At 34.1% G+C, this 288,358-nt stretch overlaps 3 protein-coding genes across 4 annotated transcripts; 2 read left to right on the plus strand and 1 right to left on the minus strand.

Annotated features, from left to right (window-relative positions):
- Positions 1 to 851: 851 nt before the first annotated feature.
- On the minus strand, positions 852 to 103,101 carry osy (ABC transporter oskyddad). Of its 2 annotated transcripts, none has more exons than XM_089646905.1 (17): positions 103,066 to 103,101; positions 102,654 to 102,773; positions 18,498 to 18,731; positions 14,926 to 15,085; positions 13,833 to 13,969; positions 13,083 to 13,208; positions 12,507 to 12,600; positions 11,893 to 12,078; positions 10,515 to 10,621; positions 9,848 to 9,988; positions 9,242 to 9,458; positions 8,253 to 8,430; positions 7,624 to 7,739; positions 7,392 to 7,462; positions 5,885 to 5,982; positions 5,226 to 5,393; positions 852 to 4,419 (listed from the first exon to the last, which is right to left on the minus strand). In XM_089646905.1, the coding sequence occupies exons 3-17, from the start codon at positions 18,716 to 18,718 to the stop codon at positions 4,118 to 4,120; spliced, it is 2,322 nt and encodes a 773-aa protein (XP_089503031.1). In that variant the 5' UTR covers positions 18,719 to 18,731; positions 102,654 to 102,773; positions 103,066 to 103,101; the 3' UTR covers positions 852 to 4,117. The 2 variants fall into 2 exon arrangements, with proteins under 2 accessions (XP_089503031.1, XP_089503032.1); XM_089646906.1 differs by having other exon boundaries at positions 102,654 to 102,849; positions 103,066 to 103,084.
- Positions 103,102 to 133,035: 29,934 nt separating this feature from the next.
- Positions 133,036 to 139,098, plus strand: LOC149411435 (galectin-2-like). The gene is made up of 4 exons (XM_089646658.1): positions 133,036 to 133,108; positions 134,532 to 134,608; positions 137,780 to 137,972; positions 138,976 to 139,098. The coding sequence occupies exons 1-4, from the start codon at positions 133,106 to 133,108 to the stop codon at positions 139,096 to 139,098; spliced, it is 396 nt and encodes a 131-aa protein (XP_089502784.1). The 5' UTR covers positions 133,036 to 133,105.
- A 40,904-nt stretch (positions 139,099 to 180,002) lies between these two features.
- On the plus strand, positions 180,003 to 193,090 carry LOC149411436 (uncharacterized). Its single transcript, XM_089646743.1, has 7 exons — positions 180,003 to 180,128; positions 181,564 to 181,688; positions 184,379 to 184,552; positions 185,052 to 185,163; positions 187,046 to 187,200; positions 191,708 to 191,807; positions 192,273 to 193,090. Exons 1-6 carry the CDS (start codon positions 180,059 to 180,061, stop codon positions 191,804 to 191,806), a joined length of 735 nt encoding a protein of 244 aa, XP_089502869.1. The 5' UTR covers positions 180,003 to 180,058; the 3' UTR covers position 191,807; positions 192,273 to 193,090.
- Positions 193,091 to 288,358: the final 95,268 nt, after the last annotated feature.

Consider the following 288,358-nt stretch of genomic DNA (forward strand, 5'->3'; position numbering starts at 1 on the left):
GCTAAAGGTAGTTGAGAGGTCGAGGAGATGGGAAAGAGGAAGGTGGGGGAGTACCTGGCTAGATCTAGGCACTAAACACGGCTAAAGTTATTTCAAACAACGTTTTAATTCTAAATTGTGGTCTTACACCAGGGCGATACTGACAGCATATTCCACTCTGGAACGTGCTCCAATTATTCACACTATATATTATTTTCAAATCAATAAATTGTGAAATAACATTGATTCATCAAATAAAATTTACTTGCGCACACCGGGATTTGAACCCACGACCGCCTTACCCCTCGACCACCGAGGACATCAAATCTAGAGGGATGTGGAAATTATCTCAGCTGCAGCAATTTATTTGTACTGCACTTTAAAATATTAATCATCGTAATTCGTAATTAATCATTCACAAAATAATCAACTCAACCGTCTCCGCTGAAGACGTATTGCAAACCGAGGACCATGCCAATATGTGATGATTCTTTGCGGGTTGGCCTCAAGATCCTTTGATGTATGAACGAAAACCGACAATAATCGGATTGACCGGCCAACGTTGGCGGCCAACGCATGCAACCGCCAAGTCGTCTTGTACACGTTGGGCCAACGTGTACACAGCCCATTAGGGGCACAATACTGCCGACATAAGCAATTAGTCGAAATTTACAAAAATTACATTCTGATATACTTTTTAATATAAAAGGTGAAAGGTCGCATATGTCAGAATGTGTCATTAGCAAATTCCCAACTGAATTTTGCAGAATATACTTATTTGACATTCAGTCAATACGTTAAGCAGGTAAAAATGCGACAAATTAAATTATAAGCAATTTCAAAATGAATTATTTTTATTTATTTCTCTTTAAATAAATACAAGGATGCATAAAACACAAAAAAACATGAAATACAATTGAAAATAAAAATTATAACCTATATTCCTTAAATATACTTATATAATATTATCATTATGTTACAAATACTAATTTTCCAATACCCCTCCCTTGTCCAGAATCTAATAACAGATATTAATTGAGCAACGTTTTCAGTCATAACCATTTTTTTTAATCTATTTTAATATTAATCTTTGCAACTAACCAAGGAGAAATATTTCGTGTTATATTTCTTAAAGACTCTGTCAGAAGGTCAGAGAATTTGTGTGTGTTTCCACTTTGCAATAAAATCCAAATAAATTGAATAATTCATAATGTATCTGAAAACTAAAAACTGTTAAAGATGATGAAATACGCTTTCAAATTTAATTATTAGAAATAAACCTTGCGTTTTTTCGTCTGAACACTGAACCAAAATACTCCTAACAAAAAAATACACATTTTACTAAACAAATATCATATTTCCAACCATGATAGCCAGTGGCGGCTTGTGCCCACAAAAATGGGTGGTGGGCTAAAAATATTGCCAGTCTATCCCTACAACGCCCTACGTCAGGTCAGGTTAACTTCAATGGTGAAGGACAGTAGCAAATAGCAATTTCGAAGCTTATACTGACCTGTTGTGGTGATTGGTATGCGAGCTGGAAACTAAAGTGGCGCCATCTCACCGAAGAGTTTAAGAGGCATTGGCGAGCGCCGTTCATGTTTCGGAGAAATTTCAATACTATGGTCAACATCCATCCTCTGTGCGTATAAATATTTGATGTTCCCGGGTGACGATTCTCGATGAGCGATGTGGAATTCGCTCACACCACGTGACTTGTGACACGTGATACAAAGAACGAATTTTCGAGCCAGTTATATTTAACTGATTTCTTGCAGTAGTCTAAGAGTAAAAATATAGTATTACTCTTATTACTGTTATTTACTTTGATTTTCGGTGATAATATTATCGGTTATAATTATTATTTTTAGATTCAACGAAATTTTGGAAGTGCATTAATCCAATGCTCCTTAGAGCTAGCTGCGACTGATGGGAGAAACAACTATTTGTACAAGACCATATGGGCTGTTCTCAAAAGCGAACAAAGTGTCTCGACAGGTAATAGCTATATATTTTCAAAATTGAACGAATTGGCCTGTGGCGCTAAATACATATTAAGAAAAAAGTTTTGCTTTAAAAATAATAATAATATTTTATTAAATTCATTCGTCTCGATAAATGTTTTGAATGTGAAAATTTTTAAAAATTTTTACAAATATTTTTTACAAAACCTATCATTATTTACAATATTAATTTAAGCACTAACTTTTTTTTACATACTGCCTTCAAAAAATCTGTTCATATCTGCACTGTAATTAAAATTAATAAAACTAAATTCATAATTTGCGTATCTTCAAAACATTGTATCTCCACTTTTGAGTTATGAACAATACTATATTAACCTCTTCAGCGCCAGCGTATCCTTGAGGATACATTTAAAAAATAATTTCTCTGAATATAACAGATAAGCTATTCTGGGGAAACTATATGATATATGGTGGATTACATTTAATTTTTATAAATAGGTAAACACATTTTCGGCTTAGATGGTATAATTTACAAAACAAATTTTGCATCCGCACATCAAGAGTTAAGGAGAACCCAAGTTTGTAGGACTGTATAAAAATACAGCTTCTTTAAGTCACACCATTCCAAAGATTTGATCTTAAAATTAATTTTTCTAGAAGATTCAAACATTTTATCTTATTTGTGTCTGAATAATGGTTCATAGAGATACGATATCTTGGCTTAAATTTTATTATGTTTTGAATGAAATGAAAAAGAAGGGTCCAAAACTTCCTCTCTTTCCATTCTTTAAAAAAGTCACTCCACAAAAAAGATGAAATAGACCCTGCGGAAAATAATTTTCCTCGGGGCCACCTGTGTAGCATTGTACATTCATTAAAAAACATATGATGCGAATATAATACATATATATATTGTTGGAGACATAATATATTTTTTACACAGTGGGGACGAACATAGCGGTGAATAGGTTAGAACTCAATTTGTTTTTAAAACATTGTTTGTCGATAACCCTTTTACTATTATGTATTTTATTTATTAATAATTGAAAATTACCCATTATTGCTAGACTAGAAAGCAATATAATAATTAAATTTATGTAATCACATTCAATGAATAACCTATGCATTATAAAATTATTACAAATATTATGCATACAAAGTCAGTTATTTTTTCCTACCTACCTAACCCAAATATTGTAGAAAATTTAAATAGGCAAGTTTTCTTTACAGATTATAAAAATGTTAATTCAATAACTTTTAAAAATTATGCATTTATTTTTACAGAACATACAAATTAAAAAACAAAAATGATGATGAATGTAGGCAATTTAAAAAAAAAAAAATTATTTGTAATACAAAGTTGAAAGTGTAATTATTGCGTGGAACTGGAAAAAATCCTAATAAACAATATTTTTGAGAACATTTTCCTAAATTCAATACAAAAAAAAATCAACTTTTCTAATTTGGCGCTCATATAAAATATTGATTAATTTTCTATTCCATTTCAAAGAGTACATTTATGTTAAAAGTTAATAAAAATAACTACAGAACTCAGTAGACATTGGTACATTTATTCATTTCTATGAATCAGATCAATTTATTTTACTACTTCAATGGAATCAATTATTCCTTTGGTTTATTGATTCAGTAATTCATTTTACCCATAGATTAAGGAATAATACAAGAAGTGATCCAAATAAAGCTCAATCGGGGCCTTTATTTTTATATAAAACTGTTTTTCGAAATTCAAATAAGCTGCAGATCTACAATGTCAGGGAGTGAGAAGGATCGCTAGTTTGGGCTAAACGGAACTTGCTTCCATTCTAATTTGTATATAAGACACTTCTAGGGTCATATACTTTATTCTATGATTTTACCGAATTCGGCCAATTCTATTACACCAACCTCATCTGCTGTTATCTCCTATGCCAGGCATAGTATCATTCTGTGAAAGTTTTTAGGAATTCAATGAATTAAATTATTAGTGACGCTTATGAATCAATTCAAAATTGTGAACTGAAACAAATCATTTGATTCAATTGCAATTATTCCCTATGCCACTAGAATTAATTTAAAAGCACCAAATTAAATTATAGTTAATAATTTAAAACAAATCGCAAGACTTTAATATCAATAAATAAATCCAAAAAATTAAACTAAAGACATACAGTTTATCCCTTCTTAAACTTAATTATCAAAATACTAAGTGTTAGGTATATAACAATCCACGCTCCCGTGGAGAGATACCCGTAGTAGACGTCTGGAACGTCAATGTTCCAGCCTCTTTGTAGGATGGACCGAAGGCTCTCGGTGGACTTGGTCAGCGGCAGGAAGTAACTGACGAACTGGAGGATCTTGTGCATGCCTTCGACAGGCCAGATGATACCACAAAGCATCATCATAGGGAGGAAGGATCCCATGGCCAGGTAGGTGGCGGTGCGTTCTGTTTCGCAGACGCATGATACGACGAATCCTGACAAAATAATACAATTTTTAATTATAAAAAAATATTATAATAATGGAGAATAGAAAGTTCTAGGCCCATCGCTCAATAGAAATAGTATACACTGATGTATAGGTAATTTTTATCCAGGACAGTAGTTACAATTATGAATGAATTCAAATGTCTGTCCGTTAGTAGACATGTTATCTTGAAAGTGGTCTTATTCTAAAGCCCCTAGTACACGTTGGGCCAACGTTGGCGCCAACTTGACAATGTGTGAATTCTGTTGGCGCCAAGATCATTTGATGTGTGCACGAAAAACCGACGATAATCGGGTTGGCCTGTCAATGTTGGCGGCCAAGGCATGCAAGGGCAAATACATGCCAAGTGGTCCAGTACAAGTTGGGCCAGTTCATTGGCCCAATGCTTTAGCCCAAAGTATACTGGCAGCATAAATTCTAATACATATTAAGATCACTTCCGAGATAGTATAACTATTTACCGGCAGAAATTCGATATTACCGTAGTAGTAACTTGTGTTTTAATAAATACATATAGTGAAAAATCTTCCATTATAAATAACTTTATTTGTACTTTGTTCAATTTTGAAAATGCACTGTCTGAGCCAGTCAAAGCTCTTAATGCATCACCAGAGTTTTTAAATACATACATATGTAGCGCTAGAAGTTTGCATTGTTATTGTTTGTGCAACTCTGGACAAATTAGAGATAATTGTAAAGTCAGCAACGTATAGAAAGCGGACAAAATAATAAGGGCCATTTTTCTCTAGGTCTTAGTAATCTGTATATTAATTACAAGTGTTCTAGTTCACTTACCGAAAGTCATTCCGCAGAGACCTGTCATCAAAGTCAACGCAATGACCCAGATGAAGTGACCACGGCAGGTCAACCCAAAGACCGCGAAGCCAAACAGCAACACCAAGGCCGTCTGCACGCACATCACGATGAATTGGGTTATCACATGCGAGAATAGGATCTCAGTGCCTGAAAAAGACGTTACATGGGTCAAAAATAATTATGTACTTCATAATTATCACAGCGCTACTTTCCAAAAAGGGACTTGGCCTCCTACATAATTGTTCTCTTTTCCTCAGGTCCACCAATATATCTACAATCCTTTTTTCACACAGTCTCTCCCATCTCTTCCCCCTGCCTCTGGGTTGTTTCCTCTAGGGCACCAATTTGGTCATGTTTTTCTGTGTCATGTTATAAGGTTTTCTATTAATATGGCCAGTCCTTAGGGACCTATAGAATTTAACAATGGTTTCGTTCTCAATTAGACGCTCCAGTTCATACATATTTCATTTTATCTCTGTAGGATCCATCTCCTAGCTTGTCTATAATAGTACCTATGTTTCCTAGATTCAGTCTCATTTATTTTGTTTATTTGGTTTTAACCCAACTGGACTTTACCATATTTTTTAAAAGTTATGTGATAACATTTGTAAAATGAATGTGAAAACCGAATTACTTACCAGTGATTCCAGAAACAAGTGATCTCTCAAGGATTCCCTCATTACGTTCTATTAACATTGCCACTGAGGTTAATGCGACAGCAAGGAAGAAAATAATCCTGAAAAAAGTAAAGAAATTAATTTAGATTAATAAACATAACTATGTACTATTTTTTATATCATATGGAAATTAAATTGTGGACTCAGTAGTTACGCCAACCTAAAAATTATAGCTAGAAAAATTTGGACAAATTTCTTAATACTCATAGATTTTTTGCTTTTTCAATGGTTGAATTCCAATTTTCATCTTCAAACACGATAACCGTATCATCGGCAAATGATAATATAGTGCCACCAGTATCTTTTTTTAAAATTTTTTTTTTATAGTGAATACCTCACAAGAGTCCCAACTGCTCCCGTCTGGAGCCAGTGAGACTATGGCATCCCCAATTGGGGGATGTTGTGAGGCTGAAGGTAAGTGGGGAAAGGAAAGAGGAAGGTGGGGAAGTACCTGGCTATTCAGATCTAGTCACTAAACACGGCTAAATCCATTTGGAGCAACGTTTCAATTCTGAATGGTGGTCTTACACCAGGGCGATACTGGTAGTATCTTCCACTCTGGAACGTGCCGCAAATATACTATATATTATTTTAATTAATTAATTGTGAAATAACACAAATTAATCAAATAAAATTTATTTGCGCACGCCGGGTTCGAACCCGCGACCTTCGGAATGGCAGTCCAATGCGTTACCACTGGACTATGCCGGCCGTCATAGTCATAAATTGCATAGTGTGTTAATATATATTAGAAAGAGAAGTGGGCCTAAAACACTGCCTTGGGGAACACCATAGGTGATTGATAAACTAGTACTTCTATGCTCCTTGGCGGAGTTGATGATAGTTGACTGTGACCTTTTTGTTAGATAGCTTTCAAACAATTTAAGGGGAATACCTTTAATTCCAATCTGCAAGAGTTTTTTCAGAAGTATGCAGTGAGATACAGTATCAAATGCTTTATCATGATCCAAGAAAACAGCAAGGGTTTTGCGGCCTTTATCAAGATTATCAGAGACTAATTTAATAAAAGCTGCAATTGCATCTGAGTCATTACGACCTTTACGGAAGCCGTACTGACTACTTGACAGGATTTCTAGATTATTATAATATTAGATATAATATCACTAGGATAGGATAGGATTTCTAAGCACAAACTCCCTCCTGTTTTATATTATGTTTTAGATTTAATGTTCTTGTCTTGTCCTGTGCTATAAATAGCACTGTTTTTTATATTCTTTGTTTTTTCATCGCATTGTATAAACTGTACATTTAGTGATATATTATTAGATCTGTATTGGGTAAGACACTGTAGGAATAATTTTAAGAACATGACCACTAATACTAAATTACCATTTTTAAGTTTGTTATAGTAAAGCGCACTTGAAGTGAAATGACACTAAACTGCGCTATATAAATGCTATGTTATTATTTTTATTATTAGGATAACACATTGGTACATTTTACTCACGTCAGAATAACTCCCGGGCCAGCAAAGTCCGTGAAATCAGAAACCTTCTCTCCGTAAATTGGAGTATTGAACTAGAAAGGAAAAATAATGCGTTTTTGATAAATTACATTAATTAGCACAGTGTTTGAAATACAAGATGGCGGCATTGGAACACCTGACTTCTGACAGCGGTCAGATTATTTATTATATCAGATTTCCACTTATTTAGATAATTAATTTGATTTGTTTTTACCTGTAGTGGAACTTGATAAGCCTTTTCGGGGAACCCACATACGGTTGCGAGCTTTTTGCTGAATTTGAAGAAGGATTGTTGAAAATCTCTCAGCAGCAGAAATTCGATTTGTTTGTCTGGAAAAGAATTTAACAAAGAATAATATGAAATATAATTCATAGTTATCCAAAATAGAATATTCTTTTTCTTGTTTATATCTGGCCTCTCCAGCCGGACTATCTCGACCCAATGTATTGTAAAGCACTGGGAGGGATGGATTCATACGTTTGTTACACCTGGATACACTGACCCCCAGATTCCTACCCATCCCTCATACCTTCTACTTCACAGAAATTCCTCTCATTCCTTTCCTTAAGAAGGTCCTCCACACAGCATCCCCAAAGATGACAAAGGCCCTGAAAGAAATTATTTTTCTCGGGGCATCCTGTGTGGAGTTAGGTTTAATTATTTTTCTCGGGCATCCTGTAAGGAGTTAGCATAATTTTTTTTTTATTTGTCAATGCGATATTTACTACTGTCTGCAATTTTCTCTCTCTGATCTCTATAACGAATATACATTAAAATACCTACCCATTCAACAATTATCTGTAAGACATGTCTATGTAATATTAATTATAGCAGATACTAACTGGTAACATCCATATTGACGGTTACAATGGATTGGACGATGTCTTCATCATGAGCATAGCGTCCTTGGTCCAGCCGTGCCTCTAAGGCTACGGAGAAGTTCTTGGGGAACACAACAATGGCCCAAATGCCGCCCTTCTGCGCTTCCTCCAGTGCTGCTTCATGGGATTGATATGGTATCTGGAAATACACAAAATATTGTAAAGACCTTTTAATGACCCACTAAATGTAAAAATATGGATTTGTCCATATTTGAATTTATATTGAAAAATATGTAACAAACAATACATCTTGCTTTATGATTAGTGTGATTTTCTAGTAGCTCACCTTCCTTGCCTCGATTTTATGGTATTTTGAACCTTAAAAAATGCTCCTAGCATACTAAAATATATTCTATTCGCTTGGCAAGAAAATAGCTTATTTTTTTTTGTCTGTGAAAAAGCTTAAGTAGATAGGTATTTTGAAGTGACGTCGTTAAGATAACAGATTTTCTGATTCATAATTAAAATTATCGCATCATCATTTTTTTTTATGCGACACCTCACAAGAGCGCCTCTGTCTGTACAGTGTAAAGACAGGGGAACGATATCGTCACCTGGTTGGGCAGCTTTGTGAGGCGGGTCGAGGTAGGGCTGGTAGGAAGAAATTTATCAATGCAAGGTTTGAATATGCCCACATTATATGAAGGAGGAAAAACAGATGCCGGTAGTTCATTCCACGTACAAGCCGACATAAACACAAACGAGTTGAAGAAACGACCCATTGTCATGAAGTCAACATCAACTGCTGCGATCATCTGTTCCGCTCTTGTCATCAATGGTGTCAGTTTCGTCGAAATACATGTAAAACAGACCCATCATGACACAAGCAACATTCCGTTTATAATAATGTTTGTAAGAGTATTCCAAATATTCCCAGGTTATTAGTAACTCTGAAATGTTACTCTTTCTATAAAAAAAATATGTAGGTATTATATGCTTATATTACTTACCAGGTCTCCTTTCCGTGCTTTGAGATACGTTAAGAATTTACAGCTGAGCAGGGTGTCATTGCATTTAGTCAGTTCGGAGTCACAGTTTCTGAGCATGTCGTTAGCAGGGAGTTCGTAGTTCACGGTGGCGATCTGTAGTCCGATGGGGTCGTGTCCTATGGAGAGGCAGAACAGCACAATCTGGGAGACGGGGAGGCCAATGATGAACATCATGATACTGAAAAGGAAATGCCATCAATCAATTATCTAAATATTGTGGTTGCTAAGCTCGAAAAGTTCAACGAATAGGTGGTGGAGACATATTATGTATTATATTTGTAGGTCTTTCCATAGTTTGCCTCAAGAAATACCTATGATTGAAGACGTTGGATTATATTGGACATAATATGATCTGTGATTGGACTTGAAGTGACATTGATATGTATAAAATTACTTTAGGTACCATACAAAGATCAGTAACCCGCTACTTAGTGAAAAGAAGGATTTGTGATATCGAGGAATATAAATATTCCTCTCTCTGTGTATAAAGAAAAAGATCTTACAACTCATCATGGAGGCGAAACAGTGTTTTTTTAGTATGAGTTTGAACTCATAAATTGAACTTACCCCAAATTCCTGACGAGTCCTAGAACATTCTTCCAAACGAGAGCCTTCATGTGGTTGAACTTCATGGGTTTGAGACGGTCCATAAAGCTTCCAGGTGGCTCTTCCTCAGGGGGAAGGGCATGCACCGGAACACTGTGAACTCTGGGAACAATAATAAAACCGCAGGATTCATTAGAATTTTCATCAACATGCCAGAGGCCACGATGTTGAGGCCAAGGCATTTATAAAGAATATGCTATGTGTATTAATAACATTAATTATTTTTATGACATTATTTATAGACTAAATAAAAAAGTGATTGCCAATATTTCCAATGTCGAATGAGCAGGTGACAGGGATACGTGTTCCCTATGCAGTGATTAAGTTTACCTGTTGGTCCAGCCTATATTGGCAGTCCGCACTCAAGGGGCATAATGTGTAATGCCGATATATTATCGTTGGTGTTGAGGGGATCAATAATGCTAGGAACACAGTAATATGTAGTATAACGTTCTCACCTTTAGTCCAAAGGTTGCAAACTGTGCTTTTAAAATATGGGAATATAAGAATGAAAAGAAATCACTCTCAGTCAAGAGTTCTTTAGTAATGTATAGACTCCTGACCAGAAGTGGCTATTGAAGTGTGATCAGTTGCAAATATATAAATGAGTAGAAATTGAGTGACTTACACATCGGGTGTGATGACTTCCCTTCCTCTGCTGCAGGTGGAAACGTTGTCACCAAACTCTCCAGATATTTCGCCAATGTCACCTTCCTCAATGTCTATAGACGGATCCTAAAAACATAAAGACATACACAGATCAGTATAAATCCAAAGTTGCACCAAATGGGTTAACACCAACAGTAAGTTCACAAGTCTCACTCGTGTTGTTTTTTCTCCACTTAACAGCAGCGCATTTTAAAGATATAGACAAAGGAATTATTGTAAGATTTACTGATAAATGCTCAGGGGAAACACATGCGATTTTGGGAGTGGAGAACACCAATAGACATGGGCGCCTGCAGAAAATTTTCTAGGGGGGGGGCAAAATATTTTTAGTTACGCTTGACGCTCACTTCACACCGGTGCGTCGCCAACCTGGCGATGATGTCGCTCCAGGCTGACCAACGTTCTGTCTCTCCACACTTTCTTTATGCTAACACAAAGTGATTTAAAATAAAAACATTATTTGAATATTTTAAATCAATCCAGGGGGGGGCCAAGTGCTCCCCCTTGCCCTCCCCTTCGGGCGCCCATGCCAATAGATGCAGGAATTGTGAAGAGGACGAAGAGACTCCAAGTGCCTATGTCCCGCTCTATAGGGAACAATGCTCAGATACCTGGGAAGACACTCATTGAGGAACTTGAAGACAGTCACATATCCAATGACAACCATGGTGAACTTTATCAAAGGTACCAGGTAAAGGTTACTGTAGGAATGTAAAATAGGAGATAGCAGAATGGGCTTATGGCCCAAGTGCTCATGGGAACCATACCTAAACCGTCTCTGGGGCCGTTCAAGTATTACGTAAGCAGATTTATTACAATTATTTACCCCCTCTTCCCCCTTGTCACCAAAAGTAAGCAAAGCTCTTACCCCCCCCCCTCCCATGCTTACGTAAAAATTGGTACCTATATGCATTTTTCTGTTAATGTATTCTGTTTTTTTATTGATTCATAAGCAGCACTTATAAAATAGATTTAGGATAGAGGACTTTAATGCACATAATATTAATTTAAACAAACTTTATTGACACAGTGGGAATCCCCGAATATGTATTCGGTTTTCAAACATAGACAATGTGTGGGTTGCCAATGTGTAAAAAAAAATAACTACTGCTGAGCAGTGCTGACGTAATCACTATCTCGACCCCCCCACCCCCCATGTCATCAAAAATAAGCAAAGCAAAGACCCCCCGCCCCCCTATAGTGCTTACATAATACTTGAACGGCCCCTCTGCTGTATAATAATATTTAATATATATAATAATATTTAATGTACCAGCATGAAAATTGTAAGTAACTTAGTACTAAACAAATTGTCTTGTGGTTAGTTATAGACTTACGGGAATATCAGGCACTTGAATGGACTCGGTGACCTCCTGCAGGATACTGGAACGCCGCCTTTTGTTCATGTTCTGCATCACTGATAGCTTCAGGAACACCTGCTCCAGACTCTCGGCGTTGTATCGCTCCATGAGGCTGGTGGGGGACTGCTCCGCCAGGAAGCGACCTCCCCTCATGAGACCGATCTGGATTGAAAGAAATTAATTTAGACTTTAAGACTGTTTTTGAAACAGTACTTAGGAACAACTTAGTTGCTTGAAAAGGATTCATGACAAGATAGGACAATGAAGAAATGTGAAGAAAAATAACATATAGGTGGATTCATTGACTTTAAAGTAAGCACTGTATATGTTTCCACATTAATATTTGGAGTTATGATTTTTTCAATGAGTGCCGGCGAACCTAAAACCGAATACCCAGAAATCTCCATTGCTCAAGGCATTTTTTGGTAAATACTCCATCGCTCAAGTGGTTAACCGTTGATTCTTGGCAAGTCAGTTTTTGTCAGAAGAAGGTTGGGAAATACCTGGCTATTCATTAAAAGTTTACCAAAAACGACCACAACGGATCAATTATCCATTCCAGAAGACAGTAAAAAATAAAGTTTGCTCACCATATGAGCTTGCCTTGTTTCATCAATGTAGTGAGTTGTGATGATGACAGTTGTCTTTCCTTCCTTCGCGATATCTACCAAATGATCCCAAATTCTGAAAATATGCGGAAACGTTTAGCCAACAATGTTCTTAAATTATAATGGTACGAGGCCATTGTCACCAAAAAAGTGATGAAATGTTTGATTCAGTGGAAGTGATCAAGAGGTGGACTGAATGTGCAGAAGAATATTAAAGCAGATTTGAGACTGGTGAAAAATTGCTGAAGACTTGATCCATTCATGATATAAGTGTTAATAATACGTTGATAAATAAAGTATGGTATTTATAATGACATTTTATTATGTAAAATTTAGACAAAACATGCACAGACATAAAATATTAAGCACGTGACAGGGACACGTGTTTCGCAAGTGGTGATCAAGTTTCGTACCGGTAAATAATGAAAGATGTTTTCTGTGGTTCGACTTATGTATTGGCAAGCCTACCTTTGGGGGCATAAAATGTCACATCGACAAGGGTTTAAGGAAAACAATGTTATACAATATATCCATGATCTAATAAAAAAATGATTTTACCCTTGTCTAAGCACAGGATCCACTCCGACAGTGGGTTCATCAAGAATCAGAAGCTCAGGTTCGTGCAAAAGGGCGGCTGATAAAGAAACCCTCCTCTGCTGTCCTCCTGATAGGTTCTTCACATTCCTGAAATTAACAACACACATTATTAACTCCAGATCATTATCAGATCAAGACAATCATTGCTGAGGATGGTGACCCTACTCCAATTGTCTACGATCCAGACTACTTCAATACTTATGGTATTGTGCTGCATGGAGAGCTGTTCACCGATGTTCGAAGTGAAATTAGTAAAATGCTTACTTGGCTCCAGCAGAGTGAGGCAGAAAGAGTTAATTTTGTACAGATAGTTCCACTTGATAAATCTCACTCTCTCATCCCAGATCTCTGCTAGAAAAGACGCTAGTCTCAGTAACATCCATTTTAATTGTTTGCGTATTCAATAAACCAGTTACTGTGAATCTAAGAGTAATCTTTATAATTCCTACACTTTCATTAATATGTAATATAATACCTGATCAGTCCAACCCCTTGGTGATCTTTCTCTGCTTCTTCTGCCAAATACTTTTCCAACAACCGAGAGCTTTACAAAGTTCAAGTTCTCAGTTTGGTGAGCAACATGCCTAAAGGTCAGGATGTGTATTTGACAGACAATTGATAGTCCGTTTTGGATGCCTGATTCTTCCAAAGTGTTGTAGAATGTTCCTCTAATAGTTATTACATAAGTAGGGAAGGGCAATGATAACTGACCTGTTGGCAGACGGAAGGTTCAGTAAATTGATCAAGAAGTCCACTTTTGTGTCTACTTCAGCCGTGGTCATTCCGGCTATCCAGCCAAAGTAGATCATTGTCTCTCGGATGCTGAACTCTCCAAACAGAGCCGTTTCCTAGAACAAATAATGTCATAAAATACCATGAAAATCCTCCGTATAAAATAGGTACTCTCAAAAATGCATAATAAAATTTTCCCTGTGTTGTACACAAGAACTGGGTTAATGTATAATATGTATTCCCAAATGATTTAGAATTTCGCTGGCAGCATAGCGACATAGACCGTATTCGCTGCAGAATTATAATAATATTCTGTACAAGAACAGTAGGTGCTAAATCATGAAGAGATTGAAATCGATCACTTATTGTGTTTCTACTTTTGCAGCATGGATGTGACTTGTCCTAGTGGAAGATATCGGAATTTAGTAACTAACACTATTTAGTAGCTAACTATTAGCAACTAATACTGTTATTTCTGGAAACTCTCCTTACATATCAGAAGCAATATGACACACTTCAATGGCGGTTGGTCCATATACGTACACTGGTAGCACTTTCCTACGGCAAGTGTAAAAAAGTGTCAAATAAATTTGTTTTAAATGCAAAAGCATTATAGTGCTGAAACCAAGAATTTAATGCCTAAAAGAGACATAACATAGAGCACGGAACTTTACGCCATGGCAATTTTCAAAATTTTACCTAGCTTAGAAACTCACAAAACATTCCTGATTTACTCAATTGAATTCTGAAAAAAAAGAAGTTGTACTTGGCTCCTCATGCCGCATCCTTTCTAATTAATAATTTTGAAGATATCCAGGAGACATACACAAGAATATATATAAGAGTATATTAATAAGAATATGAATAAGAGAAAGAAGAAGAAAAAGAAGAAGAAGTAGAAGAAAAATAACAAGAATTAGAACAAGAACAAGAACAAGAACAAGAACAAGAACAAGAACAAGAACAAGAACAAGAACAAGAACAAGAACAAGAACAAGAACAGGAACAGGAACAATAACAAGAGCAAGTACAAGAACGAGAAAAATAATAAGATGAATGAGTTGGTACCAACCTGAGGCATGTACCCAATCCTAGGCCCAGGCACTCCGCTACCCCGTGAGCCAGGCTTGCCGCCCAACACCCAAATCTCTCCAGAATTTAGCCTGCGGCGCCCCACAATGCAGGACAGTAGGGTGGTCTTACCACAACCTGATGCTCCCAGCAGACCGTAACTGGGGACAAATTCATTATGTATACAGAAATAGACTTGATAAAACATTGCATAAAACATTACACAAAAACGAAGTTCCACCAACTTAATTAACATACTCAATTTAAAAAAAAAGATGATGAGATGGTTTGGACTTTTGTAGTGAATTAAAATAATTGTTTGTAGATTATTGTACATCAATTTTTTTATATGCATCAACAATTTTATCAATGTCGAAAAAAATTGCACGTCAGGAATCAGGAAGTATTATCGACGGTGAGTGGTTTATTTATGACTACTATTGTATCGACTAGTTCGTAAGTATTTATTTTTTGTTGTTGTTAATAAAACTATATGAAAAAATGTTGCCATAAACACAAATCTTCACAATCTTCCGAACAGGCCTTCCATTGATATGCTTGGTATAACTATAAGTGACCAGCTCAGGTATGGGGGCTCCATCGAAGCCAGAATAAAGCTGGCCTATCAGAAGCTGGGCGTACTGTACAGGGCCCGCAGATACTTTAATAGTACACAACTGCTGACCCTGTACAAATCGCAAGTGCGCCCTACTATCGAATTTGGCAGCCATCTCTGGTCCGGAGCCCCTAAATACCTGAAAAAAACCCTTGACTCTGTGCAAAAACGGGCGGTCCGTTTGATAGATTCCCCAATCTTAACAAACGGACTGCAATCTTTAGAGCACAGGCGTCAGGTGGGTATGCTGTCCTTGTTCTATCGGTATTACAAAGGAAGATGCTCTGAGGAACTAGCGTCATTGATCCCTTCGCCACCGGTGCGTAGTCGGGATACACGCCAAACGCGCGCCCAACATTTGTCCACTGTTGACATTTGTCACATGAGAACGGGTCGCTTCTACGATTCGTTCTTAAGTTCAACAGCTCGGCTGTGGAACGAACTGCCGGCCTCTGTGTTTCCTCCCTCCTACAACATGGGACTCTTCAAGACCCATGTTCACTCCTTCCTCTCAACAAAAAGACCCTCCACACAGCATCCCCAAAGATGACATAGGCCCTGAGGGAAATTATTTTCTTCAGGGCCTCCTGTGTGGAGTTAATATAAAAAAAAAAATATATATACTCATTTAACTAACGTACTTAAAATATCATATTGGTGACGCACTAAAGCAAAGGTATAGTATTCGATGGAAAAGATGTTGTTGATCTAGGAAGTAATGTAATTTAATAAACCTGTTTATGGTAGTAAAATTTAGTTGTACAAGTTTTTACTTCTTCAAAAATAACAAAACAATTTTATTTATTTCTTGTAGTTAATTTTGGATCCTTTAGTCAGTTGAGTGTGTTCCACATCAGCCTTATTAATGTAGCGTGTGATTTTTTCTGTTCCTTGATGGACAGGTAGTAATTAAACAACTTTATGATAATAAAACTCAAAGTGGCATTAACGAGTAAGTTATAAAGAGGAATCGCTGAGGAGCATGTTTCATACAAAACTTAGATTTGGATTTATGACTAAAATACAAAATTAAACTGATTATTTTTTTTATCAAAATGTATGGCATATACACAGTACGGATATCAATCAAATATAAGTCCCAAAAGATGAAGATTTACTCATAATTTTAGTAGACATCCTTTGACTTGATTGCTATTTTTGAAAATATTTTACTTACCTGTCTGAGGATTATTATACGAAAAAAAGTTTAATTAAGAGTTTTGTTTACATAAAAATCCGAATTTAATTTGATGCAAAGTCTTGGTTAATTTCACGAGAATTATTATAAACTGTGTTTTGTATAATATACGTATAGGTATTTATGAAACGAGTTCATATTATTATAGATTTATTTTTCATAATAGTAATCGCCCTTTGTAACCAGAGTAATATGTAGTTTGGGTCCGGATTTTGTTAACTGCGTGACAAACGATAGTAACTAAATCGATTGAATTCAATGTCCAGACATCTGCTCCGATGATGAACATTGAAAGGCTGTCCGAAACGTTGGCTTAAGGAGAAGGAAGTGCAACACGGCATAATACTTCAAAATCAATCACGATAATGCTTTTGGGAGTGAAAATCTCATGTCACTTTTTCCGGAACATGATTTTCATCAATAGACTGATTAAAACTGACTTAACGGCTCTTTTTGTGCCCAGTATAAGGACTCATAAAAGTTTAAGAAGTGTTCGAAGGTGGTAATAGGTAACACCACGCTTTGTATTTCGTTTAAAAGTTTACCATAGAAACTTCGAAAAAAAATTAATATATTGTTTTCAGGTTGCGTTTGCAAAGTTTGGGAATTTTTATATAAAATGAAAAAAGTGATGTGACGATAATCTTTACAATATGTTTATGTAAAACAATCGGTAAGCGACAAAACAGTCCTCCAACAGTCTAAAAAATCCTCTATTTAAAAAAATAATATTTTTAAATGCATAATATATGCCGTTTGTAACATTATAATTGAATAATATGTCTTTTTGCAACATTATAATTGCACAATATATGTCCGTTTTGTAACATTATAATTGCACAATATATTGTGTCCGTTTGTAATATTATAATGGTATAATGTATGTCCGTTTTTAACCTTATAATAATTTCAAAATATGTCAGCTTGTAATATTATAATTGCATAATATATGTCCGTTTGTAACATTATAATTGCATAATATATTATATCCGTTTGTAACATTATAATTATATAATGTATGTCCGTTTTTAACATTATAATTGCAAAATATGTCAGCTTGTAATATTATAATTGCATAATATATGTCCGTTTGTAACATTATAACCTGAAAAAGTCTTTTATCAGCTTTCATAAGGGGTATTTTATTTTGATTTAATAATAATAATAATTAGAAAAATCACCCCGAGGGCGTTATTACGTTCAAAAACAGCGAATCTATTAGAAAATTGATATGAACCGGTAATTTTGATATATAAATCATGACGGCCGGCATAGTCCAGTGGTAACGCATTGGAGTGCCATTCCGAAGGTCGCGGGTTCGAACCCGGCGTGCGCAAATAAATTTTATTTGATTAATTTGTGTTATTTCACAATTAATTAATTAAAATAATATATAGTATATTTGCGGCACGTTCCAGAGTGGAAGATACTACCAGTATCGCCCTGGTGTAAGACCACCATTCAGAATTGAAACGTTGCTCCAAATGGCTTTAGCCGTGTTTAGTGACTAGATCTGAATAGCCAGGTACTTCCCCACCTTCCTGTTTCCCTTCCCCACTTGCCTTCAGCCTCACAACATCCCCCAATTGGGGATGCCATAGTCTCACTGGCTCCAGACGGGAGCAGTTGGGACTCTTGTGAGGTATTCACTATAAAAAAAATAAAAAAATAAAAAAAATAATCTGACAGATCATTAACTTGACAACAAAATCTAAAAAGGCCCCAGGGGTTAAAAAAACCGAAATATTTAGTAGCTTACATGCATCCCTTAGACACCGTCATATTCAACCCATCAAGGATGATATTGGGATTCTTCTTGGGCCCGTAGGTCTTGTGCGCGTTCCTGACGCAGACGGCCTGCTGCTTGCGCAGTGCCATGGTGGACTTCTGCGTGAGGAGGGTCGGCCTGGGTCTCTCCACCGGGGCGACCGCGGCGGCGATCACCGCACCCGAATCGTCCTCCAACGCTGGGTTGTCCATGGTGCTTGGGATTCTGGAACCAACAAAAACAAATGTTGTTTATACTGTTTATTTTGGCGAGGTTAGATTTAAGTAACCGATACCGATGTGAACATCTTTAGCTGGACGCTACATCAACTACGGTGCGTGAGGTGGCCATATTAAACGCTACCCCCCGCACTCATTCGAATACTACTGGTCTTCTGGTTCTTTCGCAACGTTAGTTACGCAGTTTCAGTAGATTTACATGATAGATACGTACACGGAAACATAAAAATAAGATAGAATATAAATTAATTGTTAAATAAGAAAAATAAAACAATTTATCCCGGGAAATTTTTGTGTGGTTTTTCTGAGGTTACTACACTCAAAGTTTGGTTTAATTGAACTATCGGTATTTCATTGAAAGCTGCTCCTCATAAGTACAGTCAATCATTTTATCACCAGTGCACATTTGGCAGACACGTCAAAAGCTTACCAAATATTTTTATACGGTGAACATTTTTGGCATGAAAACGGGTAATTTTTACCACAGATTTTGTTTCCGTGGAATGATTTGTCAGCACTATTTTGATTAATCATTATAGCGAATTGGTGTACATTATGAATACCAAAAAATATGCTTTAGATAAATTGAAGGTTTTTCTATCTTTTCGCTTGAGTAGAATACAAATAAAAAAAATAAATTACTCAATAAGAAATATAAATGTAAACTACTTAAAAAAACATTTTTTCCAATAGAAATGTATGAACGCACAAAGGAAACAACTTTTTAAAAATACAGTATTATAGCTAATATTATCGGTGACAGTTTCATTTAATTAACTTTTTTATTCTCTTATAAAATTATTTACAAAATAAATAAAAAAAACAGTTTTGTGCTTGAAATTGAACGTTTCTAGACTCCGTCTGTCAAGCGATTTGAATGCCTATTACCTACAATATAAGATATACCAAGAATATACACATTTTTGATAAAGCATCAAAAGCATTTGGGCTGCCCTTGTGGAATTAATAATACTTGCATAAAAAAATGTTTCGCTCAATCTCGATTATTACTCGAATCAAACGACATGAGTTTACATAAACATTGGAGGTAATATTACTTATTTATATAATCCTTAACATATTCACGACTACGCTTTACGCGTATTTCCGCAGCTGGTTTATATATTTCAAGGTTGGTTTCCATATTAATCAGTAATTTATTCTTCTAAGACGTTTCTTTTCTACCTGACCTCAGAAGTAAGATCCTCTGTTAATCGCATTACCACCATTATTCATATAGGTACAATGTATTATTGTTAATATTAATATAGATTTAGATTGCTATAAGTAGTGCTTTTTGTGGACGAATTTTCGATGCTTTTTTTACACATTTTTTCTTCTCATATTTTTAGATATTTTTTTGAAATTTTTCTGTAACAATAATTGACAAGTCACAAAAAAACAAGTCGAAAGTTAAAATCCTTTTTTTTTAAAATTTGTGATTAGGTACCGTAATAAATGTCCGACGCCACTGGGGCTATATAATCCCCATTTTCAGGTATGTTGTGGTTTTGAGAATTTTTTTTTTTTTTAATTTTTTTTTTAAATTTTTTTTTTTTTTAATAAAAAACAAATTCAATTTATTCAATAAATAAATTTACAATGTGTGATATACATATATATATTTCACTAGTAATAAGATATTATGATATGATTAATATTTATTATTTTTCAATGTTCTCCCATAAAAAGCAATTGCTTGTGTGTATGGGATGAGGTATTATTTGTTTAGTTTCTTAGATTTTTATTTAATTTTTTTTAAATTTTTTAATTTTTTTTGTTTGTTTTTGTTTTTCTTTTATTTTTATTTTTTTCTTTTTAAATTTAGTTTAGGTTTTCAGTATATTTTTTTAATTGTGTTTTGAATTCTTTGAAACTATCATTTAGTGATCTTATATTTTCTGGCAATTTATTGAAGAAATTTGTTCCCAAGTATTTGTAGTTTTGCTGACCCAAAGTTTTTTTACAAATCGGAATTGGTAACATGTATTTTTGCCTGAGATTTGCTATGTTTTTGAATGATAGAGGTAAATCATTTATTAAATAACCAACACTCCTGCCATATGTCATCACAAGTGGTGTGCTACGTATGGTGACTTGGCAGGGTTGCCCGGCTTCATGGGGGAGGGGTGACTAGGTTTTGGCGGCGGATGCGTTTGCCCATTTACTGCATGGCGGGTCCAATCGGGAGAGACTGGTTGGGGGAGACCTTTTGACCTCTCCAGCCGGACTCTCTTTCGACCTATCGCCTTGCTCTGCAGTGGGAGGAATGGATTCACACGTCCGTCACTCCTGGATACATTGACCAAATATTCCTACCCACCCCTCATACGTTTTTCCTTCCCAAAATTTCCTCTTCTTACTTTTCCTAAAAAGACCCTCCACACAGCATCCCCAAAGATGAAATAGACCATAAAGTATTTTTTTCCTCAGGGCCTCCTTTATGGAGCTAATGGAAAGAAATAAAGGGCCGCATTTAAGTGCAAGCTATCAAGCTGCAGTCTACAAGCCCATTTTGTTATAAAATTATCATTTTTTTTATCTAGTATTTAACGTTTTTAAATTCACCTATTTGAATTTTAATTTTCTTTTCAGTAATGAATGAATTCAAATCTTGGTAGCGGAAATTAACCCAATTTACAACATCCGATCGATCTCTACATATAGATTTGTTGTCGATGACAATTCATTCTATCAACTTTTGGTGTCAATCACGAACACATAAGTGGATATATACTCAAAATACAGCAGTTAATATACGAAATAAATGTCAGTCATTCACGATCAGCAAATGGCAAGGTCGGCAACGCTGGGAAGGAAGGTTCAATCCTTAGCCCAAACAATTTTTAATTATTATTTTTATATTTTAAGACATTTTAAAATTGATGAAAAGCAGTAAAATAAATAAATTTAACGGGCGAATTTTTACTCTTAACAATATATTACCAATGTACTGCAATTTTGATTTGATGCCTCGAAAAATCGAAAGACTATTAACTTCCTTTAAGAAGAAAGTTCATTGAACAGTTTAAAACCTTATTTACTCAGTCATGTTTACAAAAAACGTAAGTAGGTATTTAAAAACGTCAGGTATACCTTATTATATATTATAATATAAAGGTTATATCGTTTTAGGTAGTTAACGTACTCTGATTTCGTAAAATAAAAATACTAAAAAATAATTTATTTTTTTCATTGTTCTATAGCATGCAAAAATACAACGATGTTATTTTCCAACAACAATAAATTATAAAGATTTGATCTGCAGATGGCATAGTTTTTTTAACGATAATCAGCTTATTTTTCCTGCGTCTTGTGTGCCTATTCTTGTAAGTACAGCAACAACATATAACACAATGATAGAATTTTCTATGTGTGAAAGAGACTTACTATGCGAAAAAGATACAAAGTTGTACAGAGTTTTCCAATAAGAGGTGTTATTTTGAATAGCCCGCTATTTCGGTAGATGTTACTTTTGAAGCTGTCATTTTTTGACATTTGACAAGTAGAAACTACGCCATCAATAAAAATGGAACGATACACGCTTCAACAAAGCATTGAAATTATTAAAATTAACTTGAGTGAATCAAATGCAAATCATCTTGAGTGATGAGGCCCATTTCCACCTCGGTGGCTTAGTCAACAAGCAAAATTGTCGCATCTGGGGCTCGGAAAACCCAAGAGTTATTGTTGAAAAGCCTCTCTATCCTAAACGTGTGACTCTTTGGTGCGGTTTATGGTCCGGCGGAGTCATTGGACCTTACTTTTTCGAAAATGAGGCTGGAGCAACAGTTACGGTGACTGGATCGCTATCGAGAGATAATTAATGATTTTTTATGGCCGGAATTGAATGGTATTGATCTGGACAACGTTTACTTTCAACAAGACGGCGCTACGTGCCACACAAGCAACGAAACCATTGACCTTTTACAATTGAATATCAAAATAACACCTCTTATTGGAAAAACCTGTATATAGCTTTACAATAAATATGTTAAAATTCACAATATTGTATTGTTTACGGTATTAAACCATATTATATTGTTTTCCAACAGATGTTGTTGGCCATTTATAATTATTTTTTGAAAATAAGTGCAAATTAATTATTCCATTTTATTTTTATTGTATTTCATAATGTTTTCCCGACTGGGATTGGTTTTAATGTTTCGGTAAACGTTATATTTTCAATTATTTTACAAGCAATAATTATTCGCCTGAAACACTCATCCACATTGAAAAATCTCCTGATAAAAGATACATGACGCCAACGGGACTCGAACCCGTGTCCCTTCGATTTCCGGTCGACAGCTCTGACCACTGAGCTATGGCGGCTTATCTCTTATCCGCGAAATAATTCAATATATACTTGTGTTTCATTCAACAATTACTGCTTGTTACATTTTTTCACCTGAAAACAACCAACTTTATTTTATATGAGAAAGGCATTGTAAATGCTAACTCTCTCACTAGATGGCGTCGAGACAAATTGTCTACATTTTTAGGTGAAAAACTAGAACTTGTCATATATTATTTTTTTGGTGAACTAATGTTTAAGAGAAGATTTTTTATGCATAGCACAAACGGTAAAAATAAATAAAAAGAAGTTTTGTGCTTGAAATCGAACGTTTCTAGACTCCGTTTGTCAAGCGATTGTAATGCCTATTACCTACAATATAAGGTATACCAAGAATATACACATTTTTGGCTTGTAGCTTCTTCTTAACTGTGCACAGAATCACACCAGTATCTACTATAATAAACAAAAATTTCCACGTAAATTGCTCTTAAAAATAACCCACATCACCCATTTTCTGAATAAAGTATTTTATTACTTATCTGCTTTAACTACTTACATTTATATCACATCTACCAAACACTGTATCTCACTGTAATGTATTTACTACAATAGACAATACCTGTCATTATTATTATTACTTATAAATAACCACAATAATGTACTGTGCACTCCTTTTTCAAACACAAAGTAACGTTTCTATGGAAGAGTAGTTTTAAAATCTCTTAATATGTACAAACCCAATGTAAATGCGATATTATATTTAATACCTTTGATTCTTTAATAAAAAAAGGTTTTTTACAGGAATGAAGGTTGTGCCATACTACCTATATATACAGGATTTTCCAATAAGAGGTGTTATTTTGATATTCAATCGTAAAAGATCAATGGTTTCGTTGCTTTAGTGGCACGTAGCGCCGTCTTGTTGAAAGTAAACGTTGTCCAGATCAATACCATCCAATTCCGGCCATAAAAAATCATTAATCATCTCTCGATAGTGCAATCCATTCACCGTAACTGTTGCTCCAGCCTCATTTTCGTAAAAGTAAGGTCCAATGACTCTGCCGGACCATAAACTGCACCAAACAGTCTCACTTTGAGGATATAGAGGCTTTTCAACAATAACTCTTGGGTTTTCCGAGCCCCAGATGCGACCATTTTGCTTGTTGACGAAGCCACCGAGGTGGAAATGGGCCTCATCACTCAAGACAATTTGCATTTGATTCACTCAAGTGAATTTTAATAATTTCAATGCGTTGTTGAAGCGTGTATAGTTCCATTTTTTATTAATAGCGTAGTTACTACTTGTCAAATGTCAAAATATGACTGCTTCAAAAGTAACATCTACCGAAATAGCGGGCTATTTAAAATAACATCTCTTATTGGAAAGCCCTGTATATATACATCTTACTTCTTTGACGGTCAAGTCTAATGAACTGTTTACTGTATAAAATGACGATTTTCATGTGCGTAGGAGTTCCGTTGAATCGGACATTCAGTGGGTAAAACTTCTTTTGAATATGTAATGGCTACTTTACTACTGAATCTGCATTTCCACTCGAAGATATCTGCTCGTAAGAGGTGTGTGTATCATGAAGCAATACGTAATTGCCTATTATAAGTGTTATTCTTATATGTATATAGGAATCTTATTGTGCCAATTGCGAAATTCCATACGTAAATCTATCAAGGTTTGTTCAACCTTCGTTCTATATATTGGTAGTGAGACCTTTACAATAAAAAATGACTGTAGGGTAGACCGAGGCTATTCGGATCAGTTTTTATGTTTTCTTGAAAAAAATCAAAACTAATGCATTTTCGAAAAAATTTTTTATTTAATATTAAGCATTTGACATTTTTATATGTTTTAATTTTAATAATCATAACATAAAGTAACTTAAAAAAAACATATGACTATTACTGTAGACCTCTCCACTGATCCGAATCACCACATATATATGTGGTGATTCGGATCAGTGGTGGGGCTACTCGGATCAAACCCGAAACAATAGTTAAGTATGAAAAAAAACAAAAACCAAAAATAAGTTTTAGAACCCATAACTTTTATGAAAGTATCATGACACTTATTACACTCATATTGGCTTACACACCGCACAAATAAAAACTTTCTTGACGTAACATTTTTCGTGGCACCATTCTTCGCAAGAAGAACATTGAATCCAATCTTCCTTTGGAGGATGTACAAAAGCTTCATTGCGATAAATGCAAAACCACTTTCTTGAAGTCCCAGCCGATGAAGAAGCTGTTACGGAAGATTTTTAAACTTTAATTCCCGGGGTACCTTTGAACTGTAATTTTGGGCGGTTTTTGGCGAGAGAACTTTTTATTCCCTTTGCGTTCGAGGCTTTTATTTTTTCTTCAGTATCTTTACGCAAATTGGAAATGTTTACTCGAGATGTAATATTAAAAATTGGCACCTTTGCAACGCGGGAGTTTTTCTTAGTTGGCACATCCTTTTGAAAAGGATGTGCCAACTAAAATTGTCGAGTATGGGATTCCGTAGCTCACAGCAGCACTGCGTAATCCCATTTCACCGGATTTTACTTTCCTAACGGTTGCAATAACCTCATCCATTGCAATTTTCGACCATGATTGATTAGTCGTCTTTTTAACATAGTTGCGCACCATCTGTTTCAAATAAAAATATAAAACAATTAACGCATCGAATTTTAAAAGCATTAAAATATGATCCAAATAGCCCCCCCACCGTCGGTCCGTTTAACCTCACATTTATCAATATGATATTTACTCAAAGTAAAGTACAAAAACATACAAAATGAAATTTATTGCGCTTTAATTCTGTTTACTGTGCATTTGATTGATAAATATATAACATATGAACATGACTGAATAGCTTACCTTTTCAGAAAAAACACTAAGAACGCAGAAAACAATATTACATCAGGCATTTATTTGAGACGTAACTTGTACGATCTTCACACATATCGATTTTTAGCAGTCAACCCACGCAATATGTAATATCGGTAATTTTACTATTATTAAATACGATAGATGGGGACGCTATGTCCAAATTTTTTCATTGTCATTTGGTTACAATAGCCGAGATATATCCATATTGCTTAGCTTGATCCGAATAACTCACCCGATCCGAATAGCCTCGGTCTACCCTAAATGTTGTGAAATTTAATGGTATTAAGCAATGGTTCCATGATATTTCATCAAAATGAAAATTCAACACACCTCCAAAAAGTGACATAGAGTCATGAAAAGTGATGAAACAAAAACGTTTAATAACTATAACTCCGGTCGGTGGCCGAGTTGACATCGCGCTTGGGTCTCACTCGGGCGTAGTGTGTTCAATTCCTCGGCTGGCTAAGTCCTCCATCACAACACAAGCAACATTTTCAGCTTACTGTGGTGGTAGTAGGAGATTTTCAAATATTGTCAGGTTATTCGTAACCCGGGAATGTTTGTATTTCTTTAAAAAAAAAAATAGTTACCTATGTAACCTTGTTTTTGTTTCATCATTTATCATGACTTCATATAACTTTTTGGAGGTGTGTTGAATTGTCATTTTGATGACATACCCGGTTACCGTAAGCAATTAGTCTCACTTTAAAAAAAATATTCGTTGTTCAATTTTACAATATTTATTACCCAAGAAAATTTGCAGAATTCAATGAAGTTGCCAAGATAATAACCGAGATATTTTGTTTCTACAAAATAAGAAAATAAACAGTTTAAAATATAAAATGATAAACAGGATTTTTATTTTTTTGTATTTATATATTTAAACCGAGTTAATACATTAACCCTTCATGGTTTAAAATATTTTTAAATTGCATGGCATTTTGAAATGCTACCGAGGTATCTAAAATGTGCTACATTATTTATTATTTTTGAAGTTGTCGTAAAAAGAAATACCGCTTAAGAAGATAGATATATTATTAGATGCCTGTATTTGAAACAGACATACTCATAGATATTTATAAAAATTAAATTTTAATATCAAGAATGAAAATGTAAAAAAAAAACTTACTGAATTTTTTTACTCGAAACGTCCATAATTTTGAAAAAATTCGATATTTAGTTAGTAAGAAAACGTTCACTTTACTTTTATGCCGTTTTAACAATTTTTTAAACTTTTTACTGTCTCTTAACAAATCCTGTCAATTTGTAATCTTACACTCAGACAATTTTTTGGATTTAATTTATGTAAGCACGTATTAATATATGAGAAAAACTAAGAAGAAAAATGTATTTGTCTTTGTAACGAAGTACAAATCACCTGTCTACGCATTACAGTAAAAACATATAAAAATACTTTTATAATGTCGGTCAGATCTCTTCTTCAGAGCCGCTAATGGGAATAATATGATGTTTATGGCTAGTAATGTCCTTACGAGGCTTGAAAATGGTGATTAAATAGTTGTGCAAAATTTAAAACACGATTGACAAGGTCCTTTGTGTATAAATGGAACATACACGAACAAAGTTATCGCACATTCCTGTGAAAAATAAACTAATATGTACATTTATGTAATCAGTTAAATTATTTATTTATCAGAATATTCATTAAAAAACCAAAGGTACAAAGACTAGCATAAGAAAAACACATTTCCTTAAAAGTATAATTATTTGTAGCCCTTGATAAATTGTTTTAGTGTTAATTATATCATAAATGCCGAACTTCGTACTTATGTAAATCGACAAGTACTAAAAAGGTAATCTGCTATCGTCGCATATTATTTGTTAGCCAAATCTATTTTTCAGTCACATGGCTAAAACTAACAGGTTTTGTATTGAATAAACATTTTAAATTGACAATACATTTTGCCGAGGCAACTTTGAACTTGATGTTCCAAAGAGGAACTTGTAAATAAGTATTCAGTTACGTAGATACTCAGGGGCGAACTGTAAAATAAAATATTTTTGGGACCTATTTTATCTCTGTCTGACATTTATGATTTATATAATACTAGCAGACGTGTACTCGGCGTCGCTTGACTTTTTCTACTTTCTATAAATATTACAAGCTGTTGAAAGAAAACAAAACAAATTCTTACGCTTTATAAATTTTAAAACGGGTATTCCAGCAATTATGTTGAACTACAACACTCTGTTAAATTACATGAATATGCTCAAATTGTCAGACAGAAGAATTTTCACTGACTTGGTATTTCTATGTAAAATTCTAAATGATTTAGTTGATAGTCCGGTATTGCTAGAATTTATAAGCTTTCGGATTCCACAACGTAATACTAGAAGTCAGGATTTATTTCAGTGCAGAAATTCTGGGAATGGAGGGAAACAATTATACCAAGTCAGTGGACATCTTCAATTTATGTTTAAACAAATATAAAATGTTGTTAATGAAGCAATTCAGTTATGCACAATAAATAATGTATATTTTTTAATATTCTCATATAAAAGCCCCGAAAAAGGGCGTTAATAAATAAATAAATATGCATGTATGAACCTTCTGGAAGAAATTCTCTAAACTCTAGTGAAAAGCGCAGTTTAGAAGAACTAAGCGCAGAAACAGACAGATGCGGATAGCTATTGTGTTTTATACTACAGGGTTTTCCAATAAGAGGTGTTATTTTGAATAGCCCGCTATTTTGATAGATGTTACTTTTGAAGCTGTCATTTTTTGACATTTGACAAGTAGAAACTACGCCATTAATAAAAATGGAACGATACACGCTTCAACAACGCATTGAAATTATTAAAATTCACTTGAGTGAATCAAATGCAAATCATCTTGAGTGATGAGGCCCATTTCCACCTCGGTGGCTTCGTCAACAAGCAAAATTGTCGCATCTTGTGCTCGGAAGACCGAAGAGTTATTGTTGAAAAGCCTCTCTATTCTCAACGTGTGACTATTTGGTGCGGTTTATGGTCTGGCAGGGTCATTGGACCTTACTTTTTCGAAAATGAGGCTGGAGCAACAGTTACGGTGAATGGATTGCGCTATCGAGAGATGATTATTGATTTTTTATGGCCGGAATTAGATGGTATTGATCTGGACAACGTTTACTTTCAACAAGACGGCGCTAAGTGCCACACAAGCAACGAAACCATCGATCTTTTACGATTGAATATCAAAATAACACCTCTTATTTGAAAATCCTATATTTAGATAAGATTTCGATGATATTTCGACCACTTAAGAAAGTAAAGTTATCAAAAAGGTGAGTTTTAAGGCTTGAATATTTAAGAATGTAAAAATATCCTTCAAATGAGTTTGCATTCGAAAGATTTTGTATTTAGAAATTTCTACACTTTTTCATAAGGCTGAAGTTTGACCCATTTCTTAATACGAACTTCGTTTGATATGTCACCTCACTAAGCTCGGGTAATTATAAATATGTAAATATTTAAATGAAAAAATATTACTGCGTTTTTTTTGTCCATTGGCGCACCCATTAAACATAAGCCCTAATTACACATCCTCCTAATATCTGACATCCCGATGGCCCAGTCCGTCCCTGTAGAAACCTACCGACCTAGCACTCTCGACAATAATAACCATTAATGTAGCTAAGTAGGTAGTGGTTATTATTATTTATCGAGATTACAGGTATCCAGTTTTCAAGGCAGTTACTTATTTTTCCTACCTTTGCTTTTACCTTGATCTTAACCCTCTGACTTCAAATAATTGATGTTTATGCAAATTATAATCAGTGTAATAATAAAAAAAAATTAAATGGAGTCTAAGGGCAACAAAACAATATTATATTGTTGTATTTATAGATAGATTAACTTCTCAAGATAATTTGTTTTGCGAACAAATAGCTATTGCGAAAAGCTTTTGCGAACAGCTCATATGATAGAAACCGTTGTGTCTCTCTCACTGTCATGTTCAGAAATATGATCTAAATGGTGTTAACGAGGGAAAATACCAAGCTTTTTATTCAAGTCTAAAAATTAACCACAGAATAATTAAAATATACACTTCTATGAAACCAAATATTCCGACCGCAATTTGAGTAAAAAAATATGAATTTCTTATTAATTATTTTTATATGAAAAGACAGAAAGGGAGGTAACAATAATGTATATAATATATTTGCCTAGGAAAATGTGTATTTTTTTTGCTACCAGAAATTTGGTTCTGCGTTTAGACGAAAAAACGTTAGTTAAGCCATTTTAAAAAATTTTCTTATGTTTGATTATTGAAGACAATATTAGCGATTCTTAAACGAAAATCGCTAATATTGTCTTCAATAATTAAATATTACAATTTGAGGTATTACTCAATAAAGTTTGTACTGGACACCTACGCCAGTGACATTGACTGTAAATGCCGGTTTCCTCTCGGGGTACCTTGGGTAAGGATTTAAAAGAAACACAACTTGCGAATGTCGTCGAACAACTGACTGGTTGGGCCAGTTGTTTGCGTATTTATTAGGTTCGAGTTCAATAATTTCTACACGTGTTAATGTGGAGCGCCGAATTAATTACTAAGGTCCCACGGTTTGTCGTGCGAGTATTTCATCCTTGAACTGGCGATATGACACGTGTGCAGTGATTAAAAATCTTACCATCGTAAGAGACAAGCCTAAAAAAAGTCGGCATCGTAAAATGCGTGACATCAGACAAATATTCATTTTCTTTATTATTTAATAATTATTTAGGTATATCCATCTGCTGTCCGGTACAAAGTTATTCCAAAAATTAAATTTCTTATGTTTGATTTAAAAATTATGTTTATATCTGATAACAAAAATTTAAGCGTATTTTTTCACCTTTAACCCTTAGGAACCGGAGCCCTGCAATTGCAGTGTTGAAGAACTGTGCCCACACACGTCACAAAGCACTGTAATTGCAGTGTCGACCTTATACATTCATTTTGCCTTGGCATATTACTTCTACTGGCTTCCTTTAACACAAATATCACTTTATCAAGTATGATATTGTTTACACGTTGTCCTTGACAAAAATGTATTTTTATTTAATGAATATTCTTGCTGGTTCCTACGGGTTAAAAAAGTTTTTAATTTTCAGATACGTTCAGAAATACCCCATTTATTTGATTTTATTGAGAAGCGGAAATACACACAAATTTTCCCACGTTCTGATATCATCTTCATTAAATTTTACCGTCAATATGCCAGAGGCCTGTAGGGTTAAATAAAAAGTACGTCGTTTAAATTCGACTGAACTACCTGCTACTACTGACGGGTTGAAAAAAAACTTTATCAAGCAATATGGCGTCTTATATTATTTTGTGACAGTAAAAAAGACATTTCAATGAGGAACTGCAGTCCATTTTTTAATTAATAATGTACCTTCTAACATAAATACCAATATATTTTTTATTATTATAGCTAGTTTTAATAATACTTTTGAAAGTTTTAATTATACGGGTCTACCGAAAACGCACCAAAACTATGAACGAGACCAGTCCCACAAGGTCTACGTTTTTTTCAACTGGTGCTGTGTGTTGTATAGGAGTCGAGATATATATTTTATTCTAAAGATTTAAAAATTATAACAAAATTATAACATTGAAAAACACTACAGACCGGTTGCTTTAGAATTTTTTTAATTTTCAAGTTCTGTTAAAGTCCTATTCAAGTATCTACATAAATGAAAAGCTGACGCCACAAAACAAGCAATTACTCTGGCTAGCGAGAGCAACAAAATCAATGGCATACCAATATGCGTGGACGAAAAACGGGAACGTCCTTCTCCGTAAAAATAAGGATTCACCAATAATATATGTCAAAGATGCAAGCGACATTCCACTCCAGTAACCGTGCCTCACTTCTACAACTTCTTTGGATACCTCCCGGACTCAATAAAGATGGCCTCCTTAGAAGTATATAGCATCCCGGAAAACCATGAATGCGAAAATTATCAAGACCTAAATTCAATCTTCGAAGACACATCTTTCAATGTACTAAATATGAACATCAGAAGTATTAGGAAACATTTTGATGAGTTCTGTATCCTTTTAAACTCGTTATCTTTCCAAATTGATTTTATATCTCTTACCGAAACGCAAATGCGCGAATGTATCCCTTTCAGCCTACCAAACTATATTTCTTTTTCAATTCCAGCTAGACACACCTCTCATGATGGCATTACCATATTTTATAATGTACATTCTATATCTAATATTAACATTGTCAGCCCAAATTTCAAATATTCAAATGCTGTCCACGCAACCTTTACCTCTCAAGGAAAAAAGTATTCTATTTTGTCAGCTTACCGCTCTCCCTCATTATCCACAAATTTGTTCATACACGAAATTAAAACTTTTATTGACGAACATAGCTCAAATCAATTTGATTTTTCATTTTTAATGGGAGACATTAATAAAAATATACAAAACGCAATACTAAATCCATCTGCAAACGAATACTTAAACTTACTGTACACCAAAGGTTACCTATCTTACCTGAACAGTACTACTAGGCCCAATCATCCTAATGATTCATGTCTTGAGCACATATTTCTGAAAGCAAAAAAAAAATACCCAAATAGATCTGCTACCTTAAAAATTGACATTACAGACCACTATCCCACCTTCTACGGTCATTGCGTTATAAATTCTCCCAGAAACATCGATCCCAATAACCAGCAGGAAATAAAAACAAAAATAAATTACCTATCACTAGACATATCACTAACAACCGAAACATGGGATTCGGTGCTTTCTAATAACGACCCTAATATGTCTCTAAATAACTTTTATGAAATTATTCAAAACCACATTGAAAAATGTTATGAACAAAGAAAACCACCTAAAAGTAAACATAGACACATAAAACCATGGATCACACGTGGTCTAATAATATCAATACATCATAGAAATAAACTATTCAAATCTTACAAAACTTACGAAAACCATTGCATAACCAACAATGAAACACAAAATTACAGCAAAAGGAACCATTATATTATATATAGAAATTACCTTAATACTCTTATAAAAAAATGCAAACAACAGTACTATTCTGAACAACTCCAAAAAGCACAAAACGACGAAAAACATGGAACATCATAAATGAGATCTCAAACAGGAAACAAAAGGATCACAAAATTCCCCAAAAAATTGTAACCGAACATAATATAATCTTAGAGAATGCTGAAGATATTGCAAACAATTTCAATCACTTTTTCACAAACATTGCATCTACCCTAATAGACAATAACCTTTCTCTTAGCTTACACTCTCAGAATGTATTCTCAGACTATTTAGAGACTAAAAATTCTACCTCTGAACTATCTGAATTCATGGAAATTACAGAAGTTGAAATCTCAAACCATATTGATAACATAAGCGTTAGGTCTGCAAATGGTCCTGATAACTTAAGTAATGCTACAATTAAATCCATAAAACAACATATAATCAAACCACTACATCATATATTTAACGCATGTATCAGTAAGAGTATTTTCCCGGATTTATTTAAACTTGCGAATATCATTCCAATACACAAATCAGGACCTCGATGTAAAACAGACAACTACAGACCAATCACCTTAACTTCTCAATTGTCCAAGATATTAGAAAAATGTATAAAAAAACGAATCATCGATTTTCTGGAATCTCATGCACTCCTATCAGCTAACCAATATGGCTTTAGAACCAAACTCGGCACTGACGATGCTATATTTAATTTAACCAATAGAATTTATTCTAACCTAGACTCAAATATTAAAACCCTAACAATTTTTTTAGATTTGAAGAAAGCCTTTGACACAGTCAACCATAGTACTCTCTTAAATAAAATATCCAACATTGGAATTAAAAATAAATGTCTCATGCTTTTACAAAATTACATTTCGAATCGACAACAATGTACAAAAATTGGAATGTGTTTGAGCAATTTTGATACAGTAAAACACGGTGTTCCACAAGGGACTGTATTAGGGCCGCTACTCTTTTTAATCTATATAAATGATTTATGTAACATTGTTATACCTGGTAATATTTTCTCATTTGCTGACGATACTGCAATAACAGTCCAAGGAAATACATGGGAAGACACAACTAATAAGGCTAACAAATGTATTACTATTGTCAAAGAGTGGCTAGATAGAAACCTTCTTTCTTTAAATTATGAAAAAACTCTCTGTATTCCTTTCTATAACACACTGAAGTCAGCTCCCAAAACTAATCTTAATTTAAGATTTCATAATGTAAATTGTAACCCTACCGCATGCACAAACTGTAAAGAGATGAAATCAGGAAAAAATATTAAGTACTTAGGTGTAACCATAGATTCTCAACTAAAATGGACCAGCCATATAGAAAAAACTGTTAACAAACTGAGATATTTAAATTATATTTTTAAAAGAATGTGTAATATAGTTAATATAAAAACCATAAAATTAGTTTATGATGCACTAGTTCATTCATCTATTTCCTATGGAATAATTGGTTGGGGAGGAAGTTACAATAATCATCTCAAACCATTAGAAATTGCCCAAAAATCAATAATTAAGATTATGTACCAGAAAAGTAAATCTTATCCCTCCAAACAATTGTTTAGGGAAACCGATATTTTGGACCTTAGACAAACCTATAGTTTTCAATGTCTTAAATTTATCTATAAGCACCCAAACAATTTTATTAAAAATTCTAATCGTTCCAGTCGAAGATGTGGCGCCTGTGAGTATGTTGTACCCCACTGTAAAACTAGACAGGCCCAGAGACACATCAGTTTTATTGCTCCAAAAATCTATAATTCAGTATGTTCAACCCTTAAAGAGACCACTCGTCAAAATCTTCATTCATATAAAAAATATATCAAAACTTGGCTCAAAACAGCCAAAATAGATATTTTTTTCTTATAAGTTATTAACAAAGCCATTAATTATACTTACAACTAATTAGCTTTAAGAGTAGATATATAATAAAGTCTGCTATGTGTTTGTTGTATCAATTAATACTTGTTGTACCAATTAATATTCATTGAGCACTTAAATATTTTTGGAATTTTAGTAAAAAGTAACTGAAATTACGGTAAAATCAATCACCATGTACAATATTTTATTTTTATTTAAACCACTGTTTTAAATATCCACATACAAATAATAATGCCCACGCACAGGCCTCGCCTTTGTGGGATTTTTTTTTTGTTACTCTCTTTTATTTTTTGTTATTATGTATGTACCTATATATATATGTATCAAAAAAAATTTTTCAATAAAAAAAAAGTTTTGTTATTATATCAACATGAGTCAGTTGCTTCTAACTAAAATACTAATAGAATTTTCACAGTCCTTGAAAATTAACTGTGAAATTTGAAGGACTGTTCAAATTCTCTGAAATAACCCGTCCTAAGAAAATTGTTAGCATCTCATCACTAATGTTTTGTATTGAACCAGAGTGCAAAAATGCATCCATGACCAAATCTGATAAACAATTTACCGGTTTTTAAAAACCTGCATTGTAAAATTATCATTGGTTGAAATGTGAATGTGGACAGGGCTGGCCAGATTTTATTAAAAATAATCTCAAGGATGATGTCTTGGATCGTTAAGGCCTCGTAGTGAGCGTTTTAAGATGGTTTGAAAGGGAGATTTGTAAATACGAATGTTAGAGGGAGTGCACTAATATTAAAAAGCGATAATAATTAAGCGAAAATAGAGAAAATATTTAATAAAACACGACTCGTTTGAAATAGAGCAAAAATCTCTCGACAAATGCTTTAGTTGTACTTAATGATGCATTGTGATTTTTTCATGCCTACAAAATATTAAATAACACAACAAAACGTGTTTTCAATAATTTTCGGAGCTTACTTTGCGATTTTTTTCTATCGAGGGAATTTAATATAATTAAAGTTTCAACATAACAAATGTATACATATTATGTTCAAAAATTACTTTTTTTTTGGAATTTAAATACTAAAATAGTTAACGAGATCTATTATCGAGAGTTATAAATCAGTTAGAAATTGGGTATTCGAGGCTTAAACGTTAGGTATTATCATCGCTTTGGCGCCTTGGCAATTCGGCGTCCGGTGCGCACTGCTCCAGTTGCGCCCGCATAGGGCCGGCCCTGGATGTGGACATTTATATTCTAAAATACCCACAAGATATGAAGAGATTTTCAAATTCCCCAAAAAATCTTAATTAAGTTCCTTTACCTCCAAAATGAAACAAAATGCAATTGAAATTAGAATTTATTTTCTTGTAATTTTCGGATATTCTGCGATAGAAAACGAAATATATTAGCTATTGTAAATATTATTTTTCAATATGGTAGGATATTTGACCGGTCGGTGGCTGAGTTGACATCGCGTTTGGTTCCCACCCATGCGAAGTGTGTTCAATTCCTCGGCTGTCTAAGTCCTCCATCACAAGCAACATTTTTCGCTTATTATGGAGTAGAAGGATATTTTAAAATATTGTCAGGATATTCTTAACCCGTAATTTTCTGAATCCCCGCATTTTCCCCACATTGATTGACTTTAGATCTGCCAAACATTTAAACAAAACAAATACAATTTTCAAACAAAGAATCATTAATAAATTAAATAATTTTGGTATTTAGGGTGGAACACTTTTGTATGAAAAAATTTTTTTTTTCGAAATTTGAATTGGAATACCAAAGAAAAGTTGCTTTATGTAATTCTAAATAACAGTTCTCAATTTGGAACTTCTAGCTCGACATCTTGAGGTCCCGCCAGAGACTTGAAATTTTATTTTTTAAGTTTTTATAGGTGTTTTGTATTAAACACCCTATAAACAAAATAATAAGTAAGCATAATATGTTATGCATGAAATTATAAAATAAAAGTAGATTTTAATTAATAAAAACATTTATTTCAAAATTAAACCCAGATTAAGAAAGTTATGTTGGTATGAATAAAATCATTTTTTATAGCAAAAAACCATTTTTAGGTTCAAACTTTGGCATGAGTTTTCGAGATGCTAATTTAGATTTTATGAATCCCTCTCGTCTTATCTTGTCGAATGCACCTAAAACTGCTTCTGTCACAACTTTTACAAATCTTTCCACAGCCTGGGTATGGCAAGTCAGTCTCATAAACTTCAACAATGTATCTTCTCCATTTTCAATAAGATCTTGTAACTGATCATCGGAAATATTCATCAGTATTGAGGGTTCGTATATATTTTGTTGCCAGTCAATCATGTCTATGTAAGAACATGCATTTAAGTTCACTTTTGGCACCTCAAAAATGCGCGAAACAGATTTTTTATTAACTTGACGAGCCTTTAAAATGGGTCTTGCAGCGATTTCTCCAATGTGCTTACATGAATCTGTTATCATACTCAACAACAAGTTTTCTGGATGAGCGAAGTAACTGTTACAAATTATAACAGGGTCCACTATCACTAACAACTCGTTGAACAAATATCTAGTGCTGTTAATGAGCTTCCATAAATGATTTGAACCATCTTTGCAGGATGAATGTGTTTTGATAGTAAACCAGACAGGAGCGTATGATTATACGACAAACGTTGCTAAAGTCACAAGATTTTGTTGTGGATTTTCTGTAGAAATATACAAATGCAGTATGCGATTAGCTCTTGTCAACCAGCGGGCATGGGGTAGTTTACCTGGGCTTCTCTTTAATAAATCCAGGAGACCAGGATCCATTTATGACAGCAGTAGTAATTTCTTGTAAATATTTCTGGTCTGTACTGAGATCTGTGGATATTTGTGGAGGTAGTTCACCTTCTATCTTCTCAATATTAGCCAACGGCAGCGTCTCGCATATCTCTAATGCTTTACCAATTTGACCTGCAAATGATTTAGGTCCTGCAGTAGGGCCATCCAAATAGGTAAACAAATGCCTCAATGGTAACTCATTGGAGTGTAAGAGACAAATTATCCATTGCAATGGTCGAGATAGTCTGTTTTCCCTGTATTTGTGTTTTTTCCATCACAGCCAACAGCCATTAAACCATCTAGTGATATCTTTTCAGTCGTTAAAAATCTGTGGATAGCTCTTTCAATATTTCTTGCACTGCCCGATGTTGGAACCCCATACCCAACATAAACAGTACCTGGTTCTTTTATAATCGAAATATGTTCCTCTTGTATAATCACTCTAAGCCTCTTCGATCTTTTTAAAACAGTTTTAGCCGTCTTGTCTTTCCTTCCATCGAAATATAATGAAGGAATTTCTGTTACTCTTTCTTCGGTTAAAATTTGCTCGCGTCTCATTCTGCCTTATTGTTCTTAGTTTCATCCTATCTATTATGCCTCATTTCTTGTTTGAGAGTACGTAATCTTCTATTCAGCATTTTTTTACTATGGATAAGATCAGTTCTTCCTAAAGCCATTAGTCAGTTAGTGCGTTGGTCTTCTTAAAACATTTGTTCCTCTTTTGGAACTTTTTTTTCTCTCAAACAAGTACAGCTTACAAATTCTTGACGTTTACTTGCAACTATGTCAAAAATCTTTCTACTCTGTACTCTGAACTCTTCTAACTTTTCTTCCTTAAGTTTCTTCAAAGACTTTTTCAAATTATAACACTTCGAGTGATAACTTTTTAGTAACTGTAAGATTATTTTGTGTGTGACAATCGGAATCGAAGATTTTATCCACAATTCTTCAATTTTCGTTCAAACTACTTCGGCAATTTCCAAATACGTAGGTTCTTTTGTTGTGTTATTTCTTACTTATAAGTCTTGTCTAACCCATTCGTAGAATTTCATCACATTTTCATACGTAGGTAGGATATTCTCTTTCAACTCTGCACTTACACCAAATATCGACATTTTAAATTTTGTCTTCTAGAAATCAGTTTAATTCACTTAAAAGACGTTTATCAATAAGTACTCGTGAATATAATTGACGCGCGACCTTTCACCTGAGACAATTATCGACAGTAGTTTAAACAAAACACTGCATTTCGTAGATTGTCAGGTGCCGCTCTCCGCTTCGTCCCGCACTTTACACCTCTGTTACAGCGCCAAAGTATATTTAAAATAAAGAAATATTTGATTGCAATAGCTAGTTAACTATATTTGAATATGTTTTTAAATAAAATAAACCTATTTTAATAAATTCTGTACTATTTTCTAGGCCGCGCAAATATCCCCTAAACTGTCGTTTTTGTAAATGTTCGATGTCTTGGCGGGGGCTCTTACCGTTGTCTGATATTTTTTATATTTTTAATTGAGGTAATTGATGGCAATTGGCAACTTAATACAACTATTCCAAATCAGAATTAGAAAAAAAAAATTTTCGTTCCGCCCTAAATACGTATCTCTTATCTGTCATCATTTAGGTATATTTATCAGTTCCAATTTTAAAAATTAAAAGTTACAATACAATTAATACAATTTCAAATCACACATGCACAGACGAGCGAAATGAATATGTTTATATTTAATAATACTATCATATTAATTTGTTATAAGTTGAAGCATATAATTTATGTGTGGGACAGCAATAACCTCCCCACATTCCGGAATAAATAAATAACAATAAATATTAATATGTGACTAATCTGACGATTTGACGAAGGTTTGTTTTCTAAATATTTTAATACTATTACATTTCAATGAATCCTTCTTATAAAAATACCCGTTTACATGTAGATTTCTATCTATGACTAACGTTCATCCAACAGTTTACACGATAACTCAAAGCAATTACAATTCTGCACTCCTTTAAAAAGTATAATTTAAAGTTATTAAAAGCAAAGAAAAAATAACCGATAAGTTAATAATTACTTTTTGTTCCATTATTTTTCGTCACTTTTTAAAGTATGTTGAATTGTTGCTGTGTTTGCACTTTTTAATATTTCTATTTTTGAGACCGATAATTCGTGGTGGAATTCCATTATAATATATTATAATAAAACAGATAAAAAACTTTATTCCACTTAATTTTATTTTGACCGTAACCGGTTTCAGCTCGTCAAAGCCATCTTCAGACTGGTACACAAAATTCTTAGTCTACGGTTTATATACACAACATATGGGGGAGGGGGGAGAGGGGTAGTTCATAGGGTTATAATCAATTTTATTTGTTACTAAGTCGTTTAAGATTGTGGTATTTCTAAATATTTGGTAATTCCAGTAAGCTAATTACCTTGGGTTTGTAGCTCATTTCAATATTTATTAGGGAAAAAACCTCACAGGTAATATGCATTATTAATGACCTAATTTCATTGTCAAATCATTATTTATGATGGGATTATATTTGCTTTTTGAAAAGATACATGTTTACATTTGAGAAATTATTATAGGAATTAAGAAAGATATCTTTAGAAATTACTCGCTTAATTAATAAAATAGACCCTAACTTTATAATGAATAAACAATTAGAATCATTTGCCAAGTCTCCGCTATTGTATCCATTGTAATTTTCATAATAATTTCGACATTAAAATATGTAATTAGGTTAGACCATCCCTACTTCAATGTAAACATGTACCCCTTCAATAAGTAACTTTGTAATTAATAAGCTATTAGTATCAGTTGCTAAGTCCCTACTTTCTTAATTCCTATAATAATTTCTCAAATGTAAACATGTATCTTTTCAAAAAGCAAATATAATCCCATCATAAATAATGATTTGACAATGAAATTAGGTCATTAATAATGCATATTACCTGTGAGGTTTTTTCCCTAATAAATATTGAAATGAGCTACAAACCCAAGGTAATTAGCTTACTGGAATTACCAAATATTTAGAAATACCACAATCTTAAACGACTTAGTAACAAATAAAATTGATTATAACCCTATGAACTACCCCTCTCCCCCCTCCCCCATATGTTGTGTATATAAACCGTAGACTAAGAATTTTGTGTACCAGTCTGAAGATGGCTTTGACGAGCTGAAACCGGTTACGGTCAAAATAAAATTAAGTGGAATAAAGTTTTTTATCTGTTTTATTATAATATATTATGTTGAATTGTCATTTTGTTGAGTTATGCGGTCACCCATCCAACCAATATTAATTAGCAGCTGTTGTAGGAATTCGTTTTTCTTAACTGAAACCATAATATCAGTATTGGTTAGTAGCTGAGTTGACAAATGCGTCAGGCGACGTGATCGTAGTACGAGCTTTTCAAACAAGCAAAAATGTAACTCAAAACAATGTGCCATAAATTTTTCAAAAGCACATGGAGGATGACCTTTACATACTGTTTTTTATAGTATTCTAATTCTCGTATTTTACGGCTGTTGTCGTATTAGTCCGTTCGAGAATTATGTAAATTAAAATTTTGTAATGAAATCAATATCAAGAGAGTTTTTACTACGCAGTTGCTATTGTATAGTCTAACTATTCAGGATATCGATTTTCCAATTCAGGTCACTCGCTATCGCCGTCGAAAGTAAATACATTGGTTGACATTCTTATTCTTGCTTACATATTTACATACGCCAAAAGTCATTCTACTCGAACAACGAGTGGGTCGAACCACTCGTTGTTCGAGTGGAATGAATTGGTCGAGAATCGACGCCCAGGCCTCTGCCATTATGGCTAAGATTATCTGTGACAGTTTTCTTTGATTACCTCATTTCTTTCTTTTAAAATTATTCACAAAATAAATAAAAACCACTTTTCCTCTAAAATCTTTCGTTTCTCGATTCTGTTTGCCAAGCGATTTGTATGTCTATTACCTGTATTCGTGGTGATATAAGACAGATTATGAACACATGCTGGACATTTTCTTATTATTATTATGTTATTTATTAATACCTTACTTAATTTGACGCTCCTTACGCCATTAGTGCGATAATAGTTATCATCATCTTACATTTAGTTGATTTCATCATAAAATAATTAAACATACCTGATGTAAGGTTGTGTATTTATAAAATTAATTACTTATAAGATTATATTAACTTTCGTTAAACACTTACGTGGCAGAGCAATCAGATCCTTGGCTCTATACCCGGAGTCTGTCCGTTCATATTCCGTTTTGCAAGCAATTACATCTTAATATATAAAAATACAGACTGCGTGTGTTTGTTCTAAAAAAACTTAGGCTTAGGTTAGTCTTTTTCCATTCCGGACCGCGACGGTCATGTATTTTACAAAACGGACCCCTAATGAAAGTAATTGGTGACCCCTGACCTAGAATATTGTAGGTTATATTACGGAATTGAGTATAATTTAAATTAAAATGCGTTTTTAATATGATGTGTTGTCTTAATATTATTCTTTGTCAAGCATATTGAAATATTTTCATAAATCAGAAATTCATTTTTTGAATTGTAAAAGCAAAAAAAAATCTCTACTTCCCGGCATGATCAAATTACTAATTGTGTATTATTATTATTTTCAAAGCTTTCCAAGTTTTCTTACTTACTGGTTCAAATGAGTATTTATATTTTTTTATTGTTCAGATATAAATAAAATGGAATTATAATACCTGCTGCTAACCGCAATATTTAAAACGTAGTGACGTAGATGATGAAGTGAGTGAAATTTTCCGAAGCTCATTATACATAGTAGCTATATTGAAATGAAATGTCACGGAATGTACGCAGTGGAAAAGTTATTTCCATTTATTGATTACTCGTAAAATGTGGCTACTACCTTGAAACTTGCTACATACTCTGTCATTATCCACTCAGGAAAATTATCGTGGCATCATTTATTAACGAGAATAATGGAAATCTACCAACCATAGAGGAATTTAAGAATCGTAAATCGATTTCAGATATATCTTCTACAATAATTCACTGAACGTACTAGACTGAGAGGTCACAGTCTTTTTCATAACGATCACAGGAATGGGTAGTTTTAGTACATATTCAAAGTATGGCGTCTCCGCATATGAAACAAGTTGGTCTGCCTGCTCTAAGTGGTTGCAACTATGAGTTATAGAGCTTACAAGAGGCTTCATTGTTTCGAAAAAAAAACGATCGCAGGAATGGGTAGTTTTAGTACATATTCAAAGTATGGCGTCTCCGCATATGAAACAAGTTGGTCTGCCTGCTCTAAGTGGATGCAACTATGAGTTATAGAGCTTACAAGATTAGGCTACATTGTTGCGAAAAAAAAAACGATCACAGAAATGGGTAGTTTTAGTACATATTCAAAGTATGGCGTCTCCGCATATGAAAAAAGTTGGTCTGCCTGCTCTAAGTGGTTGCAACTTCGAGTTATAAAGCTTACAAAATTAGGCTACATTGTTGCGAAAAAAAAACGATCAGAGAAATGGTCAGTTTTAAGTAAATCTGAAAAATTCCCCGCAGTTTGGGGAATTCCCGCAAATCGGGAACCCTGCTTGACACACACATTGCCCCCTCCTCCGCCCGCGTCCGTCCCGGCGGCCCGCGTCCCGCGTCAGTGTGCGCAGTACAATCGTTGTGAGAGGGTGTGCTTTCGCTTGTTTTGGTGCATTTTTTAATACTATTACCCGTTACTCCCACTTTTACAATAATGTCGAACATAAATACTACATGCCTGTTTTGTGAATGTAAGATGGACGAAAAAGTGCTGCCTTTTAATAAAAACAGTTTAGAAAAGTGTCGTGATATATTAACAGTTCGTATTAACCGTAATTTGAAACATGCTCATATCAAAATACCAAATGATTGTGACAGTACTGCCGTATATCATCTATCGTGCTATAAAAAATTTACCGCAGTGAAAAAAACAATAATATCTACTCCTGAGACCAACAGTTTAACACTTCTGCCAGTCGAGACTTCAGATAATCAAGCGGAGACATTGTCGTTTCGAGGAGGCTAGTCTAGTCATTTCTGGAAGCACGGTTAACCTCAATTTTGAAAATAATTGTTATTCGTATGAATATCAAAGCGACGGCAAAAAGGTTGTGCAAAACGATAACCCTAATTTGATGTGTGGGCACCACGAAGAAACCGATACAAAAATAATATACCACATATACAGTATTCAAGAACCATCTAATATTTTGATTAAAACTTCTGACACTGATGTAATCGTCATTTTACTGGGAAATTTGGACAAATTCGAAAAGCATGAAATATTTATTGAATCCGGCACTCTTGCCAAACGACGTATTGTAAATGTTAACAAAATTTATCTCAGTATTGGTGCTACATTGGCAAAGAGTTTGCCAGCGTTTCATGCTTTGACAGGGTGTGATTATACCCCTGCATTTTATAGAAAGGGCAAACAAAAACCTTACAATATCCTAAGTAAAAACACAGTTTATCAAGAGGCTCTAATAGAGCTAAGTTCCAATGCTCCATTGACAAATGAAATCAAATGCAAAATTGAACAATTCATATGTGAGTTATATGGTGTGAAGAGTAAATCTGTAAACGAGGCCCGCCATAAGATTTTCCTCAAAAAATTTAAGCCCAATAAAGAGAATGAAAAATTTAACAAAACTCTTATGAATTTTGATGCTGCTTTTTTGCCACCGTCTGAAATCGAACTAGTTCAACAGATACTTAGAGCTAAATACGTATCAAATATCTGGATAAATTCAACCAAAAATCCTCCAAGCTATCTATTGCCAATTGAACATGGGTGGAAAGAAGAACACGGCAAATATGTCCCTATCTGGTATGCAGGGAACCGACTACCAGATAAAGTATCTGATGTTACTGTAACGGAGTCAGAAAATGACAATATTTCTGGTGATGTCAGTGGTAAGTTTTATACGATTGCGGATGTATAGGTAAAAATCGTTAGGAAACGAAAAGTTTGCATGTATTTGTTTCTTATTAATGGCATATTACGTATCTAAACCATAAATCTCATTAAGCTATACATACAAGAGTTCGTTTCCTTCTGTTTTTTATATATACATATGTATAATAATTTTCATATCATCAAAATCGTCATTTTTTCTATTAAACTTTACAGTTATTTTATCACATTACAGACTCCTCGTCTACGTGCCTAAGCAGCGAAGAAGAAGATTCCGAAGATGACGAAATCTAAGTTAAATCTATCCAAGTTAAAAAAGAAATCTTGAATATTGAAATTGAATATTTTAAGTTTTTTATGAATGTTTCTACCTTAATATCAAAATCTAATTCCATTATTCCATTCCAATTTTGTGCTCTGAGTTGTAATCTTAGTTCTTCTTCGTCATATTTTGCATAGTTCCGATAAGCTTTGGTGTTTATAAAATGTTTTTTCGTATTTCGATTTTGCTCTATAATTTGAATTATGGAGTGATCTGTGATTCTGGGTGCATCTAATAGATTTACCTGTAGTTCAAATACATTTGTTATCACCAGATCAATTAATGTACTTGATGTTAGAGTTACTCTAGTGGGATCTTTTACCAGTTGTTTCATCCCATTGAATTCAATCATCATCTCCTACTATAATATTAGGTTGTCTTTTTTTATGTTTTCTGAACACCATTTTTCGAAGTACGTTAAGAAATCCCTCAAACTCGAATTAGGTAAACGGTATACGATACCGTAGACCCCTTTTTTTAAGCTATTTTTTAATTTATCGCCAAAATCCATGATGTTTTGATGTGACTAATGAAAAAGCTCATAAAAATATTAAAAGAATATTAGAAGTAAGTAAATATTTAACTCTTTAAGCCTTAGCAATATTCTACAAAATGATTAATCTGTGATTTTACCCAAAGATGTTTAGATTATGGAAGTTGAATTAATAAAAATTGGATTTGTTCGATTTCATTTTTTTATTTTATTGATTACTGTTATTTTTTTTCTTTGAAATACAACCACTGAGAGCAGGCAGACCAACTCGTTTCACCTGTGGAGACACCATACTTCGAATAGGTACTAAAACTGACCATTTCTGTTATCGTTTTTTTCGCAACAATGCAATGACTTGCGCGCATCATAACTCTGAAATGCAACCACTGAGAGCCGCCAGACCAACTTGTTTCATCTGCGGAGAGGCCATACTTTGAATATACAGGGTGTATCGGCACTAACCCGACAAACTTTAACCAGCTATTCCTTAGCACATTTGGAGTAAAAAATGTTATGTGCACTTTGCTGTCCGGTAACGTTTTTTTTTAATAAAAAATTAATTAAACATATTTTCACCACATGTCACCACTGTTTTATCCTTTGTCAAAATTTGAAAGCAACATCGCAACTCTCGCGTGTTGCTGCGAACGAAGCCCGTATTACATAATCCAGTACCAGAAAAGAAATATTTTATTTAACAATAATGATTATTCACATTTTTCGTATGCGAATCACTGATTGTCTTCTTGTATTGTACACATCAGTTTTATTTTTGTATCTAAATTGTTTCACCTCTGGAATGCTTTGGTTTCACCTCTTACGCGTTTCACGTATTAAATAGTCTAATTTTGAAACTAAGAAACTAATTAGTAGATTTCCTGAATTTATAATCGAAGTCCAATAATTCTGAGCACTTTTAAAAACAATTTTCCTCACTTAGGTACTTATCAATAATAATAATTGGATTATTTGAACAGCGCCGTTGTTTTTTAAATCACCGTAAGTGCTCTGTCAAAATGTTACTTGCTAGGCTATCCTACAACGTATATTTTTTAATAAATTTAGTTATTTACAACTTCGCGGAATGTGATTTATGAATATTATTGCTTATGTTAAAAGCCTTCCAGAATTACCGGAATATAACGAGCAGCTTGACACACTTAAGTTTATTTCCACTAATTTGAAGGTACAAAGAATGTATAGTTTTAAAAACAATCCCGATGAATCAAAAAACGGTTCATATAAAACTGCTGCGCAACACACTGAGACAAAGGAAAGCACTCACACAAACGTCATGACTGCATTGGATTGACCACCTGCAAATGAATGCTGCCAGATTGCTAATTTATTTAAACAATAATTATTAAATTTTATTTAAAATATCGCAATTTTTTTAAAAAATCGACAATAAATTACAACTATAATTTAAAAAAAATATTCTTAACCCCACGCTTTTTCGTAATTGATTAATTAATTCAGAATTTAAACGTTGCTTGAAATGACTAGCCGTATTTGGTGACCAGATCTGAATATCCAGGTTCAGAATTTAAACGTTGCTTGAAATGACTAGCCGTATTTGGTGACCAGATCTGAATATCCAGGTTTAGAATTTAAACGTTGCTTGAAATGACTAGCCGTATTTGGTGACCAGATCTGAATATCCAGGTTCAGAATTTAAACGTTGCTTGAAATGACTAGCCGTATTTGGTGACCAGATCTGAATATCCAGGTTTAGAATTTAAACGTTGCTTGAAATGACTAGCCGTATTTGGTGACCAGATCTGAATATCCAGGTTCAGAATTTAAACGTTGCTTGAAATGACTAGCCGTATTTGGTGACCAGATCTGAATATCCAGGTTTAGAATTTAAACGTTACTTGAAATGACTAGCCGTATTTGGTGACCAGATCTGAATATCCAGGTTCAGAATTTAAACGTTGCTTGAAATGACTAGCCGTATTTGGTGACCAGATCTGAATATCCAGGTTTAGAATTTAAACGTTGCTTGAAATGACTAGCCGTATTTGGTGACCAGATCTGAATATCCAGGTACTTCCTCACCTTCCACTCCTTCCCTTAGCCATAAAACTTACCCCAATTCAACATAAAAATTGTTTAAATTATCGGATGTAATGAAATGCATAATAATTAGACCCCAAAATACTTAATTATTCAGGGAAATAAACCCCTGAGTCATCAGTTGGAAATACCAACGACATTAAGTGAAATTAACAATGCAATAATCCTATTATTGCATTGTTTAAAATTTCACTTAATTATTAGCATTAGCAAATAATATTGGGATTAGCAAATAATAATTTACGACAATTTACTCGGAAATCAATAAAGCCAGAATAATAAAAAAAGAAAGTTATCACTTACGTCGTCTGTAAGTGGCTTTACCAAAGTTTGATAATGCCGTCAGAAGGTGAAACAGCTGTCACGCGTAATAATAATTACAACTAGCAGAACTTGTTTATAAACACACTGTTTTTATAAATTTTTTAATAAGACTGTTAAAATAAAAAAAATCTCTAAATTGAAATGGAGTTCTACAAACTAAACTTAAAATCAAATAAATTTATTGCGAAGGTTCAAAGTACTGTACTGTAATATTATATTAAATAATTTTTACGTGTTTAATTATTGTTTAAAGTCAGATTAAAGCGATTAAAAAACCCACCTGGCAATTCTTATTCGAGTTTCGTTGTTTTTACGTATTGGCGCGCTTACAAGCATCAGTCGTCTCATTTTTAACCATTAATATTTAGTGTGTAGGAAAGAGAGAAGACGCTTTTCGACACACTTGTCGAAAAACTTGTTGAATGCCGACGGGCATACTCTTCTACAGATTTTATTAAATATTGATATGTAGGTAATATTGATGTGTAAATGAATGACATTGTGAGAATTTTACCAATAAATAATAAATGAAAATGCGGACATGTAGTTTATGTTAATTTTTTTATTGGAGCATTTGTTCGAAGTGACTACCATTATTTTCGATGCAAGCGTGTAGTCTTGTTATATTTTGATTATTTAAGTTTGCAGGATTTGCTTTAATTTCTGCAGCGGCTTCCATCACTCGTTCGAGCAGTTGCTCTCTTGAGGCTATTGGCTTAGCATACACTTTTTCCTTGAGAGCCCCCCACAGGTAGTAATCCAGGGGGGTCAGGTCGGGTGATCTTGGTGGCCAAGCAATGGCCGGACTTCCACGGCCTATCCAACGACCAGGAAACTCGACATCCAAGTAGTTCCGCACGGCAATCGAATAGTGTGGTGGGGCTCCATCGTGCTGGAACCACATTCTCCGTAGTAATTCGAGGTTCACATCTTCCAGAATCTCGCCCAGTTGCACTTGTAAGAACTCCAAATACATCGGTCCATTTAGTCTGGGAGGCAACTCGATTGGACCGAGTATTTGATTTCCCAGGATTCCTGCCCACATGTTGATGGAAAATCTGTCCTGGCTCGACGACTCCCGAACAAGCTTGGGGTTTTGTTCAGCCCAATGGTGCAAGTTGTGCACATTTAGCACTCCTGTTTTAGTGAACTGTGCTTCGTCGGTAAACAATATGTTTTTCATGAAGTCTGCATCTCTTATGACATTATGCAGCATTCTTCTGCAGTACACGACTCTGGAAAAGTGGTCATTCTCCATGAGGCCTTGGCAGCGCCTATAGTGAAAAGGTTTGAGCCCGTGCTTCTTCAGAACTCTCCATACCGCCATGTGTTCCCTGTGTCCTATCATCAGAGCGACCCGACGCACGGACAGCGTGGGGTCTTCGGTAATTAAGTTCAGGATTCTCTCCTCAACTGCCACAGGAACGATGTTGTGTCCTCCGCCGGCGCCTTCAATCCGTCCGATGCCACAGTCACGCAATTGTTGATACATCTGAAACAAAACAACAAATAACAACTGCTTTTATTATTCAGCTCAGTAATAATGTCAAATAAACAATCGCGGGCTTTTTCACTCATTTTATTTTTAAAGAACACTTATTTTAGGCACATATCAGAAAACTTACGTTTTCTCTTCATTTATTTCATTTTTTTATAGTAAAATGTATAACAAAGTGTTTTAAATTATAATTTTCTTAACTAGGTACGGTTGATATCTTGGATTCACAGGGGTGAAATTGAATTCAAGTAATTTAAATAATCCCATGGTGAGAAAGGGAGTGAATTCAATTGCAGTGAATGATGCATTTATTAGAGATTAAAATTAATTAACTTTTTAAAACGCCGTTTAGTGACCACTGAACACAAATCACCTAAAGTACAATTTACATTTTTAAAGTTGGTGGCCCCTTGTTATGTTTTTAATGTTCCCAGTTTAAATTTCAAAAGCGCTTTTTGGCATTATCAATGAATGTAAATAGTTTCAATAAACAATTGATAGGGTACAAACCTGGACAAAGGTAGCATGGTGTGGGACGCGTCTTCCAGGAAACCTCATGCGATACTCCCTTACGGCTGCTCGTGAATTTCCATTGCAAAATCCATAAACAAAAACAATATCTGCTTGCTCGGCAGGTGGATAATTGAGGGGCATATTTCAACAGTAAAAACTTAGATAACAAAACAAAAACGAAACTAGAAACTTGATGACATGCGAACTCCCAAAACAGCACTGACCACTGATACGAGACGGGGTGGCGGGAACCACACGGGACTTGAGACAGAATATGTGTGAAAGAGATGACAGTAGCGCGGCGTTGCCAATTATTTTACCCCTATACTGTGGGCAGTAGCGGAGTGTGGAAATTTTATTTATTTTTTGTTTTTAAAAGAAAAAAAATGTTACCGGACAGCAAAGTGTACATAACATTTTTTACTCCAAATGTGCTAAGGAATAGCTGGTTAAAGTTTGTCGGGTTAGTGCCGATACACCCTGTATACTAAAACTGACAATTTCTCTGATCGTTTTTTTTTTCGTAACAATGTAGCCTAATCTTGTAAGCTTTATAACTCGAAGTTGCAACCACTTAGAGCAGGCAGACCAACTTTTTTCATATGCGGAGACGCCATACTTTGAATATGTACTAAAACTACCCATTCCTCTGATCGTTTTTTTTTCGAAACAATAAAGCCTCTTGTAAGCTCTATAACTCATAGTTGCAACCACTTAGAGCAGGCAGACCAACGTTTTTCATATGCGGAGATGCCATCCTTTGAATATGTACTAAAACTACCCATTCCTCTGATCGTTTTTTTTTCGAAACAATAAAGCCTCTTGTAAGCTCTATAACTCATAGTTGCAACCACTTAGAGCAGGCAGACCAACGTTTTTCATATGCGGAGATGCCATACTTTGAATATGTACTAAAACTACCCATTCCTCTGATCGTTATGAAAAAGACCGTGACCTCTTAGACTATACGTTTGAACTCGGACTAAGTACACGAACATTTTGCATTTCGTCTATCTATAAATTTATTTGTTACGTTCCGGTTCCGATTAAAGATGGTCACCGCACGATTGTCCCTGATAGTGTTAGTAAAACCCCCAACACCTGCATTAGGTGTTAGATATTATCAGCGCTTAACCCTTTCACACCCGCATTATTGTTTCCACATACGTCAGAAAATTGTTTGATTTTTTTGGTATTTAATTTTTTAAATTATTCTACGTTAATTTGGCTTAATATTGGACGTCATTGGGTATTTTTTAAATAGTAAGGTAAAAAAAACATAACACAAAAGTAATACAAATAACTGTTTCATGTCAAAAATTCACTTTTACAATGTAGTGATAATCACAGAGGTTTGAAACAAATACAATTTTAAATAAAATTCATTTAGAAATAATCTAGGATAATCTTTAAAAATTCGCCATTCTAGTCGAAAACATGTCCGTCACTACCAGTGTTAATTTGAATGAACATTGAAATTAATTTACGATATTCTGACAAATGACTGTGAACAGTGAATTTAACTGATAACACATCTTTATGCGTTAAACTATTTGTAATTCGAGTAGAAAATATTGATATCTCACCTTAAATGAAGTAATCAATGACGGCAGAAATTCGATGAAACTCACAATCAGCAGATGCCAAAATATTTATCGGTTTTGTGGCGATGTGGTTTGACTTCAACCGAGCGGACAAAACAGACGCCACAGAAAAGTTTACAAGCTATAATACATACACACACATACTTGGGACCTAAACTGTACAACAAAATCCCCCCTGAATTAAACATAAAAACTTGTAATATTTCCTACATAGGCCCAATAATAACTAAATGGTTGATTGGACTGGGCAGAGGAGAATCTGAAAAAATGTTAACATACACAACAGCTCATGTTCGACTCTATAATAAGATTGTAACGATCAAACATCACAAATTAATACATTAATGAGATATATTATAGCCATAGACAAATCACACACTTACTTTCACATATTTTTGGTTCCTTGGAACGGGAAATTTGCCTAATTAGGAACCAATAATTTCGACCTGATAAGGTACAATAATCTATAATCACTAAAAATATTTTAATTATATCTTGTATCATATTGTACTGTGTGTAAATCTAAAGGAATAAATAAATGAATGAATGAATGAATAAAACAAAAACCCTGCTTTTCTAAATCGCTATCGTTACGGTAAAAAAAAATCACAAAGTTCGTGTTAATTTGGATTAACACTGGGGTTGAAAGAGTTAAGGACACGGTGAACAAATATCTATGTATGCTGTTGATACGCCAAAGGTAGGTATCTAGCTAAAGCCTAAAACGCTTTTGAGTTGTAAATAAGTAGGTAGGTATACTATTTAAAATAATGGTTTTTATCACCCCAAACCAAACATCACTCAATTTAATTAGCATGCGTATTATTTTTTTAGTTTTACCCAAGAGATTATTGTTATTAGGTAATGTTTTTAAATACTTGCATTAAATATCATCCACATTTATTTGGTTTTATTCTCTTTTAGTCTTAACTGCGTCATTAGGCACACTAAATGTAGTATCCTTTTCATTCTCAAAATTTTTACTACCTTGTGTCTATGTAATATTTTGATGTAGTTTAACTGTTACTAACCTAACATGTAAACCCCGCCATGGGTGGAAAAACAGTATTTTCCTTGCGAATCTCAAGATTCCGTGTTTTTACTTATGACGGCATTACAATAGTGTTGTGTTCCCACAAACAGTTCTCCAACTCGTCGTGGAAGGAGATTATGAAGAATAAGTTATTTGTGTTAAATCAGGGATTTATTATATACTTAGTGTATTACAATGGTGACTCGATAGTCGACCTAACTAGGAGCTGGCTAAATGAGATCGGAAAGCACCAAGTTTCTCTAAGAGCATTCTAACTAGCCCTGGCGACTACTGACTACTAGCTGCCATCTTGCGGACTTCCACGCAAGCTCTTTGCACTGCCCTCTATGAGTGCATCTGTGAAGCTCTTAGCTAACTCACTTCCCAACAAATACCTTACCTAAAACATGCTGACATCAAAATTTTCCTTTTTTTTTGCAATTTATAAAAGTTAATGAAATATATCATAATAAAATCATAATTATGCCTCAGTGTTCCATCTCAGCATACACGAGATAAAATAATGATACGTTGCATATTTATCAATATTTAATATCTTCTTTTACTAGCTTACTAGCTGGGTACGTAGGTTATTAAGTTTCATTAATAGTATAAAATGACATGTTCTTACTTTTTACGCTACGTAGAGTTCGCTTTCTCTAAATATTGAATTTTAATAGCGGAGTTACAGCAACAAAGCCTTGAAGATAACACAAGGTATAATAAAAAAATATTATTTATTTATTTCCTCACAATGTATTCGATGCTCGGGTAAGAGCGAAACGTATTTAACAAAACCAAAAAACTTTACGTAAAAATGAAAAAAACAACACGATTTCTTATCTCAAATTTTATGCTGGGTTGTTTGACAAATCGTTGATATGACATACTGTTAATTTATTAAAAACTGGTCAAATATTCGTTTTGTTGTTAAAAACGGGACTGCGGCTCTTTAAATAATGAATCGACAAAGTATCAGTTAAAAGCGAATGTTTAATCAGGGGGCGGAACACGTGTTCATACAAATACTGATATTTATTAGGAAAATAACGCGTGTTCTCGATATATTCTGAATGACTAGTATTTTATCAGGAAATTGGCATGCTATCACTTTTTTAACAGGATCATTTTTCTCCGTATGTACCATTTTTATAAATATATTAACACTTTTTCTGATAAGAACGTACAATTTATAAAAACCTCATGTATTCGTAATATTGTATACGAATCAGTTTGTGGTTTTATTGTGTAATATTTGACGATTGGTGGTAGCAATGGTTAATAGTTAGAATTGGGAATTCTGACTTTCTTTTGTTCTTTTCGATCAATATTATGGCCTTGAGTTATCACTGTAAATTACAATAGACTCGAATTAAACGCACAACGTGTACACTGCACAGGTTTTCTTAACAGACTAATGTCTAATAAATTGTTGCAAATGTCACTGATGTAGGGACCTACTCCACACTGTCATACAGGGATAGGTAATTGAGTGGATGAATGCAGTAACATATTAGAGGGAGATGTATCGACATCTGTCATCGACAACGAGCCTATCTGCCGAGTTTCAGCTTGATCGGATGTCGGGAAGTGGTTTAATTTCCGCTTACAAGATTTGCATTCATTCACTCATTCCCGAAAACCAAAGTTATAATTCAAATAAATGTTTGGAAATTAAATACTTTGTATAAACCACTATTTAATCAAAAAGGACCGATATTTTACGAAACGTATAAAAATATACAAAGTATTTCATTTTCATATTATAATTGAAATGACGCCACAAATTAATTTAACAATTATAAAAATATACAAAGTATTTCATTTTTATATTACAATTTAAATGACACCACAAATTGATTTTACAATTACATAAATATACAAAGTATTTCATTTTCATATTAGGTATAATTGAAATGACGCCACAAAGTATTTTGCAATTATTGAAGAAGTAAAAAAATATGCATTATAAAATAATAAAAATATAGCGATGCGTTTAATCGCTTTACAAAAGTTTATATGTATCTGAAACTTGGCATAAAAATAGACATAATATAACTGCGAAAATACTTACTTATGTAAGCTAGATAAATCTATTCAAAGTCCTTTTACCTTGACACCTTGACAGAACTCAGCCACCGTAGAAGAGTTCAGAACCATGAACTTTGAATATGTACATGATTGCACAATATATTATTACTTTCCAAGAACTGAACTATTAATCCTACCTGCAGTACCTACTATTATACGGACGCTGGAAAGCTATTAAAATATACTTATGTATACGTGAACAACACGATATTTCATAGAAAATGAACTATTGACATATTTTATGGTAGTGTTGACATCTGCTAGTCTGCATACAAAATGAAACAAAACTAATATTTTATATTCTTTACTAGCTGATGTGTACCCGGTGTTGCTCGGGACTTATAAATGGTTTGGGGTAAAGTTTTGAATTCTTGTGTACTTGTGAGGGCATTTGTAAGGTGGAAATAATACCATTGTATTTATTTCACTTGATGGTGCCATGTCTTCCTTAGGCGTCTTCGACTTATTCAACCATTCACTTCCGAGTCTTACATTTTTCTTCCACCTCTTTCTCCGTTCATCACGTACGACTCATTTAAACACAAATGTATTAAAGAATAACTTGCAAAAGTGTTTTTATCGTGAAATAATTAATTTAGCGCCATCCATGAACGCATATATTATGGCGTGTGTTCCGTTTACCCAAAGCAGTATGTGTATATTGTTTATAGTTCATAAATAGGTATGATAAATTATTGCAACGATAATAAAAAGTCTGCACGTTCTTTTAGCGGAAGTTTAATATTTAACCTACTAATGAATAAAACTGTATTGCAACAAAAGTTTGCAATTGTTTCATAATCATTAGTCAGCAATAAATCTAGGGCGACTTCTAATGTTTTTATGATTTGTTAATTTCCTAGTTTATTTCTAATCTTTAAATACAGGTTTTCCAAAAAGAGGTGTTATTTTGATATTCAATCGTAAAAGATCAATGGTTTCATTGCTTGTGTGGCACGTAACGCCGTCTTGTTGAAAGTAAACGTTGTCCAAATCAATACCATCCAATTTCGGCCACAAAAAATCATTAATCGTCTCTCGATAGCGCAATCCATTCACCGCAACTGTTGCTCCAGCCTCATTTTCGAAAAAGTAAGGTCCAATGACTCCGCCGGACCATAAACCGCACCAAACAGTCACACGTTGAGGATGGAGAGGCTTTTCAACAATAACTCTTGGGTTTTCTGAGCCTCAGATGCGACAATTTTGCTTGTTGACGAAGCCACCGACGTGGAAATGGGCCTCATCACTCAAGATGATTTGCATTTGATGCACTCAAGTGAATTTTAATAATTTCAATGCGTTGTTGAAGCGTGTATTGTTCCATTTTTATTAATGGCGTAGTTTCTACTTGTCAAATGCCAAAAAATGACAGTTTCAAATGTAACATCTACCGAAATAACGGGCTATTCAAAATAACACCTCTTATTGGAAAACCCTTTAGTATAAAACAAAGTCACTATCCGCGTCTGTCATTTTGTGCGCTTAGTTCTTCTATGCCATGCAACGGAGTTTGATTTGGTTTTCACTATCATTTAGAGAATTCTTTCCGAAAAGTTTATACAAATATAATACATGCATATATTAATAGAAAGTAGAGAAAAATCGATGTTATGTAATCAGGTCATAAATAAATTTTTCGGGTGCTTACATGTCTAACGCTGGCTAAACCTTATGAGATACATCAAAATATTTTACTACGGAAATGTATATTTTTAAAACGCCTACAGATAAGTTTATTATTGTATATGTCTATCTCCTAAGGATAACCCCCAGCAAGGCCGGGTACACCTCAGCTAATTGAGAAATAATGGAAAGAATACACAACGAATCCCTGTTTTTTTAGCAAGCAGTGAAAAACATCGTAAAATATTTTTGCAATGATATTCAGTTTTACACGCTAGAAATTTATGGCAAAAACGCTGTGCAAGTTTTAGAAAGCCAGAACTCACTGTTTTTAGAGATTTTAGCTGGACGCATAGACATATTATCTAACCAAGGCATTTGTTAAAATATGGGAATTATAAAATATATGTTTTTACAATAATAAACTTAAATGATTTTTTAACCCTATTTAGTGGTCATGTACTTAAGGCGAAGCTTAATGCCAAATCACTATTTTGATTAATCTTTTTAACGAATTGGTATACATTATGAATACCAAAATATGCTTTAGATAAATTGAAGGTTTTCCTATCGTTTCGCTTGAGTAGAATACAAATAAAATAATAAATTACTCAATAAAAAATATAAATGTGAACTACTAAAATTTTTTTTTTATTTATTTTTTATTAAAGGATTTTATTTATTAAAGGAAACAACTTTAAAAAATACTGTATTATTGCTAAGATTATGTGTGACAGTTTCCCTTGATTTCCTTTTTTGCTTTCTCGTAAATTATTTATTAAATAAATAAGAACCACTTTTGTGCTTGAAATCGAGCGTTTCTAGACTCCGTTTGTCAAGCGAATTTAATGCCTTTTACCTATACTCGTGACTATATAAGGCATACCAAGAATATACACATTTTTGGCTTGTAGCTTCCTCTTGAGAACTAATTACTCCTACAATGCTCCTTACATAGAGTTGATATTGAATATTGAATAATAAATATAAATTAATTAAACAATATAGCACAGAACAAAACAACAATATGGACAGATATAAAACAGGAGAAAATTCAGTTTATTTTTCATTTTTACATTTTCTCCATACAGGAGGAAGTAAAATATCCTCAGGACCTATGTCTCTTTGGGGATGCTGTGTGGAGGGTCTTTTTAAGGAAAGAAAGGAGAGGAAGTTCTGGGAAAGAAAAAGGTATGTGTCAATTATTGGGGGTGTATGGAGAAAATTAATTAAAATATCTTTAAATTCAAATTATTGGTAATACGGTTAAAATCGTGACTGTAGGACTTTTGCTGATAAGCTTTTAGTACATTCCTAATATATCGGAATACATGTTGATGCACTTGCATTTGTCTTAATATACAATGAAGAAATGCGGAAATATTATTAAAATATTTATGAAAACGACATAGTTTATTAGGAAACCTATTATTTAATTAGTTTAGGGCGAGCAATCCCGTCTTTAATCGGATTATGAATAATTTGAATTGATTATTAATTTTTTGTATTAGGCTATTCACCCTAAAAATAGTGCTTTGTGAAAGACATTTTTAATAAATATTCAATATTAGTAATTTTTCTCCGTGTGGGAAGGAATCTGCGGGTCCATCCCTCCCACTGCGAGACGATGGGTCGAAAGAGTCCGGCTGGAAAGGTCAAAAGGTCTCCTTCAACCAATCTCCCAATCTAGCCCGCAACGCAGTTTGTGGGGAAACGCATTCGCCGCAAGACCCAGACAAACCTCACCCCACGAATCCGGACACCACTACCAACCGCAGTAAACCTCTTGGGGTGGCCTATGGTAGGGGTGTGTGATATCGGGGAGGTAGTACTCATAATATCATAAATAATATTTCCGGAGTAAATTTAAAAAGGTCAGAATAATATTGGAGATGACGTCTATACGAATCTACAAAGTGCAAGGTACATGTCAGTTGTTTGTTTAGGTTTAAAAAAACTTTTAAATAACAGTGAGTGCAAACTTCAGGCTAGATTTCATTTTAGCTAAATATTGTACAAATTTTAATACTAACGATGAAAAAGTCTTATTTAGCTTTGCCATTGACGTATACGGAAAACGTTTGAAGAAGAAATAATGTATGTTGACCCCTAGACTAGGGTTGCCAATAAAATAAAAAAGTTTTAATTTGAAAAGCAGTACAGATATTTCCAACTTATATAAAAATTCTACAGCGGAAAAGTAATCAATGAAAGAAGATAGCGAAAAAGAGATTTATTTTTGTAAATATGTTTTAAAAATTTACTCTCGAAAATTTTCCTCTGACAATAAATTTCCCCCTAGACTGGACCAAATTGTGGCTTATAAATCTCCTCCTAGACTAGAGCACATTGTGGGTTATTTAAAAAAAAAAAAAAAATATGTAAGACAAACATTCCCGGGTTACGAATAACCTTACAATATTTGAAAATCTCCTACTACCACCACAGTATGCGGAAAATGTTGCATGTGTCGTGATTGATGACTTAGCCAGCCGAGGAATTGAACACCCTACGCATGGGTGGGACCCAAACGCGATGTTGACTCAGCTACCGACCGGTTATAAATCTCTTCCAAGACTGGAGTAGATTATGAGTTATTAATCTCTTCCTAGACTAAAACAAATTGTGGGTTATAAATCTGCTCCTAGACTGGAGCAAATTATGGGTTATAAATGTCCTCCTAGACTGGATCAAATTGTGGTTTATAAATCTCCTCCTAGACTGGAGAAAACTGTGGGTCATAAATTTCCTGCTAGACTGGAGCAAATTGTGGTTTATAAATCTCCTCCTAGACTGGGGCGAATTGTGGGTTATTAATGTCCTCGTAGACTGGAGCAAATTGTGGGTTATAAATCTCCTCCTAGACTGGGGCAAATTGTGGGTTATTAATGTCCTCGTAGACTGGAGCAAATTGTGGGTTATAAATCTCCTCCTAGACTGGGGCAAATTGTGGGTTATTAATGTCCTCGTAGACTGGAGCAAATTGTGGGTTTTACAATAGTTTATTAGTATAGTTAGTAATAGTTTAGTTAGTACTCAACATAATATTCTAAACATACAGGCAAATCCTTTTAACGAGAGCTCGTTTAAATGTATTTGTACACACTGATAGTGGTTCAAAGTAGTTATTATTAATTAAGAACACCCGCCCGCAGTCCCCTCTTACCCCAGGATATAACACACCACTACACAAGCAATAATCTTTTTATACCGATTTACTAGAAATGTACCCTTTCCAAAACAGTAATTTATTTAAAAGCTATTGTTAGGAATGTAAAACGAACATTAAAAAATTCCTAACAATAATAAACACAAATATATATTTTTCAATATGTATCTACATGGTAAAAAATATATCTCAATTTATTAGTTTTAAAAAACAACTTGTAGAGAAAAACAACTTGTATCTAATTGTTTATTATCTATTCACAATTTCAATGCATCAATCAGCAATAAAATTGTATTGTGATTAATTACTGTGATGCTATGTGTGTAATTTGTGATGACATTAAATTATTTATTATTAGAAATAACTATGGATAGAATGTTAACGTGCTTACGATCAAGCAAGTCATTTAAAATAAAAAATTAATATGTTGGTACAAAAAAATAAAAATGTTTAATTTTCTCTAAAGCAGAAAATCTGTTCGTTAAAGCAGTAATAATACTCGAATGAAATTAGCCCACCTGTTTCTGCTTGAAAATTCTAGACCAATGTTATAGTTACTTTATTTTGAAATCCGCCATAAAGAACCTAAGAAACTTCATTCTCTTTGTATTTTGATCGCACATTATGATAAAAAGATTTATAAGATCGGATGGTACTGTAATGTGGGCCTTATGGGGCCGGTAATGTGGGCCTTTTGAAGTGCTTTACCGTGCTGATTATAATTATTTGGAGCAGTTGTCCTATTTGGATGATTAATATTCGGACTCAGTTGTCCTGTATTATCAATAAGTAAAAATGATAATAATATTTGGATGATTGGTGTATCGCCGTTTTTGTGCAAAATCACCTAAAGGGCGCTGTAGTCCATAGAAAGTTTCCTACATTGCCAATCATCCGTGGACCGATGTCCTAAATTATTATTAATTATCCGTGGGCAGTTGTTCTACACTGCCAATTATCCGGGGGCAGTTGTCCTATATTAAAAACTATCCAATATCGGTTGTCCTATATTGTAAAGATCCGGGGGCAGTTGTCCTATATCGCCTATAAGTAAGTTGTCCTTGGGAAGTCTCCTACATTGCCACTTATCCGTGGGCAGATGTCATAAATTGTTATTAATTATTCGTGGGCAGTTTTTCCTATACTACCAATTATCCAGGGGCAGTTGTCCTATATTTAAAATTATCTGATATCAGTTGTCCTATTTTGTTAAGTATCCGGGGCAGTTGTCCCATATCGCATATACGTATGTTGTCCTTAAGAAGTCTCCTAGATTGCCACTTATCCATGGGTGGATTTCCTATATTGTTATTAATTATCCGTAGGCAGTTGTCACATATTTCTAATTATCCGGGGGCAGTTGCCCTTCATTGCCAATGGTCCGGGGCAGATGTCCTACATTTGTATTTATCCGGGGTCAATTGTCCTAAAAGACCAATATTACGGGGTGCGGTTATCATAATACCGTCGCCATTGTTAACGTTTTCAAAAAAAGTCCCAAAAAGACCCAAATTTAACAAAATAAGTATAATTAAAATAACATTTTTAATGCTACATGGGTTCTGCCAACCCTGTTTAAATCACCTTCAACCTTATTTGCTAAGCCGATGTTAAATTTTCTAAGAACTTGTCTGAAGATACTTGCATGATTAATGTTTTTTGCGATTTTTTTTAACAAAGTGTATTTGTGTAGTGGAACGGTGTTTGTACACTTCACAATATAGACATGATTCTCATATGTGCCCACTAAAAAAGAAATCTGATTGACTCACGCAAAATAAGATTTAACATATTATTAAAGATATGAAATGCCAACTTGCTTCCACTAGTTTGCTATTTTTGGTGTCCTGTCTCTGGCATTCTTTCAAAGGAACTTACTCGGGTCTTTGGAACTTACAAAGGAACTTACTCAAGTCTTTCAAACTTACAGAGGATTACTCAAGTCTTCGGAACAACAAACAAACAAACACACGGAGAAAACTTACTGATGTTCATGAACAAAATTCAAAAAAATTTTTATTGCACAAAAAGAGTACAAAGGGTATGGCTTATAGGTTACATCCTATTTCTTCCAGCTAACCCAACAAATCCACATTATATTACATAACCCAACAATTACATGCTAACAAATGTATGTAAATATAAAATAAAAAACAGAGGTATTTAATTTATGTAAGGTATAAATTTAAGGTGTAGTGACATTTGTTTAAAAGAAATGTTTTTAGTGTTGATTTAAATTTAAGTATGTCGGTTATTTGTTTGATGCTACGTGGAAGGTTGTTATATACTTTAATGGCCATGTAGTGTGGTCCTTTTTGAAAAATAGTTTTGTTTGCTTTTGGGATTAATAGGTTTTCTGTGAACCTTGTAGCGTGTTTATGTGTTGAGTTTCTTTGTGGGAACTTTTCTGGAGATGATCGTACTAACAGGCATAACTATATGTCCGTCACTGTCAGAAGTTTAAGATTTAAAAAAAATAGTCTACATGAATCCCGGTGATTAGAGTTTGTAATTTCTTATAAAAACATCTTTGGCGTTTACTGAGTTTCCCCAAAAAACTATTCCGTATTTTACCATCGAGAAAACGTATCCATAGTATGCGGTGATTACTGACTCGATTTTTAAGATATTTTTAAGGGTGCCTAGAATAAAAGAAAAGTTACTGATTTTTGCAACAACTTTAGATACATGTTCTTTCCAGTTTATATTTGCATCTAGTTGTATTCCCAGCAGTGAACAAGTTTGGGAAGGTTCGATATGATTGTAATTAAAGTTAAAATTTATGTTTATAGGTGTAGCTTGTATTGGAGAAAATTTTAGAAGTTCAGTTTTGTTTGTGTTAAGCGACAGATTTTGTGATAACAGCCAGTTGCCTATTGACTGACAAGTCTCGTTAACATATTTATGAAACTCGTCAACATCTCCAGTACATTCAAATAACAGAGCAGTGTTATCAGCAAACATTGAACATTCTGTGCCAGCAATTATTGGAAGTTGGTTTATGTACACAAGGAAGAGGAGAGGCCCAAGAATGCCTCCTTGTGGCACGCCCTTGTTTATGGTTCTCCATTGTGATTCTACCATGTGTAGCATCATTTTTTCGTCAATATTTGAAATTTGAACTTTCTGCTTACGATTTTTGAGGTAAGATTCAAACCATTTTAAGGCTAAGCCCCTTATACCAATGTGTTCGAGTTTAATTAGAAGAAGCTTATGGTCAACATTATCAAATGCGTTTGAGAGGTCGAGAAAAATGCCTACGGTTTTTTTGCTAACATGTATACTATCTAGAATTTTGTTTATAAAGTTTAAGACTGCCCGTGTTGTTGAACAGTGTTCATTTAATAAAAATCTGATAATTTGTTTTAGTTTTCCTATTAAAAACGGGACCGTAAGCCTTTAATGAATGAATTTTTTTAACAAAGTATCATTTAAGGCGAAGTTTAATGTTAAATCACTATTTTGATTATTCTTTATAAAGAGTTGGTTTACATTATGAATACCAAAAATATGCTTTAGATAAATTGATTATAGCTTCCTCTTAAAAACGAATGTTTTATGAGAACGGAGGAACGCGTGTTCATACAAATATTGATATTGACATGGACATACTGATATTGTCACATTCCGTTATGAAATTTGCTAGGACAAGTGTTCTCGATATATTCTAAATGACTAATATTTTATCAGGAAATTGGCATGCTATGTCTTTTTTAACAGGATCATTTACGGGATATACGTAGCTCAATTGGATTCCCGAGTTTATTGTTGATTTTATTTCTCTAGGTTCCTAGGTTTTGGTTTGAGTGGATATTCAAAGATCATCTAGCTCGTGATTAAATTGAACTTCCGAGCGGAAAATAGTTTCGCAGACCTAGAAATTACAGACAGAAATAATTGTGCGATCTTTAGTTGATTTAGACAGATGATTATTCTGCTTTATACAGGGTTTTCCAATAAGAGGTGTTATTTTGATATTCAAAGAAACTTTTCCCTTAAAAGATCAATGGTTTCGTTGCTTGTGTGGCATGTAGCGCCGTCTTGTTGAAAGTAAACGTTGTCCAGATCAATACCATCCAATTCCGGCCATAAAAAATCATCTCTCGGTAGCGCAATCCATTCACCGTAACTGTTGCTCGAGCCTCATTTTCGAAATAGTAAGGTCCAATTACTCCGCCGGACCATAAACCGCACCAAACAGTCACACGTTGAGGATAGAGAGGCTTTTTAACAATAACTCTTGGGTTTTCCGAGCCCCAGATGCGACAATTTTGCTTGTTAACGAAGCCACCGAGGTGGAAATGGGCCTCATCACTCAAGATGATTTTTCGATGGAATTCTAATAATTAATAATAGTGAATTTTAATAATTTCAATGTGTTGTTGAAGCGTGTATCGTTCCAGTTATGAGTTATGATGTATGGTAGTATTAATTGATTTTCTAGCCTATCACAGTCTTTGGTAGCCACCTACAAAATCTCGACATGATTTCTTGCTCAATTATTATTTTCTTGAGTCACGACAGAGTAATTATCCATTTACAGTATAAAATTTCTTATTTTAACATTCTTGACATTTGGGTAGATTGGCATAGAAAAAAATATGGTTCTACAATTAAATAGAAATTTAATTCAATAGCACAATTTTTCTTGCTATGCCACTGTGCTATAAAATCTGTTCTGCCGTGTGGTATTTGGAACAAGTCGCGACGATGACTACGGCAGAAGTTTTCAGACACATTTATGTAAGTCATAGCATTCCAAGAGTAATGGGCTATCAATTGTTTGCACTATTTAAGGCGACATATGAAAATTTTATAAAACGTTTTTCAATTTTAAAATTAGCGGTAAGTACCAGATTTTATTTTTCTAAGCAATACATTAGTAACTTCTAGACAGATCCCTTTAGAAACATTTGAGATTTTAGTAATACGTTCATCAGAATTAATTAAAATTAACCCTACGAAAAGATCGATTTTCTAGGCCTGCTAGGACAAAATCGACCGTAGGTCCATCCAAAACGCAGGGCCGCGCACCAAATATTTTTTTACACGTCTTCATCACTTACGTCGTTAAGATTCTGGCTTTATTTTAGAGTTTTGTATCGGTTTCTAGGCTAAATTTATGTAAGTCCATATGGTATATGAACCCCGGATAAGTTCCATGGGACAGCATATAAACCTACCTGAGAATTTCTTTCTGGATTTGTTCCAGCGTATTTATTAGTTTGGTGCAGAGTCCATACACCACTAGCAGCTTACTTCTTACAAAGCCATCGAACAAATAACTTTTTTAGGTTTAAAGTTTTGGGTCCCAAAACGTTACTAAACTGTTAAAGAATTCTAATGGCCTAATAATTCTATTCAATTCGTTAATCCGCTGTGTTCTTGAGTATGGGTCAACAGTCTGGACTCCACATTGTATCACTCAAGTCTAGACTTGAATCTGTCCAAAGAAAATTTACACGGATTTTGTGTTATCGTTCAGGTGTCTACCATCTACTAGACCAAGGCTGCCCAACCCCAGGCCCGCGGGCCACATTATGGCCCGTGAACGAATTATAAGTGGCCCGCGTGAACCATTTTCAAAATACCCGCTTATTTGAAAATTACTTGGATCGAAAAATATTTTCATATCATTGCATCGTCTACCAGGGGGCGTTGTGTGCAAACGTTGTTGTTGACGTCAATTCACAGTTTTATTTGAATAAGAAAGTGATTTACTCAAGAATGAGTACTGGTTGAGTGATCTTGCATTTCTTGTTGACATAACCAAGTATCTCAATATTTTAAATCTCAAATTACAAGGCAAAGATTGTTCAATTTTGACAATGTTTAGCCAACGAAATTATTGATCCTTTTCCCATACTCAAAGATTTGAAAAAGAAGCTCAATATTGCCACCATAAAGTACGAAGCTAAAATTAGATGCTTATAACAGTCGTTTGAAAGTAAAAAACCATATTTACAATTTTTGTTAATCCTTTCACAATCAGTTAGACTGAAATAATTAGTTATCCTGCAAAATATCCAGTTAGAACTCACTGAACTGCAAAATCATTCTGCACTGAAAAACCTTTTTGAAGCAAAAATATTTTCTCACAAACAGTCACAAACTTCTTCAGAAGAATTTGGAGATTTCTGGAAATTGGCGCCTAAGGAAGACTGGCGTTTCAACTTTTAAGTAGTTTTGGATCAACGTATATTTGTGAAAAGTTTTTTTCTAATCTTAATTTTGTAAAAAATAAATACCGCACATCTCTAACTGAGCAACATATGTCTGATTTGTTGCTACTGTCAACATCTGAACTGACTCCTAACATAGGAGAATTATTAATACAAAAACTATGTTAACAATCATATTGATTGTAAAAATTACTTTAATTTAGATTTTTGTAACATAAAATGTTGTTTCGTTATTTTTCAGTAGATGCCATTTATTTTATTATTTCAATAAACGACAATAAAATTTCAATATGTTTATTTATTTATTTAAATAAATAATAATAATATTTGTTTGATGCATAAAAGAAGACATTTAAAAGCTTAGGTAACAAAAATACGAACCGTCAGTAGTTGCAGTGGCCCGCCAGTGACTTTTAAATCGTCAATTTAGCCCAATTGTTAAAAAGGTTGGACAGCCTTGTACTAGACGGTTACGAACAAAGACTTATAACAAAGACATATTTCAAATTAAAGCGTCTAGTTAAAAGACGAAACATAAATGACCTCTTAATGCTTTACAAAATTGTGAATAATCAAGTAGATAGTAACATAGTCCATCTAATCAAGTTAAACGCCAGGCCCAAATTCACTAGAAACCTTAACATATTTTGGACCGAAATTTTTTACCAAAAACACTGGTTATTTTAATCCTATGTCTAGAATGTCTCGATCATACAACGATATTGCTAAAACACATGCTTGCATAGATATTTTCGTAAATAATATTAATAATTAGGTTTTATATTACCCACACTCAGGCAGTGCCTTAGTGGGTTTTCATTTCTTGTGTATACAATTTTGGTAATATATATTATGTTATTATTTACTGTCTATTATTATGTATAATATATGTAAAGAAATGAAATGAAAAAAAAAAAAGAAAATATATATAATCTTGTTTCATGGGATATCTCCACGATTTCTGTACATAAAAAAAAATTGTTTGTTGATTTTTGATGGTTTGATTTTTTCTATTATATACCTATTTTAAACATATTTTAAAAATTATTATGTCTTCATTTATTTCTTTATTTATTTTCACATATACGGCACAACATGTGCCATTCACATACTAAATTACAGAGAATAGTACAGCAACATAAGGAATGCAACAATATAAATGTAAGTATAACGGTATAATCAGTAAATAGTAGTAAGGTTAAAAGTATGAAAAAAAGAGACATAAATAAAATATAAGTAGCAATCTGTAGTATAGTATTAAGTCAAAGTAAGACATTATATGTAATAATCTACAATAAAGTAGTATAAGCAAGAATGAAGTGCTTATAAAATGTCTGAAAGGCAATAAGAGTTTGTAAAAAATAAAATAAAAAATTTTAGAAAGGTATAAACTATTAGAAAATGAAAAGAATAAAATATATACTATTATAATATGAAAAGGAAACAAAAGTAATAAATGGGAGAATCGCGTGTATAATAATAATGTGCGACACTGCTTGACAGTCCGATAAAGTTTTACATAGTACCTATAATGACTATGATAATATATAATGCACTGATATCAGCTTCTACCTATCGAGTACTAGTAGTTTTTAATCTGAAGTACATAAACATTATGATGGTATGGTATTATTCGACAATTTTTGTTTTATGCATCTTTTATATGATAATAGACAATCAGCGTGATCGATGTTGGAATATTCATTGCCTAATCTGTGCAAGCGATGTATTATTGAATTTTGTTCTGCGTTAGTTCCAGTATTGTTGCAATAATAAGGTGACTTGAGTCTAGTTTGTCTACAGGGAACATGGTAGTTTATCAACGAAGTTAATTCAGGGGAGTCAAACCAGTGATTGATTATTTTAAATAAAAAAATTAGATCATTAAGTATTCTGTTTTAACGATAAGAGATGCATTAATTGTAATAATGAATCGTAATCAATGTCGTCAGAGGGAATTCCTAATTTGAAGTTAATTGTTCTGAGAAATTTATGTTGGATTCTTTCAATGGAGTTTGCATAGTTTTTGTAGGAAGGGTTCCATATAGACGAATTATATTCTAATTGACTTCTGACTAGAGTTGTATAAAGTAATTTTAATGTATGGATATTTTTGAAATCTTTAGATATTCTAGTAATGAAGCCCAACATTTTCATGGCTTTACTAGTAATGACATTTATGTGATTATTAAATGATAATTTACTATCAAAGATTATACCGAGGTCCCTAATTTCAGGTACAGATAATAAAATGTGGTTGTTCAGTATATAACTATATTTGATGGGGTTTTTTATTCTGAAAAAACTCATAATTTGACATTTTTTAATATTGAGTGTAAGTTTGTTAATGGAACACCACTCTGCAAATTTTTTGAAATTGGATTGTAGGGACAAACAGTCATTGATATTTTTAATGATTTTAAATATTTGTAATGTCTTGTAATTTCTGTAATTTTAAACTTTGTATAAAAAAATAATGATATTGTTTTGATAGTGAATGTGCAAATGTGATTGCTGCAGACATATTAGTCTAGGGACATTTATTTTTTAATGTAAATTTATTTTATACTATAGAAGAATGTACTTTAAATGTCCTGTTTGTGTCTCAAATTAAAAATAAATAAAGACTGGCATTTTGGTTTGTTAGTTTAGAACTTGTATTATTCGCCATGGACTGAAGCTAATATTTATTATCACCTGATCAAGTGTAGGCATTACCTATATTTTAATTTAAATCTTAGGTCTTAACCGTTTGATTCTGAAACACATCAAATTATCTTTTCGACTTCCTCTATAGTAAAACATTTCCTAAACCATTTTTGAATATACTCACTTAATATGAAGCTACAAGCTAAAAATGTGTATATTCTTGGTATACCTTATATTGTAGGTAATATGAATTAAAATCGCTTGACAAACGGAGTCTAGAAACGTTCAATTTCAAGCACAAAACTTGTTTTTATTTATTTTGGAAATAATTTTATAAGAAAGCAAAAAAGTTAATCAAGTGAAACTGTCACAGATAAGCTTAGCTATAATAATGTATTTTTTAAAAGTTGTTTCCTTTACGCCTTCATACATTTCTATTGAAATAAATATTTTTTTTAGTAGTTTACATTTATATTTTTTATTGAGTAACTTATTTTTTTATTTGTATTCTACTCAAGCGAAACGATACGAAAACCTTCAATTTATCTAAAGCATATTTTTGGTATCCATAATGTACACCAATTCGTTATAAAGATTAATCAAAATAGTGATTTAGCGAGAAGCTTCGCCTTAACTATCAAAATACCAATTTGGGTTAAGTGTCTGTCACTCTGAATGTGATTATAATCCTGGTTCAATGAACTCGGATTTTTGAAACTGAAATTTTCGCCTTAAATGAATTGAGGCCTACGATTTTACCATGAAAGAACATTACAAAACCATAGAGTTAAATAATATTAAACCAATTAGAGGCGCTAATGCGTATAAATATATCTTAGAAACATGTTCCACCATTAGAACGCGATAATCTTTTCACATAGACCGGATTCGATAGTTTAGATTAGAGCGTTGGAAAAGTTGGAGGTCAATTGGAAATAAATAAGTCGAATCTCTTCTTTCGCTTCATGTCTCATCTAAATATAATACATCAATGTGTAAAGCACATTTCCCAAATGAAAAATTGTGAGAAACGTGTTTTAAATTTTACACAACTGATTTTCACACAGTTGTGTGAAATTTAAAACACGTTTATTAGTAAGGGGGTGTATGTGCAGGATGTATATTATACATTGTTTTACTCTGGGAAATGTGTTTTAGAGTAAGTTTTGTGTGTTATTTTTTTCTCACATTTACTATTATTCCAAAATATCAACAACACACTTCACGCTTAATATGCAGTAATTTTTTTAACAATACCGATTGTTATTATTTTTTTAACTAGCCCCACACAGGGTTTGTCATCTTTGGGGATAGTGTGTGGAGGGTCTTTTTGAGTAAAGGAAGGAGATGAAGTTCTGGGAAGGAAAAATGTATGAGGGATGGGTAGGAATCTAGGGATCAGTGTATCCAGGAGTGACGGACGAATAATCTATCCCCCCGCTGCGGTGCAAGACGATGGGGTCAAAAGAGACCAGCTTAAGAGGTCAAATAGGGTCTCCACAAACCAGCCTCTCTCGATCCAGCTGGTGGGTAGGAGCATCCTGAACACACCTCATACGATGAACCAGAGGCACCCCTGCAAAATCACCAAACGTATCGAACCACTTGGGGTGATCTATGGCAGAGGTGTGATACCCAAACCCGAATGAACCCCAAATTGAATGCGATTGATTACGCGTAAGATTATAAAAAAGACATTGACAACGGAATTGGTAACAAAATATTATTTAAACCATAGATGTCTGTGATTTAAACCTATTTGGAAGATTTGCGCTTCCTTGATTTAAAACAAATAAATACACAAATGTTTTACTCATTGGAATTATTATTTTTTCCTTGTCAATAATATCACTTTGCGGATGTTCTTTGTCTTTATATGAAGCATACAGGATGCTGTGTCGGCCTCGCAACTATTTCACACTTCCAGCCACTTTTATATTGCTGTTATTTCCCAATAATATTATCTTTATTACACTGTTATTGTACACAAAGAGTATTAAGAGTGGTCAATGCTTGCTATGATGGAATATTAGCTAAGGTTTATTATCTATCTACAAGTTGATGGAACAATAATGTGATTCGAATTGCTACAGCGAATAAACAAAAAATTTTTCGCCATGAATCGATTCAATGGGATTTCCAATTTGGTAGGCGGGTATGGGTACCGCCGCCCGGGAACCATTTATTGGATAACCAACACCCCTGTCATTGTTTTGGCCGCCAATGTTAGCCAGCCAACCGATTATTGACGGCGTTCACACGTTGGTCCAATTCGTTGGACCAACGTGTGCCAATGTAACCGACATTTTGGTCGTAAGCAAAAAGATCGTATGCAAAAGATCGCATACAAAATATCGTTATTATCATTTGATCGTAAGGCGCATTTTATCGAAAATTATCGTAAATTACCATTTGATCGTAAACTGTACATTATTTCACTAAATAAATTATTACACGTAAATTATATCAAATCTTTTTACTCTAAAAGGCACTATTATTTGTGAACAATCATTTTGCTCACGATCTTACCATTATTTGAGAGTTACGATCATTTGATTACGATAATTTTGAATACGACCATTTTATTCACGATTATTTTACCTATAACCATCTATCATCTATCAGCAAGAGAGTTAACAATGATCTCTCAGCAGGAGGATAATAATGTAAATAAATTAACTATTGTAGAAACTTCACGGCATTCCCCCCTACCTAATACCTAAAATCCCACCTCTATACATCAAGCGATCACAACTTTATAACATGTTTTTAACTTCATTTAAGCTGCTCACAAATATTTCTATGATGACTCCTAGAATTTAAAAAAATAACAAGTTTAGTAGGTGCTTGGAAACATAATTTAAGAGGAAGCTACAAGCCAAAAATGTGTATATTCTTGGTATACCTTATATTGTGGGTAATAGGCATTAAAATCGCTTGACAAACGGAGTCTACTAAAGTTCGATTTCAAGCACAAACCCGGTTTTTATTTATTTTGTAAATAATTTTATAAGAAAGCAAAAAAGTTAATCAAGTGAAACAGTCGCAGATAATCTTAGCTTTAATACTGATTTTTTTAAGTTTCCTTTACGCGTTCATACATTTCTATTGAGAATTTTTTTTTTTTAGTAGTTTACATTTATATTTTTTTATTGAGTAATTTATTATTTTATTTGTATTCTACTTAAGCGAAACGATAGGAAAACCTTCAATTTATTTAAAGCATATTTTTTGGTATTCATAATGTACACCAATTCGTAATAAAGATTAATCAAATTAGTGATTTAGCACTAAGCTTCGCCTTAATAAAGAACCTTTTCAAGTTGACCCTGCTTCAGGTAAATACGATGGTAAGTACCTAACTACATACCTCTTCGCAGTGGACAAACATTTCAATAAGTTCTACGTCCTAAGTAAAGTGACTCACTTCACTGAATCAGCCGTACTTATTCAGGCATACTATCTAGAATGTACGTCATCAAGAATAATTCGCTGAATGCCCTTCTTTACTTTACTGTCTTACGAACAAAGGAAAATATTCCACAACAATACAGAAATAATGTAAAGTACGGATGAATATCTGTAGAAAAAATATATTTATGTAATGTGATAGCGGTCTGCATCTTAGATTTTTGTGGTTTATAGCTCATAGTCTTCTATTGAATCTTGGATATAGTGCGATACTTTTACAATAATTTGGTCGCTAGTGATCAGTGCTGTTAACATAATAGAAAAATAACTGACCCTATATTTTCTTTTAAAATCTTCAATTCCTTGCTAAGAATTTTCTCTAGGAAATCTTTGTGCCATGTCAGGTAAACAAGATGATAAGAGTTTGGCAACAAAAGCTAGGAGATCAACTATCGCTATTATGTTTGTTGAAAATGGCAGGCAATGTAAGAAAGAGTTATAAATATTATGCGATTTAGTACCAGTGCAGTTCTGTTGAACTGTCAAGAGTCAAATGATGATAGACAACCTTCGAAAGAAGTGGGCATCAGAAGGAGATTGATTGCCAAACTCATTAGAAAAAAAAACAAGTAGAAAAACAAAGCAAGGTAAATTACACAAAAAGACCGGAAGATTAGCTAAAATAAAAGTAATGGAGAAATCTACATAGGTAGGTACTTCAATTATTAATGATAATTATGTAGGCTTAGTGAGCAAAATACCCCGAAAATTACCACCTGCTGCATACATGTCATAATACCAATGCATTAGCACACACGATGATTCAAGTATATATTACCCAACACCGCTAGTGCCAACAGTGGCTGACCATCGCATTTCACTGTGCGGCGGTGCCTCAAGCAACGAGTGTAATTCCGCACATTGCGCATTGCTTGCGTACTGGTTTGTTATTGGTAACGACCTTGTTCACTCTACTTGCTAAATCCTACATAACAAGACTGTTGTTGAACCATACCAACGTTTCTTATGCCTTGTCTGGCTGAGATTTTTCCAAAAGCGAGAGAATCCTGCCACTGAAGTCTTTTGTAATTCTTATATTATTGATTGCATGGAGGTATGTTCAATGAGCATAATGGTATTGTTACTGGTAACGCCCTCGTTCGCTCTAATTAAATCCTACAGAACAAGGCTTTGTTGTTGAACCATACCAACGATTCTCATGCCTTGTCTCGCTGAGAATTTTCCTGCTACTAAATTATTGTATAGCGCGAATATTGCTGGAAATATGCGTTGTGTTATGTTAAATATTTATACTGGTGTTGTAACTGATTGTTGTTGAGCTATACCAACGCCAAGGATTGACTGTTTTAGTTCTTGACCAGTGAAATAAGAAATAAGTGAAGAGGACATTTTCAGGACATTTTTTTCATTTTGGGACCTATACATATTATATATAATTCTATATTTATACTCTCCGAATTAATAAATCGTTCTTGAAAAGAGATTATTTTGGTCGTAATAGAAATCAACTCATTTCGAAATACAGATCACCGTTGCTAAAATATGCACAATACTTAATTTAAATTACCCAACTATCATTGTAATATGATCAGTGTTCTTGCTCTGATATCACCCCAGATATTTGGCTGTGAGGCAAGAAACTGGCAGAGAAAGGACAAAATAGACTGAATGTTGTAGAAATGAGATACCACAGCGCGTAAAACCACATACATATAAAAATACCTATAAATTAAATCTATGAACAAGATTATGAAATGGATACAAAGATGGTTTAGACACTAAGTTGGAATAGACGGAGAAGGGAGTAAATATGACGCACAAGTGGAAGAAATAAGAAGTGCGCCCACAGAGAGACCTTGAAGGGAAACCAGAATCCAACAAGGTTGAACTTTGGTGTCAATGTTCCGAATTAAATAAGTACCATGTTGCGGAGACAGGTTAAATCGCCAAACATTCAATAAAAAACCTGATGAATTTTATTAAAAGGACAAAACTACTCCCAATCATTGAGTTATATAAATAGAGTCTACATTCCTAGCAAAAACAGTGTAAAATATTGTTCCCGTGCCGGAAGTAGGAAGGGGGATGTGGCGGCTGTCGATGCCACCCGAATCCAAGGGCTTCTTTATTTTTATTTTTATGTGATCTCACAAGAGCTTTGTTGTCCACCCGGTTGGGGCTGGGGAGGGATTTATTAACGCGAGTGTTGAAGAGGCCCGGATTATAGAAGGAGGAAAAACAGATGCCGGTAACTCGTTCAAAATACGAGCCGTCTTATACAAAAACGAGTCAAAGAAACGGCCCGTTCTCATGAAGCCAACATCAACTGTGAACGGGTGTTTCACGCACGTGAAAGGTTATTCCATCGCTTTTTCTATGTTTTCCAGAGCAGCATTATGCAGTGATTGTTGGAGACTCTTACCCGGCGTGCGCTGGCAACTGACTGAATCCTGTGTTATTATCAGTATGGTGTCAATTGGCTCAACGTTGTTGCCCATATTTCGAACGCTGATGTTTACTCCATATATAATACCTCAATGATCTCAAAGGAATCATATGAAGTAAAGCATGGAATATGACAAATGAGTCTAAGATACTAATTGTGAACCAGGAAACATCGCTGTAAAGCCAGACCACTAACTCGCAAAGGAATCGTGTGAAAAAGGGAGATAGCTGGATCATTCAATGGGTCTATGACCTAAATAACTATGGGAAGCCATGCAGACTGCCTTCCAATAAATGGATCTATGCCCTGAATAACTATAGGGAGCCATGCAGACCGCCTCCCAATCAATCGGTCTATGACCTGAATAACTATGGGAAGCTGTACAGACCGCCTCCCAATCAATGCTAATAATTATAATACTAGTGGATATTAGTTACCCAATATTTTTTTGCAAATATGTGTTGATTTACATAATGGTTTAGGTAATTTTTTGTTACGACGGTGTTGATTGTATTGCGTAGCCTCGTCGACAACTTGGTCAGCCAAGCAAAGATTGATATAGAGAGGGTACCCTACGTCGGGAAAACCTGTTATTCTATCTTGCCAAAATATTGCAAATGAGTCGAATTAGCGATGTTATTTCAAAATAACTTGTGACATTTTTCTGCAATTCATGATACTAATCATGTTGTTAAACATATTAAATGTGTTCATTTATTCGGAATTTCGCGTAGGTAAGTAAAAACATTTTTTTGTTGGCTAGTGCTCATTTACATATCAACATGACATTTTTTCGCTTGTCACGAACAAAAATATTCATAAATAATTTTTAAAAAACTTAACAAGTTCTCAATAGGTACATGTATTTGTGCCAGGAAGGCTTTGTAGGTTATTACAATTTCCCATTCGCACGTATAAAGCTTAACATCCTTATGGTAAATACAAGGTTTTAGATTTTTGTGGATTTGTCTTATTTTAAGTTCAAATGCGTAGTGCTATTGCTTTGAATAAATATTTTTTCACATCTAACAAAAAAATTCTAGATAAAATAAACGTATTTATATTACTTAAAATACTCTCAAGGACATCACCATAACCTCAATTTCTGTAGATCCTTCCGCACTAATTTGTTCATAATGACCTGTGGGAAGAGCAACGTACTTCCTAAATGCAGATGATCAAAAGATCGATATGTTATGTCCTATAACGCAATTACAATATTTTCGGCAAAAGATATACATTGTTTAAACGGTACAATTACATCTACTATAATGTTATGAAAGAATTGCACAAATCAAATTGAATAAATAAAAAAAATACATACATTTAGCAGATACATTTTCAGAACAATTCATGATATATATCTTAATGGATACCACACGATTTCTTCTGTGTAATAACGATTACTCAATCGTAGCAGATTAAGGTCATGCTACAGTGGGTAGGAATTATATAACAAAAATATGTCTTTTATCAAATATTCTGGTAATATAAACAATACTTCTACGGCTGAATAACAACACTGGCGAAACATGTCTAACAAAGCATTGCGAAATATTGTTAGAAACTAATGAAACATACAATGTAACAGTTTCTTCTTTTGACAGTACATTAAGAAAAAGAGAATTTTAAAAATTGAGACAGAAATACATAACATACACAGCCATCATCAACCCACTGACGTCAGTAAGGACTACACTGACGTCAGTAAGGACTACACTGACGTCAGTAAGGACTACACTGACGTCAGTAAGGGCTACACTGACGTCAGTAGAGACTACACTGTCGCGTAGACCTCCCAACACCACTTCGTTCTGCAGGTTTACTACAAATAAGCCGGAAATACATAATATACACAGCCACCAGCAACCCACTACCGTCTGTAAGGACTACACTGACATGCAGGCCTCCCAACTTCTTCGTCCTGCAGGTTTATTATTTATTATAAATAAGCGCCATTTGACTCAATTTTTTCCATTCTTGTTACGTTTTCTGCCCATCCAAGAAATCTTAATGTAGAAAAACGGCCTTTGAAATATTCAAACGTTTGCTCAGTGAAAAAACGTGTTTTTGTATGTGTTTTTTTACACAAATCACAATGTGAAATACGCTGGACTTATCTAACTTAAATAGTACCAATAAAAGTGACTTTGATCTAAGATCATTCATTGAACATTGGACTATTATTACCGAAGGATGTTCTGAATGCGAAATGTTTCTTGTAAGCATCGTCTGAGAACTGGTGACTACTTAGTACTTACGCCAATCTTTTCTAGAGGAGAGCAAGTTGTTGGTCGGGTCGGGTCAGGGTGAATAACTTTTTGAAGGTTAGCCTTTAACCATTAACACTTTGTAACGAGCAGGTGGCGGGACAAAATCTACCGAGCCATGACTACACTTAACACTTTATTGACCGACGAGGTTTGCTCGTCTTTTTTTGAGTAATATGAAATTTGTGAAAATTTTGGACTAGGACCATTTAAGTATTCCACATTGGGGACTTGGTTAAGGTAGAAATTTATTGTGTTCAGAAGAGTGCCAACTGCTGCCAGCTGTTCGGAGGCAGTGAGACTATGGCATCTTCATTTTTGTTATGAGGCTGAAGGGAGGGTAATGGAGGGAAAGGAGAATATGAAGGATGGAAGTGATGGGCTTTTCAGATTTATTCACTAAACTGTGATTAAGCAACGTATCGAATCGGCGAACGGTGGCTTTTCGATAGGGCGATTCTTAAAGTCAAGTACAGATATTGGCAACACAACATGCAATGTAAAAAAGATTGCAATAAATAAACATTGTGTTTTGTATGTGCGCACAGCTACGTACAGTCTATGGTAGTTTGTTTGGTATCTTTGTTGCATTGCATGTTGTGTTGGTAATATCTGTAAGCGGCTAATAACTGTATCCATATAATAATGTAATATACGAGTATGTGTATACTCGAATGTCATCTAATTTGAAAATATCAACCGAATTTGAACAAATTTCTCTGCTTGTTAAAATTGAGCATGCAATGCTAAAACTGATGAAATAGGTAAATGTGAAATTACCATTAAAAAGGTTACTAATTTGGTTACTTTAATTTTAAAACAATCTAAAATTTGTAAAAAGCTTAAAATAGTATTTTTGACCCCGTCATATTTCGATGTAACCCTTTATAAATATATACTATTTCAGTACATACTGTGCATTCAAGGGTTAAAGCGTTTTATTCGAGAATATGTTTTAAAATTTATGCAAAATTTTGTAACAACAAAAATTTTGTATTTCTCAATTTATAGCTCAGCATTCCTGTCACCCACTGTAAAACCCATTTTCTTAATATAAATATGGAACGTCTTAAACCATAGTGTACTAACTCCCTTTTTGCAGTTTCTGAGTTAGAGCTTGACATGAAGGCTCTAAATCATAATTTAACTCTGCCAGAGAGAACCATGTTGCTTGACCAATCATAGAGAGTTTTTCGGCAGCGTGAACCAATCAGAGACAAGCATTACATTAGTTCTCCAGCCACACTATGTGACTTCCCACGTGACAGATTGCACGACTGTTAGCATCAGGGGGGTATAACTCCGAGAAAAAAGTGGGTCAGAAAAAAAGACACGGTAAATCTCTATGGCTATGTGACGTATATTTTCCACAAACCAGTGCGCACTTCATGCATGTTTATAGGCCGCTGTCATTGGCCGATTTTAGGCTAGTGAATGGGGTTGGCTCTTAGAGTAATAATATACGGTCGGCTCCGAATGAGAATTATATTGTCTATGGTTACGCCTTTTTTATAGTTTCTATCATAAATATACCTGGTTTCTATCCTAGTCGATGGTGAGTATGTCGTGTAGTGACGCATATTTTTCAGGAGCAGATTTTTATCTATGGCAAAATTTAGGACCCATGGGCTCAGTACGAAAAACCCGAAGATATTGATCTAGTGAATGGTTCATTTATGGTTAGCATAAATGGTGGCCTTTCGGAGTGTTCCACGTCGGATTTCAGTGAATTGTCAGATGACACTCAAAAAACTTGTGTTCCTAGTGATTCAAAAGGTCAGCGTATTTGAATATTGACTAGTATTAATAAATAAATCTTACTTAGTCACTGTAGTCTTCAATCAAAGTAAACTATCTAGCAAAATCACGACAACTGTAAATATTTCCATTAATAATTAAAAATCACGTTTTTTGATTAGTGCAGCAGATTGTACTTATTATTAAGCATTGATAAGTTGAAAAATAAATTTTAAATTTTCAGGTTAAGTGCAATAAGATTCACATTTTAAAAGTTAGTTCAGTGTGGTTGAAACGAACTAGATGAATCTTAAAGGAAACGAAACACAAAGGATATAATAATAAAAAATATAATTTCAAAAAAAAAATTCCTGAAACTAAAAATTATCCATATAAATTATTATTTAACGACAAAGTCGTACCTTTTTCGAAGTATAAGTAAAATTTAATAGGTAATAAATAAAATAAAATAAAACAATTTCTTGAAACCTGTTTTAAAGGTCGAACAGCCTAAAAACAACGAAATGTCACGGATACTTTTAGCTTCAAAACCTGATGTAAAGCAAATAATAAATTATATATTGTATTTTTAACTGACCCAGCTGTGAGGGGATTTATATGCTCTACTCACCATCCGATTTGCAGGATAACTTGCAGGACACCATGCTTGAGTTTTGCAAATCGAATGGTGACTAGACAAAACGCCAACCGAATTATTAATATTCAAAATTAGTTGCAAGGTGATATTGTTAATTCTGAATTTGAAATATGAGATCGACAAATACGACGTTTAATAAATAGGTCCCAATGGTCAAGTTGGTTAAGACTCCTATCCCGGCAAGACAAGAGATCCTGGGTTCGATTCCTAGTTGATCGTTATCTTTTTATTTTTCTGTGTCTTGTTCTATTTCATCTTTCGTTTAGATTTATTAGTATTATCTTCGTCTTCAATGAGTATTACACAAGAGTCCCAACTGCTCGCAACCGTCTGGAGCCAGTGAGACTATGGCATCTCCAAATGGGGTATGTTGTGATGCTGGAGGTAGTGGGTAGGGGAAGGAGATGGGAAAAGGAAGGTGGGGTAGTACCTGGTTATTCAGATCTGGTCACCAAACACGGATAAATCCATTTGAAGAAACGTTTCAATTCTGAATGGTGGTCTTACACCAGGGCGATACTAATAATAATAATAATACCTGGATGACTTTTATAGCGCCGTTTTCGTGCAAAAACACCTCAAGGGCGCTGTACAAACTTATAATACATTTCTACAGTGTTATTACTTAACTATTTATGGAGAAAATATACAGTACAATACTTACCTGGTAGGTCACTTGAGATTAACACTTAATTAACATTATCTAATTGTTTATTGGCGAAATTTAGATACAGGGTTTAGGACTTAATTGAAAAATTGAATATAACTGGACTTTCTCTTAGGAATGGTATATTTAATTTAAGGGTACGACAACTTAAAAAGGTAAGTTTTTAGTTTAGACCTGTGTTATTACAGCTGTTTACGTTATTTATAATTAAATATTATAAATTCTACGAAAGAAATATGACAAAAATCGTCACATACATACATGATGTCAATAATAATTATTATACCTATCAAATTACATCTACAATAATTATCAATATTCATCTAAGATTATAATATAATAAAAAGTTATTACCATTTAATAATATAAGCTCTCGTTTTCAATTTCAAAATACTGATGTGGATTTTTTTCATACTCCGATATGGCAAACACTTCCAACATTCATTCCTAGTTACTTCTATCAATGAATAGAATCCAGAATATTTAAATGCACACTACAATGTCATCCAATTAACTTAATTCCCCTCGGGCATCCTAAGATTATATTCTACTCTGGAATGCGCTGAAAGTATACTGTATATGATTTTTAATTAATACATCGTGAAATAACACAAATTCATCGAAATAAAATTTACTTGCGCTCGCCGAGGGTTCCATGATAACTCAACACAGTGACAATTCAACACACTTTTAAAAAGTGATATAAAGTCGTTAGAAACAAAGAAAAACAAATTTAAACCTAACCTAACCTACTTAACTCAGTTAATAAAGTTTTTGTTTCATCACTTTCCATGACTTTATATAACTTTTTAAAGATGTGATGAATTATCATTTTGATGAGTTATCCGGTCACCTCTATTAATATATAATCATTTGACCTAAAATATGATAGTATTTTTCCGTCCGCATCGCCGAGGCTTTTCCTTATTTCAAATCGATATTATGCTGACATACATTTTATGTAAATTAATAATGAATCGACTGAAACAGCAATATTACAATGAAACTCATAATTTATTTATTTAACAAATAATTATAAGCAATAATTAGTTGCCTGAAATATCAATACAAATTGAAAATATCTCCCGAATAAAAATAAATGCCGCCAACGGGAATTGAACCCGTACCTTCTGATGTCCTGACAGGTGAACCCACCAAATGAATCAATATTTACTAGTACCTCAATCAACAATTACTGCTTATTATATTTTTTTCTTTTTTCCACCTGTAAACAACCAACTTTATTTTTGTAGGAAAGGCTTGGTTAGTGCTAAATTTCTCACTAGATGGCGTCGAGACATATTATATCTTCATTTGTTGGTGAAATATTTTTGATTTGTCAAATATAATTTTTTTTTATAATGATAAACTAATGTTTATAAGACAAGGTTTTATGCATAGCACAAAGGATAACATAATTATTTGACTTATAATTATTTATTTAAGTTCATTTAATTTCAACAGCGCATTATATTGTTAGTTTTGTTTGTTGAATTTCTAAAAGGAAGACATAAATATACATTTATGTTTTCCTGTTAAAATTTATTATTGATTTCACTGAACTTGCTGCGTGCAAGCTAAGCATCTGCGTGAGTACCTACTTTGTTCGTATCAACTCTGGCCGCCATATCTACAACAACCTCGAATTCCCTCAACAGTAATAATATACAGGGTGTATCGGCCCGTACCCGACAAACTTTAACCAGCTATTCCTTAGCATATTTGGAGTAAAAAATGTTATGGGCACTTTGCTGTCCGGTAGCATTTTTTTTCAATTAAAAACAAAAAAATTAAAAATTTTATAATATAGGTATATAAACACACACTTATTTGAATGCAAAGTTGTGTCAAAATTTCAAAGCAATCGGTGAAGAAATTTCGGAGATTTGAGATTTAGGACAAACGAAAAAGATTTAGTGAGGTGTAAGTTTTTATTAATAAATTAACAGATACATATTTAGGGGGTATTTTACTATCTCTGATTATGTTCTGACCAAGCACTTATCCGCGGATTAGTCATTTTTTCGTTTTCACTATATCTGAATAACGCTAACGCTCGGGTTAAAGTTAGATTTGACTAATCAGTGCTCGAACTTCACGTTAGGCGCTATTCCTCGAATCAAAGATGGCGTCAAAACATTCCGAGTTTAACAGCTGAGAAGTGAGTCGAATTTTGTAGAATGAATTTGAATGCTTGTATGATCCATCCTGAATTATTTGATTGTGTTCAAAATAAGAAACAATGTATTAATTCGACACGAATCTATCTAAAATGACCTGATAATCAACATAACATAACCAAAAAAATGCACACTTCGCGGTGTGCGGACTGTGATGTATGACAGCCGTGGCAGTAGATTGAGTAACTGCAAACATTTTGCGATGTTGCCAGACTATTTCGAGTGTTATCTATCCGGAAGTTCGAAACAATGGTGAAACGGTCGCCGTTGAATAACGAAGTTATTCTGATCTTTAAATCCAGCCAACGGATAGCTAGTCAGATATTTAGCCCGACATAGTGAAATACCCCCTTAATGTTCTATTAGTAGGTACCTACCTACTGATTAAGTCTTGACTTTGAAGAAGTGAAACTTATTATTGCCGAAACTACAAATAAAGTCGGTACTTATGTAATATAATGCAATAATATACAAATACACATGATAATGTAATGATATATGTCACAATATTATGCAAATGTTTTTAGTGGAAAGTTGGGATTTGTTAGCCTGTTATCACTTTGAACGATGAATATTTGACAATATTTGCCAAAATGCTATTTACAATTCACCCACGCCACAAGCCAAAAATGTGTATATTCTTGTTATACCTTATATTGCAGGTAATAGGCATTAAAATCGCTTGACAAACGGAGTCTAGAAACGTTCGATTTAAAGCACAAAAGTGGTTTTTATTTATTTTGTAAATAATTTTATAAGAAAGCAAAAAATCAAGTGAAACCGTCACAGATAATCTTAGCTATAATACTGTATATTTAAAAGTTGTTTCCTTTACGCGTTCATACATTTCTATTAAAAAATATGTTTTTAGTAATTTAAATTTATATTTTTATTGAGTATTTTTTATGTATTCTACAGCGAAACGATAGGAAAACCTTCAATTTAATTAAAGCATATTTTTTGGTATTCATAATGTACACCAATTTGTTATAAAGATTAATCAAAATAGTGATTTAGCATTAAGCTTCGCCTTAACAACGATTTTAACCGGGTAACATAAAGCAGATTAAATTCCACACGGATCGATAATATTTTAAATATAAATTTATACGAAATATTATAACTTTTTGGTAGGTGAAATTAATATATCATGAATGAATTAGTATCTTGTGAAAATAGTACGATTTGAGCAAAATTATGAGAAACGTGATAAAATAGCGAATTCATTGAATTATTTTGTCTGGTTTTACCTAACGAGTGACATCACCTCCATGAAACTGTCTCGAAAACGTGAATCCTGATCAACCAACTTGCATAATAATAATAATAAAACCGGTAAAAAGCAAAGTTTTTTACTATGGTACATCTATTTTAAAATGTCTTTTAAAACTAAAAAAAACAACCTTTTTTTTGGTTTCTACGATTCTACACGGAGAAAAATGAGTATAGCTGATTTATTGAAATCCTGATAAAAAACGTGATTAAAATCCATTTCCTAGTAGAATATTTTTACATTCAGAATATATCGGAACACGTGTTCATGCAGCTGTGATTTTCATGAAAAATATAATAACGAAATGCGATAATATTAGAATTTTAATGAACACGTCGTGTTCCGACATCCTATTAACATATCCGTGTTACACAGTTTGTTTCCCGGAAACACACAATCCCGTTTTTAACAGGAATCGCAAATTAACTTATTAATAAATTTGCAATATTTTATATCAGTAAGTTTTCTCCGAATACTCAGGAAATTGAGTTTACAACTCTACTAACCTCGCCAAATGCCGATCGGGTAGGACCGAAAGTTTTGTTGTAAATTAACTGCTGTAATTTCGTCCGATTTCAGAGAAATGCGTGTATGTGAGTGTGCATGATTGCCACCAAAATTTGATAAAATGCATTGTCATCGTCAACGAGTTTATCAGCCGAGTTTCATATCGCTTCCAAGACTTTAAAAATAACATTAGATTGTCGTTCCCTGTTAGCAATGTTAAAGCGATGTATTTTTTCGATATCTCAAAAGAATACTTGAAATAATTTATGGATGATAAATTATTTTAAAATGCTACGAGTATATAGTAAGTATAACACACCTTGGCCTAAATTCTGATATACTTTTGTTGTTGTTAATTAATTTAATCTATTCGTTAGGCTCGTATAAAAAAATCATTGTGCCTGTAAAAATGCTTTGAAATATTGAATTTTCTGCTTGCAAACATTTTTTATAAATTTCGACTTGCTTTTACTATCACCACGTAATCAATTAATCCGTGAAACAACTTGGCGATACGAGAGTGACAAGGTTGTATTCGATAATGGTATGGAGAGGGTTCTGCTAATGGACGAACGTTGAAACAACACAACCAATAAAGAAATCATAAACCACTGCGCGATATAAAAGTGACACTCCGGTTCCCTCGCCTCCAGAAAACCTCGCTGATTGAACAGCTAGTTTAGTAAAAGGCAAAACGAAAAAAAAAATCAAATTGTTCTAGTTCATAATCATGCGACCATTTTCTCCAATTATTAGGGAATATTGTGAGGAAAAAGGAAGTTAATTGGGGAATATAACGCGAAATGGGATGGTAGTTAGGTAACTGAAGTGTGTTTTACGTTCTACATTACGACTACAAATAATAAACGCATAAAGTATTATTGATATTCCAGAAAAACCTTGTTCTACCAGTATTTTAATAGAAAATGCATCTTTATCCCCTCGGCACCGTGTCAAGCCGGGAATTACCAAACATATTTAGACAATTGGCAACGAGAACTAATCGCTTTTATGATTTTAAAAACTAAAGGAAAGAGGGATACCATGGAAAGTGGTAAAAATTCTCGAATCATGGCCAGGTCAGCAAGAAAACCTTGTAAAGTGGAAAGACGGATTCTCTGAACCCTATTTCTTGAAAAGCGGGGTCAGACAGGAAGGATGTATGTCCCCAGTACTGTTTAACCTATACATGGACGAATTAACCCACAGATTAAACAATGCTGGAGTGGGCTGCCACATTGGAGGTCTATGTGTTAATAATATGAGCTACGCAGATGACATGGTTCTGATGGCACCGTCAATACGGGGATTAAGAATTCTCCTGAAAATCTGTGAAGAATTTGCTCACGAAACCAACATGATCTATAATGCGAAAAAAACAGCACTGTTGGTCATAAAACACGGGGAAGGTCCAAAAAACATTCCCCCCGTCTTTTTGAATGGTGAGATTCTGAAAACAGTTGAAACCACAAAATATCTAGGACATGTCATTAACAACAAGTTAACGGATGATGAAGATATTGACAGGCAGAGGCGTGTACTGAGTATAAAATGTAACATGCTCAGTAGAAGATTTGGGCTCTGTAGTCCACGAGTGAAAACGACGCTCTTCATAGCCTTTTGCACCACCCTGTACACATGCGAGCTCTGGGTCTCTATTCCCGAACAAAGAACAATAGTTACTCGTTATGCTCCTCGCAGCGACCAAAAATTACTCGTCGTCGCGACCAACTTTGTCGAATCCTTCAATTTTACGTATTCTTGAACGTCGAACGATCGAAGAGATGATTATATTGGCAGCCCTGTGAATATTGTCTATGTTCTTGATGTTATTCAGATTTCTATGGTGTGACTGTCAAACTGTCAAACAGTGAAACCAAACAAACAGATATGGCCGCGGGTTACGTTACTAATAATCAAAAACAGTTACTAATTCAATTGGTAAGTTCAGATATTGAACTAATGCGTGGCAAATTTTCGTCATCTTTTACCTTTGCGGAATCCCGACGGAGATGGCAGGTGATTGCCGAACAATTGAATGCCATGGCAGGGGCAAATAAAGATTTCAAGCACTGGAGAAAGGTTTGTTTTATTTCCATTAATTTGTGTGTATTGTACACTTAAAATGTATATTTGTTACCCTCATACTTCGTTCAAATGAAGCTCTGCCTATGACAAATTTCTATTCAACAAAACGAGCACCGTGCTCACATCTAACATGGATTCCATGCCGAATCAAGTCCTCTTTGAAAAGTCAAAGCTATGAAAAAAATAATTCTAAAATAGCCCCCCTAACCTAACCTATTTTTTATCATCACTTTTCTGAAGAGGTTCCGAGTTGTCCAGTCACCGCTCACATAGTGTTTCGTTTAGCCTGATTTCTATGTTAAAATCATGATATTGAAATTAATGATGATGGGGCTACGCTACATCACAGCCGATTGCTTCAAAATTCAAGTAAAATTGTGTGATCTTGACGTTGTCCCTCTTTTTGAATATTTTAAGTTCTTATAAAGTCTCTTTCCACTAATATTTTGTGCAAATAATTAATATAATTCCAAAATATTTTCAGACATGGCAAGACTTAAGGTCGAAGGCCAAACTCAAGAATGCCTCCTTGAGGCGGCATGCGGCCGGGACGGGAGGCGGACCACCAGCGCCAGCAGTCAGCCTCAACGCTACTGACGAGCTCATTCTCCAAGTGATCAACCCAGTTTTGATTACGGGACACACGGAAGTTGAAGGGTCGGAGGTCAACTTCGATTTTTCATCCCTCGAAGGACCTCAGCCTGTTGCTGGCTGCAGCAGCTGGCAGTCTGTTGAGGTGCCACTGCTCTCGGAGGCCACACCTCCCCTTGTGGAACTTCCTACCCATGAGCCTCCACCCGCACAGACTCCGAGGCGTACTGCGGCATCTCGGAGGTTCACAGATTCCCAGAATCTATCCTCTACACTCGTCGAGGAGGGGGAGAGGCGTTTGACGAATTCCACAAATTTTTCAAATGGAATGTTGACTGCAATGACTAGGCTGACAGATGCAGTTGAATCTGTTAGTTCTCTGTTAATTATGGTGGTTCAACTATTGGAAGAAATAAAGGCCAAATCTAACCCTTGACAATTTGATGTCTTATTTCTTCCAATAGTTAAACCACCAAATTGCAGCCAAAAGTCCATTAATTTTTTTTGTTTTATTAAGCAAACTCCTCTCCTGTTGCGGCCAGCACTGGCCGGAGAGAGGAAAAGTCGAAGTTAACCTCCGACTCTTCAACTCCCGTGTGGCCCTTAAGGTTAAACGTCACATACGTTACAATCAGATGATAATAATTTAATTGGCGCCATCTGTGAATGCGTCGATTATAACTTACGTGACATTTCACCTTAATCAACACTGGGTTGATAAATAAAACTAAATGTGGTGGTTAACTTGTATTCAAAATATGTATCATTTTTTGTCAACATCATTTTCTGTATAAATTGAAATTGTAACGTTTTCTGAGTTATATGATAAAAATTGTGATACTACATATTCAGTAGCATTTTAGTCTGAAACTGAAATGTTTTCTGCGTTATATGATAAAATTGTGATACTACATATTCAGTAGCATTTTAGTCTGAAACTGAAATGTTTTCTGTGTTATATGATAAAAATTGTGATACCATTTAGTAGCATTTTAGTCTGAAACTGAAATGTTTTCTGCGTTATATGATAAAAAATGTGATACTATTTAGTAGCACTTTAGTCTTATTGCAAAATGTTTTTTCTTTAAAATTAACCAAAGATAGTTTTTTTATTTTTTTTATTTAGTAACTATATGTATATATAATATTTTTTACATTTTTATATGAAACTTTAATATATACATTAGTATACAATATCAGCGCAATGAGTGCGAGTTTTATTTTTATCATGGATAATTAAAATGTTTTTCTGATTACCACCAGAGTTGTAATTGTAATAGAAAATATCAGACTTGGTTAGTTCCATCAGTGTACTAATTGTTTAGTTTTAGCTTGTAATATAACATACGTTGAAATAATTAAAATTGTAATTGAAAAACTGAAATTATCCAAAGATGGTTAGCATACAATATATTGTGATACTATTTAGTAGCATTTTAGTCTTATCGGACAATGTTTTTTATTTAAAATTATCCAAAGATGGTTAGCATACAATATATTGTGATACTATTTAGTAGCATTTTAGTCTTATCGGACAATGTTTTTTATTTAAAATTATCCAAAGATGGTTAGCATACAATATATTGTGATACTATTTAGTAGCATTTTAGTCTTATCGGACAATGTTTTTTATTTAAAATTATCCAAAGATGGTTAGCATACAATATATTGTGATACTATTTAGTAGCATTTTAGTCTTATCGGACAATGTTTTTTATTTAAAATTATCCAAAGATGGTTAGCATACAATATATTGTGATACTATTTAGTAGCATTTTAGTCTTATCGGACAATGTTTTTTATTTAAAATTATCCAAAGATGGTTAGCATACAATATATTGTGATACTATTTAGTAGCATTTTAGTCTTATCGGACAATGTTTTTTATTTAAAATTATCCAAAGATGGTTAGCATACAATATATTGTGATACTATTTAGTAGCATTTTAGTCTTATCGGACAATGTTTTTTATTTAAAATTATCCAAAGATGGTTAGCATACAATATATTGTGATACTATTTAGTAGCATTTTAGTCTTATCTGTTTTTTTCTTTAAAATTATCCAAAGATGGTTAGCATACAATATATTGTGATACTATTAAGTAGCATTTTAATCTTATCGGACAATGTTTTTTCTTTAACATTAACTAAAGATGGTTAGTATACAATATCAGCGTAATGAAAGCGTTGTATTTAACAACTGAAACTGTAATGTTTTCTGGGTTATATGATTAAAATTATGATACTATTAGAAGCATTTTAGTTTTATCAGGGATAAATATAATGTTTTTTTCTTTAAAATTAACCAAAGAGAGTTAGTATCAGCATAATGAATGCGATTTTTATTTTTATCATGGATAATTATAATGTTTAACTAATTAACACCAGAGTTGTAATTTATTAGAAAAATATCAGACTTGATTAGTTCTATCAGGGTACTAATTATTTATTTTTAGTTTTTATTACAAAATAAATTGTCATTGTATATTGAAAACTGTGTTGTTTCTGTATTATTTGATTAAAAAAATTATGATATTCTTAATGTTAAATACATTTTTTTATGATCACACCATTGTTTTCTTACATTTTACATTACTATATTATCAGAAAATATATAAAACTTTTTGAAATTATACAATACTGAACGTGGGGCGAGACCCACCCAAAAGAGATGGGGCTTATTATTTTTTACAGCAACTGGATTCAAAATAATGTTTAAAATGTCTAGTTTCCAACATAACCTTCTTTGTGTCAGGTAATCAGCCACGGCCAGTGTAAAACATAGATGGTATTATGTCGGCCTTAAATAAATTAGTTGGCTTGCAACCAAAAAATGGTGATGCTTTCAAAATCACTTATTATAATCACGTGTAAATATTGTATTTGAAATGTTTGTTGTAACGCAGCCTCATATAGCCTCACCTCACCACTTAATATTTGTGTGTAAAACGTAAGAGGAAGGTGTATATATGTATAATACATGCATGTAAATATTGTATTTTTTTCAGTAGAGAAAAGTCGAGAAATTCAAAGATTCAATTCAGGCAGCGGGCGGTGTGAATTTGAAATGTATGCAAATTAACAGATGGCATTGGTTATAACGGTTGGGTAAGCCACAGCAACGTGTGGCCGGGTCTGCTAGTTAATAATAATACGATCCAGACACTTGGCAGATAATTAAAATAATTGACAAATAATATACAGTGAACAGAATAATAAAAGGATAAAAAGACTTGTATAAACACAAAGAATTTAAAAATAATTTTGAACTATCGTATTTCGAACAGCTCTACCAGCCGCTAAATCTGGGTTAATTCTGTTAACAGCCCCAGGCTCAAGAGGAGCCATTCCTTCAGTAATCAGCCCTAAATCTAGACTGTGATCAATCAGGTATTCCGGAAGATCAAATTTATCTTCCACACACATATTGTGAAGCACTATGCATGCATTGATAATTTTGGACGCCTTTTCAGGAGCATAATGAAGAACTCTATGTTTACAAAGGCAACGGAATCTCATTTTTAAAACACCGTTACATCTCTCAACAGTAGACCTGATTGATCTTAGTTTTGCATTGAATCGGTCTTCAGGAGATCCAGGTACAGCCCTATCGATTTGGGTCATTAACCATGGCCGCAATGGGTATCCAGAGTCCCCCAGAAGATAATACCCGGATTGACCCCTCCTGTAGAGCTCCTTCAGCACGGGTTCCACAGAACATGAGCTCCAGATAAAGGCATCATGAGTGCTCCCAGGGAAACGTGCATCCACATGTAAGATTCGGAGATCCAAGTCACAAATCAGTTGGACATTAATTGAATGATATGCCTTTCTGTTCACATATATATATTCCGGATGTACGGGATCCCTCACCTTTGGCGGGAATATGGCTACGTGAGTGCAGTCGATGCACCTAACAATCCCTGGGAATCTGTATTTATCGAAAAACCAATAGTAAACAAATATTATTGATACAGCCAATCTTAAAATAAGTACAAAATGTGATCTTTAGTAAGTACAGTAATTAATTCATTCTTTAATGAAATATAACAATTTTGGAATAAAAAATATTATATGTGCGTGTAAAAGCTGTATTAAATGTGATATAAATCATAATGTTCCTATAATAAACTTACTTCATCCTCATCTGGTTTAGTGCCTGGATATTAGGGGGAAATTTTACCCATAGGTTAAAAATTTCGGGTTTGTTTAGGGCATTTACTACTTCATCCAGTGCACGTGACATGGAGGGTTGCGAAATTGCAACGTGCAGATTACAACCCACGGGCAACTGGTAACTCCCCGTGGCAAAAAAATTTAATGCTGCTAACACCTGCAAAACAAAGTTGCAACAGATTAATTAGCAAGTTAATTTTCGTGTGAAACCATTAAAAGTTTATTTTAAATCATTTTTGTACTCACCTTGGTTTCGACATCTATAGCTGAAGAACGGGATGGGGGTGGAATAAATGGAGACACAAGGACTATCAGCCGGCGCACCAAGGCTTTGTTGAGCCTAAAATTCCTTATGAAGGCTTCATCGGTCGTATTGGCGAAGGAATCTACCCTCTGACGAAACGTTCGTGCAGGTCTCAAAGCAGCTGCTTCAGCTTGCTCAACATCGTGAATCACAGCCAACATCGCTGGTAAATCAGCCATTATAAATTGCAAAATGGCTTTACAAAAATAGACGATGTCTTTGCGGGTGCGAAAGTTCGCGCGAGAAAACAATAATTTTAGCCAGATTTTGACAGCTAATTGCATAGATACGCTAACAACCTACCACTCGCTGCCCGTTTCGACTGGTTTACCCCACTCGTTGTTATGTGGAATGACTTTTGACGTTTGGCGTCTAAGAATCTTCCTTCGACCAAGCTCAAGAATAACCAAGTCGACCAACGGACGTACTTTCGACGGCGATTACGAGCGACGACGCTTCCAGAATAGAGCTCCTGGGCTAATTTCAAGAAAAGAACAATGAAAAGGCTTCGAGTGCAATATAACAACGCTTACCGATTGATGTTCGGACTCCCCAGGCACTGCAGTGCCTCATCGATGTTTACAGAAGGGCGAGTTCCAGGATTTGCAGCTCTGTTAAGAACCAGGATTGCAGGACTGAGGGGAAGGATAAACCATTCCAGAAACATTCTTATCATAGAATCCCGTCTGACTTCAGGATCGAGCATTGAAGACCATTGGAGAAAGATACTTGCTCCCACAATCTTAGATCCAATGGATTCCCGTGCTTCTCTGGTTTAATTTCATGTTTAATTTAATTTTTAATATTTTTATTTTATTTATTTTACTATATGTAAATACTATCTGTACTTGTATCCTCTATGGGATGTGTGGGATTGCACTAACCTCCCCACATCCTGGAATAAAGAATTTATTTATTTATTTATTTATGACTCGTTCTTGTGTTCAACAACTCGTCTGTCGAAAAAATTTCCAATCTGTGTTTTCCTCCCACCTATAACATCAGTATCTTCAACACCCAAGTTCACTCCTTCCTTTAATAAAAAATACCCCTCACAATGCCTACCCAAAAATGACAAATTATTTCTCCCCCCTATTTACTATTTAATGGTTATTAATTAATTTAGGCTTACTATTTAGATATTTGTAGTAAATATTAGAGTTACATATTGTTTAACGTGAGGTGTAATATTGGTTTATGAGATATGATCCGGTTTATGGACACGTGTCGAATCCGGAATGTCGAAAATCGTTGGTTCTTATGCGCAGATCGCGATTCCCGCCGCCACGAGTGTCGTATTGTAAAACAAAAAAAATCACTTCGACCTCTATGCACCCAAGCAATGCATTGCTAATCATTGCAATTACCTTTGGCAAGTAAACTAATTGCTATGTATTACTATTAAAGACGTTTCACAAGAGCAACTATAACTATTAACTGTAGGTAAATACTAAGTACTATAATTAACTTTACCATAACTCTGGTTTACGTCAACAGTTTTCCATAAGGTCATTGGAATGGCCTTCGCCATTGACTTGTTGCTGTAACATAATAAAGGTGGATGTAATTATAAATATTACTGTTTATAAAAATAACATGCATGGTGTATCATCTGTGTCATCTGTTTGGAAATAAAACAGACAATGGACGTCATGCAATGATTTTTGTTTGGCTTTAAAATATCAAACAATAGCTGTTTGAAACTTAATACCAACTTCAATATTGATCAGTTCATTTGACTTTGTTCGAGTTTGAATTTCAACCGGTATATTATATCGAGTGTTACATCAATGTTGTTGAGTTCTGGCTCTTCTTCTCAAGTCTAAATTAATATTCTTTTAATATTCGGAGACGGTCTGCATAGATCCCTCAAGCAATCAAGCCATGTGCCCATTGCGTTATCTACAATTCACTTTGTTGATAGCCCAGTCCAATTAATGAAGTTTATCAGGGTTAGCATTAAGTGTTTGGCCATGTATCCTGTATCCTGGTTCCTCAACGTGTCTTTCCAGATATCTGAGACTTCTTCCTATCAAGGCATATGCAAGGATATTGGCACTATAGATAAATGGATCATTCTTCATCTCTTTCACACTTCCTACAGATATTTGTGCCTTCCGCTGCCAACATCTGCATTTGCATTTTGAGGTGGCAGATAAACGTATAGTCCTACAAGATCCCACATTGCGTTTCTATCCATTTTGAACCATCTATATTTATGCACTATTTACTTTGTGGACATCTGTCAAACCAGTACCTAAAGTGTACGAATACAGTGATAATCTCACGATTTTACTTTCCATAACTCTGATCAATCGTGATATATTCTTAGAGAATAGATAGTACATCATTGAATATAATGCAAATGTAAACGATCAATTAGCAAAATTGTCAATCGCATCAATAACGCAAACTGACGTTACTATAGAGTTATAGACAATTGATATTGATCGCATCGTAATGAAGGTCGACTCCTGAAACGAAATATCATGTTTTTTTACAAACGCAGGTATTATATTAATCAGAATTAGAGCATGCTAAGGACAGAACTTTATGATTTTTTTTTAAATCCTGGCTGTGGCTGGCTGAAAAGCGCATAACATCACGGGACGTAGTTACCATTCGAAAAAGGAATTCCTGTGAAAAATATTGTGGCTTAAAAAATACGTATTCAGACAGATCAACAAACACTGATTCTGAATATATAAGATTTATTGTATAATAACTTAGAATATATATAAATTGTCATAACTAAAAATTGAATTAACTGAATTCGTTTATTCATCAAAACCAGTCAACTTAAGTAATATATCTATGATCTAATGCATCTACATCAGGGTTGTCAATTCGTGGAGAATTCCCCAAAGGTCGGGAAGTTTCAAAAAATTTCTAGAATTGTTTTTTTTTTGTGGGGAAAATGTAGGGATTGTGGACATATCTTGATTATCCAACCATATTGAAAGATAATAATGTGAATTTCGTTTTCGTTTGCAGCAAATTTTTAAACAAAAATACAGTGCCGGTTGAAAAACAAAAACGTATGCTTTTTGAGACTGGTGACTGGTCCACAATTTGATGCGTTTTCGGGAAACCCAAAAAATTAAAACTTTGTTAATTTTTTTTAACTATAACAAAAAAATATACATCAATATATTTAACTCAGAAGGTCATTATTTATGTAAAAAAATGAACTGCAGCTCCTTATTATGAATTATTGTACTGCGTGTGACTTCACGGGACACTATTGCTAATAATTAAGAATGATCACTTTGTGAGGTCATAACGTCGTCATTTTTGAAGATATCGAAAAACTCTTCTTTTAATATTACTCAATTAAAGGAGTAAAAAAAAATATTGTTTACATAACAGGTATTTTTAATGTGTATTTTATGCAAATTAGTGATAGTATTAGCTTGAAAGCGAACAAGGGGGTGTAAATTAACCCAGCACAAGTTTATTATTTTTTTAATTATAAACTATTTTTTTTTTTTATTTTTATAGTGAATACCTCACAAGAGTCCCAACTGCTCCCGTCTGGAGCCAGTGAGACTATGGCATCCCCAATTGGGGGATGTTGTGAGGCTGAAGGTAAGTGGGGAAGGGAAAGAGGAAGGTGGGGAAGTACCTGGCTATTCAGATCTAGTCACTAAACACGGCTAAAGCCATTTGGAGCAACGTTTCAATTCTGAATGGTGGTCTTACACCAGGGCGATACTGGTAGTATCTTCCACTCTGGAACGTGCCGCAAATATACTATATATTATTTTAATTAATTAATTGTGAAATAACACAAATTAATCAAATAAAATTTATTAGCGCACGCCGGGTTCGAACCCGCGACCTTCGGAATGGCAGTCCAATGCGTTACCACTGGACTATGGCCGTCAAATGTTTATAAGACAAGGTTTTTATGCATAGCACAAATGATAATAAATTATTACAAGCAATAATTAAAAATGATAAAACCTTGTCTTATAAACATTAGTTTATCATTAAAAAATAATAATATTTGACAAGTCAAAAATATTTCACCAACAAATGAAGATATAATATGTCTCGACGCCATCTAGTGAGAAATTTAGCACTAACAAAGCCTTTCCTAAAAAAATAAAGTTGGTTGCTTACAGGTGGAAAAAATATAATAACCAGTAATTGTTGATTGAGGTACTAGTACATATTGAATTATTTGGCGGGTTGGAAATAAGCCGACGTGGCTCAGTGGTCCAGAGTGTCTGACCGGACATCAGAAGGAGCGGGTTCAATTCCCGTGGGCGACATTTATTTTTACTCGGGAGATATTTTCAATTTGTATTGATATTGCAGGCGACTGTAATAATTTATTCAGCACAAGTTTAGTAATAGAATTGAACTGTGCTCAAACCAAATCCACATCACGTTATTACATAAGACTATGGTGTGCAAATACTAATATGATATTATGAATATTTATTTAATTATGCATTTAGATCCTAGATTTGGATAACCCCGATTAACCGATTCCGTGGTAGAGGGGTAATTTTTTATGTGTGAATCCGCACAAGAGGCCCAAATGCTCCCAACCGTCAGGAGCCACGAGACTATGGCAACCCTGGTGACCGGATATCTCATCAAAATGGCAATTCAACACACCTACAAAAAGTGATATAAAGTCATGAAAAGTGATGAAAAAAAAACTAGATTAACTAGGTTACAAAGGTAACTATTTAACCTAGTTTTTGTTTCATCGCTTTTAATGACTATATCATTTTTTAGGTTCCTCAACACAGTGACAATTCAACACACTTTTAAAAAGTGATATAAAGTCATTAGAAACTATGAAAAAAAATTTAAACCTAACCTAACCTAACTAAACCTACTAAACCCAGTTAATAAAGTTTTTCTTTCATCTCTTTCCATGACTTTATATAACATTTTAAAGATGTGTTGAATTGTCATTTTGATGAGATATTATGGAACCGGCAAGCCTAGTATGTTGTGAGGGTGAAGGTAGTGGGGATGGGAAAGAGATGGGGGAGAGGAAGGTGGGAAAGTAGCTGGCTATTCAGATCTCGTCACCAAACACGATCGAAACCATTTCAAGCAATCGGGCTAGCTCCGGTACGGTACATGAAGAAAAATGAGTAGTGTTGTTTTTTTTTAATATCTTAAAATTATTTGTAATCCAGTTAAAAATGAGATAACAGGCTGTTTCCTGATAAAATTTTAGCCAACTCCTAATATATAGACATTGTGATATGTAACTTCCTCTTTCAAAAGTCAGGAAAATTGATTCCGATTTAACAGGAAAATCGATCACGAATAATTTGAAAAGATTCTTATTTAAGGCTATGCACTACGTAGCAATGCAAAATCATGTGTTTTTGGTTTGAAAATTTGGTCGTCTAGAAATGTTTCAGATGCTATTAAATACTGCGAGTAGAATACATCTGTCTTTGAAATAATCGAGTATTTTTTAGATAAGTCTTTTTATAAGCCCAGAAAAAAATAATGTATAAGGCCTATGAAAACTGCTTTAAAGTTCAAAATCTCCTACTTACGAATCCATTTTCGGTTACGGTTTTATTTTATAATGTGGAAAATTAAGTTATTTATAAAATGATCGAATTTTTTTTTAATATTTATGCGTGAACATCCACAAAATAAAATAAAAGGCATTTTTTGGCCATGTTTTTTTCATGCATAAATCAAAACAGGTGAATGGTGTGAAGCGGGAATTTAAGCCTTATCGCCATCGACATAAGGTGTGTTATTGATAGCGGCTCGATTCAAAATATTACACGACGTAGTGCATCGCCTTAAAAGGGAAATTCATTCCGATTTAACAGGAAAATCGATTACGAATAATTTGAAAAGATTCTTAATAAATTAGCAATACTCAGTTTTCTCCTTGTATTTACAGAAAAAAAACCAAAACATTTCTTTCTTAAAATAGATAATATACTCGTCACTGCAACACGATGCATTAGAAATTGTTACGTTAGAAATGTTACGCTTCGTATTAATATTATATAAAAGGATGACGATAAAATTACACAACTAAAAAATGAATATAATAATAATTAAATGAAATAACTTTTTAATTCGGAAACCAGAAATGCGGTTTAAAATGAAATAATCTGTGTCAGATAAACACACATCGAAAGAAATAATTATTATCATAAATTAAGGAAAGTAACAGTTATGTAGGTGTGTGTGAATGTTACAATGTAATAATATTATAAGTTGTATGTAATAGGTGTGCAATGAAGTACATGTTTTGTAATGATTTGTAAGATTTAAGTTAGAATCAGTTCACCATCAAATAATACAAACGGGAATATTGCACAATCCAAGCACGGCCAGTTTTTTCAAATGTATTTTAAAGTTTTTTTTGTGTAAACGATTAAATTCTCATATTCCTGTGTGAAATTATTAAATTTCAACAAACTTTTGATTTTCCGAAATTGAAACTGATTGAAGGAATAATTCAGACAAGCGATAAAGTAGATAACAAAACAAAGACAAAACGGGCGGTCCGTTTGATAGATTCCCCAATCTTAACAAACGGACTGCAATCTTTAGATCAGGTAGGTATGCTGTCCTTGTTCTATCGGTATTACAATGGAAGATGCTCTGAGGAACTAGCGACATTGATCTCTTCGGCACCGGTGCGTAGTCGTGATACACGCCAAACGCGCGACCAACATTTTTACACGGTTGACAATTACAACATGAGAACGGGTCGCTTCTACGATTCGTTCTTAAGTTCAACAGCTCGGCTGTGGAACAAACTGCCGGCCTCTGTGTTTCCTCCCTCCTACAACATGGGACTCTTCAAGACCCATGTTCACTCCTTCCTCTCCACAAAAAGACCCTCCACACAGCATCCCCAAAGATGACATAAGCCCTGAGAGAAATTATTTTCTTCAGGGCCTCCTGTGTGGAGTTAATATAAAAAAAATCAACTTGAATCTAAATACAAAAGTTAAAAAATTAAAGGCCACCTCAGAACAGGAAACCCTAGTGAGGAGGACTGCGTACATGTGAAACTTTACAATTGCAACTAATAAAAACTTAAATATAACTATTTTATTTATTTAATTAATAATTCCATATTTTACATGTGTATTTTTTCGTGTTTAAATTTTTTACAGTTGATTTTTCAAGTTTAGTAACGATGTTAATTCGAAAGGTAAATATATGACGTCTCTTTCATTTGTAAATAATCATATTATAAATAAAGTGGACATTATTTTTTTTTGAAAGGCAAATATTTTATAAATACTTTCAGCTTCACAAATCCTACAATTATAATATTCCGAGATTTTCCGTTTCAGTTTATAATATAGTTCAGTGATGATAAATTTATTGAAATATAACGTTAATATTTTCATTAAAAAAAGAGAAGAACAATATTAATAGGTACCACAATTGTCTATTATTTAATTGTATGCTTTACACTACCTACCTCACTAGGTGTAACCTTTTTTACATTGGTCCTGCAGTCCCGTTTTTAAGAAGAATACGAATAACAGATTTTTAATAAATAAGCAATATTCTATATCAGTAAGTTTTAATCATGTAGGTGTTACAGTAAAATATTTATTTGCTCTGTTATTGACACATTTAGGAAATGTGAATTTTAGATAAATATTGATGGAGAAGAATGAATAAAGTATGTAGTGTGAAAAAGAAGAAGAAAAACAGAACATTTTTTATTTATTTTTAAAAAGAAGACAATTAGGTGATAAAAAAATTAAAAGAATAACATCAAATGAAACTGCAAGACCGTTCTATAAGTAATGCATAACGAATAAAAACAAGTTCTATTTCAAAAGGTTTTCAATTTCCTAGTGATCTTTTATAACACGGTTGCATTATTTTAAAATCTATTTTTGCATATGTATTTACTAAACAATTATGTTGGTTTCAAAATGTTTTGAAAATGATTTTATACGTGGCAAGGAAACAAATTAATTTTACAAGAATAATTAAACGTTAATTGAATAACCAAACCCCGCGAACAGTGTTGAGAAATCAACTCCGTCATAGTAGCCCGCTTATTTCAAGGTGAAATTGTAAAAAAACACATTTTTTCGCATCGCGTGGCAAATCGCCGATGAGAATAAGCTATCTCTTTTGGCACTGTGTTGTCAATTTACCTCCAGATTTATAAACCACTTGTTAGAATATTAATCGAGAATACCATTTGAAGCGAATCGAGTAAATGTACCATTTCTTTTTCAAGCATTTCGTGAAATATACGTAATGTTTGCTTTTTATGTTTGTCGTAATATATGTTTATTTTACTAATTGTTCTAATTGTATGTTTGGGTGATGCCATTTTTTAAATAAGTTTGTATTTTGCCAATTGAGCAACATAATGTACTTGTTCGATATTTAAAAAAAATGGAAGCGATGGTTATTTGGAGAATTAAAGTACCTATTTATAATTATAATATATTTGTCAGAAAATTATTTTATTTGCCATTTAAAAAAGTAAGTAAAAAGGGAAGTATCTGGCTATACAGAACTGGTCATCAAACACGGCTTACGTAAGCTCAGACAGAGTTTTACTTCTGAGTGGTGGTTTTTCCACCAGGGCGATCATGACGGCTATGTGGCCTTGAGAACCACTTTGTGCAGTGATGTGAAGTTTTGTAGAAGGTAAGTTGTGTTGAGAAATGCCCACATTGATGTAGCCTTGTAATGTGAAATCACAAAAAAAGATTTATCAGTTATTTTACCTTGCCTAAATTTGTGAATATGAAATGAGATCTCTAAGACGCGTGTGTGGAAAAACTGTCTCAAGACCATTTTACTAATGAGGAGATGTGTACCTACATAATGCATGACTTCACATAGTTGCTAGTGCATCAGACCGGCAATCGTGAGGCTGCTTGATTCCCGTCGGCCGTGGCGGCATTTATTTTTTCTCTGAAGATTTTTCAATTTATTTGAGTGTTTCACGCTAATAATTCTTGTTTATAATAATTTGTTATCCTTTGTGCTCTGCATGAAAATCTTTGTCTTCTAAATATAATTTTATCTTAGAAAAATAGTAAAATGAATGCCTGGAGAAGACATTATATACGCTGTGAAAGGATCACAGCATGATAAAAGAAGTTGGGATGACCCAGGAAGACGACAGAGAGTCCACACAATGCAAAAAGAAGTTAAGGATGAACCAGGAAAACGACAGAGAGTCCACACAATGTAAAAGAAGTTGGGGATGACCCAGGAAGACGACAGAGAGTCCACACAATGTAAAAGAAGTTGAGGATGACCCAGGAAGACGACAGAGAGTCCACACAATGTAAAAGAAGTTGGGGATGACCCAGGAAGACGACAGAGAGTCCACACAATGTAAAAGAAGTTGGGGATGACCCAGGAAGACGACAGAGAGTCCACACAATGTAAAAGAAGTTGGGGATGACCCAGTAAGACGTCAGAGAGTCCACACAATGTAAAAGATGTTGGGATGACCCAGGAAGACGACAGAGAGTCCACACAATGTAAAAGAAGTTGGGGATGACCAAGGAAGATGTCAGAGAGTCCACATAATGTAAAAGAAGTTGGGGATGACCCAGGAAGACGACAGAGAGTCCACACAATGTAAAAGAAGTTGGGGATGACCCAGGAATACGTCAGAGAGTCCACACGATGTAAAAGAAGTTGGGATGACCCAGGAAGACGACAGAGAGTCCACACAATGTAAAAAAAGTTGGGGATGACCCAGGAAGATGTCAGAGAGTCCACACAATGTAAAAGAAGTTGGGGATGACCCAGGAAGACGACAGAGAGTCCACACAATGTAAAAGAAGTTGGGGATGACCCAGAAAGACGACAGAGAGTCCACACAATGTAAAAAAAGTTGGGGATGACCCAGGAAGATGTCAGAGAGTCCACACAATATAAAAGAAGTTGGGGATGACCCAGGAAGACGACAGAGAGTCCACACAATGTAAAAGAAGTTGGAGATGACCCAGGAAGACGACAGAGAGTCCACACAATGTAAAAGAAGTTGGGGATGACCCAGGAAGACGTCAGAGAGTCCACACAATGTAAAAGAAGTTGGGTATGACCCAGGAAGACGACAGAGAGTCCACACAATGTAAAAGAAGTTGGAGATGACCCAGGAAGACGTCAGAGAGTGTAAAAGAAGTTGGGGATGACCCAGGAAGTCGACAGAGAGTCCACACAATGTAAAAGAAGTTGGGGATGACCCAGGAATACGTCAGAGAGTCCACACGATGTAAAAAAAGTTGGGGATGACCCAGGAAGACGACAGAGAGTCCACACAATGTAAAAGAAGTTGGGGATGACCCAGGAAGACGTCAGAGAGTCCACACAATGTAAAAGAAGTTGAGGATGACCCAGGAAGACGACAGAGAGTCCACACAATGTAAAAGAAGTTGGGGATGACCCAGGAAGACGTCAGAGAGTCCACACAATCCATGGAAGTGGGGGATGAACCAGGAAAACAACAGAGTCCACAAAATGCAAAATACGCGTTCCCGACACAAAACATATATAAATAAGCATCAAACAAATAATCGACATACTCAAATTTAAATCATCACTAAAAACATTTATTTTAAATAAATGTCACTACACTTTAAATGAATACCTTACATAAATTAAATACCTCTGTTTTTATTTTTTATTTTCATTCATTTGTTAACATGTAATTGTTGGGTTTTGTCATATAATGTGTATTTGTTGGGTTAGCTGGAAGAAATAGGATGTAACCTATAAGCTATACCATTTGTACTCTTTATTTTTGTGCAATAACTGCTTTTTGAATTTGAATTTTAATTTGAATTTTGAATTTGAATTTATATATCGTTTGCTACTTCCATTTTTAAACTATTTTATGTTAAAAAGTCATCGAAGTTTTAGCAAAAAAAAATAAAAATAATTTGGAATACAAGTAAAACGACAAGTAGAATAATAATTTACATAAAAAAAGGATCCAGAGAAAACTATTAAGAATACGCACACAAAGTCGTGTCGATTCACGAGATCCTTATTACAATACATACATTATATATACTCCTACTAAAACGGCTTTTGGTCAAAGAAATGTACAATATGGAGAGGATGTATGAATGTGAATGAGGCAAGGAGTGTGTGCCAAGACCGAGTTTTTTGGCGGTTCGTCGTCTCTGCCTACCCCTGAGGAAAACGGCGTGATAGATATTACTCTATATCCCCCTCCGGTCGAAAAAAAACATTAAAAAACTAACCGATGGATCATGGACACGGGAAGTAAGAATATACAATGTTGCAATCTAACAAGGATTAAGAGTAAGCTACAAGCCAAAAATGTGTATATTCTTGGTTATACCTTATATTCTAGGCATAGACTAAATTCATCAATGATTGTAGGTAATAGGCATTGAAATCGCTTGACAAACGGAGTCTAGAAACGTTCGATTTCAAGCACAAAACTGGTTTTTATTTATTTTGTAAATAATTTTATAAGAAAGCAAAAAAGTTAATCAAGTAAAACGGTCACAAATAATCTTAGCTATAATACTTTTTTTTTAAAAGTTGTTTCCTTTATGCGTTCATACATTTATGTTGAATAATATTTTTTTTTAGTACTTAACATTTAGGACGGGTTGTTTCGGAGAATTTGAACAATTCATCAAATTTCAACGTTATTTTTGGGTTCTGTGAAAGTCCTATTCAAGTTCTGTTATTATATCATTGTAGGCTAGTTGCTTGACAAAACTGAAATAAAAACAGAACTTGAAAAATCTTTCACGGAACTTGAAAATGAACGTTGAAATTTGATGAATTGTTCAAATTCTCCGAAACAACCCGTCCTTACATTTCTTATTGAGTAATTTATTTTTTAATTGTATTCTACTCAAGCGAAGCCATAGGAAAACCTTCAATTTATCTAAAGCATATTTTTTAGTATTCATAATGTAACACACCAATTCGCTATAAAGATAAATCAAAATAATGATTTTTTATGTTTTTCTTCTCGATTCTGCCTTATAATTTTTCTTTTGTTATATTTTAACTTTAAAAATTAATTTAAAAAATACAATACATATATATTTTTAATCCACACAAAAAATTATGTACAATGTGATCATAGATCGGGTTACTCCAGTAAGGTCACATTCTTTTCGACATTTGCAAAAAAAAATAAGTAATCAAAAATTCTTACCTTGTTTTCTATACTTAATATGTGTGTAGAATCAAATTGTCTTCAAATAAACTTTTAGCACATTTTCTCACAAACACTAAACCACTTTTTGTCAATAGAGTAATTTTTAAACACAATAAACTGAAAAAAATTATTTTAAAGACCTATTTTTATTGCGTACAATCCACTTAAAAAAATCCTACAAAAAAGCGTATACCTAGCAAGGTCTCAAAAATGATTAATAAAACTGAATTTTTGGGACAAGGTTAAATGAATAAAACTATATTAAAATTCTTCATAAATATTACATAAAACTACTAAAATCTTACAACTTATAATCTATTTGATTCAATTATTGGCAATATTAATTATGTATAAAGTAATAAATAAATTAAATTAAATTCTATAACTCGTAAAGCTTAATTTTATTTACGTTTTGAACTGACGACCTCACGACACAAAGCAAAAATCTCAACTGTTCGAAATGTTCGAATGAAACAATTTGTGTGGGCAAATAATAAGGTCTTCGCTATGTTGAACTTGTAAAATAAGACCACTTTGTAAAGAGCTCATTTTAATATCTAAATGAATAAAAAAAATGATGTGATTATTCGTACCTTTTTGTTAGGTGTATCAACGCTTCATAATAATTTGATTGCGTTACCTCCGCTGAACCAAACCAGTTTTTCTCGATCGAAGACACTTAGTACATGTTTAAATTTTTAAAATGGTTTTCATTATGATCTTAGAAAGGTTGTTTTGCCTTTTTTGCATATTCTCTCGTTGAAGAATATTATGAGGAAAATATAATGAATCATGTTTTTTTTTACATTTTGCTATTACATATATTCATAATAAAAAAGATTCTCTTCCTTGAAAAAAAAATTTTGGACAAAAAGTTATCTCAACAAAACATGGATAATTATTTCTGAATAGGTAACTTTTAATGATAATCAAATTGATTTTAATTGGTAATGACAATGACCAATGCCCTTATTTTGCAAATGCTATCCACATTTATAATTCGGAAACATCTTCCGATATCGGGTACCGCCGCCCCGGAAACCATTTATCATATTACCAACAGCTCTGCCATAGGTCACCTTAAGTGGTTCGCTACGTTTGGTGACCTAGCAGTGGTGCCCGGGTTCATGGGGTGAGGACACACTGACCCCCAGATTCCTACCCAATCCTCATACCTTTTCTAAAAAGACCCTCCACACAGCATCCTCAAAGATGACACAGGCCCTGAAGGGAATTATTTTCCTAAGGGCTTCTGGTGTGGAGCTAAAAATGTAAATAAATGTCGACTGAACGACCAAAATTTTTGTTGTTGTTTTATTTTCATTATTATTTTATCGACGTGTTCAAGGTTGTTGTCTTAAAATATATGTAAAACTTTTTTTGTGTTTATGCAGATTAACATAAGGTATTAAATGAACTAAAAAGTAATATATTCGTATGTATACGAGATTGAAGAGTGGATCTCAGGTATGGGGGCCAGAGTACACTGTCTATGTACTAATGGTTGAGAAGATATAAAAGAAGTTTTTACGATACCTCTACATGAGAGAGTTTGGTTTTTACCCATGGCTGTTTCCAACAGCATTTTTCTCGGGAATGCTGGGTGTATACAGCCTTAGTTCCAGAAGGGATGTTTCAATACTCCTGATGGCGTATAATCTTCCAAACGGTTTAGTCTCAATATCAGACATTCTGGCTAAAATATAATTCTATGTCCCAGATAATTTATGCGCAAGGCCGCCAACACAGGCTTATGATTCTTCCTAGGTGCAGAACTAACTTACCAATGGTAATGCGCTTGGGAAGAATCACTAGGTTAATTAACTGCTTCGCAGGAAATGTGGATATTTTCCACATGTCCTACAACATATTTAAATGTGAAATATTATTATTTAAGACTTAACATTGTAAACCTACATTTGAAACTTTTTTTTTTGTCCCACTTGTAAATGTATTTGTCATTCACTTTTTTTGTAATTTTTAATAACCGATATTGCAATGTACTAGTTTATACTCTTTTTGCAAATAAATAAATTTCTCACATAGTCATACATGGTTTTACTACACATATAGTGGACATTGGGCAGTGGGCAGCAGGTAGGTGATCACTGTCAATAATCAATAATATTCGATAATTTCTATTCTTGTGAAGCGCCGTTTATATGAAAAAAATCTCATTGGGTGATTCATTGCCTAATATAAACATAAAAAAGTCATCATATTATAGCGAAGACTACCAAAACACAAGGCATGTATTTTATATTTATAGAATATTTTATTTTTTTTTATTTTATTTAATTTTAGAAACTTAGAAACTTTTCTATTAAATGTTTGTTTTCCATTCTTGATTATTCCTGTACTAATTTTAAGCAATGTTCTGTATAATACTTAACTTTGCATTATAAAAGCTTGTTAAATACTAACATACTCAACACTAAACATTTCATATTTATTTTAATAACATCAACAATGTTATTAATAGAGACCGGATTATATGCAACAAAAATAGCCCAAAATATGCATGCAAATATGCAATAAAAATAGCTAAAATATGCACGAAAATCCATATAAAGGGTCAAAATATGCAACATGAAATAATACAGGAAGTCGTATTTTTACATATTTTTTTTTATTTTAGTAAGCTATTAGTTCTCAAGGATAACAATTATATTTTCGAAAATATCAATTATAAAATGAATTTAGAATTTACTTTTAAAAACGTATATGACTAAGTACTGTTCTAAATGTTCTGTAGACAAATTGTGTCTACGATCGCTTAATATATTTTTGTAAGCGGAAAAGGAACGTTCTACGTCTACTGATGTGGCTGGACAATATTTAAATTTGGGTGCGATTTTTGAACTTATTGTTCCGGGCAAAATTTCACCTGCCCTGTTGATGAAGTTATCAATTTGGCACAAAGGTTCAAACCCTGGGTTATTATTCAGTATGTTTTCAAATTTTTCTTTGAGTTTACTCGGGAATAGCTTTGGCAACGAGGAATTCATAAGGCGAATTTCCTTCATAACCTGAATAGATGCATTCAACGCCAATCCATGATCATATATTATATATTTAAAGTGATCACACTGATCACTGTATATAATCAATAATATTCGATAATTTCTATTCTTGTGAAGCGCCCGTTTATGTGAAAAAATCTCATTGGGTGATTCATTGCCTAATATAAACATAAAAAAGTCATCATGTGTTTTATATTTATAGAAACTTTTCTATGTTCTATAAAACACTTAACCGCGCCTATTAAATGTTTGTTTTCCATTCTTGATTATTCCTGTACTAATTTTATAGTTTCTGTATAATACCTAACTTTGCATTATAAAACTTTGTTAAATACTAACATAATCAACATTGTTCCGCTACAACCTTCATAGTACATTAAGTAACTATTTATTTATTGAACAACTAATAATTTAATGTACAACCATGTATTATACCTGCTTATATTGTCTGTACTCGGCAGTACGTAGGTAATATACGCTCATTATTGTACTCCTGATTAACTTACCGCAAACATTTTATTCATATACATAAAAGCCTTCATAGTGTGATTCAATAAATGCACAAACATATTTCTACAAAGTTAAAATCTTGAAACTTTTTTATTTAGTCATGTGACTATAAATTTAAGTAGTACTGCTTCCCTAGACAATATAGTATACAATATTCTCCTCGACGATGCCAGCGATCTACTGGTTCCAAATCGGCAATTAAGAGTGCAAGACCTTTGCACGATGATTTCGTCTCACACTGCATGTCCCGAAAACCCTTTTGAATGGAAGGAGAGAGGCTTCTCTAATTTCCTTTCACTCTAGAAGATAGGTGGAAACTTGAGTGGCAATCGGCCAAGGCGCGACATTGGAATAACATGGGTTACCTGTCATCTCGTACACGACCCTACAGAGAGACATCCTGGATTCTCAATGTAAACTCTCTGGCCTACATCAATAGGATAATGTGCTCACACGGCCGCTGTACAACATGATGTATTGGTGGGGTCTTAGAGTCAGCGATGTGTGAATGCGGTGCGGTGCAGACCACGGAACATGTGGTTAAGGAATGCCAGGTGCAAACACTCCCCGGCGTGATTGATGAGGTCCACAGGGCAACGCCTGAGGTCCAAGACTGGCTTACATACACGCGTGACCCCCCACCATATGAAAGATTACAACAAAATGTTATCAATGCTTAAAAATCCTTATTCAACAAACATCAAACAATGAATAGAAACCTGAAAATTTCGCGTTTGCGATAACGCGATTTTTTCAGGTCCCAGTGTGATGTGACCGTAGTGTAGATGCAAGTAATATAATATATTTAACAGTTGCCGAGTGATATATTATTTCTTTCTAATAATATGAATTTAATTGGGTAGACAAGGTCGGCTTTTGATTATGCAAACCCGGTTGTGCCAGTTTCTAAATTAGGCAATGCTAAAATAGCATTATCAGCTTTAATAATGTATTATTATTGCACATTTACAAAGACGTTGCAACTTGCATGGCTTTTGGAAGGACTTTGATATCATCTGTATTTTCAAAATTATTAACAGTAGATATAATTGACTTACATAATTTGTTTTCCCGTAGACTCAGAAATAATGATTTGGTTTTCCTCAATTAACACTCCACAAATTATGGAAACCATTCACCAAATGGCAAGACTTGTCAACTAAAGTCAAGACCTTAATTTTTTAGTATCTTAATGATTTTTGTAAGTCATTACGCAAGTAATATTTTGTATTGATGTTGCAGAAGTCGTGAACATCAAAAACTTGTTGCTGTCTTGACTTGTTTTTTGGCTCTATTTTTGTCATAGCTGTAATTTTTATTTATTTTTTTCTTAATTTTTTATTTTTGTACAATATTTTTTTACATTTCATAGTTATCCAGTAATGTTGGCCACACTGGGTAGCTTACCCGTGCTGAGGCCTTCATTTTATAATATAAAAATATAATATACATAACACATTTAAAGAGAAAATAATACATTTAAAATATAAAGTATATCTATTATTAAATATAGATAATTTTAATTAAGTGTTAATCTCAAGTGACATACCACGTAAGTATTGTACTGTATATTATCTCCATAAATAGTTATAACATGTAGAAATGTATTATAAATTTGTACAGCGCCCTTGAGGTGATTTTGCACAAAAACGGCACTATACGAGTCATACAATTATTATTATTATAATCTTGTGTGTTTGTGAGTGATGTGTATTTTATATTAGTTTTGTGTGTTATATGTAGGTTTTTTAATATTATGTAATGAAATTTTGGTAATACACATTGTCTTTTTTGTTCTTTAATCCATTTTGTGTCTGAATTTATTTTTGTTTTCCTCAATTTATTTTCAAGTGTTAGACTGTTGAATGCTTTTATAGCATGGTATTGATAGTGTCTTTGTCCAAAGCTTGTATTTACAGTCGGAGTTTTTATGTTTTCTTTATACGCTTGTCTAACTGGTCTGTTAGTGATATTTTGTGTATTTTGAAATTTGTTAGATTTGTCAAAAATGTAACATTATTGCAATATTTCTCCTTGTATTAATTTTGTGTAATATCTAATGTGTTGTAAATGGACATGGTCCGTTCATAAATAAATAAGGAATTAATTAAAACCTTTAAAAAACAATTAAAAGAAGATTTTAGGGAAAAATTGTGAAAATATTTGCATTTCAAATATCATTAATAATTTGTGTTTGGATAAAAGGAGAAGATCGCTTCGAGTTGTGTATTGCTAAGGGACTATTAAAATAAGTAAAAAAAGAGTATTATACCCTCTTACCCAGGAACTGGAGTTGACAACTCTACCAACGTCGCCAAATGCCAATCGGGTAGGATCGTAATTTATTTCGTATATTGCTGTAATGTTGTCCAATTTCAGAGAAATGCGTATATGTCCGAGTGTATATAAGTGATTGTCACGAACTTGATAGAATCTACTGTCATCGAGAACGAGTCTATCTGCCGAGTTACAACTCGATCCTTTTGTTATAGAAACATACAGTATGAAACATGATACGTTTACAGTGATGAAACATGATACGTTTCCTTGTACTGTCTCATGTGTGGTATGTATAAGAATAGTCATAATAATAACATGGCATTTATATAGCGCAGTGTACTGTCATTTCACTTCAAATGCGCTTTACCATAACAAATTTAAAAATGCTAATTTAGTATTAGTGGTCATATTCTTAAAATTATTCTTACAGTGTGCCTTACCCAATGGAGATCTAATATTATAACGCTAAATATACTGTTTATGCAAAGTGATGACAAAACTTATAATAACAATAACAGCAGGACAGGACAAAACAAGAATATTAAAACTATAACAGGAAACAATTTGTGCTCAGAAAGGAGAATCTTCTTAGCAGACGTTTAAAAAAGGTACAATATATTTAGTAATTGTATTATTATAGATGTTTGTGTGAATGTGTGTATATGTACGCGCATTAAACAGTTTATATCATTGACTCATTTACTCCTTTTAAATTTGGACAGTGAATTGGATGTTAGAGTTTAGACAAATATTATTGAATGCATGAAAAGCACGGTTAATTGGCGAATTAGAACCTGCATTTGTATTGTAATTAAGCGTGTGGAACTATGTTGTTTATCGTGTACTTTTCAAAGATTTGTTAAAATTCGATATATCGGGAAGTGGGTTAGTTTCCGTTTTCTAGATTTGCATTCATTAATTCATTGCCGAACAAAAGTAAAATGTAAATGGATGTATTTAATTAATGTAAATTATTCTGTGAAATGGCGCGACGAAAAAAAATACGAGTTTAAAATAACAAAGTTAAAATTATGAACAACGTAGAATATGCTTATTATGGTAGGTACTTAATAAACCAATTACTATATGGGTGGACAAATGCGTCGGGTTCCCCTGCTAGCTAAGTCCTATAATTATAAAATATTGTCATGTAACCCGGGAATATGTATCTTTTTTTTCTTTAAAAAAATTTCGTTTAGGAATAAAAACCGTAATTTTAAATTACGATCATCTTTAAATTTTTAACGCGTTGTACCAACCAATTCTTTATACCAATATTATTTATGCCAATATTATTTTAACCAAATTTTTATTTAAACTTCCGATTTTGTTGATCGGGTTAAATCTTCCCCAAAGGAAAAACTTAACCCTTCCACACACTTTTCCACAAATGATCAGCTAGTCAATCAACATTATGTAAGTGCATTATATAAGCAAAATAAATACAAAACAATACAAGAACAACACGTCAACTCATCAGAGATCAAATGGGAAAATAATTCACCGACTCCAGATATTTTCATATCAGAGGGTTCGGCTCGGTAGAACTTCTAACAGGGCCTATAAATCCTACTGATCCCTCAACATAAATATTTAAAAAATATTATTGTTACCAGTTATTTGTACCAATATTATTCTAATCAATTATTTATACCACTATACTAGGGATGCGTCCAAAGTCTAAACTAAAATATAATCTTAGCCTTGCAAAAAATAATACAGTAAATCTTAAAGTACTTGAACAATAACATTTGCTTACTTTTATTCAGGGGCCATAGAATAAGGCAGAATACAAGAAATGCGAGGTGGGCGTGTTTCGTGATCGAAGAGTCTGACCATTCTGTGCTTAAATTTTTTATACAAAAAAATTTCGTCATGAACTTTTCATTTTTACAAAATAGAATGGTGATTTACGACACATGCTTAGCCCACTAAAAATGGTAATAATTAAACGTTAATTATTTAACGGTAAATTTTTTTTATTACATTAAATTGGTGTTGCGGGGTGCCTGTCTCACTAGGAAAGAGAATAATTAGTAATATTGAAAAATGATAATTTATTAAGAATCTTTTCAAATTAATCGTAATCCGGTTAAAAACGAGATTACAAAAACTTAAAGAGTGAATCGATTGGTTTCCTAATAAACTTTTATTAAAATACTAATGTATTACCACAATTGTCTGAACACGCATTTATAAAAATCCTAATATTTCCGCATTTCGTCATAGTAAAGTATTCGTTCCGCATTTCGTCATAATAAAGGCAAATGCAGGTGCATCAAAATGGAAATCACCTGCCATCCCGTTTTTAACCGGATTATTAATAATTTTTTAAGAGTTTTTTAATAAATTAGCAATACATCATTTTTCTCCGAGTGGGTTCAGAGCAGTAGCATTTAATAATGGTAACCAGATAACTAAGAAACGTGGCAATTCAATACATTTTTTAAAAGTGATGCAGTCATCAAAATTGTTGAAAAAACTAGGTTAAATAGTGTTACGTTAGGTTAGGTTAAAAGGCCAGCTCTTTTATCATCACTTTTCATGACTTTATATCACTTTTCAAATTGTCTGGAGTGGTCATGGAACCGTTTACAACATTTACTAGCAGTTTTCCAACGAAAATAACAATACAATAATACATTTATTAATCAACATCGCACCATTGGAAATACATACATATTAACGGGTTTTTATAAAATCATTGATATTTATAATCTGTCTTGGCTGATGATACAAGAATTCGACTATTTTATATTTAGAACTAGCTGGCGTGTACCCGGCGTCGTTCGGGGATTTATGAATGATTTGAAGCAAAATTTTGAGGTGGGTGCATTTTTAAAAGGTGGACATAATTTTACATTGCACTTCTTTTCCAATCGGATATCGACGCTTTCTATGATTTGTGTAAAATTAATTGTTTGAAACTAAATGTCGATAAATGCAAAATTATGTCCTTCTATCGATCAAAAAAACCGATTGTCTTCGAATACAAACTTAATAATATTTGCTTAACAACTGTTACATCTATTAAAGACCTTGGTGTCTCTAATGATAGCAAGCTTTCTTTGTGGGATCACATAACTGCAATCGTTAATAAATCCCTCAAACTACTTGGTTTCATCACTAGAATCACTTCGGACTTCAAAAACGTAAATACCCTTAGAACTCTTTACTGCTCCTTGATTCGCCCCCATCTTGAATATGCTTGTGTTATCTGGTCTCCTTTTTATGCTGTCTACATTCGACACATTGAATCTGTTCAACATCGGTTCTTAAGAGGGATTGCTAGGAGGCTAGGATTAGACAAAGGCAAATACTCATATGATGAAATTGAACTAACTCTAAACCTCTCTCCTTTGGAAGTTCGTCGGGAAAGAAATGACCTCATTTGCTTCTTCAAAATTATAAATGGTATTATTGATTCACCTACTCTACTGCAACTCATTCCCTTCAATATCCCCCCGCACAGACTCAGAAATAATGAACTGCACTTCCTCAACCATCATTCGAAAAATTATGGATATTATTCACCATCGTCTAGAATGTGTAGACTGGTCAACTCAAGTCAAAACCTTAACTTTTTTGGGAAAAGTCTGAATGATTTTTGTCAGTCGCTAAACAAGCGAGGGAATATTTTAAGTGTCCTGTGGTCTTGACCCACACCTCATTTTACAACAAATAATTATATGATTTGTGTCTTGGGCGTCCCCGACTTTTACTACCATTTACTACTGTATTGTCACTTATGATATATGATATTTAATTAAATTACGTCCACTTTAATTCGACTCCGTATTGCATTCCCGTGCAAATATAATGCGTTCCTCAGACGTCACCGACTTCTCCTACCATTCAAAGTACTATCTATATACCCCTTGTCATATTGTGGTGAAATAAGAACACGATTATAATTGTGTTGAGTTTAATAAACCATTCTTGTTGACAATCGTTTTACAAGTGCTTGACAGGAAGAGGTTCCGAAGCAGAGACAATCTTAGGCAATGATAATATATAGGCATAGTGTTACCATATTTTTATTTTATTTTATATTATAGAAACAAACAGTACATGATTTACAGAGATTAAATAATGTACAGGAATAAGATACTTCATGTTGTATACCTATGATATGTTTCCTTTTAATGTTTTCTAAGTGGTATGTTTATTCCTTAATTACCAGGTGACTTGTGTAGTTTATAGGTGCGTGTGTCACATATGTGAGTATTTGTGTGTGTCTGTATGTATGCCCATTGAATACATAGTTTAAATTATTGACATGATGCCACATTTGAATTTGGGCAGTGAATCCGAAAAAATGTCAATGTTAGAGTTAAGACAAATATTATTTAGAGTATGAAGAGCTCGGTTAATTGTCGAATTAGATGCTGCATTTGTTTTATAATTTAGGGTGTGGAATAGCACTGTATGTTGTGTACGTCTCAAAGGTTTGTTAAAGTTAATAAGGGACAGAAGTTCAGTACAGTCGATGTCATTGTTTAAAATTCTGTGTATAAATATTGAGTCAGCTACTGCTCGTCTTCGCTGCAAAGTTTCAAATGTACACTCAAAATTATTGTTGAATCTGTTGGTAATATATTTTATAAATTTGTTTTGGATACGTTCTATACTATCTATGTTAAGTTTATATTGTGGATTCCAAATAGGCGATGCATATATGATATATGCTATATCCAACATCACTCTTTCCTAAAAAACGAAAAAGTCAAAACAACATACAAGTAACATAATAACAAATATAACAATGAAATACAGTGAATAATTAATTATAATCGGATGGATTAAATCTATCAGTTTTTTTAACAGTTCTGCCCGAACGGGTTTGAATGCTTGTCTCACTGCCTGTTGTTTCTTCAGGAAGTGGGACCTGGGTAGAATGGGACGGAATAGAAATGATTGCCAAAAAGTTCACCTTCCTTGTATGAACTATTTTCAGAATGCAGCGATGATTCCTGAAGACAGATCACTTCAGAAATCATCATCTGATGACCTAGGGCAACTTTTTACAAACTCTACTACAGTGTCTGACGATCTTGAAATTTAATCCCATAATTTTTAAATTGTACTACTTTAGTTCTGAGTTGATTGGCTGTTACCGGAAAATTACATCTCAGTTGACGTGACATTAAAAGACTTGCAGGGGATGGAAAATCAATTTTTGGACTAATCTCTAATGTGACCTTGCGAGATATGGATCCGTTTTCGATTCAAGGCATTTTCATAAAATATTCTTGACAATTTTAACTGAACTCTCAGCTTGACCATTTGACTGAGGATAGTTTGGACTGGGAGTGATATGTTCTATATCCCACTCATAACAAAAAAAAATGGCTGATTGAAATGGTGGTCCATTATCACTTACTAATGATAACGGTATCCCATGACGTGAAAATATAGATTTTAAATGTTTGACGAAAGTTTCCGCATTATAATTGTAAAGCAATGAATTTTCTATGGATTTGGAATAATAATCAGTCACAATAAAATAGTTTGTGTCGTTGAAAGTCATTAAATCGACACCTACCTTTTCCCAGGGAAAATTAGTAACACCGTGTGGTAAAAGGCTGTGACGGGTTGTTAGGTTTGAATTTGGTACAAATCTGACATTGATCGACAACGTTTTGAATGTCAAAGTTGATATTCGGCCAAAAAATCATATTTCTGACAATTTTTTTTGATTTTGACATGCCTAAGTGACCTTTATGAATATTGCATATAGTTCTTTCTCTATTTGTGCATAATTTTGCTGACTGGACGTTAACGTTTTAGATGCATAAGCAATTGGTCTATTCTCCTGTATAACTGCGCCCACTGCGCTCTGTGAAGAATCTACAAATAATTTTTGCGGTTTTTAATATAAAAGTTAATAAGTACTGGGGATGAACTAATAATTTTCTTTAAATTGACAAAGGACTGATCATGGTTAGCATCCCAGATCCAGAATACATCGCGAATTGCTCTAATCTTTGACTCGTCTGGTCTAATTCCTTAACTGCTAAAAATATGACCTAGAAATGTAACTTCCTAACCAAAGTGACATTTAATTTGATGAAATTTTAAATTGACTTCTCTGGCTCTTTTAAAAACATATTTTAGTCTCTTGTCATGTGTCTCTTTACTTTGATTAAATTTTAAATTAACTTCTATGTCTCTTTTAAAAACATATTCTAGTCTCTTGTCAAGTGTCTCTTTACTTTGATTAAATTTTAAATTGACTTCTATGTCTCTTTTAAAAACATATTCTAGTCTCTTGTCAAGTGTCTCTTTACTTTGAATAAATTTTAAATTGACTTCTGTCTCTTTTAAAAACATATTCTAATCTCTTGTCATGTATCTCCCCATACTAAAATATCGTCAACAAACACAATTACTCCTTCCAGGTCAGCAAAAATCTCCGTCATTATTCTGAAGAAATATTCAGGGGCAGAATTTATTCCATAAGGAAGTCTTAGATATTTATACCTGCCAAAAGGTATTTGGAAAGTACACAAATCCGAACTGTCTTCATCTAAAGCAGAGGTTCCCAAAGTGGTCTATATAGACCCCCAGGGGTCGATATCGGCTTGCTGGGGGTCTATGTCAGCAAGAAAAAAATTTGGGGTTCCACGAGATTCAAATGGGGGTACATACGAGCGGACCCCCATTTACCTTAAGTCAACATTTGGGAGTTCCGTAGATGACACAATACACCTAAGGGCCCGTTCCCACTTCCGTTTTAAAAACGGAGGCGGGTCCCGTTTTAAAAACGGATGCCCTAGTGGCTGTATGGAGCTGTTCACACTTGTGCGACACGATTTGAAAACGGATCCGACATTTTTTGTCGGATGGATCGCCAGCGCAGAGCGTCCGTTTTCAAATCGTGTTGGAAAACGCTCGCTCATAGTGTTGTATGGAGCTGTTCACAATTGTCGTCTAGTCGTTTCGGCAGAGTCCCCGCCACACCCCGACCCCTCCCCGCCCGCTCCCAGTCGCAAGGAAGCAGGCACGCTGCGTGCTTGTATTTGGTTATTTTGGTAAATAAATCAAAACTACAATAATGGATAAGGAAATAAATCCCGAAAATTTAATACCACTGTTCGAAGAAAGAGTATAGTAATATTTTATTTGTAACTAAATAAAAACAAAACACTTGGTGTACACAACTTTTGTATAAGTATCAAAATTTATATTTTAATTTTTTTAAAGTTTACTTTTTTTTTTAAATTTTAAAGCTTTAATGAGATGCACGATGCACGGAAGAGCGTATTAGTTTAATAAACACATAATAAAAAATATTTGAGTTGTTATTATTTTCTTACTTTAAAATATCGATAGCCTTTCTTCAGGACAAATGCACTCTCTCAATTTAGTATTTTGATATGTTAAGCTCTCTGAAACTCATTCCAGTAGATGGTTAAAGGAAGTGATAGACATTATCTTAAGCCATTAAGCGCCCTTGAGGTGATTTTCTCACGGTGAAAACGGCGCTATATAAATAATCCAATCATTATTATTCTAAAATAATTAAAGAAATTTAGTTCATCACTTCTCAACTCACCAATTAACACCTTGGAAAATTCCTACAGAAAATCATTCAGCTATGATTGGGTGTACCCAAAATTTTCTTTTCACTTTTTTCCTTCTTTTTAATAAGTACCACATGACAACAAGAGCTTCATCGTCGTCCATTGCGCACCATTACTGAAGAATGAGCAAATAACATGTTTTGGTTGAATCGACAATTTTTTTTTTTCGTAGAGTATGGTCCGTTTTTAAAACGGAAGCGTGAACAGGGCCATTGGCCATCCGTTTTTAAAACGGGACCCGCCTCCGATTTGAAAACGGAAGTGGGAACGGGCCCTAACAATGTTTACGTAATACTAATAATAATAATAATAATAATATTTTTTTTTTTTTTTTAAATAATAATAATAATAATAAATTCTTAATTCCAGGATGTGGGGAGGTTAGTGCAATCCCACACATCCCGTAGATGAGATAAGTACAAATAATATTTACATAGAGTAACATAAATTAAATAAATAAAAAGAGATTAAAAAATTAAAAATGAAATTAAGTTAAGGCAGAGAAGCACGGGAATCCAACGGATCTAAGATTGTGGGAGCAAGTATCTTTCTCCAATGGTCTTCAATGCTCGATCCTGAAGTCAGACGCGATTCTATGATAATAGTGTTTCTGGAATGGTTTATCCTTTCCAATAATAAATTTAATAATAAACTGAGAAATTACTTATTTGATATATGTATTTTTATATTTCGTAAAGTTGTTTATTGAGGTATATAAATTATAAAATTATACGTTCTTTTTCTTGCCAGTATTCATATATTCAAGCGAAACATTGCACATTGAAAGCCGAGAATTTTCCTAGATTCCCAACTTGTTTTTGAAAAATGTCCAGGGAAATAATGACGTTCAGCATTTAAATATACTTCACACAGACTTCAAAACTAAGTTTGAGGACATTTTGACTGTGGAAGTGGAATGTTGAAGAATCGGATATCATATGACAAGAAGAACTGATCGTAATAAGCACTAACAAAGAACTTAAGGGGCAGTTCTGTAGGGCCAGCTACAGAAAGAAATTCCCGTTGTTTATCCTGCTCCATTTTCATTTGGTGTAATACCTCACAAGGGCGCCCTTGTCTGCACAATGTAAAGACAGAGGAACTATACCACCACCCGGTTGTTGGACAGGCAAGAGAAGGGAATCTTGTTACGAAAAAAATAAATGATTATCACATGGGACGTTAATAGTTTTAGGAAAATTCAATATTCGGCAGGCAGGGGGTCTACGGAAAAAATATATTTGGCAAGTGGTCTACGGGGCAAAAAAGTTTGGGAACGTCTGATCTAAAGGTATCACCCAAAATACTGAGAATGCATCTAAATATGAGTTGCCCCATTAATTTTAAATCTAACATCGTCCATCAAAGGCGTTGGATAATGTGTCCTACAAATAGTTCTATTCAAATTTCGCAAGTCTACACAAATTCGTAACTGGGAATTTTTTTTCTCAATGACAACAATCGAACTCACCCACGGTGTTGGTTTTGTAACCTTGGCAATGACTTTCATTTCCTCCATTCTATCTAATTCCTCTTTAAGTTTATCGTGAAGCTTGACTGGAATGTTTTATTTGCTGAACATCAGCTCGAACTGTAAGATGACATTCATGAGGCAAGCATCCGAGACCCTGAAAAATGTCATTAAATTCCTTCATTATGTTGGTAATATTACAAATTGACATCCCATTATTGGGAACACTTAACACAATATGGAGTGCTAGAATGCGACCTAACGGAAGTATTTACAGCAATGTTATTATTCTTTACAATTCCTGTCACTTCTGCAGCAGCTGAAAGGTCATTTAGCAAATTAAAAATAATAAAAAAATATTTAAGAAATAAGATAGGCCAAACTCGACTCTGACATTTATCGCTAATAGCAATTGAAAATAAAACCGCATCAAGCCTGGATTTAAACGAAGTCATTGATACTTTTACGAAAACTAAAGCTAGGAAAAAATTGTAAATATAATTGTTATTTAGTGAGTTGGTAGGCCCGAACTTTATATAATAAACCCTTGAATCTTCTCTATTTCTTTTTATTAGCCAAACCTACACCAAGTATTAATTGTAATTTATGTTGTTACTGTTTAATATTTTTATTACCTGCCCTGCAGTCTGCAGTTCACAAAAAAGAGCTTAAGTAGCTTAGCATTTTTAAAGTTTTTGTATATTTCATATTTCTATTTGATAAAACCTTTACATAGCAGTGGGGCCCCATTTTTTAATTTGCCCCAGGGCCCTTGGTTACCTAGCTACGCCACTGGGTGTGGGGCCTACAGTTGTCATGCAGGAGGCTGACTCCCCGGGTCAGTATTTCCCTTTTGCAGTTCTGATTGGCTCTTTGGGGAAGTGGTAAGGAGACGAGAATTAAAAAGGTGTGTATCCTAGCAGAGTCTTCATTATAATAATAAGTGTAATAATTATTGTTTTTTATCATATTTTTTCCGACTTTATGTCCGGGTTAAATCTTCCCCATGGGAAAAACTACACCCTTCCACACATTTTTCAACCACAATCCACACAATCCACACTATGCAAATGCATTTAAGCATAATAAATTCAAAATAATACCATAACAACACGTCAACTAACCAGAGATCAAATGGGAAAATAATTCACCGACTCCAGATATTTTCATATCAGAGGGTTCGGCTGGGTAGAACTTCTAATTGGATCTGTAAATCCTACTGATCCCTCAATGTAAATATTTAAAAAATCTTTCGTAATCCTACATGTATTTAAAATGACTGATTTTTTCATTTTTATTTATAAATTCTATGAGAGATCTAATACGCCTATATTTTGAATGAGAGAGCTAGGTATAATGCCAGTAGCCGAAATAAAAAATGGTAGGTAATATTTTGTAGTTTGAGAATGCCAAATTCTTTCATATGATAATAATTATTATACATATTCAAATTATATGATATTAATTATTATAGATATTCAAATTATATGATTATAATTTTTGATTATATTATTAGGTATTTTTAATAATAATAATAATATGATCAAAAACAAAAACAAAAAACAGAATAAAAAAACAAATATAAAAAGATGAATTGTACATAAAACAGAATAAAATGATAAAAATAAAATAAAGTTGAAGCCTCTAGGGAGTCGTGACTGTATTGAGGTACTCGTTTTACAGAGTCCAATAGGAGAAGCCAGAGTAGTTTTGAGAGTTGTTGCGGACGATGAATGTCAATGTCGTCATAGTAGTTGGTATGCATCATGATGGGTTGCATATATTTTACCACTATGGAGATGGTGAATGGTGATGGTGAATGGTGATGGTAATGAGATGAATGAAAAATGAGTAGTTGTACCACAGCATTCAGTAACAGTGAAGAGTCAGTGAAGTTGATGTTGCGATGACTCCGAACCGTTGCTCGACGCTGAAGTGGACGTGATCGGTGGCGAATTCCTCAGGCCGAGGATCGATACCACGTCGGTGGACGTAGTCAACGGTTAATCCTCCAGGTCGATGGTCAACACCGTGTGAAGCGGAGATGAACGGTGGCGAAGTGTTCGTTGCGATGGAGTCGGGGTCTCGAAACGAAGTAAGCAAAAGGTACGGTGGATATAGTTGGCTGATGATGGGCTCAAACAGCGCTAGGTACATGCAGTAGGCACTTTATGATTGGATTATTTGTATAGCGCCGTTTTCGTGAGAAACTCACCTCAAGGGCGCTTATACTGCGGCTTGATGCGGGAACGGGGAAGCGCGACGAAAGCGCGTGAATGTCTAGAACCTACTAGTAGCTGCCGCTACAGCACGTCTTTTTTTAGGGTATTACCGTAAGGTCCTAAAATAGATACCATGACTTTTCCGGCCGAATGGGTCGTCTTGAAGTTTTTGGTGGCTGTGGAAGATGAATGACGTCACTTGGATTGTGGGGTCGTCTTTTGGATTCTGGAGTGAAGTGACACACCCGTCTCATCCCCCATGACGGTAAGTCGAGTCCAAAAAAGCTTCTTCCTTTCTCGCACGGACAGGAGGTGACAGGAGCGGGCGACGACCTTTCTCCCGTCTCCATCGGAAGAATTTACTGTGACTGAACAAAATGGCCGACAAACACGCGAGACCATTCAAACTGATCTTTAGGTTCTCCCCTAGACGCCAGGTGTGCAAATTCGAAACAAAAAATTTCCCCCGGCCTCAGGAACCCTTATAACCTTACTTTATGGATGGCCCTTGAAATGTGTGTTTGTGATCTGTTTAATGGCCAGTGGAAGTGCATTGTCTTGCTTTGTTGCAAAGTATCTAAAATGTCTTCAGCCAAACTTTAATTTAGCAAAATGAATAAGTAATTAAGATTATGCCCTTTCGTTATATTACCACCGGCAGTTTGAACATTGTTAAAAACACTTCTGTGGGTAACGAGAAATGCTTGATGTTTTGGCGTAACATTGCTAAGTGTCCAAAACGCTGTACAATAAGTGGCTACATCTGTTTAAATTCAAGTATACATGGAAGACATTTCTAGTTGCATTATCTATCAGTGGCAGGAACTGAAGTGTTGTGTGTTTAGTTTAGTCGTGACAATAGGTATATATATTTTTTTCAGTCCCTCCTAAATAAATATATTTTAATCATTGAACTTTGGCCTGAAATTCGAAGAGTTGAAGTGACAGGTATTATGACGTTACATTTGCAAAAAAATATATCTTAAGACGTAGGAAGTCAGGAATGGTGAACTAATTTCAAAATAAAAACCATTTTTGCAAAATGCAAATGCCGACAAGCACGCTGAGATATTGTACAAGTCCTACTGGAAAATACAGGGAAAGCAATACCTTTCATCTGAATGTAGGGTTTTACCATAGTCAGAAGTCGTGTAAATTGACTTATCAAAGTTAAAAAAAACTCGTGAAGCCTTTGCGTGGCGGCCGCTCGGCCGCCGGTCACCTTCGGACAAGTTCGTTGAGTTCGTTCGCGGTCGGAAGGATTCGGGCAACATCGACAGCCCCCACACCCCCTTCCTACTTCCCGCACGGGAACAACATTTCGCACTGATATTTCAAGGAATGTAGACTCTATTTATATATAACTGAATGATTAAAAGTGGTTTAATTTTCTTGTAGTTAAAATGACGCCACAATGTAATTTAACAACCATTGAAGAAGTAATTTTTAAAGTAAGTAAATTTATTTATCGAAAAATAATATAAACATAGTTGATAACAGAGTAATTTTTTTTCATAATTATGTATGCAAATTATTATTTAAAAATATACCAACCCCCTTCAAAACTATGCTTGTGTGTATGGGAGAGGGGTTTTAACTATGAAGATTTTAATTTTTTTAACGTTGTTCCTCTCCGCATACCCCTGCGCGAAATGGCGTGATTATTAGGATAGTTTTATATTTTTACGTACAATTCGAGTTTTACGAGATGTTTAAAATGTCAAGTTTGTCATCTCTGTCTAAGGATCATGTTCGGGCATATATACCGATAGATAATTTCAACAATTATTTCCTACCTTCCCGTCCTTGTAACCTTGTCACCAGGAGACGAAAGCAGACTCTGTAAGTTAGGGTAAGGTGTAAGGTTATTTCCTAGAGCTATCTAAACACTGGTCCTTCGAGCCGGATATTGCATTCATGATTTTAGGTAGAAACTGTACTCACTGGATAGATTGAATAGTTTGCAATAGTTTCAATTATCATTTCGGTGTAAGATTATTTTCAACTGGTGGGTAGGTAGGTAGGTACCCGGGTAATTTAGTAGATACCTACATTTCAAATAGTTTCAGATACAAGAAGCAGTAATTAGTAAATTACAATGGATTACATAGCTACTAAGATTAGTTTGTTGTTCGGTCGTATGCAGACTGCACATGATTTGGTTAAATTCTTAGACCGCAAAGCTAAATCATGTCAGTTGAAGGTAATAAATGAGATAATCGAATCATCATACAACAAATTTGAATCAATTCAATATGAATTTTCAGATTTGGGAGATTCACTTCCAGAATTCGAGTAAAAGAATGACATTTTGCATTTTTCTCGCGAGTTCGAGGAATTATATTTTGAGGTTACGTCAGTGCGCTATACCTACTAATGCTACAAGTCCAAGTAAACTACATAATAATATATTGGACGAAGAAGTGAAACTTGCTGTTGATAGTTTTTTGGCTCCGGAAATAAAAATTCCATCAGTTAGTGGACACGTTCGATATTGGCCGCCTTATTTCAATTTGTTTAGAAGTTTGATTCATTAAAATGAGGTACTAAGTAATAAAGAAAATTTTAATTATCTTATGCGCAGTGTGAAGGATACAGCGTTATCTCTTATTAAAACGATTCCATTTATGCAAGAAAATTATTAATTAGCATAGGATACGTTATTGAATTATTATCCGGGATCAGACGGTCACGAGTGGTCACCGATCTCTGTGACTGCAGTCGAAAAAAGCGATAAATTTAAATTACACAGTAAATCGTTTATGGGAAGTCGGGAAAATTTCGAACGAAATAATTATAAACAAGGACAATAATAAATGCAAACAAATAATTCAAAACAAGGAAAATAATAAATGCAATTAAATAGTTCAAAACAAGGAAAATAATAAATGCAAACAATGAATTCAAAACAAGGAGAATAATAAATGCAAACAATGAATTCAAAACAATGAAAATAATAAATGTCAACAGTTGAACGGGATTTATGCTCTAGAAGAGTTGTGGCAATAACTTTTAAAAATAAATCTCATGTACATGTAAGCGGTAGATACGGAATATCACTTACGAGATTAAAATAAATGTTTTAGCAGAACATTATTGTAAAGATATGAAGGAGTTTTGAAAGCAAGGCTTCATCAGTGTTGCCAACTCAACTACTTCAAAATATGCTAGAGTGATGGGAAAAATATGCCAGAAATATGCTAAATTCCTTTAAAAAATGCCAAAAAAAGCCAACATAAATTTAACTTAGTATTTATTGAGAAATATAGTGATGGAAAAAATATGCCAGAAAAATACTAAATTACTTTAAAAAAATTCCAAAAAAAGCTAACATAAATTTAACTTAGAAATAAAATCAGTGAAATAAAATATCAATATCTTCATCTTCTTCTTCTTCATTGCTTCATTCCAGCTGATGTGGAAGGCTGAGAGACGGAGTCGTAACTTTCTTTGGTCCCAATGCAGCGTAGTACTTTGTCAGGAACAGTGTAAGAATAACAGCACTTTCCTGCTCTCTTTAGGCCAAATCTCACGTACAAAATGGCATTCAGGGTTCTCACCGCCAAACGATTTCGGAGTTTTGTTTAGACCAGACTCATTTGGTTAAATACACGTTCAATGTCCGCATTTGAATGCGGCAATGTTAAAATAGACATTGCAAACTGACATAAATCACCGAAGGGGTTATTAATAGCTGCATCTTTATATTGCATGACTTCATTCCAACACTCTACAGTGGAAGTCAAGGATTCCCATTTAATGTGAACTATGTTTCTCCATTGAGACACCAGTTTTTCAATCGATATCATTTTTGTTAGTTAAAAAATTGGTTTTTATTATTTTCATGTGTATGTAAAAATAAGCCAAATAAATATGCTATATGCTAAAATGATAAAAGTTATGCTTAACATGGAGTAATTATGCCAAATTTAGCATATAATATGCTAACTTGGCAACACTGGGCTTCATGTCAAAAATTTCCAAATCGGCTGAGATGCCAAATACGTATTACATTTCACATTATACGGTTGTGCAAACATTTAGTAATTATATTCAAATTCGAGAGGTATTTGACGCTTCCTGTAAATCTGATAAACAAATTTCATTAGGCGATTGTTTATTTTCGAGTCCTAAATTACAAAATAAAAAAGTTCGTTACTTATTTGTATTACAGTTCGTTTCTACCAAACCGTTTCAGCCGATAGTATTCACTATGGATATTAAAAAAATATTTTTGAAAATTCAAATCAGGGAAGAAAATATTGATTTTCAAAGGATGCTTTGATATTTTTCTCCTTTAAAACCAGTAGGGCAATATACATTTGGTCTGGTCACGTTTGTAGTGACTTTTTCGCGCTATTTAGTAATTATGAATTTGCATCAGTTAGCGAAAGATGAAATTCCCAATGTAGAAAAATTGATGCACATTTTGGCAGGGCAATATCTAATAAATAAATGTGAGGAGTTGTTATTATCAAATTTAGTCAGCAGGAGAGACTTCGTTAAAAAGGAAAGGTTGTGTTTCAATTGCTTGAATCCACTACGCTTTAAAAATTGTCGATCTAAATTTAGATAGTATTGAAGGGTTCCCTTCACCGAGCAAGCTTATTACTGAAACCAAGGCTCAGGTAACGTGCAATGTTTCCTATGGTTTGATAAGGTATTCAATATTACCACGCTGGCTGAATTTCTCGACAATTCGGGACGCGTTCGGCCCGTGTGTTATTGATACAGAAACTGAAATTTCGTTCATGTCTGAAAAATGATATAATATCTTGGGATTAGAGTCGAAGAAATGGATTCGAAGTAATAGTGAAGGTGTCTACGACCCCACGGTTAACAACGCTTACGGTCAAGCGATATCTTGTAAAGTATGTAAATACAATTCATAATAATGCTGTTGTGTCAAGGCAAGCGATAGTAATAGCAAGTATCACTTTTAAACTTCCACCAGGGGATTTACAAGAACGGTTTGAAGAATTCAAAATTTTAAATCTTGCAGACCTACTGTTTTGGTATCCGGGAGACATAGATGTTCTAGTTGGGTCAGATTTGATAGCAAAAATATGGAGACACGGATATGTCTCAAACAGTAAATATAAATTGCTGCAAGTGTTAAATAACATTGCGGTTTTACACAAATAGTGGCAGAGTTACGTTTGATGATGAAACATCCTTAAAAATGTAGATTTATTTGGGATCCTGGGAAGGGCACTTTTTCGTATTCGGCGAAAGAAAAAGGAAGGTACTTTTAAAACATGCAATACTCGCTTTTTCGATCCAGTTGATTATGTAACCTATTGAGGTTAGCAATACCGCGACTCGAGCTCATGGGAGCTTACCTGCTCTCCAAACTGATCTTTACAATTTTTCTTCGTGCAAACGTCTACAAAGTGTGGTTGCTTGGGCTCTTAGATTTATACAAAATGCGTGGAAACTGTAATGTTTTCAGTCTCCCTCAACGTTCTCGTTAACGGATTAATCTTTTGTTATACGTTGGGTTTACAACTTCCCGCGGTTTATCAACCCTTCAATCTTAACGAATTAATATGTCACGTTGTGTCAATTTTTTTGTTTCGACAGGGATTAATTCATTGAAGGATCCTGTTAATTGGTTGTGGTAACTTTGGTTCTTTTTAGATGAGGCGTGTTACATTCTGTATGGTTTGAAAATAAGACAATGACCGACTACCCTGATTTTAACTACCTTTTCCTACCTTGTTTGCTCGCCCAAACGTTTCCGGTTGCTGCAGTTGATAATGTGCTAATATAATGAGACAATTAATTACAAATTAAGTACATAAAATTCACTATAGACAATTCAATTCAAGATGCACAAGATTCTAAGTTAATGATTTGACTATGGATTGTTAGTTTTGTGAGTTATTTCTATGAGTAGGTATTTTCGGGAATAGCTAGAGACAAAACATGTGTTGCTTTCGATTGGTCTCCGTCCAAATCCCACCCATCAACGTGACCAGCTCGAGAGCAGCCAAGTTGATGGTCCAATCCCAACACCTCCAGAAATGAATTGAATATCGCTCAGCGACAGATGAAATAATGACATGTTTTGCCTCCTGCCGGAGGGTGATGAAGGTGGAATGTGGGTCCTTGGTGGTAACTGTTGATGTTGATGTTGATGATGAATGATGAAGATTCATCTTATACCGTTAGGTACAAGGGGCTGCTCCGGTCCGGTGGCATGATAGCCTGGTGTCAGGAACCATTTGGGTCACGTGGGTAGCGCGAGGTTTAGGTCGCGTCAACCTCCCCCAAATCGATGATGAGTTGAGCTTCGCCAGCATGCCGAAAATTAGGAGTCCACTCTACTAACCTCAAACATAAACATATACTGAAGTGGTTTGCATCAGCAACGTCAGGAGTTCGGGAGTCCCGTGAACACCCCTCTGGTTTACGCTCGTAAGGATAATGATGAATTCAGCTTCAGTTTGTTCGACTTCGCCTCTGCAGTCACGCCACTCCAAATAGCCCCTGGCTCCAGTCTATACAGCTTCCCGTTCCAGTAGAGGTAATGACACATATTTATCATATGTACAATACAGAACATACTTCAAGTCTTTCGTCCACACTCAAAATAGTCATGTCAATATTTAATTTGAACGGGGCGTCCATCCGACATAACGAATGTTTCCTAGACGGGAGATTTTACCCCACTTCAAAGTCATGGTCATTCGCTCTATCGTTTGTTACCCTCCGTTCGCTTCAAATATCAAAGAATGGTAGAAATTGATATCCTCGACTTCCGGCGCTAAGGATCAGGGATACTGGAATCATCAGGTCGTGAATCTGAAATCATCCGATCTCCGTCAGCTCAAACGGTTTCAGTCGGAGTCAATTTCCAACCTAATTCTGGATGACTTCTCCTCCTATAGTGGGGTAAGTACTTATTGAATTTGACAGGAAGGACGTCAGAAAGCGCCGAAACAACTTCATATTCGTCACGATCCCTTCGTTCTGTCAGCGAAAAAATCCTCCTCACACGCCAGCCAAGAATAGCATAGCCCTTATCCGCTTTGTTCCTTCGTCTACCAGCTAACTCAAGTAGGAAAGCCCATTAGCAATTTTCGTTCCCTTCGATCTGAACTCAGTGAAAGCGTCCTCTCACCAGCTGAAAATACTCGAAACAGGGGTCTATTCCGGGTGACTATCTAAGGTTGGTCCGCCAACACCTTCGACAGAAACCGGTGCTTGTACGGGAATAACTCAACCACACCAATAGCAGGGGAAAAAGCCGGCGCTGCTATACTAAAATAGACGTTATATCGGTATCCAGGGTTATCGACTTTGCTAACACAAGAGTCCCTATTAGGCAAGCCAAATTACAAATTTCGTTCCCTTCGCTTTTGTCGCTTTGGTAAGATAGGACAGCCTACGGAAAATTCGTATACTTCGTCCCCGTCAAACCCATGAAAAATTAAAATCTCGCTTGATAGAATAGGAATGCCAGACAGATGCACTCTCTCGGCGACTAGCCTCGATCCGCTGCGTTATTCCGATTCAAAAATGAATTAAAAGAGCGATGTTTGAATAAATTATATTTAATTAAATATATTTTATGAATACCGTATAGAATAAGTTGAATTCCCAAGGAGGATACGACAACTCATTTTCAAATAACAGGCATTGAAGCATTTAATTTACCGTTCTATCCGTTACTATAAAAACACTGCATAAATACAATGGTTTGTGTTCTTTAAATTTTGGCGCTAAATATAACTACTAGAGAATTATTAAATCATCTTAAATTGGAGAAAACAAAATTGTCTAGCTCATAAACAATGTCTATTGTTGAATGATCTTAAGCGGCTTCAGGGTAACCGCTCTTAGTCCTTTTGTAATCGCCAAGACCCGGTCACTTCAACGCATTAGGTGATTTATGGCCTCCCTTGCTAACAGGTCCGGACCTATAGTGCTCAAGTTAAATACCCTTACTTCAAAATACAATTGGATTATTCGGTTTACATTAAGGAAATAAGTGTTAATAATTAGCTTATAATAGACTTACCGATACATCTTAGTGTCAACAATCCAAATAATTATAAAAAAACAAACACAGTCACATGCAGAAAAACTCATGCTGTTAGAAAACCGCACCTTCTACACTAAATGATTTTAGCCGTGTTCGCGTCCCGACGATTAATTCTTGTTGACGCGCTTCTTAGGTTTTACTAACTCGACTATCTTAAAACGCTGACCGATCCTGATTATTCCTGACCGTCTCCCAGACCTTGAAACTCTGACCCCCTTGACTGTATTTCCCGCCTCCCAACGTTTTCAAACTGACTATCTTGAACCGCTTTTTCTAACCACCGACTATCGACTTGCTTCTTCCGACCTTCAACGCTAACTGTCCCGACCGTCTCCCCGCGCTTTCAAATCCAGACTCCCAAAAACTGACTACCCGCCCGCGCTCCTTAACCACGACTATCGACTTGCTTCTTCCGACCTTCAACGCTGACTGCCTCGACCGTCTCCCCGCACTTTCAAATCCAGACTCCCCCTTCTCAAACCAACCCCCCAAATCACTATATGCGATTTCTAATTTATGTTCTTTTGAATTCTGAATGCTTTTTGTTTTCAAAAGACAGAAATGCACTAAAGGAACACATCAATTATGGCCCTAGAACCTGTCACATTAATTTTAAATCGTCTCAAAACCAATAAATTGTTACTCCTCCAGTGAAATGTCTAATTCTTTGCAAAAGAATGAAACACGACCCCCCTAGATCCAGTTTCCAGCCCAAATTCGCTCTCCACTGAATAAAATCTAAGAATTCAAACCACATCCCGGAGGTCTCTGACGATACAGTGCACGTTCCCATTTTTTTTTCTCTACCCTAATAAATCTAAACACTTGTTTCTAAAACAGCTTTAAGGCCAACATCTGGAAGTCTCCATCTCGTGAGATCAACTGAAAAATTCCTTTCCCACCATAATAAATCAATACTTAAAAAAAATGTCCCAGGGCAAGTTCATCACAAAACGGAGCAGGGGAGTTCGTAGGATCGGAATTCTGACCAACTCAGAAATAAATAGCGCGGTCATAGTAATATTAAGATGCGATCAGCAGTTTCATTTTCCTGCTGAATTCAGAAAACTCAATGGGTATGGGGTGAACCCAGTAGAATTTCAAAAATTAAATGTTTGTTGACCATGAGAATTTACTCCGCGTTGGCGAGCGGCATCGCAATTTCTTATATAAGTTAAAACACTAAGTTTCCAATAATCCTTGCGAAAAATAGTAAAATTGCGGAACTTCTCATATTGCATTACCATAAGGCTTATTTGCACGCCGGATCACGAACCTTGCAGTTCCTGATTCAACAAAGTTACTGGATTGTCTCTGCCGTAACAAAATTAAGAACTTAGTTTCAAAAAGTGTGAGATGCGCAAGATTGCGGTTATCCCCGATAAACCTTTTCATGGCTAGACCACCAGAAGCTCGTGTTACACCGAGCTGCATTTTCAATATTGTGGGTGTGGATATGGCAAGCCCATATATATTAAAAGAAGGAAAATGCAGAGGTGCTCAGACATACAAGACTTATTTTTCATTTTTGTTTACATATCGACTAAGGCGATACATCCCGAGGTCCTCCAGGATTTCTCATCTGAGGCCTCTATCGCTACCTTAGGTAGGTTCTTCTCAATTCGAAGTATTTATCAGGTTTTTTATTCGGACTGTGGCACGAATTTCATCGGGGCTAAACGCCATAATAGGTGCGCAAAAATTCTTAAATAATTGTCCTGAATATGTTATGCATACATTTTTGGTAAAGTTAATAGTGTTGGATTTTATTCCTCATTTCAGTTCTCACTTCGGGGGACTATAGGAAGGAACATTTGCACAAAATTACAACTGTAAATACAACATTTTCAATTTTGGAATATTTCCAAACGCTGCGAAATCACGTTAAACGGTATAAACCCATTCGTAACCTTCAAATAGATGACCTGGAAGTTATCAGAAATATTATACAAGGAGTCCCCCATTAAAATGGTCGATTGATAGGATAATAGAAGTGAGGTCAGGTTCTGACGGGTAGTGAGAGTATCCTCCATTCAAACCAGCGACGGTGTCTGTATACGGCCTTATTTCCAAGAGCTATCGAAACAGATCAGCATGATCATTCAAGATGGGTTATTACATTGAATTCCATATTATTTAAAAGAAGAAATAGTTTTTATTATGGTAGATATTAGATCCAAGTAGGTTTCAACATTAAATATTCTGATAAACAGGAAAGGAATCGTTCAAAGATGTTCAAATGAATTATCTAAGGATGGACGGAATGCGGTCCATTTGGCATGGACGACATGTAAGCGCTGTTTGAATCTTAGTATAGATTTATCAACATTTTGGGTTTTCGTTTTATCAGAAACACTATAATTGTTTCGTTTGTCTGTGTAATGAACTCATTTTTACTTAGAAATTTTCAAAAATTGGAACTGATGATTGTGTGAATGCAGATAAGCGACAAAGTAGGTACCTACTTGTGGTAGCGGTACCTATTTCCCTGTGATAGAGGGCTTTATAGTATAGTCATTATGGTATTGTACTTCCTGAGGTTGTCTTAATACAATGGCTGTGATTATACAAAACGACTACTTATTTCTTGCAATACAAAATAGAGTATTTACAAGTTACCAAGTGGCAACGAAGATACTACACTACTTTAAAAAAAATACAAAATCAAAAAAGGAAAATTTAAGAAAAATACACAAAATTTTTATAATTTTGCCTTCGACAAATTTTGTACTTATGACAAGTATAAAAAAAATATATTAGCATTTAATGAGTGTAAGATTATTTTTGAAAAACCTTGCTTTTTATATTGATGATTTCCAGTCACATCCTTGAACATAATATTATAATAACATATCAAACATTATTTATGCAAATTTATTGTTTATTTTTAGTAAAAAATACATTTAGTACCTAAAAATAATAGGCTTACGTCGATAAACGCATTCACTATCAATATTTTTGTATGGACAGTTATTATTATTCTTCTCTGAAAGGTCGTGTTTTTAAAGAAGAAATTCATTTTCATTTTTTACCAAATATAGAATGGGTATACCAACAATTTTTTTAAATTAAGCGTACCGATAAATCATTTTAAATTGACTAACTATTCTAACTAAGGATCACGCCTTTTCCCCGCAGGGGAAACAGAAAGTACGGACCGACAAACAACTCTGCGAAAAATTGTCTCGTTTACTCGTATATTATTCTGACTCTTAACGTGGCCCGACTCCAGTACCTGATTCATTTGTTCGTGCCATGTCTTCCTCGGGCTTCCCCGACTTCTTTCTACCATTCACATTTGTTTCAAATGTTCTCCTTACTCTCCTTTCTTAGTTCATACGCTCTACATGCCCAAACCATCTTACTCATTTCGCTGACATCAGCCTTGCGTTATTTGCTGATCTCCACATTTCTAGTGAACTAGGTGGATACAAAATTAATTTAATTTATAAATAATAAAAAAAAGGAAATTTGAAGAAGCTTTTGTGTGTTTTTTAAACAAAAGAATATTGTCGAATTGTATCTTAAAATATGTGAATAAAATTAGGGCCAGTGTTTCAAACCAGCTTGAAAAACATTTTTGAAACTTTCGAAAATTACTTGAAAACTTTAAAATGATTTGCCTGTACATACTAAACTTTTGTGGCCTAACCCCTATGCAGGAACATTGGGGATCTTAATTATTTCTTTTTGGTTAAATGTAGAGTCATTTAACCAAACAGAAATTGAGTCCATAAGTTACTTATACCAGGGCGGTTAAGCGGAAATAGAAATGGTAAGTAGAAATGAGGGCAGGAATCTCTGGTTATATATAGTTTGTCAGGTACGTGCTGATACACCTTGAATGTTAAAAGAGGTAAGCAAATAAAATAATATTACTACAGCTTTCGTACATCATAATTTGCATTTGTTTTAACAGGAAGGCAAAGTCAATATAGACTAAAATACTATATCAATATGAACATACTACTATATATAATGTTAGCTAGTAATTTGAGGCAAAATCAATGTTTAATTTTGGCAAGAACCTAGGTGAAAACTGCATTTTTTATTCAATTACTGCCACACTAATTGTTGTTGGAAACTTGTGAAGATATTCACAGCAATTACAATATAATTAGCATCGTTGGTTTAATTTGTTGAAAGGCTCAACACTTACGATATTTTCATTTACAGTTTCCGAGCCTTTGGAAACATCATCGAGTATTAAAGAGTTTCGATTATCTCAACCCTTATATTGCGGTGCTGGGAAATCCCCCTAGCTGCGTACTGTGTACTCAGTACAGAAAGCTTATTTACATTCATTTGTTAAGTAAATAATTTAAAATTATATAGTATTCAATATTGTACGTATGTATTAATGCTGAAAACGAGAAAAAAACATCGGCTAGGCATAAAATGCATGATACCTCCATTACTGCCGGCAGACCGCCTGCTAATACTGACAACTGACATGGTGAGCGAAACCCCGCATCTCTCTCGCTTACTGCCGCACCGCTCGGCAAGTTACCAAAGCACGCAGATTAACGTAAATATATTAAATATTTTTTCGAAAAAACTTTTTTTCTGTTACGTTCGAAAAATACCAATATTTCAATTATTTTATTCAATACATCAATGTATTGTTGATGAATATCTACAATAAGACCTGTGTGCTTAGTATATTTACGGAGATATTGAAATAAGTACGATATGTCAAATCAGTTGAGGACAGTTGACAGGCAGAACGAGTTAACATCAAATTTCTTTCCATCGAATATTTTAGGTTTTCAACTATGCCTTGTAAAATTATGGATAGAATAAATCGATTTTTATTTCGGATAAATGCAGAGATTTATCACATTTTGCAGTCTGTATTTTTGTTTTACATCAGTATGCATATAATAAAATACAAAATGTGGAATATACATATTTACTTGTTTATACACGGAGAGAATGAGTATGACTGTTTTATTGAAATCCTGTTAAAAACGTGATGGCTATTCATTTCCTGAAATTTGATAACTTTATTCATCTAAATATTCTATTTGTTTGCATTCTTTATATAATAATATTAATTAGTTTTCGTTCTTACTCAATAAATTATTATTATGATAGCAACACCAACCGGAAATTGTGTTCCACGTTCTGCCGAAAAAATATATCCAACACAGAATAATAGTTTGTACATAGAACGATAAGATAACCAGATAAAATATAAAATTTATTATAACCAACTTCTCTTTCCTATCAGTCGTCGAGACGTAAACATTTGTGGTTGTGACAGTTGTATATAAAAGAAGAACAAATTTCATTAAAAACAGTAAAATGGTAAATATTATGAATTAATTAATTATTTTATTTATTATTCAAAATAAAATTGTTTGAATTGTTTTCGACAGCCCTACTGTCGAGTTCTGACAGCCACCTGTAAATGTCTAAGAACTCTTAACTTGCAAAAACTTACAATACATTTGATAGATTCACGTATCTTAAGAATAAGTCTGAGATCTTTATACACAGATATCAGGTGTGAATACTTTTGTTTGTTCTGCCGGTATTTCAATAGAAGGTGTCGTTGATCTCTTTGGGAAACATCTAACCAACCCATGCCTAACGTATACCTACAGTTGACGCATGAGAACACATTCTTGTGCAGTTTGGAACGGGAGTAGTTCAGGGTTTGGAGGATTGTGATTATCGCCAATTTTAATGGGTTAATGGCTAAATGATTCTGTGGTTCTCCAAGGTTGCGTGGTTACTCTCGATGTGTAAAAATTAGAATTCCGATATTTTCAATTAAGTTTTTATTTTAACAAAACTCACGTTACAATAATTTTATGAACAAAACAGATCGTGTGCATTAGAGGAGATTTAAACCGGCGCGCGGCTAGACCGCTGGAGAGAGAATAAAATATTTGCCGTGTGAGGCATCGCGCGAAGGTTCACAGTGATACCAGCCTCACATGAATGTGGGTAAAAGTAATGTTGTTATTATTTTCGGGAGATGTTAACTCCCTATAATTTACCCTACAAGGGTAAATATTCAGAAAAGTGGAAATCAATGAGGTAGCTCTGCTATTTAAGTAACCGAAATGAAGAATTATAAATTTGAACGGCTCTTTCATCAAGATGGATAATTTAACGTCTTTTCTTAACTAACCTTAAAACGTTTGCATCAATAACAATGGCCGCCAAGCGAACAATCGATTTTAATTTTAACAAAATAATCATTAAAATGCATTCGTTTTAACATAATATCTAACTGATTTAAGGGTGACCGGATAAATCATCAAAATGATAATGCATCACATCTTTAAAAAGTTATATTGAGTCGTGGAAAGCGATGAAACAAAAACATTATAAACTGGGTTAAGTACTCGTAGGTTAGGTTAGGTTAGGTTTTTTTTTTCAACGTTTCTAATGACTTTATATTACTTTTTAAATGTGTGTTTAATTGTCGATGTGTTGATTTATCATGGAACCGATTTAAGATGGTTCTTTTTAAATGTGAACCACTTTTTTCTATATTAGGTAAATATTTAATTAAATATTAAATTCGGTTGTGAAAAAATTTGCTAGCTTTTGTATTTATTCCCTCCTACACATGTCTCTTCAAGACCAAGGCTCGTTTGTTCTACTGGTATTTCAATAGAAGATGTTCCCAAGAACCAGTGTCGTTGATCTCTTTGCGCAAAATTTACACACAGTTAGTTATGAATGTTTTTTTTACCTTAATATTTATTTTTTTCAGGCTTTATTCTCACTTTCCGATGTTAAAGTTGGAAATCGTATTCTACTCCGGGGTCGTCTCGACAAATCTGCTGAACGGTTAGTTTCGGTTTTGTACATTTAAAACAGATAGAAAAAAAAAATTATTTACGAAAATGTTTTTTGACTTAGCGCAACGAGGTCCTGTTTTATTTATTTATTTGTTTATTTAGACAAAACAATTTATTGGAGAAAACACATATACAGACAGTAATAAACATCAATTGGAGAATTCGTCTGTATCCTAACTATTTCTCACAGATTAACAACCTTTTCGCCTGGGATGAGAATGGATCTTAATTTTAACTGATAACCGACCATATGGAATTTTATCTGTCTGTAAATTTATTTGTTATGTTCCAGTTCAAAATGGCGGCTTTGTTCGATACCACCTTTTAATCCTACCATATATTATGCTCTAAGCTGTTAAATCGGAATAATCAATATTATGATATTTATTGGCCTGAAGGAGGTTTGAAAAAGAATTCTCATCTAAAATAAAATTTTTAAAAATGTTACATAAAATATAGGTACTTGAGTACCTACTTACAAATGTTATGATAAGAAATATCCTTATCCCAGAAATAATCTGAAGACAACATTACATTCTGTTAAAGAGGTATTAAGTTGCCAGATCTTGGCTTTTCAGAGATTAAAGTTTAACGAAATTGTAGATAGGTACCCTGTTTTTGAGAAGCACTTGTCCGCACTACTGAATAATGACTAAATGACGGATGCGTTTTTCAAATCACTTATTTGATAAAAATTCTGTAGCTAATATTACATAAAAATGGAATCGGAATTAGTTTAAACAATTTAGAAGCCCTCGAAATTAAAAAAGCCGTTAATAATAATTCAAACATAATTAATAATCAAATAAATAAATAAATAATAAATAATAATAATAAATAATGAAAAATAATAATAATAATATTACATAAAATATAGGTACTTGAGTACCTACTTACAAATCTTATGATAAGAAATATGCGTGTAAAATATGCGTGTAAATATGCAGATAGAAATATTACACCTTTAAATTTATACGATGAGAATGCCAACATTTTTATAAATCCCAACCAGGAATTATTAGATTCCTGGTCAAATAAAATTTTACACGCAAAACACTTCAATTATCTCAACCAAACGTATGTTGACAAAATTTCGTCAAACAAATGGTTGAGTATTGGAGAGTTGAGCGCAGAAATAGAAGGATTTATGCTTGCCATTCAGGATAGAGTCAAAATTATAGAAAGCATATAATCAAAGATACAAATCAAATTGATAATTTGTGTAGAAAATGTTTGGCTTTTCCGGAAACTATAGAACATATTATATCGGGATGTTCTATATTAGCACCGTCCGAGTATACATTTAGGCACAATCAAGTTTTAAAAATAATTCACCAAAATTTGGTAATTAAACATAACTTGATTGACTGCCGTAATGTACTACCATATTATGAATACGAACCAAATTCATTTTTAGAAAACGAATTTTATAAAATATATTATGATAAAACTATACTAACAGACCGAGCGATTAGTCATAATAGACCCGATATAGTTTTACATGACAAAATTAAAAAAATAACTTATATCATTGATGTCGCTATTCCAAATTCCTGTAATATTCAAAAATCTGTTAGTGAAAAAATAAGAAAATACACAGATTTAGGAAATGAAATAAAAAGAATTTGGCATTCTCAGACTCTAAAAATATAACCATTCGTTATTTCGGCTACTGGCATTATACCTAGCTCTCTCATTAAAATTTTAGGCGTATTAGATCTATCAAAAAATTTATATATAAAAATGCAAAATCAGTCATTTTAAATACATGTAGGATAACGAAAGATTTTTTAAATATTTATGCTGAGGGATCAGTAGGATTTATAGGCCCTGTTAGGAGTTCTACCGAGCCGAACCCTCTGATATGAAAATATCTGGAGTCGGTGAATTATTTTCCCATTTGATCTCTTGTGAGTTGACGTGTTGTTCTTGTATTTATTTTGCTTATATAATGCACTTGCATAATGTTGATTGACTAGATGATCATTTGTGGAAAAGTGTGTGGAAGGGTTTAGTTTTTCCTATGGGGAAGATTTAACTCGGACATAAAATCGGAAAAAGAAAAAAAGTAATAGTCCCATTTTGAATATATTCCGTTAGTATCCGCTGAAAGTTTTTACTCCCACCCACTACCTACCCATCCTATAATAATTTATCTCTCTCTAATATTCTTGTCTCCCTCTATTCTATTTCTATCTCTTTTTGTCACCAATAAGGTGCGTACTTTTTTTATTTGTATCTCTTTCACTCATTGTTTTATTTCTGTATTTTTTATGTATATGTATGTAATTATCTTTAGTTAATATAATAAGCCCTGATAAAGCTTGAGATAAGCTAAACCCGGTTGGCTGTCATTATTAATTCACATAAAAAGTGGGTTTTTATATTTAATATAAAACATTCAAATTTTGATAACAAATCATCCGGCTCATCGAAGAAGCTACAATCCAAAAACGTGTATATTCTTGGTATACCTTATACTGTAGGTAATAGGCATTAAAATCGCTTGACAAACGGAGTCTAGAAACGTTCGATATCAAGTACAAAACTGGTTTTTATTTATTTTGTAAATAATTTTATAAGAAAGCAAAAAAGTTAATCAAGTGAAACTGTCAGAGATAATCTTAGCTATAATACTGTATTTTTAAAAAGTTGATTCCTTTATGCCTTCATACATTTCTATTGAAAAAAAAAATTTAGTAGCTTACATTTATATTTTTTATTTAGTAATTTTTTTTTATTTGTATTCTACTCAAGCGAAGCGATAAGAAAACTTTCAATTTATCTAAAGCATATTGTTTGATATTCATAATATTCACCAATTCGTTATAAATATTAATCAAAATATTGATTTGGTAAAATATATCCTTAAAGGATTTTTTTTTGTCTATTGAGGCCTTCGTCAAATATACATATATATATATATATATATATATATATATATATATATATATATATTTTTTTTTTTTTAAAGAAAGACAAACATTCCCCGGTTACGAATAACCTGACAATATTTGAAAATCTCCTACTACCACTACAGTAAGCGGAAAATAGCCAGTCGAGAAACTGAACACACAACGCCTTGGTGGGACCCAAGTACCAATTATTTATGGAAGTAAATGAAGTATTAGCATTAAAAAAAGTTTATTAATAATTTCAGCTTTTGCGTCGATCTTCTGTGCGGGTCGAATGATGTGCTGTTTAGTGCAAGATTTGAGATTGCTAAAAAGTATGTAATCAGGAACCACTGTGCGGGGGGCAGGTGGGGCAGTGAGGAAACACAGGGAGATATGAACCTGAGGCCCGGCGATAAATTCAGCATTGAAATCATTTTTCTCCGAGATTTCTTAGAGGTATAACTCACTAATATCTACATACAAATATTTATAGAAAGACTAGAAATATAATAAAATTGAATCAACATTTTCATTACTGTGGTGATACCGATTTTGGAACTAAGTAGTTTTAGAAAATTCAAATTTCAGGTTTTGATCGGCTCCAGAAAATGACGGTTCGACATTTATAGAAAACTATGACTTTAAAACTTTGTTTATTTTTTACTCTAAAAGTGCATGTTTCTTTCTCATTTTCTTTATATCTAATTAACGGCATTTTTGATTTGCTGTAGGTTTATTTCAAAACTTCAAAAAACAATCATATATATTTAATTTATGTCGCTTAGGCCCAGTTTTTTAGCAGACAGTCAAAGTCATCAAATCGCCATTCAAAGTCATTTTGATTTTTTGACAGTTAAATGTCTATTCTTTTCACTAAGCTTTTTAATTTTCATTCGTTTCAAATGCAATAATAATAACCAATAATCAAATACAATAATCTCAAATTGTTTGAACAAATTGTGATCAGCAGAATAGTATAACTTTCATGTTGTTAAGCTTGTCAGCTTATTACATTTTGATAAAAAGCTGAAATGCATCTAGAATCGGCGATTAACGGGGACCGTTCAAATGCCAAAAATAAAACCAAAATGGCGCTAAATGGTCATTTGATGAAAATGTTACATTTGAATTTCTGCAAAACAACTAGGCCTCAGAATATAATGCAGAATGATCTCCTAACAGGAAGTAACTACCACTAATAATTTATCAACACCGTTTGATGTTGATGCGAAATATATTCTCTTACACCATAATGTTTTATTAAAATTACATTATTTTTCCTCTGAACCATGTTCGTGCTACCATTTGAAACAATTCAAACATTGCTGCCCTCTCCATTTTTTAATCAACCAAATCAATCAATTTAAATATCGTCATATTTTTAATCTAACATTTACAAGCATGTTTCGCAATATGGTGAAAAATCGTTAAAATATTAATTAAACAAACATTTTTACAGATGAAAGTTGATGACAAACCGAAAATCCGTTTCAATTACCGGCTGCCCGATTTGACAAAGATCACCCAAGTTAAAGTTCAATATGGGGCTCTTATAGAATTCTTTGATCACATTCCCTCCTAATTATGTGCCAGAAAATATATTGTGACATAATAATACGAGATTTACATTGTTTTTCGGAATAATTTGAAATAAAAATTGTGTTAAAGAATGTGTCTTTTATTTTTCCTCGCAGTGCACGGCTTTGTCCAAGTTTCATGACTTGTGTGTTAATTATGCCCGATGGCTTTAATTCCCCCGTTGAATAAATAACCATATAAAGTTATCTTACGTACCGTAATTTTACACAACATGTCCAAAAATCACTCAATTTTTCGTTATAGCTTCTAAAATATATCTTTAAAAAGGCTTTCGGTGCTGAAACTATCTGTACAAAGATAGGAAAATGATATGTATTATAAACTTTCGTTATTCTATTTTGATAGTATAGAAATATATATATTTATAATATTTTCAGTAATCATACACTAAGTTATTTGAGTTTTAAATCAGCTATTTTCGAACATAGCCATGTCTTTTTCAAGGCACTGCGACAAATGTTGTTTCACCATAAATAATATTTGGATGATTTACATATCTGCCAAAATCACCTCAAGGGCGCTATAAGATTAGAGATATTCGCTTTCCGGCTTTGCCTGAGATTTAATTTTTTTACAGTCAAATAAATATATATCATAGTTCCAAGGCACCAGAAATTTTATTCAGAAGAAAAAAAAAGTAAATTTCTTGACATCAGGGTTCACAGTTTGAGAGTATTCGTTGCCCCAGACAAACATATTTTTGCTTGTTAGTTGCTGTACATGGTATTGGCAATTCAAAACTATTTGATAATAAACCCAAAAAAGTGGTATGTGTGTACAAAGATATTAATTCCACATAGCTACCAATTTTCAAAATGTTTCATTTTATATTTATTATTCTTTAATTGTAATATAAGGAATATAGATACATAAATATTGTTATGTCTCTGCTTTACTTGAAGATTTCTGTGTTGGGAACTCTTTGATAAGTAAAAGATTCTTTTAATATAATTGTGTTTATTTACGTAACAATTAATAAGTCTGGATTTAGCTACACTGTTCATTACCCGAGGGTTGGTAATTCTTTGTTTGTAGAAGCTTGTTGTATGGCAATAATATCCCACAGGCAATTGCTACGCTTTAACGACATCTGACGGACTCTGGAGTAAGCTTTATGACTAGTGCCATCTATCGCTTGAATACCCAACTTATTACCATACATCACAAATATTTAACAATAGAGTTCTTGTGCCGGATAAGGGAGCCACGATTCTAACATAAGTTTTATGTTATAATAATATTTTTGTATAGAATATTGATTTTTCCGTGTAATGCTTAATTTGAGTTTTAAAAAAAAAAATTTATTACATTTATTTGTTCTGATTGGTTGACAATACAGCGCAGTTCAGAAGGGAGATTATTGAAGTTTTTTATGTCTTGGTAAATATAATGGTTTTGCATTTATGTTGTTGGAAAATGAGGTGTAATAAATTGATTTCCATTTCTCATCAGTTTGTAAAATTCTTGGTATTCTTTATTTTTTTCTTAGCACATTTTTCTGATTGTGACTGATTTTTAAATGTTTGGGCGCCATCCTGCCTATTTCAGCAGAACAAAATACAAAGAACAATGAGAAATGCTTACCTCAGGTCGTGTACCTAAAGTACGGGCAATTTGGGAATGAAGGTGTAACAAATTCAAAACCAATGTTTTCAATAGCAATAAAAAATTATAATAAAAGAAAAAAATTTACACTTAGAACACCCTACAATCTACATCCTAATTCTGTAACTTTACAAAGGGGGGGGGGGGTATGTTACATATTCACGAACATGTGGTGATGCTAGTCATTATTTCAGGCTTTTAACATATGACCCTGGCGATTTTCGATCCAAGATCAAAGCGGAGAAATGACCTTGGTTCAGGCCAGAATATTCATACAGGTATGATGAACGCCCCAAAGCAGCATGGCATTATTGAAATCCCACTTTCACAACATGCTGGAAAGGAAATGAAAATACGACCTTTGTATTATGGATTGATGATTATCTAATCATTCCGGGTAAAATTTACCTCGCCAAGCTATAAAATACTCCGTTTACTTCGGATTATGTGGATAATAAAAATGGAAAAAAAGTTAATCAAGTCAAGTGGTAGCAAATACAAAAGTTGTTTTTTATACGAGTTCATAGTAATCTCTAGAGAAAGAAATCTGTTTAGTAGTTTACGCTTATATTTTTCATGACGTAATTAACAATTTTATTTTAATTCTGGTCACATTTAAGCAAAGTGAAGATAAAGGGCCTAGCCAAAGGTTATTTTTGGTGCCCGTCACTGAACAAGGACTTAGAATGAATCGTTCAAAGTTGTAACGATTGTGCAGCAGTTAGGCCGATGCCAGCTAAGAGTCATTTGTCAGTCTGGCTTAACTCAGAATCAACATGGAGTAGGCTCCATATTATTAACAACGCATTTTCCAAGTGGGTAGATTGCATTGAAGTTCCAAAAGAAGGCTCAACAATACCATCAATGAATTAAGGAGAATTTTCTCAAATTTTGGCTACCCGGACTGTGTTGTATCTGATAACGGAACCGTTTTCACAAGTCAGGAGTTCGTAGGTTTTCTAATGAGTAATAATATTGATTTTTTATCTACGGCAGTTCGGTACCCTTAAAGCAATGGGCAGGCCGAGAACTCGGTAAAAATAATAAAAAAATTCCGAAGAAGATTGTCGTTAATAATGAACTTCAGACAAATTATAAAAATAGGTTATATGAATTTTTAAGTGATTATCGGAACACCCCACATTCCATGACGGGGGTCGAACCTTCTGTCCTCATGTTTGGAAGAAGGATAAAATCAACTTTCAGTAGCCTAGTTCCTAAAAGGATTGAGGAAGTCAGAACGTCTTCAGTAGAGCGGTTAGCAAATGAGAACATTGAAAAAAGCCAATCAAATCAGATTAGGAATTTTGGTGGTGTAATTTGCAGGAATTTTCGGGTAGGTCAGTAATGTTTTTGCAAGAGATTTCGGACAACCGAATAAAGGTTCCTGGGCTAAAGGTGTTGTCGAGAAAAGAATTGGGAAAAAACTATATATTATTAAAATTTAAGGAAGTCAGAACTCTTGGAAAAGACACATAGATCAGCTGAGGAAGTGTGCTGCGCATTGGAGAGATGAAACAATAGCAGACCCTACCGCGTATGGTATGAGTGTGGGTTACATCACGGAGGATATGAATCCGTTGTTCATGATCACGGCGATGAAGACGGTGTCTCGACACCGCGTCGGTGGAGACCAGACTGTTGACGACGAATGACCATGTCTCATGGTAGTGTTTATCACTGGTAAGGACGTTGAGTCTTCCTGGTGCCATTGTGGTGGCCAGGGAGGATGTCTCAAGGCCAAGGCGTTGTTGTCAGCCGCGGAGCTGATGATTAGTTGTAGCCGTTCCTTTAATATAGCCACTATTCGTGGGTTTGGTTACCGAATAGTAAACTCGGACTTTATAAATAAATAAACTGTTTTTTTTTTACATTAACCCCACACAGGAGGCCCTCAGGAAAATAAATTCCCCTCAGGGTCTACTTCATCTTTTGGGATGCTGTGTGGGGGTCTTTTTTAAGAAAAGTAAGGAGAGGAAATTTGGGAAGGTAAAAGGTATGATGATTGGGTAGGAATCTAGGGATCAGGAATTCCAGGAGTGACGGACTTATCAATATTTCACTCCAACTGCGGCGCAAGGCGATGGGTCGAGAGAGGATGGATCTCCCCAAACCGGCATCTCCCGATCTGGCGCACCACACAGCTAGTGGGCAGACGAAACCTGAACACACCTCACCCGATGAACCTGGGCACCCCTGCTAAATCACCAAACGTAGTGAACCACTTGGAGTAACTTGTGGCAGTGATGTTGGTTTTCCAAAAAATGGTTCCCGTAAAATGATGTATGATAAAGTTTCATGAAATTGGTAATTTATTTTCATATTATTTTACACGTACTACATCTCAATAACAGCCAAGAGAGGTGACGAGCGCATTTCACGAAGACAAGTGAATAATTGCGTCATTTGGAAGGGAGGCCTGGTAAAGAAAAGAAGTTTTGCAGGGCAATATTTCTAAGGACCAAAAAAAGTTTGACGTATTTAATACATTGTTTATCAAAATTTTCTCACGACCGTAAAGATTTTTTTGAAAACATTTAATTCAATCATATTCCTTATCCATTATAATATCATTATCCGTATGTGAAATGCATAAAATTGTTAAATTTATTTTTACTGATGCATTAGCAGTGGTTTTTTATAAAACATAATTTGGGAATGTTAGCCTCGCTGAGCCTTACACTTGCAGAGGCCCCTATAATTATACGATTATACAAGATACAAAATATGTAAGGAAATGAAACGAACTCTATTGAAATTAAATCAAATTGAACGAACTAAAATTAAAAATTAATAATAAATATAAAAAAATAAAATAAAATAATAACTGAAACAATAAAAAAATTAGGCAATATGTTGTTATTCTTTGTACCGTTGTGTATAATATGTGTAATATAAATATTTTCTATTATTTTAAGATATATTTTTTTGCAATATCACCTGGCACACTTTGACACTGACTCGCCCAACTTCTATCTCAGTGGCATAATCCTAAGAGCTCTTTTATAAATTTATCTGTTCATATTTCTGGATTTGGCCTGAATTAAAATTTTCTTCAACAAAGACAAATAATAAATTCTTTCGTACGTCCTCGTAAAAACAAACGCATACAATTAAGGGCTCGTGTCAAGCACCGCAAATATCGACGTGTTAATAACCCCTAAGTCGAAGCTTAATGCTAAATCACTATTTTGAATAATCTTTATAACGAATTGATGTACATTATGAATACCAAAAAATATGATTTAGATAAATTGAAGGTTTTCTTATCGTTTTGCTTGAGTATAATACAATTAAAAAATCAGTAACTCAATACAAAATATAAATGCAAAGTACTAAAATTTTTTTTTTAATAGAAATGTATGAACGCGTAAAGGAAACAACTTTTTAAAAATACAGTATTATAGCTAAGATTATCTGTGATAGTTTCACTTGATTTACTTTTTTGCTTTCTTATAAAATTATTTACACAAAAAATAAAAACCAGTTTTTTGCTTGAAATCGATTGTTTCTAGACTCCTTTTGTCAATCGATTTTAATGTCTATTACCTACAATATAAGGTATACTAAGAATATACACATTTGGCTTCTCTTAAATAACATTTCAGTGCTTCTTCGCCGGGCGGGAAATTGGGGCACAGCGGCCCACCTGTTATAAAGGTCACATAGAGTTGGAAAATATGTCAGATTTTCAAAAAATATGTGTAAATAAATTGAAAACACGAAGAGAAAAACCGATCGAAGTGAGTCGTGGCCGAGGGAGTCAGTTTTTCGTAACTTCTAGAGAAGTTGCTGAAATTTTTCATTGTTCGTTACACAGAATGAAATATTTTCCCCTGATATGTATGTGTATGTATGATATTCAATTGCTTTTATAACATTGTCAGTGTATATGTACATTATAAGTAGGAAGAGTCCGAGACCAGACCCTTGCGGTGCACCCAATGAAATCTTCATTAGCTCGGAAACTGTCGCGCCAACTTTCGTGGATGTGTAATATTTTTTCCCAAATTTCGCGGAGTTCTATTTATTTAATGTTTGGAAAGTTTTTGAATTATGCATTTCTTGTCTATAGGTTCAAATGCTCTCAAATCCAGGAAAACCGCGATGACATGCAATTTTAAACTGCATCCTGTTTCCTGTTATGTGATTGGTTTGTGGTATTAGGTGAGTGAGAATTAATAAAAGCCGTCGTTTGCTTCTGAGTTTAGTTACACTGCTTCTCATAGTCATACTTCTATATTCTCCGGGTTAGTATCGCGAAAATAAATTGATTTTGCTTATCTTTTTACAACAATGTATTTCAAAACATCTGTACTTATTGTTTCGGTACTTTGTATATTCCCTCTTGTTTATTGCGATTGGGCAGATCTTTGGACTTATTATTTAAAAGTATACGAGGCGGACATCGAGAAAACAGTAGACAGAAATAAAGATTTGTTTATAAGATTATTCAGCAAATTAGTAGATGGATTGAATCTTACACCAATTAAAGAAGAACGTGACGGTGGAGGTGATCGCGACTGGTGATTCAAGGGTAAGAATCTTTGCTTTTTATCATACTGTTAGTAAAAAGTTAATTGAATTCTTATTCGCTTTACTTCTGATGAGCGATGTGGCCTGCACAGTGGCTAGGCCATTTGGATTTTCCAATGTGATTTTATTTTTTTCACTTGACTTTTTGGCAAGCGGTAACAAAATACTATACAACTCAGCGAGCTGCTTGAAACGGTCTTATTGCCAATGAGTATGCGTTTGAGTTGAGTTGATAGAAATTAAAAAAAATTAAGACACTAAGATCAAAGACTGTACTACATGACCTGGACAGGCCATCGCATATGGTATCAAGGTCGGGGCGGGTATGTGATGCGGATACCAACTACCCGCTCATATGTCAAATTTACACAGGAAAACATCCAGATGCTGATCGTGAATAGAATCAAGGTGCTCGAGTGGTGTTGGATTTAGTTTTAATTTTAGATTTTGATTTTAGCTTTTTTATTAAAACTCAACTTGTATATGTATATTTGCATCTGAGTAGTTGATCATCTGGTCATTTTAATTCCACCGCAGACAATACACCCTTAAATTTTTTTTTAAATATATTTTTTAATTTAATTTTGATATTATACAGGTGTCCGGGGGTAACGTCAACGTACTTAGGGGGATGATTCTACGTGATTTTTGAAGTAAAAAGATACATATTATTAGTTTTTTAGGAATTCTAATGCTTTAATGTAGTTTTCGGTAAAAAAATGAGTTGTTTGTATGGGAAAGTAAATATTCTTAAATGCTAAATATTTTTGCATGAGAAAAAAAGTTCGAAAAAAGTTTTTTTTTAATTTCCACTTAACCCACGGACACCCTGAATTATATTAAAAATACATTTGATATCACAACCTCCAGACTGAAAAGCTGATATATTTGAATGTACAAAAAGTTTCCCGCTATGGCAAATAATTTTTTTTAAATAATAGTGTATTCAGAATTTGTTCATAACAGACATTATAAATTTTTAAATATTGTGTACATAATTTCAGAGGTTGAGACAATAACTTTTGCATAATTTAGAAGTTTTTTTGGATCTTTATTTTGAGGCATTTACGATCTGTTTTTACACCCCACAGTTAATGGATTCGTTCTCTAAAGCATTTTGTAGCATAAAGAATACAAGTCAAAACCAACAAATTTTCAGGAGAGTGATTTTAAATTTATTAACTGTGTACACATTTGCGAAATTTTTATTTTGATCCCACGTGAAGATTTTGTCTTGTTTTTTTTTAACTTATACCTATTATACTTAGCATGTTAGATAATTACTACCTAATATTCGCTTTTGTGTAGGTACTGTCCCATTATAACAATAATTGCCACATGAATATCTGCCATATCTTAAATCTCTTTTAACTATGACGTTTGTTTCATGAGATGATTCCGGGAATCAACATTTTTGAAGATCATACATGCTCCCAATACATATTCGAGTGTGCTTTTATTTACAAATATTTTCAAAGATGACTGCGATGAGTTTTTTGGAATTTTAGTCAGTTTTTGTTTATATACCCGCGATGATTTAACTTTAATAAAGTTTCTAATTTAATTCGGTTTTCTTTTTATTTGATTTCATTGTCTTACATTTAGCGACCTCTTGCAGCAGATTTCTCTATCTTACATTTAGCGGCCTCTTGCAGCAGATTTCTCTGTCTTACATTTAGCGGCCTCTTGCAGCAGATTTCTCTGTCTTACATTTAGCGGCCTCTTGCAGCAGATTTCTCTGTCTTACATTTAGCGGCCTCTTGCAGCAGATTTCTCTGTCTTACATTTAGCGGCCTCTTGCAGCAGATTTCTCTGTCTTACATTTAGCGGCCTCTTGCAGCATAGATTTCCTGCTTTGCAGGATAGATTTTTTTTGATTATCACTATAAACAATCATCATAATATTATTTGTTTTAATACAATAGCAACAGTAGGTTATTTCCACAAAATGTTTTGCAATGACTGCAGACTTGTCAACAAGTCAATTAGTACTGATAACATTTCCCATAAGGATAAAATCCATATCTGAAGTGTTACATATGTGTATATAAATGACTCGAATAATTTGCAAGAGAGATCATAACGAAACAACTATCGTTGTAGTTAACATTGTTCCTGTCGTCTTCTTCGTGCAAAGTATATAGTAATGATAATTTTCAAGTCACCCGTTTTAGTGGTCTTGTTACTTTGCGTTCTAACTTCGTTAGTAAAGTGTGACCTTGCTGACGAAATACATAAATAGTTAACCGATGCGATAAAGATCATCAATTTGCCAAAGATATTGTTAACCATCACAAAAGCCCCAGAAGGTAAATTGGATGAAAGGGGTAACAGTGAGGATAGTGATTAAACTAAGTTTAAATAAATACGAGTTGTATGGAAGAGAGGGGGAAACGGGTGAGTAATCTTGGAATATCTATCTAATGTAATTTTAGACGTGGAAGAGAGGTAAGCCTGCTACGCTTTGTTCTGGGTTCAAAGTTAACAGGTTGCGTTTTGCCCGTTTGCACATAATTATTCTAGTTCTCGGCTATTCAACGCAAAACACAAGTTCTGAAATTTTGCCCGGAATGTAAACTCTAATAATAAAATCGAATCACACAGACACACTTAGAAAAATAAAGAATATCGATCGAGTAATCAATGGTACATTTATTAAATAATTAAATACGAAATAAATATTTGTGGAAATTCAGTAAACCAAACAAATGTTTTAACTAATCCTGTAATGATCTGCCCTTTTTACTTCAAACTTTTCCTTCTCCTCTTTCTACGATAATTTTTCTTTAAAGTCCCATAGGTAGCTTTTCCATAAGGCTTTGCATATGTGTTCGCAGGGATGGAAAATTCCTCCCCTGCCGTCTCTACAAGTCTTTGCTCCTCTCTTTATTACACACCCCTTCAAGTGTGTACATCCTAGTTTGTCCACGTGACGTACGACCTTGAACGTACTCATTTCACGTGACGGTTCAGTATAAAAAGGCTTCACCGAACGTTGTGTTGGTTTTTTGTTTCTCGGTTTAGAATCCTAGTTATGTATGTATGTGTGGTATCCCTCGGTTCTTTTGAGATAGAGTGAGTTGAATCCATTACCGCTGTGTTTTAAAACCATTTCATAAACCTTATCTTCTAAGTCGCCTGCTCCCCCAACTAGCTACGCGATTCTATCTATCGTAGGGTTATGTGAGTATAATAAAGTGTTAGATTTTATATATGTGATATACATACGATAAATTTATGGTGTTAGTTGTCGGCGCCATCCATGTATATATTTTGGGAGGGGAAGGAGAGGAAAGGAAATGAATTTTTTTCAAGTTAAGACTGGCTCCTCCGCTTACCAAACAAAACTGATGGATGATAATTCGAACAAGGCAATCGATATCTGCGTGTCTGGATATCACAACCGGCCGGGTCTCCCCTTGTTCCAAATCGGCAACCTTCACGCCAGAATAAAGAAAACCAGGTCTCTTCACCAATTTCAGAATTGCCCCAATCTCAAACACCTCCAGGATAAACTACTTTACTGAGTGTAGAAGGGGAAAACCATAACATCCCTTTATCACGAATCTAGTCGCGAAAATGTGACACGTAAGGTCCTAAGTTACGTGCCACCTCTAGAAAACGTTGTAACTCCCACGTCGTCGGGGATTTACATCCCTTTCTAGGTCAATACATAAATAACACACGACGATCATGTCGACATTTTGCCCGCTTATTAACGATAGGTTGTGTGCCTACCCATTCAGCCAATTATCATGTGAGATATATGTAAGGTCTACTCGATATGCCAAATTTGGGATGAGGACTGTCTGTATTTTAATATTTGGTTCCAGTATTTATTTTATGAGGTTACTAGCATCCTCGTGTATTAGGTATGGGTAACTCCTACTGAATACCTATCCTCTCAGGTAAGGTATAAACGGATAATTGGTTTGATGTTTTGCATTTAATTTAAAGAGGCTGCCTACCTCTCGAAAGATACCTGTTGAGAAAAGTTGTTCGGTTGGTAGTTTTATTTCGGAGATTACCATCTCCCTCTTTCGACTTTAGATTCGTTTTCGTGCATCCCAATTCGTAACTTAGAAAGTCAAACAATAGATGAAAAGTATTAAATTAGAAAAGTCAAATAACAGAAGAAAAGTTTTCATTTTGTTCCGTCTGGTTGCATCCGAACGCTTTCAATTTGGGACGGCATACGCTAGCAAAACTTCCCCTTTGACTGACTGTACTCCGCGCCTCTCGGCCTATATATGAAAAGTCATTGGCCTGTCTCTCACTCACAGCTGATTGACAATCCGTCTAGGGTATTCCTTTTAATGATAACATTATTTGGGCGGCAGGTGTCGTAAACTTAGTTGTATCCGTCTTTTAAAGGGGGTCCTCTGGAATTTAATAAATAATATAAAAAACTCACCCAGTTAGGCACCTCTCATTCTCAGCGTGAAGCTTACCTGGTTACACTATATAGCTAAATCACTTTAATTTTCGACCTCCTCCCTACGCTTATAAAAGGGTAATTAAATATTCCTGTAAATAAAATTGTACCTCCCTAATCTGTTAGGATTCGAACCCACAGTTAATAATCTATTTGATTCTCTGGGTTTCGGTCTCCGTGGATAGAATGCCATCTCGCCAAATCAATAACTTAGCCCGATTAAACACTTCCTGCCTTTAAGTACATTCACTCTATTTTAAAACGCAATCAATATTTTTATTATTTTCATGTTTTTAAGACAAGCAATCTAGTTCGAACTGTATACGAAATCAAGTTTAAATCAACACAACTTTATAACACAATCGCGATTGCACAACACCTGGCGCCCCTGAGGTGGGTTTTTACAAAACGGCGCTCTACAAATTATCCAATTATTATTATTGTCATTATTATTAATTGTTTTTCCACTGAGTCCAACCACTTTCACTTCGCACAAAACCGGTTCAATAATATTTCACTTTAGTTCAAAATTCCACAATACTATTAACACCATCTGAATCCACTAATTCACTGCAATTTCACACAACACTTCTCATTTGTATAGATTTCATGGAGCTGTCAACGCACTCAAGTTCCAAACCTGACTGTCCGTCCCTGCGCCCTGTTCCGTGTGAATGTGTTTCTTCAAGGGCCGCCTGTCAATAAATCTTCTCATATTCTAAACAAAAAATTTTTTGGAGTATGTTTGTCTCGTTTATTTTATGTGAGTATCCAAACATCACAGCCTCCCTTTAGTTCTAAGCCCAGCGGGTAATCTCGCTTCCTCGTGTTAGTCGATGGGATTAGAAATAACTATAGGTAATTTACGTTTCTCGAATACCTCTGTATTTATTTTTTTATTTTTATTTTAAATTTTATTTTAATTCTTCCAAAATGTTGAGCGCCCCTGTTCTTCGGTTTTTTCTTCGCAACCTACCATCTGTTTATTTTTTGGTTTCCGTGATTATCGGCTTGTTCTATTGGTGAGTTTTTTTCCGCCCTCAGCTTTTTCAAGTGTTTCGTGTCGCTATGGGTAGAAATTCAATATGTCATGTCACACTTGTTTATTTTAGAATTTTAAACTCCGAGTTTTGTTTATTACATAACAGTACTTGACTTAACTTTGTGTTTTTTTTCATCTCAATGCGTTATTTGTATTATGTTCGAGTGTTATTTATTTTCATGTTGATTTATTTTGTGTCCTCGGCTGTGATCCGATGGTTTTTTGTCCGTCTGTGTTATTTATGACTTAAACATTCTCTGCCTTTTAGATCTGGAATAAACAATAATTGTTTACAGTTATTCTAATATCAACGGTATAAAATATGCCATATACTTCACGATATCCGATGCAATGTTTATTTTAGATTTGTCCCAGCTATCTTATTCTTGTGTTATAATTAATCCGATTTCGATGTTTGTTTATCCTTTGGCTTCGTTATTTATGAACATTTTAGATGTTTTTTGTCGTCACAATGAATTCAATGTTTTCCGGGTCTGTCTGTTTATTCTATTTTGACTTTGAAGTACGATGTCTCTGTTATCATTTTTGACGATAGGTACCATTTCTTTTGCTGTTAATGTGAATTAATAAGGTTTATGAAATCCATTTTTTCCTCAACAACAGTAATGAACTCAAGCCATCTTTTATATCTATCTCCTCCTGGTTTGCGGCATCAGATGTAATGATCTGCCCTTTTTACTTCAAACTTTTCCTTCTCCTCTTTCTACGATAATTTTTTTTTAAAGTCCCATAGGTAGCTTTTCCATAAGGCTTTGCATATGTGTTCGCAGGGATGGAAAATTCCTCCCCTGCCGTCTCTACAAGTCTTTGCTCCTCTCTTTATTACACACCCCTTCAAGTGTGTACATCCTAGTTTGTCCACGTGACGTACGACCTTGAACGTACTCATTTCACGTGACGGTTCAGTATAAAAAGGCTTCACCGAACGTTGTGTTGGTTTTTTGTTTCTCGGTTTAGAATCCTAGTTATGTATGTATGTGTGGTATCCCTCGGTTCTTTTGAGATAGAGTGAGTTGAATCCATTACCGCTGTGTTTTAAAACCATTTCATAAACCTTATCTTCTAAGTCGCCTGCTCCCCCAACTAGCTACGCGATTCTATCTATCGTAGGGTTATGTGAGTATAATAAAGTGTTAGATTTTATATATGTGATATACATACGATAAATTTATGGTGTTAGTTGTCGGCGCCATCCATGTATATATTTTGGGAGGGGAAGGAGAGGAAAGGAAATGAATTTTTTTCAAGTTAAGACTGGCTCCTCCGCTTACCAAACAAAACTGATGGATGATAATTCGAACAAGGCAATCGATATCTGCGTGTCTGGATATCACAACCGGCCGGGTCTCCCCTTGTTCCAAATCGGCAACCTTCACGCCAGAATAAAGAAAACCAGGTCTCTTCACCAATTTCAGAATTGCCCCAATCTCAAACACCTCCAGGATAAACTACTTTACTGAGTGTAGAAGGGGAAAACCATAACATCCCTTTATCACGAATCTAGTCGCGAAAATGTGACACGTAAGGTCCTAAGTTACGTGCCACCTCTAGAAAACGTTGTAACTCCCACGTCGTCGGGGATTTACATCCCTTTCTAGGTCAATACATAAATAACACACGACGATCATGTCGACATTTTGCCCGCTTATTAACGATAGGTTGTGTGCCTACCCATTCAGCCAATTATCATGTGAGATATATGTAAGGTCTACTCGATATGCCAAATTTGGGATGAGGACTGTCTGTATTTTAATATTTGGTTCCAGTATTTATTTTATGAGGTTACTAGCATCCTCGTGTATTAGGTATGGGTAACTCCTACTGAATACCTATCCTCTCAGGTAAGGTATAAACGGATAATTGGTTTGATGTTTTGCATTTAATTTAAAGAGGCTGCCTACCTCTCGAAAGATACCTGTTGAGAAAAGTTGTTCGGTTGGTAGTTTTATTTCGGAGATTACCATCTCCCTCTTTCGACTTTAGATTCGTTTTCGTGCATCCCAATTCGTAACTTAGAAAGTCAAACAATAGATGAAAAGTATTAAATTAGAAAAGTCAAATAACAGAAGAAAAGTTTTCATTTTGTTCCGTCTGGTTGCATCCGAACGCTTTCAATTTGGGACGGCATACGCTAGCAAAACTTCCCCTTTGACTGACTGTACTCCGCGCCTCTCGGCCTATATATGAAAAGTCATTGGCCTGTCTCTCACTCACAGCTGATTGACAATCCGTCTAGGGTATTCCTTTTAATGATAACATTATTTGGGCGGCAGGTGTCGTAAACTTAGTTGTATCCGTCTTTTAAAGGGGGTCCTCTGGAATTTAATAAATAATATAAAAAACTCACCCAGTTAGGCACCTCTCATTCTCAGCGTGAAGCTTACCTGGTTACACTATATAGCTAAATCACTTTAATTTTCGACCTCCTCCCTACGCTTATAAAAGGGTAATTAAATATTCCTGTAAATAAAATTGTACCTCCCTAATCTGTTAGGATTCGAACCCACAGTTAATAATCTATTTGATTCTCTGGGTTTCGGTCTCCGTGGATAGAATGCCATCTCGCCAAATCAATAACTTAGCCCGATTAAACACTTCCTGCCTTTAAGTACATTCACTCTATTTTAAAACGCAATCAATATTTTTATTATTTTCATGTTTTTAAGACAAGCAATCTAGTTCGAACTGTATACGAAATCAAGTTTAAATCAACACAACTTTATAACACAATCGCGATTGCACAACACCTGGCGCCCCTGAGGTGGGTTTTTACAAAACGGCGCTCTACAAATTATCCAATTATTATTATTGTCATTATTATTAATTGTTTTTCCACTGAGTCCAACCACTTTCACTTCGCACAAAACCGGTTCAATAATATTTCACTTTAGTTCAAAATTCCACAATACTATTAACACCATCTGAATCCACTAATTCACTGCAATTTCACACAACACTTCTCATTTGTATAGATTTCATGGAGCTGTCAACGCACTCAAGTTCCAAACCTGACTGTCCGTCCCTGCGCCCTGTTCCGTGTGAATGTGTTTCTTCAAGGGCCGCCTGTCAATAAATCTTCTCATATTCTAAACAAAAAATTTTTTGGAGTATGTTTGTCTCGTTTATTTTATGTGAGTATCCAAACATCACAATCCAAAAGAGAAAAGAGAATTATAAATTTACCCCTTTTGAAAAATAATGAAACTAAATTGTCACTTAAAACAAATGTCACAACACCTAATACTTAACATGAATTAAATATATTTTCTTCTATTTGTATATTACGTTTACTCATTCAATAGGGTTAGTTGTAAGAAATAGGTTGTACATTTAAGCTATACCCTTATTACTTCCTGATTATTTTGTACAATAGATGTTTTTTAATTTGAATTTTTTTGAGAATTCTCGGTGTATGACAACCAATCATAAATAGCTTCGTTCACACGGTGCGAGGCAGGCCGTGCGAGGCAACTTAGAAGCGCACGCCTCGCAATGTGTGGATACGTCTTGGGTGTATACCGCCTCGAGAAGACGCGTCCACACGACACGAGGATTGCCCTTGTTTAGCAATCACCTATTAATCAGGTCCAAATTCCACCCTCCCCTTATACACAAATTTGGTGGACCAGGTCGAAAAAATAATCATGTTCATTTTACAGACTAGGTTCGATTATAAATTTCATATATCTTTTCAGATAAAAGCTGCATAAACGATAACCAAAATAATCTATGGAAAAAACATTAAGGATTTGAAGAAAATTTGTTTACAGTCCGCAAGAAAAACGACCATGAAAAAAATAACTGTAATTTGTGTCTTCTATCCTAATAAAATGATTCTTCTCGACAAATTTATTATTTTTAGTTTGCAACCTGTATTGTGTTCCTACATTTACTTTCCCTGTATTTAATTTCCTAAGTTTGATCAAATGACAAATGTCTCCATTCTGGAAGAGCTAGGCACCTACAATAGGCTTTCAACTGACAGTCTACAATGTATTTTGAGATACTTTGGACAAGTTTCTCATCAAACTTGGATAAATTCATAAATGGCAAAGCGTCTGGCAGGAGAAGCAGAGGAAGGTCACCAATGCGTTGGTGTGATCAAGTATCACTGGCGTCCGGTATCCTTGGTTCCAGGGCCAACGCTAGTAGACATCTCAAGTGCGCTTTGTTCGTATTATCAGCACCTTGGCTGCTTGGTCACTGGCCAAGAGCGAGACCGCGAGAAGTGACGGAGCCTTGCTCACCACGGAAATTGGTGAAGGTCTCTATCCTCAGCAATTCGTGGCGTGGTGGTCTTTTTAGATTTCCTTTGGGTTGAAAGGTTGCAGGTTCGATGTCAAACAAAGTAATGGAATGGAGCCATTACAAAACAGTTTTCAGATATGTGTAGCTAACCATAAGTTACGTCGTGGCTCCATGGGACTCTCTGCTGCCTCTCTCGTCCTATTCACCACTGAGCCAGCGCGTCTCGGTACCTTCCTACCATACATTCTGACTGAGATCGTGCAGGACGATAGGCAGCTCTATTACATAAATACAAAATCTACTTACGAGAATCATGAAGGTCCCAGAGATCCACCACTTCACTTACGTAATTTTTTTTTATTTTTCCAGTAAATTTGTTAATATGGCGAGTCAAGACCCGGACTAAGTACCTACTTTAAATATCATATTTACCTCAAATATAGTACACTATCAAACGTGGGCTATTGTTGGACGGACTGTAAAACGATGTGTAAATTGATGATTGATGTGAAGATTCAATCCCAGATCATTCAAGATGAATTTAGTGCTTAAATAGTGTAATTTCACCTATTGTCATTATTTTTATGTTCAAATCCATTGTTGTTTTATGTACACAAGTTGTAAAAGTTTGTCATTTATTATAAGGAAACATAATTTTTAGTAAGGGAGATATCATTATTGTGTAAAATTGTGTTTAAGAGGTGTGAAATTGCGGAAGGAAATTTGATATGTTAAATAGCGAAAATTCCACTGTTTTTATTTAATTTTGCATTCTATCTCTTATGTTTTGTAAAGATTTATGATTGATAATTTAAAATTAAAAAAACGTACATTTAACCTATAATATTTAGTTTTTGAAAAATGTGGGTCCCGGGATTGTCACTTGTGTAAGTTTTGTTTAAGTTGTATTTAAGTGTGACAATAAAAATCGTGTAATGTAGATTACCACAAAATACATTTTTTAAAGCTTTTAAACAAAATGTTTAAGTTTTCTCCGGCTCAAAGTTCACTAGGTTCGTTAACTATGAAAATAATATACCTGATATAGGTTTTTCACATTTTTTTATTTTTATTTTTTTATTATTTTTTATTGTTTAACTTATAACATTGTTACATTGTACATAACATTAGGTAATAATAAGTAATAGTGTAAAACATATGTTGTTGAATTTCTACTCCAATGAAGAGTGCTAGCTCTTGAGCTTGGCGTAGGAGTTATTTGACAATTATTTCATGTTTATATCAGTAATTAACATTATTACAGTACAATAAATATAAACTTAAAAGAGGATTGTGACGTTAATTTTGGTTGTAACATGAATTGATGTTATAACATTTGATAGGTGATATTAATTTTTTTTAAAGATAAATTTGACCTTCTTTTTGAATAAAATAAAATCTGGTATTTTTTTCACTTCTTCGGGAAGACTATTAAAATATCTTATGCCTTTGTAAATGTAGTTATTGTGCATTTGTTGTGTTGAAAATAGAGGAATTTGGATGTTAAAATTATGCCTTAAGGAAGAGTTAAATTTAAGTTTTTTTACTACAGTTTCTTTATATATTTGTAATATTGCATCTTTTTTGTAGAGGTCTTCAATTTTTGGTACTTCGAAAATTTTGAACAATGATGCTGAAGAGAAAGTTGGTTTTTTTTTCAAAATTACTTTGATAATTAGTTTTTGTACCACTTTAACAGAGCTTAAAAATTTTTCATATGCACCTCCCCACCCAATGATTCCATACTGAAGTAATGATTGGACTAGTGCGTAATAGACTTTTTTCAGGTTGTTTATCTTGAGAACATTTCTTAATCTAATGAATATATAGATACATTTTCTAATGCGTTTAACAAGTTCACATATGTGTCTGTTCCATTTCATATGTTGGTCTACAATTACACCGAGGTATTTTATTTCAGTTGTTTGGTTTAGTATGGTACATGATTTATTACAAACATCTTTGTTACATTTTTTGTTGTGTATTATTATATGAATGTTGGGGTTAGTTTTGAATTTATTTATTGTGAATGGTATATAAACTGTTTTTTTTTGCGTTAATTGTAAGTAGATTTGTATCGAACCAGTTTTTTAGGATTTGGATGTCATTATTTGCATTTTCATTTACAATTTTCCAGTCATTACCCTTAATTATGATAATTGTATCATCTGCGTAAGATATAACTGTTCCACTGAGGTTTTGTTTGAAAATATCGTTTACGTACATGATAAAAAGTAAAGGACCTAAAACAGTACCTTGTGGTATCCCAAAATCACTTGTGAGTGGTAGACTAGATGCGTGATTAATTTTTACAACTTGTGTTCTTTGGTGAAGATAACTTTTTAGCCAACTTAATGCTGTGTCATTAAAACCTACGATCTTTAATTTTTGTATTAGTTTGACATGAGATATGCTGTCGAAGGCTTTTCGGAGATCAACAAAAATACCAACACATTTTAATGATTTGTCTAAAGCGTCTTGTATGGTACTAGATAATTTAGCAATGGCGTCTTTTGTGCTTTTGTTTTCCATGAATCCAAACTGATTTTCGTGAATTATATTATTAATCTTTATGAACTGAGTTATTCTTTTTTTGGCAATTTTTTCAAATATTTTTGCAATGTTTGATAGTAAAGAAATAGGGCGGTAATTGGTTGGTTCTTCCGGATTGCCGGTTTTAAATATTGGTATAATTACAGATTGTTTATACATGGATAGAAAAACTCCGCTTTGAAAACTTGTATTGATTATATGAGTTAATGGTTTTGATACTTGTGATTTTATACATTTCAGTGTTTGTATTGTGACCCCATCAAAACCAGGGGCAGAACCTCCTTTCATACCTGTAATAATTTGTTCAATTTCTTCTGGTGTTGTTGGTTGAAATAATTCAAATTTATGCTCATTATTTACTTTAGTATTTGGGTCATTTGGGGTAAGGCCTTGTTGGATTTTTTTAGCGAGGTTTTTTCCTACATTAGCAAAAAAATTGTTAAATACATTTGCGGCTTCTAGAGGTTTATCTTTACAGCAGATTTTTGAATCATTATGATTTACATTGTTGATTGTTTTATTTTTTAAATGTTTTTTATCGACAATTTCATTTATGATGGACCAAATCCTTTTACTGTCATTTCCAGATAATTCAAGTTTTTGTTTGTAGTAGTCATCCTTTGTGTTTTTTATTAGATATGTAAGTTTTTTTTTATAAGCTTTGAAATGTTTTTGTAATGTTATATTTTCCGGTTGTTTTGTATATTGTTTGTAGAGTGTTTCTTTGTGTCTAATTGAGATGATTAATCCGTGAGTTATCCATGGTTTGATTGGCTTTAGTTTTGACGATGTTTTGTTAGATTTAATATTTCTACAAGCATTTATGTGAAAACTCAGTTTTTTATCAAATATTTTGCAGCATTCTTCTACATCGTTACATTGATATATTTCTTGCCATTCTTTTTCGTTACTTAATATTTTAGTGAGAGAATTTATATTAATACTATAGTTGTATTTATCAGTATTATTAACGGCCGTTGTGGTTGGTAATGAGAGGTTTTGATGTTTGTAGTCATATTTAAATATACATGCAAAATGATCCGTTACAGATGTTTTAATTACCGCAGATGATATATTTTGTATATCTTTGGTGTTTGTGAATATGTGATCGATACAAGATGGTCGTTGTCCGATAATGTTTCTGGTGTATGAATTTATACATGAAATGTAATTTAATTCTGCTAACATATTTAAATAGTTATCTTTATCGTTAGAGGAGTAGTCATTAGCGATATTTAAGTTAATATCTCCGATGAGTATTGTTTTTTTGTTTCTATGATGTTGTAATATTTTTTTAAATTCTTCTATGTATGTGGTTATAGCAGAAGAGTGTGTCCGATAAATAGCAATGATATTAAATGAATAATTCATAAAATTTATCTCCAAGTTTAATAAATTGACATTATTCACCATTATTTCATTTACACTTGTGACAACGTAAATATTTGATACAAATATGGCGACGCCGCTATTTCTGTTAATTTTATATTTTGTTGCATAGTACGAGTAACCCGGTATATTATAATTAATTTCACTCGATGAATGCGTTTCTGATAATATTATACAGTCAATTCTATTTAATTGTTTAATAGTTATTAGAAATTCTTCGAAATTTTTTTCCAAAGATCTAACGTTCATGTGTATTATTATTAGGCTGGCTGTAGGTTTTATATCTATAAAATCGTTTGTATTATTTACCGTGTCAAAAATCCTTTCGTCTATTTTATATGAATTATCTATTGCGTTTATTATAAAGTCGTTCATTTTGAGGTAGTAATAAAATTAACAATAATGTTGGCGCTGGGAATACACTTCACATTTGCAATTATAATATTATATGTGTTGGCTTGAACATTATCACTGCGTGTTAACACTTTGCGGGCGGGCTTTTCGTAATATTTTTTTGAATTATTGTGCATATTATTTAGGTTTTCGTTACACTTGTAATTAATAATATGCATCATTAGTCGTAATCGATGCGATCCCTCGCAATTTTCAGCATTTTGTTTCTATAGTTGCACCTAATACTGTTGGCTGCGTGGTCCGTGGTGTTTTTTTCTCCATATTTAGAATTTTGTCTGGTGCAGTTTACACATGCTGGTACTGTTTTTTCTCTTCTCGGACATTTTGAAAGGATGTGATCGCCCATGCAGTGTGGGCAAATTGGAGGGCTGGTTCGGTGTAGGCATCTTTTAGCCGTATGCATGAACATACAGCAATGAAAACATTGAGTCAGTGGATCGCAATCTTCAATTTTTACTCGTTGAAACTGTATATTTAGTTTACCGAGTGCAAGGAGACTTTTTCGCATTTTGCCACTAGTTTCCATGATGTAGCTAGTGAACTGGCGCTGCTTTTCGTTTATGTTTGTGTTTTTTATCTCCGTTATAAGTGTGATTTTGTTGTCTTCACTTTCCTTGTAAACATCTTCAATTCCTTCGTTCTGGGTAATTATTCCGCAAACTATTTCGTCTTCAGTAAGATTGGATTTTAATCCTTTTATTATTATTTTTGGTCTTTTCTTTTGAATTTCATTTACCACCAAATCGGTATTCAGTTTTTTTATTTCGGCGGTTAAGGTATTTGCATATTCCTTTTTTGGGCATGATATTATTATTTTTTCTTCTTTTGTTTTTCTCAAACCATTTATTCCTATCTTTATGTTGCTTAAATTTATTTCTTTTTTTATTATCTTTTCAATTTCTTCTGCTTTAGCATTATTTTTGGTCGACGAAATGATGATTGAGAATCTCTCTTCTTCTCGAGGAGTGACTTTGGTTGTTGATAATACCTGTGCATAGGATGGTGTTGATGCGCTTTTCATTATTTTTTCAAAGTTTCCCACCAGTTGGTCGTTTTTTTCGATAACTTTGTCTTGTAGTTGAAACATTTAACATGTCCATAGCATTTAAGTTTTTTCTCGTCGTCTTTATATTTTTTATTTTTTTTATTTTTTTTTATTTATTATTTAACATTATAAATGATAACAATATGCAGACTTATAAATAATTTGTTCATTATTATTCTATTTCTCCATAAGTTGAGCTCCAGGAGCTCGTGTTTATGGGAGGAGTCTTTACATTTAGTTCTAATGATTTTTTAAACAATAATCAAAAACTTTTGAAATAAATACAAATATAATATTAACATAGGTACACAAATTAGAAAATTGTTTTTTTAAAGATAATTAAAATAATTCATCTTTTTACAGATTAAGTAAGCGTGAGGAAATTAAGGGTACAATATATCAAGAAAAATTAAGAAAAGTAGTTTTTTTTAAAGACAATCAAATTAATATATATTTTTTACAGAGTGAGTAAGTGTAAGAAAATTAGGGGTACAATATATCATTATCCAATTTTAGGGACTTAATTAACTTTTTGAATTGTTCATAATTCACAGTTTCGGTTACACTAATTTTATTTTTGGACAATAATATATTGTACCATCTCACACCTAAATACGAATAGTGGTGCTGAGCCGTGGTCGTTCTAAGCATAGGAATGGCTATTAAGCCATTTGTTTTGAATCTATTGCTTATGCTATCTGAGGGGTGAATTTTATAAATAAAATATTCTTTATAAATTTGATATAAGGCGATTCTCTTATACAATTCTGTTATAGATGGTACATTAAATTCCTGAAATATCTCTAAAGTAGGGGAGTCATATGGTTTTCTAAGGATGATTTTTATAATTATTCTTTGAATTGTAATTATGGGCTGTAAAGAAGCCTTAAAAGCCCCTCCCCACCCAATAATCCCGTACTGCAATAAGGACTGAATTAATGCATAATAGACAATTTTGATAGTTTTCTTATTTAAAATATTTCGTATATTATAGAAAATATAGATAAGTTTTCTTATTCTTTCAACAGTGAGATTAATATGGTCTTTCCATTTAACATTTTTATCTATTAAGATACCAAGATATTTTATATTGGATTTATGATTTAGTTTCGCGCAGTCCGTATTACATGTACCGTCATTTACACAGTTTTTAGAATGAATTGTTATGTTAATTAGGTTATTTGGCACATCTTCTTGTAGAGTGAAAGGAATACAATATGTTTTTTCTGTGTTAAGTGATAATAAATTGCCATCGAACCAATTTTTTATAACCTTCATATACTGATTCGCTGCATTGGTAATTTCGTTCCATGTCTTTTTTTCGATAATTATTGCAGTGTCGTCAGCAAAGGATATAAGTTTACCATTAAGTGATAATTTAAACATATGGTTAACGTAAATTATAAATAAAATCGGTCCAATAACAGTCCCTTGGGGAATTCCAAATTCTAAGGTTTCATCTACGCTAAGTGAGTTATTAAGTTTTACTTTTTGGTTTCTTTGAGTTAGATAGCTTTGCAGCCAATACCTTACCTTACCAATAATACCGATATCATTTAATTTATTAATTAGTTTTGTATGGGAGATACTATCAAAAGCCTTACGTAAATCAATGAAAATGCCAAGGCATTTATTTTTTTTATCTAATGCACGGTATATAGTTGAAGTTAGTTCTGCAATGGCATCATGAGTGCCTAGTTTCTCTCTAAATCCAAATTGGCTAGGACTAATTATTTTATTATTTTCAATATAGTATAAAAGTTGCTTTTTTACGATCTTTTCGAAAATTTTTGCAATGTTTGAGACAACAGATATGGGTCGATAGTTTGATATTTCTTCAGGGCTGCCAGATTTAAAAACGGGTGTTACAATAGATTTTTTATAAACGGAGGGGAATATTCCACTATTTAAACTAATATTTATAATGTGTGTAATTGGAATTAATAATTCATTATAATTTTTCAACATTTCTACTGTGACTCCATCAAACCCTGGCGCAGATGCACCTTTTAATTCACTTATAATATTTTTTATGTCATCTGTTGTTACCGGTTTGAAAACTGACAGATTATTTTGTTTGTGACAGTCCTTTTCGAAATTATCTATTTTATAATTTTCATCAATCCGTGTAGCTAAATTTTGTCCGACGTTAGCGAAATATTTATTGAAGGCATTAGCACATTTTGTCGGTTCCATTAGGGCATTAATAGAATTTTTTCCGATATTAATTTTTTTAATTTGAGTTTTTTTTGTTTTTTCTACTATTTATTTCATTTATTGTTTTCCATATATGTTTTACATTTTGTTTAGCCACATCAATTTCATTTTTGTAAAAGTTTTCTTTAGTTGTTTTTAGTAAACAGGTTAATTTGTTCCTAAATTTTTTATAATCTGTGTATATTTTTTTATCTAAGGGAAATTTCTTTGTCAAGCGATATAACTCTTCTTTTTTTCTAATAGACACGATTAAGCCATGTGAAATCCATGGTTTTATTTTTTTGAATTTTGATTTAATTTTTATGGTTTTAATATCTGTTGATGCTGTAATATAATTGCATAGTATATTATCAAAAATATTTGCGCATGTTTCAGCACATGTTGATTCTAATACGGAACGCCATGTTTCTGTTTTTATTTTTAGGCTTAATTTATGATAGTTTAGTGAATTTTTTGTAAAAGTATTGCATTTTGAATCAATATAATTATTAATATTAAGTTTTTGTATATAGATGCAAGTGTGATGATCAGTAATATTATTTTTTAATATTATCGTGTGTAATTTGTCGGTATCTTTAGTGTTACTCCATATGTGGTCGATACAAGATGGACGTTGACCCGTAATTTCTCTAGTATATTTATTTATACACAATATGAAATTCATTTCCGTCATATAATTGATAAATTCAGTTTTTATTCTGTTACTATTTTCGTTTGAAACATCTATGTTGAAATCGCCGATTATTGTTATGTTCTGTTTATTTTTTTTTGATAAGATAATGCTTCTAAATTCATCCATAAATGTGTACTCGTTTGATCCGTGTGTTCGGTAAATTGCAATAATATTAAAACACATTTTATTTACATTTAGATTAATATCTAAGCAATTAACTCGCTGCATAGGTACTTCTTCCACTGCGATGTTTGAATAGCAAGATTTAACAAATACAACAATACCACTATTTCTATTAATAGCACAAGATGTTGCGAAGTAGGTATATTCTGGTATGCAAAATTTATTGTATACGTTGGTGAATGCTTCCGTTAAAACTATAACGTCCGGTTTATGATTTAGTAAATTAATTGAGAGTAAAAATTCATTGAAATTTTGTTTCATTGATCTGATATTTAAATGGAGTACAGAGAATGAATTTGTTATTTTATCCACGATTTTATTACAATCTTTTAAAGTATGACAAATATATTCTGAAATATTAAGCGTTTTATCTAATTCCTCAGTGAAGAAATTATTCATTTTAAAAGAAATAAGGAAATAATATTGTTATAACTAATTGTCAAAAATGAATTTGATTTTGATGACAAACTATAAATTAGCAGCATATGTTCACGGATAATATCAAGGTTGACTTGAAATAGTTTTGGTGACAATATTAAACAACTTAGCATTATATTACTAGTGATGATATTATGAAGATGATACATACTATGTAGTATATTAATTTTGTTTTGTATAAATAATATTTTACAAACATTAACACTTTGAGAGTAGGCTAATATTTTAATGTTGTGTTTTTGTCTTAAAATTTTACAGAAATAGTTAATTAAATATTTTTTGGATATTACTGATAAATCGTTATCTCTTCGATGGTAGATTAATAACATTGAAATGTTTCTCAATTGTTCGAAAGTTTTAATATTAATAGCTAAATTGTGCGAAAAGTCAGAAAAGTGTGAAAAGTCAGAAAAAAGCGTATTTGAAACAAAAATATAAAATTTGGTATTGAGTTTTTAATCATGTTAAGAATTTTAAAGTTAGTTATTAAGAATGTTAAAGTAGGTACATACCTATTCATAATTTATACGCCCTTGGGCAATAGTCATCATTTTTTTTAAATACATACAATTTTTGCTATTTGCTTTATGATTTGTATCGTTTGTTGACTTGAAAGTGTTGTTTTGGAAATCACAATTTTTGCATTTCTCTTCTTTGTTTTTATTGGGACAGTCTTTCCAAGGATGGTCCATGGCGCAGTGCAGGCACGAAGCATTCTTGTCCTTATTAAAGCAGTTGACAGCTGAATGTCCAAATCTCAGGCAATGGAAGCATTGCATTATTGGATTAGCATCCTCCACCCGCACTCTGTGGTATCCAATATTAATTTTCTCTTTAGATATGAGATATTTCCTAAGTTTTCCACTTGTTTCGACTATATAGTTTGTAAGATTGTTTTGTCCTTTTGGTTTAAGCATTTTTACTAATTTTACTGAGTTTTTCGGATTTTCATCCATGATGATTTTAATTCCATCATTTTGGGTTATTAATGATTCTATTATTTCTTCTTCTGATAGGTCGATAGGTAGGTTTCTGATGAATAGTTTAGGATTTTTTTTTCTAATTCTTTCGCGATCATAGTATTTTTGAAGACTATATTTATTTCTTCTGTTAGTTTTTTTTCGTGATCCTTTTTGGGGCAAGAGATGATTAGTTTCTTATTTGATGCTTTTTGTACTCCATTTACTGCAATCCCCAAATGCGATGTTTTAATTTTTTTAACTATCATGTCTCGAATATCATCAGATGTTGTATTAGTATTTTCACTTGCAATTATTAATGAGTATTTGGCCTCTGGTATAGGTATTGAGAGGGTTGACTTGTTGTACGTAGTATTAGTTGATTCCTTTTTTTCCTTTAAATAATTTTCAATTTTTTCTGAATGTTTTTCTTCATTTAATATAAGTTTATTTTGTAGCTCAATTATTTTTTCTTGTAGTTGAAGTTTTTCCTTGCACCATATTTCCTCTAGCTGGTGTATATCTTGTTCTATGTTACTCCTTTGTTTTGCCTCTTTGACAGATGAGCATTTTCCTATTTCAATTTTAATTGAGTCAATTAATGATTGGACACTTCGGTCCATAATGAGTTATTTTTTTTGCGGGCTGTCTGGTGACTAAACGCAGCCAGCCTGCTTTATTTTTGCAACAACAATATGTTAAACTGGGTATCACTGTGGTTTGTGGTTACTGAGTTTATCGAAATTTCTGTCCGTGCGAGCTGCACGGCAGCAGAAACTAGACTATGAATGACAATGTTCAACCTCTAGCTCAAGTCAGCGCAAATAACGATATTCATCGATGTTTTGTATTTAAAAAAAGCAAAAACAACAAAATTATTATTAAAAGTCTTCATGAAAATTTATATAAAAAATTTACTCAACCGCATAAATGCTGGGTTATTAGCAGCAGACACACGTCAGCACTTTATTAGCAGCAGAAACATGTCAGCGCTTTATTAGCAGCAGACACATACCTGGACGGATGATGAACCTCGTGCTGGCACTGTTGGTGGACGAGGTGGACTCTCTCCCTGCAGCAGCTGGTCCAGTTTCTTCACCACTTAGGATTCTTGCTGCAGAGTCTCCATTTTCTATCTTCGTCGAACGTCACAGCGGTGCTGCCAAGGTCTGTTATCTATGTGAGGATATTGTGTCAGCGCTTTAATAGCAGCAGACACACACCGGAACGGATGACGAACATCGTTCTGGCACTGTTGGTGGACGCGGTAGTCTCCCTCGCTGCAGCAGCTGGTCCAGTTTCTTCACCACCTAGGATTCTTGCTGTAGAGTCTCCATCTTATATCTTTGTTGACCGTCATAGCGGTGCTGCCAAGGTCTAGTATCTATGCGAGGATATGGTATTAGCTTTATTAGCAGAAGACACATACCTGGACGGATGACGAACCTCGTGTTGGCACTGTTGGTGGTCTCTTTCGCTGCAGCAGCTGGTCCAGTTTCTTCACCACCTAGGATTCTTGCCGCAGAGTCTCCATCTTCTATCTTCATGTCACCTGTTCCTGTTCTTCACTTAGCTTAACTTCACTTTATTTTATAATATTTATATTTTTTGTAATACCTGCATAAACTGTAAAGCGCCCCTGGGGTAATATCTCACAAAAGCGGCGCTATACAAATTGTCCAATATTATTATTATATGTGACAAAAGAGCATTATATTTTCCTTCACTCATTCTTCTTGTACTCATTTTAATCAGTTGTAGTAGTGACATCTAGCGGAATTTCTTAAAATCATGAAGTGCAAATATCTAACGATAGATGACTCGATAACTACCAAATAAATAAATTAATATTCGCTAAAGGTAGAAAACTCGGCTTACTTATCTGTTTTGAATATATTATTACAGCCACTATTCATAGGTTCGATTACCAACAATTAGTAAATATATGTATTGTAAACTGTTAAATCATATACCAAAAATAATACATTATACAATGAATAGTGCTTATTGCGAAGATTGTGACATTATAGTCCAAGCGATGACCGTAAAAATCCCATCCCATAGGCCACATGAACCAAATTTGTACTGGGCTTTAACCCCAAATAAGATAAGTTAAAAAAACGCATTCATCCAGATTTCAGCCCGGGAGGAGTCCTGGAAAGCGACGACTTCAGGTGTCATTTTTGGGATGAAAATATCCGACGTGCCACATTACCAAAAAGAACGGCAAAAGTTGATTGCAAATTTGTTATGAAAAACAAATCGTTCGGCCAACTTTTGTATGGGGAGAAGTACCTAACAAATGTCGCTAGAAGAATTTAAAAATGTCGCTAGAAGAAAGGTATTTTTCGCTCGAATAATCGCGTAGACCACAAGGTTCTCCTCGGCCGAATGACATATTCGTAAACAGGGAATTTTTATCTAAATTCTGACATCGATTTCATTCGTGTGGCCGATGAGATATTTTGCCGCATCTGGAGGATACCTACAATGTCATTTGTTAGGTACTTCTCCCCGCATAAAAGTTGGCCGAACGATTTTTTTTTTCACAACAAATTTGCAATCAACTTTTGCCGTTAGTTTTGGTAATGTGGCACGTCGGATATTTTCATCCCAAAAATGACACCGGAAGTCGTCGCTTTCCAGGACTCCTCCCAGGCCGAAATCTGGATGAATGCGTTTTTTTAACTAATCTTATTTGGGGTTAAAGCCCAGTACTAATTTGGTTCATGTGGCCTATGGGATAGGATTTTTACGGTCATCGCTTGGACTGTTATCCCTTATTAGCATTTCTCGTCATTATTTGTCGATATCAGCTCTGGTAAGTTATCATAATAAAATTTTTAAAAATCCCCCTCGCCTCGTGGTAAGACGAAGTGTCCAAAAAAAATATAAAAAAGCCAGAACAAATCGTCCTGAACGATCAACCCGATCAATATTATAGCGATGTACGAACACAAAAAAAAATTGTAAAAAGCAATAAAAGTGGTCATTTTCAAGAATTTCTGATATCTTGGTATAACTTCCATGAAATAAATCTATCTCAGAGCTGAAAAATATACTTTTTCTTAATAATTCATTTTAAGCACTATTCATTCAGTACTATTAATAAAATTAAAAACCACAAAGTGATGACTACTACTCTTATTAAAAAAAATGTGGCCATTAAATTTAGGGCTTCGGGTTACTAATTATTATGACTATTCAATTAACTAAATAAGTACAATGGTGTTTTAACCTCCATGGTGCCAATAAATCCACCGTGGATTTGATCACCGCACTTGCCTCGATTTTACGGTATTTTGAACCTAAAAATATTCTTCCATCATAATAAAATATTTTTTTATTAGCTTGCCAAATAAATAAATTACCTTAATATTATTCTAGTTAATAGTTTGCTTTGCTTGTAAATATGTTAATTATATTTGTGAAAGAGCGCGTCGCAAAATTCCACGGCAATTGTCACATTTCCGATTTTCAAAGATCAAAGTTCAGTATTTATTTACTGTTAAACCGGGGAAACTTCATAGGATAGAAGATATATGCAATTTTTATAAATATATTATCTAGTAAGACGGTACAATTTACAAAAACATGATTTTGAAAATAATAAGTAAGTTATTAGAAAAATTGCGCCAGCCGGCGGACGGCGGGCTATATTTTTTTTTTAAGCGAAGATGGCTTACACGTAGTTCCCGTGAGCACTTAAGTCATAGGTCATAGGCCCATTGTGCTATCTCTCATTTTACCTCAATCCTTTAACAACCCGGTCCCTTTAATAAAGTTCACCAGGGTTGTCATTGGGTATGTGGCTATGTCTTCTGGTTCTACTGTATGTCTGCCCAGGTATCTGAGCCTAGTTCCCACCAGGGCAGGACATTGGCACCATAGGTGAATTGGAGTCTCTTCATCCTCTTCACATCTCCTGCATCTATTGGTGTTTTCTACTCCCAATATCTGCATGTGTCTCCTGAGATAGCAGTGTCCCGTTAGAAGTCCTACCAGTTCTCTCAGTGAGTTTCTGTCCATATCGAGTAGTTTCTTGGTTCGTCTAGGCCCTAGGGTCTGGTCCTTTTATGAGTACTTTTATGTGGGCTTTTGGTATTTTAAAACGTGCCTTCCAAGGGTTGAGAGTACTTAGACGTAATTAACTTCAGTAATTATTTAAGGCATTAAAATTAAACAAAAAATATACGGAAAATAGAATTTTAATTGCTTAACATGCGATTTTAATCGTAAGTGTGAGTCATCAAATTAACGAAGATACTGGCGTAAAATCCTCGAAAGTTAATCAATCCTAAAAGCTATCCACTGTAATATAGAAAAAACGCCTTTGCTGTTTACGAAGTTGATTGGATGGTGTAAAATTAATATACTAAGTACTATCGAATTATAAAAAGCCAACGTCTAAAAATTCTTGAAAGCTACTGAAATCTAAGTTAGGTCGTTTATATTCTGACTACAGTGCTAGGAATACTATGAAGGCTCAAATTACTAAGATGGAGAGAGTTTATGAGTATTTTTTCAAAACAAATTCAATATTCGATGCATTCACTCCAGTGATTTGTTTAGGAGGTATCCTGGGAATGACTCCATTCAAATTTAACATCAATTCTATCAAATCGAAAATTCTTTTTAGTGTTCCGTTCTGCATCATAAGTGTTTTGCTGTTTTCGTTATACTTTTTTTGTATGATATCTTACATGAATATGTCAGAACTCCCTCACTTGAGTACTCTTCCTCAGGTTATGAAGTATTCCGAGTCTTCACAAGTTTATTGTGGTTTTGTCGTAATAGTTACGATTCATATTCTGGTTCAGTGGAATCGTGATTGTTTGGCAAATTATTTTGAGATTGTTGAAAAAATCGTGGAAATGCTTAAGGCTTTGGGTTGTGAGAGAAGCTACACTTTTCTGAAATTTAAGTTTTTTGTTGCGTCGATTCTGGAATTTATTTTCTGTGTTTCTTTATTGGGATTAACCTATCTCGCTGGGTCGATATTACCAGATAATCAACGTATTCAATTATTGACAGTTATTCTTTGGCCGTCATACACGATATCCTTGGCTCAATTCTTGGGTTCTTCATTTATTATTATAACATGGATAAATCTGCACACTTTGAATAAAGAAATTAACAAGATGCAGATGGTTTCACCGATTCCACCAGCGACTGAAGCTTATAATATTGTTTTCACCAGGAAGTCACCAATATTAAATTCAACAACTTCCAACCGTGTACAGAAGTTGGATCTTATTTGGAAATCTTACGCCTATATTTGTAAAAATAGCGACCAACTAAATAATTTCTTTTGCTTTATTTTTCTCGCTATCATTACTTTGTCATTTTTAAATACTCTATTCAACGCTTTTTTCATACTTTTTGCTATTTCTGTAATACCCAAAGCTGTTTTTCCAAAAGCTAATATTCTAATATTTCTTCTTCGTATAGCAAGATGTTTAGCAAATGCCATAAATATGTTTTTCATAGTGGTCACATGCAATTTTTGTGAGGAGGAGGCAAGTTTATTTTAAATAGTTTCTTCTTGTATCTTATCTGAAAAGCAATGTTATTTATTTATGTCTCCTTTGTAATTTCTGTGAGATCTGTTAATTTTCAGGCCAAAGAAACTGCTCGCCTTGTGAATGATTTAATGTCAACTGAAATTGATGAAACCGTCATATTAAAAGTAAGGTTTTATTTTATCAGCGTGGTCACCAGTAATACGTGCATTAATACATTTGTGATTATATTAAAAACGAAGACGACTTGTCAATGTTTTCAGCTTCATCAAATGTCGATCTACATGTTACACAATGCACCAAAGCTTTCCACTGCAGGACTTTTCCCTATCAACAATACGCTTCTCTTCACGGTGAGGATGATGTTTATGAATATTTCCTTCCTTCTTCGGCTGTTTTCTTATTGCTGAGGATTGTGACCCCTACTCCAATTTCCATTTTCGACAAGGACCCTTCCTTCTCGTGGTCCAATGCCGAGCGGAGAGCTGCAGAAACCGACTCTCCCAACGCCTTATATTTGTTTGCTCCAACGCATCAGAGATCTTCTTCCGCTTTTCCTATCTTTCACAGTGCTAAGACATTTACTTCCTATAAGACGTTGAAATTTTTTTTGATTTTTTCACAATTTATCACGTTTTTCCCAGCAAGCATTCTCTTTGTCGTTGGACAAACGATGCGGTGAATACATAAAATATACTTATGAATGGGTTTGACATTTATTATAAGTCCAGTTTATTTGAATTGTTTATTGTTACCAAATTCTACGTGTACTCATCACTTTAAGGAGACATAATACTCTAATAACGAGGTTTCAAATATTTATATTTACGATTAATAAAGACAGGACATTAAAATTAAAATATGTCATTTAAAAATTGCTTTTCAACGAGTTCCACAGGGCCACGCGTCATACATTTTTGTGCTCGGCTGCTTCAATTACGTCGTTATGATTCTGGGTTTATTTTAGGGTATTGTCTCGTTTTAACACTTATTTCCTTTCTTTCAGGTAACTGGTGCATTAACAACGTACATGGTAATATTGTGTCAATTTAAGAACGAACAAACCAAGGACACTTTTTATACATCAAACTAAGGCTAGAGAGAATGCCGCATGTAATTATTATAAATGCTTAATAGCTCTTGAGAAACTCCATGAAAACATAATATAATTGAAATAAAACAGATAACAACTATTTAATCAAAACAATCGACATGTTTCAAAACCAATGATTTCTTTGTAATGATATACGTATTATAATATTTAACAAATATGAGAATATACATAATTTGATAACATTATTATTTTTAAGCGAAAGGATGGCTTAGCAGTTGATTCCAGTCCATGCCTTTAGTAGCAGATATTAGATTTTTTAATAATTTCGAGGATAAGATTTTCAATAATCATAATTATGCATTCCAAAACCAACTACTGTAGTACTGCCCCCATCTCCCTGCAGCTGGTGGGTTGGCCGCTTTCTGCTAAATCACCTGTCGTAGCTTGCCACTTGGGGTGATCTATGATCCAGGGCAGAGTTGTTGTTTATCCAATAAATGGTTCCCGGACGGCGGTACCCAAACCCGCCTATTGATATTATTTTGAAGATTATCGGATGGGCTTTTACATGTTATTTCTAAATAAACACAACAAAATCAAAGTAAAATCAAAAAACAAAATCAAAAAGAAAATAGAAGACACATTAAAACACAACCTCTTAAATAAAAACAATGTAAAAACGAAATAAAGTGGAAACTAGACACTCCACCATGCAAGATGGAAAGATAGAAAACTAAGAAAATTACAAAACTTTGGTAAGATAAAGTAGAGCTACGTAGTTTTAATAGTTAAATTATATTATATTTGAAATTCTTCTTTCTGAATAAATTGGGTAATGACTTGTTTATATTTGGTGAATGATGTGTTGAATATATCAACAACATCTTTATAGTCATTACCCAAATTTTGTATACGGCGAACGGGGGTATAGAATTTAGATTCTGTGGGGTTCTGTTAGATAATGCCTCGATGTTGGTTTGCGAGGAATATACAGGGTGTATCGGCAAGTACCCGACAAACTTTAACCAGCTATTCCTCAGCACATTTGGAGTAAAAAATGTTATGGGCGCTTTGCTGTCCGGTAACATTTTTTTATCCATTAAAAACAAAAAATAAATAAAAAATCCACACTCCGTCACTGTCATTTGCATTGAATCTCGTGTTCAACAGCTGTTATTAGCAAGTGTGTCAAAAAGTGTCCTCGCTCTTTCGTACACACTAAATAATAATAGTTAAAAATGAGACGAATGGTGCCGTGCCATTTCGTTGTGATTGTAAAAGCGCGCAAACGTAGGTACGTACGTACATTATTCAACGAAACTCGAACAAAATATTGCCAGATGGGTTTTCAAACTTTGACAAAGGATAAAACATTGGTGACATGTGGTGAAAATATGAATAGTAATTTTTTTATTAAAAAAAATGTTACCGGACAGCAAAGTGCCCATAACATTTTTTACTCCAAATGTGCTAAGGAATAGCTGGTTAAAGTTTGTCGGGTACGTGCCGATACACCCTGTATAAAGAAATCAAGTATAATAGTTCAGGGCTGTCAATTATAAAATTTATGATTTTATATAAACATTTTACGTCATTAACTATCTACGTTCAAATAATTTTAATAAATTGGGTTGACTTAGTAGATAGGTAATCATAGTTGACGCATTCCCTTTCAATTCTGTTTATTTAAATTCAATTCTGTTTATTCATTTAAAAAACATTACAAAATTGTAATACCCATTCTGAAATTAATAAATCTGAGGAATTATTTTGGGATTCTTTCTATCGTGAGTGAATGACTAGCGTAACTAGGTGCCCACACTGTCGGTTTGTACTCAATTTGACTCCTAACCAATGACATATACAAATTTTTATAGGTTTGAATATTTTTGATAATTATTATAAAAAACCCAACATTTTCAAAGCTTTAATTTTTCAATATGGTTTATAAAATTCAGGTTTTGGTCAAAGTTTACACCTAAATCATTCACCTCGGTTACAGCGGTTAGAACTACATCATTGATGGAGTAATCATAAATAATTTAATTTATTATTCTATGAAATCTCATAATTAGATATTTTTTATATTTATTTGTAGATAGTTCTCTTGGCGTCAAACAAATAGTTTAAACAAGTTATTTGACAATGTTTGACAGTCATTCATATTTCTTATAGCTTTGTATATTTTCATATCGTCCGCAAACATTGAAACTTCGACATCGTTGAATATAGTGAGCACATCGTTCACAAATATCCAAAATAAAATTGGTCCCAAATGTGATCCTTGGGGGACACCGCTGGTAGCAGTAAATTTATAAAAAATAAAGCCATCAATTTTAACGGCCAATTGCCTGTTACTTAAATAACTGTTAAACCACATGTATATATGAAGCGTTATCTTGTTTGCTACGACCTCTGTGTGTACCCTCGTAACAAAATATCAACGCAACGAATGATAAGTAATCTGAATTAGGAAGTCGGATAACAAAATAATGTATTTTCCCAGAATTGTTGGTCCCAAGCCTAAATAAAAAAACTGCGTTTCTAAGAAGCGGGCTATATGCGAAATAGATCAAAGGGTGGGATTAAGAAATAATGTTAAAGTTTTTAAAATTGGTATTCTTTATTCGAATATGCTCATATTTCGGTAACAAGACCAAACTACAAAACCGAAACTTTTTGTAGAACGGTATAAAATATTATTTCGTTTAAATAAATTAACATCAAAATTCCCAAAGAATTTTTTAAAAATAAATTTGTCTTTGGTGATTCTGGTGACATTTTCTCTTAAAATTAGTTACAATTGTTATAAACTACAGTAACATAGAATAACAGTAACAATAACAGTATTCTCAAGACTATGCTTTTTGCAGATGATGTAGTACTGATAGAAGAAAATCATTGTGATCTACAAAATAGCCTGGAAAGGTGGAGAAAGATCCTGGAGGATAATGGACTAAAAATTAGCAGGAAAAAGACGGAATATTTGTATTTACCATTTGAAGACCCAAATGCTGTAACTCCTTCGATGCAATTGGATGGAGTAACATTAGCCAACTGTGACTCATTTAAGTATCTGGGCTCACTCATCCACAGAGACGGAGGATGTGCAGCGGATGTCAACCATAGGACAGGAGTGGGATGGATGAAATTTAGATCCGTAACAGGAATTTTGTGCGACACGAAAATGCCGATAAAACTTAAAGGAAAGACATACCAGACTACTGTTAGACCCGCGATAATGTATGGCTCCGAATGCTGGACTATGTACAACTCCTACTCTAGGCAACTCGAATCAGCAGAAATGCGAATGCTTAGATGGACGGCAGGAGTATCATTAAAAGATAAAATTAAAAGCTCACGCATTCGTGGTAGCCTGGGTGTCACTGACATAAACAGTAAGCTAGAGGAACGACAGTTAAGATGGTATGGGCACATAAGACGGAGACCACCAGACCACACTGTGCAGCAGGCAATGTCTATAGAGCTTCAAAGACAGTCATCCAGAGGTAGACCAAAGAACTCCTGGATGACCCAATGCTCCAAAATCCTACAAAGAAACGGCCTAGATGAAAGCGACACTCAGAACCGAAGAAGCTATAACCTGAGAACGAGAAGAGCCGACCCCAACAGCCTACCTAGGCAATGAGTTGGGATAGTGCTAGGAAGAAGAAGTAACATAGAATAAACAAACATATTTATCTAAAAAAACTAGATGAAGCGAACATGTCGTTACTCGGGGTTATCAATGGTTTGGAGTAAAGTATGGATTCTATATAGTTAACTGGGTGTAGTTTTAAAGTAGAAATAATAATATGATCAATGCTTGAAAACGTTAATTTCTTTAGGTATTCAATTCACTTCATTTTAACATGTCTTCCTCGGGCTAGCGATTCCTAAACATAAAGATAGTAGCCAATAAAAATGTGGCGTTATAAAAATTAAGGTAATGTCGGTAGTTATTATTGGAAGTATGATACAGTTAAATATGACCGAAGGAGATAGGGTCCCATTAGCTCATTTGGTAGAGCGGTGCCCCGGCAAGGCAAGGGTCCTGGGTTGGAGTCCTGGATGTGATCGTATCCTTATCTGATTTTTCTGTTTCAAATATTCGTTTAGGAATTGCTAATATTGTCTTCAATAATTAAGTATTAGAAATTGAGGTTTTACTCATTAAGTTATTCCAAAAAATAAAAAAGCCTCTTTTATTCGTTCATCCTCGCTCTATGCACAAACAACCTAAGCATCCCTTTATTAATCTCATGCATTTCGCTTACATTATCCTGATACATACGCCTCACAGATGAGTGTTTGTTTCGTGTCTTTCTCGGGCGACCTCGACTTATCATTACTTTATTAAAATGAATATAATAATGATTGATTGATTGATTAATATGATAATGATTTGATTCACTCGAGCTTTGTGTGTTAGGTTTTTGATTTGTGCAAGCTAAGCGCTTGTGTATTGAAGAATTGGACAAACTGTCGTGGGAAGGATCATAACCCGCGACTTTCCGTTCAGGAAACGAGCTTCATCCCGAGCGCCACCAAGCTAAGCCTAGCAAAGAAAATTGTATTATGTAGTCAAATTTGCTTTTGTTTGTGTGGACGCCTCTTTTAAATGACAACGTATCGTTATATACGTACGACATACACCGTAATTAAATCGAAAACAAACTAAAAGGATTCTAAAAGCATCGTAATAAAAACTTATTGCATTCATAATGTACGGACGCTTTATTGAAAATGGAATTAACTGTGATATACGTACTATATACGCGGTTTCCAAAAAGGCGGCAATATGAAATGGAGTCCGGAAGACTCTTGAATACCTTGTAAAAATTTGAATACTCTTAAAACACGATTTCTGGCTAATTCTCTTACTATCAATTAATTCTACAACTAAAAATACGTAAACATTCACAGCGTTTTTTATATCTAATCCTACCTTAAGTAGTGGTAGTCAAAAGGATGCGAAGTGAAAGGATACCAAAGCTGTAGAGGGATTTATATACATATATTTATGTAATGAATAGTACATAACAGTATCGTCTGAATAGCTTACGATTTTTCCACAAGAGATGTTTATGAGAAACAATGTAGGGTCTAGGAAACTTCCTTGGGGAACTCTGTATGTGATTGAGGGTGGTTGGCTGATTTTGTATTGAATTTTGACACTTTGGTTTCGATTTGTTAAGTAACTATGCAAAAGATCTAGGTCTATTCCTTTTATTAACTACCAGGCTTATGCCCGTATTATGGTAGTCGTACATTATTTATGTAAGAATAAGAATAATAAAACACAAGGGAAAAGGAAATTGTCAAGGTAAAACAAAAATTTAAAAAATGATAATTATTATTGAAAATATATTGGAAATAAACAAAAATAAAAATATTAAAAGTAATACATGCAAAATTTTACCAATTTTTTTTCTTTAAAACAGGTTGTATGTATTTATTCATTTATAAAATGCTTTTCAGAGGTAGACCTTAGAAGAAGATTGGTAGATAGTTTATATTAAATGATATAAGGCACATTTGCGGCATTTTCTAGAATCTAGAGTCAATGGGACTCTCTGTATCTATGTATTGTAAGACCACCATCGGCATTAGCCGAGTTTAGTGGCCAGATTTGAAGAGCCTGACCATACCTTCAGCTTCACAACATTTCAATTGGGGATGCCATAGTCTCACTGGTTCCAGACGGTTGGGAGCAGCAGACAAATATTTTATTTTGTTTTAAGTCCGGGCCTGCACAATGCACATACATGAAATACCACGTCATATCTATTTTCAGTTGTGTGTTTAGTAAACACTGATTTCCTGGGAATCACTTCGGACTTCGGATGTCAGGGGTCGAAACTTTTGGCTTAAGGCGATGCACTACGTCGTATAGTATTTTAAATTGAGCCGCTATCAATAACAACCCTTACGTAGATGGCGATAAGGTTTAAATCCCCGCTTAACACCATCCGCCTGTTTTGATTTATGCATGAAAAAAACATGGCCAAAAAGTGCCCTTTATTTTATTTTGTGGATGTTCAGGGATAAATATTTAATTTTTATTCGATCATTTTATAATCAACTTAATTTTCCACATTATACAATAAAATCATAACCGAAAATGGGTTCGTAAGTAGGAGATTTTGAACTTTAAAGCAGTTTTCATAGGACTTTATATTATTTTTTTCTGGGCATAAGCTCATTATAAAAAAAGACTTAGGTATATAAAGTATACTCGATTATTTCAAAGGCCAAGATGTAGTCGCAGTATTTAATTAAAGCATCTGAAACATTTCTAGGCGACCAAATTTTCAAACCAAAAACTCATGATTTTGCATTACTACGTAGTGCATCGCCACATTTCAATTCCGCCGCAAAATTATTTTCGTTTTAGAGCCACTATGGAAAAAAAGTTCTCTTAATCAGAGGACTCTAGGAGTCCAGAAGTGGAAAGTCAATCGAAAAAATAATAATACGAAATGTTAATACATACCTAATACATGCTAATGCGTATTAAATATTATAAAAACGCCAATCTATTTAATTAATTTACCGGTACTCACATATTCTGTAGCCAGTAGTAAAATATTATTTAGTTTAAGATTATTTATCTAATTATTTACATACATAACTAATTTATGGTTTTTTTTCTTTTGAAAGATCTTTTCCCCCTAAAAGTTTTTACATCACTAATTCCAACCTCAGTCCATTGTTCATAAGTAGATTTAAAAAGTGAACAATGAAAGCAAAAGTATCTATACGTTCATTTTATTGCACCCGCAAAAATACTGAAAAAAATAATAACTTTTTTGTTTTTAACCTCTTTATTTTCTTTCTTGTAACATAAACTAATTATCAATTTATTTGAATACGTTTGTAATGATTCCATGAATTGTTTGCGATTTCGTTCAATAAGATTTCCACAGAATTTCTAAGAAGAGCCGCCACTGCTCTAAATCCTTATGTTGTAAAAAACGCATCAAATTGATTTAATAAATCAAAACCAAAATTTCTTCTGAAATCATAAGATTTGTAAGTAGGTATTTGAATACCTATCTACTTAATTACAAACAGTATAATATTTAAATTTCAAATAAGGAATTATACAATAAGGAAGTTGAGTCCATTTTTTTATTTTTTTTATCAATGTTCGCATTCAAACTTAAATACTGGTATTTTTTTTTTTTTTTAAAGTTTGTTTTCATAATTAAATTAATTCTCAAAGTTTAAATTTTATTAAGCCCGCCAAAACGAGCGGAATCCGAGCGGTAAGAGGCGGGGTGTGGTGTGACGTCATTAGAACTGTGAAAACCACGTCGCATAATCATTTTGTATCGAAAAATTTGTAATTCTTCAACAAGGAATTCCAGTAATTTTTTTACCAATGTTAACCGTCTATTAGAATTGATGTTATTAAAAAAAAGAAAATTGATTAAGATTTCAAAGTTAAATTAATATTTTATGTTAGAATATTTGCTTTTCTCGCCCGGTACGGTATTGCCGTCGCTACTTGTTGACGTTCCCCGCGCGAATTCAGGACCACCGCGCAGAAAAGTAAAGACCAATAGTAAAATAACGGTTTACAGCCCAGTTCACTGTTTGACTTTTCTGGGCGGCCGGCGGCCTGAAGTGTATCACATGCTATGTGACATGTATAATAATAAAAACTTCTAAGTTATGCAATAAACAACATATTATTATAAAGCACTATACGAATATGTATCTTTAGAAATCCATTTCATATAATAATAACAACAAATACGTACATATATTTGACAAACCCAAATAAACCTTTGGCCTATACACCTCTCTCATCTAAACCGACCATCTCTCATGTAATAGAAAGAGATGCACCATAGGTGATCTGTTGTACGTACAATCACGACACATGTGACGTCAGAATTCTTTCGACCAATCGTGGAGCGTATACAGTCTATTGCTATTGAATGCTTTTTCAAGAACGTTTAACTAATTCTAAGAATAATAATATAGAAATATATTTATATATTTAGAATCGATATTTTTTGATCTACATGAACATATTTTTTATAAGTCAAAATATTTTTTACTCAACTTCCTTATTGGTCCAAAGTAATGTCACGATCTAAACGATATTTCATTTAAAAAAAATTCAAGCAGATGATTCCGATTTGACAGCTCGCAGTACGATCCACATGCGAACTCTGGTGGGATACAACGGTAGAGTCCAACGCGGTCACCATGTTAAACCAGAAACAGAACACACAAACGAATTTACAGACAGTATGTCATGCCATGTTTCAACTTAGAACATTGTTGAAAGAATGAAAAGCTTGGACCTTTCTGGGAAGGTTAACTGAGTCGTGCCGGAAAATCTAAACTGTTTCAACGCATAAATAAAAAAATAGATGTGTCATAGAAAAAATAAATTATTTTTCGTTGACTTTTGGAATTTTGAATTAGCTCTAAAACCAGTTGTTGTCAATCACTTATTTTTATTTTTGTGCAAAGTAAAACGTTAGTTCTAATATAAGAACTGATCTAGTATATCTTTCATTTGAGTTCAGTGATCCTATTTAGTAACACGCAAAGCGCCGCGACGGAAAGACGTTCTTGCCATTGCAAAAATGATTTTATTTAAAATAGTTCTGGTTTTGTGCTTCACAATCATATTTGGGCGTAAACAATTTGAAGATGGTATGTATATTACAAAATGTATTTATCCTGTTCAATATGCGTTGGTCTTTTGAATCTATATAAGGCCAAAACGCCCCACATAAAAATAAAACTGATACTGATAAAACCAGTTAAATGACAAAATTTGGATCAGTTAAAAATGCAGTTTTGTTTAGTTTTTTTAACTTTATCGACCGATCAATCCTCCGATGATTCGTTTCAAAGTTAGAATCCTCTGATAACTTCTAAACCTATCGTTTCATAAAAATGCATTCCGTTGAAAACTACTAAAACACCATAAATAACAATAGCTGGTATTATTTGTTTGCACGGACGAGTGATAGTCGTTTGTTGAACATTAAATTCTAATAGGTGTGTTGAACAGACCATGTTGGTGATGCTAAAAACAAAATGGCCGACAGTTAAAATACATTAAATGCATATAGGTAAGTGATTTTAACAGACCGTAATAGCGACGTTTTAACAGTTAAATATTGACTATTAAAATAAGCTACAGGACATTATTTGCTTTGACAGGTTGTATTTAAGCAAAACTATCTAACAGTTTGTCATTTAGAGGAATATTGCGTGTCGCAAAGTTGCGACCATGTTGCGACCATAAATAAACCACGTTGCGACGATGCCACGTTTACTCAGGTTTCATACCGTCCTGTTCACTCTTACGGAATGTCTATAGTGCATCTACAAGTCAGAACTTGTGCCGATCGAACCGTGAGTTGTAACACACTCTACGGAGGCGATTTTTCAGATGACGACTCGTCATTCAAACCTCTTGACTCCTCCACAGGCGCTAATAGCTTACTTACTTTTGGTGACTCTTTTTTTCTACCGGATCGTGAACAACAATCGCCCACCATACATAAAGGTTTAGAAATACATTTTCTGGATTCAAAACAAATATTTGTTGATGTTTTAAAATAACTTCTGGCTCTAGTAGCAAGGAAGATTGGTCCATTAAAGAGATGGTGTGTTACGGACCCTCGTGAATGGGCTGCATGAAATTGAAAAGGGCTATAGGCTTACATATGTAAAATTAAAAAAAGAACTTCAAAGGTGCCCAAGCCGGCTGATTGTGATAAATGTCAGTACATTTGCAATGAGAAGTTTTCTTTGGATGAACGTAGTACACTTTTGCAGGCTTTACTGGGAGCTTGACTTCAAAGGCAAGAAAAAATACTTGTAAGCTAATGTGCATCTTCAAGAAACAAAACGCCTTCTGGTTGTAAGATCCAAAATAAAGTGTTATCCCCAAAGGCAATGATAAGGTAGCAGTTTGTCAAAAAATCATGGTCAAAACTCTATGCATATCGCCCGACGTAATAACACTAGCAATAAATAATAAAAACGCTTGACACCTTTTTCTGGTTGACAACACAACTTGTTAAATACTATTCAAAATGTCCGTGTAAAGCAACATATTCTTTATCGTTTCTAGCTGCCCATTGCTTCTCCCAGAAAGAGGATAACCACACGGTTGATGTAATTGCTTATCGGATAGTTGGAGGGGGCCTCCTTTCTTCCTGGACTACTGAAGACCTAGTCGGCAGACAGCTATCAGAGGTATTTTACTAAATAAATAATACACGTCATATTATCTAACTCACGCAACATTGGCGCATTTCCCGCTCGGTGTGAGATCGCGTACAGCGGGAACTTATACACAGTCCTGTTTAAATGCGTCAATAGCAATACTGGTTATTTACAAGCTGGACTCTACCTAAAGAACTATTGAAACCACCATCATCAATAATAGTCTTTTCTCTGTTTGACGTTATCGATCCCTTACTTTTTAACACGCACTGTCCTCACCATTACCACAGGACTTGTCGGATGCCCTGTTTTACCCATTATGCATGGTTTACTGTTATTTACCTACTATAAGTAGATCACGGTTGTTACTCATTATGCATAGTTTATTGTTTTTTACCCACTATACATAGTTCACTGTTGATACCCACTATGCATACCCATTATGCAAAATTTACTGTTGTTTACCATACATAGATCACTGTTGTTACCAATTATGCAAGGCTTACTGTTATTTACCCACTGTGTTGGAAAACTAAAGGAATTGATATCTACTAATTTTTGTGATTTTCAGAAAAGCAATTTATTTATTTTATTTATAATCAATAACATAACAGGATTAAAAGTAAGAATATGGTTGCGAGAACAAAGTGATAATTATGAAGACGATGTAAAGACAACTTGAAATTAAATACAAAAAAACTACTTTTTAATTCACCTTCTTTCCTTTCCACTGGCCTTCAATCACAATCCTAGTCACCTAATTAATGCAACACAGAAAGCTACATCAGTATTAATAATAGCATTATACGTGTTAGTATAAGTCATTTTAAAAGTGACCATAATCTTGAATTTAAAACCCTTAGAAAACGTGCTTATAAATTGATTTTAACTTTATATTCAACTGTCACCGTTAACGCTCGAGTTTCGAGATTATTTGAGATTATGTGAAAATTCAAATCGCAATGATTCCATGCGACCCCATCTCTACTCCAAAATGGCTTATTTATACTTGGCTTGTGATTGGTTTATTTATGCAGATGGCCGTTTGTGATTACGGAAGTGGCCGGATTTATCACAACTGTAACGTTTTTATTTCCGTTTTAATTGTTATTTGGTGTCTTTTTCTTCGTTATTTTTAAATAATATTATGTGATATTATGAACTGTTATCATGAATTATTTCAATGTTATTGGCGTTCGAGTAAAAATGGGTAAAGGTTACGAATTCCGCCTCACGGTAAATACGCAATATTTTACTTTCAAATAAATGGATTTAGCTTTATTAATTCAAAACATGATTTATTATGTCGGGGGAGACGGAAAAATACGCACTTTTAATTTTAATTTCGTTTATTAAGTCACTTACGCGATATGTCACACGAGATTTCAAAGAAACAAAATAATGTGACATTTGCCGGAAATACCACAACTAGTTATTTACCTAGCCAGTGCTCGGGTTAGGTTCAGTACCTACCTACGAACTAATTCAGTTAAAGAAAATAAAATCTTGAAAATATTAAATTAATGTATAAAACCTAACCTAATCTAACTGTGATTTTCTATAGCAAAAAAATGCCCCTTTAATAACGCCTGCTCGCGTCCCCTTTAGAGTTACATCCCAGTTTTCAAATAGTATGTGGGCTACGCTAGGTTTGTATAGACTTGTTTGTGATTTAATTCTAATACCTATTTTCCATGTTCTAACCTAACCTAACCTAAACTACCTAAACGGAATACGTTTAATCACATTTTATTCTATTTGTTTGTTATTCGGGTTATTTAATTTAATTATATGTTGATTATTTGTTATAAATAATACATTGACTTACATATTAATATTGATTAATTATACACGATAATATTATTTATTTTATATGGCAATACTAATTTTTTTTTGGTTGGCAGCAGCGTCTATGAAATATTTTGTAGGTATGAATTACGATATTATGAATATAATCCAACTCTTGATATGAATATAGTCGCTTTCGGCGGCGCCGCATACTAATTAACATATCGCGTAAGTGACTTAATAAACGAAATTAAAATTAAAAGTGTGTATATTTCCGTCTCCCCCGACATAATAAATCATGTTTTGAATTAATAAAGCTAAATCCATTTATTTGAAAGTGAAATATTGCGTATTAAGAGTGAGGCGGAATAGGAGAAAATTAATTAAAAATGTTCCAGTAAGTTTTTTATGAACATTTTTCGTGTTTGATATAATTTTTTTTATTATTTAGAAATATTATTGTTTCTTTCAAATACAAATATATGAAAGCAAATTTTATTCAGTTTCTAAAATGATATTGGTATTTACGACAACAACTTCTAAAATAAGAAACAAAGTAAATTTAAAATAGATCGGAAACATTCGAAAATTTCATGAGAAATTCAATCGCAGTGAAGACTTCTTTGAATACATATTTAAAATACTGAAGGGTAAACATAGTTACTATTCAACGTAACATTAGATATATAAACATAGATAGGTACTAACGATATATTAGTAGTAGGTATATTTAAGTTGCACATAACCTGCCCTACTAGGCGAACCTGTATTGAGGCAGAAATTTGAGCAAAATGACTTAATTCTCTGTCAATGGTTTACCAAGAGATATAACATAAGACTTCCTATAAAACCATTTATTTACTAGTAGCTACAACATTACTACAACCCACAATAATGTTATTCGAAATATTAATTATGAAACAATATTGCAGGTGCGTGCAGTTATCTTGGGTGAAAGTTTCGGAGCGCACACCCGTAATTTTCAAGACGACATCGCCATTGTTCACCTGGAGACAGAGTTCACCTTCTCCGTATTGTGTCCAGTCTGTCTGGACATAGTGGACAGGGAGCTGCACGACACACATACCAGCACGGGCTGTATATGGGTAAGGTAATTACGCACATCGTTATCTTAGTTAATAGTGGCAGAGAGCATCTGTAGCGCATAACTCTAATTTATATTGATATGAAATATCTTCTCTAGCTAAAGCACAATTTAAATCAGCAGCTAATAACTCTAATTTATTGTTTATTTTAGTTTCTCCTTAATTATTTATTGTTGAATTATACAAGTTTTTGATTTATACATAATTCCTCCACACGGTTCAACTCAACCAGACTGACACAACCAAATTGAATGGTCTATTTATTATCACTATACATTTATCCTTACCATTGCTTTTAATATGTTGATTATTTTGATACTTTTGTGTAGACAAAGTTATTTATTTCTCATTTAATTAAAATAATGCCACAAAGTGTAGTAGAAGCATTATTAGATTCTTTATTTGGTTTCTGTTCCCCTGTTGAGTTTTGGTACAAATAACCGGCTGTCCCCATAAACTGACTGTGTACGTTATAATACAACAGTGTCCCTTTTTCCAGCCCTGCTCGCTCTCCAGTCCAAAGGTCTGCTGTGTGAAGTCTGTGGAGACCTGCCCGCCTCTGCCGCCTTCTACTGTCAGCCAGCGGAAGACTGGCTCAAAGGCCAATGACCGTAAGTTGCATTGCTCTGCATTCATTCTGATTCTAATAATAATGCCCACACTTGAGATGACTTATTGCCTCCATCTTATTATTATGTATCGTGACACAAACGCAAGTCAAAGCTGGCCAACATTATCATCACCATCTCCCTTCTCTAGTGCAGCTATGCTGGGCATGTGACACGACCTACAGATGACCGTTGGAATCTCAGTTTCATCGAGTGGCGTCCGTGGTTAGGAAAGAGAAACAGAGGTCGCTCACAGATGAGTGGGCTGGCCATTTGACGAGATCTGCTGGCTCCATACGAAAGAGATCTGCCATAAATCGAAAAAACTGATTATATTTGAGGGGCGACTATGTGCAAAGCTGGACGCTGAAGGCTGGAGGCTCATTAAGAAGAAGTTACAAATGCAACAATTTAAGGTACCGCCGCCCCGGGAACCATTTATTGGATAACCAACACCTCTGCTATAGGTCACCCCAAGTGGAAAGCTACGTTTGGTGACTTAGCAGGAGTGCCCGGGTTCATCGCGTGAGGTTTGTTCAGGATGCGCCTACCCACCGGATCAGCATAGATTGGTTTGGGGAGACCCTTTGACCTCTTCAACTGATCTCTCTTGACCCATCGCCTTGTGCTGCAGCAGGTAGGATAGATCATACGTCCGTCACTCCTGAACACACTGATCCCTAGATTCCTACTCATCCCTCATACCTTTTTCCTTCCCAAAACTTCCTCTCCTTCCCTTCTAAGAAAAAAACTCCACCACACAGCATCCCCAAAGATAACATAGGCCCTGATGGGAAATTATTTTCTCAGGTCCTATGTAGGGTCAATGTAAAAAATAAATCTGGTTCCAGGAATTAGCCTAAGAGGACTACGTACTCCATTCGCCCATCTCGAGTTCATTATCTAGTCCACTAATTCGCCCTGGAAGACTCACACATAGATATATTCCATTCGCCCATCCCGAGTTCAAGTTGTGCCATGGTAGGCAAGTTGTCTCATTGTAGATAAGTTGTGCCATGGTAGGCAAGTTGTCTCATGGTACGCAAGTTGTGTGTTGGTAGGCAAGTTATGTGTTGGTAGGCAAGTTGTGCCATGGTAGGCAAGTTGTCTCATGGTAGGCAAGTTGTGCCATGGTAGGCAAGTTGTCTCATTGTAGATAAGTTGTACCATGGTAGGCAAGTTGTCTCATGGTAGGAAAGTTGGGTGTTGGTAGGCAAGTTATGTGTTGGTAGGCAAGTTGTTCCATGGTAGGCAAGTTGTGCCATGGTAGGCAAGTTGTGCCATGGTAGACAAGTTGTCTCATGGTAGGCAAGTTGTGTGTTGGTAGGCAAGTTATGTGTTGGTAGGCAAGTTGTGCCATGGTAGGCAAGTTGTCTCATGGTAGGCAAGTTGTGCCATGGTAGGCAAGTTGTCTCATTGTAGATAAGTTGTGCCATGGTAGGCAAGTTGTCTCATGGTAGGCAAGTTGGGTGTTGGTAGGCAAGTTATGTGTTGGTAGGCAAGTTGTGCCATGGTAGGCAAGTTGTGCCATGGTAGGCAAGTTGTGCCATGGTAGGCAAGTTGTGCCATGGTAGACAAGTTTTGCCATGGTAGGCAAGTTGACTCCTTTCTCATACTTAGTTTTGTTTCATATTATGTTAAATTAAATAATGCTAAGTTTACATCAATAGCAGTTACAGAGATTAATAGAATGGTACTTATGTAGATATTAAGGCATGATGCGTGTCTTCAGCAATTAGCTTATCATCACGGCATCAACCTTACACCATTTTTACAAAAAACTATTTTAAAAATTAAAGCTATCCGTGCAAAGAAAATTGCCATTGTATTAAGTAAGCCTTTTAAAATATTTTGTACATAAATTATGTATCCTCGTTGCTTGCAGACTGCGTACATCTAGCAGAGATGCTGTATCCTTGCCAGCGGAACGGGTCCAGCTGGAGCAGTGGGAACTTGTGTGGACCCATGCCAGAGAATCATGCGTCGCAGTACGGGATAGTCCCCCTTACTAAAGCCAGCCCCTCAGAGGTCCAGAAATATGTGAGTAATATACTTGTACAAATAATAATATAATAGTGGAAGATTATATTGAGCACCAGACCGAGAACAACGGGACAAATAATAATCCCTAAAGTCAATACAACAACGGCACAACACCATTACACATACTCAACTTCTTCCACCATACTCTACTGTATACCACAATGTTATTGTTGAAAAACTACATTACATCGACTTTAATTCCACTCCATATCTCATTGACGGTGCAGAGATTTTGCATTAATTATCCCTCGGTTGTCAGCGACTTCTTTTACATAATAAGTGTAGGTACATTGTAAACTAAAACACTCCAAAAATAAATGTCTAGAAATTGTTCATTACGTATTTATTAAATAGTATCTGTTGCACAGTTCTGTTAATTTAAGTTGTTTCAGTAAGTTATTGTGAAATATTCACTTTTTTCAGTTAGAAGTTTATAATTATAATAATATTTGGATGATTTTTATAGCGCCGTTTTTGTGCGAAATCACCTCAAGGGTTAGGGGCTGTTCAAGTATTATGTAAGCACTATAGGGGGGCAGGGGGGTCTTTGCTTTGCTTATTTTTGATGACATGGGGGGGTGGGGGGGGTCGAGATAGTGATTACGTCAGCACTGCTCAGCAGTAGTTATTTTTTTTTACACATTGGCAACCCACACATTGTCTATGTTTGAAAACCGAATACATATTCGGGGATTCCCACAAATAATTAATACATTTAGGTACTCGCTTAGTTTGTTTAAATGAATATTATGTGCATTAAAGTCCTCTATCCTAAGTCTATTTTATAAGTGCTGCTTATGAATCAATAAAAAAAACAGAATACATTAACAGAAAAATGCACATAGGTACCAATTTTTACGTAAGCATGGGAGGGGGGGGGGGGGTAAGAGCTTTGCTTACTTTTGGTGACAAGGGGGGAGAGGGGGTAAATAATTGTAATAAATCTGCTTACGTAATACTTGAACGGCCCCTTATGTTAGTAATTAGTAATTGAAGGCATGTATAAGGCACATAAGATTCTAACTTCGGGGGGGGTGATTGTATGTGATAGTACAATACTGGTACACTAAATGTGTCCGGGGATAAGGACTCTAACTTCGGGGGGTGATTCTAGACAGAAGTATAAGCAAAACAGTCAGAAGTATAAGCAAAACGAAAATTTTACATGAAAAGGGAGATTTGGTATTGATTACTGCATTCCCAGCTTTCGTTGATAATTGTAATTCTTTAAGTAAGTCGGTATTATTCCTTTCGACCCAGTTTTAAAACATTTTCAGGGCATTTTCAAAGATTTATATGATAAATGACAGATTCACTTCTAGCACCAAGTGCTTCCCACTCTGAATGATAAAAACACACTGATATGTGTTGACATTTGATACCAAATGATTTAATTATTTATAACAATTAATAAAATGAGAGTTTTGAGAGCTGCAAAAGATTTCAATAATTTAGGAACATTTATTATGTTATATAAAACCCTTGTCAGATGCCAACTTGAGTATAACTCTACGTTATGGTCTCCATTTTTCAATATTCATTCAGATAACATTGAAAAGATTCAACGGAAGTTTCTAAGGTTTATAAATTATAAATTGCATATTCCTATACAAAACATAAATTATAATTACCTCTTGGATAAAATGTCTCTATTGAAACTTTCAGAAAGAAGAATAAGCACAGATTTAATACTGTTACGAAGAATACTACATTTTAAAATTGACTGTCCCGAATTACTTTAATGTATCAATATCCATGTTCCCAAAAAATCATGCCGACATTTCTTACCTTTTTACTTCAATAACACCAGGACACTAGCTTACCAAAATTCTCCGATTCCGAGACTTCACAATCTCGGAAAAAGACTCCATGACAATGCTCAGGGAGATATATGAGGAAGACATTTGCAAACTTTTTGAACACTGCCTCAAAACGGGATACTTTGCGTTTCAGGGTGAACTATTTGAGCAATTGGAGGGAGTTGCGATGGGCAGTCCGTTGTCGCCAGTACTAGCCAACTTTTTTATGGAACAGTTTGAAGAAGTGGCACTCGACACAGCTTTGGCTGTCCCTAAAGTATGGTGGCGCTACGTCGACGATGTCTTCGCCATTTGGCCTCATGGAACGGAGAAACTAAACGAATTCCTGGACCATATGAATTCTCCTGCCTTTTCTAGATGTGGAAGTGATGCGAAAACACGATGGTAGCCTAGGACAGGTGTGGCGAACCTTTTTGGGCCCGCGTGCCAAAAATCCTCAAATATTATTTCTAGATTGTGAGGCGTGCCCAAGCTGTAAAAAAATTAACCAAATAGATAAAATAAAAAAAGTTTTTTTTTTCAATTTTTTTTTCATAAGCTTAAAAATTACAATAGAGTTTCATAAAAATAAAGTCATAATCAATAAATGTACATATTAGTTATTTATCAATGAGATTTTTGCTGTTGTACATTCGATGACAAATTCTTTATATCTGGATCATATTTCGTCACTTTTAGTGACACACACGACCAACTGGATTCATCAGTCATTCTCGTTCTTGAATCACATTTTATGAAATTCATTTCTAAAACAATGACTCACATGCATATTATGTAGAAGAGAAAATTGATAATATTGCTCTCGCTAGTTTTTTTAACTTGCTAAAGATTTCTGGAATGGCTTTCCAAGTTCTCATTATTTCTTCTTCTGCATTTTTATTATTTATGTTCGTTAATCGATCGCTTTCAACAATTTTTTGTTTCCATAGCGAACTCGATTGCATTTCAAAATCTTCTAGATTTAGCCACTCGAAAATCTCCAAATTGAGGTCATCTGAGTGTATCTGGATATAAAATAAATTTTTATATCTTTTCAAATCTCCTGAGTTGTTTGAATCTCGAAGAAAACTCGTTGATTATCGATTGAATAACTACAAAAAATTCTTGTGTTAATTTGATTTGATCTGGCTTTTCTTCTGCATAAAGTTTTTTTGTATTTGGGAAATATTTGAAGGTGTTATATACAACGTCACGATCAAAAATTTGTAATTTAGCTTGAAATGCTTTGATTAAATCAAACATCTATAATTTTTTTGTTAACGCCTTACAATTTAATATTTAATTCATTTGAATGTAAGCACAAATCAGTAAAAAACATTAATTTTGAAAGCCATTCGAGGTCTAGTAACTCATTATATTTTTCAATGAGTAATGCGTAAAAAAATATTCCTATCGATTTCTCTAGAAAAATTGTCAGTTTCGGCGGGGAACATTGAATGAAATTTTCAAATGCAACGTAAGTTAAATTTGAGTTGAAACAACCCAATTCTGGATTGTTCAGATATTTTTGAAACAACTGGTCAAATCAAAAAAAAAAAATTTTTTAACTTATAAATTTAAAAAAAAAAAAAAATTGAACTTGGAAATCGTTAGTGTGCCATCCAAATGATCAAACGTGCCACCTCGGGCACGCGTGCCCTAGGTTCGCCACACCTGGCCTAGGACATATGTATATAGGAAACCAACCCATACGAATCGGTACTTACACGCTGATTCGCACCACCACCCAGCGCAGAAGAGAGGACTTATCCATACATTGGTGACCCGAGCGACCAGAATATGTGAAGAACATAAAATCGAAGCGGAACTTACGAAGCTGATCGATGCACTGGAGCGTAACGGTTACCCAGCGAGTCAGACAAGGCAAATCATAAGAGCCAAATCTGCACCAAACGAAGACAGAATTGAACAAGAGTCGAAAGGCTGTGCCTTCCTGCCTTATGTGCACAATGTGACAGACAGAATTGCCTGGCTATTGAGAAAGGAAAGTATCAAGACTGTCTTCGGAACAACAACAAAGATACAGGACTTACTGAGGTCTGGAAAGACTAAGTTTCCTCTGGAAACAGATGGAGTGTATAAACTCAGCTGTTCCGGATGTGACAAGGTCTATGTAGGCCAGACAGAGCGGACTATCTCCAAAAGGATTTCAGAACACTTCAGAGCTTGTAAACTCGGCCACCCTGACAAATCGGCAATTGCCGAGCATTTGATTGACACCGGGCATTACTTTGGATTTGTTCCTGAAATCCTGGGGAGACCCGAAACTTATAGAGCACGGCTGATTACGGAGGCCATTGAAATTCATAAAAATCCCGTAAACATTAATAGAGACGATGGAGCTAAGCTCAATAGTTCTTGGTATCCGGTAATTGATGGCTACACCAGAGCTAAACGAAGAAAACCACTTTAAATAAAAAATGATACTTTAATGTTAGCTCAGAGGGTTGGAGCTGGCAACACGGTATCACAACCTCATACATAAGCTCACATTTTAACACAACCTCAAATAACAAATCTGCCCTGATGATGGACACTGCAATGCTGTCCGAAACGTTGGCTAAAGAAGGAGTTAGCGCAACACGGCATAACACCCCAAAAACAAATAACAAAAATATATATGTACTTGTTTTTTCCTAAGTAAATATAATGAATGAGAGAGTAACTCTGTGATTGTGTTTCAGGGTCCTCTTCAGCAGCAGGTATCGGCCGGTTTGTCTGCACACGCCCCAGGACTTTGTGGGAGGAGTCACACTCACTGCGCGGAGCGAGTGGGATCATAAGGTAATTTAACTATCATGCCCGGACAATGAGCTTGCAGAGGTCGCTGATATTCATTTTAAATATAGACACATTCAAAGCCAAATCAGTTCAGCACTTTTAGTTCATGTAAATAACGAGTAGGTAATCATAATTATTGACAATATCTTTTCGAATGAATTTTTCTTTTTATTACAAATGATATATAAATTCCAATTGCTTCAATCCACCCCTCATACTTTTTTTTTCCCGCTCGTGCCACCCAGCTTTTCACTGCACAAAGGCATTTCTTCTGTTCCGCATTGACTGACTATAATGTGCGCATTTCAAGGTTTCGCTAGATGGTTATTTAATGGCTAGTTTGTGTATTGGTGTAGTCCCATGGCTACGACAAGGGGCCATACCTCCCATTACCTTGCGGACGGATCTTGCTTATATTCTTGACTCTTTATTCTGACTTGACTGACTCTAATGTGAGCATTGCATTAGGACCATTTGGACCACCTCGCAGCCAGCAACGATGGCAGAGTGGCCTGCACCCGGCTGCTGGTGGGGTGCAACTTGGCTTACAAGACAGATCGTCACACCTGCCAGCGACTGTACCTCCGCGTGGCCCATTAAATCCCCTGGGTGGAGAGTGTGGTGTGGCCATAAGCTGCGTCTGCCCGTCTTACCATCTGCTCAAAAAACAAATGTTAGTTATGTAATAGTGCACACATGTGAAAAATCTACGCTGGTAACTAATTTTGTACAGTTTAAAATGACTGACATTATTTGACATTTGTCATCTCTCATTGTTTTACCTAACTATATCATATGATGTTTAATCAGTTTTAGATTTTGAATTTTCCTTGTATGTTTTCATTTAGTTATAAAAGATATGTTTTTAAATCTAGTAAAAACCTTTAGAATAACTTTGATGTACAACTTATTTCTACGGCTTTTAGGCACACCTTACACTACATCGAACACTTATTCTTTATAGCGTTTAGGCATAAATCGGCCAATCCAGTTCTTCCCAACCTTTCGTCCTCCTGACAAATAATCATTTATTAATTATTATTTTTTTGTAAATCCTTATATTTACGTAATTAAGTCATACTCTTGTTATTGACGTGAAAAATTCATAATTGTTTCTTTATCAAAAATATGTTGTTTTATTCGATTATTTTAGTGATGTGCAATAAAACTAAGATAATTTAAAAAGTTGTGAACCAAAGTATACATAATTATATTTTTTTAACATTTGTATTTGCATTCTAGTTGTAACACTGTCACTGAACTGAACTAGATTGCTTTGAGGTGAAATAAAGTGACAAATTTTAAATATCCAGACCTAAATTATTTTGTCCAAATCCAACCCCTTCCCAGTTTTTGTTGTTTTTATTAGGGTTTACAAATCGGAATCCCGCTGGATTTCAACTAATTGCTATTATATACACATTGACGTTATCATTTCTTATCAATTATCTTTGATACTACATAGGACGGGTTGTTTCGGAGAATTGGAACAATTCATCAAATTTCAACGTTCATTTTCAAGTTCTGTGAAAGATTTTTTCAAGTTCTGTTTTTATTTCAGTTTTGTCAAGCAACTAGCCTACAATGATATAATAACAGAACTTGAATAGGACTTTCACAGAACCCGAAAATGAACGTTGAAATTTGATGAATTGTTCAAATTCTCCGAAACAACTCGTACTTAGTATGTTATAAAAAGTATATTGATAAGGTAACATAGTAAGTATTTTAAGTATAATTTGAAAAAAAAATGGTAAAAAACGAGTAGAAAGTCCTGTCACCCATATGTGATGTAACCTGCTGATAAGCTGCTTTAATGAAATTGAACCATCCTCCATGAACCGTCAACCCGACAAACATGTAAAGAGGAAGGTATGGCACTACAGGGCAGCAAAATGGGACGGCATGCGGTCTTTCTTCGGCGCCTTTCCTTGGAGTACTGTATGCTTTAGCTCCGAGGACCCATCAATTTGTGCACGCGAGGTAGAAGAAGTAATCACATCAGCAATGGATTGCTACATTCCCTTCTCCGTCAAATCCTCTGGAGCGGGCACAAAACCGTGGTTTGACCATCGCTGTGCTGAAGCTGTCAGACTCAAAAATACAGCTTTTAATGCACTCCGGAAGATTAGCTCCATGAATAACCTTTCGGAATACCGAAAACGGGCAAGGGATTGTAAGAGAGTTCTAAATAGAGCTAAGAGCGATCACGACCAGAGAATTGCGAAAAAGCTGGCTGACTGCCCCACTGGTAGCCGTGCTTTCTGGTCACTCGCTGGCTCGATCGGAAGAAATTTCTGCAGAACCACTTTCCCACCTCTGACCAAGCCTGATGGTCGGCTGGCTAACTCGGCCCGCGAGAAAGCTGAATTATTAGGCAAAATTTTCGCGGAAAACTCAACTCTTCAAGATAACGGAGAGACTCCCCCTTCCATTCCGCACTGCGGTTTTCAAATGGAGGAACCGAAGATCCGGAACAGAGAGGTTCTCCGAGTCTTGAACGAGCTGAAAGTCGACAAAGCCAGTGGGCCGGACGGAATACCTGCCTTGGTCCTCGAGAGGTGTTCTGCAGAAATGACTCCAGTGCTCGCGAAATTATTTAGGCTCTCTCTCAAAGGTGGAAAGGTGCCAGATCTTTGGAAAAAGGCAATCGTCCACCCAATCCCAAAAAAGGGGGACCGTTCCGACCCTTCTAACTACCGCCCCATAGCCATCACTTCCATACTCTCGAAGGTATTAGAAAGGGTGGTTAACAACAAATTGCTCACATATCTCGAGAATAACAATATCCTAAGCGATCGGCAATATGGATTTCGTCGAAACCGATCGTGTGGCGATCTACTCGGATATGTAACGCATATTTGGGGGCGGTACATGGAACGTTTTGGTGAAACCCAAACCGTTGGGTTGGATATCTCCAAAGCCTTTGACAGAGTCTGGCACCGGGCGCTTATCGGGAAATTACCATCGTATGGGATCCACCCAACCCTGCATAGTTGGATTGCGGACTTTCTGAGGGGAAGAACAATTCAAACCGTGGTTGACGGCTCTTCTTCCTCACCGCACCAAATCAATGCGGGGGTGCCACAAGGATCTGTGCTGTCTCCGACGCTGTTTTTATTGCACATCAACGATCTCGTTGAATGTGCACCAATTCACTGCTACGCTGATTTATTTTTATTTATTGTTTTTATTTTAGTAATTTGTACATTTAAGTTTACAAATGACTAATTAATTATTACATACAAATAAACTATGTTTTTTTTTCTTGCTCGATGTGGCTCCTACACAACATCTTGAACTTTTCAATTGGGGCAGACTTAAGGTTTTCCGGCAGTGCGTTATAGTATTTCATCCCTTTATATAATATACTATTCTGGGTATTCGCTTTGTCCTTCTTTGGTAGCCTAATTTGATTGTACGTCCTAGTTTTATGTTTGTGTATGTCCTTGTTGTATACAATTTTATTCGAAAAATATTTGGGTAGCAGGTTGTTTACAATTTTGTGTAAAAATATCATCGTGTTCAAGGTCAACATCTGTTTCACCGTTAGCCAATTTAGTTCGTTTAACATTTTATTTACTTTTGAATACCTATTTCGTCTGAGTATTGTTCTCATTGCTCTATTTTGGAGAATTTGAAATTTATTTTGCTCTCGGTCGTTACATAGGAAAAGGATAGTTGAGCAGTAATTAAAATGTGGAGCAATAATGGAGTTATAAATGGTGATTGCAGTTTTTTCGGACAGTTTTTGGCGAATTCTTCCCAAAAAAGATATTTTTTTACCAATTTTCTTTTGGGTATATTCCGCATGTTTGTTAAAGTTCAGTTTGGAATCTATTATAACTCCCAAGTATTTTATATTGGTAACATTTTCAATAATTTCACCATCAATTTTGATTTTGCTTTCACTGGATGTCTTCTTATAACCAATTACCATACATTTTGTTTTTTTTGTATTTAATTTAAGCTTATTTATTTTTAGCCATCTTGATACATTATCTAGTTCATTATTTAAAATATGTATTAGTTCTTCATAGTTTTCTCCAATTATATATATAAGTGTATCATCGGCAAATAGTCGTACTTTGCATTTTGAAAATATTTTCACCATGTCATTAATATAGAGTATGAACAATAGAGGTCCAAGGACTGATCCCTGTGGTACTCCTAATTTATTTTCCATTGGTTTTGAAAATTGATTATTAATTTTTGTTACCTGTATTCGGTCTTTCAAATACTCTTTTATTAATTTAATGGCTAGAGTTGAGAAACCAATTTCTTTAAGCTTTCTTATCAATATTTCTCGATCTATGGTTTCGAATGCCCTTTGAAAATCCAAGAATATTGCTAAGATAAATTTATTACTATTCATTCCTTCTTTCCATTCTTCAACGATTACATTTAACGCTGTTTCACAAGAATTATTACATCTGAATCCCGATTGTTCTTGGTATAAAATATTGTGTTCATCTAAGTATTGCAATATTTGTTCTTTTATTATCACTTCAAGTATCTGTTCATATTTCGGTAAGGTGTTTATTGGTCGAAATTCTTCACATTTTCTGGTATTTTTAACCTTTGGGACCGGTATAATGGTAGACAGTTTCCATGACTGTGGAAATTTTCCCTCTTCAATTGTCTGATTAATAATATTTAATAGAGTAGATCCAATTACTGGAAAAGCATCTTTTATCAGACTAATAGTTAATCCATCTGAACTATTTTTTGATTTAATTTTGTTTAAAATATTAAATAAATATTCTGCAGTTATTTTTCTGAAGACCAATAATTCTTTGTTTGAGTTGTTATTATCATTTGTGGGGTTGAAAACAATGTTGGGTATGGGTTCATTGAAAACAATGATGACAGCACCGTTCACGAGGGTTATCTTTTTGACAGGCCCCCTTCCATCTATGATGTCCGAACAGCTCGGGAAGTTTTGAAGCGAAAAATTGACCACCACCTAGAGATGGTTCGTGCCTGGGGTAAGGCCAACTTGGTCAGTTTCAACGTCTCAAAAACCCAAGCGTGTCTGATTTCGGCAAAGAGGGAGATCAATGACTGTCTGGTGCAATTTGATGGGAGCACTCTCCCCAATAAAGACTCCATTGAAATCCTTGGAGTTACTATATCAGACCAGCTCAAGTATCGGGGATCCATAGAAGCCCGAGTAAATCAGGCCTCCAAAAAGTTGGGCGTCTTGTACAGGGCTAGGAGATTCTTCAACAGTGACCAGCTGCTGACCCTGTTCAAGTCTCAAGTCCGCCCAACTATTGAATTTGGGAGCCACCTTTGGGCTGGTGCCCCAAAATACTTGATAAACCTGCTTGAGTCTGTGCAAAGGAGAGCGATCCGTCTGATTGACAATCCATTGTTAACAGACCGATTGCCTTCTCTGATGCATAGACGCAATGTAGGCATGCTGTGTCTGTTCTACAGGTATTTCAATGGAGCCTGCTCCAAGGAGCTAGCAGCATTGATTCCTGATGCACCGGTGCCCGTGCGCGAAACTCGACGGACACGAACTGAACACCCGTTCACGGTTGACGTTGGCTTCATGAGAACGGGCCGTTTTTACGACTCGTTTTTGTGGAAGTCGGCTCGTATGTGGAACGAGCTACCGGCATCTGTTTTTCCTCCCTCCTATAATCCGAGCCTCTTCAAGGCCCGCATTAACAAATCCCTTCCTACAGCCCCTACCTTACTCCGCCTCACAACGCCACCCAACCGGGTGGTGACATAGTTCTCCTGTCTGTGCACTGCACAAGCAGGGACACTCTTGTGAGGTGTCACATAAAAAAATAAAAAAATTAAAAAGGACTTTTGTTCCGCAGCTCAGCAGGAGTTCACACTCTGCTTCCACACTAGTTGGAGTTGGTGAGACTGCCATCAAGAAGGTGTCTGCTAAACTAACTAATTAACTAATCATCACGCCGTTTCACCGCAGGGGTAGGCAGAGGGTACGGACTGCCAAACAACCCGGTCTTGGCACACACTTCTTGCCTCATTCACATTCATACATCGTCTCATACATACTCTTCAATTATTCTGACTCTTGACATGGCCCGACTCGAGTATCTGATTCACTTGATCATGCCATGTCTTCCTCGGGCGTCCCCGACTTCTGCTACCATTCACATTTGCATTGTATATCTTCCTTACACTCCTTTCTTCACTCATTCTTAATCCTACTCATTACGCTTACATCAGCCTTGCAGTCTTTGCGGATCTCTACATTCCTAACCTGATCGTACATGGTTTTACCACATATACGCCTCAGAGATCTCATTACAACAGCATTTAATCTACTTTCATCCTTTCTCTGCCAGTTCCATGCCTCACTTCCATACATCAGGGTAGGTACTGCGTTCAGTCCTCCATTAATGGAGTTACCTGCATTTACCCTTCTTTCAATATCTCTGTTAGATGCGGCTCTTTCCTCTCTGCCTGGCCTCAAGTTCAGTTTCTTATTCATTGTCAAAGATTGACCACTGAAACGTCACGTTTTAGGTTTATATTTAGTATGTATTCAATCCCTCACATGAATATTATAGTGGGTCACGACTGTGTGGAATTTTTTTCACAATTGTTCTGTGTAATAGTGATTAAGGGAGGTCAAATGGCGACATAAAACAATTTTCTTTTGTAGTATTAGATTAATACTCTTCTTTTAGCCATTCGAGACACACTATTATTTTAACAAAACATAACAAAGGGTATATATTGATTTTGTAATAAAACAAAAATGATTTGATTCCAATTACCCTCATTCAAATAGCAGCAAAATCCTTCTAGTTATCAAATTTCGACATTCAAATTCAATTTAATTCAAAAAAATATTTACTGCACAAAAAGAGTACAAAGGGTTATTATTATAGGTTACATCCTATTTCTTCCAGCTAACCCAACAAATACACATTATATTACATAACCCATTATTTTTCATTAGCTCCACACAGGAGCCCTCGAGGAAAATAATTCCCCTCGAGGCGTTTTTCATCTTTGAGGATGCTTCATGGAGGGTATGTTTAGTAAAGTAAGGATAGGAAGAATTTGGAAGGAAAAAGGTATGCGGGGTGGGTAGAAATCCTATTCGTCAAAATTAAATATTCTAAATCAAAGTTGTTTTATGCAACTAGTGGTTGTGATGGACTCGCCCTTGAATATGAATATTTTTCATTTATTGCAGAAATTAATGAATTCTGGTCGCTCCAATCAAAACGTAAACAGAGGTGGCATCTAGTGAAGATGCTAGGTAAATTAAAAGGTCGGGCATGATCATTTTTTTGGATATACGCCAAAGGATAAATGCCACCAATCAGAGGGCTCGATGAAAGTTCACATTATACAAGCACCACCCACCAGTTGTTGTCGTGAGAAATTGCCCAGTTTGACGTCTCCATGTGTCAAAGTTAAGATTATTTTAAAGCAAGTGCTTAGATTTACGATGCGAGCAAAATAACTAGGAACATGCCCAAGGATCTTTGGAGATCCCCGCGACAGTTTGGCAATCTCAGATTTAATTCAGTGGAGTTGAGTAATTTGGCATGGCTAGGGGCGGACAGAAAAACCCCTAACAAAGACAATGAGAAACCAATAAACTAAGCTATGTTGATGTTGCTGAATGATTCATTACGTAGGGAATTATAATTATGACTATCGAGGTGAATCACATTTTATCAGGATGAGGTTGGAAGTTGATCAATTAGTGCTATATTTTTAAAGATTTAAAAATATCGAGCTAAAATTGTGCAATTTATGGGCCGTGACGGTACTCTGAAAACCGGGCTAAAATGTTCAAGCAGGCACTCCACTGGACTTGAGAGGTAAGGTTACTGTTATATACAGACTTGGTGGTACTGTGAGGATCTCAATAATTATACGCGTTTGCGGATAGAATGTTTATTAACACTTTAGAACGGATTGTCTACTACTATCTTCTTAGCTGTCGGTTGGGAAAAGAGAGCGAGCAGATGCATCCATCATCTTTTATACGTCGATCTGTCATCTCGCTCTTACACATTCAAAAAGCAGGCGTACCACCTAAAACCTTTCTCACAGTTACAGTTTATTGAAACAAAAGAAATGGACAGCTTTCTAAAGTTACAGCATTATTAGTTTTGGGAAAGTGGAATATAATCCGACAGATTTGAGGGTGGGTGATGTATGGATATTTAAAGTGCAATTTTGTCCTTGAACAGACGAATTTTGGATTTGAACTGAGAACGTCGGAGGGGGATTTTTTCTGGATTTTCCTTTTTTAAATTTATATTTATTTCTTATTATTTTACTAAGAAGAAAATAAATAATTAGTAATAAGAAATTATGAGTAAATTAAAAGCAGTTTTGTGTTCAAAATGTAAAGATAAAATTACAGTTGTGGATCCATCTGCAGACGCATTTCGAAGGAAACCATTCTCGTGTTTGGAGTGGAGTTATAAAATTCTAGTTGCGAACTATGCGCTGAAAAAATCAGAGGAAACCATTTTTGTGTTTTGGGTATAGTTTTGATTAAAGTAGGAAACTCGCACGAAGATTAAATCTCAAGTAAAAACCAGTTTTGTGTTCAGAATGCAACGATATCGTTTCAGCTATGGCGTCTGCTGACGCATTTGAAGGAGAACATTATTGTGTCTGAAATGCACTTTTAAAAACCAAGACTCAGACTTTGCAATGCATAAATCGGAGGAAATTCTGCGAAGTCCTTTTCATACAAAACTTAAATTTAGATTTTAGATAACCAAACATAGAAAATTACCTTTTTTACTCCAAAGATATAGCAAATTTCTAGAACGGATGGCTAATTTATTTATATATTTGTGTTTTAAATTATAAAATATAGGCCATTAAAAATTTATATTATTCATGGTTTGAGGCAACTTTGGCAATTATTTGTGAGTTAATGATAATTACTCAAAAAGATAATTTTGCTATATATACCATACTAATATAAAATTATGTTTACAAAATACATATATTTTTAAGAGTAGGTACTACCCATCTCAGTTGAAATATTTATTTTCGTCGTTCAGATGGGAAGTAGTGCTATTAGAGTTTTTATTTAAATGCATACTCAAATAATATAATGTAGTAATAATGTAATGCCACAATAATTAAATATCATACACGTAAAGATACATTATTGTAAGTAAAATATAAAGGAATGTATTAATAAATTGTATTATGAAATTAAATATAAAATTTTTAGAGGAAATGTCATTTTTACTTGATGTAAATTAAAATATTAGTGTGTCGTAATTTTTCGAGGATTTATTTACGTTACAATAAAGCATTATCAAAATGCAAAGACTTTATCTGCATTTAAAATTGTTCATTCTTATTTTGTTCTTTTAGTTTAGGTTTGTCATTAGATAATAATTTATTGTACCATTTTATACAATTTTAAAATGATAATGATGTTGAGCCGTAGTGTTTCTCAACATTGAGAAGGATATAATTATTTTGTTCTAAATCTGTAGATTTGGAGAATGGCATTTTTTGATATAATTTTGTAACTGAATGGACATTAAATTCTTAGTAAAATTATCATGTCACATTTTTATATTTGAAGTAATAATGTACTTGAGCAGTTAACAAATCTTAAGCATATTTTTGTTGATATCCCCCAAAGCCGCAATGTGTAAACTGCCACATCCAATAGTATTTGAGAAATTTGTTAAATTTAGGGCATCGTGTCACTAATTATGACATTTTTAATCAGTTAAATAGGTAAGCAGAAAGTAGTTATCTGTTATTCACTTCAACTTCAACAATTAATTAGACAATAGAGAGATTATACACGAAAATATAAAATAAAGGAGTGAAATGAGTATGTCATCATATTAACAAAAATATCATCGTCAAAAAAATCGTCGAAAGCTAATCAAGGCCAAAAGTAATAAGTTGAAATTACGTTAAAAGCTCTCGCTGTTAAAAGCCTAAAAAGTTGATAGGTTAATGGGAAAAGAGTACATCAATGACAAATTGCCACCATGTAAAATTTTCGGAAGCTATTGAAACCTAAGTTACGCTGTTATTGTATTCTGACAACAGCAATAGGAATTCTATAAAAGTTCAAGTTACGAGGATGGAAAGAGTTTTCAAGTATTTTTTCAAAACAAATTCAATATTCAATGCATTTACTCCAGTGATTTGTCTAGGGGGTATCCTGGGACTGACTCCATTCAAATTTAAGATTAATTATGTCAAATCGAAAATTCTTTTTAGTTTTCCGTTCTGTATTATAAGCTTTTTGCTGCTCTCGTTATACTTTGGCTGTATGATATCTGTCATGAATATGTCAGAACTACCTTATATGAGTACCCTTCCTCAGGTTATGAAGTATTCTGAGTCCTCGCAAGTTTATTGTGGTTTCGTCACAATAGTTGCAATTCATATTCTGGTTCAGTGGAATCGTGATTGTTTGGCAAATTATTTTGAGATTGTTGAAAAAATAGTAGAAATTTTTAAGGATTTGGGTTGTGAGAGAAGCTACACATTTTTGAAATTTAAGTTCTTTGTTGCGTCGATTCTGGAATTTATTTTCTGTATTTCTTTGTTGGGATTAACCTATCGGGCTGCGTCGATGTTACCAGAAAATCAACGTTTTCAACTAATAACTGTTGTTCTTTGGCCGTCATATACGATATCTTTGGCTCAATTCTTGGGTTCTTCATTTATTATTATAACATGGATAAATCTGCACACGTTGAATAAAGAAATTAGCAAGATGCAAATGGTTTCACCGATTCCACCTGCGAATAAAGCTTATAACATTGATTTCACAAGGAAGTCATATATATTAAATTCAACTACTTCTAACCGTGTACAGAAGTTGGATCTTATTTGGAAATCTTACGCCTATATTTGTAGAAATAGCGACCAACTAAATGATTATTTTTGCTTTATATATCTGGCTGTTATCACATTATCATTTTTAAATACACTATTCAATGCATTTTTCACAATTTTCGTATTTTCTTTAGTACCCAAACGCATTATAACAATAAATGTAATTCCTATTTTCCTTCTTCGAATAATAAGATGTCTTGCGAATGCTGTAAATCTGTTTTTCATAGCAGTCGTATGCAACTTTTGTGAGGAAGAGGCAAGTTTTTTTTTTCTAAAATAGTCTCTCCCTGTGCTTTATCTGAAAAGCATGTTATTTGTTTATGTCTTTTTGGTAATTTATGTATTGAGAGTTATTTTCCAGGCTAAAGAAACTGCTCGCCTTGTGAATGATTTAATGTCACGTGAAACAGATGAAAACGTAATTTTCAAAGTGAGGTTTCATTTTATCAGCGTGGTTAACAAGAACACATGCATTTATATATTTGTGATTTTATAATTAATCACACTTGTGAATGTTTCCAGCTTCATCAAATGTCGATCTACATGCTACACAATTCACCAAAACTCTCCACTGCAGGACTTTTCCCCATCAACAATACTCTTCTCTTCACGGTGAGGATGATCTTTATAAATATTTCTTTTCTTTTTTACCTGCTCTGAAGATCGTGACCCTTACTTCGATTACATCGGACACTGATCCTTCACTCTTCGCGCACTTCGCGGTCTAAAGCCGCGTGATGAGCTGCAGAGAACGTCGTTCTCAACGCCTTTGATATTTGATCTCTCCAACGCATCAGTTATCTTTCTCTGTATCTCATCCTACCACGTTACTAAGACACTATCGTAATTTAAGGTGCCAAATTTTTTACGTTTTGTAATCATTTTTCAATTAATCATCACTTTTCTTTTACAGTTTTTTTTAGAGCAATCTCTTTGTAGTTTGACCATCGATATAGTGCATATGTGCCTGTGAATGAGTTTAAAATTTCATACTAATGATTTTTTTTCATTATTTTTATCGACCTCGCTTTGTAAAAATTAGTAAATTAATACAGGAAAAAACTCCTGCTTAATTATGATTATTACTCTATTTGACTTTTAGTAAAATTGTAGCAATACAATTGTACGGTACGTGTTTCCCTGCACAAGAAAAGACTGTAAATAATAAGTACCGGCACACATCAGTCCTCAACCTGGGTAATGATTTAAGTAAAAAACCGTGAGGAGTTCTATCCAAACCATCATAAAAGAAAGACGATTCGAATCAAAATTCACATTTTAATTACAAGTGTTGTACTGGTATACAGAACGTACAAAAGGGGTGTAGCTTATAGGTACTTCCTATTTTTTACAGCCAACCCAATTCGCAAGAAATAGTTATATGTATTTCAATACAACTGGGACTTAAAACACAGGCAGAAAACTTATACAATCGGAATCATTTATCGCGCCATACGATACAGCAAATGGCGTAGGCGACTGCTGGATTAGTGGCCAGTTCAATTGGTAGCCAGCAGGAATCGGCCAGCCTCTAGGCTTCAATGGTTAATTCAGTTGGTAACCAGGAAGAATCGGCCGGCTTTTAGGTTTTCAGCATCAATGGCTAATTCAGTCGGTAGCCAGGAAGAATTGGCCGGCTTCTAGGTTTTCAGCATCAATGGCTAATTCAGTTGGTAGCCAGGAAGAATTGGCCGGCTTCTAGGTTTTCAGCATCAATGGCTAATTCAGTTGGTAGCCAGGAAGAATTGGCCGGCTTCTAGGTTTTCAGCATCAATGGCTAATTCAGTTGGTAGCCAGGAAGCTTCTAGGTTTTCAGCATCAATGGCTAATTCAGTCGGTAGCCAGGAATAATTGGCCAGCCTCTAAGTTTTCAGCATCAATGGCTAATTCAGTTGGTAGCCAGGAAGAATTGGCCGGCTTCTAGGTTGTCAGCATCAATGCAGCAGGGATTGGCCAGCCTCAAGGTGATCACCGGCAGTGGGCAGTTCAGTAGTTTGATTATAAGAGCCGGCACACGGAGACGCCCCATTCTTGTAATGATGACAAATGCGTCTGACTCAGTTTATAAAGTGCCGGCCGTAAACAGCTCGTTATAAATAGTTGTAATCTTTAAAATGATTGTGCTGTGATGGAGGAACAGAAGTGACTACAGATTACAGTTGACACTCAGGAATTTATAATTATAATTAACAGATCGCGTTTTAACTGGAGGTGTTCCGTCCACTCGTGTTATTTTTTGAAATTTGACTGCCAATTTTTGTTTACATGGGCGATGGTACCCAAACCCACCTCCCAAATTAATAAATATTATTTTTTTATTATCTTTTTCACTTACTATCAGAGATACACTGAATTTTTTCATACCTATAACATGTTAAATAAAATAACAAAATGTGCATGTAATATTTTTTTTCATACATATAACATGTAAAATAATAGAACAACAAGTGCATGTAATATTTGTTTCATACCTTCAACATGTTAGTTAACAGAACAAAATGTGCATGCAATGATTTTCGGACCATAATTTGCAATTTTTTACTATGGAGGGAATTTCATAAAATTACTGTTTTGGCAGTACAAACGTATAGATATTATCTTGAAAAATAACGTGTATTTTTAAGGGCTTTCAAAACTAAAAGTATTCAAGCGAAATATGTTACAAAAGGTATTAGAATATAATTTGGAATGCGGGGGTTTAAGTTCGTATACTCGTAGGTACATGCTCGAAGGAGAGCCACCAGAGTATCGATTCTCCAATCCAGGCCGCTTGTAATCGCCTTCAAAAGTACATACATTAGTCGACAATCTTATTCTAACGTCACGTCGAAGGTACATACTTACACACGCCAAACTTCAAAAGTCATTCCACTCGAACAATGGAATGACTTCGTCGAGAATTCCGGTAATGGCTTTTGATAAATTTGTATCGCGCCTCGCTAGTAAAAATACTTAATTACGAAATGTAGGAGAATTTGAAACAGACTTTGGCGAAAATACATTTTCAAGTGATAAAAAGATATCCTCTTTTTCAGGTAACTGGTGCATTAACAACATACATGGTAATATTATGTCAATTTAAGGAGGAACAAACCAAGGCCATTTAGCTTTGGTACGTCAAACAAAGGCTGGAGAGAATTTCGGATGTAACCCGGCCATGAAACTGCGTACCCGAAACTCCTTGAAGACATATTATGTGACCGGCTATCAGAAAATCAGTTTACTAAGAAGATTCGACAGCTCCTTGGCTGCACGTAGAACAATTTTGAAAAATAATAATGAAATAAGTTATTTGAGTAATCCCGTTGCACGCTTTTAGTGAAATATTAAGGTTTCTGTTAGCTACGCGAGCCGAGCCTCGAATTACGAGAAAGGAACGAAACAATAGCAAATGGCTTGAAACTCCGCCTGCGGTTGCTTTGTTCCTTTCTCATAATTCGAGCATTCGCAAATGTGTAAGCAGCATTAGACAGAAAAAAAGTTTCGATCAACCTTATTCTGTTAAAATGAATTATATTTCTAGAACTATAAAGCTTCAACGTTTAATATTGATTTAACAAATATATATTGTTACCATCTGTAGGTATTTAAATACTTCATAAAACATTAGTTATACTAAATTCATCTGGAAAAAATATTGTATTTAATTAACTTTGCTGGAATACCACAAGGGTTTAATGTAGAGCCAGTTGAAAAAAAAAACTTAAATATATTTTGCTTAAAATGTATTATAAATTAAATCTATTGTACTTAGAATCTATTATAAATCTATTGATAAATATTGAAATTTCATTACTAACTAAAATATTAAAATTGCTTTAATTTTGTGTTGATCATGTTTTATAATACAATCTATGACTAAGTTAGTAACTATGTATACAAACTTTTGTTTGTGTGTTTATCCTCTTTACTCAAAAACTACACAAAAACTGCAGGACAGATTTCATTGAAAATTTCAATGTTTGATTCTTATTATTACCAGGAGTGTTTAGAGAGGTTTGAATGGTAGAATAAGTCGAGGACGCCCGGGGAAGACTTCGCATCATCTCTGAACTGGAATGAGATACGGACTTAAAAAAAACGATATAATGCAGTTTTTTTTGGAATAGTACTGATGTGGTATACATTAGTGAGGGTTGGAAGTCGGGCAGAGGCAGACGTCACGATCATATGAAACAAAAACTTATTTAAAATAAACTTTTCAATTCTTTAGAATAATATTATCTCCACCTTTAAAAAAGACAGAGTTTTCAAGTACACTATAATTCAGAACCTCAAAATACTACTCCAAACCTTGGTACAAACACTCAATCATTCAAGCGCATACTTAATGGCGTGCTCAGTGGACTTCCCGGAGACGAAGCTCAAATGACGGCCACAGGGCGGAGACAGGGTGAAATTGAGTGGACACTACAAAAATTAATTAATTAATTTTGGTACTGTCCACTCAATTTCACCCTGTCTCCGCCTCGACCGTCAATTCGGCTTCGTCTCCGGGAAGTCCACTGAGCACGCCATTAAACATTCGCTTTAATGATTGAGTGTTTATACCAAGAAGTTTGTATGTAATTGGAATCTTTTTAGACATTTCAGGCGCCATGCGTAGTGGCCGATGATTTAAATTAAGTTGAAAAGTCGTAAATGCCCGCCTTTACTGTTCAAAATTGTTAATGATTGAAGGTAATAATTACGTAACAGAAAGGTTATTGTGATATTTGTACGTGAAGTTGACATGGGCTGTCCACAAGGGTCAGTCCTCGGACCTGACCTGTGGAACATCCTTTTTGACGACTTTTCTAGGTTACACTTGCCTGAAGAATGTATATCGGTTGACTACGCATATGATAAGTTTCTTTTGGTCTCATGGGACAGCAGAAAGGAAGTGGAGAGTGAAGCAGAATGGGGTCTGCGTGAAATTTTTGAATGGGGTAAGAGCGACAGGCTGAACTTCGTTCCCCATAAGACCATGGGACTCTTAATAAAGGGTATGCTCAGTCGTGCCAGAAACCCTTCCATCAGAATGGAAGGCTCCACTATTCGTTTCGTTGAATGCACCAGGTATTTAGGCGTCACTTTAGATAGATCTAGCGTATGTCAAGAGCGTTTCAAGCAGGTCCCAAGCCCTATTCTTGAAATTGAGAAGGCTCTTAGCGACTGAGTAGGGATTGTGGACTGCGGCACTTCGCCTCCTATTTATCCGCCTCTGTGTGAGCACCGGCTGGATAATGCATTGATGCACTTGGCTCTTGTAACGAACTGATATGTTACGTCCGTCAAAGAGCACCTACCAAGAAATGGGACTGCGAGAATTCTACAGAGAGGAGATTTCCAAAGACAAACCCGGGCTTCAGTCTTCAAACAAGTACCGTCGGGTAATAGTGTCTGTGAGAGGAGATCCTCGTGTCCAAGATGGGGTTTAACGGCAAGAGCGTGAGACGTACATATTTTCTATTTAAATTCATGACTTGTTAGTCGCTTAATAATGTTAATATAAATTTTGTTTTCCAATGACTAGAGGAAGACTGGCGTCTATGACATTGATCGGACTTTAATTTTTTCACTTGTGGGTAGATAGATAATTCTTTGCTTGATACATATTAATTTTAGCAATATTTTGTGTCTCTTCGAGACGAAAACCACGAAAACCACGACCGAGATTAAGTATTATTTTTAAGATTTGTCAATATAATTCCCGAGAGTCTCATGTTCTACAAAGATTCCATTATAATCCTGTTTTTTACAATAAATTTTATGTTCTTTTATTTTTGTAGAAGGTTCTGGGTTTTATTCTTGACCGTAATTTAATATTCCTCAAGTTAATGAAAAGATTTTAAGGGTCAACGTACTCAGCGCCTTTGGGCGCATATATGACTGTGGCCAGTAATACATTGCCGGTTCTGGCCGGTACACTGCCGATTGACTTGGAAATAAGGGAAATTTTGACAAAAAAAGGCATTGACGAGAGGTGGGGCCGCTGTCCACCTGGAACCAGGCGGAACGGTGTCCCTTACTGGCTTATTGAATGTATGACAAGAGCGATGGGATAGGTTGACGAAGGGTAGTTCGACTTTCTCTTTCTTTCCTTCTGTTAAAAGCAGAATGAAAGAACATAAAACTGGATCACTACATGACGCAATTGGTATTCGGTCATGGGGAGCTCAGGGGGTGGCTACATAGTCTCACCTTGTCTCCTCATCCGAACTGGTCATGTGGTGACAATAACCAGACAGCCGAGCACATTCTGTGGCACTGCGAGTTGATGAAGGATGCCCGAGAGGAAATGTTGGATGACTTGAGAGGGATTACAAGACCGGCATAGAATGCCGATCTTAACTTTATAAAAGTTGATCCACAGCTTCGAGGTATATAGGCTGGTACAGTACGTATTATTAAGTATATAATAACTCGTTGCGTTTTCATATTTAAAGTAATATAGATTTTTTTTACATATCCTCACAAGTCATCTTTGGGGATGCTTTTTTAAGGAAAGGAAGAAGAACAAGGATAGGACGGAGAGGAAGGAGAAGAAGATCTTGGAAGGAAAAAAGATATGAGGGATACGAAAGAATCTATCCCTACCACTACGGTGCAAGACGATAGGTCGAGAGAAAGTCCGGCTGGAGAGGTCAAAAGGTTTCCCTTCACCAGTCTCTCTCAAACCAACCAGCCACGCAGTAAGTGGGTAAACGCATCCTCCGCCATCCTTGACAAACCTCACCCCGTGAACCTGGGCACCCCTGCAAAGTCACCACACGTTGGGGTGACTTTGCAGAGATGTTGGTTATCCAATAAAATAATATCCCGGAGCGGCGGTACCCATACTTAAATTGAAAACTTGGAACATACTTGAAACAGTGGAACAAATCTTAAGTATACTATTTATTGAAAATCACAAAGCGGCAAAGTGTTACCAGCTCCATTTAGTAGCTTCAACCGTATTTTAGAAACTTTTTAATTTTAGGGCATATGGTGTCACTAATTATGACTTTTTCAATTAATTAAATATTCACGGTGGTGTTATTATTCTTCGATAAACTCAGTCAATCACTCAGTCAATCAAGAATCACTTTCAGTAATTATTTAGGGGATCTAAATGAAATAAACGACAAAATTGAATAAAAAATTAGTATCAAATAAATTAATTCACGGAAATGTTAAACTAAAAAGTCTTTGCTTAACATTCGATTTCGATTGACTGATGTGAAAAGAGAAAGTTCAAATTAACAAAGAAGTCAACCAACAGTCTTGAATCTACTACGTTAAGCCATAAATTGGAATTACAAAAAGAGTCTAAGCTTTTTATGAAGTTTATTGAATGATGTGAAAGAGACAACTTACAATCAAAATACAATAAAATGTGGCGCCGTCTAATATTTCTTAAAAGCTATTGAAGCCTGAGTTAAGATATTTTTATATTCCGACTACAGCAATATGAATACACTGAAGGTTCAAGTTACCAAGATGCAAAAAGTTTTTGATTATTTTTTCAAGACAATTTCAATATTCGATGCATTGACTCCTGTGATTTGTTTAGGAGGCCTCCTGGGAATTACTCCATTCAAAATTAAGATCGATTCTGTCAAATCTAAAATTCTTTTTAGTATTCCTTTCTGTATTATAAGCTTTTCGCTGTTTTCGTTATACTTTTTTTGTATGATGTTCTATGTGAATTGGTCGGAACTCAATTACATGAGAGAATTTCCGCAGGTTATGAAGTATTCTGAAATCTCTCAAATTTACTGTGGTTTTATCACAATAGTTGCAATTCACATTCCAGGTTATTGGAATATTGATTGTTTAGCTAATTATTTTGATATTGCTGAAAAAACCGTCGAAGTTTTTAAGGAATTAGGTTGTGAGAGAAGCTATGCTTTTCTAAAATTGAAGTTCTTTATTGCATCCGTTTTGGAATTCATTTTCTGTGTCTCTTTATTGGCACTATCCTATAAGACTGCGATGATGTTACCAGACAAACAAGCCACCAGTTTTCAAATATTGACTGTTATTCTTTGGCCATCATACGCCATATTTTTGGCACAATTCGTGGGGTCTTCTTGCATTATTATAACATGGATAAATCTTCACACGTTGAATAAAGTAATTAGCACGACGCACATGGTTTCACCGACTCCCCTTGTGACTGAGGCAACTAATATGCTATTCAGCAAAAAGGCGTATGCAATAAATTCAAACACTGCGAACCATGTTCAGAAATTGGATCTTATTTGGAAATCTTACGCATATATTTGTAAGAATAGCAGCCATTTGAACGATTATTTTTCCTATATATTACTGGCTGTAATCACCTTATCATTTTTAAATACTTTATTCAGTGTATTTACTGCTTTTTTTTATTTTTCCTTAATGCCGATAAGTATTTTACCAAGACAAAAAAATCATATTTTTCTCCTTCGCGTGATAAGATGTCTAATGAATGCCGTTAATCAGTTCGCCATAGCGGTCGTATGCAACTTTTGTGAGGAAGAGGCAAGTTTTAAAAAAAAAATTCTTATTCTATGTTATCTGAAAAGCAATAGTATTTATTTCTGCTCACTTTATAATTTTTTATGGCGTGTTAAATTGCAGGCTAAAGAAACTGCTCGCCTTGTGAATAATTTAATGTCATCTGAAACTGATGAAGACGTCATTTTCAAGGTAAGGTTTTATCTTATCAAATTGGTCAAAAATATATTTGTGGTTAAAAAAAAAAAAAAACTTGTGTATGTTTTCAGCTTCATCAAATGTCGATCTACATGCTACACAATGCACCAAAGCTTTCCACTGCAGGACTTTTCCCCATCAACAATTCCCTTATCTTTACGGTGAGGATGATCTTTTATCTGCCTTCCACTTTGCTTTAACAATTATTTAGATTAAGACATTACTTTTTATTATTTATAAAAGCAATCCCTTTGCAGTTTAACTATCGGTACTTGATGGGTTTGACATTTTCTAAAAACGAAATGTTGTGCTACTACTAGAAAAAACTACCAATTTAGGAAATTGTAGGAAGAATACGTAATGTGTTTGACTCTGTCAGTACAGAGACTAAAACTAAGATAGGGCTCACTTACATCCCAGCTGCTAGCTAGTGTTTACGGTGAAGCTATAAGTGAAAGCACTATTTAGATTAATCTTAACTATGAATCGGTATAGGTTATCAATACCAAAAATATGCCATGGATACATATAAGCTTGTTCTATCGCTTGGCTTGATCAGAATTAAAATAAAATTGTTAATTACGTCATGAAAAATATAAGCGTTAACTACTAAATGGATTTCTTTACTGACTTTAAAAAATATTGTTTTATGGATATGTTCATTTGCTACCACTTGACTTCATCAACTTTTTTTCCGTTTTTATTAAATTATTCACAAAAAATTAAAATCCACTTTCAAAAAATAAAAAACAAAATCTCAATAAATATATGTATTATTAAAAGAAATAGCTGTTTAAAACTAAGTTGAATCCTCTAATCGGACTCGAATTGGATTTTGTGCTTGAAGTGTGTTATTATACATATGTATATAAATAATATACATATGTATAATAACGCAGGGTATAACACAGGGACATCCCTAGCATGGCGGATGAATTATCACAAATATGTATAAATGTTCAACAAGTTCTTATAATAAAATAAAAATAAAATAAAACATATAAATATAAATTAAATATATACACATATATATTAATATATAATCATAAATATATATATATGCATATCACACATTGTAAATTTTTTTATTGAATAAATATAATAAAAAAAATAAATAAAAAAAAGAATACATAATTTTAATAACATTCTTGTTATTTTTAAATTTTATTCATATAAATATATCGACAAAAAACATTAAATTACAGCATTTAAAAATAAAAATTAAACAGTAAACATTAAAAATTAACAATTATATTAATCATTAATCAAGAATTCTTGGCAGTTGAAAGTCAGCGCGTTCACGACTGCTGTTCTCACAAAAACTCCGCTAGTATGCGTCCACCAGTTAAAAAGGGTTTTAGCGACCGTGCGGCAGGATCAACATAAGGAGATCCTGCCGGGCGCTTTCTACCTACTGCAGGGACCTACTGCAACTAGACTCTCATTATTTTAAAATTCCTTTTGCCTCGCGCAGACAACACAGATAATCTTAACGATATGTGAAGCTCGATTATTATTTTGGAAGTTAAAAGAAAAGAAAATATGTTTGGCTTTCATATTCCTCTTAAGAAGTATCCGTAAACTTGCACTTGGTATTTATTTATTTATAGAGCGGAGAAGGTATACATATAGTTCCCGTGAGCACTTAGGCCATAGGACTATTGTGCGATCTCCCATTTTACATCAATTCTTTAACAGTCACCCGGTCCCTTTTATAAAGTTCACCAGATTTGTAATTGAATATGTGGCTATGTCTTCTGGTTCCAAAATGTGTTTCCCAGGTCTCTTCTCTCCTCTCCAATTTCCCTTGGTTCTCTAAAAGCCCTACGAGGGAAGAGAGCCTCATCTCTCCTCTCTACTCCCCTTTGGTTCTTTGGAAGACTTCACGGAGGTGGCCTTATCACTCCTTTTCACTCGTCCTTGGTTCCTTGAAGGCCCTACAAGGGAAAAGTTAATAAAGTTAAAAAATACAGATAACAACATTTTAAAGATTTTGAAATAGACATACGCAGAAACACCTTAAACATAACAAATAACCTCGAATATGTGATAAAAAATATTTCCTCTATTTTAGATAACTGGTGCATTAACGACATACATGGTAATATTGTGTCAATTTAAGGAGGAACAAACCAAGGACAGTTTTCTTACGTCAAACTAAGGCTGGATAGAATGCCGCATGTACGTAATACGTATTCAACTTTAACAGCGTATGCGAAACTCCCCAAAGTCATTATTATATTATCGGTTATCAGTTTAATCAGTTTGCTACCAATAGTATAGTACCAACTATTTTATTTTATTTTAGTTTATTGGGGAACAATACAGAACTGTATAAAAGAAACGCCTTAATGTCAAACTTATAAAGAATATTTTATCAATAAAATTTTCTAAGAACTACCACGGTTTAGCCCCTCTATTTGTATTTAGGTGTAAAATATATTACTGTCCAAAAACAAAATTAAGGTGAAACTTATGAAATATGAACACTTCAAAAATCAAAATAACTCTCTGAAATTGGAGATTGTACTCTTAAAAAAAACTTTTGTTATTGTTATAATACTAATTATCTTAAATTTTGTATGTTGAATTACGTTTGTAGTTATAAGACTTTGAATATTGTTTAAACATCGCCTTTTAAGTATTTTTTGCATAACTCGTCCCATAAACACGAACTCCTGAAGCTTACCTTATTGAGTAGTAGAATAATTTTAAAAAAATTAAATTATTTTGCATTATGTCATAATTTGAAATCTTGTATTATTTTGGAATAAATAATAATATTTTCGTCACGGACAATTATGATCTTTATGTTATTTATTTTTCAATAATGCATTATACCAAACTCTCTCATTAAAAATTTAGGCGTATTAGATCTTTCAAAAAATTTATATATAAAAATGCAAAAATCAGTCATTGTAAATACATGTAGGGTAACGAAAGATTTTTTAAATATTTATGTTGAGGGATCAGTAGGATTTATGAGCCGTAACAAAGTAAGTGTGTCAGTAATACTGTTGTAAATTTTGAATATTTTGAAATTATTTTAAAATTACTAATGTTAATTATTAATTATTTGTAACAGTCAATTACAATTCTTGAACATGATATTATTGATTTCTAAATTTTCTCTTCATCTGAGACACACTTTACTTTTACCTACATACCTACCTACCTTAACGCAGATGATGCCTGATGATGGAAGCTGTAATGATGTCCGAAACGTTTGCTAAAGATGGAGGTAACGTAACACGGCATAATAACCCAAAAATAATTCACTGTTATACTTTGGGCCGTGAACTTATCAAATCATAACTGATAGAGAACTTCAATATTTTATATTGGTTTCAAATAAGCAATACATTTATTATTTTTAAGCAATTATTATTACACTAAGCCACCCATATAAATTGAAAATATTATGCAAAAAAAGTTTTAGGAATTTTTTTTTCTCGGAAGATTTTTTCAAATTATATAGGTAGTTGTTTCAGGTTAATAATTATTGCTTAAAAATAATATATTATCCCTTGTGATATGAATAAAAAATCTTGTCGCTTAAAGATCCGATTATCATTAAAAATAATAATAAATTTACTGTTTCCGTCTGAACCCAGAATTATTGGAATGTAATATAAATACTACTCTAAATATCATTATGTAATGAAAAAAATATTGGGATTTATTATCGCTGCCGGAGTACCACAAAGGTTTTGTAACGGACGTAGTTGACCATATTATTTAATTTCATAAAAAATTGTTTTACTTTTATAAAATGTGCCTACCCCACGCCACTGGCAAAATCACCACTCCCCGCCACTGGCCATTTTGTCCAATTTTCGGCCCAGGCTTTTTTTTTTTTGATTTTATGGATTCTTTCGTAATCCTCTAACAAGCTAGGGCTTATAACAATACCCTTCATGTTTCTAGCTGACTAGTACTGCGGCTCATTTGGCCTTATTACTATTACCATCTGATGGTTGTATTTACTTGACTGATTTTATATTACATTAATGAGTTTTATGAGGAAAAATTCTTAACTGGATAAAAAAGGCCCAGGCTTTTTTTTTTTTTTTTGATTTTATGGATTCTTTCGTAATCCTCTAACTAGCTAGGGCTTATAACAATACCCTTCATGTTTCTAACTAACTAGTACTGCGGCTGATTAGCCTTATTACTATCACCATCTGATGGTTGTATTTAATTGACTGAATTTATGTTACATTAATAAGTTTTATGAGGAAAAATTCTTAACTGGATAAAAAACCTCATACAAATGACAAGAAAAAGAAAACAATAAGTTCTGAACTTTTTACGCTGTTTGACTTTGTGATTTACTGAATTTAAGTATTTCATTTTTTCATGTTTTGGCTGCGTCCTTTTCGCTTCGGTGGTCCTGCAAAAAAGTTTGTTAGAGAATTCCTGTGGAAGAAAAAACATATTTTGTTATATTAAAAAAGGATACTATTTCTTCGTCATCGCTGTTATTTTTCTCATGGAGCTTCACGGTGTGATCTCCTTGAGGAGCTCCATTAGGATAATCAGTTTCTCTGTCTTTGATGAGCAGGAGGCCAATTTTTCGCGTACCCTGATGAGGCCTCGCAGTAGGATCATTATGTCCTCGTCATCAGAGGATCCGGTGTTTGGCGCTTGGCGTTGTTCTGGTGTGGTTCTTGGTGGTTCCTGTTGTTCAGGAGCCTGTTGCTGGTGGTTGCTTCGGCCCGCTACGTCCGCCCAGGATCGGCCGTCAACTCTGGCCGCGGGTCTCTGTGCCCGGGGCTCTGCCTCTTTGCGCCTCTGGGCGTTGGATTGCTCCTGTCTTCGCTGGAGAGCAGCTACGTATGCCACCCTGTTGGGGCATTTGCCGTAGTTTGCGGGATGGGCTCCGCCGCAGTTGCAGCAGACGGCCGGCTCTTCTCGATTTGTTTTCGGGCACTCCGGTGTGGCGTGACTTCCTTCGCATTTGACGCAGCGAGCGACGTGTGCGCAATTTCTGGACCCATGTCCGAAATTTTGGCACCTGTGGCACTGTGTTCCGTGTTGTAGATGGTTGCTTCGGTACTTTCTTAATGTAATCCTGCAGTGGCACAGGTAGATCACCGCGGCTCTCAGGTGGCCCATGTTTGTTTCCTGGCCAAAGTGTGCCAGGTAAAGCGGGTATTCTGTTCCCGGGGTGGTCATCATGACCACAGTCCTTGCCGGGAAGCCTTGATTCTCAAGGTCTTCCATTATGTCACCTGGTGACAACTTCGGGAGTCCCCTGATGACGGTCTTCTTGAGTTTCTCTGCTTCTGTGGTGAAGGTGTGGAAAGGCTTCTCCTCTCCACGTAGGGCTGCTGTCAGTTTTTTGTGGGCTTCTACCGAGCTCACCACAACGCTGATTTTGCCTCCTTTGGCATACCGGAAGTTGAAGTGGGCACTTCCAATGTGCCTCTGAACTTCCTTCGTGATGTCTCCGTGCGTCATTGACCCTATGGTCATGATTACGGGCGGGACTCGTGTGCTCTTCCCAAGAGTCGGTGCAGTCGTTCGGCTGGTGGGCGCCTGGTCTCTGCTGGTGGACGCCACTGGTCTTGGTGGCGTCGGGCGTTTCTTCGTCGGTGGCGACGGGATATCCTGGGCCGGTTCGCTTACTTTATGTAAGGGTTCATATTTGTTTTCGTGAACCAGACGAAAAATGGGCTTTGGGGGGGAATGGGGGCGCTTTGAAGCCGTAGCCCTCGTCCATTCCTCTACCATGGGTGATGTGGCTCTTGGTGATCCGGTTGCCGAGCCGGAGCCGATCTGCGAGGATCCAAACACGAATTCCTGCTCGTGTGTATCTGGATTGAATCTCCAGCCTGTGGCACCCTCCGGGAAATCCATGGACAGGGGCTTGTTGCGCTTAAAAGTCGCTATTCCTCTTGGCGTGCGGTGGTACGGCATTTTTGGGTTGAATTATTCTGAAACGAGAAAAATTTATATTAGTTGCGTAATTTGCTGAATGCCTTGAGAAAGGCAGTTGGGACGACGTAAGTGAATTGCGAAGATTGCCTTGAAAAGGGCAGTTGGGGCGCGTGCGCCTGCTCCAGGCCGGCTGAATTTCTCCGGCCGGCTGTAAGGTGTTGGGGCCTGGCTGTGTGAGCACAAGCCAGACGGAAGCAGTTTTGTGGCTATATTACAAGCCACGAAAAATCCTTAAACTGCGCAAAATCCACAAACTACGCAATCTATCTCTCTCTCTATCTCTATCTCGAAAGGCCCAGGCCGCTTGAAAACTTTGTCTACGAACGGCATCGATACCGCGTCGCCGGCTTACCTGCCGCGTGGATCGATGTCCAGCATTTTTTCTATGTAAAAATTACTAGGAAAAATCAATTTTTAAATGTTACAAATGTATGTATTTTACTTGTTCATCCCCTCGGCGGTAGTCAAATAAACACTATTTTCGATATACTACCGCTGAGGAGATATTAAAAAAGCTGTTTTTCACCCATATGTAAACCCATTTTTGAACAATATTTTTTACCTTTTTTGCGTGTACAAAAATCCAGGAACCTCGTAGCATAGTGAATCTTATCTCTTTCTGAGCGCTATGTTACGGGGGACCTCGGAAAAATACTAACATAACATGTTTTACAAATTTGATCGCTTTGAGATCATTTTTACACATTTATTTACAAACATTTCTTATTTTTTGTCGTATCTTGACAAACAAAAAATCTAGTTGTCAAGATACACATTCCTATAACTACTATGCATTTAAACTATGTAATTGTCATTCATGTAAGCGTTCAAAATCTTTTCTAACTCGCAAATTTAAGCGACTACTATCACCAGTGCTACCGACAAAATGAATATGCAACATTTTGTCGGAGGCTATAAACTCATTGTTGGCGCGGGTACAACCCCCCACCACTTTTGGGCTCCTAGCCCAATGTCGGGCGCGAGTCAGGCTAATTAAATATAAGCAGCCACATAATTAAAAATAAATCAGTTCATCTTTACCACCGAAACCAAGCGTTTTATTTATCTACAAGTGACTCCTGCCCAACATCTGCCTCACCTCGCCGAGTCTTCTGCTCCAAGATCTTCTGGTGTTACCTCTTCAAGACCAGCCGGCCCTCCTCTGGAAAACCGACAACACCAGAAGCGAGCAGAGACAACAGCACACCCAGTGCCCACTATTCACCAAGCCTGGGTGCGGGAGACAGATTTCATCAAATATACAACTATCATCATCATCATCGGCCGTAAAGGAGCATTCTCAACGGTTGAAGACACGGTTTGGACCCGGCGCCTAAATCTACAGTCTTGTGCGGACTCCCGTCCAGTACAGGTTTGATGTGGAGCCAGCCAATAAATTAAATTATTAATATTTATTGATTGAAAAATGTAATTGAAAATTTGGTCTCTGGTGAATTTTTGAAGTTTCTTTTCAAATTTTCAATTCAGCCGAGTAACCAACCACATCGACCATAGCTATCTAATTTTTATTGATTTTCTATGTTTTTGTAGAAAAAAGTCACCGCAGACCAAAAGTTAATTTACATTTAAAAAATATAAACTCCAAATATGTCTGGAATCACTGGTTAAAGTAAGTCAAGTAGGATCGTTAATAACCTCATCAATGGAATACACCTTTCATTAGCCCAGTAAATGAAGGAAAAAAGACCCAATGTCGGAACTAATTCCCCGGAAGCTGAATTTTCACAGATGTTAGAAGACCTTTAGACATGTATTTTTACAAAAGTCCCCGACTTTCCCCCTTGTGCTCCCTTCCCCACCCCCTCTTGAATATATTTTTCCAAGCCTTTCGAAATACGCTAATATCTCCTTAATGGTTTTATAAAATCAGAATTTTTATTTTTTGTTTAGTTTTTAATTAGTTATTATAAAAAATTCTTTTTTTCATTTTTGCGAGAAAAGCTATACAATCTCTACAATTTATTAGTAAAGGAAAAATATCAGTTTTTAAAATAGTATTTCAGAATATATTTGCACATAACTTTTTTCTGAGCCTGTTAACGAAAAAAAAAAATCTACAAAACTTGTAGACAATATATTTAGCTATAAAATAATGTATATAATGATGGGTTTTTATTTATAATAAGGCACGTAGGCTGTTAATAAGGAGCACGGCGGGCGGCTACTCGAACGCGCGGCGGTTCGCGGCGCAGCGAGAAATTACAAAAACCTAAGGAAAGTGTACTGGACGGGAGTCCGCACAAGACTGTAGATTTAGGCGCCGGGTCCAAACCGTGTCTTCAACCGATGAGAATGCTCCTTTACGGCCGATGATGATGATAGTAGTAATATTTGATGAAATCTGCCTCCCGCACCCAGGCTTGGTGAATGTTGGGTACTGAGTGTGCTGTCGTCTCTGCTCGCTTCTGGCGTTGGCGGTTTTCCAGAGGAGGGCCGGCTTGTCTTGAGGAGGTAACACCAGAAGATCTTGGAGCAGAAGACTCGGCGAGGTGAGGCAGATGTTGGGCAGGAGTCACTTGTAGATAAATAAAACGCTTGGTTTCGGTGGTAAAGATGAACTGATTTATTTTAATTATGTGGCTGCTTATATTCAATTAGCATGACTCGCGCCCGACATTGGGCTGGGAGCCCAAAAGTGGTGGGGGATTGTACCCGCGCCAACAATGAGTTTATATGCCCCGGCAAAATGTCGCATATTCATTTTGCCGGCAGTACAGTCGAAGGTAGTCGCTTAAATTTGCGAGTTAGAAAAGATTTTGAACGCTTACATGAATAACAATTACATAGTTTAAATGCATAGTAGTTATAAGAATGTGTATCTTGACAACTAGATTTTTTGTTTGTCAAGATACGATAAAAAATAAGAAATGTTTGTAAATAAATGTGTAAAAATGATCTTAAAGCGATCAAATTTGTAAAACATTGTTAAGTTGGTATTTTTTCCAGGTCCCCCGTAACATAGCGCTCAGAAAGAGATAAGATTCACTATGCTACGAGGTTCCTGGATTTTTGTACACGCAAAAAAGGTAAAAAATATTGTTCAAAAAATGGTTATACATATGTGTGAAAAACAGATTTTTTAATATCTCCTCAGCGGTAGTATATAGAAAATAGTGTTTATTTGACTACCGCCGAGGGGATGAACAAGTAAAATATAAACATTTGCAATATTTAAAAATTGATTTTTCCTAGTAAATTTTACATAGAAAAAATGTTGGACATCGATCCACGCGGCAGGTGAGCCGGCGATGCGGTATCGATGCCGTTTTTTTTTTTTGTATTAGGCAATTCACCCTAAAAAGAGTGCTATGTGCCGTTAAAGTTAGGGGAGATGGTTATAATTTTATGGGAAATCTATACGGGAATAGGAAATCTCAAATATTGAAGTCATTCAAGTCTATGAACTTGTATAGAACTGAGAAAATGCGAGAATTGTTAAGAGAAAGTAAATAAGGAATACTAAGGGGAGATTGGTGGGTGATTTTTATAAGTAAACGATAAATGCCTTTGAAAGATGAATGATTTTTACAATTAAAGAAAACATGATCAAGAGTCTCATTTTCCATGCCGCACTGGCAGAGTGGACTATCTAGGACCCGGATTTTAAACAAATGGGATACAATGGAGCAATCACCAATTCTCATTCTCGAGATACAGGAAATAAATCTTTTGGATTTTTTCTTGCCGTGGAACCAAGGTTTACTTGGTATATGATTTTGTATTCCAGCATAAAAAGCACCAGTTCGGGTTTTCGTATTAGACCAATTTTCTTCCCAGGAGCGAATCATATTGGATTTAAGAATTGGGATGACGTCAGAGATAGGAATTCTAAAATCTAAAGGATTAGAGCCAGAAATTGTTCCAAGTTTAGCTAGAGAATCGGCTTTCTCGCTACCCTCAATTCCCAAATGGCCAGGGACCCAAACCAATATTGTCTCGAAATTTAATTCATTTAAAGATTTAAAGGTGTTTCTGATATTATAAATAATATAGTCTTCTGGTTTATGGATATTTGAGGAAATTTTCAACACTGCGCTTAGTGAGTCAGTGCACAGTAAGGCTCGTCGAATATTGAAAAGCTGGATTTGGCTCAAAGCTTGTTCAATTGCGAAGCATTCTGCAGTAAATATAGAAATTTCTTTAGGCAATTTATAAGACAAATCTAAATCGAATTCGGGAATGTGTACCGCAGCTCCACAATCTTTGTTATCAAACTTAGAACCATCTGTGTAAATGAGTGAAAATTCTGGAAACTTAGAAGATGTAATGTTTTTAAATTTTTCCTCAACATTTTGATTAGATGAGGTTAAAATATCAGTTCGGAAGTCTGAAGTTATAACATTGGGGATATAATTGATAGAATCAAATGGGATAGTGAAAACAGGAAGGATAGGATCTTTTTGTAGATTTTGGAGGGAAGAGGACAGAGATTTGAATGAAAGAAAACTTTTTAGAAAGAGAGGAAGTCGATTTTTATCTGTCGATCTTTTTTCGTTATTTAAGTTATTGAACAAATAATCAAGGCTTTGTTCTAAAGGGTGATGCGATACAGAAAAAGATTTAAAAATATATTTATCAGCCAGGAATTGTCTCCTCAAAATTAAGGGGGGATCAACACATTCTACCGGAGAGAATTAATTGGAGAAGATTTCATCGCTCCAATAATTATTCTGAGCGCTTTCGACTGAATTCTTTCAAGTTTTTTGTCCAAATATTTAGGAAGAGGATCGAAAAGAAATGTTCCATAATCCAAATGGCTTCGCACTAGAGCACCATACATTAATTTAAGAGTAGTAGGATGAGATCCCCACCACACTCTGGAAACAGCTCGCATAATATTTAGCCCCTTTTCACACTTAGCCGAAATGTTCTGAATATGCGGGAGCCAGGAAAGTTTATGATCCAAAAGTAGTCCAAGAAATTTAATTTGCTTAACGATTTGAAGAGGGACATTATCAAAGCAAACAGAAAAGGGGGGTATTTTTCTTTTGCGCGTAAAAGCCACTACTTTGGTTTTAGACGTAGCTAAATTCATCCCATTTGTCAACAACCAAACTTTAATATTATGTAAAGCCAAATTCAATTCCTTCGCAGCGCGCGATAGATTTTTGTGTGATAAATATATAAGGAAATCATCAGCAAAATAAAGTCGCTTGATAGATGAAGGAATTACATTGTCTTAATCTGTTTCGATAGCTCTTGAAAAACTTTAGCGTCTTGTCGGGTACAAATTGATCGATATACGGGAACGGGAATAGGAAATTTGAGGATGCCACCAGAATTAAAGGAAAGTCCTACCTTGTACTGGTATCTCCTTACAGCTTCCGTGATGGCACCAATCTCACACAGTATTAATCTATTTCCGTCACTAGGTATTGATCACGAAAGAAATGTCCATTGAAATGTATGACCCGAGACGCGTATGGGTAGGTGGTAGAAATTGTACTAGCGAGCGCCGGTCAGACCAAATCCGTATATACCGATGGCAAGGTGGGAACAATAGGATGTAGGTAATAAAATTATCATAATTTCTTCGCGTTATGCCCGAACATATACCGCCCGCCAAAATTAAAAATTTTTCAATACCCATCGAAACTGGTCGAACCCGAAAAAAAAAAAAAAATAAAAACAAATAAGCTACAAAAAAACAGTAGGTATGTGAAAAGAAACTTAATCCTAACAGTTAGTCTATTACTTACAAACTAGATGCACGCGAAACTAAAATTACACGTGCAAAAATACAAAAAATATATATATATATACGAACGTTACTATTTAGTCTATGGGTAATAGGCAAAGCTTTGTCACAGGCCGTAGATATACCCCGTCGTTGGTTTGAACTGAGGCTACTCTAACGACCCCGTCCGAACCTGGTTTCACCTCCCTTATCCTGCCGAGCGGCCATTTTAAAGGAGGACTCCTGGTATCCTTAATGACTACCAGGTCATTTACTTGGAGGTTACGTGTAGCCTTGTACCATTTAACGCGATTTTGTAACTCTTGTAAGTACTCGGTATTCCAGCGCTGCCAAAAATGTTGCGTGATTTTCTGCAAGTGTTCCCAGCGATTGAGTCGGTTGGTCTTAACCTCGGAATAATTATATTCGGGAATTGAAATTAGCGGTTCACCTATTAAGAAATGACCTGGAGTGAGAGCTTGAATGTCTTCAGGGTCTGATGATAAGGAACACAGCGGTCGCGAGTTTAGTATGGCCTCAATCTTGGTTAAAATAGTAGTAAACTCCTCGTACGTTAACGAACTATCTCCTAATACCCTCTTTAAATGATTCTTTACCACTCTTATGTTACCTTCCCATAGTCCCCCGAAGTGGGGACTGGAAGGAGGATTAAAATTCCATACTATTCCCCTTTCCGAACATGTGCGCATTATAAGTTCATCATCACGACATTTATTTAAGAATTTTTGTGCTCCAATCAAATGGCGTTTAGCCCCAACGAAATTTGTACCACAATCATAATAAATGGCTTGACAGATACCCCGTCTTGAAACGAATCTATTAAGTGTAGCGATAAAGGCCTCAGACGAAAGATCCGAGAGTACCTCGAGATGTATCGCCTTCGTTGACATGCAAACAAAAATCGCAAAGTAAGCCTTGTATGTTTTAGCACCTCTGCGTTTTCCTTCCTTTATGCTATATGGGCCCGCTAAATCCACCCCTACACAACTGAATACGCGACTCGTTGTGACACGAGCTTTTGGCAGACTGGCCATGAGAGGAGTTGCTGGTAAGGCTCGCAATCGTGCGCATCTCACACATTTTGAGACTAAATTCTTTATTTTATTGCGGGCAAATATAATCCAGTAATTTTGCTGAATCAGGAACTGCAAGGTTCGTGATCCGGCATGCAAATATATATTATGGTAATATAATATAAGAAGCTCAGCTATTTTACTATTCTTCGCAAGGATTATTGGAAACTTAGTATTGTAATTTAAACGAGAATTGCAGAGCCGCCCGCCAACGCGAAGTAAATTCTCGTTGTCAATGAAAACATTTAATTTTTGAAAAGCCACTGTGGTCACCCCATCTCCTTTGAGCTTTCGGAATTCAGCAGGAAAATGAAACTGTTGATCGCATTTTAACAAGACCATAGTCGCGTGGTTTATTTCTGAGCAGGTTAGAATTCCACGCTTACAACCACTCTTGCTCTGTTGCCTAGCATTGTTTATGAATCTGAGGGACCACGCAACCACGTTCACGAGACGTGTCCACGATGAAAACCGGAAAAATCCTAGGCCCTTAAAATAGTCATGCGGCTCATAAACCGTTGAGACGTGAGACTTTACCTCTGGCAATTGTTCAACCCTTAATGTTTCCGGTAAAGCTAACGGCCACTTCTGTAACGACTGAACTAGCCACGGAGGGCCTTGAAACCATAATTCATTATCTATTATTTGAGGCGGATATAAACCGCGAGAAGCTAAATCTGCTGGATTCTCCTTTGAAACAACGTGATACCACCTTGCGTCCTCGACTTGATCGAGTATTTTAATTACGCGGTTCGCGACAAATGTTTTTAAGGTATGAGGAGGTGCCTTAATCCATGATAAAACAATTGTAGAATCCGAAAATAATATTATATCTGTAATTGGTATAAGAGTTTCAATCGACGATTTCGTCATTTTTATCAGTTTCGAAAGCAGATGAGCTCCCAGGAGCTCAAGGCGCGGTATTGACAATGTCTTCAGTGGCGCAACTTTAGATTTACTAGTAAGTAATGTCGCTTTAGGGTGTGCTTCTTTCGTAACCAAATATACACAAGCAGCATAACCCAACTCACTAGCATCTGAAAATCCTACTAAAATACAGTTTGACTGTTTAATTGTATTGCAATGTCTAGGTATTTGTAAAAAACGTAACGATGGTAATCCATTTAAGAAATTTTGCCACAAAATGACAATATTTTCAGGGAGCGAGTCATCCCAACCTATCTTGATTTTCCATATTTCTTGCAAAAGGCATTTTACTTTGAAAACCACAGGGGTTATTAATCCAATAGGATCGAATATGCGAGCAACACAGCTTAGTATTGCACGCTTTGAAAATACCGTTAACTTTTCTTCCACGGAGTATGAAAAGGTATCCTTTTCTGGATCCCAAATTAAGCCTAAAATTTTTAACGAACCAGATGTTTCATCATTAAATACAACCTGACCACTTGAGTGGATCCGATGTTCACTCGGGATGTCTTTTAATACCGACAGCGAATTACTCATCCATTTTCTTAATTGAAAGCCTCCTTTCGCAAGTAGTTCTTTCAGCTCCCTCTGAAGCTGAAAGGCGCTGTCTGGCTCCCAATCACCAGTAACAATATCGTCCACGTATGTATCCGACAACAGTGCCTTGGAAGCTTTTGGGAATATTGCACCCTCATCCTGCACTAGCTGATGTAAAGTTCTGATTGCCAAATAGGGCGAAGAAGTCACAACAAACGTGACTGTGCTAAGTGTGTATTGCCCTACCGGCTGCAAAGGAGAAAAACGCCAAAGAATCCTTTGATAGCTAGTGTCTTCTTCTCTTATTCGAATTTGCAAAAACATTTTTTGAATATCCGTAGTAAATACTACCGGGTATATACGAAACTTTAATAAAATTTGTCCTATCTCATTTTGTAATTTGGGACCTGAATATAAACAATCGTTTAAAGAAATTTGTCGGTCTGATTTACAGGAAGCGTCAAAAACCACTCGAATTTTAATATCATTACTAATTTTTTGCACGACCGGATGATGGGGAAAGTAATTGGTATTCCGTATCTCAGTCGATTGGGTAACTCTTGACATGAAGCCTTGCTCTATAAAATCCTTCATATATTTACGATAATGTTCCGCTAAGGTAGGATTTAACGACAAACGTTTTTCCAAATTATATAATCTCTTAAGAGCGATATCATATGTACTTCCTAAATTTACTTCCGATTTATTTTTAAAAGGTAGCGCTACTACATATCTGCCACAAATATCCCGTTTAACCGTTGCCTGAAATATCTTTTCGCATTCACTATCATCTTTATTATGAATAATTTCGTTAGAAATCTCTTCGACTTCCCAGAAACGTCTTACCGCGTAATTTAAGTCGTTATTTTCGACTGCAGTTAAAGCTGACGTCACAAAAGCCTGTGTTTCATCTTTCATTTGTGCTACACATGAACCCATCACTACGTATCCGAATATTGTATTCACGGCCAGCAAATTACATTTACGGCTTGAAATACATCCTGGTCTCCATATTTTTGATATCAAGTCAGTTCCCACTAAGAAGTCGATATCGCCTGGAAATTGAAAATCTGGATCCGCCAGCTTCAACTGTTTGAATTCTTCAAACGGTTCATGCATATTAACGGGCGGAAGCTTGGACGTAATATTTGAAATAACTATCGCTTGTCCTGACACAAAAGAATGATTCTGAATGGGATATATTTTACAAGTAACTAAACCTTGCACATTGTTGACTATTGCATTATTGACCCCAGTGACAGTACCTAACCATTTCTTCGATTTTAATCCCAAAGCATTATATAATTTTTCAGACATGAACGAAATTTCACTGCCCGAATCGATTAATATTCTGGCGCGTTTTCTGCGTCCTGAAATGTCAAGGAATTCTGCCAGCGCGGTAGGTAAAATAGAGCGTTTTGTCACTGTGTAGGCAGCATTACAGTTTGCTAAATTATCGTTTTCAGAATCGCGGTTCGGTGAAGGTGACCTTTCGTCACTATGTAAAAGGGCATTGTGTGACTTGTTACAACTTCTACATCGAAATTTAGATCGGCAATTTTTAATTAGATGTGGATTTAAACAATTGAAACATAATCTTTCTCTTTTGACGAAGTCCCTCCTACTGTCTACTTGTAATCCAAGAAATATTTTACATTTTGTAATGTGGTGATCGGCTTTGCAATGATTGCAAATAATTTTCTTCGTGTAATCATTTTTAACAAATAGAACCCGTTTAGACTTACGATTTTCTTTTAAATCTGAAAGCATATTTACGCGGTTTTGCGTTGCCAAGAAATCAATTAATTTTTCGACGTTTGGGATTTCATCCTTATCAATCCTAGATTCAAAGGACCGCCGCGTATTCAAATCTATTTTTTGTAAAACAAAATGGCAAATAAATTCCTCGAATAATTTGTGTCGTTTTAGTTCGTATAGACCGGAAAGATTTTCACGTAAACCATTTAATATCTCCACATTGCTAGTGAAATCGCAATTTAAAATAGAGTTTGCATAGTGTATAAATAATGCTCTCGACTCCGAAAATTGATTTAATAATGTTTCCCAGGCTAATTCATAGTTTTCTCGTATTATTGGAATTGTTTTAACCAGGGATAATGCTGTGCCCTTCAAAGAACTTAGTAGGTAGTGAAATTTTTCAATATTAGTGAGAACTGTATTTTCGTGAACGAGACTCCTAAATAAATTAAAAAACGGAGGCCAATCTCTAATGTGGCCACTGAAAGATGGTATTTTTATTTCTGGGGCCAGAAAACTTCGTCCCGGGCGCTGCAATTCCTCGCCTGATGAGTCATTATGACCATTCTTATTCGCCTCGAGAGTATCACGCGCCGACGTGACCTCGAAGTACAGTTCATCAAAAACACGGGAAACTTCCAAAATATCATTTTTTGACTCAAATTCGGGAAGTGAAACCAGGTCCGACAGTTCGCATTGTATGTTTTGAAATTCCTCATATGTCGACTCGATTTTATCCATTCTAGCCTTGAATTGACATAACTTTGAACTTATACTTAAATCTTTAATAAGATCATATGCGGCTTGTATACGCCCAAATAATCTTTGCCTTTTTAACTTTAAAGAACCAATCTTGGATTCATTCTTGTCCATTTTGAAATATGTACTGAAAATACTACCCACCTATGAAATGCAACCGCGGCGCGCGGTAAGAAATAATTACTACTTGAAATAATCTTTTAATCGTACGATTATTGAACCATTTACTATTTGAATACAATTTCTACGCAAATCTTATCCGGCTCGAAGGACCAATGTTTCGATAGCTCTTGAAAAACTTTAGCGTCTTGTCGGGTGCAAATTGATCGATATACGGGAACGGGAATAGGAAATTTGAGGATGCCACCAGAATTAAAGGAAAGTCCTACCTTGTACTGGTATCTCCTTACAGCTTCCGTGATGGCACCAATCTCACACAGTATTAATCTATTTCCGTCACTAGGTATTGATCACGAAAGAAATGTCCATTGAAATGTATGACCCGAGACGCGTATGGGTAGGTGGTAGAAATTGTACTAGCGAGCGCCGGTCAGACCAAATCCCTATATCCCGATGGCAAGGTGGGAACAATAGGATGTAGGTAATAAAATTATTATAATTTCTTCGCGTTATGCCCGAACATAATCACTTATATATATATTAAATAATAATGGACTGATTACGGACCCCTGAGGTAACCCCTTCCATAGTTTGCGATTTATCGTTTTTGAGGAAAAGTGGATAATAATGGATCTGTCTGTTAGTAAATTAATAATAAATTGAACTAGTTTTAAGGGAATTTTTATTTTAATTAATTTTTCTTTCAAAATGTTAATTAATACATCGTCGTAAGCTGACGAAAGATCAAGAAATGTGGCCAGAGTGCAAGAATTAAGGGACTGAGATATACGGATGTCTGTTGTTAAAACACTTAAATTATCTATGGTTGATTTCTTTTTCCGGAAGCCATATTGATTAGGAGAGATAATTCTGTTATTTTCAACAAACCATTCCAAATCGATGCCGTTCGTAGACAAAGTTTTTCAAGCGGCCGGGAACAAAATGGCCAGTGGCGGGGAGTGATGATTTCGCCAGTGGCGTGGGGTAGGCACATTTTATAAATGTAAAACGGATTTTATGAAATTAAGTAATGTGGTCAACTACGTCCGTTACAGAAAGTAATGATTAATTCATGTTTGCTTTTGTTTACAACAAATTCATTTAACGTTGAAGAATTTTATTGTTATTTACTAGTTTTAGTTCGGAGGGGAGGGGGGGAATATAAATATTTTCCCCTGCTCAATGAAGCGCTTTCATTATCCACCAACCGCCGTGCCCCGGTCTGGCTAAACAGTCACATAATATTGTATGATTGTATGTAACTTATTATTTAAATAAAGTTATGTGAAATAAGCCAAAAATACATACAACAGCGTGGGACTACCCTTTCGCAACATTCAAATATTGCAGACCTTATGTTATGGCGAAGTTCTAAAAAATCTTTTGTGGAAATTCTCACTTGTTTTATTATGTGCACCTATCAACAATAAAATACCGAAACAACAAATCACTTAAAATAGTGCATAGATCTAAAATGGTTTACTTTCAAACAAGCTTCTTAAAATATACCTAAAAAAATATTATAATGACAAACGGTTTGAAAATTATATTATATCCTTATCAATATGATCTATGACAATATTAGGCAAATATTCAAATAATTTTCTAGTCAAGAGAGTCTTCCATTTATTCGTCATAGTGGGGTGTGTTCAGACATGATAATCCGTTACGATTGTAGCACATGGCAGAGCAGGTAAATCCGAATTTTCAGCAGCCACAGTAATTTCCACATCCAGACTTGCAGGAACAGGACACAAGAGAAAGAAGGTCATCAGGAGCTAATGGTTTCAAAAATTTCTTCTTTCCATCATTTTCATACCTCCATCCCCAGTTTATAGGGTTTAATTTGTTTCCTAACCAAAACTGTACTTGAAAATAAACTCTCAACAAATGTTGATGACACGGTTCTGAAGTCGGTGGTAGTTTTGCCAAGTAAAATTTAGATTTAAAAGCTGATTTTGTCGTTAGTCTGGTAAACTTATATAGTATCGAACTTCGTTTCAATTAGCGTAGCTACCAAGACCAAACATGGCGAGAGCGAATTTTTCTCCATTTTGCAACAAGTTCTCTTCCGTTGCATCTTTTTCCAGAAATGCCTCAGCTGCGCGTTTTGCTTCGGGATTGTTTTTCATCATGTCAACAGCTTTTATCTTTCTTAACCCATATAAAGATGGGGTCGTATCACAGCCCGTAATGGCATGGGTAAATAGCATGTGTTTTTGAATATCTTTATGTAAAATTATAGGTTTCTCTATGATGTAGAAAGTTCTTGAAGGGGCCTTTCCACCAACATATTTACAGAAAAAAATAGATTTTTCTTCAGGAGCAAGACTTACAAGTAATACCAAAATATCACTATCCTTGTCAACAACAATCACTTTTGAGAAGATGTTGAGTTGTTCCGGTTAGTACAATGTCAATATCGGCATCACCTGCGGCCGTGACAGTTTTCAAACCAGATTCACTAAATTCGTGACACAGTGCTTCAATCATTATTTTTGTTGTTTTTCTTATTAGATAAGAAAGCTTCCTTCTTAGTCAAAAAACGTGAAGTGAAGTTTAATCCAATATCGCACGATGAGTTGTTAGCCGACCTTCGTCTTTGCTCTTCATATTTTACAGTTGTTTTTTCAGGGTATCCATCGAAAACGACAATAGAATGATTGCCAAATTAAGTATGGGTGAAAAGTGAGTATGATTTATTGATGTCTCCGTAAGTAGTTTAAGTTTGCCAAACAACAGAGTGTAGGAGGTATCCCCCATCGATGATTATTGCAGCATTTTCCAAATCAACTTCGTCATGAATACTTTCGCTAAATACTTCCACCATGCATGATTTTGTTCCTTTACGAAGGGAGACTTCATCAAAAATAGAAGGGGTCTTGAAGCCAATTCATATTCTAAGTAGGTCTAAAGCTTGCTAGGACTATCACTAATGCACAGTATTCTGTTAAATAGCTGCTGGGGGTTTACTGCAACTTGTCTTGTCCTAACAGTTGCGGATTTGAATCTTGCTGGGTAGTCACCATGTCTTTCCTTTTCAGTCGTATATCTCCAAAATTACATCCTTTCATTTTTTGCATAGCTGCCAGACCCACCTCATAAGCGTTATCACAATTGACACTATTATCTGAAATAAACCCTGAAGATAAGATATCAGCTCCCCCGAGAGCTTGGTGAACGGGCTGTGCTGTCTTAGCCATGATGTATATTTTCCTATATCTAGCTCATCCCTTTTCTTTCGTGATTCGCGCAGCTCAACATGCTGTTCAGTAAAATTAAATTCTATACCGATGAATTCTTCAATGCTCTCTTGCACTTTCACGCAGTAAGTGGTTCCAAGTTTCCACTTTGAAAAAGCGCTGTCAGTGATTCCGCGCCCAAGTGTCAAACCTCCTACTGACTTCATTGGTCGCATGAGACACTGTTCGATGATCACGTCTGTCCACGTTCCGGACCTGTCGCTTCTTCTTATTGTAAAGTACCCATTTTCAGTGAATAGTTTATATTCTTCTTTAGTTATTCTTGATTCGAGTTGCAACATACTTTGAACATACATATGTGCTGATTTTGCGTATGGTAAATGTACTGCCAGGTGGGAAAATGGAAGCATATCAACAATAGTATTTAGGTGCATTTTCCGATTCCCGGACTTCTCTGCAAATATAAATCTAAGCATGAGGTCGATGCAATGTAGAAGGTAAAGCCACAACTTGGCAGTCCTACTCGATGATTCCTTAATCCTGTCTTCACTTGCTTCAGTATATATTATGGAATCGTCTCTTTTAGATTGTCATCATTATTAACCTCCTCCATATCTTTTTTCCACGTAACTAAATCTTGATACATATTTTCTATTTGTCTTATATTCCCATCAATATATCGGTATTCTTCTCTCATTACGTGGACAACAGACGCTGCTGTTAAAGTGTAGGCTCTGTTTGCCCGAGAATATTCATGTCCATGGAGCATGTGGGTTACTGTTGAGGACGCGTAAACTGATTCCCATAAATTTCCTACATTCCTTATTTTAAATAATAAGTTACATACAATCATACAACATAATATGACTATTTAGCCAGACCGGGGCACGGCGGTTGGTGGATAATGAAAACGCTTCATTGGGCAGGGGAAAATATTTATATTCCCCCCCTCCCCTCCGAACTAAAACTGGTAAATAACAATAAAATTCTTCAACGTTAAATGAATTTGTTGTAAACAAAAGCAAACATGAATTAATCATTACTTTCCTTAGGTTTTTGTAATTTCTCGCTGCGCCGCGAACCGCCGCGCGTTCGAGCAGCCGCCCGCCGTGCTCCTTATTAACAGCCTACGTGCCTTATTATAAATAAAAACCCATAATTATATACATTATTTTATAGCTAAATATATTGTCTACAAGTTTTGTTGATTTATTTTTTTTCGTTAACAGGCTCAGAAAAAAGTTATGTGCAAATATATTCTGAAATACTATTTTAAAAACTGATATTTTTCCTTTACTAATAAATTGTAGAGATTGCATAGCTTTTCTCGCAAAAATGAAAAATATATTTTTTTAGAATAACTAATTAAAAACTAAACAAAAAATAAATATTATGATTTTATAAAACCATTAAGGAGATATTAGCGTATTCCGAAAGGCTTGGAAAAATATATTCAAGAGGGGGTGGGGAAGGGAGCACAAGGGGGAAAGTCGGGGACTTTTGTAAAAATACATGTCTAAAAGTCTTCTAACATATGTGAAAAATTCAGCTTCCGGGGAATTAGTTCCGACACAAAACCTTCATTGACTGGGCTACATGGAAGAAGAAGATAATACCAATAAATCTAAACAAAATTAATTTTAAATTTATAATATTTAGTCAAAATTAACAGTTGGTTCCAATCAAATATCCTAACAATGGATGTTAAAAAACAGGATATATGATTTTAAGCTTAACTCGTAAAATAATTCCTCCTCATGTACCCTTAAAAATTGAATATAACAACCTGCAAATCGTGATACAGGAGAAATATCTTGGGCTGTGTATTGATAAACACCTAACTTTTAAACAGCATATTCAAGATATTAAAGGTAAACTCACCCCCTTAATTAACGTATTTAGCCGGATATCATATCTGTTACAAAATAAAATTTAAAAAAAGGTCTATATTATAGCCTAAAACACTCACATTTAAACTACTTGATTGAAATCTGGGGAAATACATGTGAAACATATATAAATTAACTACAGGTAACACAAAAAAAAGTAATCAAAAAGCTATTTTATTTCAAACCTAGAACATCAACAAAAAAATTATACATGGAAACAAAACTATTAAAATTAAGAAAATTATATGAATATAATACATGCCTCCTTATTTACAAAATAAATAATAAACTCATACTTAAAAATACAGAAATCATTAAAACGTCCCAAGTACACACACACTTTACACGGCAACACGATAAAATACATTTAAACACCATACATACTCATTATGGCAAGCAATCCATTTGTTACGAGCGGAGCAACATATATAATTGCCTCCCAGACGAAATTAAAAATGAAAAAAGTGTAGGTACATTAAAAAAAAATTGTTCAGTTTTATGCTCAATCAACAAAACAATGAAAGTGAATAATATCGTTGTGTAATATATTTATCTGTAATGTATTCGTTATTTCTAGTTAAATAAGTGAAAAATGTAATTTTCTTTTATATAGAATAAAAATATATTTAATTTGTGTGCTAGTTTGTCACTTATCTGATATATGATGAGTAGTTCCAATTTTGAAAATAAAAAGTTAATTGAACTTAAATAATGTTACGCAGGAATATTTCACATTACTAACCAATACACCGTCAACAGAAATTAGCATGTTTAATTTACCTGATAATTAATAGGTTATATTGAAAAATTATTTTTTTAGAGTAAACTATTTTTATTTATGAATACAAATTTTTGAACCACTGTAAGGAGTAATGTATTACAGTTTGGCCGAAACAATTCGAACTAATTTAATTGAAAAGAGTAAACATCGTGTAATTATAATTATAAAAATAATTTAAAAACTGTCGTCATCTAAAAATATTTGACACCTCTTTAAACCGAGGTTAAATTTTTATCGTAATCTGACTAAAGCAGACGGATCAATCTGAAGGCTCCAGTTGACCAGATGGCAAGGGTTTTCGAGTATTTGTTCAAATCTAATTCAATATTTGATGCAATGACTCCAGTGGTTTGTTTAGGTGGCCTCCTTGGAGTGACCCCTTTCAAATTTAAGTTAATTTCTGTCAAGTCAAGAACGCTTTCAAGTATTCCGTACTCGATTTTGAGTGTTCTGCTACTATTAGTATATTTATACGGTTTTATACTCACTATTTATTTGCCAGAAATCTCTTATATGAGGAAACTTCCTCAGGTTTTGAAGTATTCTGAACTCTCTCAAATATATTGTGGTTTCTTCGTAATAGTTACGATTCACCTTCTGAAATATTGGAAACGTGATTGTTTAGCAAATCATTTTGAGATTGCTGAAAAACTGGTTGAAATTTATAAGGATTTGGGATTTAGGGAATCGTACACTGTCTTGAAATTTGTGTTCTCCGTTGCATCGATTCTTGAATTTTTTTTCTGTCTCGCTTTATTGGGAGTAATCTGTCAGGCTGGACAATTGTTACCAGATAGTGAACGGCTTCCAGTTAATATAGTTTTTCTCTGGCCAACATACACGATATCTTTGGCTCAATTTATGGGTTCATCATTCATCTTTATAACATGGATAAATCTGCACACGCTGAATAAAGTGATTAGCACGATGCAAGTAGATTCACCTTTGGTCAAGAAAACTTTTGCGTTGAATTCAAAAACCACAAACTATGTACAAAAGTTGGATCTAATTTGGAAATCCTACGCCTATATTTGTAAAAATAGCTCCGCACTGAATGATTACTTCAACCTGATAATGCTGATGGTCATTACTTTATCTTTTTTAAACGCTTTAGTCAATGCATTTTTTACATATTTTTTATTTTCTAATATTTTTCAATTGTTTAATGCAAAAGAATTATTTTTCGTTTTATTTCTTCGCTTTGTAAGCTACTTGGCGAATTTTGTAAATATATTTTCTATAGCGATCGTATGCAATGTTTGTGAAAAAGAGGCAAGTTTTCAATAAAATCTTTATCAAGCATGATAGCTATATATAACAGTAATAAATATGTAATTTCTACCTTTTATGATCTTTTAATTACAGGCTGAAGAAACTGCTCGCCTTGTAAATAACTTAATGTCATTTGAAACAGACGAAAATGTCATTTTCAAAGTAAGGCCTTATTTTATCAAAGTAGTCAACCTACACTTAGTACATACACGTATTTTTCATAACATAAATAAAATACTATTTTTCAGCTTCATCAAATGTCGATCTATATGCTACACAATTCCCCGAAGTTCTCTAGTGCTGGAGTTTTTCCGATCAACAATACGCTTCTGTTTACGGTAAGGATAAAGAATCTTTATCCTAATTATGAGGTCTTATTTACCAAGTAGTTATTTTTTTTAGAAATCAAAGGTTTTGAAGAAGATATTGACAGAATCACCTATACAACCACGCCTTTGTTCATATTGATCGTTATAAATTATTATAAAACAAAAAAATGCTTTCTCTCAGGTAATTGGCGCTTTTACAACATACATGGTAATATTGTGCCAAATCAAGGAGAAACAAATCTAGAATGATTATCAAAATTAAAACTAATGCTGTATAGGAGTGCGCATGTATTCCAGATTGTACAAACTCTGCGTATTGTAAAACCCATATAAATAATAAGTATTCTATGTAAAGGATTATCAGAATCTATACCATGTAAAATTCCACCAGAAAATTCAGTTTCCTACCAATACAAGACTTCATTGGTCGTCTTTGGTGCCTCGATGGTTCAAGCTGCCCGCAGAGCATCATTATCACAAAATATCAGTGTGAATCAACTTAGGTCTATTATAGGTTCACAAAATGTTAAATTAATTTATAAAGAAAAGAACTTCTACAAAAAGTCATGGAGATAATTGTTGAAACTTAAATCACTTATTGGATACGGAAATAATATGCTTATAATACCAAATATAATCTGAATTATTAAGAAATATTTTGTTTCAATGATCTTTTATGGAATACCGCAAGGAATTGATGCGAATCCAGTGATAATAAATGTAGATAAATTGGTTTTTAAAAAATTAAAACACATTATTGTAGTACTTTCTTAGAAATAATACCAATGAATACAGTGTGTAAGACATGAAAACTTGTTATGTATTCAATTCAATTCGTTTAATTTATTTTATAACCTACAACCGTTGACGAGATAATGTCGTATCAAAAAAAAATTAATTGAACAACGTAACAAATCTTGGCTAAACTACAGTATAATGGTTATACGTTAAGGTACTTACCTGACTTATTTGATTTTTAATGTAAATTACATTTTGGTCTTCATTGACGTCTTTGATGTATTTAGTTGAAAAATTAACTACGCCTGAACAAAAAAATAAGAATATATAAATAAAATACTTTGTTTATTAAAGACGAGTTTTTTTATTAATAATCACTTCTACCGGTTTCGCTTCAGTCAAGCTTCATCAGGATGTTATTAATAACTAAAAACTAAGACAGAGAATGCGCTTATGCATAGGAAGGCAGAGGGAGAAAGAATATGACATATTATGTAAAAGTATATACTAGACAGATTCAAAATACATGAAAAGAATACCAAATTGCTAATTGATATTTGGGAGGGAGAAAACATTACATGGGTGTGACGCTATATTTTACATAATAATAATAAATAATAATTTTAAAAGAATGACACATACAACAATAAATTTTAAGGGCATAAGAAACACATTGTAACATAATATTTATAATATTATGGAGTGGAATGGATTGTGGGAAACAGATTGAATATGGGGCTATAAAGTGTGTATTTGGATTAGAAAGTTTGATATGATTATTTAATAAATGGTCTAATATTATTATGTAAAGACATCCTGATTTCTAACGATTCTAGATTATCTAACTTAATATCTACATATACCATTTTTATGTAAAATACTAGTACCTGTTATTTTATTAAAACTATGGTCTGTTGATATTAAATGATTGGCAAGTTCCGAAAATCCTTTACCATTTAAGCAACGTAGGTGTTCCTTCACTATGGTGTTTACGTTACGTGCTGTTTTACCTATGTAGATGGCATGGCAATCATTACAGGTAAGTTTATAAATACCCGAGTGGCTTTATCGTCTTTGTCTTTAGTGTTAATCAAAAATTTACCGAGGTTATGGTTAGTATAAAAAGCCGGTTTAAGGTCTAAAGGAAGGTTCCCAATACTTAGGGTGGAAAAATTATTTATAAATAAAATCCTACACCAATGGTAATTTGGAGTGTTGTTATTAACTGACGGAGTACTATTATGTAGGAATTTATTTGTGGAAATTGGTTGGTTCCCCCATTCCATGAGGCGGGTTGCAAGGAGCAGCTCCTGAAAATATAAAACAAAGATCGTCGAAGCCACAACGTCCTCGTCTTCGATTTCCTCTACAATCCGTCCTTGTCAGACATTTTTCAGACTATTGTTATCGTCCTTGTCAGACTATTTTCTTAAAACAGTATTTCGTTCTTCGGTGACAGAAGACAACTGACAGTTTTACCTGTACCACAATCTGGCTATAAAATATCAACATTATTCGGTTTGATAAAATACACTAATTTACTTATCTTTAATTTAAACGAAGTTTAAACAACCCATTTGTGAAAGAAATTATAAAAATATACTTTTATTAAACTATCTAAAGTGTAACTTTTAACTATTTTCAATGCACCTACATGTAAGTTAAGTACACCCTGTATTTTTCTATTAAGTAATAACAGTTATCTGTAGTGTATAGTATTTACTCTATGACAGAATTATACCTTTTGCCCATGTGCTTAAACTTTTACGCAATGCCATGCAGTCACGGCCTTGATTTTGTTTTTGATTGCATAAATAAAATAATGTTTATATTGTCCCAATTTAGGAGGCGGGCATGGCCTCTAGTGTGGAGCTAATGAAAAAAAGCACACATGAAACATCTTATCATTAAAACATTGGTACCATGTTTTTTGGTTTTCAAAACTTAAAAAAAAAAAAATTTCTAGTTTTATTTTAGTCACTATAACTTCATTTTATGTCATTTATCCTGTAAAAATAAATGATTACCTACATTTTTGTTTTCATAACTGTTCTAATTCTAACTTTAACAAAAAACAACAAATTAGTTCACTTTACCAATTTTGTTTGCATATTAAGCTCTTTTTTGTGGCAGCAGTGAAATAATTGACACATTAAGTAATTGACATTTCTTTATATTTACGTCTAATAACTACATTCTGTTGCTTTTGAAGCCCATTCAATTATTAAATTCGTGAAATAGCGTTAAAATAATAATTATTCTCTATGTTATCGATACACAAAGCGAAAAAACGGTACTAAAATAAGTGGTTAACATATCTTATTTTTACAGTTTTACTAATAAACAAAACAATTCTAAACCGTTAAATGGTGTTTCAGTTAAACATTGGATAAATACTGTATGAGCCAACTTTGGAGATGTTACTGGAAAATAATGTATCATCTATACTAAATAATATTGAAGATAAGAAGATAATAATGTATGATTTATATCTAAAAAATATTGAAGATATTCAGGAATTTAAAATAAAATTAAAAAATTACCTAAGACTAATATAAAAGTCCATATAATCTTACTTTTATTATTATTTCCTTCAAATCTTGAAACTGTATTATTGATAAATCTTGCTTATTTCTTACTTATCCCTTTGGTTTCGCAAATATATTATTTACTTACTTACATGATTCCATATAATTGAGCTAGGATTCACTCACCAAACACAAGAGCCTCGTCTCTTTATGGTGAGGAAAAGCTATTATTATTTACCTTGATAACACTGTATAATATGTATAATTTTATATTTATTGTAAAAAACATACAAATATTAAAAAAAAAATCTATCACAGAATTGTATAAAAAAACCTCATAAAAATTTTTTACACAATATTTCATCTTTAAATTCATCCTTAGATAGCATAAGCAATTAATTTAAAAAATAGGGCCCAATAGCAAAGAACGCTAAGAACGACCACGGCTCAGTACCACTACTTGAATTTATGTGGGAGGTGGTTGTATACGTATATTATTATCCAAAAATAAAATGAATATAAACGCAAATTTGAAATATGAACAGTCAAAAAGCAAATTAACTCCCTGAAATTGGATACTGATAGGTACTCGTATACTGTTAGGTTGTTTTGATTTGAATTTATTTTTATTTATATAATGTACGCCTAAAAAGGCTTTTACGTAAAAGTGATACATGATGACGTAGTGTACATCGGAGAATATCTGTATTATACTGGAGATACTGATAGTAAATAGATGTAATCCATTGTAAAGTAGGTATTATTGTAAATAAGTATTACAAGTATAATAAGAAAATATTAAGAAATAATAAAAAAAAAAAAAAAAAACTATATATGAAGCAATATTAGTAAAACGTAAGAGTAACACAAAGTAAAAAAGAAATTACAATACTACATATAAGACATAACATTAAAACTAATTTACCAACGCTACTCTGATTTGTAGGATTCGACAAAGTGTTAGTATAGATTATGCGTAATTCTATAAATGGAGTCAATAAATAAATCAATAGCACGCCCATACTTATTGCCTAGATCATGCATCCTATTGGTCAGTGAGTGTGTCTGATAGTTGGTCGTGTATGTATTGCAGAAGAATGTTATACAGGGTGCGGCAGAGAGGACGGACGTTTTTTGAGATGGGTAGTACTCTCCCCCTCCGTCTACGAGAGAGGTGGGGGGGGGGGTGCCGCTTGACTCGTTAGTTCCTAGCATTGTTTTACTAGTTGTCGTCATGGAGCCGTGGACGGTGGAGCACCGCGTTTTTGCCTATGATTGTTTCGTCCGAAATAATGAATCAGTCACCGTCGTACAGCGTGAGTTTCGTCGCCACTTCAACATTCATCGGAATAGAGCTGTTCCCTCTTGAAACACAATCCTTCGTTGGGTTGAATCACTTGGCAGGCGTGGTGAACTGATCAACAGAAGACCAAGAGGAGCTCCGCAAACAGTTGGAACTCCTGAAAATGGGGACATGGGGACACCTCAAGGCTAGAGTATAGGAGAACAAACCCCGACCTCTGCATGATTTGAAGGACGCAATTCGCGTGGAAGTCACCCAAGTTGAGAGAGCGATGTTGGAGAGAGTCTACGCGAACTTCCAAGAACGCCTCCAGCACTGCATCAACGATTTCGGTCACCACATGCCTGATGTGATTTTCCACACTTGACTGTCTCAAATTTTATTTCCTCGCGAACCTGATTCCATCAATAAATTTGTTTTTAAGTAAAAATTAACTATTTTATGATTTTTTTAAAACCGTCCGTCCTCTCTGCCGCACCCTGTATTTTGTCTTATATTTCTAGTCGGCACATGGAATTTAATAGAGGCAACGTTAAACAATTCATCAAACTTCAAAGGTCTATTTCAAGTTCTGTGAAAGTTCCGTATAAGTTTTGGTACTATTTCAGATACGTGAAACAGCTGGCCAATAAATATATAGTAACCGAACTTCAACAGAAACTTTACCAAACTGGAAAATTTATTCTGAAATTTTAACAATTTTGTGAAACAAATTGTCCATAATATAAATTTAATTAATATATACTATCTAGTACAACACATCGAGCACCGATATAAAATCAATTAATGAGATATCCCTTTTTATTTTAGGTGTTCATTGTTGGATATTTGAAAGGTGGCGAGAAATCTTTAAAGAATTTCTAAAGACTTCCTAAAACTATTTTAAAAAATTAATTAAAAAAATATATATTGTATCTTCACCTGTATATTATTTGAACACTATTTATTATTTTTTTACACGTTGTATAATTTGTATAACTGCCATACTAGTATGGTAGTTGAAAATAGTAATGTTTAAAAATCTATAAAATAAAAGAAAAAAAGTATCGTTATTATTGTAGCGCCCTTCGTGGCAGCCGGACGCGTCATGCCATCCTCCAACCGCTTTATGTTTTTTTAGTATTTTCAAGGGAAATGAGGCAACATCCCTTTGAAATTATTTTTAAAATCAGTCGATCAACATTTTAAATTAACTTGCCAATTAGTAATCAGAACTATATAGTAATGTGACAATTGTGCTAAAAAATATTCGAAATTCGCTGAAGTTGAACTTGGGACGGAAACGGTAACTGTAGGTACGCCACATGTTTTCAACGGAATTCTTGGAAACTCTGAAGGCCCTAACAAGTGCCCAGGGTAATTTACTATCCCGACCGTCACCTTTTATTGCGGGCACATTGCACCACTAACACAATCACCAGGAACAAGATTACGTAGAGATGAATGATGGACTTGCCGAACGTCACAGCTGTGCTGCCAAGGTCTGTTATCTATGTGAGGATACTGTGTCAGCGCTTAATTAGCAGCAGACACATACCTGGACAGATGACGAACCTCGTGCTGGCACTGTTGGTGGACGCGGAGCACTCTTTCGATGCAGCAGCTGGACCAGTTTCCTCACCGCCTAGGATTCTTGCTGCAGTCTCCATCTTCGTGTCACCTGTTCCTGTACTTTTTATTTAACTTAATTTCAACTAATTTTTTTAATATTTATATATTTTTTGTAATACCTGCATCAACTGTGAAGCGCCCCTGAGGTGATATCTCACAAAAGCGGCGCTATACAAATTTTCCAATAAATAAATAAACTAATTCTCTAAAATTGTGAATTGAATTATGTTTGTAGTTAATTTTGATTATTGAATTATGTTAATTTGTATGTTGAAATAGGTTTAAAGTATTTGAAAATTATTTACACATCACCTTTGCATTATTTTATTTTTGTATGTAAATACTCCTCCCATAAACGCGAGCTACTGGAGTTCACCTTATGGAGTAGTATAATAATTACGAAAAAAAAAAAATTAATAATTTTGCATTCTGTTATAATTTGAAATAAATAATATAAATTGTTTATTGCAATTGTATATATAGATAAATACCATCCGATTGTCGTTTCAGTTCCCGCAGTAGATACTTTTTAAACATAAAACATAAATAAATACTATTATATACATTGTTAGTTTCAAGTTTGAATAATACTTATTATTCATTTCATACCAAAAACATAAAAATTGATTCATGTTTAGGCTCAAAACCAGCAAAAATAACAACTTTAGACTGCATTTTTTATACTGCACTGTGGGGTACTTTATGGAATTTTGTCACTGGACTCCCCATTTCATAATTATCCATTTAGAATGTACCGATAAGTTATTTGAAGTATTGCCTGAGTCGGCAGACTACAAATTGAAATCTCGGTACTTTTTCACTTTTACCTATTGAACTTGGTTAGAAAATATCAATTTTTCTACCCTCATAGGCCATGAGCCAAACAGCGCCTGGTGGTGTGTTAGGCGTTAGGTATTATCAGCGCCTTTGCTCCTTGGATCCTGGCACCTTGGCAAGTCAGCGCCCGGAGCGGACTGCTCCAATGGCTCTGGAAGGACTATATTTTTCAACATTTCAGCCAAACTATCCCCGTTTTTGGTCTACTTTGAAATTAAAAAAAAAAACTTTTTATAAATTTGATGTTTTATTTCACAATTTATTCATTAAAAATAAAATGCAGTATTTTCCGCCATTTGTGGCACGTTCTAAAGGGATGTTGCTGTCATTATTTCAATTGAAACGTTGCTTGAACTGGCTTTAGCCGTATTTGTGACCAATTGCCAGGTACTTCCCCACCCGCTTCTTTCCCATCTCCTTCCCCTCCCCACTAACTTCAGCCTCACATCATGCCGAAGTTGGGGTTTTCTTAGAGCCGTAGGGACTCTTGTGCGGTATTCACGTAAAATAATGAACAACAATAAGATTAACAACTTTTGAACATTAAAATAAATTATAATTGTTTTCATGTTGTCTTTTAATTATTCCATGACAAGCAATACATTATTATCTTTGATCACTTACAAAGAAAATGACGTAATTAAGGTAATTTATTGGTAATGCGTTGATCCGACGCGGTCATTTAATCAGGAGCAAGCCTGGCTACTCTTCATTAAACGCGAGGAAATTGAGTGGTCATTGTAAAAAGAAATGGGACAATTGTAACCAAACGAAATGGGCAAATTAGTCATTCCGTAAAGACTCAACTTACAAAGATGGAAAGAATTTTTGAATATTTTTTCAAATCAAATTCAATATTCGTTGCGATGACTCCAGTGATTTGTTTAGGAGGTATCCTGGGAGTTACTCCGTTCAAATTTAATTTCAGTTGTAGCAAACCAAAAACCCTTCTTAGTGTTTCTTTCTTGATAACGAGCTATTTTCTGCTATCAGTTTACTTTTATTGTGTAACACTCATCATGAATTTGCCCGAACACTCTTTTCTCGGAAATCTTCCACGGGTTTTCTTTTTCTCTGAATTCTCACATATTATTAGTGGTTTCTTCACAATAGTTACCATTCACATTCTTAAACACTGTAAATGTAATTATTTAGCAAATCATTTTGAGATTGCTGACAAAATTGTTGAAATTTTTAAGGTTTTGGGTCGTGAGAGAAGCTATACTTCTCTGAAGTTAAAGTTCTTTATTGCATCAATTTTGGAATTTGTATTCCTCGTCTCATTATTAGGATTATCTTACAGGGCTGCACAGATGTTACCAGAAAAAGAACGTTTTCCTGTAATTGTTGTCATTCTTTGGCCATCGTATACGATATCTTTGACTCAATTCATATGCTCATCATTCATTACTGTCACCTGGATACATCTGCAGACTTTGAATAAAGCAATTCGCGAGGTGCAAGTATTGGATTTACCGATGTCATCTGAAACAACTGTCCATTCAAATACGTTTTTTATAAAGATGACTTGTAAAAAAATATATATACAAAAATTGGATCTAATTTGGAAAACTTATACATATATTTGTAAAAATAGCTCGTATCTAAATAACTATTTCAGCTTGATAATTCTAGCTGTCATATTTTTATCATTTTTGAATACCTTATTCAATGCATTTTTTGCAATCTTTATTTATTCCATAATGCCTTATTTGTTTACGCCAAATATTGTACTTCAAATTTTTATTCTTCGCTTAATAAAATGCCTAGCGAATGCTGTAAATTTGTTTTTCATAGCAGTCGCTTGCAATATTTGTGGTATAAAAATGGTTTCAGAACAACATATTTAAAATAGTCTTGTATATTTTATGGCCGCTTAATTTACAGGCTAAAGAAACTGCTCGCCTTGTGAATGATTTGATGTCGTTTGAAACTGATGAAAACATAATTTTCAAGGTGAGGCAAAATTTTATCATTATAAAATTCAATGGCATGTTTTCGATAAAACACTTCAAATATTATTTTTTTCAGCTTCATCAAATGTCGATTTACATGTTACACAATTCCCCGAAGTTCTCCGCTGCTGGGCTATTTCCCATCAATAACACACTTCTATTTACGGTAAGGATAAAGACAGTTTTTGGCTTTCTTCAAAGGTTGTTTAAATTGTGCGTTATTCGTCAATTTAGCAAGTCAAGTATCCCATTTGTATTTTGGCATTATAAATTAGAATTTTATTTAATTTTTACCTGTATTTTTTCACCTAACATTATTTGGCTTTCAAAGTACAATAAGGGTATATATTATTTTAAGATTTATCGTGACTGTAGTATTATGCCGTGTTGCGATTCCACCTTACTCAGCGAACGTTTTGGACAGTCTTGCCATATCATTAGGGCAAATTTTACAACTGCATGGCCATCCGAAACGTTGGCCGCCGGAGAAAGCGCAACGCGGAATATCACTCAAAAAATCTACAACGATAAAACTTTGGGTCGTGAAATCATACATTATTTCTTTCAGATAATTGGTGCTTTGTCTACGTACATGGTAATATTGTGCCAATTTAAGGAACAACAATTCGGGGGCAAATAGCAAATTATTTAAAATGGTTGGAGAGAATGGCGTAAGCCACTTAGATTTACCTTACAGAATAGCTACCGAAAAAAAACAGCTTGATTGGCACTTACCTACTTTCAACCAAAACCTGAAAATAAATGCATACATTTTAGCTATTGGAATATATTATATCATGTATCTATACTATCATATATTTAAATCAATACTAATCTAACCTAGTCTACCTATTATCTCTTACTTTTTATATCCAACTAGAGTTTCTATTATTTGTATATTTTCTGATGTCACTGTTTATAATTTACTGTATATGGAATATTTTATACTGTTGATATTAAAATAAATAAAAATCAGACAGACAGTTCAAAGACAAAGTTTATTATTGGTAATAAGTTTAATATTATTACTAGGGACATGTTTTTTCACATTATTTGTTCTATTCTACCAGTTATATAAAATTATTTCGCATTTATGAAGCCTAAAAACTTTACAAAAATATCAAAATGAAAACTATACAGTTTTATTTATTGTTTATTTATAGACCATCTTTCCCAACTATACTGATTTCAAAATACTGAATAAAATCTCTCTTGTATTATTTCCATTTCTTTGTTACTTAGAATTTTTACTAGGAATGAGTAATATTTTGAATTTTTCTTACACCTTCTACCGTAGGCACGATGAATAAATTACAAATGACTAATATTTTTGTATTTCTCTTACATCTTCTACCGTAGGCACGATAACGATTTTGTTCGACGAGGTTATCTTCATGCTTTTTCTCATTAAATTCGCCTTTTTTTTTTCAAATTCAAGTGCCAATTTGTTTTTACAATCTTGGTACGAGATCACCCTCTGGTAGGCAGGAAAACACTTTCTACGTCTTTTTTCTACACATCTGTTTTATTTTTATATAATATAAACACAACTATTACTGACAATCAGCCACAGCTGAATTTTACTGGTTATTAGATTAAGGGTCTGATTTCCCTTTATCAGTAGTGGTACGACCTACTACTTCTGGCAGACTACTGTCCCAGTCTATTCTCCGAGACGAACGGTCCAATCCTCACTCTCGATGACTGACTCTACATCACTGATTCTACATTACTGACTCTACATGACTGACTCTACATCACTGACTTTCGATGACTGACTCTACATGACTGACTCTACATGACTGACCCTACATCACGAACCCTCCATACTTGGGGTATCTGCCTTTTAAATTAACATACAAAAACACATTAAAAAATGTGACCTTGCTAAGCCCTTTTCTCCCACGCCGTGCTTGGCGTGCGTAATAAATAAAATAACAATAATTTTAAAGGGACGTGACATGGACAATAGAAATATATTTACAGTATCTAAGGAATGCATTTTGAATTTTGCATTTTGCAATCTCTTATTCTATGATGGGTCAGCGGCATCCTTGCAATTTATTTATTAACGCCCTTTTTCGGGTCTTTTACAAGTGAGTATTATGAAATGTACATTATTTATACTAAATCATTTAGTATTTTGTATAGAAAACCAAGTCAGTGAAAATTATTCTGTCTGACAATTTGAGCATATTCATATAATTTAACAGAGTGTTGATGTTTTTCATAATTGCTGGAATATCCATTTTGAAATTTATAAAACGTAAGAATTTGTTTTGTTTTCTTTCTGCAGCTTGTACATGTATATTATAATGTGGGTTCCAGACAGGAGAATTGTACTCAAGTTGACTTCTTACATAGGCAAAATATAACAATTGAATACACTTTATATTGTTAAAATTTCTGGTTAGCCTACTTATAAATCCCAACATTTTTAAGCCCTTATTAGAGATTTCTGTTATGTGGTTAACAAATGAAAGATAAATTATAACACTCAGTGGGCAATAAACTCTTCTTCGGAGCTGAGGGAAATAAAAATTGGAAGATTTTATTCTAAACAAATAATATTCAAGGACTTTATAAAGTAGGTACTTAAAAATAAAACGAACCGACAATAAGCATACATTTTATAGAGAAATAATTTTGAATCCTAGAAGGACATTGTGATTAGGAAATACTAGACTGTTGAATGTTTATTTGGAATTTTACATTGCAGATGTCGGAAACAAATATTCTGTTGTGCTAATGTTAATATTAAAAATGGTGGGAAAATGAATCTTATGTCTAAATAAATTATAATGGGTATTGTCATATTCATTCTGGAATGAAAACAATTAATATCACTTAAACTGCGGTTTAAAACATAAGATTTGATAATTCTAAATAACGTTTAAAAACCCTTATTTAAGGCCCAAATCATTTTATAAATACATTGCAAGTGTTTGTTCTCACGGGGAAACATTAAATAACGAATAAAATAAGTTGCCTACATTCATGTTTTATTTGTATAATATTTCTAACAAAACTGCATGTAAATAAAATTAGAAGTAAATAACGAATTGCACAAAACTAGGTTGAGTCCGTTGAGCAGGAAATCTAGCCCAAGCTTAAGTTGCCTGATGGCGTGGAGGCAAACACCACAACTTTTGGCAGATAACTTTCGAGAGACATCGGAATTCGGATGTGACGTTCGAGGGTTGAAACTTCCATGATTTTAATGGTAATATTTTCTTGAATCCTCTTGATTGAAGCGCCGATAATGACGGCTGTCAATTGTGGACAAATTGGATTAGACAGATCACATACGTTGCTATTGCACCAACAATCTGAAAAAGAAGCATTTAAAATTAAAGACTTTAATATCGCGTAGGTAACTATTTTCTTACTTAAAACATATGGGGATCAATGCGATGAACTATATTTATCCCCCAGTCCAGGTTATCACTTCCGAAATCGGTGGCATCAGCAATCTACTCCAAAATTTCTTTGCTGAACCGTAAGTCCGGCGCACGGTGGGCTGAAAATCGCCTTTCATAAACATAGAGACTTGAATTTTCAAGGGTACTTTTTTGGCTAGAAATGGATTTCGTACGAAGCAATTGCGTGTACAAATGAAGGAGTTATCATTTTTTAAAGAAAAAATTGTATGGCACTGACATTAAAAATGAGGCTATCTCTGGAATCATAAGGTTGGCCATTCTATCCTTACACACAGATATACTACTATTTATTTGTATTTTTTTGACATACTTCGTATTGTGGCACAACATGCGATTTTTTTTTTTAAATCCTCAAAGTTGAAAAAAACACTTTTGAATGTTGACGATTCATTTTAATGCTTAAATGCTTTTAGGCTTTCAGTGTAAATAAAATATTGTAAACTAGACAAAGAATACTCATATGTAAAGCATTTAAGCATTAAAAGGAATCATCAACATTGAACCATCAAATTTACCCTTGAAAATTCAAATCTCTATGTCTATGAAAGGCGATTTTCAGCCCACTGTGCGGCGGTGCGGCAAATGTAGTTTATTGATCCCCACAAATATTATACTACCAAATTATAATATGGAATGATTACTAACGGTGAATATCAGGCTGTTGTTTATAGGAAATAATCCCGCCGCCGTGAATTGGGGAGAATTGTGTAGCATGTACGTAGAAATTTTATGAAGCTGAAATTAATAAAATATAAACATACATTTTGTTGTTAAAATAACATGAGGTTGAAAGTTCAGAGCATTATCAAATGAATTTAATGAACAGTGATGGTCACGGGTTTGAAATTCAGGAGTGGTCGTGTATAATACCTTGCGACCGTCTTGATGTGATTGAGATTTCTTTGTCACGTCGAATGACTGTTGCGAATTAAAAAAAAAATCCTCATATCCAAATTTTAAATAAGTTAGACTTCCGAAAACCATTTAAACAGTCCAAGGGGCCATTGACAGCCTCAACTTCCTACGATTTCATATCGATATCCCTTAGCAAAGTTGCGATTAAAATAGCCGAACAGATTGTGACACGAAATGAACAAGAACTCGTTACACAATGGCTACACTAGCGTATCAGTTTCTCGATTGACATTCCTGAACATAAAATTCAAAATTAAAAATAGTAATTGATTAACAAAGTCAAATTGAAGTACTAACATAATGTACATTGGCAGTCCGCGTGTACTTTTTGACTCTAAACAGGGATTTAATAAGTTAACTAGTGATATTTGAACACCTTTCGTAACTCCAAGCTGGAACGGAATCAATTGAGTCATGTAATTTCTATACCCGCTATATCAAATTTCATTGATTTGGAGAAAACCTCAAAAAACTGTCACATCTCTAGCGTACATAAGTAATTGCATTACAATTTTTTATATAATGAATTGGAGTAATAAAATTTCGAAAAGCATTTATGATTCTATATATGTCTAGCAATAATTAAGTGATTTCGATAAATAAAATGCATAAAGCGGATTTTGATACTCACTTCGTGATATAGAGGCTTTTGAAAGTCAACTGAGCCGACATGACGGGTTTAGAAACACACGCGTAGATCATTTTGACACACGAGCGTGGCGTCAGAGCGGCGGCCATATTGTATTTTTGCAAAATAACTGATTGTGATTGTTTGAATCCGATATAGCGCGTTTTGATAGTAACTTTCTGTATGATATAGCGGATTTGGTTTCTCACTCGCAGTTTTAACATGGTTTTTGGTCGTGATAAGGAGGGTTTTGAAACTCAATTTTAGGCTCCTCTTGTTGCTCGCAAAAATGTGAACAAGATGTCATACTCAGATCATTTTGTCAAAAAATCGGATATAGCGGGTATAGAAATTATAGGATTCATTATTGATCGCGTGTATGGTTTCTTTCAATTTTTCAACCTACATTATTTCACACCCGTTCATCAATAAGTCAACTATTTTGAATAACGAACAACATCATTCATTTTTTTGTGTATATTGACAGTTATGCGAAGTTTATCTGACACTAAACCGACCGCTAAAAGTCTCCCGTGTGTCGGTACCATGTGCTGACCGTGCTTTCAAATATCGCTAACTGACTGTAGTAAACCATAGAAGACGGATTTTGTCAATATCTTGTATGGGTTTTATCGATTGACCGTGTTAGATACCCTGAGGGTTTAGCACGAACAAATTGATAATGACATAGTCGTTATTTTCTCAACTTGAGAATAAATTTACAAAATAACTCAATCAAATGTATCCAAATCAAATAATCTAAAAATATTTAAAGCATTGCTAGCTTTCAATCAAAATTATTGCAAAACTAGCGATTTTGTCGACACGAAATGCAAAACTATACAACGATTCTCTAAAATAATCAATCACCTTACTAAACGAGGAGTATTAATTAAAGTAAATTCTTAAACGGTATTTTTTTCCAAATTTGTAATAAGCATTTACTTTGTGGCTCGTCATAATTTACAATAAAAGATACACATTTGTTTTAGACCACTTTAATTTTAATTGTACTGGTTTCGGAAGCACCCTTCTTTCGTCAGGAGAATATTAAAACTAACCTACGATACAAAATATTGGCAGATATATACACAAAAAATAAAATTTAGGTGTTTGAGTGGGAGGATAACAAAGGGGGACGGGTAATTGCGGGAATTTCGGTAATAACAGAGCGGTTTACTGGAAATATATCTAGAATGGGACTAAACGATAAATTAATTTGGTTATTCAATATACCTACAAGCGTTATTATTTAGGGATTTTTTGATTTCAAGGGCTTCTAAGTTATCTGATCTTTGGCTTTTATTATTACGGTGAAGAATTTAAACCCCTGTGTCCTTATTAAAAGTATGATTGGTGGAAATAAGATGATTGGCAAACTCTGAAAAATTATTGTTATTTAAACATCTTAAATGTTCCATGACTCTAATATTTATATTGCTGGTAGTCTTACCCATGTAGAATTTTTTTAAATTCTAAATTTACTCACCTTGAAAATAATGGATTCATCTGTTTCATACGCCATCAAGTTATTTATAAGGCGAGAAGTTTCTTTTACCTAAAACGAAGCCTTTATTAGTCATGCATTATATCAATCAATGTTACATACTAAGAAGCTGTTAAAAAAATCATACTGGCCTCCATTTCACAATAGTTGCACATATATATCAATAAGAACATGCTGATTGTAGTTCCTGTAAATCTGGCTAAGCGCATACCTAAAATATCATGGTCAATACTCTCACCACCAGATACAGTCATGCAGATATTGACCATGTAAAATGCGGTGAAAAAAAGAGTTCAGAAACGGCATTGAAAATATTGCTACAATTTCAATAGAGAAGTAATCGCTAAGAAGTGTGGAGCATTTACAAAGATTTGCATACGCCTTCCATATCATATCGAGTTTATCTTCAACCACACTTTGTCTGGATTTCAAATGAAGAACTTTATTAACCCCTGTCACATCTGGTCTACCTCTCGGAATCATCATAAAGGTTTTGAGAATTTGCTCGTTTAAAATTTTAAGATTGGACCAAATTAGAAAAATTAAAACGGAACACAAAAATTGACTCGTAATATTGTGGTAAGTTGGTATAGTAGTTACTGCGATATATAGAATACTTCCCCAATAATCAAAATCGATTGAATGGTATGAAATAAATATGTTAAAGGCCATGAAGGAGAACTGCTGAGATATACAAGAACGAAAAGCATGAATTTTAATCTTTTAAAGTTTCTTTTACATCCTAAGTTAACAAAAATCTTTTCATTTCTTTGTAGTGTTTCATAAGTGTTAGCCAGATTATCGCAGCTTACAAATCTAAATACTGACATGCATATAAAAAGGAACAATCCTGATTTTCTTTGAAAACCTTCGTTGTATATATCAAGAAGTAGAGGGCGCATTGTACAGTGTCGCTTATATCGTAAGCTCCCGGTTTCTAAGATTTATAACAGTGAAATAGTGTGCAAATCGAAGAGATTTTGTTGTTGAGGTGCAGTATTCATCTTGGGCTATCGCCCGGCGTGTTTGTTTTCCCGGTATTCCACCGGGAAATGCACAAAAAGTGATATATATAAAAAAAATTGACATTAAGTGTACCTACGATATTATGAACTGAATAAATAAATATTATGAAGTTTTAGTCAATTAGTACCAAAGTTAATTCTAAACTTATTTTAATGTGAATTTTAAGCAATTAAATCAGTGTTTTATTTGTGAATTAAAAACAGTTAAATTTATCAATAAAAAAAAATATCTAATGCATGCTAATACCACCTACTAGCTACCGCTACTCGTCAATAGGTGGCAATAAGTGTAATACATTCTAAAACAGAATACTTTCTATAGCTACTAGTCAACAGATGGCAATTAAGTGCATAAATTCAAAAAAAAAGTAAAATTAAAATTATTTAAATAAAATGAACCATTATTAAAAAATTTTGAGTGTTCAAAAAAAAAAAAAAAAAATAATAATAATTTTTTTCTATATAAATGCATCCGTCAAAAAAACGTCCGCTGGACACAACGATGTTTCCTAATACTGAGGAACATGGAGGAAAGTGTGTTCAAATTGAGGATGTAGAAGAGGACATATTATCCGATACGTCATCCCATTGCTCGGACAACAATGAAACAAAGTTTCCAAGCGCCTCTGGAGTGGATGTGCTCAACGAAGCCCAAGCTCATCTGACAGCTCTTCAGGAAGTTTTAGCAGAAAAACAGTCGAAGGTATCGAAAGAACAGCAGTTGAAGATCTCCAGGAATGTCTCCGAAGTTTTCAGAACAATTTCCCAGCTTTTGTTGGAGCGCGAGACGATGCGTGCTGATTTAGCCACAGTGACTGCCCAACTAAAAATGGCGGAAATCAAAATTCGCCATGAAAAAGAAGAAAAAACGCACTTGGAACAGAAAATTACCCAGCTGGAGTCTGACCTCGGACCTGTCATGCGAAGAGTGGCTGAAGCAACGGAGGCCAGCCTTTCTTTTGCTGACATTGTCCGAAAACAGTCAAATGTTGCCCACCAACCCCCGCCAATCACACAATCTGGACAGCACGTTGGAGCACCAAGGCCCGCAATCTGCATCTTCCCAAAAGACGCAGATGCCACCAAGGACAGCGAAGACACAAAAAAAATAATCCAGAACTTAATTCGGCCATATGAATTAGGAATACGAATTACAGGGATTAGAAAGATTCGGAATAAAGGTGTCCTGCTTAATACAGAAACATTAGCTGAACAGGATAAATTGCTAAAAGCACCGTGTTTTGACAATTCGGGTTCCCTTAAAGCACGACTTCCCACAAAACGACTCCCGAGAGTAATATTCTTTAATGTCCCACGGGAATTGAAGGACGACGAATTCTTGAGGATCGCCCTGACGGGTGTTCCTTATGTACAAGACATCGAGGGATCTTTATTGACCTGCAAGCTAAGTCACCTGGCCGGCGCTCGCACTGGAACTACTTGCCATCGAGTTTACGAGATGCCCGCAACATTAAGGAAAATGCTGGTGGAACAAGAGAAAGTCTTCGTAAACTGGACTGTGTGCCGCGTCAGGGATTTTATTGGACTTACTGTCTGTACTAAGTGCCACATGATAGGGCACTCTTACAAATATTGTAAAGATACGAAATCTACATGTGGTCACTGTGCTCAACAAAACCACACCCGTGAGTCTTGCCCAAATGCCACCGTAAAACCAGTTTGCGCGACATGCACTAAATTTGGTAGACCTGCTGATCACTCTACTGGTGATAGGGATAACTGCCCGGCGTACATAGCGGCCCTCAAGAAAGACCTTGCTACAATAAACTATGGCGTGTAATATACATGAACGAATCGAAAATGAAATGCAAAATATTATTGACATAGACACACTTAATTTTCTCGACGCCTCAAAAGTATCCACGCATTTTAAAGGCAATTACTGCTTGAAAATACTAAATCAAAATATCAGAAGTGTTACCAAAAATATTGACAGTTTATTAGTTGCCTTAGAACAAATAAAAATAAATTTTGACGTCATCATCCTTACCGAATGCTGGATTAATGACGACTTCATTGCGCCCAACATACAAGGCTACGATGTTTTCTTATCAAAAAACCACAAAAACCGTAGTGATGGAGTGATTGTTTACACAAAATATTCTGTTTTTGGTTAAAAAATTCCCACTACTATACTAGAAGCAAACAGTGTGTGCATACAATGTCTTGATTCTGTTGTCATTATTGCTATCTATCGGTCTCCTTCATATAACAATATATCGAAATTCCTTATCTCACTGAACGAAAACCTTCAAAAGCATAACAAATTCACTAACTGCATCATAGCTGGAGACCTGAACATTAATATAATTGGAGACAGGCACCACCAAGCTGATGACTATGAATGTCTTCTTGCAGGCTACGGTCTTCGTTCTGCTATCAACTTACCTACCAGAGTCACGCCTATATCGCAAACATGTATAGACCATATTTATGTCAGGACAAAATTGAATGTCTTTGCAACTATTATAAATACGACAGTAACTGACCACTTTGCTACAATGATAGCCTTTTCCAAGAAAAATAACGACAAAAACGACAATCAAAAAAATAAAACGCAACTGAAATACACAGATTATGACTCTATTAGATCATCTCTTGATTCCATAACCTGGGCAAATATTTTGAATGAAACAGATGTTAATGCAGCAATGAAGATTTTCACCGAACAAATAAATATGAATGTGATAAAATACACAACCTTCCGAACGCTGGTTCACAAAAATAAAAAAATTAAACCTTGGATCAACGACAACTTGGTGAAATGTTTACATAAGCGCGATAAGCTACATAAACAGGCCTCAAACTCGCCAAATAACATAAGGCTCCAAAATTACTACAAAAAATATAGGAATATCTGCCGATCAATAGTAAAACGAACTAAAGAAGAATACTATAGACAAAAAATTGAAGAAAACAAAGAAGACCCGAAGGTATTATGGAACGCAGTAAAAGAAATTAACAACATAAATAGGAAACCAGCAGAACAAATCAAACAGATAGAAGTTAATGATACAATAATAAATGACCAGACTTATATTGCTAACACATTAAACAATTACTTCGCAGACATTGGTCAAACATTAGCCAAAAAACTATTGAATAAAATGAACACTGATGAACATACACTTGCTGACAAATACAACACGAACTCCCAAGATACCAATACATTTAGAATTAAAACTTTCCAAACCAAAGACATAATACATCACATAAACAAACTGAGAAACGATTGTGCGACTGGACTCGACAAACTTGACACCAAACTTATAAAAGAAATAAAATATCAAATTGCTCTTCCCTTCACACACATCTGTAATCTCAGTATCACTAGCGGTATATTCCCCAGCCATTTTAAAAGTGCAAACATAGTGCCAATTTATAAATCTGGAGACAAAAATAATCCCACAAACTACAGGCCAATCTCTCTTTTAAATGTGCTCACTAAAGTACTCGAGAATCTAGTAAAAATCCAATTTGTAAACTACTTAGACACACATAAAATCTTATCAGAAAACCAGTATGGTTTTCGAAAAAATATGGGACCACAAGATGCAATATTAAAAGTAACTGAGACCATTCTAAAAAATGTTGATCAAAAAAAAAGTTGCATTGCGGTATTTCTGGATCTGAGCAAAGCTTTTGATACAGTGTCCCACAAAATCCTCCTTAAAAAACTGGAAAACATAGGTATTAAAAATTCAGCTTATAATTGGTTCAAATCATATATAACTGACCGTAGCCACTCACTAAAAGTAGACAATATAACAAGCCCAAATAGATACATTACTTACGGAGTTCCCCAGGGAAGTACATTAGGACCCATCCTGTTCTTACTATATATAAATTCCTTATGTCAGCTTGACATAGGTGGAGATGTTATTTGCTTTGCGGATGACACTGTTCTTGTGTTTACTTCGGATTCTTGGACAAGTGTATATAAAAATGCAACAGAAGGAATAAACAAGATTAAATATTGGCTAGACAATAATCTGCTGACACTAAATATAGATAAAACTAAGTACATGACATTTAGCATAGATCCCAGACGACAACCAAGACTCGATGAAAACTTAATCATTCATGACTGCACATCTAAAAATAACTGCCTATGCAACCCATTAACACGAACCCAGGTAATTAAATACCTAGGCATTTACATTGACAACTATTTTAGATGGACAGAACAAATAAATAAAACAGCGGGTAAAGTTAGAAAACTGATATATTTCTTTAAGAACATACGAAACATAATGCAAACGAAGACTCTAAAAACAATATATTACGCACAAGCCCAATCAATTATCACTCACGGTATGATTGGTTGGGGTGGTGCTGCTAAAACTAATATGGACCCTCTTGTCAAAGCGCAAAAAGCCTTAATTAAAGTTATCACAAAAAAACCTTACAGATTCTCGACAATACAGTTATTTAAGGACTTCACCGTACTGAACATACAGCAACTATACATAAAAATTATAACTCTATATTACCAAAAAGACAAACTTAACCATCATACTATACAACACAATTACGAAACAAGAAACAGACATCAACACATGACCCCGAAGATAAATACCACCTATGGACAAAGACATTTTCATAATCTGGCCCCAAAAATTTTCAACTTAATGGAAAAAGATATTAAAGACCTGGCAACAAGTGTAAATATAAGACACAAAATCCACACATGGATAGTCAACAAAGGCATTGTATACTGCGGACAGATAACATCTACAATACCATAAATTATAGCACACTCCACGCCTGAATTTTTCTATTTGTTCTCATTCATTTATTTGTATCTGCATTATTTCTTATGTTTTATTTTTAATTTTTTCTATCTAATTATTTATCTTTTTTTTATTTATCTTTTCTGTATATCTTTTTTATATCTGTGATTCTATATAAATTCGCATTATCTAAAATTAGATCAAACTCCCGCCACCTCGGAACAGGTTCAGCCTAGTGAGGTGGATTATACCAAAAAAATGTATGTTAATTTATTGGTTAATAAATAACTAAAAAAAAAAAAAAAATATATATAAATTTCTGGCATATTTTTGGTAGGAATAAAATCTCCAAAGTAAATGAAACTAAGAACATATGCCAGAACGAATAATATGAACAAGAACATGGCGGGTAGATTTAGAGATGTTTTATTTTTTCTGGAAATAAGCTAAAGTTAAATGGAGTAATTGTTGACAATCGTCCTAAAATCAGTATAGGTTTGATTGCATCCATCAATGAGTCTGACTTGAAGAACTTTTCCATTCTGTTATGAGCTTCTCTCGGCAGAAGACAAACTATAACTACATGCTCTTGTTAATTTAACATAGTAATTAATGTATTACGTTATCATGGATGTTGGCTGATAAAACATGACATTATATCTTTACCCTTGGAGCAAACGGATGCAAGTCCAAAACATAAACATATTTAAGAAAGGCGTAAAACGTGTTTTTAGCAAATCTCTCCTAACTTGTCTTAAAAAACTTTTCCATTCTGTTATGAGCTTCTCTCGCCAGAAGACAACACATAACTAAGTGCTTTTGTTAATTTGACATGGTAATTAATGTATTAAATTATCACGGATGTTGGCTGATAAAACTATATATTTGATATTTACCTTTGGGGCATACGGATGCAAGTCCAAAATATAAAAATGTTCAAGAAAGGCGTTAAACGTGTTTTTAGCAAATCTCTCCTAACTTCCACAAATTTTATATAAAAAACTATATATATGAATTCAATCGATTCGAGTTAAGACGTGAGTTGTTCCTAAAGTTTTCCTAATTGCTAAACTACAATCAGTGTTCAACGACACAGCAAGGCTAATCACTGGAGTACCCAAATTTTTACGCATTTCGGAACTCCTCGGAATTATTCACTGGCTGAAGTGTCCTAAAATGATTCATTTTCTTTAATGGGACCTTTTTTTCACCCACATGAAGTGCGTTAATACATTGTGATACTATTTAATATACCTTATTTTTTATGGGATTATGTGTTGAAATTACTATTGCTTTATCCCAAGAATTTTAATTATGTACAATGTACATATTACACTTATTTTTGGAAATTTAACCCTAACTATATATGCACCTGTATGTATCAAAAAAATTGCCAGTAAAAAAATATACAGTTTACCAAAGATTTCACGTTTTCAATATTAGTACATATATCTGTTATTCAGATAAATTTCAGACCCGTGATTATTACTGTAAAAAATATGTTTCTTCTTTCTATCAACGTATAGATATTTCGGTTCTCAAGTCTTGTACAATAAAAAATGCTTGGCTAGATAAAACCTAAATCGATACGAAAACAAATAATTGTCGATTCAACCAAAATATTTTATTTGCTCATTCTTCAGTAGACGATCGTGCCTTGATCGTGCCCAATGGACGACGGTGAGGCTTTTGTTGTCATGTGTTACTTATTAAAAAGAAGGAAAAAAGTTTTTCTCAAAATTCAAAACTCAAAAAGCAAAATTCTTGCAAAGCCGATAATTTTAATGAATTATTTTTATACCCTTCTGTCGTTTTATCTCACAGCACAACACTTTCTTCGACAAGTGGGATTAAAATTTTGGTGTGGCGGGGGATCTGCCGGATCGACTAGGCGACAAGTGTCAACAGCTCCCATACAAAACTACGAGCGAGCGAGTTCCGACACGATTTTAAAACGGACGCGCTGCGCTGGCGATCCATCCGACAAAAAATGCCGGATCCGTTTTCAAATTGTGTCGGACCGGTGTGAACAGCTCCATGCATTCACTACAGCCGCTAGGGCATCCGATTTTAAAACGGAAGTGGGAACGGGCCCTCACTCGGTGAATAAGGGCTCCGCCTTTCCGGATTTTAGTAACCTTGGTCCTCACGCTAGACTTTAATGTGACCTGAAACGAATATTTCATTAGTGAACATAAATCACATGCACTACAGCATTGTCAAATAAATACCATTCAAAGTGGACAGATCAACTTAATTTTTGACACTGATAATGTATCTTTCAAGTTTCCCTAAAATGCGGCTAAATTTAGTCTCCCATGAATCTCAATAACTCTCATGTCTCGCTTTTTACTTCGTTTGTAAAATATTATGATATTTGAAAACTTAACCTAAAAATACAATTGTTCAATTGTACACAAACAAAATGTGTTGTTAATTCCGTTTCAGTTTGAAGTGAAAAGCATGTAAATGATATTTGTTTGATTATAGCATTTGCTTACCTCATTTCAAATACTTTCGTCAGCTTCAAAATATTGACAAACAAACAAACCAAACGACACCTGGACACCGGTGACAATTGGCGGCAAACTTCATTTTTAGAAGAAGTGAAAGTGTAACAAAATCATTACTATTTAGTGACGTAGGTACCTTTTTACAAATGTTAAATCTTCTATAAATTTAATTTTAGGTGGTACATCAAGACAGAGCGATGGTCTTCGTTTTCTGGAAGGGAGTGCTGTAGAAACATAACTAACCATCTGCAATATTAAATATGGATTTAAGGTCAGTAGGAAGATTTTCGTCTTTCTCCATTTTAATAGATTGATTAACCAAAAAAAATAATACATTTATTTGATTGACTGTACACACGAATTTATCGAAAACTAATTAAAACAAACAAGTAATCAAAAACAAAAATGTTATTATAATTTCTTATCTGTACGATGACCGCAACAGGAGGTAGGTAATTCGTCAAACACGGAGCACGACTATCCACTTCCGAAAAAAACGAATTATGCATATACGATCTGCTCATGCCGAATATACCATTGCGCCTATAATAAAGTCGCATACATTTGAGTGTAAACAAGATTTTACACAGCCCTGTAAATGTGGAACCATTGAACTGGTACAAATAACTGTATATTTGGGGATTATTATAGACACGCAGATCAGATCAGATACGAAATAACATCTTGGAGAAACTAGTGTAAGACAAATAGGTGTGTAAAAATTAGGTATGTTACATTTAAACAATCCAAAAGTATATGACCAAGCTTTTGGTAAGCAAAGGTATTTATGTACAAAGAAGTGATATAAAATTATTATTTGAGTCAGTTAACATATTATCTGTTCGAGGGATATTTTGGTTTTAAAATTGTATGCCAAAATCTATTGTCGGATTCCATTATCTAAATCAAATTATATATCAAAATCATTAGACAAAGGCCATCAAGTAGATTGTTCATAGAATGATTTTTTAAAGATCTTCGATACTGTTAATCACTACGTTTTACTCAATAAACTGGCTACAATAGGATTCTCCATAAGACTACTTACTTTTTTTGCTAGCTATCTTGCAGACAGGAAGCAGTTTGTGTCTCACGGACTATTCCAATCTATACATTTCTTTGTACTATCGGGGGTACCCCAAGGCAGTAATTTAGGTCCACTCCTCTTTTCCATATTTATAAACGACATTTCAGAAGTAATTCTGCATTCTAGGTTTCTTCTCTTTGCTGATGACTTAAAATTTTTCTTAGAAATACTAACTTTAGAAGACTGCAATCAACTCCAGTCAGACATTGATAGAATTTTTGAATGGAGTAAAATAAATTGGATTGAGTTTAATGTTTCTAAATGTTTAATTTTGTCATTCACGAGGGCGAGTCACACTTGGTATTACCGGTATACAATGGACGCCCGAAGTTTAAAACGTGTCTCGACAATGAAGGATCTTGGAATCATGTTTGATAGTAGGCTGAAATTTCATGCTCACATTGAGGCGGCGTGTAGCACTTTTGGGCTTTGTTCTACGCACTGCAAGGAATTTTAGAGATAACCGGGTGCTAATAATTTTGTTTAATTCCTTAGTAAGGAGTAGACTTAAAAGTCGGTCGGTGATTTGGAGTCTACACTAGGTAAAGTATTTTCTCATGTTGGAGAGAGTTCAGAAGAAATTCTTGAGATTCCTCTACATGAAGGAGTATGGCTACTACCCGTGGCTCTATCCCACTGACTTTCTTTTGGGTATGAGCTATCTACGGGTCAGGAGGGATGTGCGCATTGCTACACATTTTTTTAGACTGATTCGTGGATGGTTTGAAAACTCGGTCATCATGGAGAGCATTCATTTCTATGTTTCCGATGGTTATCTACGTCACCGACAACATAGACTATTTTATCTTCGGGCCTACAGAACTAACTTGCCAATTGTCATGCCTGTGGGGAGAGCAATCTTGCTGTTGAACAGAATCAATTCGGATATCGACATTTTTAGAATCAATGAAGCTTCCTATAAGCTATATTATTACTGATATAGTTGTTATACACCCTGTTAATATTAATTTTAGAATTCTTATTACACAAATATTTTAAAAACGCATTGAAATTAACAATTTTGTAATGTTTTTGAAATAAATAAACAGAATTGAATTGAATTAAATATAAGTTAAAAGTAGATCACACACACAACACAAGATTTAGTCAAAATGAAGGTACGTATGTCCATTCCAAAAATTACTAATAAATACGATCAACGAACACTTACTTATCTTGTGCCTTCTATATATAATCTGCCGATGGACGTAAAAATCGAATCAACCTGCAAAATTTAACTAAAAAAGGTAAACAAATAGTTAATGGATCAAGACTTCCTATATTGACGTTGTCTATAAATGCATTGGTTTCCATTGATTGTATTATTGTAATTGTATAAATATGCCTATGAGAGTGTTTTAAGTATGCTGTGTGCCTTCGAGTATGTGTGTAGTGTATGCTTATGATTATGTTGACTGTCTTATCTATCTGTCTATATATTGTAACTTTTTGTATTGTAGTCTCTTAAAATGTTATTCTTCTCTATCTTTTGTATTGTCATCTTGTTGTAATGTGTATGCTTTCGTTGTATAATGAACATTGTGAATTTTAGCTGCTGAAATACTGTTGTGCCAGTCAAGCGGGTGTTTTTATCGAATAATAAAAATATGAAGAAATAAATCCTAACTCGTATTGTATTTGTAAATATAATTCCCTTGTTTATCATGTCCTCTATTTTTTAAGGTTTAATTTTAAGTAAAATATGCAATACACACTGCATGGCAATGTGGGGAGAAACATGAAAATTTACAACTTTCTTTTTTGTTTGTTCTTTGCATTTTTAGTTTAAATTTATTAACAGTTGCGATATACCTACGGCAGATGTACCCAAGGCAGATGTGCCCAAACTGAACACTTTTGACGTGGATCATTTTTTTTACAATTGACACTTAACCTAAAACCTCCACTTTAGTTAAGAATTAACAATTTTTTTTCATATGTGTTGTCATTGTGGCGTTAAAACACAATCGTCCCTTTTGCGTGTACTATCAAAAACTTCTAGATTACATTGCCGAGACACTGAATCTAATCAGCCTCCTAACTTGTATGGGAACTTCAAAAAAATTTTTTTAGTAATCTTATAAATTAACTAAAACATTTCAAAATGTTTAAATAAATAAGAATAAAAAATATTAAAACGAATTTTTTTACAGAATCTTATACAAGTTGGGAGGGTGCTTTAAATGTGTGACCCGGCCTTGTAATCTAGGAGGTTTTGGTACTATCTATATTTAAAAAAAATATGATTTCGAAGGACGAAATTCTCTTCAAACTTTTTCGTCATGAGGGAAATTTCGTCTAACAAATAGAAGAATTGGTAACTCTTAATATCGTTTTAAAATCCTCAAATTAGCTCATTAATCGTTTTTATCATTTTAAAAGGAATTGAAGTTTTTGTATTTATATGGAAATATTAAATAATGAAATAAAATACAATATTCCTTAAAAGTACACTTTATCGAGATGGAAAAAATGGCAGGCACGTAAATAAATATAAATCAAATGGTTAAAAGTAAATAACAAGATGAGTAAATTTGGCATGAATCACTGACAAGGACATGTGGCAAAGATGGAGAACATCCAACCGCCAATAGTAATAGGTCTTTCCATATTAAATCTGCAGGACCAAAAAATGTTCGAAAACCTAAACATAGGTATCTGGATGACAACTTTTGCAGAGAGTTCCACTGTACATAGAAAGCAGGACATCGGTAGGAGTAGATGCGTTTTCTCAAGGTGGCAAGGACTCTCCGAAAGTTGAAATGTCTGTGATTCATAATATTTTTTATATTATTGCTTTGATCTTGATTGAAGCGTCGATAATTTTGGTTATCGGACAAATTGGATTAAAAAAACCAAATACGTTCCTATCGCACCAACAATCTGAAAAGATTTTTTTTTTAGAACCGTCGTAATAGCGCCTAGGTAAACCGTACTTCTAAAGATATATGAAGATTAATATCAAGAACTGTAGGTCACATATACATTAGGTTGTTTCATGTGCGGTGGATGTACTTTATTGATCCCCACATATATTACACAGCCATTAAAGTACCAATTCACATAATTATGTGAATTGGTACTTTTTTGCCATTTAAACAATATTTTTAAAACTTTTTTACGATTTAGTTCTATTTTGTCCAACTTAAAAACATACTTACGGTGAAAATCAAGCTGCTGTTTATAGGAAATAATCCCGCCGCCGTGAAATGTGGAGAATTGTGAAGCATGTATGTAGATATTTGAAGAAGCTGAAATGAATAAAACATAAACGTATCCGAAACTAAATTTGCTTATGTAATTTAAAAAAAATCGTCCACCTTTATAAACTGTAAACCTTTATACTCACCTTTAAAATAATCGATTCATCCGTTACATATGCCATCAAGTTATTTATGAGACGAGATGTTTCTTTAACCTAAAATGACGCCTTGATTATTAAATTAAGTATCAATCAAAAATATAGATTATCTAGATATTTAAAATAAATATATACTAGCCTCTATTTCACAATAATTGCACGCCGATATCAACATGAACATGTTGATTGTTGTTCCTGAAAATCTGGCTAAGCGCATACCCAAAATTTCACGGTCAATATTCTCACCACTTGATACAGCTATGCTGATATTGAACATGTAAAATGCGTTAAACAGAGAGTTCAGAAACGAAATTGAAAATATTGATAAAATTACAATAGAGAAGTAATCGCTAAGAAGATAGGAGCATTTACAAATATTTACATATGCCTTCCATATCATATCGAGTTTTTCTTCAACCACACTTTGTCTGGATGTGAAATCAAGACGTTTATAAACATTTGCAACATCCGGTTTACCTCTTGGAATCATCATAAATATTTTGAGTATTTCATTGTTTAAAATTTTAAGATTGGACCAAATTAGAAAAATTAAACCAGAGCACATAAATTGACTCGTAGCATTTTGGTAAGCTGGTATAAAAGTGACTGCAATATGTGGAATACCATCCCAAGAATCAAAATTAAATGAATTGTAAGTAATAAATATGATAAAGGTCATAAAAGAAAATTGCTGAATTATACAAGATCGAAAAAGCATGAATTTTAATCTCATAAAGTTTCTTTTAAATCCCAACTTGTAAAAAATCTCTTCATTTCTTTGAAGTATTTCGAAATTGTTGGCAAAATTATCACAGCTTACAAATCTAAATACTGACATGCATAAAAAAAGTAGCAATCCTGCTTTACTTTGAAAACCTTCGTTGTATGTATACATTGCTGGCATATTTTTCGAAGGAATAAAATCACCAAAGAAAATGAAATTAGGGACATATGACAGGATGGATAATATAAACAAGAACATGGCAGGTAGATTTAGAGATGTTTTAGATTTTCCAGGAAATGTATTAAAGTTAAATGGAACAATTGTTGAAAATCGTCCTAAAAATAGTAGAGGTTTGATAGAATCCATTATTGAGTCGAACTTAAAGAATTTCGCCATTCTGTGGCAATTCAAATATTTTTCCTAATTTTAGATAAGTACTTCTCTCACGTAAATACAACTTACAACTAAATACTTGTGTTGATTTGAGTCGAAATAATAAATAATTGATTATGTCATCAAATATCCTCTTGGCTGATAACACACAATATACAATCTTTTTTTATATTGGTACCACCATAGATACTAATCGCGTTGTACAATGCTGAACATTATGCTGAAAACTATTGTCCCTTAAATTAGATTAAGTGATTTACGAATAAAATAATCATGTATTCTGGAAGTTTGATCTGCCACTGAAATATATATTATCAGCCTGTATTATTACAATTTGATGTATTATTGTTATCCAGTTTAATTTGTAGAACTCCATTTAAATTTGTTTTATTTTTTTATTTTATAAATTCAATGACATTATTATTCAATTCACAAATAAAATATTTTTTATGAATAAGTTCTGCTGCGTAGTTATTATTACGTGTGACGGCTGTTTCGCCTTCTGAAGGGATTATCAAACTGTGGTGATGCCACCTCCAGACGACATATTTATATTATTCCACGTAGGTAAATACGATGATAGATAAATTGATATTATTTTAATTACTTATGCCGTAATTGATTGATATCCGAATAAGATATCGGATTTTTATAAATGGTTATTAATAATTACACTTCAAGGTTTTACAATTATTGTATTGCTTAATTTTGACTAAATGTGCTTAAAGTGAGGTGTTTCCAAATGACTCAGTGGTTACTTCATCTTGAATTTTTTTTTAGAACAATTTTACGTTAATCAACTATTAATATAATTGGATCGTTTTTATGGCGCCGCGAGACTTAATAGAAAGTAATGCGCGCTTTAAAATGAATATATTAAAATATAGATTCTATTAATTACACAAATTTATTGCGGGCATCATAGTATTATATGTTTTCCCTTTTTAAATTATTTGACACTAATAACTTATTTAATGACAGCTTTTTATTTTTGTTATTTGTTTTTGGGGTGTTATGCCGTGTTGCGCTAACTCCTTCTTTAGCCAACGTTTCGGACAGCATTGCAGTGTCCATCATCAGGGCAGATGTGTTATTTTAAAATAACATACTTTTGGCCGTGAAAATCTTAAATCATATCTGACAGCTATTTATATTATTTATAATCAACAGTTAAGGTATGGCTAAAGACTTAAAACTAACAAACCGAAAATAACTATCAACGCGTCAAACAAAAATAGAAAATTGATAGGTGACGAGATTGATTTAGTCAACTCTTCGGGTCAGAATAAATGAAATTGTTCCTACTCTCTGCCGAATGAAACCCCTGATCCCCGATGGAGATTTACATGCCCCACACCAACAAACAATACAGCGTACTCACCAGCGGCTTTGGTTTTCTTGGTGTGATAATTTAAGTGGGGGCCACACTCTGATGATTTGAAGCAATATTTGAGATCAAAAACACTAATCACGGCAATAAAAACACACGGCGATCGACACTTGATGATTATGTTCCTCTACGGCGATTACGTCGAACTGTATCGTTTGTTGCCGATACAGAATAGTCAATAGATAAATTGAACGTTTTATAGATCATATCGGGCTATCAAGTAGTGATAGATCAAGTAGTTGAAGACACGTCGCGAGGGGCGATCGAATATTCATTGTGCAGATTCAAAAATAAAGGTTTGAATCCTGGATACGCGATTGGTGAGAACAAAACAAATCCAACGACCAATGGCGTGAGGAAACGGTTAAGTTATGGCTAAAGACTCAAAGATAACAAGCCGAAAACATTTATCAACCCGTCAATCAGCAATAGAAAAATGTGAATATCGTCACAGCCTGTGATTCAATCAATGTTGCAACTGGAAAATCTTTCTTAACAATGAAGTCGAAAAAATTGTCAAAATTTAGATAATGAAATTTGAAATGTTAACCTTTGGTAAAGAATCACTGTACTTTGAAAATGAATGACGGTGGAAAGTTTCAAAAGTATCTACATATCAAAAGCGTACATGAATGATAAACATTAAAAGCATGCTCGTAAAAATACATTTTTTTCCTTGACAATATTTGAAATTTAGTTGACCAATGAGTTCAATATTGAATGCAATATGCCACATGTCATATTTCAAATTAATGTGTAGTTAAAAAATGATATTTATACATGCAGATTATATCTATAAGCATTCTTACTGCCTACTGAATTAATAGAAAAAAAACTAATGTTATTAAACAGATTATTGGTACAAGATTGGAAGAAGATACAATCTTATTCTCTATATTAATGATAGTGTTATATTGAACATTTTGTAAAGTATGAAAATTACAGAAATTAAAGGAAAGCATTGATTATTAATAATTTATAATGGTTTTTACTATTATCTTTTAAAATACGAGAATGATTTTTTTTCTTCATTTTATTTATTTATAGATTACAATAATTTTAAAATTTCAATTCTTAATTTCCGTAAAGATGTTAAAGAGACAATTAATCAATACATGAATGTAATGCTTTACATAGGTATTAGCCATACAAAGACGACTAGAACTTCACCACGAACAACAATTTAGCAAAATTAATCTATTATCAGACAAATTATTTTTGAAAATAATTATTTATTAGTGAACCATTAAAAATAATATGAGAATTTTCGTTTTCAAGGATATCATAGGAAAGCAGTTAGAATGTATATATTCAGAATTCATTGATATCGATCAAGAATCAATAAAAAGTTAAAGGTCTTCATTATTATACGTCGTATCTTAGATAACATAGGGAAACAGCATTTTTGTTAAGTTAGATATGACACATGTTTTTGGCATCTGAATCCGAAAATGACCTCAGTTTTTTTCTATCACGCCAGGAAGTCTGTACACCCCCAACCTGAGCGACCAACGCCTTTTATGGTATCCGATTAGCGTTCATTGGGCGCCTTAACTCGACGTTTGGTTCATCCCACAGCGCCAGTTCTGCTTACCAAAATTGGCCCACTTGGCACTCCCATCCGAGCTCCTACTTCATCTTCGAGCAAGAAGGAGATCTCACCCATTTAAAGTTTGAGAATAGGTTGAGGCCATTTCGGCCCCAATGCCTCTAATCATTCGCTTTACCGGATGAGACTGTGCGAATGGCGGTCCGAAAACCGTCATGTTTCTCGAGCGCCAGCTATCCTGAGGGAAACTTCGGATGGAACCAGCTATTAGATAGTTCGATTAGTCTTTCGCCCCTATACCCAGTTCGGACGATCGATTTGCACGTCAGAATCGCTTCGGTCCTCCATCAGGGTTTCCCCTGACTTCGACACAACATTTGATTAATGTTTGTTTATACAAAAGTAACGATTTGTTGTTACTATAAATCAAATTGAATGCAATATTAAAATTAGATAGCAATTGGTAAAAATCTACCCTTGTAGCTTTTCTGTGAATGTTCAATCTGTGGGTAATCTCGCCTGATGCACCAACAATGCCAGCTATCATATGGTCATCCCATTAACCTTGATACCGTTCCTCTATGACCATTAATTCATGGTGGAGTCATTCAACCGCACATCACTGACTGCACCAAGGTTTTTCGAGACGTCAGCAAAGATGGCGACGCAAAAATGCACATTTATTCTCATGTTACAACGAAGCGTTTTGTCGGTCTCCAAGAGTATCTGGATAATTTCAATCTAGTATTGCCTCGGTTTTGTTTTAGTGTACCATAAGAATTAATACCAAATAGCAACTTATCACGTGATCCCTTCGTCCTCATTCTTAACTTTCGAAACACTGCTTACACACCTCTTGAGGGGCATATATGGACTTATTTAAATTTTACTTTGCAATATACGAAATACGCTTGCCTGCCAAGTGCGCTGATGCACATTTACTAAGAGTGGTGAAACTGCCGCAGATGCAACAAAATTGAATAGGGCTGTTTGGCCACTTATGGCGAGAAATAGCCGCCCACCCCTCACCGCCCCACTCTCGGCCAATAGGGGGGCATTCGAATAAAAACCTGACGTGATAGAAGAAAATTACTGTAGATTTGAAATCGACATGCCTAATTAAGTTAAACAGATAAAAAATCAAATTCAACCAAAATCACGTTAAAATTATTCCCCTGTGTAATATGCTCACAATAACCAAACCAAAAACAACTAAGATCAAGTATTTATAAACTTGTGTTATTAATATGTGTTCTTACAATTACAAAAAATCAAAAAATGTACAAGATTAAATTGAACAATTCTGGAGTACGTTATTCTGAAATAAGGAAAAGAAAAATTACAACTAAATTTTGTATCAGCATAAAATAACGCGGTAAATGTGGAAGACTTCGTACTTACACCCAAATTCTTCCAATGAGGCCATGACCAAGTTATGTAATATTATTATATACCTAACAGTCTTTTAAATATCGTTGTCACTTTCAACGAGTCTCGAGTGGCGAAACCCTCTTTTATAATCATCTTCGCAAGTAATATGAGTTGCTTTATGTTGCTGTTGAATTGTCCGACCTAAATTTATGTTCGTAGTCAACCAACAAGGTATTGTAATAAAGACATTTTTACTTTACCTTAGTTTGGAGTAAGCAATTTGACTTGTTTACTTCTTAAATTGATATAATATTACCATGTATGTTGTTATTGATCCAATTATCTGAAAGAAACAAAAAATACTGTAATATTTAATCATTGAAGATAAATATTAGCGACTTTCAAATTCAAATTTGAAACCGTAACTCAGAAAGTTATTCAGTCGCATCTAGATAATATTGTCTTCAATGATTAAATATTACATTTTGATGTTTTATTCATTAAGTTACTCCAAAAATATTGCTTAGAGTGCATCAATTTTAAAGAACGAAAAAGATTTTCTCAAGGTTCACGTGCAGGTCCTGACATAAATATATAAATATTTTTTTTTTAAATATTCAGGCCAGTTTGTATTCAAGCTCTTTTCGGTTCCATGATAACTCAACACAGTGACAATTTAACACACCTATAATGTTACATAAAATCAACAAAAGCAATTAAAAAAACTCACCTATAAACCTAACGTAAGTAACCTATTTAACGTGTCACAAGTTTTTGTTCCATCACTTTTCGCTTGGTGATAAGCATGATTATAATAATATCACTTTTTAAGAATGTGTTGAAATTAAATTGTGTTAAGTTGTCCAACTACCCATTAATTAGTTAACAGTTCTAAAGATTATGTAAATACACGACGTGAACATGTGCAGTGAATATTTTTAGGTAAAAAATTCAAAGAAAAAAGTACATGGTGAAAGCACATTTCTTCAGCAAGGTCACAATTAAGGGAAAGATTATTAAACAGGAGAAAAATGAAATGAATTATTATGTCTATACTCACGATAAAAATAAGGGCATTGTTAATGGGAAACAGTCCAACAGCGGAGAACTTTGGAGAAGTGTGTAACATGTAAGTCGACATTTGATGAAGCTAAAATCATAAAAAAATGATTTTATTTTATTTTGGTTGCTGAAGGTTAGTGAAATGGTTCAGTTTGTAGAGTTATAGTTCCGGTAGCATAATATTTTTTGTGTTTTAAAAAATTTTGTATCATGCAAAACATTAATAATCTTGTCCATGAAAATACAAGATTTATCTTATTTTTAACTTTGAAGAAGTAGAATAAAAACTTACCTTGAAAAGGACTTTCTCATCAGTTTCAAAAACCATCAAATCGTGGACATGACGAACAGTTTCTTTTGCCTTGAAAGGAAACAAGACTTTAATTAATATTCAGTGTCTACAAAAAAATAAATAATCATAATTTAATAATTACAATTTTACATATTTCATTGGTTGAAAAATCTTGAACTTACCTCAGTTTCACAAATATTGCACACGACCGAAAGGAAAAACATATTAACTGCATTCAATAGGCATTTTGTTGCACGAATACAATAAATTAAATTAATGCCTGAATAGCCTTTATTTGCGAAAGTTAAAAGGCACAGGAAAAAAAAAACGTTGAACAAAGTATTTATAAATGATAAAAAGAGGATGGCCAGAATCATCCAGCTAAAGTAATCACTAAGATTTTCGCTCATTTTACAAATATGAACATAAGCTTTCCAGATAAGGTCCAATTTTTCTAAAACATCATGTTTCACTATTTGCAAAGGCGTCAACATCTTATTTCTTGTATAAAGTTGAATTGATATTTTCGGAACCGTTGGAATGCCGTGTGGCATACTTCTTATTTTACAAATTTCTTCATTCAACGTTCCTAGATTTATCTTTATGGAATATATGAAAGATGAACTAATTAATTGAGCTATCGCAATCGTAAACGAGGGCCAAACCATGATAACAAGTACAGGAACACGTTCTTCAGGTTGTAACCTCGCAGAACCCATTATGTTAAGTCCTAATAAAAAGGCACAGAAAGCAAAGTAGAGGATCGCTGCAATGTAGAACTTTAATTTCAAATGAGTATAGATTCTTTTTCTTCCCAAATTGTAAAAAAAATCACGAAGCATTTCACCAATCTCAAAATGATACGCCAAATTATCCCGGTTAAGAAATTTCACTATTTCGATCCCTGTCATTGTAAGGAAGCCAGCGTAAATTTGAGAAGTTTCCGTATATTTGAATAGTTGAGCTGTTTTCTTAATAAAGCTCATAGTTCCCAATAAGACCATGGAAATAATGCAATAAAAATATATTATTGAATACGAAATGTTTATAATACAGAACGGAATGCTTAACAGGGTTTTGGATTGACCACGCTTGACCATTATTTTGAATGGAGTAATTCCCATGAAACTTCCCAACGAAAGTACAGGAAACATTGCATCGAACAAAGAATTTGGCTTTAGTAAGGACATCGTGGTTATTTGTTTCAGGTAGTCGTCGTAACGTTACGATTGCCGTTGTGAGTACTTTTTTCGCCATTCGATCAATTTTTTTAAATTTTTTACAACTAGTTTCACTGAGTGGTTTCTGCTATCAATTTATTAGGCACATTTATTAATATAATGAATACTTTCGGAAACGCACCTTAACAAATATTTTGAGTAATTATATAAAAAGCTGATTAATAAAGTCATTAAATAAAATAATATCAATAAAAATGGTGACGAAATAAAGGCCCAGCTAATAATAGTTCTAATTGAATTACATAGCTTCATTAAAACTTTGACAGGGGTAGACAATAGACAAACTTCGGATCAATTTTAGAATGTTCTATAGTGAGGAGCGCATTATTTAGCTGGTTGATAAATGAAAGTATTGTTTGAAGTAAATAAATAAAAAAATATAAAAAAATAAATTGAATGAATGATATTTTGTTCTAAGGTAGGCGAAAATTAATAAAAAAGGTACAGCTTTTAACGATTTGTATATTAATTTAATGCACTGTTGTTGGAGATGATACAATAAATTATTTAAAAAGCAAATAAAATGAAACTAAAAAACATCCTTCTCAATCAAAAGAAAAAAGTCGCTTTACTTAGGCTTAGGAGCTTAGGACCTTTTAAATATTCGTTGGAGTTAGAGAAATTGTTAAAAATTGAAAAAAAAGTGGAAATCTTAGATGAAACCGGGTAGAAAAACAATTTTAGTATAGTCTTCCAAAAAGAAAATCAAGTATGTATATAGACAATAATTTGTGAGTTTTTTCGTCAGTTGTAGATATTTATTTCTTTAATTAAATAATAACAAATCAGACATTATTACAAAAAAATACTTATTTATAAGTATTACCAAAAATTTTATTTTGCTTGTCGATCTCAATACATTTCCGTTCCTCTCTTGATGCATATTATTGTCCTTTATTTGACGCTTTTCTTATATAAATTGAATTAATATTATCATGTAAGTCGATATTACAACACAAACAGGAAAGAACAAAGGGTCTAATTATTATTTTTTTATATATCCATGAGTTAGTACACTTTTAAACTTAAAGTTCCGAAATTATTCCAATAAATGAAAATAACCACTCATAAAGTTCTCATAGTCTTCTACAAAATCTTCCGTTCTTTCAATTCAATCATTCAAGCAAAGCATTCTAAGCAGAACAAAGCTGATATTTTATAAGAAATACAGAAATATATGTACAAAGTTAATTAAACATGCAAAAAATAAATACTACTCTAGAAAAATTATTGAATGTAATAATGACTCTAGAAAGATCTGGCAAATTCTTAAAGAGATAACACATTCAAAGAAATTTAGAGGTCAAATCGAGGAACTTACAATTGATAATCAGACTGTGAATTTTAACTCTGACCCGAAGACTATTGCCGACCATGCAAATACCTTTTTTACGAATATTGGATCAAAACTGGCCAGTAAAATAAAAGAAAACATCAGCTGCAACACTAAAATTCCTCCATTAGACGAGGATCTCCGAGAAGAAATTCAAATAAAATTCTCTCTAAAAGAGGTATCAATTGACGATATCATCAAAGAAATAGACTCACTGAAAGAGATGACATCTCCTGGACATGACAATATACCAAGTAAACTTCTAAAATCACTAAAATCTCATATAGCCTTTCCCCTTAAATTTCTAGTTAACAAGAGCTTCACTCAAGGTTGTTTTCCAAATGTATTAAAAAAAGGTACTATCTCTCCAATTTTTAAAGGTGGAAAAAAAACTGAAATTACCAATTACAGACCAATTTGTGTTCTAAGTTCACTTTCTAAAATTGTAGAAGGTTTACTAAGAGATCAACTGACTACTTACCTTGACTCTAATAAAATATTATCAACCAATCAGTTTGGTTTTCGCAAGAACTTGTCAACCTCAGACGCCATCGCTAATGTTACAGACTTCATAATAAGTAATGTTGACAAAGGAAATAAATGTTTAGCAATTTTCCTTGATCTTGCAAAGGCGTTTGACACTGTGAACCATAAAATACTTTTAGATAAACTTAAGAGGATAGGAATATCAGATTCAGTCCTGCAATTATTTCATAGTTATCTAACTGATCGAACTCAATGTGTTAAAATAAACAGTACCTATAGTAGTCCACAAAAAACGGTATGTGGTGTTCCACAAGGTAGCATCTTAGGACCCTTATTATTCTTAATATATATAAATGATTTATGCAACCTACAAATTTGTGGACAAATCACAACTTTTGCCGATGATACAGTTTTGCTATTTTATGCTAAATCTTGGGATGATGTCTTTAAAAAAGCAGAAAATGGCTTTCGTATTGTTAAATATTGGCTAGATACCCACATATTAACCCTGAATACAGATAAAACAAAATTTTTAACTTTTAGAATATCAAATAAGCTCATACCTTCACAACAAAGCCTCAAACTACACAGCTGTAACCCCTTATTAATCCCATGTACTTGTCCTTCTATAAGTAGAGTTGATAGCATTAAATATCTTGGTATTCAATTAGACGATCGTCTTAAATGGAATCTACATGTTGCAAACCTAACGGCAAAATTGAGGAAACTCATCTACTTCTTTAAAAACGTTAGGGATATCTTAAATAAAAAACAACTGAAACAAGTTTACTGTGCTCTTGTACAATCATCCCTTGAATATGGTATTATCAGTTGGGGTAGTGCCTCAAATACTTGCCTGGAACCTTTAGCAAAGATTCAAAAACTAATTCTGAAGGTTATTCTCAAAGTCCCATTGAGGACGAGCACTGATTTTATTTTTAAGGCACTTCATGTTCCTAACTTGGAAAAATTGTATTAAAAAAATATCCTGCTTCATCAATTTAAAAATGCACATATGTTTGAAGAACGAATAAGCACTAGAGCCCTAAGACAGTCACATATAAAATCTTTTAGCATCCCAGTTTGTCAAACCTCTTATGGTCAAAGAAGTTTTAAATACAATGCTACTAAACTATTCAATTCTTTACCTACTGACATTAGAAATACGCAAACAAAAAGTTCATTTAAAAGTAAAATCATCGATTACCTCCAATAAACATATCCATTGAGTAATTTTAAATATATTGTCTTATAATACTTGAATTGTATAATTAAAAAAAAAAAGATTTTATTTTATTTTATTATTGTGTCATGTTTCATAGTATGTAAACAACCGCTCTGTAAATTGCCATCTCAACACAGGCGTTTTCACACCTAGTGAGATGGGCAATACTTGATCACTCTGTTTATATGTAATATTAAAATAATTAAATAAAAAAAAAAAAAAAAAAAAAAATGCCAGAAAAATGACAAATGTCATAACGAAACATATAAATTTGGTTAAGTTTTTTTGTAAGTATGTTATTTTTTAAGCAAGGTTTTACAAACGTTCAAAATATTCAACAGGTAATTTATAAAGCGAAATAATGGAAGAAAAACATAACAATATACAAGAAAAATTTGCAACATGTGAAAAACATACAGAAAAAAAACGTAAATGTATGTTGTAATGAAGATCTTGTGAAACAAACCCAAGTTTGTGTGTGCAAAGTTATCCTGGATTTTATTACAATATAATATAATATAATTGTATTAAAAAAAAAATTCACGTTTTTGTTAACGTTTTGTAATGGCGTTTATGGTATCAAGAGTACATATATGAAAAAGCGTCACCTATGAAAAAATGTCAATACATTAAACAAATTTGATATCAATTAATTTAAGCTTTTGATGTAAATTAATCCTTTGAATATTAACGGTATTAAATTTGTTTGAGAGTCCATTTCTAGACCGCGTACATAATACCGCTGACATGACCGCCTTTAAAAATTTACTTGCGAATATTTTCAAATCCAAAAATATTCTTGAAGCGATGCATGAAGTTCTGTTTTTTGCTCGAATAGGTGCTTCAATGCCTTTTAATTTTACAGTAAAAATTCGCAAAAGTAAAACCGTTTTGAGTTACCCATATATTTTGTGGTCGCTTGTGATTTTAGTTTCATATTTCGCCAGCGCAGTAATTGTTCTTGTGACTAGAGATTCTCACATTAGTTCCACCAAACGCTCAGGGCTCAATGTTTTTCGCGAGCAGTTGGAAATCTGCAGTGGTTTTGCCTCGGTTCTCTTTCTGGTCGTGGACACTTTCGTAAATAAAGATGATCTAGCAAAAATCTTTGAAAATCTCTTTGAAATTGATGCCATGTTTGAGTCAATTCGTCGAAGAAGATGTTATTATCTTCTTAGATTTCGAATAACTGTCTTTATGGTAGCTTTCTATAGTATTCATGCAGTTTCCAGTCACCTTGGAGAGCACTTAAAAGAAGAAATAAATAGGTCTTCCTTAATGACCTTGGCAATGGCTGTGCATTTCCCTACGTATATGGTTGCCATGGCCCTAGCCTTATTTGTCTCGTTTGTCTACATGATATCTCTTGACTTGTTAATTTTGAACAGAGAAATGGAAAAAATATGCACTGCAAAAGAACCAAAAATGATTATTCTCTGCAGCACCACAACAAACGGCGTTGGAGCATGGGCACAACAATCATCAGGATCTAGAAAAAATCTGAAAAATAGTGCTGTTTCGGAGAAGATTTCTTTACTTTGGCAAGCATACACTAAAATCTGCTACAGTTCTCTTCTAATTAACCACTATTTCTCTCGTAAAATCATGGTGATTATAGCTCTGTCATTTTTGAGCGCATTGTTTAATCTGTTTTTCTTTTTGACCGAGTTGATAAATTTTCTTCGCCAAAGTTCAACAGAAATACCTTTTCTCATTTACTTTGCTTCGAAATGTCTCGTTCACGTAATTAACTTGGTTATAATCATATCCTCCTGTGATGCTTGCGAAGAGTTGGTAAGCTAAATGGATTTGATTTCAAGAATTTATAACATACGATTATTTTACATAAATTATATACTTCAAAGAAACTACAAAATGAATTATGTTTATTTTAGGCCAGGAAAACTGCTCGTATCGTAAACAATATGATGGTGCACGAGAAAGACTTTCACCTATCAGATAGGGTAAAAAGGCATTCTACTAAAAAAAATAATCTTGAAATACCACACAATGACAACAATAACAACTTCACAATTACAGTGGAAAACAAAACAAAAAAATACTTGACGTTGGTTGTTGAGATAAAATTGAAGATTTTCATTGGATTTCAGCTCCACGTCTTTTCCACGCACATGCTTCACGTCCAGCCCAGGTTCACAGCTGCTGGACTTTTTGACATCAACAACAATCTCTATTTCACTGTAAGCCGTAGCAATCAGTTCCACATTTTTTAACATGTTCACTCCTTGCCATGTTCTTTGTTTAGCGCCGCTTCTTGTTTTCAGTCACTGCTAAATCGGTTTGAAAGTTTTTAATACCTTTGCCATTATGATAAGTTGCTTGCAGTTTTTTTAAATAGTCTTAATTAAAAAAACAGGATAATGGCTTTTCCAATAAGAGGTGTTATTTTGATATTCAAAGAAAAATGCGATTTTTCAATATGAATGATCAAATGTTTATTTCATTGTAAAGAGGAAGGTATGTCGTTAATAGTAAAAACAACATCAGTCGAATGACCACCACGACCACGCCTACAGGACCATATCTCTTTCATGATTTTTTCCTTAACCAAATCGCAAAGTGGCTGCCTTATGTCCTCGATAGCCTCACGAATTCCATCTTTGAGGTCTTGAATCGACGCTGGGCTTTTGGCGTAGACTTTTTCTTTCACGTGGCCTCAAAGGAAGAAGTCGCAAGGTGTTAAATCACAAGATCTCGGTGGCCAATTGTGATCACCTCTTCTTAAAAGATCAATGGTTTCGTTGCTTGTGTGGCACGTAGCGCCGTCTTGTTAAGAATAAACGTTGTCCAGATCAATACCATCCAATTCCGGCCTTAAAATGTCATTTTATGGCCGGAATTAAATAGACAGAACACCTCTTAGTGGAAAACCCTATATTATTGATTTGAATAAGGTAAAATAATTTCACTAATCCTTATGAATAATATAATGAATTATGTTGTTTCAGATGGGTGGAGCAGTTACCACGTACATGATCATCCTTGTACAATTTTCTTAAATGAATATGAAGAATCTCGGAAGAAAAAAATACGATTAATTTGAAATTGTTGAGATAATTGGATTTAAAAGTTTACAATACAATACAACGGTCGGGAATTTATATAAAAAAGATTCATAATATTCACGTTATGTTATTATTTATCCCTTCTACGGCGAGACCACCAAATAATAATTAAATGTAGCTTCGTTTTATTAAAAAAATACAGTTTTGACGTATACGACGAAGGAGGTAAACAATCAGTTTCCTTATACCATTGTTGGAAAAGTGGTGGGACCCCTATAACGTGTTTTTTTAATGTTTTGGTTTCTATTGAATAGAATTTCATATTTATTTTGTCAAGTTCAATCTTGCGAAAAGTGCAATTTAGCGCGCTTGTAGCATGGTCTGTCACAGGTTTTAAATTTGTGTAGGACTTTTATAACCACGATATAGGAAGTGTAGATAAATTTGAAGTGCTGAAATCATACTTCAAGATTGATAGAAAATCCAAGGAATGGTGGCATAGAACATTGTGGCTGTAGTAAATACCTTTTTGTTCTTCAAATCTTATACGGGTACATGAAGTTTGCCCTCGAAAGATTTACAGCTTACAGTAGTGGCTGGTTTAATTGAAGCTAGTTCTGAACACACGGCCAAACAATCAATTTCGGATCCATTAAATAAATTCAAAGTGCAAGTTCCCCTAGATTGTCGGCTAGATAAAATGCACATTATAACCTATAAATGGCCAAAAAATGTTGCTGTGCTCGCTGTAGCACTGAAGAAAATTGACATAGAACTAGGTGGTAATGCTCCACTTACCATATAGGAATCTGTCTAATAAATCAGATAATTTTTTTCCTTTTATTCTTTAAAATAATTTACGAGTACCTACGAAGTTTGAAGTATTTTAATAGACACAAATGTTTGTGAACTAGTGTTTCCGTGGTGGAACCCTTCATTTTATCTATATTTTAAATACATTGAAAAAAATGGTATTGTATTTATTGCACCTCTGTTATGCTAAAATTAATATAAAATTATAATTTTATCTTTAAAAAAAATCATCTGTTCATAAAGGGTTTGGAATAAACAATAATAAAAATGCATGTATTTCAGAGTATTGAATTAGTAAATGTTTGTAAATATTTCGGAAAAAAGGTCTGTATGATACCGGCTGAAAACAGTAAAGATCTGTTTGATATCGGGTGAAAACAGTGAAGGTCTGTTTGATATGTGGTGAAAACAGTAAATGTCTCTATGATATTGGATGAAAACAGTAAAAGTCTGTAGGATATCGGCTGAAAACAGTAAAGGTCTGTATGATATCGAGTGAAAACAGTGAAGGCCTGTTTGATATCTGGTGAAAACAGTAAATGTCTGTATAATATCGGGTGAAAACAGTGAAGGTCTGTTTGATATCAGGTGAAAACAGTAAAGGTCCCTCGCTAGTACTAATTTTTGCCTCCTTTTGATTACCTTCGCTTTTTCTTTTCATGAAAAATAGTCAAATGTATTGCAGCCTTTCAATGTCACTGATTGTATATTTTCGCTGATTTTTTTAACTCATTTTAAGAGTAATACACAGTACAAATCCAAATTTATATAATTATTGAAGTTATATAAATATTTGGGGATGCGGTAAGGTGAGACAATGAAAGATGTAGTGTTGTAATCAAAGCGTTTATTCAGTTTAGTCAGTGTAGATATACTGATGACTCCGAAGCAATGCTCGACGCAGTTGGTGGATATGATCGGTGGCGAATTCCCCAGGCCAAATATAGATACCGCGTTGGTAGATGCTGTCGACCGCAAATCGTTCGACCTACAGGTCAATGGTCAACAACATATTAGGCGGAGATGAACGGTCGTGGAGTGGTTGTAGCCATGAAGTCGGTGGCTCTACGTTATGTTCATCACTGGTGAGATGGATCTTCTATGTACTCTAGTATGAAATAAGAGCCGAAGATGATGTGGATCTTGACGGAAGATGATGCGAATGCGCTAAGCTCGCGCGGGCAATGATGGGAACGGATCCGCGGCCCTGTAAAATCCGCATTCCTCTAATGCACACTAAAAAATATGGCATAAAATAAAAGTAAGGCTTTAAAATAATATTTTTTAAGAACAAATAAAAAATAAAAAATTTCTCGTGTTGTATTTTGTCTACTTTCTTACCTCCTATCTTTCTATCCCCTGTATTTGTAATCGAGCATAATCAATTTTTACAATCAACGTATCAATGTGCTTATATGTATTAGGGTGGATCGATTTTTTGTTTTTCTTGACAGCGGGGTATGGAATAGATGCTCTATGGGGATACTTTTAAAAGTCATTATAACAGCATAAAGATATTTTGAGTACAAGTACTGCCCCAAGCCAATTCAAATTTAAAAAAAACAGCGAGAAACTAGAAAAAGAAGGGTTTAATCTGTGCTCAATAAAAGTAGTCAAAATATAAAAAAAAACAACTTTTCATTTACTAATAATATTATCTACTAATCAAAAAACAATAAAAGTACCATTGCTACATAAAAAAATCACAAAATGTGTTAAAAAATATATAAAGTCAAAAATCATAAGAGTTATTGTGTTTTTTTAAAGTCCTTCTTTGAATTGAATACTGGCATTGTACGACAAGATTCTAGCTTGTTTTGTATCCACCCTTCACGTCTTTCAGGGCCGCAAACAGCAGAGCATGACGCCGTTACCACTTAGATATATCTTTTTATAATAAATATATATGTTTAGTTGAACCTAATATTCAGAATAATAATAAACAACTCTGGAATTACGCTAAAAACAAAAGTAAAACAACTGGCATCCCACAAATCATGCACCTTAAAGACGAATTAGGCACCGGCGCTCATCAAGTATGTCAATTATTCTCTAAACACTTTCAGTCCACCTACGTAAGCGATATGGGTACGAATAATATCAGCACAATCGATAGTTCTACTTATGTAAATAATGATTCTTCGATTGGTTACATAAATATTGACAATCTAATGATCAATAAATACCTGAAAAATTAAAATGTTAGTAAGGGTGCTGGTAGTGACGGTATCTCGCCATATTTCATCAAAAAATGTGCCACAAATCTTTCTTACCCTTTAACTAACATATTTATAATGTCACTAAAAGAAAGTAAATTTCCCACAAATTTTAAAGAAGCTATTATAATCCCTATTCATAAAACAGGGTCAAAAATTAACATTGAACATTACCGCCCAATCTTAATACTCACGGTATTTAGTAAACCTTTTGAGAGAATTGTCTACGATCAAATTTACACAACAATTGTTCGTAATATACAAAACCAACAACACGGATTTCTTCAAAAAAGATCAGTACTTACAAACTTGGTAAATTTAACGGAATATTTAGCATGCAATATAGACAATAGAAACCAAATAGATGTAATCTACACTGATTACTCTAAGGCCTTCGATAAGGTAAACCATTTCATTCTAATTCAAAAATTAAAACAATTAGGCATCCATGGTGACTTACTTCGGTGGCTCACTTCATACCTTTGGAGTAGACTTCAAAGTGTCTTAGTTGAGGGAACAAAGTCCAGCTTCTTCTCTGTGCCCTCCGGTTTACCTCAAGGTTCTCATTTAGACCCATTATTATTTAACGTGTATATATACGATATTCACAAATGTTTTTTACATGCTTACCTAGCATATGCAGATGATAAAAAATATACTTAGTTATGAAATCAATCAACGACTGCATTAAACTTCAAGAGGACCTCAATCGTCTCTTTGTCTATTGCGAATTAAACAAACTTGTTATTAACATCGCAAAATGCAATAAATTAACGTTTACACGTAATACAAATAAAATATCCTTTGTATACACACTAAACGGCACACACATCTATGAAGTAAAATATATCAGGGACCTTGGGGTAACACTGGATGTTAAATTAAACTTTATCCAACACACTGATGACATCATTAACAAAGCCAATAAAATGCTGGGATTTATAATTCGCATAGCAAAACCCTTCCACAACATAAACACTCTATATTCCCTTTACACCTCATATATTCGCCCGCACCTGGAACACTGTACACCGATCTGGACTCCTTTATACCAAGCCCATATCGAAAAATAGAAAGAATAAAAAAAAAATTAAACACATAAATTATAAACCAAACTTACACTTCTCAAATTATACCGAATCCATTAAATTTCATAATTTTAACTCCTTCCAAACACGACGTCTAATTTTTGATCAAATCCTATTATTTAAAATCCTAAATAATGGTCTGGACTCACCCGAACTTACCAATTTAATAAATTTTCATATTCCGTCTAGATCAACCCGACAATCTGATTTATTTTATCTACCCTCGTGTAGAACAAACATTCGAAAAAATTCCCCAATTCTTCGCATATGTGCACAATATAATAAAAAAATTTACAGCATTGACATTTTTGGTAATAACCTAAAGAAATATCGATATGAAGTAATGCGTACGATCGATTATTAATATGAGAGTGTGGAATGTATCGGCAGCATCTCCTATCCTCTTCCTATTTTCCTCTTCCTCTCCCCTTCCTTTAACACCAAATTAATTTTAAGAAACTAAAACTTCATTTCTAATGCACTTAAACATAAGAAATTTCTGTGGCTTGACTACAATTAACTTGTATATTTATATCTATCACTGCATATTATATAAAAGCTATTTGTTTCTTGCAAAATAAATAAATAAATAAATTAACATCTTTCCGTGGCTTGCGTGTGATAGAGTATCAATCGGAACTTACACAAAATGTTGTATTCGATAATTCGTGGTCTGCAATGGCATCAATAATGGCATCAGTTTTGTAAAAGGTGGTTCTGATGGTTTTTCCCAGTAGATCAAGTCAATATAGTCTGCGTTGAAATTAAAAGTAGGTAGCTTAAATACTCTTATTGGAGACAACCCTGACGTACGTTCTCGGATACTTAGAATCCGTCTCAGAGCCAACTCTCTCATTTGTCTTCGTTCGTCGTTTAACATACTAATTAGTATTTTTTTGTTGTGGCCAAAATACCCATTTCGTTGAATTACGGGATCTACCACCTTTTTCAAATGCTTTGGAAGGTATCGAGACAATTTTATGGTTTTGTGGAGGTGTCTCACCCCGTAAACACACGAAGGTTGTGTTTTTATTTTAAACCACATCGAAGCATACACTCTTAGCAAAAATTTAGTCAATATCACCAGATTTTCTGTCGGATTCTTGGTTGAAATGTAAAGTCGAAGAATAGTATTGGCTCTTGTTAACCAACGCGAATGACAGATTTTACCAGGGTTTCTTTTCGCTAAGTTTTCGTTACATTGTCCTTCGGCGATTGTTTGGCTTATTTCCAATAAATAAAGCTGGTCTGTGCTAAGGTCGTCAAGGGATTTTTAATGACCGGTAAGTTTCATTCTATTGCTTGAAAATCTATCACAGGAAGATGTTCACAGTTCTTGAGTAACTTTCCTAGTTGGCCGCTAAAGCTTCTAGGACTCGTTGTCGTTCTACCAAGGTATTCAAAAAGGTGTCTCAAACTTAACTCGTTAGCATGTTACTGACAGACCAAACACTGAAGTGGACGATGGAGCTTTCCTACAAGAAGTCGAATAAGGCCAGACTAATGTTCCAGTATTAACTGCTGTTCCGTCACATCTCATAGCCACGATGCACGCTAAATCAATGGATTTTGCCACAAAATATGCAAACAATTTTTGAACTATTGTTTGAGCATCACCGAACTTAACGCCTATGTGGCCAATGTATTGTGAGACAGGTTCTTTCAAAAGATTGATATGTCCTTCTATCACAACTTTTCTGCGTCCATCCTTGGTCCTAGTTTTGGCACGAGCATGTCGAATCTTATAACGATCGATCACGTTTGTTAGATTATCTGTTGTCACTAATCCAATATCTTGCAATGTAGCGCAGACGATGGCAGCACCTGCCCAAATAGAAATACTGCATCGATCCAATGTTCTGGATACAACAGATAGTCTACTGTCTGTTGGATTTATTACATAAGAAGAAGAAGTAGATGAAGCAAAGTATTGTTGGTCAGTTGGAAGATCAACGTTAGTAAAACTTGAAACTGTACTGCGAGATGTGGACGGTTGATCTAAAGATGCGCGGTGCGCGAGCCAGACGCGAAAGTGGACTCAGCAATTTGTCAAATTTTCGTGAGAAAATAAATATTATCAAATTTTTTTAATGTTATTATTTAAGGCGCGGCAATTTTTATTCATTAAAAAATGTAAAAGTAAAAAATAAAGTATTAATATTGACACAAAACTGTTTTCTAAAGGGACAATTTTTTACCAGGCTTTAAAAAATTCAACTGCTTTGGGGCAGTACTTGTTATCAAAATTTTAAATTGATATTTTGTATGCTTAATTGTACCTAGAGCATCTATTCCGCACCCCGCGAAAACTGATTTGTAAAAATAAAAAAAAAAACTGATTTGTAAAAATAAAAATTCCATACAATGGCGATCCACCCTAATATGTATATCCCTCTCTGTTTAATTTTTTTGTTTCTCCTTTTTTAAATTTAATTTTTAATTCAACATCCATTCCCGGGTTACGAATAACCTGACAATATATGAAAATCTACTACTACCACCACAGTAAGCGGAAATTAAACAATTTTTTTCTATATTTGAACTGTTTTGTATGTGAAACTTATAATTTTGATATCAAAATACCAATGTAAAATTGTACCTTTTAACTCCCACCTATTTATTGCAAGTTCCTCGCGTTCTACAATGAGTTTTGTAACTCATAGGAATTGCTCTAGCAAGAATTTTTTTTATATATGTGTTATAAAAATAGGGAAACGATGAAAAGGTATAAGGATAATGTATGGCATGGAAATGAATAGTAGAAAAAGTCGGGGATGTCTGAGGATGACATGGCACGATCAAGTAAAATAAACGCTTGAACAAAAACAACGTCAGCACCACCCTTTCATTCACTACCTTCACGACACCCGACTTTCAAGGAATTATCCAATAGTCCTAATAAAAACCTCGACGTCCCTTAGGCAACGGCAATTTTCGTACTTAGGACCTAAATTATTTAATATCATTCCCAATGCTGAATGGAAAACGAAAGTACAAATGTTTTGCCCAAATTGATCAACGACTGGCTCATTGAGTTAGGGAGGGTCAAAAGTGAAGATATTTTGATCAAAAGATAATCTCATTATAAAAAATAATATATAATATTAGGGTGTCCCAGGAAGATTTTTTTTCATGAATTTAAATACGCATACCCTCTTATTTTATTCCATTTGATCCCAATAACTCATATAATAAATATTATTTTGATTAAACACCGGTAACCCGTGCCGACTTGATGCCAAACATATGGTACAAAAATTTGTACAGAGTTAATATGGAAGGATTTTAAACTTTCATTTTTGTCGGATAAATGAAATTTAAAAGTGCACAAATGTTCAATTATGTAGTATTTTATATTTAAAAATGGTTTATTGATTAAATTTTTTCTTCAAAGTTTGTTTTTTACAGTAAGGATAAATCTTCCGGTGTTCCTGAACGCATCGTAACAAAAATTGTTTTTGTTCCTCTTCGACCGTAATTAAGCCATGAAAATCTTGCCTTAACTTAACAGCTCTTTCAGCTGTATCATTCACTACCCTCAGCTACGACACCTTCTTTCTGGCTTCTTGATACGAAGCATTATTTGACCACATCGAAGGGCATTCGTTAAGAAAACTGGCATCTATTTTCAGACGACCAAACAAAGATTTGATATTGACTGAAATAAAGTCGTAAATATTTTTTTCTTAAAGAAAATTCACTAACTTATGAAAGAACAAAAACCTCAATACAAAACATAAATGTAACTGCTTATTAAACTTACCATACAATTTACCATCAATATTTTCCTTCGATGGGATTTAACGTTTTTCATGGGTTGATAAATTATTTTTTTTGATATTTTCGAGCATTTTTATTTTAGTTGTTTGATCCACAGCGTCGTCAAACAGCGATAAAATAGATACTTCTTCAGTCAAATACCATAAATGCTTACTAAACTTCTGTAAAGCTGCCAATGAGATGTTTTCATCAATTTTTTCGTAAGCCTTCATCGATTTCAAAAAGCACAAGTCCTGGTAAGGTGCTTTAACTGCTATAATACATTATAGCCATGGCTTGACATAGGATCATACTATGAACAGGCAAACGTATAAAAGTACTATAAAGCGCCCTTGCCATCCATCGAGTACCTGGAGGCCGAATCTTAAATTTTCTCGCTGTATCTCCGCCTAAAAATATGACACAGAGCTCTAACAACTCTCGATAGTAATTTCCAAGTATTTTTGTTGTCAGTGCAGTACGGTCAAGCAAATCATCGATTTCGGAAGCGGTTATTTTCTCCTTAGCACTGAATTTTATCGGGATCAACATTTTTCCAGTTATTTTTATTTTATTTTATATTATTGAAAAAAAACAGTACATGATTTACAGAGATGAAACAATATACAGGAATAGATACTTCATGTTGTGTACCTATGATATGTTTCCTTGAAATGTCTGCTAAGTGGTATGTTTATTCCTTAATTACCAGGTGACTTGTATAGTTTATAGGTGTGTGTGTGACGTGTGTAATGTATGTGTGAGTGTTTGTGTGTGTGTGTGTCTGTATGTATGCGCATTGAATTCTTTAAATTATTGACATGATGCCACGTTTGAATTTGGGCAGTGAATCCGAAAAAATGTCAATGTTAGAGTTAAGACAAATATTATTTAGAGTATGAAGAGCTCGGTTAATTGTCGAATTAGATGCTGCATTTTTTTATAATTTAGCGTGTGGAATAGCACTGTATGTCGTGTACGTCTCAAAGGTATGTTAAAGTTAATAAGGGACAAAGTTCAGTACAGTCAATCTCATGGGTTTAAAATTCTGTGTATAAATATTGAGTCAGCTACTGCTCGTCTTCGCTACAAAGTTTCAAATGTACACTCAAAATTATTGTTGAATCTGTGGGTAATATATTTTATAAATTTGTTTTGGATTCGTTCTATACTATTTTTTTTATTTTTTTTTATTATTTAATAAATGTTTACAAGTTACATGTTTAGACATTTTTTTTAACTACCATACTAGGCTAATGCCCGTGTTGTGGTAGTTATACATGAAATAATAATAACAATGACATAAAAGAACTAAAAAATACTTATAGTAACATAAGTATGTAAGTATAAATCATAATGAAGTAATAATAATAAAAATAACTTAAAAGAACTAAAAAATACTATTTTATAGAAACATAAGAAAGAATTAGAGAAGAAAAAAAAGAAAAACAAATTTGATGATAAATAAAACTAAAAACAAGTATATTAAAATTAATAGTAAACTGAAAAATAAAGAAAAAGTATATGTATATTAAAAAGATACAAATAAAAATTAAAAATATCAAACATTAAGATTAAAATTTAAACATAATTAATGTAGATTGTTTAATGCATATAATTGTTTGTGTGCAAGTTTATATAACTTAGGTATTATCTATAAGACAACATGTTTATGTTCAACACTTAATTTTAATTTTCGTGATATGAGACAAGTTGGAAAAGAAGTTTTTAATTTTTTTTTTGTGTTAGGAACTCATATAATCTTTGAAGAAAGGTCGTCCCCTTTCAAATATCCATTGATGTACACGAGCAGTAAATATGGATATAGAATTACTTGACTTTAAGTCGGTACTCAATGCATTGTATATTTTAGGCGCGATGAACCAGAATTGCCGTTGAGCGAAAGAGGTTTTAGTTTGAGGAACCACGCAACCCAGGTTTGATGAAAAGCGGGTGTGAGCTTGGTGTTGTGGAGCCAACAGTAGGTTATTTTTTCGTATGTAACAAATGCTTACCTTAGTAAATAACTGTCGTATATCTAAGACCCTGATTTTAGCAAAGAGTTCATTAGAGGGATGGGTAGGTTGGCATTTAAATATAATTCTCAAAATTAGTTTTTGAACTGTAATAATAGGATTAATAATGGATTCAGCACAACCACCCCATCCCACTATACCATACGTTGCTATAGATTGGAAAAGGGCAAAGTATACGCTTCTTAAAGTCTGTAAATCAAGGATGGACCTAAGGGAGCAGAATACATGGCAGAGTTTACGAAGTTTGTTTACTGTGTCACTGATATGGGCTTCCCACCGTAGTTGGTTGTCTATGATTATTCCCAAATATTTAACTGCATTTGATGATTTAAGGGTAGAACACGTGCAATTTATATTAGGTGTGATTTCGTGAGTGTGTAAATTGAATGAACACGAGTGAATAATAGGTTTAGGGCAGTTGTTGGGTACATTATGTTTGCGGATGGAAAATGTCATATATTGGGTTTTGTCGATGTTAAGTGTGAGGAGGTTTGTGTCCAGCCAATGTTTTACTTTT

Source organism: Hesperophylax consimilis, chromosome 25 (genome assembly GCF_061612785.1).
Source record: "Hesperophylax consimilis isolate HC1 chromosome 25, BYU_Hcon_1.0, whole genome shotgun sequence".
NCBI lineage: Eukaryota > Metazoa > Arthropoda > Insecta > Trichoptera > Limnephilidae > Hesperophylax > Hesperophylax consimilis.

Coding starts and splice junctions, on each gene's coding strand:
- osy (XM_089646905.1), bottom strand. CDS start 18,718: ATGGACAACCCAGCGTTGGAGGACGATTCGGGTGCGGTGATCGCCGCC. Junction 7,463..7,623: donor CTTATCAAGTTCCACTACAG/GTAAAAACAAAT, acceptor TTTCCTTTCTAG/TTCAATACTCCAATTTACGG. Junction 4,420..5,225: donor TCTCTGCGGAATGACTTTCG/GTAAGTGAACTA, acceptor TTATTTTGTCAG/GATTCGTCGTATCATGCGTC.
- LOC149411435 (XM_089646658.1), top strand. Junction 134,609..137,779: donor CTCGACAAATCTGCTGAACG/GTTAGTTTCGGT, acceptor TAATAATTTCAG/CTTTTGCGTCGATCTTCTGT. Junction 137,973..138,975: donor TTCTCCGAGATTTCTTAGAG/GTATAACTCACT, acceptor ACATTTTTACAG/ATGAAAGTTGATGACAAACC.
- LOC149411436 (XM_089646743.1), top strand. CDS start 180,059: ATGATTTTATTTAAAATAGTTCTGGTTTTGTGCTTCACAATCATATTT. Junction 185,164..187,045: donor TGGCTCAAAGGCCAATGACC/GTAAGTTGCATT, acceptor CGTTGCTTGCAG/ACTGCGTACATCTAGCAGAG. Junction 187,201..191,707: donor CCTCAGAGGTCCAGAAATAT/GTGAGTAATATA, acceptor ATTGTGTTTCAG/GGTCCTCTTCAGCAGCAGGT.